Source organism: Odontesthes bonariensis, chromosome 23 (assembly GCF_027942865.1).
Source record: "Odontesthes bonariensis isolate fOdoBon6 chromosome 23, fOdoBon6.hap1, whole genome shotgun sequence".
Lineage (NCBI taxonomy): Eukaryota > Metazoa > Chordata > Actinopteri > Atheriniformes > Atherinopsidae > Odontesthes > Odontesthes bonariensis.
The window spans coordinates 15,306,020-15,520,416 of NC_134528.1; the positions used below are offsets into that span (position 1 = coordinate 15,306,020).

The following is a 214,397-nucleotide window of genomic DNA, read 5'->3' on the forward strand; positions in this document are numbered from 1 at the left end:
AAATCACACTTGGCTTCATATTTTATTTCAATTCTCAGTTACTCTTTCTTTTTTTTCTTTTTTTTGAGCTTGTTATTCTAATTTGATCGGCCACAAACTTATTGTTTTGTTCTTCAGTGAGAAATATTTGTGACCGCGTCAGATGTGGTCACTGTGAATGCATGGTCAACCTAAAGAAACCCCCATTTTACGAGTGCAAGTGCAGAACTCCATACATAGGCCCGGACTGCAAAACATGTGAGTGGGCAAAATGACATGCAATGCGCTTTTTTCCCCTGTTTTTTTTTTTTCTTTCTTTCTTTCTTTTTACAGATGTCTTGATCAGAATAGTTCAGATTTTACTAACCCAGATCTTAACGGAAAGGGGCAACAGTCACATCCTAATACTGATGAAGAGTTTCTCTTGTTTACATCAGTGCCAGCATCTGCATGTGAACCCAACCCCTGCCAGAATGGAGCTTCTTGCATTAAAGGAAAACGCCGTATTCGCTGTGCCTGTCCCGATGGATATGCTGGGAAGTTCTGTGAAACTGGTAAGAAAAGACAGCAAACACATGGTTGCAGGTTGTCAGTTCTGAAGCTCAAGCTGTGTTACAGTTGCTCACAAAATTATGAAAAGGATCTCAAGAAAGTTAAAAATCATTCTAACTTAAAAAAAAAAGTATAGATAATGTTATAACCATATTACATATTATTATTATCATTAATGATTTAGTTTATAATAGATACATTTCACCAATATTTCAGGACTTTTATAGCTTGTGTGGCCCCTGGGGTGTTCACGGCCATAGTTCAGAAAGGCTAATCAATTTCTTTATGCTCAGTAAACAGAGGAAGGCTGTAGAAGCTTGCTAAGCAATTCAAGCCAATTTTTTCTTTCAGTGTGTAATGTAGTTAAGTAACAGTAGCTTATAGAGACATGGTCAAGTAGAAGTGTGGAAGAGAGTGTTTTCCAAGAGAACTGTTTATAGTACTGCTAGATGTGCTCATAAAAACCACCTTTTCACAGCAGTAGACGTGTCAGTAGAAATAAGGAGACTCTAAGGTTGTAGTTTACAGTTCTATCTAATTATTTGTGCAGCCACTCTTTTGTCAGAGTAAGCAGTAAGCAAGATGTTTGTAATCTTGCTTAAACGTTAAAAAAATGAATCATGCTTTTCGAAAATTAGGTCATTTACTCTATGTTATTTACAGAAATAAAAAATTGAGGTGCAGAAATATTGCACGCCACTATGAAACTGTATTAAAAAATTATATTCCAGAATTGCAGTTTCATATTAGGTTATGGAAACAGCAGATAATGATCTATTCAGATGGGAGCCCAAAGACCTAGTTGTCCTCAGGCGTCCATGTTTTCTGTAAAGCTCGATAAGTTTTAATGTAATTACAAGTAAAATGTGTGAGGTAACAAAGCCTCTTTTAAATTCCTCTGACTGCATTTGTGCTTTTGGTGAGAAACACCAACTGTGGGTATTTATTCTGAGTATCTGAGCTAACTTTAATGTTTGATGACCTATTTTACCTTTGTCTTCTTGTGCAGCTCTGACTGATTGTTATGTGGATAATGGAATGACATACAGAGGTACAGTTAGTGTAACAGAACAGGGAGACGAGTGTCTGGATTGGCATTCTTATTTCATTGTACGTAATGGGGAGGATCGTTTCACAACATACTCAGACTTTCCTGGCCTGGAACGTAACAACCACTGCAGGTACATGACTGGTCAAATTGTGTTTTAGTTTTTCTACCTTATCCTTTTAATTTCTATGATTTTCAGATTCAACCTTCAAAAGACACAGAATTGAGATTAATCATAATTTCTGTATTTCATAAATTCTTCATGTCAAGAACCCAAATGGGGATGAGAAGCCCTGGTGCTTTATCAAAAAGCAAGGCAACCTGAAGTGGAACTTCTGCAAAATCAAGAAATGCTCTCAAGGTGATACCAAACAGGTTACACATAATTACACAGAAAATGCAGATTTTCACATTTTCATCATGTCCCACAGCTGCAACTCCACCAACCCCACCAGTTACACCGGTAACAGGTTCTTCCCAGTTTTCCCAGTGCAGAAAATCTCAGCCGTCTCGCACCAGCAGGATTTTTGGAGGCACCAAGTCTTCCCCAGGTGCGCACCCCTGGCAAGCATCTGTGCAGGCCAGACCCAAGCGTTCATCCTTTGGGTTTCAACACATCTGCGGCGGGATCCTGCTCAATTCCTGCTGGGTCCTCACAGCAGCTCACTGCATGTAGGTTTTTTTTGTTGCATATCCATTTCCAGTTCATTCTTCCTCTTTTTTTCTCCTATAACCTTTTCTTCTCTTTTCAGTGAACGTACTAATGAATTCCAGGTGGTGTTAGGTGGAGTAAATATAGATAAACGGGAAGACGTTGACCAGACCATCCCAGTAATAGAAACGATCGTTCATGAGAACTACAGGGAGACTCCTTCAGCGCTTTACAACGACATTGGTTTGCCACAATTTTCAAACACAGAGTTTTGTTTTTAAATTCTGACCACTAATGAGAATATGAATAACACAGGTGCGCATTTAGTGCACCATACAGAACATGCAATGAACAGCATTTGATGCAGTTAATCTACTTTCATCTCTAAGTAGTTTTTTTTAACACACACATTCACAGACCTTTAACTTGCAGAATATGACAAATAATAGTGATTTTAATTCTTACTGTCTGTTTGCGCTAATTTATTTTCGTAGCTTTGCTTAAACTCAAAGTTACGGACAGTCCCCACTGTGCTAAGGAAACTCGCTTTGTGAAGTCGCCGTGTCTCCCAGAACAGGCCTTCCCCGCTGGAAAGGAGTGTGTGATCTCCGGATGGGGAGCTACTGAAACCCGTAATACTCTATTTTATCAGAAGACCAGTGATGTCCACGCTATATAAACAAACTATTTTAATGAAGAACTTTCTATCTCTTGAGAAAAAAACCTTAAAAGTTGCAATAATGTCACGATTTATTTGTCTCAAACCAGTTTGAATACAAAATAATTCTCTCTTGAATTTTCTTTGCCCTCCATCTTTCAGAGCGTTACAGCAGCCAGCTCTTGAATGCTCGTGTTTTCCTGATCTCTCAAGAGCGATGCCAAACTCCTCAAGTCTATGGAAATTTGGTGGACAACAGCATGCTATGTGCAGGGACCCTGCAGGGCGGCATTGACTCCTGCCAGATGTGTAACTCTTACATGTAGAATCTCCACGTAAAAAGGCTGCCCTTGATGTAAAGCTACAGTTTGCACTAGAGAGACTGGAAGGTGACCCAGACGCAAAAAAAATATGTGTTGCTGATCCATGCATTTGTTGCCATCGGTCCTGTGACACAAATTAGTGTCTCTCCGCAGAAAATATTTTTGCCTTAACTTGGTCTTTCCTGACACTGCAGGGTGATTCAGGCGGTCCACATGTGTGTGAGCAGAATGGCACACACTCCATCACCGGGGTGGTGAGCTGGGGCGTCGGCTGTGGTCAGAAGAACAAGCCTGGTGTCTACACCAACGTCCACACATTCCTCAACTGGATCAAAAGCAAGATGAACTAAACATTATATTTGTGTTTTTAAAACTTCTCCTTATTTTGGGAGGAAAAAATAAACTTTGTTTGCTTTAAAAAAAAGAAACTTTATTCAATCAGCAATAAAACCAAGCATTTACTCCCAGCACAGCTTTGAGTTAAAAGGGGCACCATCACAAACTCACACAGCTGAACCTGCCAGACAAAAGTAGAACACACGTAATTTCGGCAGGTCTGTTCTTCTTTGTAACTGAGCCTTGCTCAAAGTGCACTACATTATCAGACCTGGATTTCGTCGCCACATCTAGGTTGTGCAAAGTTCACTTGCAGGATGTGCTATTTACCAAAGATAAAACCATGTCAAAAATCCTCTGTACTTTACACTGCTGGCCACTCCCTGTTCCTGCTATCTATTACTTAGACACACTCTGAGTACAAAATTCAGACTTTAATTTCTGCACTGCTTTCAGATCAATTTTTATCCTGTAACAACTTTACTTTGGTTTCAGTAACCTCAAATGTTTTTGCTTGAATCATTTAACACTATCAGAGCTTTTCAAATACACCTATCATTTTCCTGTGTTTGGCACATACCTTGACAATCCTTTTAACAAACATGACAAGTCCTGCTCTGGTTCAACATGCTTTATCCCTCTTATTGTGGAACTTACAGCAGCTCGGTTAACTACAGAGTCACAATAGTCATTTCAATAACTTAGTAAAATAAAACACACTTTCTTAAAGTGGCATCTTTGACTCTCTCTAAAGACTATCACTTATATAAAAAAGAAATCCTCTCCGCTCTACGGTTTTTCTATCGCATCATTTTTACCAGAAACTGTCGTCTTCACTGTGTTCTGGAGAGCACCTCTTGAGGAGGATGAGGTGGAGCTGGACTTCTTCTCCATGGATCTGAATGAAGTTGTGGTGGTAGAAGATTTTTTCTGGACAGTCTGGATAGTCTTCTTCCTCTTGACATGAAGGACCTCCATTGCGTCCATGTTGACGCCTTGTTGAATCTCCTCGCTGGTCTCCACCTGCTCTGAAGTTTGTTGCTGCTGCTGCTGCTGCTGCTCCTCCATCTGCTGCTGGTGGTGCAGCTGAAAGATGCAGACAGGAAGGATGCTAAAACCATCAAAATAATCTGATTCACCTTGTGCTAAAATCAATCTTTTAAGCCCACTCACCATCATCATGTGCTGATAGTTTGCAATTGCCTCGTCAGTAGTAACTCCCTCAGCTAGCCCCAGCTCTGCAGCCCGGCGGGCAAGCTCAGCCTTGTGGGAGCCAGGAGGGGTCCAGCCCACTCCTCTGGTCCAGTTCAGGTCTGACTTGTAGTTTACCTGCAATAAAGCAATACAACAATTGAGCCTTTCCTTTTTACATATGCACCACATTCCATTAATCTGATTGCAACTGATTGTGTCAGATTCATTTCAAATTGTGATGGTAGCATTGCTAGGTTAGATATAGTATCATATCAGGCACCTCAGAGTCGGTTATTTTTTTATTTTTTATTTTTTTAATGAATTTTTCAAGAAACCCTCTTTCATCAGCATTCTGACATTGCACTGTGACTTACATCACTCTGCAGCTTGTAAGCCTGCTTGGCGTGCTTGACATTGAGCTGCTCGGGATCGCAGGTGTAGTCGTGGAGTTTGTGTCGGTAGCTGAGGTCACTAGCCTGAGCCTGACTCTTTTTGGCCTGCAGGAATTCAGGCTGGTTTGCATGGATTTTGTAGTGACCCCGGTCCTCTTTGGACTGACGTGTGTACTCCAGGTTGCTCTGGAGTTTACTTGCTGCCAGAGAGTGCACCATCTTAGGGTCGTCCTCCACGCAGCGCAGCCCCACCTGCTGACCCTTTTCCTTCAGATGGGATTCCTTGTAACGGAACTGTTGGAAGGAGAGGACAGTATTTCCATCTTAATTGAGGCTTTTGTGACAGTAGATTATAATCTTGCACTGCTACAACAGAATCCTCTGCCTTTAGACTGATATAATACTTTGTGCTACATGCAAAGTACAATAACAAAACTGGAATTCAAAAGGCTAAGAGTGACTTTTTTTTATAGATTGAAAATGTAGAAGGACATGTTACTTCAAGATTGAGAGGCTCAACTTTTTTTTTTCTTTTTCACCACATTATGAGACACTTAGAGGAACTCACATCACTGGCGATATCTCTGGAGGCCTTGGCAGTTTGGAAGGGAATAGCATCCAGTCTCAGGTCATAGCCCAACGTCTTCACCTGCTCCCCAGTCGCCTTGTAAGCTTTCTACATGAAAAAAAAATGGTGAAGACCCAGATCTTACCATGAGGATTTCAAATGATTTCATGTGCACATAGTTTTTGTCATATAAAGAATAGGAATATGTGCCTTACATCACTAATCTGCTGGGCATTGATCCTGGCTCTGATAAAATCTGGATCGTCTGAGTGTAAGGTGTATTTATGCATGTCGTCATTCTTTCCGGATTTGTACAGCCTCTGAAGTGGACCATATAAAGACATACACAGCATCAGTATCGGTATTTTTGCAACAGAAGTGCCTTAAAGGGGATTTTGTCTTAAGCATATTTATTTCTTCATCCGACCTCACTGCATTGTTGATAGCTGTTCTTAGCGTGGATGATATCAGGCGAGTCAGCCACTGAGGTAAACTTGAGTCTGTCCGGCAGCTGACGATACTTTTTCTGCAGGAAGCAACATCACAAACATTTGAACACAGATGACTGAGATTTGAATTAACATAAAAACAAATATATAAAGTGAAATTCAAAGACAAACAACATTAAACAGTGATGCGCAATTGCCAGGAACTTTGAAAAGTAGTCAAAGTTTCAGCAAGTCCGAAATGTTGGACAGTTATTCAAGGCACCCACGAGAAGTAATTTCTGCTGAAGGCAATCATACGTTTTCCACACAATATTACATTCATTTGTAATTGTGTTCAATAAATTAATTTTAAAGAGGATGTTGGAATAGTTAACCGTCTCAGTAGGGTAGAACTTTTTAATTTCACTGTATATAATTAGATAACTTGATTGTGTTCAACTGAAAACTGAGACTCAATGGATATCTTATGAAGTGATTCAAGTATTCATGGGTATCAATTTAATCTGACAATGTTTAGACGTTTATATAATGTCAAAGTGTCCCTTAACAGTAACTGAACAGCTTTTTTGTGATATAAATGTGTTTTAGCCTTCTGTTCATAGTTTTTTTTTTTTTTACAAATACCATTTTCCACATATACTCACATCACTTATTAGTTCTCCAGCCCTTTTTGCATATTCCAGTTGTGGTGCCCCCACTCCATCCCAGGCCACTCCTTTCATAAAATTGAGGTCTGACTTGTAGAGTTTCTTTACATAAGACAATAGAATGTATTAGACAGGTTGTATTATCCTGATAATGTCTTTATTCACCCTTCTTTATCAGCCTCTCACCTCACTCTGCAGGTTGTAAGCCTTCTTGGCCCACTTAACCGTCATGTCATCAGGGAGCACTGTGTACTCATGCAGTTTCTTCCTGTAGTCCTGATCGCTGGCCAGGGCCTGGGCATTCTTGGCAGCCACCAAATGGATCATGTCTGGGGTGAGGTGGTACTGTCCGCTGATTGACAGTGCATCCTTTCGGTACTCCTGGTCGCTGGCCAGCCGGCCAGCCTGCAAGCAGTGCAGGAAATACGGGTCGTCTGTGATGCTTTTAACCCCAATGCGCTTTCCCTTGTCCAGCAGGTGGTTGTGTTTATACTGGTACTGTAAAGAAATGTGATTAGGTTAGTTCAGTGTAAAGTTTTATCCATACTGAGTCATGCAATATTTTATGAGATCCTTCGATTCATAATTTTATGTGACCTTACATCACTGGCGATGCCTGTGGAGCTCTTGGCAGCCTGGAAGGGGATGTCCTGCATGGTGAGCTTGTAGCCCTGAGCCCTCAGAGTGTGCCAGGACTCCCTGTACTTTATCTGCAGCAGAGTAAAGAACATAAACCTTAAAACAGCAAACACAAAATAAGACAAAGACTTTTTTTTCCTCACAGATTATTATATTAGTAGATCATACTGTGCACAGCTCACAGATGCAAACAGTACCTCACTGAAGTTGGCTGCATTGATCTTTGCTTGTGTAATCTCTGGTCTCTCAGATGTTATAGTGTAGCTGTGTTGGTCATTCACTCCTTTCTCTTTATACAAACGCTGTAAGAGAGTAATATGATGCATTTTATTATCTTGTTCAAATGTCGTCTGTTGTAGTTATCGTATTTGCTAACTAATGTGGAGATCAGTCAAAATATGGAGGAATCTTAGAAGAACACAACTCAAACAAAATACTCATTGTCTCACTTCATTTGTGATCTGTCCGCTGAGTTTAGCATGGAGGATGTCTGGAGAATCAGCAACAGAGGTGTGCTTGAAACTGTACGGCTGCTGGCGATACTTTTTCTGTGGCGGGGGGGAAAGACAGGTTTTTTTTTGGTTAAGACTTCTAAGTAAGTTCAAAAAATTATTTTATATTTTCCATTCAAAGTTGAAAGAAACCACAATGAAAATCAACACACAAGATTCAGCAGAGAATTGACACGTCTCATGTGCAGATTTCATTTAGGGCTGTTGTGATGTCAGATTTATTGTTATATGATTATTGTTGCCAAAAGCATTCATTAAAACAATATAATTACAATAAGATTAGAAAACTATAACAATAACAAAATCACCTTTAGTTTTTTAGTTTTTTTGGTCCCTTTTGGTGATTGAATTGCAGTCAAAGTAGGAGCAAGTGTAAAAGCAAACACTTCCATTTACACAAGTGTGTAATCAACACAAAATAAATATTTTGTTACTATTGTTAATACGTTACTGGTATATCGCAACATCCTTAGTTTGTGTATGCGGCGTTGTATGACATGGGAATAATTCTAAAAAAAAACAAAACAAGATGTCTCACATCACTGATGAGGTCTGTAGCCCTCTTAGAACCTTCAATCTGCAGAGCTCCAGTGGCAATCCAGGCTGCACCACGCAGGTAATTTAGGTCAGAACGATACACTTTCTGTAGAGAGAACCAAAGAAAAGAACATTTACCTTGAAAAAATACCTGGAGCAGCCTTGCTGTGAAACATTTCCTAAATAAAATTCTGTGGATGGTTCATTAAATTGCTATAAAATGTTCAAATTGTATGTTTTTGTTTGTCTATTTTGGGCTATTATAGAAGATTTTCTAAATGCAGGGGGGCTAGGAAAGCTCATTTATGTTTATGAGACACATGGTCATAACTAGCTATTGCATTGGTATGATACGAAGCTACCACGAACGTTTCTACCTTAAATGGTTCAGGTCCTACTTAGAAGGCCGGAGTTATTTTGTTACAATTGGCAGCTATGAATCTGAGCGAGTGGCCATGACTTGTGGAGTCCCCCAGGGGTCAATTCTTGGATCTCTTCTGTTTAACTTGTATATGCTCCCTTTGGGTCAGATATTGCAGAACTTTAACATCAATTATCACAGTTATGCAGACGATACACAACTTTATGTGTCTCTGTCACCGGACGACTGCAGCCCAGCAGACGTACTGTGTCAGTGTCTGGAGGAAGTAAACACCTGGATGAGAGAGACTTTTCTACAATTAAATGAAGAGAAAACTGAGATCATTCTGTTTGGGAGCAAAGAGAAGAGGGTCAGCGTTGGTAAATATCTTGAGACTCGGGACCTTACAATCACTGACCAAGTACGTAACCTCGGAGTGTTGATAGACTCAGATCTGACTTTCAGCAGCCACATCAAAGCTGTCACCAAGTCAGCTTTTTACCATCTCAGAAACATCAACAGAATTAAAGGTTTCCTCTCCCAAAAAGACCAGGAGAAACTCATCCATGCAACGCTCTTTTAACTGGACTACCCAAAAATAGCATTAAACATCTGCAGCTCACCCAGAACGCTGCTGTTAGAGTTTTAACCCGGACTAAGAGATCTGAACACATCACACCAGTTTTAAAATCTTTACACTGGCTTCCAGTCAGTCACAGAATATATTTTAAAAGCCTGCTGATGGTTTACAAATCCCAGAAAGGTTTAGGCCCAAAATACATCTGTGATATGTTCAGAGAATATAAACCCAGCAGAGCTCTTAGATCCAAGGACTCAGGTCAGCTGGTCCAGTCCAGAGTCCAGACTAAACATGGAGAAGCAGCATTTAGCTGTTACGCTGCAAACAAGTGGAACAAACTGCCAGTGGAGATTAAACTTTCACCAAATGTAGACATTTTTAAATCCAGGTTAAAAACATTTCTTTTCTCATGTGTCTATGCATGAAATCTGCACGATATCTTTAAACTTAACTAGACTGTTGCTTGTTTTTAAATTCATTTAAATGACTTTATTTGTTTCTCTTTATATTTTTTTATGTATTTTAATGCTTCTTCCACTCCCTGCTGCAATGCTTTTATTTTATGTAAAGCACTTTGAATTGTTTGTACATGAAATGTGCTATAGAAATAAATTTGATTTGATTTGATACTGATTTTTTTTATAAAACAACAAAGAAGAGTTGTTAAATAGATAAATTAAAAAATGCTACCTGCAGCAGTGTTCAGTTCCTCTTACCTCGCTCTGCAGAGCATACGCCTTTTTGGCAGCCTGCACCTTCATGTCATCAGGCAGTGAGGTGTAGTGATGTAGAGAGAGCCTGTAGTCCTGATCACTGGCCAGCAACTGGGCCTTCTTAGCATGAGCAACCTCAATCATGTCCATGGAGAGGTGGAACTTGGAGAACTGCTTCGTAGAGTCTTGTTTATACTTAATCTAAATGGAGCACAGAATTCAGTATAGTATTTTGCAAGTATGTTGATGCTTTTCTGAGTTAAACTACAGCGGAGAAGCACTCACATCGCTCTGTAGCTTGCTGGCGTGGACCGAATGAGCCATGCTCAAGTCATCCTGCAGTCCTTTCAGTCCAATCATCTTACCTTTAGTCCTCTCAAATTCCCCTCTATACTTTTGCTGAAATGACACAACAGTGACAGAAAGGATGTCAGGGTATTAAACTGTCTATTTACCACTGAACAAGACTGGCAGGCTGCTGTTACCACAATTATTAATAGAGAGCCCCACAACAACCTGCTCTCTCATTTGGTAGTGCACATTTTCAGTGACTTCACAGCCTCCTATTAAAATTTGTCGAATGCTGATTCTTATTATTGAAGAAATGACAAAAATGCAAAGAAATATTTTCCATAGTATTTTTTTCTCAGTGAGGACAGTAAAGGGTCAATTAATTTATTTTTGTTACCAAATCATCAGAAATTTCCGCCAAAAAATGGCCAAGTCACATGTCTGAACGGACTCACATCGCTGAGGATCTCCGCAGATGATTTGGCAGACTGGAAAGGAATGGCATCCAGACGCAGCTTGTAACCCCCGTCACGTATCTTAGTCCAAGATTCCTTGTAACGACTCTAAAGGTACACAAGTTAGCAAAGAAAACCACACACAGAGTCAGTTGACTGGATAGACTGACCGGCTGTTGGATGGATCTGAGTTTGACAAAAACAGTGCTTCACCTCACTGATGTTCATAGCGTTGATCTTGGCCTGCACCAACTCAGGCAGCTCTCCACTGAGTGTGTACTTGTGCTTCATGTTTTCTCCCTTCTCCCTGTACAACCTCTGCAAAACAGAATGTAGCTTACTTCCTTACTGACCATCCACTTGAAACCTGATCACATTAAGCCACCATTTCTCAGTCTGCACAACTGGTGTATTTATAAGAGGAATCACTTCTGCAATAGAAAATTCTATCAAAAACTGAAAATCGCAGATATCTTTTAACATCTTGTGAAAAACAGAATTTCCATGCTAATTTGCAGTTATAACACAATCAAAAGTAAACTTTCGTATATCAGATCAACAGATTTTTTTTGGTTATGTAATGTCACAACGACAGCTGAGCGTACATCAACAGCCAGTTTGTTGCTGAGTTTGGCCTGCGTCATCTCTGGAGTGTCTTCAACACTGGTAAACTTCAGCGCGCGCGCTCCCTGGCGGTACTTTTTCTGAAAAAATAAAAATGCCAAATTGATTGCATTAGAATGACTAGCAGTGAGGCCGTGAAACAGATGGTGCACGTTTATTTTGGGTACAATAGAGGGCACTGCAGTATCAAAAACATGAGTGAGAAAAAAAGAAAAGAAAGCTAAGGGAACACATACACACGCACACACACACTGTCGCTGATATTGAAACATGTACATAAATAGAGAAAAAGTCGGCTCATCGGGAACTCTGGGTTCTGTTCTATTTGCGTTCACTCTGTCATTCATGGTCTAATATTGGTAACCCTGACAGGAATGACCCTGTAAATAAGTGGCTGCCTTGTGATGGGGTTATGAATAGAGTGTGGTACCTTTAGTCTGCACTATGGACATGTCTCAATGTACCATTTGTTGGTTTTAACATCAATATATATTTCGAAAAGGGCAGCCCATTTTACAGAATACACACATATATATCTCTATGTATAGATACATAGAGATATATATGTATATACAATACAGCCGTTGTTGTTTAAATGCAGCAGTAGGTTAGGAATGTTATGTCTTGCTACGGTAGTTATCTGTTATGTCAAAGACAGCATCATTAAGGTTCATAGATAAATAAGATAACTTGAGATTCACAAAATGTTCAACCCTGAGAAGCTTTTAGTAAACTAGATTTGAAGTTTATGGGAAGGCAGTTTATCTTAATGTAAAAAGTAAATGGGTAAGCTTTTTCATTTGACTGAATAAAGAGAAATGGACAAAGTTAGGGTTCAGTATGTACCAAGGTTCAGTTGCAGTACACAACCCAGTAACCCAGCATGTAACCTAGTGTGTAGTGAGTGAAAATAAGCTGTGGCTCTTTAAATACCTTCTGACCTTGACCATAAACCTGTATGCCTGTGAGTTACATGTCACACAATCATGCATATCACTTTCACATGGCCTCTTCACTGATATAGTTCTCATAGATATTAATAGCAATTAAGAGTGTTTTTTCAACTACTGCATGATAGTCGGCTTAAATATCATTGACCCCCATCTTGATAAAGGAAATATTAATGTAAGGCAATGACTGTTACTGTTACTGTAGGTTAGTTAAAATAAAAACTTTTTAGATTTAGGGAATTTCATTCAAGATAATTACAGCTCTACATTCTGGGTCAAATGATTGGACATTACCTCGCTGACCAGCTCTCCAGCTTTCTTTGCCTGCTGAACATCCAGAGATTTTGAGGCCTCCCACCCGACACCCTTCATCCAGTTCAGGTCTGACCTGTATTGTCTCTACATACGGAGGCACACAGACATTACAGTTTTAAATTCTTTGATCCTGAGGCTAATGAATCATCTTTTATTGATTAATTTAATAATTATTCAGGAGCGTCTAAAAAATTAGACATACATCGCTCTGTAGGTCATACGCCTTCTTAGCCCAGGCTACATTCATGTCAGTTGGCAGAGTGGTGTACTCATGGAGGAAAGTCCTGTAGTTGGTCTCGGTGGCCAAGTCTTGAGCCTTCTTGGCGTGGCTGATGTTCAGCATGTCCAGAGAAACTCTTGGGATGAGATTCATTTGAGTCAGAAAATGAGGAGTTTTGTTCCATAAGATTTAAATCCAGTTATTTTGGTCCTACGCTGAATGAGTACTCGTTGGTAATTGGGGTAATTCCCACATAAAACAAAAGAAGAGATTTCAGCACTTTATCTTGCTTTGGACAGTCTCAGGGTGATGACCTAAGTGGTTGCCCTCCTCAGATAGGGACTCTATATTTAAGCCTGTACTCCTGTGACCTTGGAAAATGAGATGTTCATTAAAATCGGCTTATTTTTAAATTACTGCTGGCATGAAGGTTAAGAAGGTAATTTGCCACAGCTCTGTGCTGAAGAATGTGCTCACGGTGTGAACGCAATCTAACGACTAAATCAACAAACTTTCAGTCAGTATTTGCCCCTTAAATACATAGTGGATATTGAATTTAAACGCTTTGCCTCGAATTGAGTTTTTTACGTCACTACCACTCACATCCCTTCCTTCTGAGGTAAACATCTGCACTCGTTTCAAAGACACTTTAGAAACAGCCAGTCAGGGCTAAATGATCGAATTGCTAATCAGCTAAATGAATCTATGTCATCCGTAACCAATAAATCAAGAAAGACTAGGACATTTGTAAAATGAATGAAACCCTGAGGATTCATTTGCCAAATCTGCTACAATTTAGAATATAAGTCTGAAGAAGCAAGATTTTTAAAAAAGGTCACATCAAGGTTGAGAGTCTCACCTGAATTTGGTCTTATTGTCCTCATATTTCTTTTTGTAGTATCGGTCACTCTGAAGTTTGGTGGCCAGAGCAGAGTGAGCCATCTGAGAGTCGTCACTGACCGACTTAATACCAATCGTTTTGCCTTTGCTTTTCTCATACTTCTCCTTGTATTTGACCTGATAGATAACATTAGATCAACATAATGTCAGAAATGTGATCCTTCCTCGGGAGTCCCCCAAACTGCGAATATAATCTAAAGCTTTTTTTTCTTCGCAAAAATCTATAGAGCCATCTAATACAGAAAATTTTAACTCACATCACTGGCCAAGTCTCTCTTAGCTTTCGCTGTGAGTATCGACAGAGAGTCCAAATGAAGCTCAAAGCCTTTTTCCCTCTGCTTCTCCCAGAGGCTCTTGTACACTTTCTGTAAAAAACAAACAAACAAAAAACATCACATCCACCTGACAATCATACTAACAGAAAGGAATAGTGGAAGAAGTCTCTTTTATTAGAGAAAACAAATTCTACAACAATTTCAACGTGTTATTTATCTCCCTGTTAACTATTAAAACAAGCTGTAAACATCGTATAAGGAGAAAAAATGTGGAACTAGGCAATTATGGTTTTTAATGATCTTAAGCTTACCAGTTCCTTAAAACTTGAATAATCAGAAGCATCCTCCATTCAAATAGAGTTAATTAGCATCTTTAGTTACCAACAAAAAAGGTTGTAATTATTAAAAAGGATCATCCTTGAATGTCAGAGAATGATGTCTCAAATTGGTTTTATTGTCCTATGGCTTGTTAATTATGTGATTTTTGAGGTTATTTTCCCAACATGTAAATAATATATGACTGAAAATAGCCTTTACCTGTATATTGTCTTCACATGCAAGGCAAAGTAACCACGGCGGACTCTCTGTCTCAAACACAGCAAGGGTCTTAACCTCTCAGTACATCTCACTGATTTTCAGTCCTAATCCAATTTTCCTGATTATGAATTGATATAATAAATCCTTAAACAACTGACTTTTATTTTGTGCTGAATTGGGACACCAAGTTACATAAGTTGAAATACTGACATGGTTTATTCTACTTCATCTTTCTGAAAACATGTTGAAGCATCACTCTGGTCGCTTATTCGGATCTGTATGAAACGTCTCACTGTGTAAGAACAAAAAAGTGGAAAACCCCTCCTTAGCACAGATCATGAATTGGTGACCATGCACAATTATTGAGACGTGATTCAAGACCGCTGTGTAACATCCCCTCTTCTTTTAACAACAGACTATTAATGCCTGGGAACAGAGGAGACCAGTTGCTGTACCTTTGGGAGAGGAGGAATGCTGCCCCATTCTTGAATAATATAAGATTCCAGCTGTTAAACATAACTGGGTCTTCTTTGTCATATTTTGCACTTCATGATGGGCCAAATGTTTTTAAAGTTTGGACTGCAGGCAGGCCCCACCAGCACAAAGTCTCTTCTACTTCAAAGCCATGCTTTTGTGATAAATGCAGTGTACAGTTTAGCATTGTCTTGCTTAGGCTTTTATGAAAAAAAAAAAAGAAGTAATCTGGATGGAAGCATACATTTCTTTAAAACCTGTATATACCTTTCACCATTGACGGTGTTTTTCCAGTTGTAAGTTTCATAGACACTAATTCTCCCCATACCCCACCCAGTTTTTCATTTACTTTTCAGACACTCTGTCTCTCTTTCTCTTTCTGATCTTTTGAGCCAATCATGTTGCGAAACTGTTGCCAATTAACCTAATTATGATGCAACATGAACCTCCAGTTGTTTTAGTCTTATTACCGCTTACTTTTCCAGCCATTTTTTGCCCCCGTCCCAATTTTTTACATCAAATTCAAGATTAGCTAATATTTCTTATGACAAAGCAAAATATCTCATTTTCAACATTTGATACATTTTCAATGTTTTATTATGATCAAACGTAGGTTTATTTGCAAATCACTTCATTCGGTTTTCATTTACATTTTACACAATATCGAAATGTTTTGGGAATTGGGGCTGTAATCATTCCAGACAAGTGTGAGCTGAAAAATGTGATTCATAAAACTTACCCCGCTGAGCAGGTCAGCATTTGCTTTTGCTTGTCTGAAAAGGGGCTCATCCTTTGTCATTGTATACTGGTGTATTATCTGCTCTGTGTTTGCTTTGTATGCCAACTGGAAAATCAGAGAGAATTATGTTGTGAGACTGACACCATGTGATAAAACATACATTATTACAGCTTTAGGGACGAGATCTTACATCGCTCTGCAGCTCTTGGCTTTTCTTGGCATGTTTGATGGAGAGATCGTCTGCCACGTGAGTGAACTTCATTCTATCTGCCTTCTGGCGGTATTTAGTCTGAGAAAATGAATGCACAGTGCATGAACAATGTTGCCTAAAACAGCATGAGAATCAGTAACAACATAAAATATGAGCTAATTTTTGGACTTACATCACTGAGCAGATCTCCAGCTTTCTTGGCCTGAGCAATATTGAGGCATCCATCAGTCTCCCAGCCCACCCCCTTCATCCAGATCAGGTCTGAACGATACTGATTCTGTGGGGTAGAGGGAAAAAATCTCAACACCCTTGAAGCAGGCCATTCTTTGCTTTTTTTTTTTCATTGATCTTCTACTAGATACACTGATGTTGCCCCGAAGATAACTCCCTCACCTCACTCTGCAGGGCATAAGCCTTTTTGGCCTGCTGGACCTTAATATCATCTGGCATGACGGTGTACTCGTGGAGCTTTGTGCGATATTCCAGGTCACTGGCAAGAGCTTGAGCCTTCTTGGCGTGACTCAGGTTGATCATGTCCAGTGGAAGGCTGTACTGGGCCTGACTCTCCTTGGAGCCCTTCTTGTACTCAATCTGAAGCAATAACAATAATAGGATTAATTCTGTGTGTACACTGTAGGCATGTTAAGAATATGTTTGAATATGCTGTATTTATGTATAATAAATGCATGTGTAAAAACATACATTCTGAAAAAAACAACAGTTATTTCTGCTTACGTCACTGTTCATCTTGGCCACTTGAAGAGAGTGAAGGGTCTTGGAGTCGCTCATGTTGACCCCCACCGCCTTCTCCTTGTTTTTCATGTACAACTCCTTGTATTTAATCTGAAACACATGCCCATCTAATTTAATTTGCACGCTATAGCATCTGATTAAAGCCACTTGCATGTCAGCTTCGTCTAATTTTGTTGAAGTGGGTAAGAGTGTGTGTTTACTTACATCACTGGCGAGGTCTCGCGACGCTTTGGCAGCTCTCACGCTCAGGTCGTCTACACCGATATCACAAGCTTTAGACTTGGTCTTCTCCCACTCCTCCTTATATTTAATCTGGAGTGACAACAATGGGTTATGTCAATGATAACTTGACAAATAAAAAGGGATGACTACCTTGCATTCACCTGTGCATGCATAAGTGAGAAAAGTGTCTCCGTGTTAACTTACATCACTACACAAAGCAGCATTGGCTTTAGCGTTTTGGATTTGGGGCAGATCCTGGGATAGAGTGTACTGGTGCTTCGTCTTTTCATAGCCTGCTTTATAGTTTAACTGAGGGACACACGGATCATGTGTTCACACAACACGACAGTGAACTCATTCAAGAGTGCAATTTGTAGACAAAAACTCACAATCAAATAAATAGAAGTGCTCATAATCAGTCCTCAGATGTGCTCTGTGTTAATATTTACTTACTTTACTGACAAGCTGAGCATTTTTCTTGGCTAAAACGATCTCAGGGGTGTCAGTCACCGACTTGTACTTGACTTGGTCAATATGTTGCCTGTAGTTCTTCTGCAGCCATAAAGAATACATTTTGAACAAACACAGCGATACATCTGACAAATTACAGGATTTCCCTATTTGATCAAATGTTTTATATCTAATCTCGTTTTTTTTCACTTGCATGTAGGGCACACAGGTATTGACCTTATTATAACTCTGAGCTTGAAATAATTTGGGACTTACATCTTTTAGTGGGTCCAGCTTCCTTTGGCTTTGGTATCCAGGGGTGAGAGTGGCTGGATAGTTGTAATCCCCCTGCTCCTGTTCACAGCCTTGTTTATAAGAAATCTGAAGCAAACAGTGCAAAAATTTGTTTTTGCAAAAACATTTTCAAAAAGTTAATTGGTGGATGATATAAATATTTAATTTACAATCTTATGGGGTTTTTGCCTGATTAAGAAGAATAGCTATTTAAAAAGCAAAATGTCAGCATAGCCATTAATAATGAAACCAAATCCAAGTAGAGCAGATGTAGTAAAAATAAGTCCACTAAAAATGAGACTCACATCACTTGCCAGCTTCCTCGCTTTCATGGCATGCATGGTCCTCTTATCAATTCCTGAGTCTTCATAGTGTTTCAAATCGCTGGTGTATTTCTCTCTGTATTTGTTCTGTAAAACACAACATAAGTCTGAATAACTCCAAAGTAACCACAATTCTTTGAAACCACAGCCTTTAAGAACACAGCAGAAGTGCAAAGGTTAAGTCGTCCATTCTGCATTTCTGTGTGTGTTTATGGTACGTGTCAGGAGACTTACATCACTGGTGAACTTGGCAATCTTGGCAGCATTTTGAAATTGTGGCGTCTCACAGAAGTTGATGCTGTGTCCTTTGGTGTTCTCCAAGTCTTTCCTATACTCCACCTACAAAAGTAAAGCAGCAAAGATGCAACATTTTTCATTTATCTCTTTTTTTTTTTTTTAAATCAGAGCTCATCTTTTGAGGAACCAAGGTGCCAATCATTCTTTAATGATGCATGCTAAATATACAGAAATAAGCCCTCTGCTTATTAGTCACCATCACTGATACCCCATCATAACTCAACAGTCACAGAGGGACAACTGTAATCTTAAATATGCTCCGGTGAGCTTAACAAAGATGCCGTGACATCATTAAACGTGTCAGTTCCGTTACTGACAAGAATACTATGTTATGTTATACTATGTACTACGTTGTTAGAACACTACACATGAAACATTTCCTTTATACAAGAAACAATTCTCAAATCAAAGTTTTAAATGATTTCAACCCAATGGCTTTGCCTGTTTTTTTAGTGGAAGGTGTGATTCAGAATAGTTGCTCATAGTTGACATTTCTTTTGTGAAATTCCCAAGGCTGAGAATAGATGGTCGTGAGTGGGGCTCTGCTCCTGTGTGAGGTACAGTGTCATAAGTTTGACGTGATGTCTCATGGCCTTGGATGTAAACTGCAACTTCACCACACAGGCATGTCAAGGATGCTGGAAATGCAGGTTGGGTGGCCTCATGTTTGCTGAAAACTGACACAGTGCACACCCAGTATTTCCAGCTCTTAAACACACGTGCACATATATATATATATATATATATACACACATACAAACACTGACCACCATACATTTATCAGTAAAACAGACTTTTTTTGCTACACTGACATATTCTACCTGAATATCTATTTAATCCCAACCATGTCGAAGTTCTCTTACTTGAGTGTGTTATTGTATGCCTCACCTCACTGACAAGCTTGTTGATTTTTTTGGCATTCCTCAATGACAGGTTGTCTTCTGAAGTTAGACTATGGAAGTGGGATGTGCCCTTCATCTTTTTTAAGTCCTTCCTGTACTTGAGCTGCAAAAGAATGACAGATGACAGATGTATGTTGTGTTAGCATAGGATCAGGAGATTAGAGACACCCGCAGTGTAATTCAGTCAGGGTGGACAGTTTGGAGAGTTATGACAAAGAAAGGTCCCCTCACTTCTGTCCCTCATCTATTCTGCTCAGTAATGACAAGGCCAGGTAATGGATGAGGCTGTGGTTCTTGCACACAGTACTCTGCAATGTTTTGATAACATTTAAAAGAGCTCACATGGCGCCACAACTCACACAGACTCCCTTTCTTAACAACTCTAAATGCAAAAGTTCAAGTGAACATTCACACTTCAACACAAAAGAAGTATTTACATGCAAGACTCAAGCTGCTGCTGCTGCAGGCTGTTCAAAGATATTTTCAACTTTTACAAGTGACTATAGATGCTCATTATGGACATTTATGTCATATTTAGGTTCATACTCACATCACTAGCATAATCCTGAGCCTTCTTTGCCAGATGATAACCAGGAGTGATCATGGCGGGGAAACTTCCTTTACCTTTTTGATGCTGATTTTCTTCAGTATAGGCAATCTGCAAATATATTTCTTGATTGAGCTCAGTTGTAATTCACAACATGTTAAATGTATGAAATAGAAGGTGTTTTCTAAGTGTTTTGGGTGTAGAAATTATTGTTCATGATCAAGAAGCATGAAAAACAAATATGGCCAACAAAAACCTTTAGATTAATTTTCATACCTGACTGTAATTCTCTGCATTTTCTTTGGCGTGAACCATCTCAGCAGATGCTGCCTCAGAGCTGGCTTTACCCCTCATCTCCTGCTCATAGGACTGACGATACTTAACCTGGGTCAACATGGCATGATCAACTGGGAATCAGCAATCAGTATGTGGAATGCAAACAATAAGTGTGCATTTTTGTTGTGTTACGTACAGCACTAGCCTGTTCAGTGGCCTTCTTTGAAACCTTGTATCCTGGGGTGATATGTGCTGGGAAGCTACCTTTCCCCTTCTGCTGCTCGTATTCTTCTGTGTAGGCATACTGGAAATAAATAAATAAATAAATGAATAAATCTTAACTGAAGAGGACAAAGTTATTCAAAGTGATTGAGAGAGCCTTTATCAAATGCTTACATCACTAACAAGTTGTCCTTGCTTTTTGGCTAGAAGCACCTCTGGTGGATCAACAAATGTTGTGTATTTTGAAACTCTTTCTTCGTGACCTTTTTTATATTCCAGCTGATGAGAAAGGAAACAATTAGCTTTCTTTAGCATCGTGGATTGGTGATACAGTTTCATTATCTATCCAATGATGTGGATTTAAAAAAATTGAAAACTGGCTATCTCGTCTTAGAAAATAAATATCTGCTTACATTACTGGCCAAAGTATTGGCGTTCTTAGCACTTTGGTAACCTGGTGTGATCATTGCTGGGAAGCTTCCTTTTCCTTTTGACTCTTCATATTCCTCTCTGTGTTTCACCTGCAACGGAGCACACAATCAGTCAGGAGATGTGATATTTAAGCTATTTACAAAGATATGATAGCACAACAATGAAACCTCTTCCTAGGGGAAAAAAAACTGTACTCACATCACTCATGGTCTTCTGTGACTGAGACATTGTCACAATCTCATGGTTGGTCACCATCCCTGAATACCAGCTCTGCTGCTGTGACAACTCTGTCTGAGACTGAAAGGCCTGCTCAAAATATGGGAGACAAACCTGATCAGTTCCAGCCATTCCCGAGACAAGTAATTCCATACCTTGGAACACCTTTACAGATTTTTTTTAATGAGGCAGCCATCAAACCCTGGCTGCAACAAGTTTAGTCTACTTTAAGGGAAATGCAAATAAATCTGTGCTCATTCATGGCAAACCTTTTTTTTTCATATATTCTTTGATATATAAACTTTGCTTTGTTTACATTTTTTACCAAACTGAATAATGCATAAATCACTGCTTCATTCTGCCAAACAAAGTTATGTCCTCCTGCGCAGGTGTAAGTTGTTTGCAGTTGGTTGCCTTTTTTTGCAATGGGATCAAATGTTAAACATAACTGTGCAGAAGTCTTGAGCCATCCATCATTTGTTTATATTTTGATTAAAAGAATATATGAATTTCTTGAAATATTTTGAAATGGTTTTGAGCAACAGTACTGCCCAGATGTTGGGCAGTAAATATAGAAATATAGAAACAGCAAAGCACCATCTGTCCCCGCTGGCTCCTCATGATGGTTTGGGGTATAGAAACCCTAGAGAATATCTAAGAGCACCTAAAAGGCCCAATTTGCTCTGGTTAAGTGAGCTCATTGGTGTGCAAGACAGCTGCTAATCTTTTGTTTGAGGTGTACCTCTTTGGTGTCTCTGCAATCAATATGCAAATGTCTTTCACGGTAAGGTTGTTGAGAAAAATCTGAATTACAAATGAGGCATGTCAGTCAGCTCAGGGGCAGAGTCTTCCATGGGATAGAATAACTTATTTCAATGCAGACATACAGCTTTATTCAGATTTACAGACCTGTTACAAGTACAGAACCTAAGAACCCTAAGAAAACCTTATTGTTAGACCTGGAATATCTAAACCTAATTTTAGGAACAGCCACAACAAAAAAAAGAAAAAAGAAAAGTATAAAAAATCCAATGACTTCTCATTTAGTTTTTTTAACCAAAGAATCTATCAAAGGATCAAATTTTTAGTTGGAACTCCCTTTAATTGGGTGTAATGGCCAGTCGCTCTCCCTGGAGCTCACCTGGCTGGTCATCTGACTGGCTAGGCGAGCCTTCTCCAGCTCCATGGATCTCATGTCACAGTGGAAGGTGGACATAAAGCGTTCGCCATCTTCACGATACTTCAGCTACAAGTGCACATCGACAACAAGCATTAAGCCAAAGCCAGCACACATCTGCACATGCACACAGTAGACACGTGTTTACAGCATTCATTTTAGTTGATGGATGTTTTTTATATGAAAAAAACTGCTAGCCCTGACTGTTATTGATGATCATTGATGATGTTCACTGAAATTATTTAAACTTTTCAGTGGCACTACATTATTAGAGAACCTGAACTCACATATGATGAAAAGGTAATATCAGTGTGCTGTTATTAATAACTGACATGTTCCAATCAAGATGAAACAAGACCTGCCAAGACAGATCCAGAATGGAACTGGGCTATTATTTGCTAATCATCCTTCAGCCTAAATATGTCCAAAACTAATATTGGAACTGCTGAGAATTAGCTCTGACTTCTCTGGAGCTGACTATGACAGGGCATAGTATGACAATAATTATTTCAAAACTCATGGTTAACTTAATAAGCTCCAAGCTAAATTTGTTCAAAAACCTAGCTTGAAGTATGTCAAGATATCAAGATAACAAGAAACTAAATACATTTTCTGTTTTCAGACATCTTCGGGGGTCACTAAACATTAACTGAACTCAGCTCTGAGTAATGTGTATATATACCAACAGTCCCATACCTCCCTTGTGGCTTATAGCAGCAGCTAATGAGCTTGCTATACTGCTAATATAAGCATAGGAGCATTGCATGGACTTGTAGACATAGACAGACTCAAACAGACAGAAACAGGTGGCATGGCAGAGGATATGAAAGGATGTGAGGGTGTTTTTCCTGAAGCACAATTTTAGCTCCCTGAAGTATAAAGTGGGCAAAGCAGAGGGGGGTAGTCTGTCTCGCCTCTGTCAGAGAAACAGAAATAACCTGGGCCACATAATTCATTCCACACCACTGCCGTCACCTTTATTGCGTCCTCTCAGAAAGAGGGATTCAGATTTTTTTTTATCTTACAGTCATGCATACATATGTTTGGGGTCAGTTCTCGAATTTTCTAACTGTATGTTTCCATGTCAATGGTGCTGTGAATAAATAAGGTCACCAATTATTAAGTGGGAGAAATGTCCAATAACATTTTGGATATCTGAAACTGTGTGTGTCTATGTAAAAAAATACCATGGTGGAAAAAGTTGAATGATATAGGCCAACCTTTAAATAACATTTCAATATTAAGCATGTAAATGATGCAGTGGCTACTTTAAAAAGGTTTTGTCATAAATCAGTCACGACAAACCATGATAAATATTTCACACGAGGCATAGACAGTGGCTTATGTCAACCTGTCAACAATACATCCTGAGTCAGAGCCAGAGTATTTTGCATGTGCATTGCTACCGTGGTTTTACAAATGATGTGATCTTACCTCACTGCTGGCCTTGCTTTGCTTCTTTGCATTGATGTTGATGGGGGTCTCGTAAACACTTGTGAATGTGTTGTTTCTTGGATTGTGCCTACAAAAGATGAGATGAGAAAAATGGTCACGAGCAACTTTAAGTGGGTGGAAAAGCACTGGCATAACCCATGGCAATAAACCAGTTTCCTGCAAAGACAAGTCAAAATTTCTGCTCTAAAAATGGTCTGTGAATAGATGATTCAATTTTCACACCTATTGTCGATATCTTGATCAATTTTAGGGATTTTACAAAAGCCCAAAAAGGGATATAGAGCACTTACACGGAGCAGTACGGCCTCTTCTTGTGGCTGACAAAGTTATTAGCAGTGAGGACCATCTTGCAGACATCACAGTGAAAACATGCTTTGTGCCAGTTCTGATAAAAAAAAAACACAAATCACATTACTTTAATGTTCCAGTTCTGTGGAAACATGACTTCAGTTTAGATTATGAAATGAAAGAATGAAGTGTTATAGCTTTGAACAGATCTTTTCTGATGCATTTTACTAATAAGACAGCACAGCCCAGAATAACAACAGCGATCACAGCACGGTTTGTTCTCAAATACAGATTTCCTTCTATACCCATACAGTTCTATATCTAATCTTTTCCCTGTAACGTGTTATCTTCAAAAATGGTCTATCATTCCAGCAACGAGTGAGATTTACACAGATGTTGTTTTACTGCAGTAGTTCAGATGTTTAGCAAACAGAAAATGTCATGTCAATGATACAACATTTAGAAAGGAAATCATAGCTATATATTAAACAGATGATCAACGTTAACTGGTACATGCCACTTTCCAGAACATTCACCTGTTCAAACACTGAGCAAACTTAAATGTTGCCAAACATACAGAATTATTCAAAGTGTTTTATACTTTTTATTTGATATATATAAAGCCAATAGTTACAAATTCTCACAATACCTATTAATTCCCTCCAAAAATTCAACTCTGACAATACGTCATGGTAGAAGTTGATTTGGAATGTAAAAATGTTGTGCCAAAATTGCCATTACCTGGTCAATGCAGTTGATCTTCTCTGCTGGGTAGACCACAAACCCACACCTCGCACAGGACTGCATGATGAATTTGTATCCTTCTCTCACTCTCTCAGAAAAAAAAAGAAAAAGCTTCAGAAAAATAGTGAACTAACAAAAACAGTTAGTTAAAAGTAGGGTTCGAGTCAGGCTGGCAGACGGGCAGCGGTGTAGCTCAGGAACAGAAAGTGACTCCCTGACAGTTGGATTAGTGCGTCTCTCGTTGTGGTAAACTTAGCTCTGAAACCGTGGACCACTGAGACCGTCTCTTACTTGACACCATGTCCCATGATGGATCAGCCCCTTTCTATGTTCCATGCAGCAGGACTGGCTGAGTCCAGCTGTCCATCTGTGGAGACAGAGACACAGAGTTCACATGTCACTGCATATGTGTAATGAGCTCGAGTTGGACAGCTTGTTCAACTTTGGGCATCCTGCCATGACATAAAAGCTTAATTCACTGAGTAATGGTTTTACTTAGTCTTTTACTTAGCTTCATCATCCAATTACATTTAAGGACACAAAGAACTCATTTTTAGCCGAGGAGATATATACAACAAGTAAAAATGACAACAAAGTAAACCAAATGTAAACATACGGCCCACAAAAAATAGGTATAAATGCATAATAAAGATAAAGCCCAAAGCCTTATCAAATCACAAATGTTTAGTTCAGGATCAGTCATTACAGTTTTCACTGATAGAGAGGTTAATGTGCAGCTGATATAATTAGTCTTTTTTAAAGTTTAGAGACAATACTTAAGGTTTTTTTTTACTTTTGCAGTGTGATAAAAGGAACTCACCTTGACTTTCTGGGAAACTAATTTATTTTCTGTCGATGATTATGGTAAATAAACTGTTCACAGACAGTGAACTTTTCCTGAGCCAGTGCAGTTATTTCTGTTTTTTTTAAATAATGTTTTAAGGCAGTACAAGTAAAACAACATTTCTTATTATCAACATCTGTTATATGGTCTAACCTATGTTTTTGTTTCAGATTTTTTAAAAAAAACAAAAAAACAAAACTCACAAACATGGCAATGGGAATGGGACTGTAATGGGGAAAAATGATTTCTTTCTAACTGCATGATTAACGTTGTTAACTGAAAGCAAGTGGTGTGAGGCATGATGTCTCATGTGTCTTCACTCAAGCATGCAGTCTTATAACAGCCTTGTATATGTAAATATTAGCTTCATTCTATACCATTTATTATAGCTCACTGGATTAGAGTGATTTCAAGTGGTCCTTTTTTATGTTTTTTTTTTTTTAAATGAAAATAATCTTTATTTCAGACACAATAGCATTTCACAAAGTGTAGTAACATCAACAGAAATACTGGATAAAAGTATATTAGATTAAAAACTCTTAGTTGATAATAAGGTGGTAATACAAAAGAAAAGGGGAAAAGGGGGACATTATGAAGTTCGGAGGAAAACAACACAAAACATTCATGCAAGTTTAAACAACAGGTTAAAACCAAAAGACTAAGTCATCCATCAACAATAAAGTTGACAGTGTAGCAGAAATCCACTGTCCTCACTTCCTCAGTGCATGGCATATGACACAAGCATTGGCCCTGAAACAAAAAACTGAGAGAATGGAATAACTAAAGGGTAATGAAACAGATTGATTAATTTATTGACAAATGAATTAACAAATACATTCATTAATGCATACATTTATACTCAGATACCCATTTTAAAACAAAAAAAGTTCAGATCTATGTCAACATGAACTCTTTAAGATTTGACAGCCGCCTAAATTTGGCCATGAAACCTAAATGACTTCCAAAAAATTAATGAATAGAAATGTGAAAGTCTCATAAATCTACAATCAATGTTATCAATCTCACTTTAATTCGTTTACTGGCAGAAGCATAAACGAATCGGGATAGTTTAGAGCGAGGTACCTAAAACTCTCTGCGCATGTGTCAAATACTGAAACCCTGTAAGGTTTTAATGTTCCCGGTATACTCAGTCTATGCTATTTATATATCATATCTGTCAGGCCCGCTGTCACGCCGGGTAGTGACGTAGTTACGCACCACAGAGACGTAAGCTCAAAGTAGTTTCATTTTCTCAAGTTTTAAGGAGCAGAAAGTAGCCGAAACTTTGGAGAGGAAGGGTCAACTTTTACAACACAGTCAACTTTTGTGCAACAGATACTCCTACATAGCACATTAGAGGAATTACTGAGTGTAAGTTAATGACAAAGTATTTCTATCTTTCTGTCCATCACAAACGGTTTTAATTTTTAGCTGACAAGTGTTTGCTATGTGGTAGCTTTATCACACCGCTGAGTGATCAAAACTGAAAATGCGCCTTTCAATTAACACCTAATGTTGATAGATATGTGATGAGTGACCGTTTTTAAACCTTTTGACCAGTGTTGCTGTTCGTAGTGAAAGACAGAAAACGAAACAAACTTGCTGCAGTGAAGCTGACGTTGACATGACTCTAATGTATGGCTGTACGTGATGTAGAGCAATCATTAAGGGTTCAATGAGTGTCGTGTTAACTGCAGATGGCTGGAGAATCTGCTGATCCCGCTGGACTTGGAGGTGAAGTTGAGGAAGGAGACGAAACAGACGCCAGACCCGACCGCGGAGGAAGATTTCTTCTGTTTGGGCGGTAACTTCCTTTTCTGTTTAGCCAACAGCCAGTGAAACAAATTCCAAAGCTATTCCTGTGGTGATACACCTCTTCCACATAATTAAGACACACGTCCTAAAACACAATTCAAGAAATGTATGGACTCCCTATCATGGAAAAGATCACAACTGTTCCCAAACTTGTATAACTTGAAAAGATAAAGTATATTCCCGTGATCTGACATAGTGACATTCATAGGCGTCGATTACGGGGGACGGTGGGGACATGTCCCCCCCACTATTTATGATTTGAATTTTGTCCCCACGACTTTTAAAAAAGTGCTCTGATGCGACCGACTGTGAGCCACTGTAGAAACATGACATTGTAAAATGACAGCGGAGTCGGTGCATTCCAATAACGTCACACCAGAGGTCCGTTTCACGAAGCAGGTTTAGTGAAAACTCTTGAGTTGATTAACCCTGAAATGAGAGAAACTTTTACTCAATAAACCTTGAGTTTCTCTCTGTCTCCGCCCTCTTTCAGCCATTTGATTTCCTCATTCATTCAGTCAGCAGAGCGAGTTCTTCTACTTCAAGAAGTCCATTAGGCACAGCAGGAGGCGACTGTTTCCACAAACATGTCCTTTTGACAACGATCCCGTGGATGAAGGTGCAGCATTATTGCGCAGAGAATTAAATATTCCTCAGGAGATGGTTATCAGACCGCGCATAGATTTTTGCATTTCCAGACAATTATCTTTTTGAGCGGCACCATCGGAATTTTGTTGGGACAAAAGAAAAAAAAAGACATAAAATGCAAATAAATATTTGTATGAATAGGCTTAAAAAAAATTATATAGGCCTATTATATTTTATAAAGACACTCGTGTCTTGGGGGTGGACTCCCTCAGCCACTGGCCTTCCGTTAGAGGTGGTGGTGCTGGGCACCACCCGTTTTACGGGCATCTGCCTTCTTTCTGTTGGCTCAGTAGAAGTCTGTGTTAGTGTAAATAGGCTTAATTATTTAACAGAACATGATATAGATGAGAAGACATAGTTTATGTGTGTGAAAACAGCATTATGTTGGGAATAAAATAACTGCACAGTCAAATAGCCACTTAATATTTAAATATAGCACATTGAGTTGCCTGTAGTATGAAATGCGCTATATAAATAGATGCCTTGCCTTGCATTGCCTATTTACTTTACAGTGTAAAACATGATCAGAATGAGGTACCTCCATGCCGAGGTCTCACCTGTTTGAACAATGTTTTTATATTTCATCTTAAGCTGCTGCCATCTGCGCTTCTCCCCTGCGGGATTGCACCTAAATGAAATAAATGAATGGGCTACCATTCAAGCAGTTTCCCTGTAATATTATTGTGATTGCAAAGGACTACATTTAAAATGACACTTTTACTGCTGCAGCGGTGTTGCACTTATTTCTAAAAACGTATTGAAACTCGCCTTATGAGCGCATTAAGATTTCCAATTCGAGGTTGGTGAAAAACGTAGCCCCTCCTCTTCCCCGTTGCCATGGTGACTCGTCGAATCGGGGCTCCATTGATGCTGGCTTTTTAAAGTTGTGGCGCACACGCTAAACTCAAGGTCCTACTCAGAGTTGATTAAACTCACTCAAATCAGCGTTTCTGGAACCGAAAACTCAGAATTTTCTATCTCAGAGTAGATCAACTCAGAGTTCAGGAACAGACTCAGAGTTTGTTGAACCTGCTTTGTGAAACGGACCCCGGGTAAACCGCTTTCCCGGCGAAACTCATTTAGAGCTACTTCTACACAAACAAAAATGCAGTGTTTCTTCGCAACTTTGCTGGTGGTTCTTCCAAGGATAACTTTAGAGGATATACACAAGAATTTTTTTCCAAAATACCACCCCCCCACTGTCAGAGATCTGTAATGTGACATATATGTCACATTGGGAGTTAAGAACCTGGATAATTTCTCCATCAAGGAAAATTATGGGGGACGTAAGGATGTGTGACACCGGCTTATCTGCAGATATTCACATCTTCATTGTAAACAAATTAATAACATAGCTAATTTCACTGGTCGGACTGTTCAGCTCTGTTTCAGACTGATACCTCCGGTTCAGGCTGCTCCTCATCCTCAACACGTCTCTTTTTCAATCGCGGAAAATATTTTTTAATACTCATCTGGATTGAAGCAGCAAACATTCAGTGTAAGAGTTTAAAAAAACCTACTTTATTTGATTCACAGCTGCTAGTGTTTAGACCTCGACAACCCAACTACATTTTTTTTTTTTACGGCAAACTTGCAACTAGTTAACTTTATAACGAAGGCGTAATCGCTTGCTATGGGTCGGGTCGGGACGGGACGGGACAACATTGTATTCAAAATATAAAATATTTTTATTGGACTTTTTAATGTGTGATTTTATAAAGGTGCACGTGATACCAACCTTTCCTGAATTCTTTCGGTTGAGCTAATCTACGCGACGCTGAGACTAGCAAGCTTCCACGCTTCCAGGGAAGCACGGAGGGGAGGGGCTGTGTGTGTGAGTAGGCTATGCGAGAGAGACGCGAGGGACAGAGAGACGGAGGGAGAGCAGGGAAAGGAAATGCAGCTTAACGAATACGAGTATTTTTTAAATAGCGTTAAAAAAAATAATAATAACGAAACGCAAAATGTGGCGGCCGGTGTTTAATCTGTGGCGAACCGCCACGAATTAGTCTATGTGTGGGAAACACTGCACCACAGTCCAGGCTGAGGAAGGGGTACAAGTTCTTTGTGGAGTATATACACAGTTATCAAGGTAAATTGTCTAACGTTTTATTTTTATCAGTAGGCTACTCAATAGCCTTCCACATTCATGTTTTGTAATGATAAGCAAACCATATACGATCCATAGAAATCATCTGAAATATTGTCTGTGTGTGAAATGTGTGTTAAATATTTGTCATGTGTAGACTATAATATTATGAATATAATTTGCCATGGTGGCTATGAAGTCTCCGCGTGCAGCGTTAGCATTTTAGTATTAGGTTAGCCAAGGAAACGTTAAGCTAGTTATTTGCTTGTTTTTTTTTAGCAACTCCTGAAAATAACATTCTGTATATGCTCAGTGTCAAATGTAGTTGATGGAAAGGTGGTAGTGAGAGGCTCGATGAGGAGGAATGAGGAGCCCCACAGACTACAGGTTTCTGCTTAGTTATAGGGCCCGTTGGCCGAAGTCTGTGTTTGTTTTGATAGTCGGTCCGGACTAACAACTGCAGTTGCAGTTGCACTTTTCCCCTTTTTCTGTTGTTCAGATCATTTTCACCGTTCTTTCTTACAAACAGTAGAGTAGCGTAATTAATTAACAGTAATTAATTCATGAATAAATACATCATTTCGAATCATATCATAATGATATGGAAACATGAAATTAAAGGATATATTTTATAAACTCTGTATGCGTTCATCAAAAAAAGGGCCGCTTATTAAACATGACGCTGGAATAGATCTAGAATGCGTTACTTTTTAATGTGCTGGATGGTGGGTGGTCCGTGGGGGGCATAGAATGCATTACGTTTTTTGTCCCCACCACTTCTAAAACCAAACTGACGCCCTTGGTGACATTATGTTTTGGACAACCTGATTAGAATAATGGACCAAGGAGCATGAAAATAATTCTGGGACAGGGATCAGCCCTCAAGTGGTTGTTTGGAATTAGACTGATGGGTATGTGAATTAGAATTGTATTACACAGTAAAGGCCCTTTAGAAGTGCCCCATGTCTTTGCTTGTTATGTAAAAGTATAAATCTTCATCACAGACTGAGACGAGGGCTTGCTTGTTCCAGTCTCACTCACAAGGTGGCGCTCTGAACCTTTCTAATAGAGATTTTATTATCTGTTTCTCAAGTGGACAAAGTCAACCAAAGGAAAATCCCCAAGTCCTCTCTCTGTCATTTAAAACTTGACCCCAGTGTGTCACGATTCACACTGATGAATTTTATTTTTAAAATCTCAGATTTCAGATTTTAAACAAATGTGGAATGCCAAAGACAAAACATGGCGTATCAGAAAAGGATTGCGTATTGAATGCTAAAACAGTGAGAACAGTGATTTCTTCTTCTGTCGATGTTGATGGCTTTTGATTAAATCTACCTGTAAAGCACGATAGACGTAATTTATGTTGAATTATTAATCATTTGTCATGTGAAGTGAGTTGGCCTAAAGATGATAAATGACAATCTTCTGGAAAACTATCACACCCCGCAACCTAAACAGAAATTTTCCCTGCTGATGTGGTTGAACCGATGTTATAACATGATTAGTTGTGTACACGGAGTGTGGATACAAATTCCGTGTCTTCCGCTCAACTAAAAAGATCCAACGCGCTTATCTCTGCATCTGTTCTGACCGGATGTGCTGACTTATAACTGCTTTGACTTGTCTTTCAAAATATCGGTCACATATACAGTATGTGTGTATAGGTGGATTCTTTGCCTGTCAGCAGCAGAGCATCTTGTTGCCCTGCCTGACCTCAGCAGGCAGTGAGGCACGGGGCCGTGTGTGAATAGGCCTTTAGAAAGCACTGGTGTGGTGGAGAGGCTGCTGACTCAGGGAGCTCACATTGCGCTGCCCCTGTCCTCAGCAGCCGCTGGACCAGTCAGGTCTCCATCCAGAACAGAGAGCATGTCGGCATCCTAGCACACACCTGAAAATTAAGCTACTGGGTCTGGAGAATCTTACACATTTTTTCTTGTGGGGGAAAAAAGAAAAAGACAAAACCAAGGCATTTCAGATGCAGAGTGGCGTCGCGCTTCATGACCAACCCAGGTAAGACTCAACAGTCTCCTCTTCCTCCTGCTGCCCAACCCACAGTAAAACAGGGCTTCAGCTCTTTGCCCACCTACATGCAGTTGTTTGGTGTCGTATGTTGGCATACTTTGGAGATGGGAGGGGGGCTTCAAATGTTCTGGACCACATGTTAAATAGAGTATGGCTGGACTACCTGTCCTAGAGTGTTGCTGTGCGTTGCTGTGTATTGTTCCAGTACCTGAGTAACCTGATGACTAGGCTCTTCTGGAACAAGCTGGGATTTTTTCAGCCTCCAATGGGCCACTATTGGCCTAGCGATCGGGACGAATCTTTTAAAGAATGGAAATATGACAGGTCTGTGGGAACTGCCTCGAGTGGAAGATTTTCTCTCGTTCATTCATCTGGTTCCAATTTTTTGATACCCGCGCCAAAGAAAAATGTTCTAGTTTCTTTTTTTTTCCTTTTTTTCAACCCGACTGTGGATCACTGCAATCAAATTTGGCTGTGACATTAATGCCTTATTTGAATATGTATGTTTGCTTTGCTGTCTGTGTAAGTGGTTCAGGTTGTTTTGAGTTTCATGTGTGCTACATGTGTTAGAGGCCTTTGCATTTAATTGAGAAAAACGTTCCACGCGAGAAATGTAAAATGAGTCAGGGATATTTTTTAGACAACTCTCCACTTGCAAGATGCTGTGTTATATGGTAAGAGTCGACTTTGTGGGAGTTTTGTCTGAGTTTGTAGGCCTAATTTGAAATGGGTATTTATTTGATCATTTATTTATTTTACCATGCCATCAAAGAGGTCCAGACTGGCAAATTTAGTATAGTACAGTAAAGTGGTTACTGTCCCTTTATGTTCTTTTTTTTTTGTTTGTTTCTGGCCCCGTCAGTAAGAAGAATAAGGATGGCCAGACGCGGGAGCAGGACCACTCTTCTGAAAGCCATTACAGAATTGTTTCACCAACATTCCAGTATAAGATGAGCCACCAACGAGTGGGGAAGTGCATCATCATCAACAACAAAAACTTTGATGAAAACACAGGTACAGCGAACATGTTTCACGTGGCGTTTTTCACAGCTACTGGATCTTGAGAGTTTTACACGCTTCTTTTTTTTTCGATTTTGACTTTGCTCTGTGTTATCGCACAAGGACCGTGTATTCTAAGTATACTGTTTCGACAGGGATGAATGTACGAAATGGCACAGACCGCGATGCAGGCGAGCTGTTCAAATGCTTCAAGAGCCTGGGCTTTGATGTTTTCATCTACAACGATCAGACGTGTGAGAAGATGGAGCGTCTTCTCAAAGAGGGTGAGTAGTGCCGTACTCTGTTATTTCATGTCAGTGACGTAGAGACACTCTCACACTTCTTTCGTAATAGATGAGGTATTTACTCAATTGGAGTTTTGTAGCTCCTTAACCTACTTTAGCATTTAAGACCTTGACGGTATTTTTGAATTTTAACAAATGGACACTGGGAATTTAGCTGTTAAAAAACTTAACTGAATATAATGAAAGACAATTAGAGAATTTATATTTATTTTGTTGAATAGAATAGCCAGTTTATACACTGCATCAAATTTATTGCCTATGTGTTCAACACTATCAACTGAAAGCACATCTAGAACATATACAGCCAAATAAACATGTCCTGATTTGTGAGGCTATTGCTCAACAGATATGTATATTCTGACATTATGGCTCTCGAATAAATGTGTTCTGTGGACGCAATGTGTTTGTTTGGTTCAAATCTGTGCATTACGATATGATTTGAAGTAAGATTGTGGCATAACTTCTGGCCATTTTTTTTGCCGCAGCATAGCGACAGTACTTTGAGCATTGTCTTTGTATGATTGCTTGAAAGTAATGTCAGGAATCAGATTTACCTCTGTAGTTCAAATGTATTATATTCTGGTATCCATACAGCTCTTCCAAAGTCACCACCATGCACACACTGCCATGTTTTTGTTTTTCTCAAACCACAAAGTCAAACAGCAGATGGCGCTTGTGTAAAAGTATTCACTTAGTTTCTGATCAGATTACACGAAGTCAGACACAAGCCAAACTGACCTGAATTACAGTCGTAAAAGAAACTTGAGTTCTGGTTAAGCGTTCTAACTTTTCTGCCAAGCGAACGGTCTAGATCTTAACTGCCGTAAAGTATTGGTTCACTCAAGTTGAATAAATGGGCGAAACGGTTCTGTGGTCATCAGCGCTGTCGCCTCCCGCCGTCCAAAAGCGTGCGTGGTGATGTTAAGAGGTGATTCTAAATTGGCTGCAGGTGTGAGTTTGAGCTTGCATGCTTGTTTGTCTTTGTGTTGGCCTTGTAAAATAGTTTTATAGATAAACAAAGCTAGATGAGCTATCCCGCAGCATTAAGTTGGTGAGAGGACTCATTCCCTTAGAAAGTTTTGTGGAGCGGCCTGAGATGATCTAATAGTTCAGTGTTTGTTTGTGCATATGGGACAGCCTCGGAGGAGGACCATAGTGACAGCTCGTGTTTCGCCTGTATCCTGCTAAGCCACGGTGAGGAGGGCATGATCTACGGCACTGACGGAGCCATGCCCATCAAAACTATGACCTCGCTGTTCAGGGGGGACATGTGCAAAAGCTTAGTGGGGAAGCCGAAACTCTTCTTCATCCAGGTAAAGTCTCAGAACACTTTCCTATTTGAATAAATGTGTTCAAAATCAGTTGGTGTTACAGTTTTTGATCCTGCGCAGACTTTTTGCCACTCTTGACCCTAACGGTTAAGTGAGGGGTTTAGTGATAAAGAGTTTTTACTGAAACAGGTGTTGTGTTTGATAAAACAGCTAATAATAAGATTGTGCTCATTTCATCTTTTAAAAACAGGAAATGTTGTATTTGCTTCACAAGGTCTTTGCCAACTAAACTACTCAGGACCAATTAGGTGTAATTTCATTTACTTCACCAGGCCTGTCGGGGTTCTGAATTTGATGATGGTATACAGACAGATTCGGGGCCACCAAACGATACCTTGGAGACAGATGCTAATCCGAGACACAAGATCCCCGTAGAGGCAGATTTCCTCTTTGCATATTCCACTGTGCCAGGTAAATTGTATTTTATTTGCAAATAAATGAGATCTTGAAGTTAAAGTTTTCCATGTGTCTTTAACTTTGCGGTACAGGTATACTAACTAGTCACGGTGGTTTTCTAGGATATTACTCTTGGAGGAACCCTGGGCGTGGCTCCTGGTTTGTCCAGGCGCTCTGCAATGTCCTCAACGAGTTCGGCAAGCAGCTGGAGATAATGCAGATCCTGACACGGGTCAACTACATGGTGGCCACATGCTTTGAGTCCTGGTCTGAAGACCCACGCTTCAGTGAGAAGAAGCAGATCCCCTGTGTGGTCTCTATGCTGACAAAAGAACTGTATTTCAACTGACCGCCCACCTTTACTATATGACGAAAAATTTATTTTTGACTGACCAGACTGACTCGACTGACTAAGCGTCGGACCAAGCATTCAGGGATGATTCAGGCCCGGCAGGACCCTGCACGTTCGGAGCACAGATGACATTTTGCATGTGAAGTTGGGCCTGAAAACGAGCACTCTGTGATAGCAAAAACATACCGTGACACTCCGCGTTCATGTGTTGATGGTAAAACCTCTTCTTCAGGTTCCTTCTCTTCCTGATCTGATCTGATCTTTGTCGACAGGCGTTGTGAAATATACATGTTGTTCTGCCAACCCATGAAATTCGCTGCCAGTTTTTGTGGGTTTGGGGAATCATATCTGAATATGTATCTCTCCATTTTCCAGCATTTTCAAAATTTGGTGTAGACTTTGCCCGGTGGACTTGGTATAGATTAAATAAGAAAAAAAGAAAGAAAGGACAAAAGCTAACAATAGCAGTCATAATATGGAATTGGCTTGTCAGCAGATTAAAGAAAATAATTACATTTGCTACTCTTGGGCACTCAGTCATACTTGGCATTAATATGCAGCCTGTGCTATCCATCACAAGTGGACCGCTCAAAGTACCTCACAGCGCTCACACCTTCTAATAGAAAACGTCTCAGTATGCGTCCTCAGTGAGGCTCTGTATCCCATTAAACGCCTCTATCGTACCTTACAGAGCCAGCTGTGGACAACAAACGGGAGGTTTACTCTGCAAAATGGACATTTGCATTCAGTGGCAATTCAACAATATTTGAAAAGATTAAGATCTGTTTCAGATCTGCCTGGGCTACACTATATATAATAATATTTTAACCGGACGGTTATGTCATGTCATGTGGGATGTGAAAAGTGCAAAGTACCTCAAATAATAGATTTGTAACGTTGAAAAGTTACATTTCAAACAAAAGAAACGGATATTAGGACCAAAAACATGCTGATCTAATCTGTCAGCATTTAGGGTAAGAAAAGAGAGGAAGCCAGAATTTAGGCACTGTGCTCACAGCTATTAGGTTCTCTTTTGCAGTAGAAATGTTCACAAACAGGTTTAATGGTTATCTTTAGATGTAAATTTTGGCACCTGACAGACAAAAACAAAAGAAGGTCTCAAACCTTGACGATTCTTTCTCTACAAACAGAATCTGTCCGATGAGTGCATCGTACTCTCTGTTGCACAGCAGAAAATAATGGGAAACCTGGCAAGAGCGACAATTTTATCCCAAGCATTTCGAAACGTATATTGTAATTTCAGTTCCTCGATTGTTTTCCCAAGCTGAATCAAAGCAAAAGGTCAGTTATGATCTGACACAATGTGCAGTGAATGGTTAAATGGAGGGATTAATCATCTGGAAAATGGAGCCGATCATTTTTAAATATGTCTGTTTTTTACGATTTCAGCTGTCCGTTGTCAAAAAAAGAGAGAGAGAAAGAGAAAGGAAAAAAAGACAACACTCCGACGAGAAAATAGTTCAGCACTATGCCAAAGGCTCAGTGTCTCAGCCTTCCTAGCCAGTTAAAGTGGGTGGCAGCATCATGGCATCCTCAGGATCTTTAATGTCCCATCAAGTGGGTAAATGTCATGTTAAATAATTTCATATACGTAGTGGCTGGGAAGGTGTGATCTTTTGCTGTGTAGTGATGTGTAGTTCTTTGAGACTTTGGGTCAAGCGCATAGCAAAGATCATTTGCAGTTTTTGCTGGGATTCTCAGCATGATGTTGAAGTCTTCACTTGCATGTTCACACCTAAAGAAGTGAACTTCATGTAATTGCACATGGTCAAAATTGTGCACTTTTTTATTAACCAGGGTCCAACAAATCAGTTGAATGAATTCCCTTTGTTTTCTTTTTCTTTTCTTTTTTATCCGTGAGGCATCCTTCTTTAATAGCATTGCTGAATGGTCACAAAAACCAGACACACTACTTAAAAATGTCTAAAACTGTCTGAAAAACTTGGGGAATATCATAGTGTAAAGCTGAACTGGGGCCCAAAGCACAAATGCAGCATCATTTCACTGTATATTACTGTTGTACATCGTCTTCACATATACTACACTGTAGCTAACAGGTGGCAAGTACATTTATTGCTATTTTTATTTTAAAACTGAATTTTTGTTTTAAAATTATCTTTAAAAAAAACCAACAAATCACTAAAAAGAGCTATTTCTTTCTTTAGGCACTTAGTGCACTTTGGCACATTTTAAACTCAAAATTGCATCATTTTATGAATTGATTACTATGATTGAGTTGTATAATACAATCTTAAGATTGATTATTATTTTTTTTTAAAGATATATACCCAAATTGCCCTTTGCTGAATGTTATCGTTTGCTGATTGTTTCTGCAGATAAACTGTGTCATATTGTCCCGAAGTCTGTAAATCACAGAGGCAGCTATTACAGGCAGTGACAAGTCTGATCTTACACAATCCACATATATGCAACATGCACTCTCACTGTTCCTGCGATGTTTTTTTCATTATCCACTTGACTGCATGTGTCAGTTCCTCTTAGGGAGGGGGGGTATCAATAATATCTAATTTATTATTTAGCTTTCCTCTTTTCATGCTTTGTATCTTTTACCAGCCATTTTTCTTTTCTTTTTGATAACATTTACGGTACTCGATAGGTGCCAGGTGTGCGATCAGTACTGGCATTCCCAGTTCTTGTCACATTGCAGCCACAACTATTGGATTATTTCGACATGTGGATCTCTGATCAATGATGTGGTGCCCGACCTGAAAGGAATTTTTGCTCCACTTGTTTTGGAATGGATAAAATCTCTTTTAAGGGTAAAACTTTAATGCTTTCTGGTGTTAAATGCTGTTGTCCTCAGGAATATATTTGAAAAGACTTTGAAAAATGAATTCATTTATAGAAATTATAATCTGGCCCAATTTTTAATTTGGGGCAAGGGTTAGTTGGGGAATGCTCATGTAAACAGTTTCTTGTATTAAACCTTAAGAAGTTACCATGTCGCGAAGTGTGCGTTGTTTTTCTTGAACATGCGAAAATTCTGAAGACAAAAAAAACTCAACATTCCCACAAGTTAAACTCAATTTTCTGTCAGGAATTAAAAGACCACACTTAATGGGCTCGCTTGAGTATATTTAGATTTTTTTCTTCTGGTTTAGCAATCCTATGATAAAGTGTAAAATTACAATTAATTCATCTCGTGAACAAATTTCCCAAGTGTTCCCTCATTAGAACATCGCAGAACATACATTTTCAGTAGAAACAGCATCGAAAACAAAATCAATCGTCTTAATTTATTATTTATTTTATTTGTCTTCTAATAAAGTATTATTTTTTTTATATATATTATGTGTTATACAACTTTTTGTGTAACTGCAAAGTCTGCATTAAAGGGAGTTGATTACTCTCTAATGTGTTATTAATGAGTTGTACTCTGGGAAATACCTAACTTCTGAGCGACACAAAAGATCTCGTCTGTAATGCAGGCTTTTCCTTCTTTATTTTAATGACATCACCATGAAACACATTTGCATTGTTCCTTCCAAGCGGCTTCTTTGGCACACCTCATAAAGAAAGAGGCTGCGGCTGCTTTGCACCGTAGCATTTTGGACGAATCAGCTTCTCAACAGAGGGCTCTTAAAGATACAGGAGCCCAGCGGAGCATTCCAGAGAGAAGGTGAAAAGAGGGGCCTCAGCAAAGTACTTCATAAGAAAAATCCTTTTTAACAATAAAAACACATGGTCTGTTGACCCCCCACTGCCCACCTCCCCTCTAGATAAAACCCTTTACTACACAAAGACTGGATGCAGCGTGAGTGTATCTCCTCTCAAGACACATGAATAATTCTGTTTTTTTAAATACTGATTAAAGTAAAGATAAAGCCACTTTAGTATAGAGACTGAAGGTTTAACCTCTCAAACTGTTTTATTTCACATTTTAACTTCTTCAGAGGTGTTTTTTTTAGTAGACAGTGATGATTCTGTTAAATCTTCCCAGACATTCTTCTCCTTGTTTTAGTTTTTTTTTTTTCAAAAGACATCTTAAATCTGAAACAGCTGAATGACGGATTTTAAGATAATTTTACTTTGTCATTCCAACATTAAATGTACAATTCTTTATCTGAATATTCAGTTTTATTCATCGATATCTTGTAAAAAAAAAAAAAACAACAGTAATAAATTGCATTGATTTGTTAGATTTAAAGGAAAGCCTCACTGACTGCAAATAAACCACATGATCTGTAGATCTAAAATAGAGGTGCTGTAAAAATTCCTTTAAGCAAATTTAGACCAGCCTGACACGCAAAGTGGCCAGAGCTCAGACCGTGTCACAAGTTAAGAATGTTGGATCTGGCAGCTGATGCGCATGCCCCCCAGCACAACACATTCCTGACCACCTCTCTTTCGTGCTCCGCCTCACAGGACAGGAGGGGATCGCTTGGCATCGCAAATTTTAAGAGACTTCCAGTTTGTGCCTTCATTGTCGTGACCAGGACATAATGCCTGATGTAGGATGTCAGTGAAGGTCCCAGCACTAAAGCAATGGAGGGGCGTCATGGTATCAGCCCCTAGAAAGCACACCAGAGCCCCAGGAAAGCTGCATAAAACCCCAATTCGAGTGAACTGTCTTCCTGCCAGCAGAGGCAGCTCATGCTTAACACCACCATTCCACGCAGTGTAGTCTCCATTAAAGTATTCCACACACCAAGACTCTTTGCCCCGGCCCAGCCAGCAGTCCTCCTCTCGGCCCTTGCGTAGGATGCTTGGGTAGGTGAGCCCCAGCTCCCAGTAGGTCTTTCCACTCACGTCCACCTCCCAGTAGTGGCGGCCATCGCTGAACCCCCTCTCGCTGATCACATTTAAGGTGTTGTCAAAGCGGGAGGGAGTTTCTGGGACATCCTGCCAGGTTTCTGTGTATGTGACTGAGTCCCCCTCAGGAGAGATGATCAGCTTGGGGTGTGCAGTGTCAGCATCAAGAACAACTTCTGAAGCATCTGTGGAAAAAGAAACCAATCTTAGTTGAGATAATCTGTTATGCCTAACCCCCTTGCCCCCCCCTTCCCCCTGTCCATGAGTTTACAACCGTGACAAAAGCTTTTCTCTCTGTCCTGAGCTCATTCACAGAATCTACCTGTCTTTCTGGGTGAACTCACAGCTCTGAAACAGCTTCTTGGTGACAGGGACCTGCGATCTGATGAACAGCAGCAGATTGATGGTAAGACTCAGCAGCTGGTCATTCTTGAAATCATCCGTCTGAATCAGGTCAGGGTCAGTCAGTTTAAGTGTCTCAGAGATCCTGTTTTAGACAGAGAATCAGTTTAGTTACTCTGAGTAATGAAACAAAATTAGATTTTTAAGATTGTGGTTCAAGTGTGATAAGAAAGTTTTGTCATAAGAATGTGAACTGGGAGCTTGTATCAGGAATGTGGATTGTGTCACTGGAAAAAAAAAATTCTTCTGAGAAACAAGGAAGTGTTTTGTTTTTTGGTATGTTTGGTAGCCACTTATTCACTAGTCATATCTAATCTCACACGAGTATCATTTACCTCACACAAAATACATTTTGTAGCAAGCTGATATTTCAGGAATCATACCTTTTGTCTCGTTCTGCATTCTGTTGAAAAAAAAAAACATATTTAATGTTTAGAAATTTTCATAGCACAGGTAGAATTAAAATTCAAAGAATAAACTTTTGCGTTTACCTGAGTGTCACTTCCATTTGTTTTCACCTCAGTGCTGATGTTGGCCAGTTCCTGGTCCAGTTCCTGAGTGAGGTGATAGCAGTCCTCTATCTTGTCCTCCACCAGCTTCTCTGTGGCTTCATGCTCTGTGTCCAGCTGGGTCAGTGTGATCCGGAGGTCCTCGTCCAGCACCCGCTTCATGTCTTCATACTTCTTTTTGATCCTCTCCTTCACCGCGTCTGTCTTTTTCTAAAAGGGCCATGAGAGGTCAGAATGTGAGTTGTAACATTTGGACAGATTGATAGTTGGGGAATGGAGCAATGAACAATTAAGCACTAGGCTCTTGATTCTTTTGCAAGATTGCCAGGCACTAAGGTCAATAGAACTTTTGCCATGATAAATTACTCAAAAACAGGATAATGACAACATTTCTATTTCAGAAAAAAAAACAATAGTAAATAATAGCACCTGAGAAGCTAAGATGTGCCTTGAACATGGAGATTAATAGCATTGCACATTTGTTTGTCTGCTGCAAGACCAAGCAGTTCATTAACTGACTGTTTAATCTCAAGCACAGCGAGAATCAGACAGGTCCTGAAGCAACAAGATATATCTGTGGAGCAGCACACAGAATGCAATAAACAAGCTTTTTTCATATGCTTTCTTGATCAAAGTGCACAGAAAATGGCAAGCTTGTATGATTACACAGGCAAAGAAAACAAAGTCAGAGATACAAAAAGAGTGCTTTCAGAATTCATAACTTATTTAACCTTCAAGGGAATGCGCCACAGCAGAACAATGACACATGCTCCACTTAAATCATAAGAAAAACAAAATGAGCAGCTGCAGAGTAAAAGAAAGGACTATATATGATCTTACAGAGGCATGCTGCTCAGGTCCGGTTCTGTGATTTTAAGAGAAGGACCATGGACCTTGGTTTTGTTTCAGATCACAATGTTCACAGATAGTGAAACTAATGGAACAGTAAAGACTGGTCTTGCATACTAAATAATATCACTCTTTCTATGCATTAAATCAAACTTGACAAACTTAAATTTTGCACCATGTGCTCCCACTCACTGAGAAGTCTTCAGACAAACAGCCACAGAGATGTCAGCAAGCAATTTGTATTGTTGCTATGACTAAGCAGTGTACTGGACTTACTGTTAACTCCACCTGCTTGGCAGCCAGTTTCTTCATCCTGTAGGCGATGGCATCTCTTTGTCTCAGCAGATTCTGCTGACATTTTAGCAGCATTTCCTTTTAAACACACACGAGACAAAACATGAAGAAAATCAAAATAAAGAGGTCAAGGCATGCAGGGAAACTGAGAGGGATTAGTGATCACTGTCTGTGAAGTCTCTTGTTTAAGAGTTACAAGAGTGGAAGTGCTTACGCCTTTTGTGGCCTTTCCACCAACCTGACTATTCATTATCCGTACAGAAGGGCAGATTAGACTCCACTCACAAGTGACAGCGTAACCAGAAGGGCTTTTATAGGCGTGCCACTGAGGTGAAGGCTTTTGTTGTAAGGGTCGGTGGGTGGGTGGGGTGGGGGCAGGGTGAATGTCTGCCACCCAATGTCCTGGAGCTCCTGCCACCGTGTGCCTTGGTTTATTGAGAAGAGACCATGAATCTAAACTTTGAAGACAAGAAGCAGGAAGCAAGATTCAGAATTGACAAGGACAAATAGACGGGCAAACTGTCAAACTTGCAGAAAAAATTATTCCATGTCCTACTAAACTTGAAGCTCATAAGAGGTCTATTAATACCAAACTGACTATGACCTCAATGTATTAGTGTGTTTGTGTGCGAGATTGTGACCTACATGCACGAGTGAAGGAGTGTTTGAAGTTTTTGAGACACGGATGGTGCTCTGTGGGTCACGGACAATCCAAACAATAGTTTTTATAAATATATCAAGTGCACATGTGAGTATCCTCACCCTGAGAGACATAAATCAGTCCTGCTGATGCCTTTTTAAAAATATTTGCCACGACACACACCGTTTTACGTATGCAACTGGCCCATGCACGAGCAGAGAGACATCAAATGGACAAAAAGCAGCTGACTCCCTTAATGACGTCAAGTTTTAGTCTAACGTCACGGCACATAAACAGAATACTCTTTAAATCTGCCAGTTCAGAGTCCCACTGACCCATCTCCTACTCCTTCTGGCATATTGCATATTTGTATTCAGAGGGCACAGAACCAGTGGAATAGCCCAGCAGGGTCCCATGACTCCATCTGGCTGTAATTACACTAACAGTCCATTTAGTGAGATAATTTATTAACCAGGGGAGGCCAAAACAGCCGATGTGGAGAAAGCTACATTTCCTACAGTCTGCATCTACAGCTTCACAAGGATTCATTGCATTCGGTTTTTAACGCAACCACTAATACAGTTTGTTCTTTCACAGGTTCACCGTCAAATCTAATGTGATCTCAAATTTAAAATACGAGTGAATGCATTTGACCGACTGACAATAAGCTGTTCTTTACTTAATTAGAAGCTTCGAATGATAATCTGTACACTGCAGTTGTCACAGTTATTGTGTGCTCTCCTTTTAATCACACATATTCTGTAATTTGTTCCAACATCGAACCTGCTGTAGGACACCCATGTGTTTCTGGATTACTCTGAACACAGTGTTGATGTGATTTTTGTTGTTTTTGTGCTCCAACTTTTTTAAATAAAGAGAAATAATGGTGCATTGTCATACTTCTACCATAGTTAGACCATGGGAATCTTTTTTTTTTGTTCAAATTTGGCATTTCAGCAGACCATGCAGGTGATGAAAATGTCTGGGGAAAAAAGGTATTTTTCCAGGGGAAACATGGCCCTTAATTTACCCTTAAAGGCCTTGTAAAGTTTTCCAAAATAACAGGTTGGCCTTACTGTAGGCCTGAAGAAAGAAACCAGAAACACCAGTTTTATGATCTTGTCACTGTTTGTCAGATAAAAGAGAACATCCCACTTCCTTGTGCAGTCACTCCTCAGGCAGAGGGAGCGATGTGAGCAGAATCTCTGAACAGGAGCTGTGCAGGTAAGAATGTTATGCTGTTTCACACATGTGATCTTTCTTCAGTGTTTTATATCTGTGATGTGAGACAGAATTGGAAGCAACTCCACCAGCAAATAAGTACTGACTTGTATTTTAATGCAGTTTTGAGATGGAACCTACTTTTTACTTGTTTATCAATGCATTAATACCCCATGTACTTAGACTGATGTAATTTGACTAATAACATGTATGAGCAGTGTCTGTCTGTCCAAATTCAGGAAAATTTTGTTATGAATCAACACCTGCTCTTCAGTGGGGCTTTTTTTTGTGAGCTCTTCTGTGAGTTTTGTTATCACATGTGGATATTTTTAGCCTGCATGCCTATTTTTAGCCCGTGCATTGCCTTGTTTAACAGGGGACTATTTTCATGCTGTTTAAGTGTAGGACAGTGACGGATTACTATATTGTTTTTGTTCAGGTGTGGTGTCACAATGAATAAGAACCAGAGGAGCTCAGGTATTGTATGGCATCTGGAAATCTTGTTTATGGTACTTTCTGTGCTGTTGTTGGTATTTACACGTGCAATGGCACTTTTTCTAACATTGTGTCATTGAATATGCTTTAACAGCAAGACACAAAGATTGCTCTGACAAAAAGAAAAAAAAACTGGAATGTCTAAACCCACTATTTTGTGGTGTGGTATTTTAATCAGTCAGCTCATTGTTCTAATTTGTAACGTAAAGTTAATTTTTTAAAACAAAGTAAGTTAAGTAACTTATTCTCAGTACGCGTACACCTTCATTCTGATTTCCTATGCTGAGGTTTTGCTCATTTTTCAAAGTGGTGAAATCAGGAAACAAATGCTTTGTAAAAAAAATGAACAATCTCAAGGTGAATGGTCACTGAACAATAGGCTCTTCTTTTGTCCTGGAGGAGCTGCCGTGTTCTACAAGCCAGCCTCAGTTGCGACAGAAATCAGATCTGGATATTTGTTTAAGTCTCCTCCCCAAAAGCGGCTGAAGACAGAGGTAACAGGTTTGCTGTGGATGCAATTTATTGCAGCTCTTTGCCGTGTCTGTATATTTTTTATTACTGGCTGCTACTTATTTCATCATGTGTCTTCTGCAGAAATCGTGGAAGAGACGTTATTTTGTCCTCTTCAAAATCAGTGAGCATGAATACCAGTTCAAGTACTTCAAGAGTCCAGAGCATATGGACCATCCACTTGGAGGCATAGACATGTCACAGTATGTCCTTACATAGCACATGGAAAGAAAAATAACTGCAATATTGATATTTTGTTCTTTCTTGTACTTTCCAAACATCTTTTTGGAAGACTGTGTATGCATTTATTTTTTTTGCTCTTCAACTCTTTAATTATTTTCTTTTTTCACAAAATACGTTAGTTAACTGTCTTTTTTGTTCTTGCATTAGAATATCTCTGTTGTACGGGAACCCTCAACATCACAACAAGTGGGGATGGGTCCAGAAGAGCTTCAGATGCCCCCCAACCTGTGTACTCTACATGAGGGCTGCGGAACGGGACTATTTCCTTGTCGGGGATACCAGGTCAGCCAAATTCCACAGATGACCTATAGCTCAGATCCTTTTAAGATAAAAACACAGGAATATCTTTTTTTTTTTTTTTTATATTCCTCAAAGGAGCCTTGATAGTTGTGCCTAATGAGTTATTGCTGTTGAGTTTGTGGGCACACAGCAACCCCACAATTTAAATCAAAGCTCTTTATCAATCCTCTGAAATTGTATTTTTAAAGTGCATTTTTCAAAACAAATCTAAACCACTTTCCGTTTTGCTGTAACAACATTTAATCAGACTAAGTTGTGCATGAGCACAGCCATTTTCAACCATGTTTAAGCACAGATTGGTTTGTAGTTTGTTAGTTCTGTGCTATTACAATGACCTTAACTTGAAAGTCGGTGATGGTGCAACCAAGATTCAAGCCACTGCTGGGGGGAGCAGTCTTCCTCTCAAGGCCTTCCCTGACACTTTCACAGCACCTCATAAAACACTTCCCCCCCGTCCCTTTTGCCATATACTATTTTGGGAGTTTGAACAATCATAAAGAAATTATGGTGCTGCTTTCCCCTTTAGTTACAGTCTATCATCTGATAATGGCTTTGCTCGGACTAAATTGTGGCTGAATGTTACTAATTTCACTCTATATTTGATTTTGGTATTGGATTTTGAATTAAATGTAGAAGGTATAATTTGTGGAGACTAAAAATGACCCTTTTAAGTGCCTTTTCTTTTAGTGCGGACGTGGACGCCTGGTTCTCTGACCTGTTTGTCGCCCTGAAAAGCCGACCATATAAATTTCTCAATTCAGAGGTACACCAAGATAAATATATATGTATATATGTTTATATATGTATATCCTTTTTTTTCAAATGATATGATGATTATATGATTTTTTTGTATCACTAATGACATTTATTTGACTATCCTGCTCTTGAAGGAAATGGCCAATGAACAGAAAATTGAGGTAAATATGTGAAGCTTTTTCCATGTTTCTTATCAATTAACCAAAAACTATATTCAAGTACTCGTTTGATATTTTGGAAAACGTTTCTTTAGAAAATAAATACTACTTTTGTACTACAATTAGTATGCAGATGGGCCCGCCTTGCTTCCAATGCTGCATACAATACTGGAAACAGCTAGTCCGACTAACAAAATGCAGCTACCACCAACTATATAACTTATGTATATATAGTTATGTATATATATATATAAAACACAAATCTTTTTTCAATCTTAAATGTAAAAAGTTTACAAAAGTTTAGTCCATTATTATTTAATCTTGGTTAAGTGGATCCGCAAGACACCTATCGACACAGCTGCGAGGTAATGCTCCTGGCTGTAAATCAGCAATTTGTTAACTTATCTTTGAACAGACATGTAAGCTGCTTTCACCTGTTTCCAGTCATTGTGCTGGTAGAAAGCTTTGCTCTTCTTTTAATGACTCAGAAATCCAGGAACTGTGGCTTACTGCAGTTCCTGCTCATTCTCATGGCACTTGAGGCCCAAGTCAGAATTCCCCTCAGTGTCCCTGGCAGATTAAACAACAAGATTAAACAAGAAGAAGTTTTGTCAATGATTCATCACAGGATCTGATTTTTGAAAATAGACCTCTCTTCCTCTTTTATCAGGTTATATCAAACCCCTTTCTGCAGAAAAAGAATTGTACCATTGAGTTTGAAAAGGTTGGTTGACAGTATTCCTGCTAAAGCGCTGCTTAAAATCGGCTGCTTTGGGGATAAATGCATGCATTCTATAGGCCTAATTTACACTCATTCATCAGGGTTTCATAAATCATGCCATTCATGCGGGTGAATCATTTGCTCTTAAACTGGGTCCCTTTCTATGTACTTGAAACTACAGATGGGCCACAAATTTAGGGAAAACCAATGTTGTCTTAATAAGGGGCTTGGCCACCACATGCTGCAAGAACAGCTCCAGTGTGCCTTGGCATTGATTCATTGATTGACAAAACACACATCAGTACAAAATCTCCTTCTGGTGTTCAATTGGGTGAGCTGGGGACTTCAAAGGGCAGAGCATATGTGCATTCAACATTGATTCATATAAATTTCATACTCATAAACCTTTTTCATTATCCTGGAAGAGTTCAGGATAGAAGTGTTTCATCATCAATCAGAACTGCTTTTTAATGATTTACAGGAAAAGTTGCCTGTAAAGTATGACGCCGACCAAAACCATGCCAGCGGGGAAAAATGTCTTTTGTCACCTGTGAGTGTCTCATTTTGTTCTCATCTTCTAAAGTTATATACAGTGTTTTAAGAGCTTCCCATGTCAGGGATTTTAAGATTTAAGATTAAGTTTAAGATGAACTCTTTTTAAACATCAATTCAGATTAATGTGTGACAGTTTTGCTCTTCAGAGGAAATGTTCCTAATAACAGTAAAATACATATGCATGTTTTACATATTTTTACAAAATTTATTATTATTATCATTATTATGTGTTTGTGTGTGTTTCAGCCTGATTCCAAAATAAGGTCTATGTCTGCTCCATCCTCTAACTCTGTGGATGTCAACGCTGAGAAAACAAAGGTGCAACATCCCGGCTGCTATTTGTAAGCAACGCTAACTTTGCTAATTGAGAATCTTTTTTACAGTATGTTGTACTCTTTTCTGATTGGCTGGCAGGATGAACAATGTTCCAGAAGACGTGCATCTGAGCCTGTGGAGGAAATCTACGTCAATCCCAAAAATGACTTGGGGCCAAAAGTAGGTTATTTACTCAATTATCCATCCTCTAACTCTGTGGATGTCAACACTGAGAAAACAAAGGTGCAACATCCCGGCTGCTATTTGTAAGCAACGCTAACTTTGCTAATTGAGAATCTTTTTTACAGTATGTTGTACTCTTTTCTGATTGGCTGGCAGGATGAACAATGTTCCAGAAGACGTGCATCTGAGCCTGTGGAGGAAATCTACATCTATCCCAGAAATTACTTGGGGCCAAAAGTAGGTTATTTACCTGAACAATTATTAATTTGTTTCCCAGCCACATTTTTAGGTCAATCGTCATCACTTGTTTTCTTTATAAAATACCAGAAATCAGATATTATTGTCTAAGCTTTATATTTACTGTATCATATATGATAAAGATAAAGCACCGAATACTATTTCTAAATTTGGAGTTATATTAATTTCTTGGAATTTTTGCCTTTTTTTCTTCAAATGGAATGAAACAGAAAGTGGACAACGGTGCAGCACGTGTCAGCAGCGCTGAGTTAATGTGAGTGTTGCTTCATTTCCAGACAAGAATGGCAATATTGTAAACTTGGGCGTTAAATCATGTGACATTTATAGTCTGTCGGTAAATTCTCTCTCTTCCAGATATGAAACAATGACGGACGTTAAAATTTATGATCAAGAAGCCCAGGCAGTGTAAGTTTGAATTTACTTTTGAGTAACAGATGCCTGGGAAATCATCTTATTTTCCGATGATCCTAATAACAAGGAAGTGGCCATTGTTGATAATTTGCTGTTGATAATTTGCTGTTGATAATTTGCTGTTGATAATCAAAGCGTTTAATTGTGCCCAATTCTTCTAGTGAACCTTCTGGTGAAGTTGCAGATTTGAACTCGAGCACCCTGATGAGGTCTGTCACTCAGGCCTATGACAACATGAAAATACAGATGCCTACATGTGCAGAAGTGACAGCCACTGAAGACAGGTGCATCTAGGATTAATAACAACCTTTTCTTCTTTTCAGGGTCTATTTTTGACATTTAACGTGTTTTTGGTGTCAGTGCCCAATGCTCATTGTGTGACTCTTTGTAAAATGTTTTGTCAGTGCCCTAGATACTGAAGCACTGCAGCTCAGTGATCAGGGGTAACTCTGGCCACTTTAGCTCTAATACCTAGATTGACACAAGTGCTTATTTTCACAGTTGAAAACCAGTCAAGAATCTGAGAAAGGCATCACCTCAAAATTTGTTTAGCAACTTATATGCTACCACTTAATTTCTAGAAAGAGGTTATACCAGCGCACTTTACATGACACTGATAATCTTTACTGATTTTCTCACAGTTTGCCCATTACATGTTGTGTTCCATGCTTTTGATAAATGCCTTGTGTAAGGTTAGTCTCTCAGATCAGGTGCAACTGATTCACATCTTCAACTTGTTTGTCGTGTTTATCGCTGGTTTTTACAGTGGCTTGCTCATATGCTTTGATGCTAATCGGTCATGTGATCGACTGTATGTTTTCCCTATCACCGTTCAAAGTAGTGTGTAAAGAACATGCCCGCAAAAAGGATCCTGTTGCTGCATGTATTTTATTCAACTACCAGTCACCTCCATGACAGTGTATGCAGATTGCGGTTTAAATAATCTCAAGGCTTTAGCCTTGGCTCGTGGTACATTACGGCCTTTTTGAGGTTTCTTACTTATGTTTCAACACTAGCGAATGTTAGCTAAATGTAACTGTGACATGTATTAAGATCTTACTTTATCATCTTGTGTTTTATTTCTTGGTTTACAGAGAAGACAAACGTCAGTCTTCAGATTTCAGCAGCAGTTCCAGTGGCACCATTTCTCCTGTAGAGATGCTGGATAGACAAGTGCCCCCACTGGAAAAGCGAGGCTCCACTGAGAGGTGACATTCACCAAAAATCTTCTGAATCCAGCATCAAAAACAACTATCACTTGGGAAGCTTCTTTGAATTTGAAAGAAACTATTTGGTTGAGCCAGAAACTGGGACATTTGGAGGGGAATTTGAATTAAATTAGCTGAAGCAGAAGGTCAGAGTGAGACACGAGTATCCTCATTCAGCATTTGCACTGCCGGTAAATAGCTCAAGGAGAGAAGTGAAACCCCTGATGTGTCACCTTCTATGCTTTTATCGGTAAATAAAAGAAGCCCCACGCACTTTAGGAATTCTCATAGAACATAAAAAACAAAACACATCACTTAGGCTACGACATTACCAGGAAGGAATGCCGGGGCACACTGACATGTTGCTAGACTGGTTTGGGTGGTTTCTGGGGTTTTTTGCACGCTAACACCGATACAATTACAACTGATTAAAAATAGACAGAACTCCAATATCAGACCCTAAGAACTCAGGCATCTTCAATATCAAACTTTAAATGAAAAAAAAATGAAGAAGTCCTTATCTGAACATACACACGTGCCACAATTATGGTTGATGGAGACAGTAATACGCACACTTTTCAATTCTTTTTTACCCATTAAGCACATACTGAGAGGAGAGACGCCTTACTCTAAATTGATTTTGACTGACCAATCATTCAAACTGTTTTTATGACAGCAACCATATATTTCCATTTCAATTTCTCGGGGATATTTTAGGAAGCTTCTTGAATTCTGTCTGTACTACACAAGTAAAAAAGTCCAAATATACCCGTAAACCTAGTGAAGTGCACTGAAACGGAGAGGTCAGGATTTAGTTGTTCCCTTCTTGAATTTAAAAATGCACATGACTCCACTGAATAAAGCTTTCTTTTATTTTCCTTTCAAGCATCGACCGCTTCACCCTACTAGAGAGAGATATTGAGGTAAAGCCGGCAGATTTGAAAAAACACCTCACCCTTACAGAAGTGGATGGAAAACCAAGGTATGTTTATAAAAAAGAAAATAGAAAAGAAAAGGTCAGTCACTGAAAAGTCTCCTGCGTTGCATTGCTTTGATTTAGGTACCTGAAGAGGCTTATCGAAAGGGAAATCTGGGGACAAATGCATTCAAAATGTTACTGCATCCATTATTATTCATGAGGACATGAAACCCATATATGTGTTTGCCACATTCACTCAGTTCAGGTTTGCTCTGAGCCAATAAATCAAGGATTCCCATTATTTAAAAACACAGTTCATATGAGGCACAGCTGGCCATGATGCTGAATGTCCTTACTTGTTCTTTTTGCAGCAGAGGAAATTCCTGTTACTCTATCAGGCTTAATGCTGTGGTGGTGTCCATTCGGATGTTTTGTTTGGGAGCGTACGTGTTCATGCTGGGATCAGTAACTGCCCCATGCGGGATTTAGTTTATTTACACAAATCCCCCACATTTCTCTCCCTTTTCTATTTCATAAAAAGAATCTTGTAACATAGTATGAAAAGAAATTAGGCTGCTGAGACCTATTATTGCCTTGGTAGAGGTTTTCTGGCTGTATTGGGTATACAGTATTCAACTAGATATTAACTCAATAATAATATTAAATTCAACATTAACTGTGACTTTCTGAGGCAGCAGTGTAGGTAACAAAGAAAACAATTTTTTATTAATCAAGCCGCTTTTGAATATTTCAATTTCACATCATACTTATGCGCTTCTGTTAGTGTCAATGGAGCGAAATGTTCATGTTTTTTTTCCAACTAATCTTGTCAGAGTCAAAAGCAGTGTAACTTGTTCTGTCTTGAGGACTGATAAAAATGTTCAGCTTCATCGTTAATGAGAGCCACGTCCCAAGTCCTGCAACATGTGACGAGTTGCCTGACACCCTTTGTAGACATTAATCCTTACTCGAGCGGTAAAAAAGTCTGAGGTAGCATTTATAGATAAAGTACAAAAAGATTCAAGCGGCATGTGCAGTAGATCTAAAGCGTGTGTCTTCAAATCAGCATGTGAGTTTGTGCATGTGTGTGACAGTGTTACTGGGTGGACGGGGCAGCCACAGACAGTGTGCCTGTTTCACAAAGGAGACCAAATCCTGGCAATAAACGACTTGCACACCAGCAACATAGATGAGTTCAACATGTACATCAGCAAGTCCCTCAAGACTGAGGTACAGTCATTACTTACAGACACAAACACGTTATCAGAATTTGTGATGTAGGAAGGTCTTTGTGTGCATCCGTGCGGCCCATCTGAAATTCTAACCTATTTACAGGTGAAACTGACCATCCTGCGTCTACCTGGACGCCAGCACCTTCATTTGCCAAACTGCCCCTGCACCGGCTGAGACATTTACTTCCCCCAAGTATCTGTACGTGTTTCCACAACTCTGCGTTGAGGTCTGTACCTTTTACTGGCCACGTTAGAAGGCCGACAGTATCTTCCCAGGAATATAGCTCCTTTTTTGTTGATTTGTCTCACTTCCAGTTTACCTGCCTTAAAAAATTTGAAAATGAAGGTAAAAGCTTACAATGACTGAAGTCATACATGATATGTAAATAGATCAATTGTGTGTTATATGCCACTTGCTTGGTGTGTGATTCAGAGTGTGTTCATCGTATTGTGGTAACTGTAGATAAGATGCTTACTTTATAGATTTGCCTTTAAATGTCTCATGACATCAGCCCCTGGTCTTGAGACAAATGTGTAAGATATTAACATAACATAGCATTACGTAGCATTATGTATGCCATGCTGATAAAAAATGATGTAAACATTCAGATGCTTGCTATATTTAACCAAATGTCTTCAGCATCTTTATATTGAAGGTGTTTGTACATAAACCTTTTGACACTTAAAGTGCACACAAAGTTCAGCAGAGCCTGGAATATCCCTAAAGAAAAGTCCCAACGATATCTGGTGGCTGAGGACATGACCTGGATTGTCTCTTGCTGGTAAAGCTTTAATTAGATTTCCTTGTGAATGCTAACCAGCAATCAGTTTGAATATAGCAGGAAACAAAACTGTGGATCGAAAATGTGGTTCTAGGCAGAGCCCTGTTGCATGACGCACACATGGTGATTCATTTTTATTCCGGAAAGTCTCACCAAACCTGTTTGTCAGCATTTGCTTACATGAAGGGTTGGCAGAGATTTTCAACTTGAACTTTTTTTTAATTTTCCTCTGAAACACCTTGCAAATAAGTGGAAAACACAGACCTCTGGGAGAGTTGAAATGCAGACAAAATGGTGATGTGCCTTAGGCTGTTTTTCACCTGTTTCTAGTTCATTTGGAACAGCGAGGATGACTCAGACAGTCAGACACTTTGCAGAAGGTGCACGTCCAATATAATGTGGGAGTGTCCGTTGTGTAATATTTTTTTCAATCTTTTTTCCATTGCATGAAAATGATCAGGTCCACTCCCAGACAAAGGCAACATAGAGCAGATACAATCTACAAAGCATTCTTTCATTTGTATTGTCATAAACTAGCTGTATTTAAAATGGTAAATGAGCAAGGGTATAAACAAAATTGCCAATGTCAATGGAGGGCAGAAAACTTAACTGTTAACATCGTCAACATTGTCTGGCATTGTCAATACCTGCAGGGGATCTTTGATCCTGATTTTGTGTGAGCTTTTCCAAAGTTATAGTTTCAAGTTTTATTGGACTTATTGAAAGAGAAATGAGTCCTGACAAAGAATTTATTTTTGACGATAACTAAACTGTGATGCTGAAGATGTGCTGTATTACATGTGCTATGTCATTAATGACTGCATCTTTTGCAAAGGAAGTAGCAAATCTAGGTTGTTTTGGGACACTGAATCTGTTTTTTGTGTATATAATGATTCTGAATAAATCTGACAACTCATGACAATTTGTCTTTTTTTTTTTTCTTTCTAAAAGCCAAATTGATTCATATCATATACAGGTGGCAAGCAGTCATCAGCACGCTCAACAGGCTGGGCACTTAGATGGAGATGGGCTTCCAGTTCTTTTTCATTTTAGCACCCTTTCAGTCCAATTTCATTTTTGAAAGGCTTCAAACAGATCACTTATTTCTTAGGGTAGACAACATTACTACTAATGGCTTACTGTGCACAATAAGCCATGAAGGTGACAGAGTACTTAATAGGTTAGTCATGGAGTCATCAAGCTTTAGTGTTCCTACAGTAAACATCCCAGATTGCCCCGAGAGCAATTTTGTGGGGACATTTAATGTGAAAAATCTAAGTGTGAGATTGTGTAAGTCATTGACTGCACATGTAATAAATGGAAAGTATCTGCAGCCCAAAAGTTTTCCCCAATATGAAGAATCTAGATCCTAGCGCATTTCTCCTCACTGAGACTGAACGAACACCTAGTGTGAAAAGATTTGTTTGTTTGAGCCGAGAAGAGATCGAGCCGGGGCTGAAAAATCCTCATCCACAGGGAGAGAGTGAGAGGGCCAAATCTGCACTATACGTCTGCTGTTTCAGAGATAAACCCCTGATGGCACACTTCAAAGCAAGTTTCACCTTTTCAAAGCCACTGCATAGCAGTAGAATTCCTCCTCAAGGCTCCGTGTACCTCGACGTGCTGCATTTAAATTGAGAAGATGTCATTTGATGTATGGTGGCAGCAAATATTCACATACAACCTTTAAAATCAGCAATAGTGCCAAAGAAGCAATAAAACAATCAAAAACTATGCATCTACGACATGGATATGTGGGTGCTGCAAGAAAACAGGAGGAATCAAACAACGTAGAAGACTTAAGAATGTTTAAAACGTTTATTTTTTTTCCCGCATTAAACTTTTGATTAAATAAAAATACAAACAACATTTAAAAGAAGGATTGCACAGTTTAAGAGCAGCTTTTGCAATATATTGAAATAAGAAGTGATAAAAGTGGAGGTGGGATCGTCCGCAGCACATCCACTCAGTTGAGTTCCAACAGACTGGACGACTCAGATTTAACCGGAACATGTTTGTGCAAACAGCTCCCAATTGAGGCTGCTCTGCATTAAAAATGGACAAACTCAACTGTTCTAAAAGCAAATACTTGACCATTTTTATACATCATTAATACACTATGATCTAAACATTTGCTCGAGGCTGAAATTACATCAATAAGATGAGTTGAGTTGGAAGATATTGTTGCAATGGCCCTTAAAGCGCTGTGACTTCATTGGCTCTGCCATCAGGACCCCACAAGCTGTAGAAGAGCTCTTCAGGCTAGCTGCACACAAGTTACAGCTTAGCTCGAGCTTCCATGAGCCACTCACTGAAACACTTCTCCATGGCCTTCCTGCTCGCCCAACTGCCAACGTTGACTGTTGGGATGATCTTGAGGGGTCTTAGCCACTGAACAAATCGCTTCAATTCCAGAAAGCTGCTGTGTTCACTGTATGGTATTCCTAGCACAGAAACAGAAAGGAAGACATTGCATTTTAGTCTTTTTGGCACCTTAACCCATTTCCAATCTTAATTTCTCCATAAGAAAAAAAATAAAATAAAAAATATTTATATATATATATATATATATAAATAAGAGAGTATACTGAGGCATTTGGTTTGATGCGATAGCTTGACAGATGTTTAGTTAGGAATTTCCTGAGTAAGCAGGTCAGCAAGGTAAAGTCTTGCATCAGGGACCACGTGCTCAAGGCCAATTTTAGATTGAGACAATGTAAAGACTTATGTCGGTTTTAAATAAAAAACAAAAAGACAGATTGGAACTGCAGCAGAAAGCTGCCGCCACTTGTTTGTCGACATTTTACCCCCCACCAAGTTGATGAGAGCTCTGCCTTTTAACAGGTGTGGCTGAAACTAAGCCCACTCAAGTCTACCGCCAGTTCTCCCACATGCAGGGAACTATATCACTGGCAGTAGTAGCATATGGCAGAGGAGCCAGGGGGAGGCAGGAGACACAAGGCAGAGGGAGCGAGAGCGAATCAACCTCTGCCTGAGTGACACGCAAACTGGTGAGGAGGAAGTAATTACTGTATATGCTAGTGTGCACTGCAAAAGCCTCCAGCTGGTGGTTGTAGGTTACAGCCAGATGGCTGATGTGGTTAATGAATCTATTTGGTACATGAAACACAGGACTAGAAAAAAAAAAAAAAAAAAGAAAAAAAGTGGCTAAATCTGCAATTGAAAATCTAGTCATGGTCCATGTCGGCTCTGGGGTTTCATGCGAGACTACCGTGGAATTGTGCTGTAAATGGATGACAGAATGTAATGATACAAAACCTGCCATCTTGATTATGGATTCCATCCTCACCAACAGGAAGCAACCTGAAACCGAGCCATGATCGAGTCTAATGCCTCCATCTCCTCTCTTTGCCGAAAGAGGGAGCTGTAGATTTAATCCAACAAAGTGTGCAGTAGTCTCATTTTTGGTGAGAAAAATTCTGCTGCTCTTACAGGTCTTAGCAGTTTGAGACAAAATGACAAGATCATTCACTTATATGTGGTTCTCTGTGTAGTTACTATAAGACAGATCCGATACTTTTTACCTTGCAGAAGGCCTCCAAATACTGTTAACGCTCTTGTTTAAGGTACAATTCTATTTCCTTTTGTCTCAGAACTCAGAATTCCTTCTACCTACCATAGATGGAGATATTGCCACTGATCTCAGGCTGAATGTCTTCTATTGATTCCACCTGCTGGCTGAAGGTCCAGCCTGTGGGCTTGAAGGCCACCAGCTGATCATACTGTCTTGAAAAGCGTGCCAGGTGATCCTGCAGCTTCTGCAAAAAAGACGGAGTAACAAAGGAAATGGCAACTTTGTAAAGGATTTCGCCCTGGAGACGCACTTCCTGAAAGTTTCCAAACTTGTAAACATGCAAATTAAACCAGGTTTAATAAGTATTGTGGTGGGCATCATTTTTGTACAACAGTAACTCTTTCACAGAAGCAGGATACATCCCAGTCTCAGTCTTTCTGTGCCGAGTCATGTGTGACCATCTGTGGTAATGCAGATAGTAAATTTAAATACCTCGGTTCTTTTACAAACACTTTGTGGGGTTTTTTCCTGCTCTTCTTCATGGGGAAACTCCCCTTAAACTACAAAAGGCTGATCAGAAATAAATATTAGAAGTATATCTAAAAAAAATTTTTTTATAAAAACACAACACTGCACTCACTTTGAAGGAGAGATGCATCATGGGCAGCACATGAACCTGAGCTGCCATCCAGTCTGTGGTTATTCGCTCTTGGACTTGTTTGGACTCCAGGCAGCACATGGTATTGTATTTGTCTCTGGAGAGGCACACTTTAGATCCCAAGGTCTCTGCTAGGGCTGCAAATAAAGCAGAACATTGGCTGTGTAAGTAGGTGAATTACAGAGAAAAGTGCATTTTACACTGCACTAACTTCACTGGAAGACAATGTACAAGTTCTAAAGCTGCAGAATGAGGCAAAATAAAAGCTTTAACTTAACGTATCGCATCATTCTCCCCCACCCTGTGAAGTGTGCGCACTCAAAGTGTACAAAATGTACAGTCAACTAAATAAAAAGCTGTTTTTACTTCATTCAGAGCTTGCTAAAGCAGCAGTGATTTTAAAAATGAATGCTGCTCCATTTTTGCCGATACGACATTGTTTTTCCAAGTGCTTCTCTATACTCAAGTGCAACAAACCATTTGTTCACGTGCGTCAGCCGAGGACAGGCTGCCTCCACGTGAGGACAACATCTACCGACCGAGTAGCTCTTTACTCAAAAAACAGACAAGCCCACAATTTCTCTGCTCCACTGTCAATAAAAAGATGAAATACCAGACGACCTTTTCAAGCGAGGAAGGTCATATAAGGCTATAGAAAAACCACTCATTTTCCCTTTAGCTTTAGAAATGATCTTATTTTCCACCCGGTAGTTTGAGTTGATGGTAAAGCAGTGAAAAACAGTGTACAAATTATCTGACCGATTTTGAATTGGATTTTTGAGCGGTCTTTTGCTTGACATTTAAAATCCAGGTTTTGTTAACCAAGACTCCCAATATCAACTACCACATTAAATATCAGCAAATATATTTGTGTATGCCCTCCAAACACATACCCAAAAAGACCTTTTCTTTCCCCACAGAGTAAGATCCGCACACCACAAGAGTACGTGGGTTAAGTGTGACCAACTCAAAGGCTGTGCTGGCTGCAAAGTTGATGGCCTCTTGCTGCCTGGGAAAGGTATATTCAGGGCTGCAGTAGCTACAGAGACAAGAGGTTCCGTTTATTTAGACGGCAAGATTGGTTGTGACATGTTTACTGACAACAGCTCGACAATGATAGAAATAAGGCACTAACGTGGTGTCTAAGTAGAGTGTCTGCACCCTGCAGCCGAGTAGTTCGGGATAGGTTTCCATTGAGGGATCAGCTCTGAAGTCTCCAGTGTGGAGGACTATCTGTCCGTCGGGCAGGAGAAACAGCAGCATGGCGGCTCCTGGACAGCTGAGGACAGACGTGGAGAGGAGGTGAGGATGGAGAGAGCAGAGGGAAAAGCTACCACTGAACATCATCACTACTCATCAAGGGTCTTAATCAAATACATGTTCAGTGCTTTTAAAAAAAAAAAAAAAAAGTGAGAATACTGCTTGCATCCAAGTTATTCACCAGCCTGCGGTCATGACGAAAAATAAGTTTCAAATGCAGTATTCTTAAAATACTGTATATCCATTCCTATTGACTACAAGGCTGTTTCACTATTATATCTTTTTTCAAAGGGTCATTGTTTTAATCACATATGCGTCCTCTTCAACGATCAACCATCAAACCGCTGATTCTGATCAACAGGACATAAATCAGTTCCAGCTCTCTCATAGTGAAGTGCTCACACCCCACAGACTGTACTAAGTAGCTCATCCCTCCTGATGTCATGGGTGACTCACTGGTTGGCGTCCAGAAGGATGACCCTGACTCCGTCCACAGTGACCTCAGCGTTCATGGGGAGGACATGGACATGCTGCTCTGCCACCCTCAGTTTGCTCTTCACCAGGTTTGCTGTGATCTGAAGAAGCAGCCAATCAAGCCAGGACGAAAATAGATAAATAAATAGAGAATAATCAACTATACATACATCACAAGAAAAATAAAACATGTACAATACCTGAGGCTACTGTGAACAAGTTTGATCTATATCGGTTCTTTCAACCTCAAATGAAGACCAAATTAAATTGGTCTTCTAATGTGGCTGCTAACCTCGCCTCATTCAATTTACAGCCACATTCACACCTTCAGCGGTAAAAAACCTTGCACAGAAGATAAATAAAAGACCAACGGACACCTTTTCTGCACACCACGCATTATTCTGTACAACTGCAAAATGTTCAAATTTTAATTAACCAAATCATTTTCATAGCAGCCGTAAATTGGTATTCATTGCTGGTAAATGAAAGCCAATTTCCCATTACTCTGAGCCAACGCAGTGCCGTGAGATAACAAAAGGATCAGGTATGAATTTGAAGAGAGCAGTCAGGAGGCTTTAATGTATGCAAACAATCAGACTTTTTAAAATGTGGACTTTTTTTCCTTCTTTGACAAGCCTTTGGCAGGAAACTATATTTCTTGGTTTTTCGCTGCAGACACACATGCTGATTTCTGTCTCCCTGTAGAAACAATGAGCTGGGAAGCTTGTGAGGAATACAGCTTCAGCAGTGGACTCAAACACTTGTTTGTGTGAAATCCATTATTCATAACGGGTTGTCTTCAGATAGCGGTCGAAGATGCCACAGTCCTGTGCAGGTAAATTCATTAAATACACAATAATTGTACAGTGACCAAAGTCTTACTTCCTATAAATACATTAGCGTAACTACATCACTCACCGATGTGCCAATCAAAACAGGTACAGTATAGGTATGGCCACACAATAAAATACATGTCATCAAACTGAATAATAGTAGGAGTTAAGTAGTTCATATTGGCCAAGGCTCGACTTACTCGGTTACAGTAAATTGGAACGGTGGCGCGCTTGGTCAACCCTCCATAATGGTCTGAGTGGAAATGTGTTAGGAAGTAGGCGGTGATGCCCTCTATCTCTCCGTACCGGAAGGCGTCTACAACAAACTTTGTTCCTGAAAGTTTTACAAAAATCTTAAATTACAAAATGCAGAGAGATTAACCATCACCCTCATATAGACACATATGATAAACAGTCACTCACTGACCTGGAATCTTCTTATAAAATGGACAACGAGGCAACGCTACTTCTCCATCAGCGTTGCCTCTGTTCCACCTTCTTCTCCACCCTCTGGTCCCACCTCGTCCTCCTTCTCCCCGCCCGCCCGCAGAACTCCAGTCATTGACAGTTTCTGTGGCCTGTGACATATCCGCGGCTGCGCCAGCCTTAGTTTTCCTCGGCCTGTCTCTCCTCTGTCCCGTCTGTACGGAGTTCTCACCGGCTGTTGGAATCGAGGTGTCAAGGTCAGCCAGTCTTTTTTCAGCTTCCTTCTCCTTGAGCGGTTTGAGGCCAAAAAACACCCCTATGTCCGTCTGCTTCAAACCAGAGGCCGCACCTGCCTTGTTGGGGCCTTTCTGAAGTGGCATGTTTTGAGAGGAGTTTTGTGATGACCCTGACCCTCCACACTGACCCTCTGAGCGAAGAAGATTTTCTCTCAGGCGCTCTAAAACAACACTCTGCGGTGACTCAATGCTTGTCTTGCCAATTCCACTTGCAGATAGACGAGTTTCTTTTCCACCGGAAGAATCGGCTCTGTTTTCATCAACTGTGGAGGCTGTCACTTCATTAGTGGGTGCTAATGAGGAAACTGAACACAGCTGAGTGCTTGAGGAGGCAAGATTTTTTTCTGGCACATTACTGACGTCCAAATTATTGTCTATGAATTCAGAGAGAAGCTCGTCTTCACTTGAAAAGCTGTCACCAAACAGTATCACTGAGTCCTCCATCTCCTTTTCAGATGCATCATTATCAAAAAGAGCTTTTCTACACTCATTACTGGCTTCACCATCTGCAGGAAGCTCAGATAGAGGAGAGTAGGATATTTCTTCATCGTTTTCAGGGGAAGGGTCATCTTTACGTAAATCTTCACAAGCTTGACTTTCACTAGATTCTTTTACAGGAGAGGGTAAACGCTCTGTTTTACTCTCTTGGGAAGAAACGACTGACTTTTGACGTTTAGTAGACAACAACCAGCCTTTCCTTTTCTTAAAATCCTCTGGTCCAGGGGAACGCAGCAACAGAAGGCCATTGGTAGGTTTTGACCGAGGTGTTCCAGGTTGATTATTGTGAGGAGAGAGGCTGTGAGTGGATGAGGCTGAAAGACTGTGGGCACTATCCTGCGAAGTCTCTAAAACACAGCCGTCCGCCTCATTTTTCATCAGTCCTGGGAGACAACCGAGGCTGGGTTCCCTGCTGGTCTCAGCCTGCTGGGACAGACTGAAGATGGCCGTGTTGCTGTTTGCTCGATTTTGGGCGAGAAGCGTGTGGTTGAACTTCTTATAATGGTTTGGAATAGTGGAGGAGCACTGAAGACCATCTGGACATTCTGCATGGACAGAAATTTTGATGAAAATCTATGTTATACAAAAAAATGTTATACATTTCCCTTGTGAAAAATATTGAAAAGCAGAACATCTTTACATTTCAACTTTTAAAATTTGATCTAAATATCAAATAATATGAAAATCATTGCATTCATTCCATGAATAATTTACTGAGCCTCAGCATTTTTGGAAGTCGGCTTGTATCACAAGTACCAACTGTATAAAAAGCAGCATGTAAGCTCATTATCTGACTTGTTGCTTAAATATAGACAATGAAAGTGCTTAGAAAAGCAAAACATTTACAATATATCACATCAGCGAGTCTGTTGCTGAGGATAATTACAACCAGGGAGTAAAGAATCCCTGAATTGTGCGACTTTCTTAAGTTGTAAGACTACACTGATCCTTGTTTTCGTAAGAAGGAGGGTCAACATCTTATCCCATATGTCATAAAAAACATGGATCTATTATAATACATCCATCCATGATAAAAAACAGTATAATGAGAGATGCTAACAAGCTGCTTTATGGAAAACGTCATCAAGATGTCTCAGACTCTGATGTATTGATAGTTCTTTTTAAACTATGTCAAACAAATCCTCCACTTGAATAACAGTAAAATACTTAATTGTTGGTATTCATTTCCTGCATAAAAGTACTATACCTCAGCAAAGAAACTGAGAAAGAAAGAGAATGTGTGGAGGAGGGTGTTTATCTGAAACTGGAATAATTGGTGTGTTATATATTCCGTATCACTTGTAAGAGATAGCTTTAATGGATGTCTGTACCTTTGCATTTGTCGCTGGGGGTGTCCAGGCATTCAGCAACGTGCCATCTTTGGGACTGTACAACCAAGATAAAGAATGGCATCTGGCAGATGGGACAATACTCTTCGGATGTTGATCCCTGAGCTGCATTGCTGTTACTTTCTATTGTTTCTTCGGGAGAAGATGGCTTTGAAGGTAATTCATGAGCATCTAAGCAGCAATTTTGGTCAACATAAGCATCAGTGGCTGTGGCACCATCTCCACTTTCTGCTGATTTGGTTTTTGCACTCTTCTCGTGTGACTTGAGAGAAGTTTCTTTCTTGGAGGTTTTCCTGGTCGTGCATCTTCTTTTAATGACAGGCGACGATTCGGTTCTCTTCCTTTTCTTCTCAAGAGGTTTATATTCCCAAATATCATTTTCTGAGTCGTCCTTTTGTGACATTTGGAGCAGCAGAAAAGGCAACGTGTCAAACGTCACCTAAAACAAGTTATTACACAAGAACTGATGTTTGGTAACATTCCGCGGTTAAGATAATTGCACTGTATAACAGTGCAACTACTTATAGATTGCTCAATATCCAGTGTGAACGTATCATTAAAAAAATAGTTCCTTCAATTTGATAGTTACGATATGATTTTTCTTTTACACATACCGTTTGGTCCTCGGCATGCTGTAAGGAAAGTGTTAGCAACACAGTAACACTTACCGCCACAGCACCGATGAATCTAGTAAAGCCAGTTACATAAAAACAAGTCGCACTTTCCACACATTCAGTAAGCTCGAACTGAGTAATATTTTTGTTTTTAATACCACAAGATTTATAAAGAATTTATGTAACTTAAGTTAACGAATATTTTTGAGAAAACCTCCAGAGAAATATTATTTTTTCAGCTCTGTATTAAAATCAGTGCTACGAATCTGCGTTGATCGTTTACTCCACTCTGCTGTGATTGGCTGTTTCCATAAGTGGCTTTGATTGGTTGTTTTGCTGTCAGGCAACTGATGATGCTCTGGTAGTCGGAAGCAGTAGTTGTAGTCTCAACCATGGCGTCCCAGTGTAGCCTCTCCAAACTATTTCCTATCCAGAGTCAGCTCGATTGCGCCCTAGAAGACGCTTCGACACAACAAGAAAAAGAGGATCTTGTCTATCAGTATTTGAAAAAAATAGACGACGGAGAGGACCTGAAGATTCCCGATTTTCACACAGGTGAGACCATGTTTACACTTGTAGCTTCCTTAGCACATCAGATCTCTCCATAACAGTTTGATTGGAGTTTGCTAATCCTGTATGTAGTTACAGTACTCAACATGTCCACACAGTATACGAATTAAGCAAACAGATACTTTTCCTGTCTTGGCGTTTAAATACAGTTTTAAACTGAACTAACGATTTTTGTCATGTGTTTCTCACTGTAGCCAGCAGTACAGCACCTCCCATTCAGTTGAGATTAGCAGCTATTCAGACTTAGCTATGACCACATTAGGGGCACTTGCGTTTTAACTGTTTGAAGCCATTGTTTGAACTCTCACTCTTGTATGTTTTGGGTGTGCACTGTGGGTGTTTAACCTTTCATTGAATGTAATGACCCAGTGGGAGCCCATTTGCTCCCTCACTACCAACCAGCACAAATATGAGAATCTAAAGTTAACAAAACAAAAGGAGTCGAGTTTGCTCACAAGGGGGGGTGTCATGCTTACAAGATAACAGTTGTGAGCTTTCTGTAGTATGGGTTAGGGTTAACCCTAACATGAAAATAAATACCTTGCTCAGATCTTTTATAGCTGCTACAGTGTAACAAACCACATTATGATTGAGAACACAGTTCTAGTTCTAGTTCTTTTGGGGCAAGCTCTGAAAATAGATCTTCTGAGTGATTTAGTCTGTGGGCAGTATCTCGTTGCACCAGTAGATGGTGATCGTCAGTGGAGCATTACACATCAAAATAGGTGGGAGTTGTTGCAGACCTATACAGTGCATGTCCACCTATCTTTCATGCATTTTTAAAATCCTGTACGTTACACTTGTTTGCACTATTGGTTTTTACAGCAGGCGTGACTTGACAGCACAACGGTGTCACTCAACCTTTGTTACAACAAGGGTACAAAGTTGAAATAAGGTCACCATAAAACCCTTGACGAAACGCATAACATTTTTGCTCATTTTATCTAATGATTCTAATGACTAAGGAAGAACCGTTGAGTTTTATATAAAAGGCTAAACGTTGGACCTTTAGCTCTTTGTCTTTCGCCCAATGAAATCAGGGTGTGTCCGATTGGTTGCAAATTCACTCTGCTATACCATAACTACTACTACTATACCTCTATATATTTGAATTTTATAGAAGTAAGACAACTTTACAGGAAAACCCTGGAAAGAACTGAAAATTATCTGGAACAATAGGCTTGACAAACTGTGTGCAAGTGTACTGGGGATATTCTTTGCCATTTTAAAGGCAAATAGATGATATTTCAAGTATGGATTGGGTTTAGGGTTTGAGACTTGAGTAACATACACCACTGTATTTCAATAAATCACTCAAGTCAGACTGAGTTGCAGAAATGAGGTCTTGCATCTCTCTTAACTGGCCTGACATTTAGCCAATCAGTATAAAGGTGTTTAGTCGATATACAAAGAGAATCTCATCAGTTTTTAGTCGATTAACCCAAAGGATATTTAAAGACATTGCTTTGTAGGCTTAAATAAGTTGGCTAACACATTTTCATTTGACCTGCATAGGGTGCTGTTGCAAAGATTTTTGCCAAAAGATAAACTGCTTGGTCAAGCAAGTAAACCAAACTTTATGTGATGAGAGTGCTGTGTCATAATCATTCTTAATGTGCTGGATTTTGTGTTGTGCTGATGTAAAATATGTGTGACATTTCTTATCAGATCCAGTTGTGAAAACCGTATAATTTTAGATCTACTAAGATGTATTTATGGTTATTCATAGAACACTTGAACTGGAAAAACCTCAGTCAGTGATTTGATCGATTGGACACTCTAAAATTTTCTCCATATGCCATGAATGCTGTATCCAATGAACTTGTTGTGCATCTTACCACAATTTTTTTGTGTAGGTTCTCAGTTATTCAGGCCATTTTAATCCTAAATGCTAAAATTGAAGGCAGCTGTTCAGTTACGGAACTGAAAAAGCCTTTTGGAGGACAAATAAAACGCTGAAAACGTTGACTAATCTTACATTTAAAGAATGATTGCATCATTGCCCTTTCTGATATGCTCCAGGTTTAGACTGGCTGAACACGGAAGGGCCTCTGTCGTTAAACAAGGAGCTGGCTGGTAAAGTGGTGCTGCTGGACTTCTTTACGTACTGCTGCATCAACTGCTTGCACATCCTGCCTGACCTGCACCAGTTAGAGGAGAGACACTCCGTTGAAGGTTTGTGGCTGTGACATCAAAATGAAAAGAACAAAAAAACAATGTGCTGTTCCATTCCCTAATACTTTCACTTCACAGCAGTGGAGCACTCGTCAACCAGCCCTCCCATTCACACTGAATATATACATTTCTGAAAACTGGGGACAAATGCAAAGGCACTTTAGGTTTGAGGGAACATTTCTTAAACCAGAGGAAAACGAGCTTTATTTTAGAGTGCTTTCAGTTATAGATTATTATGCACACTTCTCAAGCTGGAGCAATATTTGTGCGCTCTGTGTCGTTCTTAGAATTCTTCCGACAGTGCACAAAGCGATTGAGATTTTTGTTTTTGTTTTCCCCATTTTATATTACATTTTGGTCATGTGTGCGATTCTCATTGATTGGAGAAATTCACCTGATCTTTTCATGAGATTTGTTGTCAGTTAGGAAAAAAATATTGAATGGCACTTTTCCTTTTTTTTATCTAAGGTACAACAGGATTCACATCTCATAGTAAAACACGGATTCAGGTTCACTGTGGCCTGTGTGTGTTAAACATATTAGTGACTGCCCAGTGTGTACTGTATGTTGCACCAAGGTCGCAGGTTGCTATGGGAACATTTATGGGTGAATGATTAAATAAAGTGCTTAAAGTAGATTTGAAAAAAAAATACTAAATTGCACAAGTCCCAATGAAATGGAATTCATCTTCGACTTAATTCACATCCCAGCTTGCTAGCATTCCTTTCAGTCCGTCTCATTGGAAGCAGCAGTCTGGCACAGATCAGTTGCTGCTGTGTTGTGTCATGCTGTGTCAGGGAACACATGTAAGTTCACTTGGGAAGGGAAATGGTTGTACTACCTTCTGCTTCTTTTCCAACAGCAGGAAGGCCCTTATCTCAGCTGTTAAGAGACAGAAACTAAAAATACTTCCAAGCTGCCGTGTCAGTAGCTGCAGCGCTCGTGACTTTAAGCTGCTAGTATTGTACTTCTAGTACATCTAAAGCGTAATCTCTTGCATCCGGTCAATCCCTCATACATAATGTCTGTAGGTGTATAAAAGTCTTCAAAAGCATTTGATTCACTGTTGCCGTCACTTCTTTTTAGCTACCACAATGCTCGGTTGGTTAGCCATCACCAGTTTATTTGTATGGATCTGAAGGTCCAATTAGTTCTTTCATTCTCCACCCCTTTTGGAGGCTTTCAGACCAGCCTGGACTAGGTCACAGCTCAAAGCAGAGTAGCTTCAGGTCTCAATGCACTGCCCTAAATTTGATAGTAAAGGTTTCTCTAAAGATATTAAAGACTGTTAAATATTCCTGTAGTCTAAGATATTTTTCTCCAAGCCCATCATTTGCAATAACATTATTTTTTTATGCACTTTTGGCTCTTTTCTGAGGTTCAACCTGATGTAAAATTAATACATGAACCCTGATTCATTCATCAATTCATCCATGTAATCATCCCTATGATTGTTTTTGCTTTTCTCGGTCTTATTATTATTTTTGATAATCGAAAGGAGCATTATTGTTATTAACTAAGTGGTAGGATAGACAAAATGTGCTACCAGTATCACTAAACTCCTATACCTCATTTGTAGAATATAATGATAATTATAAAAGATCAAAATTAAGCCAACAGGGACATTTTTGTGTATTTGATCATTTTTGCATGTTAATTAAGCTTAATTTGAGTGTATGCTGTGTGGAATAGTCTTGTTTTTTATTTGCTGAATGCAACAGAGAGCTCTTTTAAAAGGCATCTGACTGCAGGAAGCTGTGCATCTTCGAGTCGGGAGCCTGGCAGCACACACACACACACACACTCACTCACTATCATGCTCGCCTTATCTTTGGCACTGCTATGGGTACATTGTGTTTGCTGCTCTGGTCAGTGAGGTGTGGGAGCCACCCTGCCCATTCACTCCCACAGTCCGTCCCCCCCTACCCACCCATCGTCACTACAATCTGTTGCTGGTAATACATTACTTGGCAGAGGCTGAGAGTGATGAAATCCACAGTGTGGAGTTCAAGTGAGTGTTTTTTTCCTTCTGTTGAGAAAATTACAATTTAGGTCTTTGGGGACCAGTTTTTTGTTTTTTTTCTGGATCTCAAAAACTAAAAATGTAATTCTGCATTTTGCTTCACCATCTGAAACGAAATGCAAATCAGATAAATGTGTATTTTCACATTGACTCACAGACTCTCGCCCAAAACAGTTGCACAGTTCGACCACCTCTAGCTTTGATTGCGGCATTATGTCATTGAGCTCATGCAGAATCACAGTATTTGTTTTCATCCTGGAATATGCCTCTGCCAAAAGAAAAAAAAAAAATCCACACACGGAAGAACCCGGTCAGTCAGTATATTCAGGAAGTCTGCTGACCGGATTTTTCGGGCATGTAACGTTGCTGTACCTCCACATGACCAGTTGAAGCAACCCTAGATAATATTTCTGGCCCAGAGGGCTTGTATGGTAGGCACCAGTCATGATTGGTGCAGCATTTCATCCACTGCTCTGATACACCCATCACTCAGTCCTTTTATTTTTTTCAAAATTAGCTTCACTGGTTAAGTATTTCTCTTAAGGCGACACTGTCATGGTGGGGTGGATGGAGGACACGGATGCGGACTTTCAAAAAAATAACGGTTGATTTATTAACAAAAAACAAAGTAACAACAGAAAGCGCGGCTGAGCCGGAGAAAAACGTAGCTATAAAGAACAAACAAAAATACTTGACATGGCAAGGAATAAATAAATACTTAGCTTGGTAATATCGACGTGGAACATGGATAACAAGAATCTTGGCATAGATGGCAAACAACATACAACAAAGATCCGGCAAACTAAGAGGGGAGGCTGGAAACTAAATAGGGAGTGAGAGTGATTGGAGAGTGAGTGCAGCTGAGGGAAAAAACACAGGTGAAGTGAGTGAACTAATAAACTGAGTGCAGGGAAACTAAGACATGACTAAACTAAACATGGACTGAACACAAAAACATAACCTAAAACATGAAACTAAAAATGAGAGTCCCTGGGCGTGACAGACACAGCTGTTCAATCCCGGTCCCATGACGTCTCTGTGAACTGCGTGCGTGGAAACGCTGTTTCTTTCACTGAAATCTGACGTTGACTTTCTTTGATGGCTCTCAACAATTCTTACAGGTTTCGATCATGTGTTGGGCGGTTCTCAGCTCAATCTGAAACGGATTATTTTCTGCAGCAATTTTCCAGTGGGGTCCTCTTATTGATTTGCTAAGTAAATCTAGGTGGTGACCTTTATTGTTCAGGCAGCATATATAAAGACATTTTTTTATCAAGAAATATGCACTTGCATGTACAGTTACATAGAACCGAAATGGTGCTTAGAAATGTTTGCATTTTATGGCGTTGATCATATCCCACTTGGCAACCTCTCCATCTGTGATTGTGCTTGATTCCGTGCGAATAAAGTATTGTCAGATTGAAGCTTTGACATTTCTTCTGACCCAGGCTGGCTCTGTTTGTGCACAGTATTGTCACATTTTTTAATCGAGGAAAACACGAGTACAAAAGTGACTGCGTTGCAATACGGAGTCCCACAATGACTGCGAAAACAGGAAGGAAACCTGTCGAGGTATCTGCTCTGTAAGGTTGTTTTTTTTATTTTGGAGAGAATTTTCGTGATCCCAAAAAGATTTGCTTGAAACAGCATCACAAACTCATCTACTCCATTGTTGAGGGCAGTTCAGTAGCATAATACTTGAGCATCTATTGGCCTCGTTAAAAGTCACAAATTGTAACCAAATGCCCTCATCGTCCGTAGGATGAGCCTGGAGTTGATGACAACTGGAAAATGGCTGAGATTTATAGGAACCTCATTTAGATCTACAGAATGTTATGCTTGAGGGTCATGTTTCCATCCCTTTAAATAGTCCTCCTTGTTATATGTTTGTGTGAGACATTTGTACCTATGGGATCTTGGTGTTGACCAGGCTTATGCAACGTGTGGACATGCTGATTTAAAGAAAATAATTCACAGAGATGCAGTTGAGATAACTGCTGTAGCAGGACATGAGTCCTAGATATTTATGTATAAGATGATGTTCTGAGGCAGAACACCGTTTCTGGTTGGAGTTGGGGCTCAGGTGTGTACTGATTTTAGAGTTGGAATAAACTGGTCATGGTTAAGGGTAGGGATGAGGTTTGGGTTGGATATATTTGTACAAGCTCGAGTGTGTGTTTGAACTTTTTGTTTGTTTGCAGTTTTGTTTTTCGAACACTCCTCTTCCAGACCACTTACTGTTATATTTGGGTGTAATTTTCTCTCAATCTGTTTGATCTCTCTCGCAGATGGATTGGTTATTGTTGGTGTGCACTCTGCCAAATTCCCCAATGAAAAAGTAAGTGTTTTCATTGTTTGTTTATGTTTGTGTTGGCTGGTCTGACAGAGTTTTCTTTCCTCTGCTTCGTTAGAACTTAGTTAAAACTGTAGTGTATTAAAGATACGTTGTTCTCCAAGAGCTGAAGAGATGTGTGATGGAACACCTTAATGCCAAGAGTGAAAGCAGATTTTCTGAGCTATCATATCAAGATTTATTTATTCTTTTAAGTGTTTAACCCATTAACGCTACTTAAGAATAATTATTGAAAGTATAATAAGTATTGCCTGAAAACAGCCTCCTTAAACTTTGGGGTTTTAGGGGAAAAAAAGAGAATAATTACATGCTCTAAGCGTTTACTGAAACCCTCTTCTTCTCTGTATTTTCACATGAATAGAAACGTGAAGATTAAACTCAATTGAGCGCTGAAGCCCCTATAATTTTATTGCAAAATGTTCACTTTGTCCTCTTGTTCGTCAGCCTTTCAAAAAGAATTTGGTCCATCATGGGGCCACACTGACACAAACCATCATGCACACTCCCACTCACTGTAGGGTTAATTTAGAATCACTAATTAACGTAATGCGCAGGTTTTTGGATGGTGGGAAGAAGCCAGTGTACCTGGAGAGAACCCACGCATACACGGGGGGGGTCCGCACAGACTGTGAGACCACTGTGCAGCCCTTTCCACAATTCAGAATTACTGAATTATTGAATGTTTTCAGGGGATTTTGAAATATTTGAGCAGTGAAAAGCATCAACAACAGCTTGCAGCTAAGCCTCATGATTCCATCCGAATGCAGAAAACCTCATAACTTCACCCCGTCTCCACCTTTAATAGAGCTGAGCCTCGGCAGCGACAGTGATGTCTCACTTCTTCAAATTCAAACAGTGTTCAGTTATTTGAACAACGCAGGATTTTTTTTCAAAGTTCCTGAAGAACAAAGCTTTTGCATCCAGCATTGAACGTTCTCACATCGCATTTGGCTTTAAAGGGAAAAGTACAACAGTCAAAATCAAAAATAGGAATTATTTTATTCAATGTTATTCTTTTAAATTTTTGTGTATAGTAGTGTTTGTGTATTGGCACATTTTTTAATGTTCAAGTTCAGAATCCTCTTGTTCTTTATAGAATGATAATAGAATAATAATGATGAGTGGTTATTGCTTCGTGTAGTAGTTTTCATGTCTACAAACGTTGTTTGTACCAGCGCTATGTGTGATCTCTGCATCTTTTCTCATTGGTTTTCATTTGTCCATAAACGTCCGAAGGTCCTGGACAACATCTGCAGCGCTGTGCTCCGCTACGACATCTGCCACCCTGTGGTAAATGACAGCGAGGCACGTCTCTGGCATGAACTGGAGGTCTCCTGCTGGCCCACCCTGGTCCTACTAGGACCGCGTGGCAATTTGCTCTTCTCCTTAGTCGGTGAAGGCCACTGTGACAGGCTGAATCTGTTCACTGACAGCACCCTTCGTTATTATGGGGAGCAGGGCCTGCTGAACGTTCACTCTGTTGAGATCAAACTGTACAAAGACTCCTTGCCACCCAGCATCCTTTCCTTCCCTGGAAAAGTGGCTATCGACAACCTCCACCAAAGGCTGGCCATAGCAGACACGGGACATCACAGAATTCTGGTGGCGTCTTCTGCTGGACACCTGCTACATGTCGTAGGAGGTAAGACTGGCTTGTATATGTTGTAGTGAATAAGCTATGAATGAGAATTAGGTGTTGTTCTTATTTAATGTTTTACGTAGGAAATGGAAGTAGATTCAGTACACATTTGCGACATTTAGGCAATCATTACATTTTGACATCCTGCTCATGCTTCAGTGACCCTCAGCGGAGCCACATGGCTGTCTGTGTTGGCCCCAGATCAACAGAGAGGTTGGCAACACCAGGGACCAGTTCATGCTGGTAACTGGCACTGACCTATGTGTGGACAAATAAGGAGAAGAAATGAAAGGATTGGCTTTATGTTTGTGCTGATGATCTCATCCTTTATGCACACATTCATCAGAAATCAAAGGCTAAACTCTTTTAATTTGTCTCGTTTCAGTTGTCATTAAAATATGGAAAACATCACTCTGCCTTGGTAACATTAGTGTCAAAAATCGAACTAAGTCCTAGATATCTGAATAGGACAAGTCGAATGTTGAGCAGATGTCCCTCCAGAGCTCTACTTTATCAGTGAGAACAGAGGGGATATATTCAAAATGGAGCCAGAGATGAAAAAGCGATATTACTCTCCGTATAGATGAAAAATCTGAGCTTTAAATGAAGTATTGCAGAACACCCTGACATATCCTTTCTGTCACAGGACCTGAAAGTGGCAAACAAGATGGCGACTTGTCCGAAGCTTCCTTCAACTCGCCACAGGGCGTTGCCATCAAAGGGGACACTGTATATGTTGCCGATACGGAAAACCACCTGATTAGGAAGGTAGAGCTGACCTGTCTCTTTAGCACACGGCAGTTTTTGCTGATGTCTGCGTGTACCACTGTGTCGGACTGTGTTTGTGTTTGTGTGTGTTAGATCGACCTGCTGGAGGGTAGAGTCAGCACTCTAGCTGGAGTAGGTGGTCAAGGCACAGACAAAGAGGGTGGGGCCATGGGACCTCAGCAGCCAATCAGCTCTCCCTGGGATGTGACGCTTGGCACTGCCGGTGAGTTTTGTGGTGATGTGATGGCTCGATCTCATAATTTATTGTTTTTCCTCTCTGTGCCCGGCCAGATTGCCTTCTGTTCTGCTTTTAGTATTCACTCTGCATCCTGCCGTACCATTAATAATTCTCAAGTCTGTCCGATTGCTCATATTGGTCTGGACTTTACCGGGCTTTATTATTCTGCAGGTCAGATTTCATGCAGATTTTTTTAGGGATTTATGGTTTGCCTGTTAAATGGCTTGAGGAAAGGGGTGTCTCTCTTTGTGTTACTGTGAAACCAATCATCAGAAATTCTCATCATCTGTGGATTGGCCCTCTGTTTGGAGGTCAGAGACGAGTGGAGGATTATACCACTCTTTCTAGCTCTTTTTGCTTTTTATATTCAAACATTTGTGGCGCTTTTCTCGCTAAGGGTTTAATGTGATGTACAAACGTTTCTATGGTGAGGTCACCCGAAAATGTGCGGCATTATTCCCATTTCTAAACAATATTGCATCTCCCTCTCCCTTGCTGTGACATCCAGCTTTTTACTCTGACAAAAAAAGAAGAAGAAGAGAAAAAACTACAAACAAAGAAACAGTTCAGGGACAATGTAGATGAGGCGAGACTGAGTTGGTTTGGGCATTTGTGGAGAAAATGCTGGATATACTGTAAGAGGGATTGTGTAAATGGAGCTGCCAGGTAACAGGATGAGAGGACAGCCAGATAAATAATTCATTGCTGTTGTATCAGGCTGGTGGTTGTCATGACAGAAAAGGATGCGGATGGGGACAGACAATCTGCTGTGCCCTTACCTGGTGACTTTTAAAACTGTTTAATTCTGTGACGTCTTACTGGACAATGATAATATCTATGCAATAACTCATATTTCCCTAATCTCAGAAACCATTAAAACCGAATGAAAGATATTCTCTATCGGACGTAACAGTCTTCATAGAAAATCTGTGTACACGGTTAGCAGTTCAATATTTTCCGTATATGGATGTTTTTCAGTACAATTAGCAGCATCATGCTGTAATTCAGAATATTTCTGATGATATTTCAGTTTTTTGCTGAGATAGTTGCTCTTTTTGGGTAAATTGGCTTAACTCTTCTTTGACATCTATTCAATTTACTCAGTCTTCTGCCAGTTTCATGTATCTGACCAGTAGCACAGTCTTGGATTGAAAAACCTGATTGGCACACAGTTTACTTAGTTTCATCCTGTTTCATTTCCCTTCCATAGAAGCTCTTCAACTACATCAACCTACCTGGTGGATTGTCTTTCAAAGTATCCCGGCACAACACTTACATTTGATACTTTCTTGACGTAACATATATACATTTACGTTCTACACACAACATTTGTAGCTTCTGAGCCTCAAACCATTCACCTCCTTCTTGTTAAATTGAAGTCCCTGATCTTTTACAATAGGTTTGCATTAGCAATATTCCTGATTGTTTCATAATTTCAAAGGGATTCTCAGAGGTTGATTGAAACTGAAAAGGCTAATTAAGTTGGAAAAAAAACAACTTTTAAATCTAATTCCCGGTGGATACAACATCAGCTTAGATATTTGCTAATTCTTCATCATTCATTATAGTTCAGTTGAATCAAGTTAAATGAAACTCAATAGTAACTTGAACCTTTTCAAGTCCTAGATAAAACTAAGTAAATGTATCCAAACAAATTAAGATCTAAGATCTCAACTTCAAGTTGAAGCTCAACGTCCCTTCATGCCTGGCTTTTATTACTTTTCCATGGGTATTCCCAGTTTCTTAGTCATTAAGCTGGTGTATAAACAGAAAGTGTTTTTAACTTGGTTTTTAATAAGAATAACTTAACATTTTCATATTTAAGATACCATATTAGCAGATCCCTCGAACACAGTTGCAGTTGATGATCGTCCATGAATGCTGAATCATTATATATTCAGTAGTGATTATGATTTGGTCATTAATGAATTTTAGGTTGAATTTATACAAATGCTTATTCGTATTTTTATATTCTTTAGTTTAAAAAATACACCACAAGTCCACCACAAAATGTAATTCTTGGCAATTAACTCAATAGAGCTGCTTAATTATGGCACCGTAAAACCCAGTAAATGGAGCTGAAAAAACAAAAGTGCTTGTGGATTCTGAGTCTCCTTTTACAATAAGTCACAGCTGTAGGTGCCTCCGAAAGTCCGGGAAGTTGTTAAATTGTACTTTGGAGCAAAAAGTTGTTGTACCCGTCAACAGTCGGTTTACATTTTTGAGACATAACGTTTGAAATATTGATCTCACTGACGTAAATTGAAAGAAATAATAACATTTAAGGAGCTTGGCAGTCTTGTGTATAGCGGGGACCTGTTTGGGGTCTATCCCGCCACTCACTCCACGTTAGCTGGGACAGGCTCGAACTCCCTGTGACTCTGAACAGGATAAAGCAGGTAAGTAGATGGATGGATAGCATTACAGGTATCAGTCTGGGTCACATTTTTGGCTCAGGTTGATTAATGGCACAACCTGCTGTTGTGACTCACTATGAGTACATCCTCTCACTCTTTGTAATTTCATGACGGTGTGGAGTAATTGTTCATTTGACAAATCAAGAGCATCCTACAATTTATTTTTTTTTAACCATAAAGTGCTACACAGGGATTTATACTGTGAGTCCACCAGATGTGATCAAGAAGTGCGGATTTCTGCTCGACATTAAAACACAACAGAGATACTATGCGTCTGTAAGGGTTGTGTATCCATCAAGATGACAGTGTCGTCTCTGCTGAGGTGGCGGATGACCTTTCACAGACAGGATGTTGTCATTTTTAACAGATTTTTGACACTTGGCCTTCACAATCCCAGGCTCTGAAAATGTTCCATCTTTGCTCAAAGTTAACTTCCCCAACACAACTGAAAAACACTTTTGCCTTCCGAGCAAACGTTAGCATAGTTTTTGAATGATATTGAGGCTGACTGGTAGAAGGCTAGAAGCAGTTCCTGGTTCCAAATTTATAGTTTGTTTTCTTGCTTCACTTGCATGCGTAGGTGGTGTTGAGGACAACGTGCTGTGGATAGCGATGGCAGGGACTCACCAGATCTGGGCTTTGTTCCTAATGGATGGAAAACTGCCCAAAGGAAGGTGAGAGACTTGCACATAACCACGGGGCAACTTGGCAACAGCAACCTTAAAAAGACACAAATAAGTTTGTTTCTAAGGATAGAAGATAACGATCGTGTCTTTTTTTTAGATATGTGTGGACGGCGTTATCCCAGGAAATCAAGTGAAACAAACAAGTGATAAATGTGTCGTAATTAATTAACCACAAATTAGCATTTCCAACAGAGACTATTTCCATCACAAGAGGTGAAAGGTAAAATGGCAAAAATGTCATCATATTGTAATTATTTTCTGTTACAACTTAAAAAGTGAGTCCAAGGCAGGGACGTGCGTGCGATGGGCTGGCAGTGGCAGTGAAGAGAACCGAAACAACGCCTACCCTCACAAGGCAGGCTTTGCACAGCCTTCCGGGTTGGCTTTAGCCCCAGAGGAGCCCTGGAACTGCTTGTATGTGGCGGACAGCGAGAGTAGCACCATCCGCACGCTGGCACTGAGGGATGGAGCTGTCAAGCTGCTGGTTGGAGGAGAAAGGGACCCAATGGTGGGTGCACAACAGATGATGGATGGTTAAGTAAATGATGGAAGAAGTTTTTTGTTTTTTTTCTCTACCATTTGTCTTTTTCTGTAGTCTGCCTGATAACTTTCAAAAGTAGTTACATTTAAAACAAATCAGCCAAAGAGCAAAAGCACCGTCAGAACTCCAAGTTGCTGTGAATTTTAACTCTTTAAGTGACCCATTGTGGTGCCTCTGTAAAAGGAGAACATCTGAAAAAAAAAAAGTAAAGAAATCCACCTTCTGATGGAGGCTGTGACAGACAAATGCCCTTGTTGTCTACTCAACAAGGATTTTATGTTCCACACCTTGTCCTGCCACCATACATCAACAGAAAACGCAGACTGTAAAAACAGCACATTAATCTCCCAACAGCAGAAAACCCGTTTTAAGGAACAATGTTGTACAGATCTTTGGCTCTTAGGCAGTCACAAGGGTTCAGGGCTGTTTTCCATTGATAGAAAGTATTGATTAAAAACAGAAAAAGCCACAAATAAACACAGCCTTTCTTGTTCGCTGTTGAAGAAACGCCTGAAAACAAAATTTTTGGTTGTACTTTTCTCATCCGTCTCCGCAGTGTATATATTTTTTTCTATGTCTTGATGTATTTCTGGAAAGTATCGAGAGCTCTGGAAGGTTCTCACCCATGAGAATGGAGAGTAATTAAGTGGAGAGTCATCTACAGTTTATTCTTTTAATGTGACAAAAGCCAGCAAAATCCATTTAGATACACCATGGTGTGCAGCTGCTTAGTGAGTTTTAAGCTTTTAAACTGAGACACTGGAACATTGAATTTTAAGTGGGATTAAAGATGTTATCACATAAATGCAAATCTGAGAATCACATCTCTTGTCTGCAACCCTATTTTCTTTATTATTGTATCTATCTAACTAGCACATACTAGCACATGTATCTATTACTTATTTTTCCCCCAGTTCCTTGAATATGTTTGTCACTGAGTAAATCTTAATTAAGTCATCTTATTTCTGTTTCTGTAATCTCTAACCATCTATACTTGAGAGCCTCTGTATTCGTGGTTTTGAAATACTTGAAAATAGCCTTAAACTTGATTATTTGAAAAAAGCCCTTAGGCTACATCTGTTGAGTAGTAGGCTAGCTCTCTACGTTGTGCAACATGGAGGGAGATTCACATATTTAAAGGAAAAGTTCGAATTTTTTTCAAATTATACTGGCTCTCTTTTACCGAGAGCAGCACTCAGCGTTTAAGTCTCATATCTGAAATTATGATAAGCGGCTGGTTAGCTTAGCTGAAATAAAATAGAAATTGGGACATGGCTAGCCTGTTTCTCTCTAAATGTCATCAATGCTGATTGTCAGTATGACAAGTTTTAATGATTTAATGTTTTCTATAAAGTAATAAACTGTAAATTCGTTGGTACATAGATTTTGTAAGCTAACACAGCTATGCTAAGCTAAGGTAGGAAGCTACGAAGACGTGACAGTTGTATTCTCATCATTTAACCTGTAACAAAAAAGTCAGTATGCCCATCTGTTTAACTATCAAACTGTTGCTTTAACCTGATGTGTTTTAGTGAATAATTTTGTGTTAAAACCTGCATTTAAAATTACAGATTTCTTTCCAAATGAGACGCAACACGGAAATATTGCTTTGAAATAGAGATTGAGTGGCAAAGCACTTCAGAAATCCAACAGAACCTCAATCAGGGAAAATCACACCTCCAGCTTTGACTGTCTGGTTCTAACGGCTGCCACAGGCTCGGGTGCCTGAAGAATCGAGAAGATCAGAGCGAAAATTATTCTTTGTTCCCACAAAGCTTTGATGGAGTATTTCCAGTATTTCCTCAGCTTTTGTAAAATTTCCAAAGCGGAGAGACTTCACATATCTGTGACGCGATGTATTGCACTCCTGCAGTGAAGGTGAACATCGAAGCACGTGTAAACTAACCGCCTTTTGGAACTGATTCAGCACGAGATTTATTGCACAGACTGTAGTTGTTTACACTCTGCAGCTGTGGAAACATTAATGAGCCATCAAGAATCATAAAACATGAAGAGATTGTTATCTGAGCTGAGTGATGATGAATCAAAAGCTATTTATTTAAATTTGTCACAATCTCTGACATGCTGGTTTTTGATTAGCTGCAATGATTTATCTTTCATTTTTTAATTTCAAGGATTTTCATTATGATTGTTTATACGGTTGAAAAATTCTTTGATTCTTTTTCATTTCACTCTGAAGCCATTTCAAATTTGGATTAAGGCAGTTCACATTTTCACGTCTGATGTTTTGTTCTTTGAGCCTGGGATGAGCTGAGGCACAGAGGTCACAAGTTGCTGTTTTTGGCATTTGTATCCTCTTTTGATCTCATGTGAATGTTTTCTGTTTTGCGGGCCAGAATCTTTTTGCTTTTGGGGATGTCGATGGGAAAGGGGTGGATGCCAAACTGCAGCATCCTCTCGGGGTTGCCTGGGCTCCCGAACAAAGCCTTCTTTATGTAGCCGACTCCTACAACCACAAGGTAACCGATGCATGTCACAAGGTTGCACCTCAGAGATGTATTATGCTCACAATTAACAGTTCTGTCATCATTTTAAGATTTAAGTGATTACTTGAAGAGTAGTTAAATGTCTTTTTCTTTCTTTTTTTTTAATACTAGACAGGGAACATGAATTGACTTTTTTTTCCCCCGCATTGTGATCAGGTCAAGGTAGTGGATCCAAAGACAAAGCAGTGTACCACATTAGCAGGAACTGGGCAGGCTGGAAATTCTTTAGGCCCAGAATTGAACAAATCCTGCTTCAATGAACCTGGAGGAATCTGTGTCGGTGATGGCGGGAAGCTTCTTTACGTGGCCGATACCAACAACCACCAAGTCAGAGTGCTGGACCTGGCCTCCAAGACTGTCTCACTGGTCAGTCCTCTATGTCTTTGTGTGATTGGAAAAAAAGTGTACTTTCAACCTTGAGAAAGTACTTAACATTTTGCCCATTTGTCTGTAATTAATTTTTCCCATAAAAGCATTTGTGCTTGATGAGTTTGGACGGAAGGTGAAACAGAAAGGGCATTATGAATGTGTGCAGCGTTCTCATTGCTCCTCTTTAAATCAGATATCCAAATCTCTCTCCTAACCAGTTCCCCATCTCCACTGAGTGCACAGACTCGGCACCATCCAAGCCTTCGAGTACTACCAAAGTCCCCACGCTGCCTAAATCGGCTGCCAGGAAAGAAATGCCTCCGGTGGCTGTGTTTTCTGGCCAGACGGTCATCATGTCACTCACAGTATCACTTCCAGAAGGAGCCAAACTCACTGAAGAGGCTCCCAGCTGCTGGGCACTCTCAGCTGAGGGTGAGACAACGTTTAGTCACTATTACAAGTGTCTTGCATTTAAATGTTTTATTCGCATTAATATTAAAGTACACTGTGACTTGTTAGTAGACCTGTCCAGTTCTCTGTTGTCACCCAGCATTGTATGATGTTCAAAGCCAAGATGCCGTTGTCCATCCTACTATTGCTCGATAATATAGGTCGCTGAAAGCTACCGGCTTCGTGACTCGGTTGAACACCGACACCAGCTCATTTTGAAGACAGAACCCTACTATTAGAGCCAGGAGAGGATTATTTAGCAAGACACTTTTACTGACGTTGTGTCAGATTTAGAATTTTCTCTTAAGTTAAAGACTCCTTTCTAATTAGGCATGTTATATATTTTTTTTGTCTTGCTCAATAGGAAAGTTCTGGCTAGATTTTAGTGGGATTTTTGTCAATTACAGGTACTCAAAAAATAAGTGAAAACACACCTTTTATATATATTTTTCGATTATTTGGTAACTTAAAAAAAAAGCTGTTGGAAGAAATTCAAGAGAAAACATGTATCCAGAGAAGACACTGCAAGTTTATCTTCTCAAACTTTATTGAATTGAACTTTGCCATCTTGATTAACCCAAACCTGGACAGACTTTTGTGTGTAGTAAAGTTACCTGACCTGACATTTATGCTACAAAGTTTGTTGAAAGAGAAAAGTCAGACTGGAATTTACACTGGGGAGAAGAAAAAAAAATCACTTTTTCTCTTTTAATACTATGTAGGGATTTAGCTCACGCCAGGCTTGCAATAATTGAATCATATTCGACTATTGTTTTTCTGAAGTCCAAAAGTAAAAGAAAAGATCTTCAAATACATAAAGATATTTTTGCCTATCGGGGCAACTCGAGGCAGAGTTAAAAACCTAAACCCCGTTGTGGAGCCTCTGCAGCTCTCCTACTGGCCTTTATTTTGGTCCGTTATCTATGATTCTGATAAAAAGCATTTGCACTGAATGATGCTTAACCTCCATGTTGATTTCACTGTGTAACAAGTAGATCCTCACTCTGCCAACCCACACCTGGGATTTAAAGCGGAAGGATGGAGGAACACTTCAATTACTGAAGGGCTCTTAAACCATCAGCGAGGTTGTGCATGACTTGGGCAATTTAATGGATGAATCCGAAGACCTCAGTATTGTTCAAATTGTAATCTACCATAGTCCGACCCTGGAATCAAGTGTGAGGTGATTGTTCGATACCATGTGAGTGGCGGTTGATGGTTAGTTCATTAGGTTTTGAACGAAAGTGTTTCCATCTTTCTGAGTGATCCAGCACGCAGTCAGCCGTATCAGCCGGCTATTTTTAGAACATTTTGATAAGGCGACATGCCTTGGTTCACATAATTAGCTACCACGCTATGTTATGTGATCCTCCACCATCCCATTATGCCCAGTCTAGACTTAAGCTGATCAGATCAGCACAGAGGCAGGAATTTTAATGGATCAAGTTAGAATGTGCAAGCCAGATCTAAATAGTTTTTTAGTGCCTTTTTAGAAATGGCTTCCATGGGACTTCATGTTAGGCATCAGCTTCATTAATCACCACTAGCATGGATTTTGTCATCTCTCTGGCATAATATTTTCTCACAGTATTAAATCCAGACTTCTCTTTCATGACTTTCATTCACTGTCCGTGGTCAGTGTCTCTTAAGATGGGAATTTGCTCTTGAATGTACCAGCCTTGCTTTAGAAAATGTCCTCGCCAGTATTTCATCAGATTTAGAAAGGTTATGTGAATTTGGGCTGATGTTTGGCTCAGGCTTGAGTCAACAGCCCGCGCAGGTCACACTCAACAATAAATCTAGATGCCAGGCAGTGATTCTCATACAAACACTGATCTTTCAGAGCTTGGACAAACTGAGTCTGATATAGGTTCAAACTATGGATTGATCTTGTTTATCACCATGGTGGCAGTGTACCTCTGGGGATTCAGTCAGTTTGGCTCACCCAATCTCCTGAAATAGCTTTAGCAACAGTTGGATATAAACCGTGATGTTTTGTATTGGCATGCACGGTCCCAGATTCCGATGACTGTGATGATTGCCTGACTCTTCATCAAGCTTCAACAGCAGCTTGACCCGTGTGGGTTTGAGCGAGATGTTTCAACAACTGTTGTGTGGATTACAGCAATGCTTATCTACCCTCTGGATGGATTGTAACAATTTCTGTGATCACATATGAGCCTCTTCCAGCAACATCATTGGATCCATATTTGACTACTCCAGTACTTTAGTTTATGACCAAATAATTGCAAAAATATGGTCAAACAAATTCACTGACATATTTGCTGGTTTAAACACAAATTATTTCAGAACATTGTATTTCTACCAAAAGTTGTTTTATTGTAAGTTCTCAACTGGAGAAGTTTCTTGGTGATATATTTCATTGAAATTGAGTTCAATTTTGAGCTATTCGGCTATCGCCTAGACTCTTATTTAAGCGAGATTTCACTGCAGGATTCTTAGTATTACTTTAACATTTTTATGAGCCATGTTGTATTCTGTATTTTCTGTTTTATAGGTAACGAGTGGCTGCTGGACAACCAGGTGATCACTGGCAACATTGTAGATCTGTCGCAGCCCCTCCGCATCTCAGCCAAACTTCCAACCGTCATAAAGGAGTCAAACAGCAATCCCAGCCTCACTTTGGGTGTATGGGTGTACTACTGTATGGAGACGGGTAATGCCTGTATGATGAAAGCAGCCTCATTTACCCAGCCTCTTCAAATAAACGCCGGTCTTGGAGAGGAAGAGATCACTGTTGCGATGGCCCACGCCTTCTAAAACCGGCCACGCGTCGCAGTTAAGGTCTTCGTTGAGTCATCAGTGTAACTCCAAGCCGTGTTCCGTCTTTGTTCACAGCTCTAACAGGAGAGTGGAAATCTGAGATTCCGACAGAGTTTTTAAACTGAAACACACCTGGCTCAGTAAAGGCAACACCCTAATATTATTGCTTTTTATAGTTATAGATTTTGAACTAACTATAAGGGACCGTCCACAACAATAACATAGAAGTGCTTTGTAGATGAAGAAGTTCCTTGAAAACTAAGGAACACCACCAGACTGAATTAAGGCCGACGGTAAAAGACAATCTGTGGATTTAATGGGAAATGTAAGCAATTCTGATGATTTATCCGGCTGGTGGTGGTCATACATTTTCTGTCATAGAGTTATGTAGTCTAAAATATAAAGTATTGAAAACAAAGTAAAACTAAAAGCCCATATATTTTTAAGTAATAGGGGCCTGTGAATTTGAAAGAGCAGATGATTTACATTTAAATGTTTCGAACAGAGTACTTTTCCAGAACTCCCCAGAAGTTATTACCGAGCGGTTTCCAAAGCGATTTCTCATGTAAATGATTATGAGCTGAGATATGATTCAGGCATACCTTTGGCTCTGAAAGTATTGCCTTTGAATGTTAATATTGAGTTATCAGGTCATTTTAAAGGGAATATTAGGATAGGAAGCCAAAATCTCCATCCTATCATTTAATCTGAGAGCAGTGAAAGAGGTATTAAGTGGAAAAGGACAGATCTCATCAGAGGTTCATGAGACATTATCTATGCAGACACACATTTTTATCAACCTTATTATGTTAAAGTATGACATCATAGTATTATTTATTTGTGCTTTTTTATTTTTCAAATATTCAATATTAGGATCATATATGTGTGTGTGACTATATATGGCGTGGATTTAGCTGGTATGATGCCTTCAGGTGCATGCTAATCAATCTTATATGCAGTATGTAGAAGATCTGTCTTCATTATCTGTCTGCGCCATTTGAGGCTGAGCAGTTTACTCCCAGCTCAAGGCTTCACCCTGTGTCTCCACTCTGTGTGTGTCTGATGATACTTTAGATTACGATTATTCACGACACACGGAGCCCTTTTTGATGCAGACCATAAATATAGCTGTTATCTAAGTAATGAATAAAGTGCCTGTTTTCGATAAAGGAAGCAGCCACTTGTGAACTGATGACACCGACAGACTGCTGCTGCCTGCTCCGCACACTGTGGGATATTATATTAAGCAAACAGTCTCATTAAAAGCTCACTATCAAGCATCTGCTCCTGAAAGGCAACATGATAGGAGAGAGAAGCTCTAATAATGATCTGCTGTACCACGTTGTGGGTTTTGTTATGTCACATGAGATGATAATGTGGAAGCTTTTATTGTCATTTTACCATATTGCTTTTCAAAGTTATGAGTTGCTGTCTGAAACGGCCCTGAGAGTGTTTTGATTATCATTGCTGTCATCATGTCTCATAACATAATTTTGCTTGTCAGACTGTTTTTATTTAGTTTGGACCGCTCGGCCCAAGTGCCTTGGAAAAAGGGGTGTGGCCGTATGGATGGTGTGAACCGATGACACTTTAACTGTATCCGAAGCAATAACAATATTATTCTGTAATGGGAGAAATGTTTCTTTCCCTCAAGTTATTTATCTGAAATGAACCACAGATGTTTAGCCAGTGTATTTTCTCAGCTCTGTTCTTCCTCTGGCATTTCCTAATGAACTGTAATGAGCTTGAGTGGCTGCTGGTGGGCTTTACGTTCCAGATACTGTTTTCCAACTCTTAACCTGATTTCTTCTCGGAGGTTTTAAATGCCTTTGGTTTGTCTTCATCGGGGACCTTGCTAAAACATTGGCTTCTCAGTGCATTAGAGCAAGAGAAAAAAAAACAACTAATAAAACATATCTATCCAGCCTGGTTTGTTTCTGATTGTTATACTTCAGAGATCTAAAAAGTCTCCTATTTTCAAATGTTCAGCCTGTGAGGTTTTTCAGTTTAACTTCAGTCGATACATTAATAAATTGAAAGACTGCAGCTCTGCTATATGAAATAGGTTTTATGCATTTTGTTACGTTTTCGAGTCATTTCAAAATGTTGTCGACATAAGTATTCAGACACTTTGTCTTGAGGCTCACAACTGTTTCTGTCAGTGATCCTTGCAATACTTTTGCCACTTGGCTCAAGTCCAGCTGTGTCTAACGGGACAGAAGTAAGGAGGCACACATCTGTCTGTATAAGGCGTCTCATTAATTATGTCCATGTATATCACAGGGAAACCCAAGTCATGAGGTTGAGGGAATTGTCAGTAGATCTATGAGGCAGACTTGAGTCAAGGCACAAATCAGGACGAGAATAGTCGCTGCAGCATTGAAAGCATCCAACAGCACAGCAGCCTCCTTCATTCTCAAGTTAAAGAATTTGGAACTACAAATCCTGTATGTTAGTGCGGGTTTTTACTTTGAAAATTCTCCAGAACGACTCTGTTGGTAACAAATGGTGACTGCAGGTAGGTCAGTCCAATGCACGTGCCTTTGTCATGTGTGGAAAATGTGGATTTGCACTTGTCTTGTTGAAAAACGCAGGGACATTCTTCGAAAAAATGTCCGTCTTGAAGGCAGCACACGTTGCCCTTAAATCTCAATGAACTTATCTTCATTAATGCTGCTGTCACTGAAGTGGAAGTGAGCTTTGCCATCACAGAACCTGGCATTTAGACACATTTGCTGATAAAAGTATGAATGGTTCCTTATAATCTTTGGTCTGGAACACTGAGCATCCATTTCTTACAAAAATAAATATATTAATTAAATACTGTTATATTGGTCTGACCCCATACACGTTTCATCTGTCACAGAAGCCCCCAAGCTGGGAGAATTCAGTGACACCTCTGGAACAGGTTAACACAAGGCTTCCTTTTTGCATAGCTAAGTTTTAAGTGGTATTTGTACTGTGATAAAGGTTTCCCAAAGCCTTTGCCCTTATGCGGCGACATTTTGTGACAAAGTTATGGTCCTCTTCCTATATTTGCTTCTCCAAGACTCTTCTTTCACGGTTTGACTTCATTCCTTCTCCTAAATTGCCCATCACAGCTTTTTCAGAAATTGAATGGAATGGATTTATATTAACAGGTAGAATAAATTCAATAAGAAAACACCAAATATGTTGGTGCATTAGCATTATCCATGACATCCCAATTTTTTTTGATTTGGGGTTGTACAATCTTGTCTAAACTGGTGAGGAAGGAAAACTATATGAGTAAATCATTTCAGGTGAGTCTGGACTGTAATAAATACAACTTAATGAACTGAAACCCGTCAGAGATTTGCCGCAATGCTAGTTTATGTATGAACTGACCCCAGGTGACAGGCTTCATTTTTCCAACAGTCATTAAGTACCTTTAATTTGTCTCATTCCTTTCATAAGAAGCAGCCGATTGGCCTCATTTTTGTCAATCAATGCAATGTTTCAGCAAGTAGTAACAGAATAAGTTGGCGCACATGGGAAGAAGATGGTTGAAAAGAAGGCTGTTTTTTTAAAAAGAATTAAAGAGTGAAGATTGTATGAAATGTACAGAAACGTGAAGCTGTTCAGTTCACCACTCAACCTGATGCTAATTTACCACCAGCTAATTTGTTGTTTGTCCATTATTTTGGTCCATGATGTAATGGGTCAACTGGGACAAGTCTGATACTAACAAATTGAAAGGGGGCATATAAAGGGGGGAAAAAAACTCCTTTTTTATCAAGAAGAAACCTCTGGCAGAGCCAGACTCAGGAAGGACGGCCGTCTGCCTTGCCCAGCTGGGGGTTGAGAGGACAGGAAAGAGGGGACAACAAACGCCCTGACACCAGGCCAGGGATACCTGCTGAGAAAGAGAAACACAAGTTAATGACAACAGTAATGTCATATGTACATATGTGTTTGATCAGTCGCATTATAGACACACACACTGAGGCAGCCAGTCTTGGATAGATTGCCAGAAATATGAAATATTCCGAACTTGTGTATGTTTTTCTTTATAGGAGAGTCATCTATTTCAGATATTTTGGAAGTCAGTTACATCTCTGACACAGAGTAAGACAGACCTTCGATATCTGATGTCTACACAGATCAGGGTCTACCTGCTCTAAAGTTTTTAATCTTTACCACCTACATTTGATCCTCTGATTGTAATAGAATTAATTTGACAGTGTAACAATATGGCAGTGTATCTGTTTCTTCAGTCATAAAAATTACAACAATTCATGTATTCATACAAACTGAAAATTAGCCAAAAGTTTGTGGTTTGATTCTCCGGCTTCCCCGAGCCACATGTCAAAGTGTCCTTGGGCAAGATACAGAAGCCATGTTGCCTCTGATGCATTAATTGGGGTGAGTGAATGTGTATGATTGTAAAAAAAAAAAAAAAAAGTTTGTTCCCTGTAAGGCTGTACAAACTTAGTACTGCTTTGGGAATATGCCTCTTTGTGTAAAAGCTATTTGTGTTGTCAACAAAACTGGAAAAGCGCTTCTGGATACTAATGCAGTCCATTTACAAATGAACAAACGTTTGCCAGATCATGTTTCCCAAAAAAAGCCAACAATTCCTGTTTACTTTCTTTTTCAGGTGCATCCCATAACTGCAACATGATTATCCATTTCCAACCAAGAAAATTACTACAGAACATAACTTGTGTGAAACTCCTCATTAAGCTGATAGAGTCCACTGTATGAGGCCAGAGTTGTGGTGGTTGATAAAGTTCTGAACATTTCCTATCGTGAAATAATTAACCCATCTTTGAAAATGTTTAACATTTACAATGGAAGGATAAATGTGGAAACATCATAGTTACTTAACAATCGCAAATGAAAATCAAGCAACGCTGTCTCCTTCCTTTTGTGCCCTCTGTCTCCTCATCTGCTTCCCTCACAGAATTTGACAGCATCATTAACACCTGTGGGATTCCAGCTGCTGTCATCTCAGCCAGAGGCCACTCACTCACTCACACACACACACACACACACACTCACACGCACACGCACATGCACAGACACAGTCCCAATTAACTTGAAACCTCATAGAGCCCTATACCCAGATTTTGAAATGGATAAGTTTAAAGTAAACAATTATCTCGAGTAAGCCATGAGGAATTTGAATTTGATTGATCAGATAAGAGCTCATACGAGCACACAGCTCCTTTCAGCAGCACAAAACCAGCTTTTAAATGCTTTCTCAAGGGCTTAAACCTTGTGCCTCTTGTGACACGCATATGATCCGTGAAGATGACACTGCTTAAGTTTTACCAAAGTATTTGCTTATGAAAAAGTGACATTGGCAAGATGTTTGGTGCCAATTAATGATTGCAAACATTAAGCTGGAGGAGGACATCTCACAAAGAAATGTATTCTCTATTTGTTGTTGTGGTTTTGTGGGCTCCATTAAGATCATATCACCACGGAGGGAAAAAAAGATCAATTCTGCCTTGTGTAACAGTGCATGAGGCATACTAACTGTTTGTTGTTTTGAACAACGGAGCTGCTGAAAATTGTGTTTCAGTTTATCTACTCAGCCGGTACGTAGAACTCAGTCTAAAAACAGGACTGCATCACTTCAGATGACAAGCTGTGACCTTTGACTCTCTGCCCATGTTCACATGAGGTCAGCTAAACATGCTCTACTTCTCTCTGCCCCAGCAGCATGCAAAACTTGCATGATGTGTGGGATGTAGCTGCTGTTCAGTGGTCAAGTACCCTTTTGTTGAAAGTGGGCGAGCTTTATTTAAACAACCTGAAGTGTCAGTCATACCAAATACCTATTAAAACTCTTTGAGTGTCACTCTCCTCACTCTTACTTCTTCTGTTCATGCCGATAGCTTTTTCTATACTCTGTATGTTCTAAAAAGGCAAAGTATCTGCTGTAAAATTGTGTCCTTTTCATGCTTGATGATTCAATCGCACACTTCTTTACCAAAAAGAATATTTCCTATTAAAACACTGACAGAAACAAAGCAGCAGATGTATGCAGGAGCTGCCGTCTGGATATCCTCTTAAGGCAGAAACCCCCCAAAATCCATACTCAATGAGACCGCCAAGAATCGCATTTTGGACAGCCCAGATGTGAATGCCACCGAGCTTCACAGTTTTAGAAGTTGACCAGCTGTTCTGTTTGTTGTAAATCCTCCAGCGTGAATTCTGACAGCAGGCCTCGACCAGGGGAAAATGGCTGACAAGTCTTACAGACTGTGGGAAATATGTGAGGAAAGCATGAGGGAAGTTCAAATAATATTTCTCATGAATATTATCACACTCCACAGAAGTGATGAAGGACAATTTATTCTGGAATTTTAAAGAGAAGAAGGAACTTTTCAGCTTTGTATAAGGTGGTGTACAATGAAAACATTCTACCCTGAAGTGCCAGTATTACGCTAATCCTCAGCAAAATCAACTGTACTGTATTGTGGGGGTCTATTAAAGTACACTTACATCCTTTAACTTTCACATACCACATTATTTTTCTCATAATGTATAGTTCTGTGGCACCTCTTATCCCCCTCTGAGTAAAACTCTCTGTTTTAGTTTCTGTATCTTCAAGGTCCCCTTCCTTAAAGACCCAGTCTGCTCTGATTGGTTAAAAATAGCAATGTCACATTGAGGCTTAGTCTTTAAAGGTGTGCCAAACAACAAACTAGGCAGGCACTATGTAAATGTTAAATTGTAATGTTGTGAAATTGAGGAAGAAAAGCCTGGATTGCCAACAAGGCCTTTCACACAGGTCTTGATCCTTCTGTGGAAGAGAATAACTCTTTGATTTGTTTGGACATTTAACACTTACCAGCCCAGTCTGTGAGGAAAATGTGGTATAGATGCTAGAAATTGTGAGTTGTCATGATGTTTGGATTTGTTATGCTCTTGGTTTTCCTAAAGTTTACCTTGTCTTGTTTGTTTTTGTTTGTTTAATCTGCTTTTGTTTCCTGTATTCTTGCTTCATTCCCTCAGTCTATTCTCTACTTTGCTTCAGTTAGTCTTGTTTTCTGCTCTCTCCTCTCATCTGGATTCAATTAGCTAATTACAATACCTTTGTTGTGTTACTTATCCCTCAGTATATATAGTCTCAAATTTAATTTGATGTCCGTTGTCAGATCCTCCTCTTTGTTCTATTCTGTACTCACTGCATGTCAAGTTTTGCCACGCTCTGGACTGATGCTCTGTGGATTCAACCCTGCCTCTACTTTGCCTTTAGTCTTATTTAACAGAGTTCATCACTTTATCTTACCCATCTAATCTCAGGAGCTTGCGCCCATTTTTTGGTGCTCTCCATTACTGAAACACACAACATTGTGACAATGGTAAAGTATTACATTGCTGTTGTTATCTAGAAGGCAGAGTCCATGCAATTTGATGCAAACCCATAAAAAAATGTATTTATTGGTATTTAAGCCTAAATAAGTGTTTTTTGTCCCTAGTTCTAAAGACGTATTTTGTCATTTTATCTATCCTCCTATTTTCTATACAAATTCAATTCAGGGTCGCGAGGGGGATGAAGCCGCAGCAGCCATTGGGCAAGAGGCAGGGTACACTCTAACAACCCATGACGGTGAAGCTGAAAAGCAAAAATCCTTGGAGAACATTTTGTTGGATGTAACTCTACCTTGGTTCACTTGCGTGACAGTCCACAGAGTGACACCACCTGTAAGCAAATTTGAATATGTTATAGATATGAAATAAAACATGTTTTACAGTTTCAGGTCATGCAAAACATAAGCATACAACACATCAGTATGTATTGTTTTTGGAGCCTTGAAAATTGCAATATTTACAGTTTTTGAGCTTGCATGACAGTCTCACACCATTTAAAAAGTAGACCTATAACAATTTGTATCAAAAGGGGGAGACACGAAAACATAAACTTCTGATGTCCAGAAAGTGTAGAAATGTATTGACCCTTTATAGTGACATTTTACGCATTCTTGATCGATCACAGCTACCAGGATTATTTTGGGACACTTGGCAAATTGGTAAATTTCAAGATCGAAAGGACAAAATATAAAAAAAAATCCTGAGTCAGTGTAAGGTCAGTTGAAAGGAATTGTTTGGACAAACATATATTGACTAATGGAAACTTGGTTGCCTTGCTATATTCTGGGTTTTGAGGGATGCTATCAATAAGCTACCAGTCTTTTTTAAAGTCTGTTTTTAAAGTATTTTTTTGAAAATGAAAAAATACTTCACCCACAAATTCTTGATATGAATGTAGGTCCCCCTTCAGAAGAAAAAAGCTTGATGAAAAGTAATTATTTCAACTTCTATGGCATAAAACATCCTGCTGTCCATGAGACGATGTTGACGCCGCTTTATTCTGTTGTGTGAGGTTGGGTTACTGCCTCGGCCAAGAGCAGACATGTTAATCCTCAAATGAGGAAGAAAAAAAAAGGTGCAGAGTTATCCATCTTACTTCTGCCAGAAAGCCTTCATTATTTACTGATTATCAAGATGTCTGTTCCATTGAGTGTCTTTCCTTTCAGATACAGACCCAGAAAAACTCTCGGAGAAGTAAAAGGAATGTGTAAGCATATGATTTGGAGTTGTTAGGAAACACTGTGAAAATAAAGATGTATTTAAATTGTGTTGTTCCCTGTAAAAACATCAAATTAATGCTTTCTTTGGCATTTTTTCAATTACTGAGGAATACAGTTCTGCTTTTCGGCAAGGTTTGCTTTGCCAGGCTCCTTGTTTCTGTGTAAGCACAGGACACCTGTCCATCCGCCAGCTCACACACGATGCTGCTCGTCCTCAGTGAACTGCTTTGCTCACTTTGTTGATATGGGGGTGTTTGGTGACTTGCAACTGAATCTTTGCATTGATGCATGTAATGAACAGTCTGGTTTTGAGGCAAATCCTGCTTAATAGCTTTAAATGTCTTTGGTTGGGCCAAATCTCACGCCCATGGAATGTATTCTTAAAGATAAAAATATGAATTGGACAAGTGGAATAACAAGTCTTGTTTGTGATGGCAAGTGATGAAAAACAGGGAAATGCCTGTGGTTCATAATGTCTTGGACTTCCATATTTGGCGCGTCGTGTACCCACACCAGGGATTTTTGAGAGAAAAGTTTGAGGAAGAATACTTTAATATGACGGCAGAGGGGCTTGGCAAAACTGACCTGTCTTGTAAAAGTGCTATTTATGCGCATTGATGTACCCAAGTCATAAAATATAAGACTCGAAGTAACATTTTTTGAGAGTTCGGTACCGTGTACTTCCTCAGCTTCACTGCTGGGACTGTTGTTCCGCTGGGCCGCCTGATTGGTAGTGAGGAGCGGTGATGTCACCAACTGCTTTGCTGTCCCGGCCGGTGCAGCATCAAGTGCAAGACTAGAGAGGAGCTCCAGATGGATTTGACGCGCGATGGGATCAGAGCTGTAGCTAGTGCGACAGACGGGAAAGGCTACTTTGCTCTGCCTGGATGAACTCGACCTGGTCCCACAAACAGCGCAGTAGCCCGTTATGGGGGACGGTGGCGCGTCCTCGCCCGTGAACCTTCACAATGGCACAGAGAGCGAGGCGTCTGACGCACCGGGTTCCGCTCAAGCTGCGTCGGAGCATTGGATGGCGGGGCTGAGCCTGGTGATGGCTTTGATCGTCCTGTGTATTGTGTTCGGGAATATCCTGGTCATCGTTGCCATTGCCAGGACGCAGAGGCTGCAGACGCTCACAAATGTGTTCATCGTGTCACTGGCGAGCGCGGACCTCATCATGGGGCTGCTGGTGGTGCCATTTGGCGCCGCTCTCGAGGTGAGCGGCTCGTGGCTGTATGGCTCCTTTTTCTGTGAGTTCTGGATCTCTGTGGATGTTCTCTGCGTCACCGCCAGCATAGAGACCTTGTGCGTTATCGCCATAGACAGGTACGTGGCCATCACCTCACCTTTCCGCTACCAAAGCCTGTTGACCAAAGCTCGGGCCAAAGCGATGGTGTGCGTGGTCTGGGCCATCTCCGCGCTGGTCTCCTTCCTCCCCATCCTGATGCACTGGTCCCGAGACAGTGAGGACACTGCTTGCTATGAGGACCCTGCGTGTTGCGACTTTGTCACCAACAGGGCATATGCCATCTCCTCATCCATCATCTCTTTCTACATTCCTCTCCTGGTCATGATTTTTGTTTACGCGCGCGTGTACAGAGAGGCGAAAAAGCAGCTGAGGAAGATTGACAAGTGCGAGGGCAGGTTTCACAACACCTTAACCGGACTCACGTCCAAGTGCAAGAAGAGACCGTCGAAGATCCTTGCGCTCAGGGAGCAGAAGGCGCTCAAAACTCTCGGCATCATCATGGGGACGTTCACACTGTGCTGGCTGCCGTTCTTCATAGTCAACATCGTGCGAGTGTTTAGCGCAGAGGTGGTGGACAATGACCTCTTCGTGTTCCTGAACTGGCTGGGCTACGTGAACTCGGCTTTTAACCCTGTCATTTATTGCCGGAGCCCGGACTTCAGGAAGGCTTTCAAGAGGCTGCTGTGCTGCCCGAGGCAGGCCGACCGCAGGCTGCACATCAGCTCCTGCGACCTGTCCAGATGCTCCGGCGGGTTCGTGTCCGCTCTGGAGCCCGGGACGCTGGAGATGTGGTCTGACTGCGCGGGCATGGACAACAGCGACAGCAGCCTGGTGGGGACCAGAAAGCTGTCTCACTCTGAATCACAGCTGTGAAGGAAAAACTCAAATATAGTTGAGACAGTTTGAGGCAAAAACGGGCAACTTGATCATCTCTTTGGGAAAGGTATGCGCAAGGGTCACACCGTTTAGTCTAAGCGGGTCTATTTTTACATCTACTTCTGGCCAGTTGAAAGCCATAATCACAATTTGCCAAATTTTGATCAACCCTACATTTTGCAGGATGTAAAACGCCGGCGATCAAACGTGATATTTGCACTTTGCCATTATCAAACAGTGGGTGCGCTTTAGTCAAAGGAGCGCGCGTCCTCTCAAGTTAAATATTTCTAACATAGGCTATTTTTTTTCTAAATTAGTTGTGTAAGCAGAATAACATATTGCTGAGGGGTCACATTTTATCCATAAGAAGACCGCTCAGGCACACTGTCGCATGATTGTAGTCCAAAAGCGTTGGAGAAGAGCAAAGCATTTGTCGGAGTGACTGTTTTGTCGTCATGTATAGCTCACAATGTGTTTTACCTCACAGCCATCGGCAAGTGCAATTTGTACGACAGGTACTTGTTTATATTAAACGTGATGTAAATTAACGTGTATTTATTCCGCGCTGTCTTTTACAAGTGAATGGCGGACGGATGCCCATTGTACATATTGTGGTGTTTAATATTGAAGAGAGGGACCCGAGCCTCTCCATCTGTCTCTGGCTTCTCATGCTGTTGTGAGTTGGTGCTTTGACGTCTGTGAAAATAAAAGGAAGTTTTATTGTTAAGAACTGTTCGAGCTTCATTTCCTGTGAATGCCATAGAAACACCAAGTTTGAAATGCTTATTTTCTTATTACACATCCTTGGCCCACTTCATTCTGAAAAATAAAAAACAAACTTTTCTTAAAGCAGCAAGTCACCTAGATATGAGCCAGGATCAGTGAATTGCCGGTCTGTTAAATGCCTCTCTGCGGGCTGGGGCTGCTGAGAGCAGCTGGAATCTGATTTACCTCTGTGAAGAGATAAGCCACAAAAATCGGATTTTTAAACTGTGGATTTAAAGCTTACACAATTTGGGGTATGTACCTTGGAAGGATTTTTAGTGTTCAACCTGTTCCATTCTCAACTCTAAACTGTTGATGCACAGTAGGTTCATCAGCATTTTAAAGCTCAGCGCGCAGGCATTTCTTTATCTTCTTCACAGCACACATTTGGACTTATTGGAGTGTGAAATGGCGGCTCTGTTCTTGTGCACAAAATCATGGAATTGAGCCATGATTTATCTTATTATTTACTCTGTCACCCGAATTTGTTTTTCCTGATGTTGCTTGTTGATGTAGCCTCTGTTTAGTTTTTTTTTTTCTATTTGTGGGGGGAGGGATCCCATAATCTTAATAATGAGTAGTTTGAACTCAAAAGGATGTCATTTTCAGCCTCTGCACATTTGGTGACCAAAGTGGGAAAGGAAACATGCCTCCAGATTTTCCTTGTTGCTTTGCTTTTAACGAGAAACGATTCTCAACAGTTATGATCACCTTTTGGAGGAAACAAATTAGTTGAAAATGCATAAGATTCATGGTCTTGTGTGTTAGTTGTTTGTGTGTGTGTGTGTTTGTGTGTGTGTGTGTGTGTGTGTGTGTGTGTGTATGTGTCAACAAAATAACAATTCTAGGTTCACTGCAGTTATTGTTGAATGCCATACAGTAAGAGGTAGAAGTCTAGGATGAAAAATCTTGCTCAAGCTGTAGACTATAGGAAATCTGATTTCCAAGTTTTCAGCATTGAATGCAGCAGTGAATTCCAAACACAAGCCTGAATAACCCTGGTATAGGCTACTTGTTGCATTATCAGGATTATGTGTTTTAGACAGGAAAGCTATGACAGAGCAACCAAAGCCAATGTATTCGCAAACTTAACATCAGTTGTAGAATTACCTGAAGTCCCATAGCCAGCTGAATCAGCTAAATGTAGTCACACTCAGCAACATTGGACTAAAAACATGGCTGCTTTGTTCCTACAACTGTTGCCAGATTTGTTTGTACCACCTATATATAGACTGTATGTGGCAATCAAGATTTTAGCTACTTAGTTCAGTTTCACAACACAGACATAAACCTGGGTATGAATGTTAAGGGGTTGCTCATGCTATCTGGATCAGATTGTTTCTTCTGGTGTGCCCGATTTGGGATTTTGGAGCAAAACCAGTTTGTATACAGGTGTTGCCTGGTTGATATTTCCTTGTCGTGTAAACATACGTTAAGTTTTATTGAAGCATTTATTGTGTTGGGATTTAATGTGTCCTCAAATGTAAACATGATCTATCTTAAGTCTGCATTTAATCTCCCATCTGGTGTCAGCCCTAATGCTTTTAAACCCTCACCTCCCTGTAATCTTCTGAAACAAGTTAAATGTCTCTTGAGTATGCTGTTTTTCTGGCTGCAGTTCCCTGGAGTCTTACTCTGAAAGCCTAAAGAAAATGTTTTAGGAAACATCACGGCAGCTGGTGTTATGGAGTGGCTCTTACAGGAGAGATTTGCAGTTCCCTCTGAGGAATATTAATTAGCCCTTAAGCTGGGCGTCTTTAAAATGTATTAGCGTGACGTGTTGTGCTAATGATGCCGTACATTTAAATCAGACCCGAAAAGCTGAATGAAAGTGAGCTCAGCTGTTTTGGCTAATGAACATTTATTTGAATATATGATTGGATGACCTAATCAGTGTGAATGAAACCCAGCTTTTTGGAAAAATAACAACATCAGTGCAGCCAGAATCATCAATGTCCTCCTGGCAAAGATCTGCTCTATTACTGAGCATTGTTTGTTTGGCAGGAGGTTAGCATTTGGGTAGAACAGCAGTGGGCTCACAGATGGAGAAGCTAATCAGTGGTTTTAAGAATAATTGTTTAAAATTGCATGTGTATCAGTAGACATTTCGGCTGCTCCAAAGCAAAGTAGATAGATTGATATCAAAATGACCTCTGCGTGTGTTAATGGCTGCTGATGTTTTGATGTTGAGTATGCACCCGCCAGCCATTTTATCAGGTACAGCTTGTATTGTAAGTACAAGTTCTTTCCCACTCACTACATCCAAACTCTGCTGTTGGATTGAATTGTGGTGACTGTGGGCACCCTAAGATCAAGTCCTCTTAAAAAAAAACAGTCTGAGGCAGTATGAGTTTAGTATCATCAACCAATAACCGGCAGAAAGTTGCCATTAGAGGGTGCTTACATGTTGGCTTTAAATGGATGGGCATGCTCAGTAACAATAGCAGGCTGTTGCATTTAAATAATGCTTGATCATCAGAGGCGTGCCAAAAAAAAAAAATCTCCTACACTATTACACCAGAAGCAGCCTGAATTGTTGATAAAAGGCAGAAGTGATCATGTTTTCATGCTGTTTATGCCAAATTCTCTGCTCCCGTCTGCACGAAGAAATCTAGACTTAAGAGATGAGGTTAAGTTTTTCCAATTCTTCTTGGTCCATGTGCTATTCCTGGTGGTTTTCTTTTTTTTTCTTTCTATTATTGAAAGTTGGTTAACTACGTGGTTCTGTGTAAAAAGTTTCTGTAAACCAAAGTCTGGCACTAAATAGCCATGCTATGTTCAAAAGTAAATCACCGTTATTTCTCACTCTAATGCTTGGTTTAAATTTAAGCAGATTTCCTCCATCAGTTTCTGCCAGCTGATTGTTTCATTGCTTTAATAAGCAACTGAACAGGTTTAACTAATAAAGTAGCCGATGAGCTTTTAGTTTATGTCTAGAATCACATTTTGATTGGCTTACCCATGTGTTACTGCTAATGAGTCACAAAACTACATTCCTAAATGTTATTATATTTCTAGGAAACACCATTCTTAATAAGATATATCTCTTATTTGTCCAGAAAATATGTGCCAATAGCCAAGTGACTGTTTGTCATATATAACCAAAATCAACCAATGCAGTAAGTCAGCACGGATTTAAATAGGAACTTCTGTCTGTGAGCCACTGAAACCAGAAAAGACTTCAGGACGTCACTGCTTACAGCTATTTTCAAAGCTTTCTGACAGAGCCAGAGTCCAGTCTTTATGCTAAGCTTATTCACCATACAGAAATGGTGATATTCCTGTAACATTTTACAAAAATTATGAACAATTAATTCAGTTGTATTGCACTGGACTGCTCCTTTCTCATTTGAGCAATATGGGAAAACAAGGTGCGACTTAGGCCAAATTCCAACTCCTCCCCTACTCCTCTATTTTTCATTCAAGCAAGAAGTCACTCCTATTCTTATAGGGACTGAGGAGTCTTGGCCATGTCTATCCTACCTGCCCCAACATCTCTGTTGAAGAACCAAAACTCTTTGATCCACAAATAACAAACGCCACCGAACGGAACTGGGATTTCGCCTAAATATGCGGTCAATCACCCTCTAAATTGACCATATTATGACAATACACCCATAAAATGATCACCAGACTGGAGTTTAGCACCACTTCTTAAATCATAGCATTCAATCTGCACTGAAAATTGAGGGGAGTGTCTTGTGCTCTTTCAGATCCTCTCCAGCAACAGGTGCGCTGCTTCATCCAATCATTACATGGGCTCTGCCTCCTCTCGACCAGATCATGCTTATTGTTGCTGCCAACCGCCTCCTACTGCCGCCATCTGTGCTTGATTGAAGACCAACAAAATCATCATAATCATGGCAGAGAATTAAAAACATTCCAAGGCTTGTGTGTGACTGCCGCTGGGATACTAATGCAAACACACATTTACTCAATAAGCTTTTAAAGGGAACAAGCGTCTATATCAATTTAAAAGGAAAATTATTTTAAAGTACAACGAATGTAATGCAAGATGTTTTGCATTTTTTATTTGCTTCCAGGGGAATTGTTGGAGGGGAGAGTGTTACAATCTTTAAAAAAACAAAACAGGAACCTCTGAAAGAAAGAAATGTCAGCACCTGGCGATGATTACTGCTGATCGCTCATCATTACAACCTTATCAGACCCCAACAGAGATGTTATATTTGTGCTATGAGAGCATTAAGGGGTCCATTTTGCACAACATTTGAATGAACAACAATGATTGAATGTAATGGAACCACATTTTTTCACGTCCTATTTAGCTCAAAAATCAAAACAATTAATTAGTTTAGCTTTATTAGATATGTAGTTAGTTGTAAATGTTATTCATGAATGAACCATATGGCGAAATGACAAGCATGACCACATGGAAGCTCTATAGGTGGCACATGTCTCTCCGATGCACAACATTGATAAATCTCAACTTCTGCGGGATGATCAGCTCAAATTCCCCCGTCACCTTTCCACTCAAACTCATACTGAGTGCAGTGCCAAAACCAGGTGCTGCACTTCATGTGTCCATCTGTTTGGATTCCCATGTGAACTTGGCGCTCTTTGGTCTCCATCTGCTTTGCTTTTGGCTTTCTCCGGTTATTGCAGCTCACATAAAGGCTGGGTTAATATGGCCGGTCGTGTACAGCGATTGGGTTACATAATGTCATCTGAATGACTTGCCAGCGTCAAAGCTAGCAATTGAACATATTACATTCATAACCATACAACTATTTTTAAGGGACATTTTCAACAGGGGTATCAAATATGACAGAAGTGCAGATTTATTTCCCATCAAGAAAAAAAATATAAAGGTACAATAAAGAAACAAATCCCAGATCAGATTAAAAAGTTTGTCAGAAAAACAGCTTTTAGATCTGAGAATGGTTTACTGATATTTTGGTGGGAGTTTGCCTATTGAAGGTAAGCGTCATGAACTGCATGTAAATACAGTATTGATGAGGAGCGCATCTGTCAGGTGCAACTGGATTTGCGGTGTTCTTTCTCTTATTTATCTTCTCCTCAGCTTCTCCAAAAGAAAAACTTTTGCCACCGCTTGTGCTTATTGATTTACACATTGTGGCTCCTACACCGACTTCCTCTCCGAGGTGATCATTGAGGTGCCAGCCTTGTGAGCCTTGACCTTTTACTATCCTGCTGTTGAATTCAAATAAGCCGATGAGTCAGTATCTGATGGTCCAAGTACGGTCCCTTTTGATGCCTTGATATTTAGTGCACAGGGCAAATAGTGTGCGCAATAACACAATTGTCATTAAAGGAATATACGCTCAATTTGATTTAAAGGCACAGCTCTCAGCTGAGTGCCTCAGGGTTTTCTGCAAGACTCCATCCTCTGCTTACTATTTCTGAGCTCAAGAGCTTGTTTTTCTTTGCCACTCTTTCCACCACTATAATTATTTTGCCACCTGTGATCTTTTCGAAAGCCTCAAAATCAGCTTTGGCTGGATGGACATGATCTTCGACAGTAACATCATGGTTTAAGAGATGAACTTATACACACACTGAGTGACTTTACAGAGTGCTAAAAGAGAGTCTAAAAGAGGGAAGAGAAACTGAAAGCTGAGTTTCTTTCTTCGCCTCACTTTAAATGCCACAGTTTTGCATCAATGAAACAGAGAGGCGGCGCAACAGCGGTGGAAAACAAATATCTGATCCGAGTCCTTCTGAATGATTTTCATAACTGGACATCATGGAGTAGGAAGGACAGGTTTCCCTCTGGACTGCACACAATATTGACATAAATAGACCACTAACCGCCTTCAATACAGACAAAGGATTTGGGAGTTGTTTTTGGAGGATCTCTCCTGTATAAAACTTTAATCAACAATCATATCAGGCTCAAATAATTCATTCCTTCATTCCTGCTTTATCCTGTGCTCGCTGTCAGTAGGCGAAAGGATGTGGGAGTTCTGGACAGAACAGCAGTCCATCAAAGGGCCAACATATAGAGAAAGAAGACAAACAGATTTTAATCGTGGTTCATAAAAAGTAAGTGTGACCACAAAGTGACAATACAGTCATCCTGGCTAACTTACCACGTTGAACCATTGTGGAATCTCCTGATAAAAATGAATGATATAACATCAGTAAAAAAATCAATTATATCAATTAGCCAATTAAACTGAGGGTCACGAAAGGATAAATGGAAAAACATGAATATATAATTCAATTATTTGCCTGAGATTTTAGGTGGAAACTCAAATAACTTGTTTACAAATGCATTGGAATGTGACAGTTTCTGGTGTTATCCCCGTTTAATATCTTCATTTGTCTCATAACTACAGCTAAACATTAAATACAAATACAAAGTTAAAGACCAGAAAATTTGCACTCCAAGGCAATACTTGAGAAAATTCGTTCAGTTACCTTCCATTACTTCAAACCAGTAAAAACAAACTCCAGCTCGTTTAAAAGTCTCCATCACACACAAAGGTTTAAACACCACCTTTCTTGCTGACTCTTTACTGTCAGCACTGACTCAAGGTTTTAACTTGTCAGTCTCCGGCATGACAAACACAGGAGACAACATCCAGACACACACTGCAAGCATGCGATGTAGCTCTGGTCTAAACATGCCTGGGTCTTGTCTTTTGAATCCATCCAGTCCAGTTGATGAGTCTGCCTGATGCCAAAAGTTTAAACACGAGTTTCAGTCAGCCAAAACCTGCCACTCTGCACCTCTTTATCAATTACAAATCTGAATGAACAAGACACAAAAAAATTGAAGGTCAGTAATGTGCCACTGCTCTGTTGGATTAAATTAATTGTCTCAATTTCCGTCTGAAGAGGCAGAACAGAGAGTGGCATACAATCAAAGCATTACCGACAGGATCCACGAATGAGATGGCAGATTTTTCTAATGGGACAGACCAGATGGTTCCATGAATACTCCCAATTAAAAGAACCTATTATTGTGCACAGTGTTACACAACACTTATGTCAAAAGGCAGTTAGCGGAATTGAATAACAGTCATTATGAGGTCCCATTCATATTCAGGTGTTTTTTGTTTTAATTCTAATGCTGCAGCTTTATGTGTGCCTGTGTTTAAGGTGGACAATAGTAAACTAAACAGAAGACAGGGACAGGATATGAATGTTATCTCTGTACTTCAAGAGCCACTATCATGGGAGCCGCTTTGGCTAAAGGACATGGCCAATGCTTGATGAATTCAAGGGTGGTCATCTAAACCGATAGCAGCTATCTCTGGGCTAAAAATAGCCTGTAAGCAACCAATACTCTGAATTGGATATTTGAACCTGCTGCTCTGTCTGCAGAGAAAATGGCAACTTTCACCGAGACGTGACGAGAATCTGTATGGAAACAAATGTCTTATTCTCCTGTTGCATTGTGTATCATTTTGATGAGAGTTGTTATGCGTTTGTGTGTGGGCGCTTTTCAATGTCTGCACAGATTCATACGTGGGGTAATATAAAAAAAAAAAGCAAATGCATGATTTCAAATTTTGATGTGAGCACACTGGCAGGGTGACTAAGTGTATTGTTTAGCTAAACAGCTTTCAGAAATGGGATTTTGATGCAAAACAACAGATATGGTGACCCTCTCAGCTTTGGCGCACCACAGTTATGATAAGCTCGCTTCTTCAAACTCTATTTTTCGAAAGGTTTTACATTTTCAGACTTTTGTTTTCAGCTGTAGCCAAAGCCGACTCGAGCTGCATCGCTGTGTCAGTCCGGAGCCACAAAAACATATTAGACTGATAAATGAAAGCGACTGCATACCGCTGGAACTCGCCCTGCACATAACAAGATCTGCTGTTTTAGCGTTTATATTGAATGAAAAAGGTAGCGATATATTGATGTTTCAGACATCTGATGTTTCAGACATCTTGGAAACTAATTTTCACAGGTTTCTATTTTAAATTAGGCTATGAAAACAGTAAGAGGGCGTTTTCGCATTCATCTTTTCAAAAAGGAAAGTTTCGCAACAGCTCACACAACAATGCTGATTTCACTTGTAAAATGATGAAGTGGCTGTGAGGTAAAGTTCACCCCTGAGTTGCCTAGACTTAGGTCCCCTGCTTTAAATTATCCTCATGGCTGCTTGGGTTGATTGACAGTGGCAGTCATATGCATGACCTCCAGCGCCGCTGACGCTGCTGTTTTTTAAGCTGCATCCACGGAAGTCACAGGGTGAGAGGTCATCTCTCTGAAGATATGCTTTATTACCAGAGTTAGACTTAATATTTCTGAAGCAAAACATAAAGCAGAAAAAATGAGTCAACTCTATCCTAAGAGAAAAAAAAACAACACACACACACAAAGGAAGACAGAATCAAGATGAAGTTAAGACTCATCTCCTTTAATTACCTGGAAACACCATATGTACAAACATCGTCCAGAATCAGTTGCTTTTTTTCCTTTTTTCTTAGAAAAAAAAAAAAAAGATCTCATAACTTTACAGAATGACATATCTACAAATGCATATTGTAATCACAGTTTGGATATTTCAGGAAACAGAGCAAAGGGAACCACTGCGCGGCTGAAACAACGACAGACGTCTCAGCTCATTTTTAACAGACTCTCTCTCGTACATACCGAACACCAGTTCTTCATATTCCTAGTGACACGTGAGGTTCGATTTATTCAGCCACGCGACGCTGCAGCACGGCCTCACTTCAAGGCTGAGAAAATGCGGAAAATCTCGGATCAGCAAGCGCTCAGTCCGACTCGTGCAACACACTGTGGACCAAATCTGAAGAAGTGCATTAGCATGCCTCAGAGAATTAGTCGGACTTTATTAGAATATCCCATGCCGGTCTATTGCATAGGCTACAGTTTAGCTCTGCACCAGAAACAAACTGCAAGACAATAAAAACAAACATCTATTCAGCAGCAAGCACCTTATTTTCATGTAAATTTGTATTAGAAATAATGGACCCACTTTACAGAACAAGTTAAATCTAATGCCAAAATGTATGTTTCTTTTTTTTCCCCAGAAGTTTACGAGGCTGCTTAAATTCGGCATGATGGAGAACCAAGATGCGTTCTCTGGGTTTGCTGCCTGTAGGTTTACGTATTGATCCAACGTTGTAAAGAAGTCAGTTCAGTTGTTATAAAAGTAGAGTTACATCAAATGTTTGAGCAGTCACTGCAGCAATAGAGAGGCTTTAAGGTCTCGGTGACCTCAATAGTAGAGCCTTTTATCTTTATTCACGTCGTGGTCCATTTCAGTGCAGCCCCGGGGTGAATGGCAAGGGGGCTGGCCTGTAAACGTTCAGACACTGTAAAAGCCCGTTTTCTGATGGAGGGTAAAATAGAGATAGAGGGTTAGCTTCTGCAATCAGATCAAAAGAAAGAAAAGGAAACTTTGGTCTTGTGAAGCCAAGTTGCTCCCCCTCACAAACAATCCTGCAGTGCTCGGCTGCGTGTCTGCTCGCACGGCAGAATAATTCTCTGCAGTTAGACAGAAGCATGCAATATATCGCTGAGAGGTACTGAGCTGCAGGTGGTGCGCGTGGAAATGAAAATGACTTTTCGGCAAGTGAAAGCATGCGCACAGGGTGTAAACACAAAAGCTCGAGAGGTCAAAAAGGCACACATGCAGCCATGCTCATGAACAATTTCAAATATCCAAACACCAGCACAGTTGCATGTTGCTCAGACACAAGCATAAAAAACAGAGTTTTGGCACACATTCAAACACTCGGGAAAAAATAAAAACAAGAACATCTGGAACAGCATTGCACTTTGTCCCTGGATATTTTTCTGTGTCTTTCCTGAGCTACAGCTACAAATTTTCTCCCTTTGATTCTTCTACACTTGATTTCGCTCAATTGGACTCGGTAACGCTACAAATAAATCAGAATAAAGGAGTGTACAACAATGCTCCGACACTCTCGTCTCCTCCCGCCGGCAATTATATCATGCACATGGTGCAAAGGGCTTCCACACTGTAAGCATCTCTGTGTCTGCAGTTTGAAACGAGGGTTGCTTTTAATGCCACAAACATTTAAGGAGCCGTCAAAAGGAGAGATCCTTATTAAGTGCCCACATATTCAACCAAGCCTCATTTCAGAGAGGAAAAGACTAAAATCTGTGGAGGTGTTCATTATTTTTAAACAAAGTTCAAAGAAAGAAAAAAAAAAAAAGAAAGAAAGCTTGCTTATATGTTAAATACATCATCATAAAAAATAAATCTAATCAAATATACTAAAATTGAAAAAAAACAAAAAAAAAAAACATGTATATCAAACTTAAAAAGAAAAAAATATATTACATTCAGTTTGGCCAAACTAAAGACCAACTCTACATGTCAACCTTCATGATTTTAGCATTAGTTATCATAAATTGATTCAAACTTAACGTAGCTCGAGAGCAGGATGGCATTTTGCTGTTAGCTGCTGGGAACTTTACAAAGATGCGGACTGAATTCGAGCACCTGTGTCCCACAGACGGGTGGGGTCAGCTGATGAGAGGCACCTTGCCTCATCAGCTCGGTTGTAAGTGCTGTGCAGAGCAAAAACTAAATAAATTAAAAAAAAAAAAAAAAAAAAAAACAAACACAAAAGTGACGCACATAAGGTCCCATCAAGCCCGGGCAGGTCCGTTTGTCACGGTTGCTTCAAACATGGAGTCGTGTGCAGTTCAGCTGAACGAGCAGTCCTTCACAAATACATTTGGCCTACGGGCAGATGGACTTCAAGGGACGAGTAGAGAGAGTATGCTGGCCATGATTATTCCAGGTAACTTACTGTTTTGTTTTTTTTTTAAATTGACTTATTTTTCTATAGGATGATTTCACTGGCAGATCAAAAAGTGGATATCTTTCCAACTATTTTTAAGGTACAATGATGGCATCCAAAGTCAGTATTTCACAAGTTCAGGTTTGAAGAAGTTGACCCAGAAGAGTCATCTTGGCAATGGGTGACAAACATGAGCCAAACAAACATTTGCTGTGTCAGAAGCAAAAAAAGGAGGCGATACAATGTGGCTGGAATAGTGACGGTTCAAGTAAGCTTCCTCCAAAAGGTCAAAAGGATTGAGAGGTCTCCCGTCCCACTGGCACTTAGAAACACAGCATTTGTTCCTTCATAATACGTCAAAAAAAAAAAGGGAGGCTTTGAGATTCCTCAAGTATTGTTTTGGTCCTTCGCCTCCCCTTTTGTGTGATGTGGTCATGTCACTTCCTCCTGACGTCCTCGGGATCCCTCTGCTGCTTTATAAGCTTTTCAATCTCAGCCCCCAGCGTCTGCAGATTCTCCTGAGAAATGAGGTAGAGGCAAAATGCATCATTCAAAAGTAAATCATACAAAAAACAATATAAAGATTCTGTTGCACAGGGCTTTGTATCCTTCCTACTGCGGAAACCACATGCCGAAAAACAATTGTGCATGTGAAAAACCATCGTCATCGACTTGAAAATGGAAAAGGCTCCATCAACCATCACAATAAACACGAAGCATTGATTTGGCTTTGTGTCATTGTCATTTTATTGTGCTCCTGAGAGCGTTTGATATTACTTTCAGCTTTGTGCCAATCATTCGTCATTCACTGAAAATCTCCAGGAAATACACCAGCACGTCATAATAACTTAGTAGTCTTACTCAGGCTCGTATTTAAGGAGTCTTGAATTTGGACAGAGTGCGTTTGACACAATAGGAAGCTGATTGGCAGCAAAGAAAAATGAATATACTTATCAAAGTAGATAAAGTGGAAACAGAGCGAAAAGACAAACTCAAAATCAAAGAAGCTGCAACAACAAAGGAAAACAGGAGGCTGACAGTGATTCTTCCTTTTGAAGAGGACTCAAAGTCTGGTTCTTTAGGGATTAAAGAGGAAATACTATGAGTATTGAGGAATACTATGCCCTCCACTATATTGCAATGCAAAGTGGGAATCTACTGGATTGAGAAGAAGGTACATTTATTTGCCCTTGGGTTGGACAAAACGTTTCTTTAATAAATTGCTACAATGATAATGTCACCGTTATCACTGGCTCCAAGGTGGAGCATCGACACAGCAAATTAATTATCCACTCACTCGAGCCTTAACAAGCACACACTTACAGCAAATTAGGAGGCCTTGGAGGAAACCGCTGACATTATCAATATCAGCAATGAATTCCAAACAGTTTTTCTGCATTGTCAGCAGAGTGCCCCGAAGGGGGTGACACCTGCTGGGGCAGAACATACCTTCAAAGTGATGTTCTTCAGCAGCGTGTCCTCCAACACGGCCTGCAGCTTCCTGTTAATCTCCAGCGACAAGTCCAGGGTCAGCCCGCTGTCCGCCGGGTGGGAGGTGTAAAGCGAGGCCATGATGCCCCCCCGTCGGCTGAGGTGGGCCTTGTTAATGTCCGACGCCTCTGTTGAGAGGGCCCCTGACTCCTCTCTAAGCACATAGCTCTGGATAATTCTGTGGGGGGACAGGAGGAGGTGAGTCTAACCGTGTGCTTCAAAAGAAGAGGAAACGAGTCGAGTTCCAGGCGTCAGCTGGAGACTGTTGAGCAGAGAAAATTGAGAAAGCAAGATTTCATAGTCAGAGAGCACAGAGAGACATAAACCATCTCCAGCAGCAAAAATGAAGCAGATGTAGAAGGAATAGCAATTCCAGTGGGATGGCTTATTGAACTGGTGCACGCAGGACACATTCAGGCATAGTTAGAAAAATGATTAATGCGCCAGATGGACGAGGAAAAGGTAATGAAAATGGTGGAATTAGAATGACGTTCTGGGGTTCAATCAATCAGCTGCGTGTCTCTGTTTGCAGGAGAACGTGAGAGAAATCTTTACAATACATTTTCATCTCTGTAAAATTATAAGTGTGGCGGTTAAGTCTTGTTTGTGTCAGAAAGGAAGAAAGATTTCATTAACCTAACAGCTCTACATTTCCTGTTGTTCAGATTTCCCAGTGCAGTCCAGAGAACACTGACAAGTGTTTCTATTTAGAGGAAACCAGATCCAGAGAGAGTGCTGCCACTGTGATTCATGGTCATTACTGCCTCCTACATATGTCTTTTTTCATATGCTATTGCAAGAAAAAGAACTAAAGAAGCTGGTAAAGGAAATTAGAGACGGTTAAAAAAAAAAAAAGTGTGTAAATCTCATTCATCATTTCTTCTTTGTGCATGTCTAATGATCTGAGAGAGAAGACACTTGAGCTTGGCCTCAGTCATGAAAGATTAAAGTAACACGCACTGTTGAGGGTTATAACTGCCTTAACATTTGCAACCACATTCTTTTATTTTACAAAGGCACCGAAAAGGTGTGTGTACAGGTGAAGAGGGCCATATACAGCCCTGAAGAAAAGGTCAAAATCTTCTTGTTCTTAAAATGGGCCAGAAATCAATATTTCATATGTGCTCTCTGCCCAGCCAGACACCTAAAGCTCTGACATTAAACATTAAAAAATTTCAGCCTCCTACAGGCATCGCTTCAATTTAAATTCAGCTTGGGTTTTAGTGGGATATTTCAGAAGTGGGCAACTACAGGATGAGCCGACTGTAAACGAGACTCAGTAAGAAATTGCACTCCTCTACAGACACAGCACCCTCCAGAAATATCAATACGCCTGAAGATTTATAAGCTTGTATCAGTTTTATGAGCTAGTGGTAGTATTGGTGTCAAAGGTATGCTTAATCACCAACTTAAAACACAAAAGTTTGATGTTACAGACCACATATCTGTGATTCTTCATAACAGCTAAAGGTTTTTATCAACTATAATGGTTCCAAATCAAGAAAGCGTTTTAACGGCTTTAAAAGGTATCAGGGTTAACGCACTAGCAGTCCAGCTCTGCAAAAGCTTTTTTCAAGACTATTAGAAATCAGACTTCCAAACAGTCTTTCAAAGAATCACCTCTCCACAAGCAGAGTGCCCCTCCACAGAGAGGAAGCTTGTTTGTGTGACTATCCTGTGTGACAGCCTCCTAACTGTTCCTCAACTGACAGCTCCACCTAATGACACATGTCCAGAGACAGGTGAGGAGTGTCTGCACTGACTGTTCAGAGATGGCTCGAGGCGGCAGCCATGAATTGCAAAGTTCCTAAGACAAACAACTGTCATACCCTCGAAACCTGAAGAATAAACAAAAATGGGCCAATGAACCAAACCAAGAACTTTGCTTTGGTCTGCCATGTTCATTTTTTATTTAACTTCAGACAGATGAAAGCATGACTTGGTGCTTAAGTCCCATCATGTAACACGGGGAGGTTAAGTCATGGCTTGGGGATGCAGAACCTCGCTATACCTAAGAAAATCATTCTGCTGGGTCCCAACTTTTTGAGTCAGTGAGCCCAAGCACACATCTGGACATGTAGAAGAAATCGAAGGCTGGTGTCCCATCAGTCATGTCATGGCCATCTCAGTCACACTATCTCAACCCCACAGAAGTTGTTTGGGATAAGTTTGACCGAAGGGCCTATAAATGGACAGTTACTTTGTAAATGTCTACAAACTGCATGGGGACAGACTGCTGCAAGCAAACTCCCAGCCTGGATAGTGAGAGTTTGGAGAGCTTTGATCAAAGCCAGATATTGAGGAATGACAGTTCTAATGTCTGTAACATTTGACTTTATGGTAACTTGTTTCCTTCCAAAGTCTTGGAACATTACCTGACAGCACTGTAAAGACTGCAAATAAACTGTATTTAATCCAAAGCAGGTGCTGTAGCAGTCCGACTCAGGATGAGCATTCTCAGGAACACAACAGGAGTGTAGACTCTTTGGAGGTGAATTACTGAAAAGCTCCAACTAACACAGACAAATACTAAAACTGCAGCTAGTAGTACGACTGCTGGTATCGCAGCCACAACTACTTCAAATAAAAAACACGAATAAACGGAAAATAAATGGTCTATTTACTTAATCCCTGAGGTTATCCCCCAGGGTTGAAAACAGGCAATGACATTTTTAGTCTATATACAATGCCATAACTACATTACAAAGATAAAACAGCTGAACTGTGTTGCACATGTCACTCAGCATGCAGGAGCTTAAAACTGCCACTGATTAGGTCGCTCCAATAAAAAGGGGGTTCAATTTCATCATGCATTTTAAGCATATAAAGTGGCAGTAAGTACTGGCTCTTGCATGCACGTGCAGTCTGTGCGGGGAAAAATACATCCATCTTGATTATACAATGATTAACATATTCTGTTTCTAGGTGTTTTAAAAGCAACGCAGAAATCAGCCTAACATCTAACACAATACAAACCTAAATGCTGCAGTGTGTGCATTATAAACTACATTTTTTTTTTTAAAAAGAAGCAAATAACTACAGTGCAAAAAAAATGTGTTTACTGCAAAGAAGCTGCCACCATAAATTGTCCTCACAAACACACACAGCTGGGCTACCACATAAAATCAAACTTACCTCTGACTAGGCTTTCGAGGGTCCATATTTGGACCCCACTTCCATCACGACAGTGTTTAGTGAAAACAAAAAAAAGTGACAGAAATTAAAGATGTGGCTACACGATGTGCTGAATGGCATGCAGAGGCTCGCAGGGGAAGAGATGTGAGCAGCAGGTTGGAAACAAGCAAGACAGCGACGCGTCTTATTCAAATGTGACTGATGCATGCCTTTTTTTTCCCTGGACAAGGACAGCAAGACAAGCGTTCACATAGCGCCAGTGGACAGAGAGAGACAAGGTACGGCGAGATAAAGATATTCCTGTGACCTGTAACATCTTCATTTATCATATTTCAAATGTAATCCAAACTACGCTGACTAAAACCACACATTTAAAAGGCAATTATAAATGGAATTTTGAAGGCTAAACGTATTTGTGTTGCAATCAGTATATTTTTGATAACTGTGAGGAGATCTAAGTAAACCTTAATAAACATGCCCCACGACCCATTTAGAAAAGATCAGAGGCCTGTATTACAAAGCAGCTTCAGTATATCCAGGGTGTCTTCAGCTGATCTGGCTTAACTAACAATGGAGATCTCGCTAAGAGGGACCACGATGCTGTTCATCAACTTCGTAAGTCGACCCAGGTTTTTCGACTTGGGATATGTGCATATCTATGTGAAACAGGTGGTATTGGCATCAGTTGACCAAAACCAATCTATAATGCTGTCCGACTGAAAAGCAACACGGCTGCAGCAGCCAAAACAGAAGAGAAAACAGAGAAAAAATGGAGGAAAAGATAAAAAAGCGATTCAAAAATCCTGCTTGGTAGTGCAGGCCCCAGGTGACCTGGCTCTCATGTTGACAACAGAAAAAAACGTCAACAAAAGCCAAGCCTGACTGGCAGAGGGATAAGAATCCCACCCTTGAAGTGATCCACTGCAGTACATCTAAAACACATTCAGCAAGTGTGGATCCACAACAAATTAGTTACTATAGATTACAAATTCAAGACCGCAAAGAGCGCTCCCATGTGGGCATCTAAACCTAAAACACCTACGGCTTTGTTCTTATCTAGTCATGTTAATTATAGCCACATGAACAATTTAGAGCACTCAGATTTCTTTATCATGATTAGAATTCATCAGGATGGAAGAATAAACATAATTGCCCGTGAAGGATGATGTGGCTTTTACCGCAGGTTTAAGATCATTTCTTCTACATCCCATGTATGTCATTTACTAAATGAGCTAAAACATACTGCTAGTTACACATTACAGCAGACGATTTATCTTCGACATGAACATGCTATCTGCAGTACATGCTGAAAACTTGCAAGATGACTGAGCAAGCATCTAAGAAGAATAAAGAATAAATAAATAAAAATCAATGGAAATGGAAAGACACAGAACACTGCTCTGATACAACAGAGTGGCGTGGGTGAGGAAATATAAATCAAAAATGAGTCTGCTGACTTCCTTCCAAAACCTGCCCCTATAACACCCAATAAGCCTGCTTCCACAACTCCGATCCTTTATTCATCACCTGCTTCAGGCTTACAGCTGGTTCATCAATGTTCACCAGGCTGTCCTGAGGGGGATAGGGACAGAGAGGCAAAAAGGACAAATTCACATCCAGACTCTGGGTAGCGCAACACCCCCGGGCTTAGTTGAAGAGCTAAATTTAGCGCCGCAACCGTGGGATCCGTCCTCAATTTTAACTGTTAAATGTAGGTTGAGGCTAATAGATTCAACTGTAAAGCTGGGTGAGAAATTTGAAAAAGAAAGGAAGAGATGATCAAAAACGAAAGGAAGGATTGCTCATCGTAATATAAACTGGAAATGAAAATAAAGTTTGCTGGGATCTTTGCGGATCAACAACATTTCCCTCATTTTTCTGTGAAAGAAACCATTCAATGCCTTAAGCTCCTTCGGGCCATTGAGGTTATATCACGGTCAACAATTCTGAGACCCAAAACATACGTGACTCACATATAAAGCATAGGATCGAGATAGGCAGAATGTCCTTTACACTGTGTCATTTTTTTGAAGGTCACTGCCAGAATCACAGCCCCCAATTACCTAAACCATAAACAACTCTGAATGAACTTTGTCACGAGTCAGAGGAGTGGTATTTGCATGAATGAGAATGGGAAGATGAGCAGAAGAGACACTGAAGGATGCAGGGGGTTATAAAATGTGTGTGTAAGCATATACTGCCCACCGAGGCCAGCTGAGGCACTGCTTCGCCAAAGCCTGAGGTACGCTGTGCACACAATGTTTTGTTCAAATGTGGAGAAGATTTGTGAGGGACAAAGATACGATACTAAGATGTGATCAAATCAGCAGTCATATTGGTCAGTGTTGGTTCAGTATGACCGCAACACCAATCGGCAAGAGATAGGTTTACATATTGAAGCAAAAATATGTGTTTCAGAGTCCCCGCAGTTAAAACTATATCATTAAAACACAACTGTAACAAAAAAATAAACTGCTGTTGGGCATTTGCTCTGGCAACCATTTATCTGTTTTTAAGTATTCTTTGATTGTGTTACTGTGCATTCATTACATTATTATTCATTCGTAGGATTCCCTCCATCTCTGCTCCATTTAAATGGAACCGTGCCACTCACTTTGTCTTTTTGCGGATCTCTTCCACCAGTTGCTTGATATGATCCTCCATGAACTCGATTTTTTCCTGCTTCCGTGCCAGGGCCTTTTGCAAACGGACAATACGCTCCACAAGCACAGCCTTGTCCACCTCCGGGAAGCTGTCCACAACCACCACCGAAGGACCCGACTGGCTCTCTGGTGACTCTTCAACACCACTGCTCCCACCATGACGTGCATTCAAGGAGCCTGAGGAGTGCCGGGAACAAAGACAGATTAGCTTACCGCTGTGGCTTTGGTTATGTAACAACTTTCTGTCTTTCTACTGCTTTCAAGAAGCAAGGCACACCTCTTCCACAATTTCTTATGGGGGGGGGGGGGGGGGAGAGACAATTTCAGAAAATCTCTACCTTAATATCGTGAAATTAATTTTGAAAAATCGTGTCCTAGTGTTCTTACCGTAAGTGTTTAATACTAACCAAATCTCAAAGCAGTACCTGAAGAACTGGAGCGACTGCCCATACTGCCGACATCCCGGTCACACCCTCCATTCTCAACGTGCTCCAGCTTCTTACGGGCTGTTGAGAAACATAAAGGAAATGATATATTATATGTCTGCAGCTGCTTTCAAACATGCATTGTAGCTATGAAATTCTCCAGGCATGTTCTGAAGGGGGCTGCATGGAAGACAGCAATTATCCCAACCTTTTCTCCTGACTTTTTGGAGAGATTACCTGGCCAGCGACCTCGTAAGAAGCCTGGAATATCAGCATGTGCAACCCCAATACAACAGCAAATAATCCTGAGCTTTTATGGCAAGCGAGTGTGTGTGCTGATAAGAGTTACCGTTTCATAGCCTTTTCTGCTGACCTTTACGTCGCCTTCCACTAATTCATTTTATGGATATATCCACATGTGGCTTTGAAAGCGGCACAAAAACAGTAAACAGGAACACTCAGAGTAGTTTTTTTTTTTTTATCATGTCCTGCATCCTAACACACTCTACCCTGACAGCAATTGTGGAAGAAAGTCTGGATCAAATGCTCCACACATGCTTTAAAAGTTCTATGGTGTGACTGTGTGGATAGAGCTTCTATTGTATAATACAGCTACAGTTTGGAAAGTGTCAGTACTACTACTATTGTATGCTAAAAAAAAAAAAAAATTAATGCGACTCGACCAAGAACGTCAGGAAGCAAGAGTTGGAGAGAATAACGCCAGTATCCAACCTTACCTTGTATGAGTTGTTTTGTGAGGTCCTTAATATTGGCCGCTTGTTTCCTTTTCTGAGTCACCAGCTCATCCCTCAGCTCCTCCACTCTGGTTTTTAGTTGGGCCACCTCCGTCTGCAGTGCACCCCGCTCCTCCTGCAGACCCTGCACCTCCTGCTGCCTCAGCACCTCTTCCCGTTTCAGCTGCCGTGACTGCAGGATTAGAGAGGAGAGGAGTCCAGAAAAAGCCATCATTTACAGAGTTGAAAAAATGTTGTGGCAATGCCTGCTTGTTCCTGAATGTTTAGCAGACAACTCTCCTTTGGTAAACTGTGTTAAAGGCCATTACGCGTAATTGGTTTCACTCAGTCGAGACCACACTGTCTCTCACTGTGCACTCAGAGTAACCCCACCTTGTCATCAAGTAGTCTGCTGGTCTCCTCCAGCTTTGCTTGGAGCTCTGTGAAGTTGCTGGTGAGCTGATCCAACTGAGACTGTAGTGCGTTGCTCTCTGACTGTAGCTGGGCGTTCTTGCTGCTCAGCTTCTCGGTGAAGCCCAGTAACTCAGCTTCGCGCTCCCTGCTGCCCTGAACGTCCCGCTGCAGGTCAGCCATCTGACTGGTCAGGCCATCCACTTCCTCATGGAGAGACGTGATCTCTTGTTTGTCACTACATACAGGAAAGGGCATGTATCATATTCTGATTAAAAAAAACAACAAACTTGCTAGAAACCAGGTAATTAAATGCATTATTTATTCATATGAGCATGGATATATGGATCTCTACAGGGGAAACACACAAGAACAGTGCGGTTCTAATCATTAATTAACCATTCAACCATCTAATGTGTGCCGTTATGCATCAGGACAACAGTTACGATCTTCCCTGACTGGTAGTGTTTTTATTTTTCTTGACAACAACTTGACATGATCATAAAACCATCCGGCTGCTAAACACAACAGCCAGAAAAAAGAAAGCATGTTTTGTAATAATTATCATGGGATGACATCGACCACTTGTGGCAAACAAATGGAGGAAAAAAAAAAAAAAAAAAAGCTTCTAAAATAGTTTGAAAATGAGAAGTCTCTCTCTACCACGAACTCTGCCTCACTCCATTATGCCATCTTAACATAACCAGCAGAGGCACACACATACTCTGAGAGACCAGAGTCCTTTCCTGCCCTGTGTGCTATATATATATATGCCCTGACCTATCTTTGAATGATCTGACAGAAGAAGAAAAAGAAAAATGAACAAGAGCTACTTTACCACCTGCACAGTTCTATGACAACCAGTCATGTCAGAATGTTAAAGACAAGGACCCCCAGATAAGAACTCAAAAGGGATGGTGAATTAGCACATAATGCCTGGTTAGATATGACACATTGTACCGGTAATTTGTCAAAACATAAATACTTCCAAATGTCAACAAATTTCCATGGAATGATATCTCTTACAACAGGAATCATTACCATCACTCTAGCACTTAACTGCAGTGACAGTCCTGGAAAAGGATAAAAACCATGACAGTCCCACATTGAAAACTTCAATTACCTGATTAAATGCCCTGTTTCGTTCACTTAAAATGACAACACTAAAATGTCTATTTTGACCATTCATAATGTATTGTGTCCTTAGCTTAATAATATATATTACCCAGCAAATTTGTTGTTTTTAGTCATGTCCGTCAGATTCTGGACACGCAGTACTATCCCATTGTTGTTGTTGGTATTGATTCAACTTCTCAGTATTTGCTATTGTGCACCGTGTCCATGCTTCAGCTTTTACATGAAGTACTGTTCCCTTACAATCAATGAGAGTGTGTGTGTGTGTGTGTGTGTGTGTGTGTGTGTGTGTTCGTACCGTTGGTGCTGCTCCTGAAGTGCAGTGACCTCTTCCAGCTTCTCTCTCTGTCGGCCAATCTCAGCTTTCTGCCGGTTTATGATCTCCCTGTATTTGGTCAGCTCGTCCTCCCATCGCGGACGCTCATCCTCCAAACACTTTAACTAAGCAACGAGAAACCATTGTTAACCGGAAAGACCAGCTCTGCTGATGTCAAGTGCACAGATGTGCAAACATTAATCCGCATGACAAACCTTGGTGCGAAGAGTATCAAGCTCATCCATGCCTTCTTTGTAACTCTTCTTCAGGTCCTCCAGCTCTTTGGCCTTCACTCGGTGCACCTGCAAAATGCATCAAGTGACACTTGAGATATGTATACGCTTTGAATCTACTTGCTTTGAATCTACTCATGAACTGTGAAAAAAAGTTTTCTATATGTAGTTTTAGAAATCAAGTCCAATCCGATTCCCACTCTAAAGGAATGTTTTTTTTTTGTTTGTTTGTTTTTTAAAGTTGCATAATTCGACAAAAGAAGAAGTGCTGCATTCAATACATTCCCCTGCTTATGCATTCATTAAGAATGCGAGCCCGATGATGTTTTTATAATGTTTTGTCTCTACTTTTTTTAAACAAAACCATTACTGGTGTTACCGCTAGTCAACTTTTCCAAGAAGCCATTAGTACCCTCTGGTATCCAAGACGACGTCGCATTAATGGAGATGCTGCTAAACTCTGTTTCCTCCATTCATCCCATTGAATCCAATCTAAATGTAATCATCCCAACAGTAATGGAAACTGTTTTGTTTGCATTATTCAGGAGTGAGTTGCATCAACACTTGAGCACAACACAGATGCTAGAATAAACATAGGACCGGACTGATTAATATATCAGCGAGGGAGTGAAACCTGCCAAAATCAAGAGTCGTGTGAAAACCTGATGTAAAGCCAGCATCCACACAATATCAGGCTGGCATATTGCTAAATATCCGAGCTGGTAAATTTTACTGGACAGAAAATGAAATCAACAGATGTAAAGTTGCTTGCACATATCTTTTCATTAACAAACTTATTAAATGAAATTATGACAAAAATCCAAAAACATTGCGATGAAACAAAACTTTTCAGCAAAATTAGATACGTCTAAATTTAAGATAATTTATTACACGAGGACATTTTAGGGAGTCGTAATCATCATGGATAAATCAACTTCTCTCCGGAATGAGAAATGGGTGATGTCATCTCGGTTGTTGTTGAAACGCGTCATATTGATTATTTCTAGGCCATTTATTTTTAAAGTCTGATTCTCGGCACAGAGAAAAACAGGCCATTGTGTTTGGACTGAGTCCATGTGTGTGCTTGCGTTCATGCGCATCTGCCTGCAGAGCTCAGGAGGGAGTGTAATGTTGATTCCAAGCTAAGGCAATCACGCCTCTCTGAGGAAAACAGCTAAAAAAAATATTCTTATATGAAGAGCTTTTATCAACACCACCAATGAAAGGCTGAATATTGGCCCAGTAGAATTTGTTATAAAACTTTGAATTAAGGACAAACTTGCATTCCTGTTTATTGCCTCTTCTGATAAGACTGTCATATACATAGAAAAATAAAGAAACCAAAGTAACATAAAAATATGTCTGCAGACATGTTACAGCAGCTACGCTGATGTGGTCCTTATCCAGACAATGTTACATCTTTATGTTATAAAACTTGACAGACAAACATAAAATAATACTAACATTTCCAAATGTTTTTTTAATTAAAAGGGAAAAACACAGTATCTTCTAGACACAATAACCGCCAAACTACAATTATTGAACAGAATAGTCCAACATGCCAGCTACTGATCAAAACAGCTCCATTACAGGAGACTGTAAAAACAGAAAATCTGTACGATTGACTTCAAGAAAGCCTACGATTCAGAGTCGCACACATGAATACTGGAATGCTTGGAACTCTACAACATCAACAGGACACAAAGAGCCTTCATCAAGAACTCAATGGGACTGTGGAAAACAAACCTGGAAGCCAATTCCAAGCCAAGTTTCCATCAAGTGCAGAATCGACCACTGAGACTCTCTGTCCTAACTGCTGCTCTTCAGAGGCCACAACCCTGTCAGACATATCATTACATAGAATTGATATCAGTTCTGAAGTGAAGCAATTATTAGCCACCTCCTCAACATGGATGATATCGAGCTGTATCCCAGGACTGAGTCATCAACTCACTGATCCACCTCACCAGCATACAAAGCAAGGACATTGAAATGTCATAGGGATGACATAAATGTGGTAGAATGATTTCAAAGAAGGCTAGCTGATCACAACTGAAGGGGATGAGCTATCAGAAGGCAACATAGCAGATGTTAAGGAGAGCTACAGATACCTTGGGGTTCCACAGGAAAATGGCAGGTCCTGAAGATTCAGCTGAGTGGGAAGAACAAAGCCCAAGCCATCAACATGTATGCTTTGCCAGTTATCAGATACCCAGCTGGGATTAGAACCTGGCCAAAGGAGGATATAAAAGCCAATAATATCAAGACAAGAAGGCTCCTTATCTTTAGTCCAGCACCCTGAGACTGTACACAAAGTGGAAGGAGAGAGGCTGGTGAGCCAGTGACCCTCAGAGCCATTAGGTCCAGGAACACATTAAAAAGTTGGCCCACAGTGATGAACTGATCAAAGACTGCCTCAGGTAGCTGAAACCAAGCAAGAGAGAGGAGGGGAAAAAAAGGAACCAACTGATGGATGAGCCACTGCACTGCATGTACTGCTGACAGCCTTCAGAAGTGGCTGGTGTTGAAAAGTCCTAATCGCAGGAGAAGGCCCGTCTGAAAGGCAAGGAGGCACTAATCATGGCAGCTCAAAGGCTCTGAGTATAGGAGCAATACAGGTCGGGGTCTACCACATCAGACAGGACTCCAGGTGCAGGTAGGTACAGCATACAGGGAACACCATAACCATGTTGAGGTAAAAGTGACACAACTGGACGTAGTGGTGGTTGAGAAACTACAGAAGAAGGAAGAGGTGAAAGATGTAGCAGTCCACAGTGACCACAAAATAAAGAAGGAAGACACAAAGTGCAAAAAATACAAAGTTGAAAAGATGTGGGAAGTGAAGACAACAGTGGTGCCAGTGGTCAGGGACATGACCTCCAAAACGGGAGAGTGGCTCAAACAAGTCCGAGGAACATCAGAGATCTCTTTCCAAAAAAGCTAAGATACTGTGTACAACCCTCAAGTTACTAGGCCTAATATCTTTTTAAATGACCAAGAACAGCATTCATTTTTTTAGAAGTCTAAAGCTGCAGAGGTGGCAACTTCTGTGACTGATGGTGTTATTTATCTATTTTTCTGCCTACAATATAATAACATTCAGTTACAGCAATTAAAGCATAAAAACTGCATGAGAGCTCTTTCTCACAGCGGGCCTCGTACATGAATTTTATCCTTTACCTTTCCTGCCTCACAGTACCTGCATGCTTTTTTGATGTTGAAACATTACAGGTCAAATTAAGGTTGTAACTCTGTGCTTTTAACACCGTGGTAAATACGCAGCTAATGAGTTTGACTTTGGAGGGAAATGACGGAGATTGGAGTTGACGGGTTTGGGTTTGTGAGAAAGTGTTTCTATGTGAAGACGATGGGTGTCACCTCTAACTGGTCTGTTTGTTCCTGCTTGTGTTTCTCCAGCTCTCCTTTGGTCTCTTTCAGTTTAGCATCCAGCTCATTGGACCTGAGCTCCTCTGATTCCTAAAAAAAAAAAAAAAAAAAAAGAAAGAAGAGCAAAGGTTTCAGAAACACATCAATTAATGTGAAGGAGAGAATGCAGATTAAAACTTGGGGGGGGTTAACTGGCAATCACTGGGTTTTTATTTATGTGAGGTTCATCTAATTTTATTTAGATGTCATGCTGTGTTACACTGCAGAGCCGACACTGCTAATGACAGACTACAGTAACCTGAACTAATCTCTCTACAACAGTGACATTACTTAGGCAGCTCTTTACTCCCATCATAAGGTTCACATGAAAACTGCCACCCCTCTGAAGCTAAATCAGTCCCGTTTAGTGGTTCAGTTTTGTTCACTGAATAGCATCTTTTCCACATACAAACAGTGCAAACCAGTCTTTGTATCCCAGTTGAATATTGAATACAGTCCTTAAAGGATAAGACCGGTTTTTTGACATTGGGCCCTTGATTTCACATTATAACATGATGTTCTACTCACCCCTGCTTGTTGTTGGTCATTTGGAGCTGTTCCGAAGATATTCGCGAGGCGTCTGGCTGCTCTCTTGAGATATTCGGCCATGAAACGGTTTCCTATGGGCAAGTTTATACAGGCACAAACTATGCTGTTTATAATTCGCTTACTTAAAAAAATCCGGGTTACTAATTTTGAATTTTAGCCGAATGAATAAATAGGCAGCAGGTCTGTGGGCTGTCTGTGGTAGTAGCACGACGTCAGTAACACCCACTTTACGACAAAAATTCAAAATTACAGTAACCCGGATTTTTTTAAGTAAGCGACGCACCTCCACGTTATCAGTGCTAGTGTACAGTAATTAATAAATTATAAACAGCATAGTTTGTGCCTGTATAAACTTGCCCATAGGAAACCGTTTCATGGCCGAATATCTCAAGAGAGCAGCCAGACGCCTCTCGAATATCTTCGGAACAGCTCCAAATTACCAACAACAAGCAGGGGTGAGTAGAACATCATGTTATAATGTGAAATCAAGGGCCCAATGTCAAAAAAACGGTCTTATCCTTTAAAGATTTCGATAAGGATACACATTGCAAAAAAAACACGTAAATCCTTGTTGAGATCCACATATTTCAGAGAGATGCATTCAGACATATTTATCTGCCCGCATTTATGGTCAAGAGCAAACTTATACTTCCACCTGATATCACACACCTGATATGTTCGGATCATGTCCTGGCAATTCTTGCGAATCTGTTCAGTCTCCTCTTTGGCTTGAGCCAACTTGGACGTTGTATCCCTCAGTTTGTCTTTAGTTCCCTAAACACAAATACACATAAACATGCTTTTGTGGTTCTGACAGTCAAAGAAAGCGCGTTTGACTTCAAACGAATTCCAACGTAGAGCCGTAACAAGGTTTTTTTAAATTTTAAATTGAGTTTCTGTTTTCTAGCAGATGTCGGCATAAATGGTCAGGACGGTTTACACACGCACATCGCAACCACAAAGAGAAACATTCGCAAAAACATTAAACCTCTGTGGCCTTCAGCAACCACTCTGTGTTCGCTCCCCTCCCTCTTTGTTTGTGGCTGTGCATTTGCTTGGAGCCGGTTGAAAATGAAACCACTGTTTTGTAACAAATATTTTCAAAAATAGCTTGAATGATAATGAAGTCCTTGGAGGATCATTACTATACCATTCTCATCCCATTCAATTTAGGTCCCGAGTCATAAGTCACATTTCATCCAACATGAAATCATTCAGCGGGCAGAGGACATCATCTATGTGCCCGAAGACATGTTGGACAAACAGGCACGGTTTCTAGACAGAATGTTCTTATTTGTAGTAAATGTACACACTCTAAATTAAAGCTGCAACCACTTTCTGTGTTAGCCATGTGCTGTAATCATGTAAATTTAGTTTGAATGTGGATTCAGTTTGTCATTTGAATGTAAATTTGACTGCTGCATACCGAGATGACATCCATGTTTATAATAGCATCTACAGCTCAGAGGAGCAAGTCAAATATATCCCTCACTCTGATGATTATTTCAAAAGTAGATTACAAAAGCTGAGAAGAAAACATCTAAAAGACTGGAAACAGCACAATGGATAAAAGCAGCCCAGACAGTTAAGTTAATAACAATCAGGAGCTACAGGGCGAGCCACAACAACACTAATCGAGACACAGTGGGCGTCCTCAAAAATACCAGCACAGACAGTGCATTTCTTTTACAATGTAGCTCTGATAAACCATTGTGCCACAATACTTTGCATAGGCATTACGTAGGTATTGTCAGTGAAAATCTGAGTTTCTGTGATCGCTTGGATCGTGGGAAGGACATCACATAATGTGTCTCTGTGTGCAGATGTCTTGCAAAGGAGTCAAAAACAACACAGAAGTTTCTGAAAAAGAGCAAAAACTATGACCAGGCTGAGTATGTTGTCAGATTTACATCTAATAGAACATCTTTGAGATTTGGGATTTTTGGCCAAACCTGGCATTGTCCATCCATTGGATTGAGTATGCTACCTAACTAACAAACAAGTTTGGGCTTGTGTTTTTAATATCATAAATCTAAATTGGAATTTCGTAAGAATTGACAGTTAAGCTGTACTACACAAGGGTGTATGCCCTTCCTCTGAATACTTTAACTACAACAAAAAACTGTTAGTGGTTACATTACCTTATGGGCATCGGCTTCACTCTTTAGTTTGTTCTGGGCCCATTTGACCTTGATGAGATGAGAGTTGATCTCCTCCTTCAACTTTTCCACCTCTCGTGTCAACCTGCCAACCTCCCCTTCCTGTGAAAACCAGGGTGTAGCATACATGGAGTCCGAAAAATATCAAGGATTTGATCTGTGATCAAAAGGCTGAGCCAATAAACTTTAAAAAAAATAAATAAATAAAAAAAACACTCTGGTAACTTATGGCTGGTGCAAGACAAAAACAAGTTTAACAAGTATTAGCAAGATAAAATCTGTGTGCCTGAAAAAATGTTGATTATATCTATGAGAAACTCAAGTTTCACGGTAAAAAGAAACAAATGAGCTGGACATCTTTGTTAATTTCTTCATGTCTACGGACAAATTAACATTTCAGTGACTATTACATAAAGCACAGTGCAAAAGCCGATCAATGAAAAAGACAATGTTTATGTTTGTAAGATGTTGACTTTTGAAGTATTCACGCCCTGTGGACCTAAAGGTTGTATTTACCTTAGCATCATACAGCTGTTGCAGCCGTCCTTTCTCCTGAGCGAGCTGGTTTCCTCGGAGAGCCTGACGGTCCACTTCCTTGACCGCTTCCCTCAGCTTCCTCTCCAAACTCTCCTTATCCCGCCTCAGGTCGAGGGCCTCTTTCTCCCCGCGGACATATTTCATCACCATGGCCTCCTTCTCTTGACGCGCCTCATCGCACTTCTTGTTCACCTAGGAGGATTTTTTTTTTTTTTTTTTTTTTTTTCAATGTCGTGAGATAGGTTCATACTGATAGAGCTTTTCATTTTATCCATTCACATTCGGTAAAAAAAATAAAATAAAAAAAATAAAAAAAAATCTGCATTTTTATGGTTCTCAATTACCAGGACACTCATGTTTTACCATCAATTTTCACAACTTGTCCTTTCTGATGTCTGTTAAAAGCATCTGTGGTGTAATATGACACTTTGTCCTCTAACCAGCTCACGTCTGGCCCGGTGCCACCAGTTACATCGATGCAGTAATGCGATACACGATCGGAAGTCCGCAAACTGACCAGAGTCTTTATGTTGTTCTTGTGTCTGACTTCCTGTTGGGTTCATCTGTTCAGTGCAGCTTAATGTGGCTTCTGTCAAAAAACAGACTCACACCGGTGGTTTTGCTTTATTGTCTTCCCTCTAGTCTCGCACCTGTGCGATGAGATGATCACATGTAACCCAGTCTGGCAGTATGTGCAGCTAGTATTATTAGCTGTGCAACTAGACAACTGTATAAGTGTGTGTGCACTGGATAATGAAAGAAGTTATTTCATATCAAAATAAGGTCTAAAAAGACATAAATGATCAGTTATTTCATGCTTCAAGCTTCTATGAATAAACATGACAAAATGTTCAGGACCTCAGAGGCAGCCAACAGTTGATTAGGACTGAGTTACCATCTTAATACAAGTGAGGAGTGCTACAAGAAAAGGGCTTAAAAGGGACAGAGTATAAAATCTAACTCGCATTGTTCACTGAACGGTGAAATTAAAAACTGTGAACTGTGACAAAACTGTCAAGAGAAAAGTGCCTTACATGGTTTCAACCAGGTGTGCAAACTCAGGATGAAAAATGTGCCTTCCTGCACTATTCATTTAACAAGTGATTAAATCTGCAATAACAGGAGTTTGGTGTGTGGAGACCTTAAACATTCAGCTGCTACTTTTGTGGAAATATCCACAGATATAGGGACTGCAGCGTGTGGGAAAATCGTGACTGATTCAGCTTTAGTAATAACCTGAATGTGAAGATAAGATTTATCTATGCAAGGTGATGCGGGTTGTAAAAAAAATAAAAAATTAAAAAATAAAAACTCAGAACACATTGATCAACCAGAACATGAGAAATGACGATAAGATTAAGTGTTCTGTTTGGGAAAATTGGGTCCTAAGGCCAAGTAGATTCCCCCACATCAACAGAGCCCCAGCGCAGCAGCAGGCTACTCCAGCAGGACAATGTACCATACTGGAAAAACTGCTCGGGAGTGGTTCAAGCATTGTAACAAAAAGGCAAATTGGATGATCAGGTCTTCAAACACTTCAGATGAAAAAAAAAATCTGATAAAGAAATTGCATTTAGCGCTTGGAACAGGCCCGATCAAGGCCCCACCGTGTAACAGAAAGGACCCAAAATACCTGTGTCCAACATCTTTGTGCCAGACACCAAAAGACACCCTCAGAACTATTGTGTCCTGCCAGGTCAGAGCTGTTTTATTTTTGCTGAATGAAGATAGTGTGGCAGCTACACAGAAATTACTTTAACATCAAACAATCAAGTATTGTTGTATACAAAACTGAGCTTATCCACCCATACGGGAGTATAATTTCGAACATAGCTTTCTCTACTGATTGTAGCATTTTGTCCACAAGCTTACTTAAAGTTTTAAGTCGCTGAAAGCTGAAAGCTTACAAGACTAATTCCTTTTCAGAAACTCTTAAGTGTTGGCATGTAGACAAGGAATAATGAGAATCTGGCTGTAACATCAGAATGCACGTTGTTGGCTCCTGTCTTTACATGAGGATAGTGGTGGTACATATAAGAGGTGGTACTGCAATTCGCCGTTAAACACAAAGTAGAAAACGAAGTTTAGTTAATCTTTTTAGTTTGTGAGAGTGCTTCAGTTTTGCATCGTGTTTTCATTTAGATGATGTTTTTTTTATTTGAACAGTGCTTGACCCACGTACATGTAAAGTAGACCACAGGATAAAAGCACAGAGTGCCTGATTTGGTTTAAAATGTCCTCATTAGCTGTCTGGATTCGCTGCTTTTCATTTCTCTGTGGGATGTCTCGCTGGAAGCCTTTGAAATGGCTGTGTTATGACAACACATTGCGAGTTAAATCATTACAGCCGCAGCAGAATAAAGTGGTGCAAGACCAAACATGAAAAAAATAAGGGTCAGGCTCGGGCAAAGCTAAGTCGCATGACCAGTTATTGAGAGGTTTCGTGGTGTTTCTGTCACAGTCATACCTGTTCTATTCGGTAAGTCGTCTCCCTCTGCATCTGCTGCAGGGCAGCCTTAGCTGTCTGCTCCTGGTGGATTAGTTTATCCCGCGACTCTTTGAGTTCTTTCAGCAGCTCCTCCACCCTGCCCTCCAACTGCAACAACAGGGTGTATACAGGTTAAGCAACCTGTCAGGCAATATGTAAGACTGGGCCACACCTCAACTAACCTGCTATGCAAGATGACACCTAACAATAATCCTGGAGGTAAACTAAACTTAGAAAGCAGCAGAAGCTGATGTCAGCATGCTTAATTACTCAAAAAGAAATTCTTTTTTTATAAAATAAGTAATGTCTCTAGGAATATTAGCTTAAAACTATCAGATATAACAGGGGGGAGCTTCTATCTTCAAAATAATCTGATTATTTAATGATAAAATTATCCTTAGTCATTTAATCTGTCAAATTTATATGTCTATGATTTGGGAAAAAAATGGATCCAAGCATACATTGGGTGTTTGTTACATTAATCACACCTATACTCTTCTGTTTTCACAATGCTTAAACAAACTGTGCTGTCACATAAGCATAAAGCAATTGATTTAAGCATGGTACCAGCAATGCTAAACACAGCCCAGTGAATAGGGAAGCACTTCTTCTCGAGGGCTAGCTCGACACATCAAAGAGACATGACTGAAAATAAATAAATAAAAAAGATGCCTGCTGAATGCAAGTGATCAGGATTCAGTATTTCTTTTTTTTTTTTTTTCCCTCCCCTACGGGCTGCTTTGTTTGACGTCCTTAATCACCAGCAACACAGGGCGAGAGAGCAGATTTAATTGAATTGGACAGTCACTGTGACTGTTGCAGCTTAACAAGATTTGTCTTTTGGTTTGTCTCTTTAGTTGCGCAACACTAAGTGGAGGCTAAATCCTCCAATACCTGAATTACCTATACTGCTGGATGACTTTCTTTTTTCATCTAATAAAAGACTAAATCGATACCTAATCTGCAACTTATGTGGCATCTACACCTTAACGCCAGTCATAAAACAATTTCAAATACCACACGACTTAGTGATGATCAAGAGGAATGATAGAATAAGTAATCGGTGTTAGTACGAATTTGTATGGCTGTTGCAGAACAAAGCTATTACAACCCCCAACAATATACACAATTCTACAGGTGAAATGTCATTACATTACATTGAAGTCAATACCTGACACGCACAGGATGTCAAACAAAACACTGCAGTAGAATAATTCCTTGGCAATGAAACAGGAGATGGTAAACAGGCTTCCTTTGTTTTCAATGGATTTTAAAAATAGCTCGGGGAGACATGCGTGATAAAAATGACCTTTTTAATGGTAGCCAAGTGTTGCTTTTCCGTTTCTGCCCTCTTCTTCAGCTCTTCCCTCATGTTGTCCTTCTCTGAGCAGATACCCAGAATCAGCTCCTGGTGCCGCTTGTTCTCCTCAAGCAACCTATGCAAACAGATTGAACAAGCAACCACACGTTCACAGTTTAGGTCAAGCCCATACAAAGTACTGAGGGATTTAGACTATCGCTATTAAGACAGAGCTGGACAGAACAGTATGTGGATTATACTCAAGAAGTTTAATATTACTCCTGAAAATATTTGGAAGATTGAATTCATATTACCCCCGTGTCAGTTTACAAAGACACTTTTCATGCAAGGTGAAAGAAATACAAGGAATAACAGTTACCAGTCGGGTTAAACTCCCTATAAACTGACCCACTAAAGTGGGAGCAAAGTATTGTGCAAAAAGTTTAACATGAGAGCTGGCCTTGTACAGCAGGGACTAATATCAAAAGTCTATAGACCAGTGGAATGGCTGCAATTTTTATTTATTTATTTTTTTAAAGTAGTAATTTACCTCTGAATAGCTTTCTCCTGTTGTGCATAATTGTACTGCACACACTTCTCAAAGACCACCATGCACTCTTCCTGGTCTGCAGGGAGTCCATTGACAGGTGGGCTTCCTTTCCTCTGTCCTCCAATTTCACCTTCAGGCAGCTGACAAGCCAACAGCTCTGATTCTAGCTCATCCAGAAGTGACTCTTGCGACAGTGAGCGCTGGATCTCGGATATGAGCTTCCGGCTGCAGTCGGTGTCATAGGGGCTTGACGAGGAATGTGAGGGGACCAAGTTGTTGGTACTGGCTTGTGGGCTGGAAGCAGGCGAGGAGCTGACAGTGTCAGAGCTCGGGCTGGAGGGGCCATTAGAGATCCCAGAGGTTGTCGTAGAGTCAGAAAGTGAGGTTTTGGAAGTGCTTTGGACAGAGGAGGTTGATGGACTCTCAGCTAAGTCCCTATTGACCACAGGTGATGGCTCTGAGGAACAATTGGTAATCTGGAAGGATGGGTGCTCGTCGCTGTTTTGAGTAGCAGTATCAAAAGTTAATGAAGTTCCTTCAGAAACAGGAGATGAGCTTTCTACTACAGTTTGTGGAATGACGGAGGTTTCCAAAACAGCAGCAGCTTCATTTAAAAGACTAGGTGAAGATCTCTCACTTCCAACTGAAACTGTACTGCCATCACACCTGGCATCAGCAGCCAGCTCTCTCCCATCCAGATCCTCCTGGCTACAGGTTTGTGCTTTCTCCTCTGTGTTTCTGCGCGTGTCCGTCTCAGCATCTGTTGTGGTCTTGATTAATTCACTGTCAAGCTGTAATTCATCTTTTACCTTGCTGCATGTTTCTACCTCATGCGTACTGTTGGGAGAAATTTGTTCCTCCTCTTCCACGTTAGACGTACTGTTATGAAGCTGATCCACTGAATCCGATCCCTCCGAAACTGAATTAACCTCTGATACCTCCATTATCTGTGGATCTGTAGAAGGACCAGACTGTTCTATGGTCCCTCGCTTGTTCAAATCTGGCACAGAAGAAACAGACGAGAGAGAAAAAGAGACTGAATGACAGCGGACTGATATACTGCTTGGTGATTTCATACATAGTGTTACTGAAGTTCTGCAAACAACCAATAAGTCCTGGAATCCACCTGTACAGCAGCTATGGGCTATTTGCATGTTATGCCTTCCTGGTCGAAAGGCACATCCTTATGGAGCCAGGAAAAAAAACCTCACAATAAGCATTGTATTTCCTCATGTTTATTAATCTATTATCAAAGAATGCCCAACAGGCATACGTAAGTACTTTGACACACACTGAGAGGTGTGTTTCTGTAAATGCCCGTGATGAGATTCGCTTGGAAAGTGTCTGACTCACAACTAAGACAGGTATTCATGATAACTAAGTAAGACTCCAGGTAACAATCTGCTGTCATACCATCCAGAACTCATTGTAACACCCATTTGAAAAGAACTGCCAAGTTTGTCAGTGTAAAGAGTCAAATAACACTATCACTCTCATCAATGTGTACTGTAAATATGAATCCCAAGGCCTTAAGTGTCTCCTTAGGGTCTGATACAATAGAGTATAGATAAGGTGGTCAAGATCACAAAATCAATCACAATTAACAGTCATAGCTACTAATAACTGTAGTGAATGTAGTTTAGGTTGTGATTTTAGATTAGTTGTGTTAGTTATCACCTTTGACTACCTCTTTATTTAAAAAATGTTCACACTGATGCTGTGTTTAGCATGGTCAATGAATTAAAGTGCAACTGGGTGGAAGACAGACATAAAGGTATAAAGACATAAAGCTATCACTGACATGTGGCAGACAGAGCTGTGAGTGTTGTAAATGTGACATTTCTTTTAAACCTCCATCCAGCGTTTTTTTTCATTCAGATGGAAGGAAACAAGTCTAACAAATAATACAAAGTGACTCTCGAAACAACTGCAATCAAGAAATTACATAATAACTGTGAAGACCTTAATACACACGGCCAGAAAAAGAAATACAACCTGGATGGATGAGCTTGACATTGCTTCAGAGATGTAGAACTGTATCTTAATATAAACAGTGAATTTTACAGATAATGTAAATAGTTTCAGTCTGATAAACAACAAGGTCTATGCTAAAATCATGGAACATGTTAATGATTAAGGATCCCTATCTCAGTCTGAAACATTCAGTGTTGGCTTGAATCTCTTTAATCCAACACTGGTCTGAAAAGGCCTTTGTCAGCATTTCAATGTGTCATTATTTACGGGAGTTGAGAGTGGCTGGAGGCCATTCAATCTTTAATACAACTCTGTACTGTAGGATACTGTCTTAAAAGAAAAAAGCTGATCCCCTTTGATATACCATGTTTTCTTATTCAAAACACCCTCAAGAACATTAGGCCCACCTCTCCTTGCACCGACCATTATGCTCAATCATTATGCTCAACATTTTTAAATCGTACTTTAAAACCTAAACTTACTGAGCTCACAATGAGCTTATTGTTATTGTATAAAATAGAAACATTAAACAGAGTTTGGCTTCTTACGGTTAAACAAGCTTTAACGCAGAAGTCAAATAATGAAGATGCTGTTCTGACAGGTGTCATGCCATAACACTAGGGCTAACATAATAAATTTAGCCAGCACAGTTTATGCATGAATGTAGAGCACAGTGAATCGGGCTGGTGACTGCAAGCAGCAGGCATATAAACCGTTTACACACGTTCGTGTTTTATTTGCAGTTAGATTAATCTAACGTTAGCACTACCTTTAATATCTTTAGCTCGCTAGCTGTTTAGTTAGCTAGGACACTACATAAGGTCAGCGATGGGAAAACAGAAAACCAAGCCTAAAAACACAACAGAAGACAAAGATAAAACGCAGTAAAATAGCAATGGATGATGTAAACTAATTCTGTGCTTGACTGCTTGATAACATACTGCAACGTTATAGGGCCACTATCATATTTTAGCCAGCTAAGCTAACGTTGATAATAAAGGCGTTAGCTTGTACAACACAATCCGATCACACTTGAGCTAACGTTGCTAACACTAGCATCACACACAAATACCGAGTAAAACGTATTAAAGGTGTTTATATTTCTACCCACCAAATGCCGAAAACCCATGATGTATTTCCGTGAGGAGGCAGTAAGGGAATAAGAGTGAACTTGGAGCTCCCTGTTTAACCAGCTGATCACCAACAAGTCACTCTGATATGACACATCAACAAATATGGCCACTGCGGGAGAAACGATGGGCCGTCACAAACCAATGACAGCCCAGTGACAAATGACGGAGTTCTGACGTCAACACACGACAGGTACACCTGTAACCACCCTTTCTTTGACATAAAATTATGTTAACCGCGTTATATATTGCACATGGTTTGTACCAAACATATTCAATTTACCTAAAGCCAATAAAAAATATTAGTAAACTCAGTGTCTATGACATTTTCATATTTTGCATGTAAACAAATGGTTTGCGCACTGATAACTTAACTTATAGAATGCTGCATAAAACTACACACATATATACAGTATATATATATATATATATATATATATATATATGTATATTTGGCATGATGGCATTTGCGGGAGGAGCAAACCCAATTCATAGAGACCACAACCCCTTGACAGGTCTGATCTGTGCTTGAGGAGGACCTACTCAACACAATATCCGTACTGATCAAAGTATATTCTTTAATGAATAATAGTGACCATATAATTTATTTCAATAACTAGTTTCCATTCCTGAGGATGTGGCTAAACAGCCATTAAGGGCAACGCCCACTCCCTTCCCTCAGATCTACAGCTTGGCCCCAAACTTCAATTTTGCAGGGGAGGATTAAGAAGTATTGGTCACCAAGTATTGCAAAATGGAGCCAAGTGCCAGGGGGAAGGGTGCAATTGGAACTGAGCCTAAAAAGGCACGAGTGGCATTCAAAAAGGTGGGGGGCGGGCTTAAAGGGTTGCAACAAGCAGTTCCCTGCCATGTGTCTTTCCTGTAGATATTATAGAAAGCCTTTAATGTAAAACCAAACTCAAATATTTCTAACTTTGTCCATATGACTCACATAAATATCACAAAAAATATCTGTTTCATTAGCTTCTGACTGTGTGTTACATACTATAATCCATCAGCTGACATAAGCTTTACAGATTCTAAGGAGATAGTAAAACACTTCTTATTATAAATGGCTATCCAAGACTATGATATACTTTCTAGGAGTTTCCTTGTTAAACACCGAGGCCTTAAAGGGATGGTTCGGAGTAGATTCACCCTAGGGTCATTTGAACCGTGACATCCAGCCAAGTAGCCCACCCGAAGTTTTTCCGATCTTGGCCGAACATCAGCCGAGTTACCGAGTTATCCCGAATAGCTTAGTACAAGCGCTAACAGACCCTGGCAGTATCTCCAAAATTACCACACTAAAATCACATGCCATGACACCAAACTTCTACAGTAGTACAAATATGGTCTGTACTCACAAAACGATGCATTTGGAAGTTTGTACATAGTCCAGGAGTTTATTATTATCAACACAAGCCTAATAGCTTCTCTGCTGCTAAAGCTGCGTCGACATCACTTCCTTGATCTGGGAGATTCAATGTAAGATGAGGGTTGATCTACTACTGTAGACAACAAAGCAGGGCTGCTCAATTTCTCCATTGATAAAATAAATTCACAACTCTACAACATTAAAATTCATGTAGAATATAGCATATACTTTATTGTTTATAGGGTGAATCTACTCCGAACCATCCCTTTAAGCTATTTAAGTTGAATAAAAGGAAAACTAAATAAATCATGGGGTCAACATGCACTGTAGTATTAGAAGAGATAATAATTTGAATAGAAACATGAGCCCCAATAACACTATCAAATTACACAGTGTCCTTGCAGCTGCTATCAAGACTTTTCTTATCTCATCTCAATCAATGCGCTTATTTCAATCAATGCATTGCCTTTTTATGGATTTAACAAAGAAAAGAAAATAAACCATGAAATTCCTCACGCGAATATAAAGCATTTTTAGTAAAGGAAAGGATCGGACTTTGCTCATGCAACAGGTAGATGGGTGCTTTTTTTCATCCTGATCTGCTGTTGATGCTATTGCGCAGGTGCAACATTTTCTTCTCAACAACCAACACGTGCACCTAGGTACGATACTGACTGTGGCAATTTAAACTGAAACAAATACATATATAGTTGTTTCTTTGGTGTCGTGTTACATTTTTCAGTTTTTTTTTTGTAGAAGGTTTGCTTTAGGGGAGCTTTTGGATCGAGTTGGTAAGAGCTTTTGGCAGATATCGTCAGAAAGTGTAATGTTAGCCGTTTCACTGTCAATTAGCTAGCTAAGAATGTTAAGCGTTGGGTTTTTTTTTAGCGAAAAAGTGGCATACATTTGCTGTTCGTTTCGTGTGTTTGTCTAATTCTTAATCCGATGTGTAGCGACAGCTGGCGACATGAACCACGCATTTTTTCAAAATATGGCTCAACCCAACCGGCCCTTGAGGAAACCTTCTTCGGGCCCCTGGGCTCTCTCCTCCGCATTACACTCTCCAAGATACCCCACCATGCCCGGTGCCTCACTTGTGCGCCCCGAGTCAGGAGCCGTTGGAGACGGTTAGTCAGTCGGGCTTGATGGCGCTCAGTTTGTTTCTTTTGTCAGTTGTACACAGCGAAAATGAACCAAATCACAATTAATGCAAGAGTCTCCTAAATTTGATTTAATTATTGTTATTTTGCAGGTCCCACAAGTTCACCAGCCATCAGGGATACATCTGCAGTATGTCCCAAATTCTCTGATGTTGTCTTTATCAGTCTGTTGTATCAATTTGAATTGAGCTCTTATCTCAATACCTTTTTTTTTTTTTTTTTTTTTTTTTTTTTTTTTTATACCCTCCAGTTGTTAGGATTGGTTCCCCCAGCACTTACAGTATACTTTTGCAACTACTGTGGTCAGCAAGGTCAGTCTCAACATCAGATTAATTCAGTGATTACACTTGGCCCTGTAGTGGCAACAGATGTAAATAATCATTGCGTAATTTGTGGTTTGATTGTTAATATTTGGTGCATATGTACCTGAAGGTAAGTGGCTTTGGTGCTGTGCACTGCTGTTTTTGATATTAGAATAAAAAATTTAGGGACACTCAATCTACTCGTGTCATTTGACAGGGAATTTTCGATGCAAGCGCTGCAAGAAGATACCTTACTGTTCCGTGGCGTGTCAGACAGAAGACTGGAAGGCACACAGACATATGTGCAAGGCTTTTGAACCCGAACCTATAAAGTAAGTGCAGTCAGGCGTAAAGTGCCATTGACTGGGTAGGCATCAATTAGATGCCAGAGGACCAAATAGGTGGAGTTTGCACATAATTTAATGGCTTCACAGCTGCTGCATATGTCAGATATCTGAGATCCAGTGGCATTTACAGCCTCCTCGATCATATGAGTGATACAAACACAGCGCAGAGTAAAGTTATTGACTCCATTGATTATGTTTTAATTTCAGGTAGCACATTAACTAGCTGGTGCCCTCTGGCACATGTATCCTGTTAATGTTCATTAAGCAGTACTGTTTGATCACTTTAACAGGTCACGGTTGTTTTAAAGTACTCTTCCTTACATTGACAATAGCATTGCCTTCCATATACGGGATGAACTTCTTACTTCTTCATGCTGCATGTCATCCCTTCCAGCTGACTCATGCACCTGCAATGTGCAATGGAGCGGACACATTGTCATTTCTATCAGTAAGATGCACTGTCTGAGGAATAATGTGCATTATTTTGTTTCAATCTAAAGAGAGAACCCAATGGAAACCATAGGGCTACCTAAATCCAGCCTGGCAGAGATGAAGGTAAATTTATTTATGTTCCAATGTTGGTAAAAGTTTCAAGTTCTTCATTTTGGTGATTTGATCTCCAATTGTGTGAAAGATAAATTAGCTTTGTTTTGTTATTTCTTTTCATTGAAGCCCACTGATTCCTCTGACCCTCAGAGGGTCTACATGAAGGACTTGCATTTTACTAAAATCATCAATGGGACAGATGTCCAGGTATGCTCTACTGAGTTGTAAATATTAATGTAGTCTGTGGTATTAGCTGCCTAAGTGCAATATCTGTTTATTACGTGTGTTTTCAGGCATCAGTTGTAGAGTTCTACAGCCCTGGCAGGTTTTTCCTCCTTGTTCAAAGCCCTGAGCTGCTGGAAAATCTACAGGTCATCAGCACAGAGCTTCAGAAAACTTACAGCAGCTCCTCAGTGATCCCTTATGTACCTTGTGTTGGGGAAGTTTGTGCCATTCAGTTTTCTTTTGATATGGTGAGCAGAAACACTCTGTAGCAGTTAGAAGAGATGCATATTTTGGAATATAGACAGATTAAGTTTTTGGCTTGTTCTCCTCCGCCTTCTCTAATGTGTAGAACTGGTACCGAGGCCTTGTCCAGACTTTGACTGCTGACCAGAAGATGGCTAATGTCCTTTACATTGACTTTGGCAATGAAGAAAACGTACCAGTGGACAAGATCAGACCCTTGGCTGCTCAAATCCAGCCATTTTACCCATGTGTGAGTGCTTATTTGTATCAGTAGTTGTATTGTTTTTTTTTTTTTTTTAAATGTATCCCATGTTACAGTGATGGATGTCAGTGTTTTCTCACTAATGAATCATACACTCAACTGTTGGAGTCAGAACTTTCCATAAAACTGTTATCTGCTGTCAAAAAAAAATCCGCCTGTTTGTAGTGTCTAATAGACTGCACTGTGATGGCACATGTCATTATTGCTTGCAGGCAATGGAGTGCCAGATTGCTGGCGTGGCCCCAGTGTCTGGCAATTGGTCAGAGAAGTGCTGTATTGCAGTTAGACTGCTGCTGGCTGGCAAGACTTTGACTGTTAAGCTGGTGGAAACACAGGAGATTAGTCGTGTTCATGCTGTGGATATCCTGCTTTCAGCTGGTGGGTTACATGGAGCTGAAAAGGCTTAAATATTAGGATACATATACTGAGCATTTGAAAAAGTTAAACCCTTAAATGCAACTCTCTCCCTGTGTCTTTTAGGAAAGCACCTGAGCACATTCCTTCTTGAGGAAGGCTATGCACTGAAAGAAACGGTCAACGCAGCACCAACTGAACAAGATATATGTAAGCTCATTTAAAATGCCGATGAGCATCTGCAGTACGAGACCTTAAAATTCTTATCTAAGGGAACAGGTTATTGAAAAGAGACCTATACTTTAACTTAATGATATCATTGGCGCATATTTGAATTGTGTTTTTATGTTTGCTTTTTACTCACTCCAAAGACTGATAAAGTCTCACACCGAAGGAATATTTCAGTGCTCCGATATTGATAAGTCTTTAAACTGGGTTGATTTATTGAGCTTATAACCAATGTGATGAGTGTTCAGTGAGGGTTTCAATTTTTTTGACATGGTGAAGGCAGATAACAAACATGTCTTCATGGGCATGATGGCAAAATGCATATTGCTCATCAAGTTTTAAGAATATTTTCTTAAAGCGGCAGTAGGCAACTTTTTTTTAGTCATATTAGCTTGAACTGTCATGGGATTCTGGAAGTAGAATATTAAATAGGCTGTTTAGGAAAAATAACGAAATCTGTAGCTCCCTCTGAAGCCTGTAATCATGCTTACAAAAACCGAGCGCTCCCGGCTGTTTTTAACCAATCAAGTTAGGGTGGAGGAATCCTACCTGTCAATCACAGCTTGTGCACACGCTGCTGAGCGTGAGTCTGCCCCAGCTTGTGTGCGCTCACACTGGTGTGAACTCACGTGCACAACCTCGTCCACAGAGGGGGAGGGGTTTGGGGGGCGATTCGGAGCTTGTTAGAGGTTGGGGGAGGGACCTGAAAGTTGTGTCAGTTCGAATTTTCCGACTTTAGACTCGCAATTTTGAAAACTTGCCTACTGCAGCTTTAATGATTTTTCACAGACGAATCACCCAGGCACAATATGCATTTCACCATTTCGTTGCTCGTCTTTTAATTACAGACTTGGTGTACAAAGGCCTTGATACCACATTTAGTGTATTGTACTGAAGGCATTAACGAGAAGGATTGATTCCTCTCAGGTGCCATGCTGAACGCATCCTTGGAAAACTTCAGGTGTCTTTCTGATGGAAAAGATGACAATTCCTGGGCTCAACCACCGGAGCCACTTGAACAAGCAGTAGGTGACCAGTTATCCGTTTTGGTCACCCTCTTCCAGTCACCCAACAATCTTATTGTGCAGAAAGTGGAAAATGCTGGTGAGTATGACCATGGTAATGCAACCTAAATCTTTTGATCCCAAAGTGCATCTTTATTTCGCCTGAAATGTTGGTTTGTAGGAATCGTCCAGGATTTGCAGTTGAAGCTGAGAGAACACTGCTCCCAGGTTGCAGCCCCACAGAACTTCAGACCAGCTCCTGGCACAGTCTGTTGTGCTCAATTCTCAGGTACAACACCTCTGTGCACCCTGGTCTTCGATATTACCACATACTTCAGTGACAGTTCACCATTGTTTCTAACAAAGTGAACACATGACCCTGTTTGCCAAAGTTTCAGTTGAGCAAAAACGTACATTTTTCACAAGAACAGTTTATTTTATGGTTTGATTTCAAAATGCTCCAAGTCTAAAGGATTTTTCAAAGGACCAGTTCACAGATAGCCTCCTGAAAATACAACCCATCCGCTAGCTTTTTTTGTCATCTGAAAATGTTCCTCTACATATTACAGCAGAAATATCACTTTTCTGTCCTCTTTGTATTTCTTTCAGAGGACAAGCAGTGGTACAGGGCCAAAGTTCTTGCTTATTCATCAGAGGAACGCGTTTGTGTTGGTTACGTTGATTTTGGCAATTCTGAGGATGTGGATTTGCGCCATCTGCGACCTATCAGCGATTCTCTACTGGCCCCTCCCATGCAGGCTTTACCCTGTAGTCTAGCTGGTAGTGTATCAGATGAGAAAAATATCAAAATGCCTTTTATTTAGTGTAGAAGTTTCAATGATTCATTTATTTTGTTTCTCATTTTTTACCATATTGGTAGTGTAAATGAGTATTTTAGAAGAAATTCTACTCGTTTACCGTAATGGTTAATAGTCAGCAATAGAATTATAAACTGCAAAAAGTTTGTAATAGTGACCTATTTGAATTAAAAAAAAAAAAAAAAAAAAAGTAATATTGTAATATTATTATGTATATATAATGTAATATCCCCCCCCCCCTCATTCTTTGCCAAACAAATTGTCTCATGCATTAACATCTGTTTTTGTCAGGGGTGCAGCCTGTTGGGGAGAGCTGGTCGGAGGAGTGCCTTTTGGCCCTGCAGCGACGGGTGTCCAACAGAATACTGCGCATTGACATTCAGGGAGCACACAAGGGCAAGGCCTTGGTGACGATGATTGATGAGGCCAGTGATCCTCAGGCCAATATGGCTGAGCTGCTGATCTCTGCAGGTTATGCTGCACCCGGTCCTGTTACTGCCAGTGCTGGCCAGCAGGCCAATGAGACAACTGCAACTGCAGAACCACATGGTGGGTTTCGCACAATAAGACTAGGGCTGGGCAACGATTAAAATTTATTATCTAATTAATCACATGATTTCCCTGATTAATCACGATTAATCGCATTTGTATGCAAAATTAAATCAAAAGTAGTGTGTAGCCTTTAGCATTTAGTTTTATTTTAAATGTACTGCCATATGAATGAAAGTGCCATAACATTTGTTGTGCAAACACACTTTTAATATCAGCATTTTTATGTAGAATCCTCCCCCCACTGTCTGTTTCGTTGAATGGCTTGCTGGGATCAGTTGTGTGTTTGGTTCTGTCGACTCCGCCGTGTAACAAATTTACCCTCCATGGTCCGAGTTCGTTCAGTGATGTAAAGTATTGTGCAAAATTCTTGAGCAACCCCTAATTTCTTTATGTTACCATAAATACTAGAAAGGGGTGTAGTGATTCATTGAAACATTTGCAAAAGGTAAATAGAAATGTAGCATTAAAGCCAAAACAGTTTTTTTACAGGTTAAACAAGTCAATATTTGGCATGATCGACACAATTCTCTTTAAAAAGACTTCTTTAAATGTATTTAATTGGTTTTCAGGAATAGTTCTTCAGGCTTCTTGAAGGACATTCAAAGCTCTTCTTTATATGTCGGCTGCCTTTTTGTTCTGTTCTCTGTCAAGATGATCCCACACTGCCTTAACAATGTTGAAAAAACTTGATTATTGAGTTTACAGTCTGATCATGATAATAATAACTGTATGACTCTTTGTGATTGTTCCATGTTAAAATGTGCCCCTTAGTGTCCCCTCCCGTGTGTGAACCTCTGGTCTGGTCCAGCACTGAGCTCCCCCATACTGGCCAGACAGTGGCGCTACTCGCCAGTGTCGTGGAGAGTCCTGGAAAGTTTCACTGCTGTATCAACAATCCTAAAGGTATTTCTTCTTCAGCCTAGACTGACACTATTTATTGGGGGCCTAGCAGCGAAGCTGCAAAGGCACCCATTGTGTTAGTAGCTTTTCCTATTATTATTATTATTATTATTATTGATCCGTATCCGCTGCAATTGAAGTCTATGGCAGCCCTATGAACGCTATGGTAAAAAGTTGTGAAATTTGGCACACGTATTCAGCACAGTGCCAAAGACAACCCCAAGAATTTTCATGCCCCAAGAGTGTACTCACTAGCGCAACCAACACATCAAAGTTCAAAGTGCATCCAAATGCATAACTTTAGACTCCGTGGTCCAAATTTCACAAATGAGGCATCATTTGAATCCTTAGATCAAGACGAGTCCAACGCACGTCATTTTCCATCTAATTAGATTTTCTGCCATTTTGAATTTTATCAAAAACCTTCAAAAAGCATTTCAGGTCACACAGATTGTCTGAGTTCCACGAGACTTGGCACATAGAATCTTCAGACCAAGCCACACAAAAGTTATCATGTGGAATTTTTAATTACCCTTCTACGGTGGCCGACACGTGCAAACGCCGAAACAAATCCAACAATAAAATGCTGCAAGAGAAAAATGCGGCAATAACAAAAATGACCGGAGCACACGCGCTGCAAACCCCAAAACACATGCAAGAGAGAAACGCTGCAAACTTCAAAACACATGAAAGAGAAAAACGCTGCAAACCCCAAAACACATGCAAGAGAGAAACGCTGCAAACTTCAAAACACATGCAAGAGAGAAACGCTGCAAACTTCAAAACACATGCAAGAGAAAAACGCGCTGCAAACTTCAAAACACAACGGAAGTTCGCCAGGCCACTAGGGGTCTCGACCTGTGGGATAGGGGATCGACTATGGGAGATCTACCATATTAATGAAAGAGAAGAAAGTCAAAAGGTAGTTGTCATTTATGTCTTTTTTAAACACTTTGCCGTAATCTTTTACCTTATTATAGCGACATAACTCCGCTGCTCTTCTATAATAAAGTAAAAGATTACGGCCTAGTGTTTAAAAAAGACAAATGACAACATACCTTTTGACTTTCTTCTCTTTCATTAATATGGTAGATCTCCCATAGTCGATCCCCTATCCCACAGGTCGAGACCCCTAGTGGCCTGGCGAACTTCCGTTGTGTTTTGAAGTTTGCAGCATTTCTCTCTTGCATGTGTTTTGATGTTTGCAGCGTGGTTTTTTTTTTTCTTTCTTGCATGTGTTTTGAAGTTTGCATCGTTTCTCTCTTGCATGTGTTTTGGGGTTTGCAGCGCGTGTGCTCCGGTCGTTTTTGTGATTGCCGCATTTTTCTCTTGCAGCGTTTTACTGTTTGATTTGCTTCGCCGTTTGCAGCGCGTTTGCACGTGTCGGCCACCGTAACCTTCCGTTTGCCCACACCAGCCAATCAAACTCGGTGGCAACGCCACCAAACAGGAAGTAAGGCCATATCTCAGCAACCGTTTGATCTTTTAACGTCAAACTTCTAACGCAGACTTATGACCATATCTATGAGAGGCCCAAGAAGTTGGGTGACATTTAGCCTTTAGGGGGCGCTATATGTAGCAAAAATGCATATTTGCTCATATCTTTGGACCCGTTCCAAATTTGACAAATGAGGTACCAATGGAATCCCTGGATGCAGACGAGGTCATAGCAGTCAATGATGTAATTTGCGCCATGTTGGATTTTCCGCCATTTTGAATTTGATCAAAAACCTTCAAAAAGCATTTGAGGTCACGCAGATTGTCCGAGTTCCACAAGACTTGACACATAGAATCTTCAGACCAAGCTGCACAAAAGTTATCATGTGGATTTTTTTAGCAGCCAATCAAACACTGCGCCGACACGCAAACAGGACATTAGGCCTTATCTCTGCGATGCTTTGATGTATCAATGCCAAACTTGGTGCATGGCCTCATGACGCCTTCCTGAGCAGCCGTAGCCTTGCCTATTTTGCTATGCTGCTAGGTAGTGCTGGGCGGTATGACCAAAAATACATATCACGGTATTTTTTCACAGTACCACGGTTTCACGGTATATCACAGTATTTTTTTTATTTAATGCATAATTAGGTGTTCACAGCATTTTCTACAGATTGAGAACAGAATTACTGCAGTAGATTTAACTTAGGATGGTCTATTTTACCGTCATAGAATAACGCCCCACAAAATTATGCTGTTTACAAAGAAGTGCTACTCATGATTCTAATGAAGTGAGGAATCGGAATGCAAACACAATTGCAGTCAAAATACAGAACTTTTACTGTGCAAATTTCAAACATCTTTTATGAAAATCAATACAAAAAAGTAGTGCAACTTGCAATAATTATATTAGCAAACGCGTCTTGAAGTGACATTTGGCTCGACTTTTCTTTTGCTTTCCCCGTGTTACCTGCTGATGTGGCGGGTGCTGACCTTAACTTCATGCATTCTTGATATTCTAAATCTAAGACATGCTTACGGCTAAGGTGATGGAGCAAATTGCTCGTGTTGCCACCTCCAGCGACAACGGTAGCCCGACAACACTTGCATAAAATGGTTGTTTGGTTTGTCGGATTTTTTTTAAACCAAAAAACTTCCACACTACAGACACGGCTCCTATTTTTGGCACAAGTTCTTCTGTGTCAGCATGTTCTACTAGTTCTGTAGCTTCGATTTCGGAACTTTCCATGTCTATCCTATCCACCTTCACCTTTTGCGTAACGCAAGTGCTTATTACTAGCCTGATTAACATCGACTTCGAGATTCTGGTCTGACCAAGACGATAACGAATACGATTCGAAATGGCCTGGTCAACCCGCCTCCCTCGGGTTGCTACTGGTTGAGGCCAGAAAAGGCTTGCTTAAGCCAATCACACCACTCTTTCCTCTGACGTATGTACCAGCGGGGCTAACTGGTAGATTAAACTCTTACCAAAGCCAATAGGGAGCAAGGCGAAAACGTCCTTCCTGTCAAGAAATGATTCAAGGGCTGTTCTTTGCTCGATTTTTAACGAGAATCTCCCGTCGAACACTTTCATTACAGCATCTACAGCAGTGTCAAAAGCTTGACGCTGCTCCATGTTGATATTGAATGAAGCGCTTCCGTGTACAATCCATGGGTTGAGTCGCAGTTCAACCACGTCACTACCTTGAACACGCCTCTACCCTGGGCCGTTGGCGCTGCTCAAAGTTGATTGCTTCCCGACAAAGTGGGTGGAGCTTCCCCTGCCAGGGGGAACTCGAATCAACCTGAACAAGCAATTTGCCTGAGGTAGTGCAGCAGAGCCAAAGGTGTTGCGTCACTGCGAGGGCGGAGCCTGGGTAGCTTATTACCACCTCGCACCCATAGACAGTGTTAAGAAGCGCAACACTGAAAAGGGTCCCGTCTCAAACAATGTTGCGTGACGCAGTGTTCCCCCCCCGTTGTGAAATCAAATACACCGGTATGGCGGTATATTAAAAATTCATATCATAACGAAATTATAAACCGGTATTCGGTGTGAACCGGTATACCGCCCAGCACTACTGCTAGGCCCCCACATCGCTGCTTGCAGCTATATTTTCTTTTCTTTTTTTGCAGAAGGTGCCTGGATTTGTTTGAAGAAATCTGCAACATTAAAATCGAGCAGACACGTTACAGCTTATCAGTGATGCCCTGTATTCTTTACCATGTAAACGACTGGACAAGTGTTGGCTGAGGTTTTGCAAATGTGTTACTAATGTAGTACATTTTTCTTGAGTGTCGTGTATATGTTTCTTTTGCCAACTAAACAATTTATTTGTGCGTTTGTCAGACCATCAGAGGCTGATTGAGCTGGGAGCTCAGTTAAAGCAACACTGTGAGGGCAATGCCCCACCTTTCACGCCCAAAGAGGGAGAGCCTTGCTGTGCCATGTTTCCTGGTGAGGCCTGGGATGATAGATGCTGTTTGGACTGATCATTTTTTTTTTAAAAGTTACAATACTATAGTTGTAAATCTCATCTGTAAAGACATTTTAATGCCATTTAAGTGTTTAGATGTAGTGAGGGTATTTAGAATGATCTTATTTTGAGTTATTTGGCTTTCCATAATGTGCTGTTCTTCCCCCAGGAGATGGATTATGGTATCGGGTTATGGTAAATAAACTCTCTGGAGACGAGGCATTCGTGAACTTTGTGGACTGTGGTTACAGCATGACAGTGGAACAAAGACGGCTTCGGTCCATTACACCCAAACTCCTCACACTCCCTTTTCAGGCAGTGTGCTGCTGGCTTACAGGTAAATAACTGTTAGTTTAATTACCAAAAGACTGTCTTAAAGCTATCTTGATGAAATTGTTTGTTTGTATGCAGGTGTGGAGCCAATTGGCTCCGAGTGGAGCAGTGAAGCCCTGCTGTGGTTCCAGACTCTGGTGGACGGCGAGCAGCTGTCTGCTCGTGTACTTGCCGTCACTGATCAGGGCTACGGCGTGGATCTGGAGAGCAGAGGACAGAACGTGGCAGCTGCCCTCATTTCTGAGCACCTTGCCAAAGCTTTTACAAAAATCACTAAAGAGATGCATGCTAAAACGGACTCCGTAACCAAAAAAGAAGAGGGCTTGAAGGAAAATGAGCAAAGCCAATTGCATGTTCAAGCCCTTAATCAAACGGAAGCCAGTTCCAGAAAGACAACGAGTGAAGGGCAGACTGCAGTTCCCTCAGAGGGTCAGCTAGAATGTTGTGTCCATGAGTTGAAGCACTGTGATTGGTAATTATCTGAGCTTAGTTTTGAAATATTGTCATCCGTTTTCAGCTGCATCTTTCCCAGTGGATTGGAAAACAGTGGAGCTGCCGCTCAACAAGACCTTTCAGCCTCACGTTGCAGCTGTTGTTAGTCCTTCCCTCTTCTACTTACTTGGTCTTACTCAGGGTGAGAGCACCACTCACTGTCTTTTATCTAATCTAAAAACTATAGATTTGTATATATGTATAAAAGGCAAAGTTTCTGGAAGGATTTTTGTGTTTTCTTTTCTGTCTGAAGTGGACCAGCAGAAGCTGCAGGAGGTGATGGCAGAGCTTGCTGCCTACTGCAGCAAATATCAAGGGTCTTTATCTGCAGGTGGAAAGTGTAGACCTGCTCCTGGGGCTGCCTGCTGTGCTCAGTTTTCTGGTGAGGAAAACACTTATTTGTTGTTACATTATGAGCGACCAGGTTCAAAGATGAATCCTTTTTCCTCTATCACATGATCGAATCTACACAGCTACGCAGCCATTACACTCCACAACTTCTTGTAGCCACAGAGGAGCAATATAAACGGTAACGGTAAAGATTGACTTCAAAGCTACCCTAACAATGGCCAAATATTTGAAAAACAATTTGATATTATTTGAATCAGGATTTGTTTTCACATCACTTCAGTTTGAGTTTGATAAAGTCATCAGGGGAAAAACCTCAAAGCGCAGGTAGGGCCATTCCTGCTCTTTAGTTAATGATTACAGAGAAATGATGCTGTGGAGACGGCCTGGCCGAGCCTTCGCTCATCTAGTCCACTGAGACACTCGCACCCACACAGTCTGTCGGTATACATCTTTCCCTCATACTCCCATCCAGTTTTAAATTTGCTCTCTGTGTGTCTCTCGAGACCCCCCCCCCCCCCCACAGCCATTGACACTGCAGACCTAAGCTGGTAATTCCATGTGTGGAGAGATAATTACACAGTGTGTGTGCGTGTGTAGGAGCTTCTTTAAACACAGTATACAAGTAGGAGACTATGGTCTGGCATACATTCCGCTGCCAGTTAACAACAGGGTCTGTTTTAATGGAGATTGCTGGATGTTGCAGCAGCTGCTGTAAAATCTTAATCTTTATTTCTCTAGGGCTCATTTTTGTTTGCAGGTCATTCATATTTTTGGCTTTGAAAACATTTCCACTAGTACTGCGTCAAACTGTTTTTTTTTATTTTGCAGTGTTTTGGTTTAGCTTACACAGCCTTTTATGAACAGAAATGGGGGGGGGGGAAAATGTGCTTGAGAGAGTCAAATTAGCACTGCAGTTGACCTTTAGTTCTGTTTACTTAATTTCTTTTTCAGCGGATAATAACTGGTACCGTGCAGTGGTCCTGGAAGTTGGTGAGAATGAGATGAGTGTAATCTATGCAGACTATGGCAACGGTGAGAAGGTACCATTCGCCCGAATCTTGCCCATCCCCACACACCTGCTGCAGTTTCCTTTTCTGATCACTCGCTGCACCCTCACCAGTAAGGCAATAGTTCTGTGGAATATTTCAAACCTCACCCCAAATGTTTAGATTCTTTGGGCTCTAGCATAGCATTTCACTCTGTAAGTCCATCTAATTTCCTGTGTTAATAGGTAATGAGCACTTCCCTGCAGAATGGCCAGAGGAGGTGCAGCGGATGTTTCAGACGGAGCTGGTGAATGGGGTCCTTGCCACCGTTCAGTCCTTTGATGGCTCTGCTAATGTGCTCTCCCTCGCGCTGCCCAGTGAGAGGGGCGGGAAGCACCTCAGTGCCATGATCCTAGACATATGTCATACCCACACACAGTGCCAACCCTGCCCAGAGACCACCCAGAGGAGAGACGGACCTGGCAGCAACACATCCATGAGCACTACCACTGAACCTGAGCTCTCCAAGCCCAAGTCACTACCTGAATCCCAAAGTGAATTGGAAAATGAGGCTAGGACGGTTACTAGCACAGGACCAACCAGAACCACAGAACCAGCAGCCCTCAGCTTTCAGCAGAAGGAATATATTTTGGCAGCAACAGCCAATGGTTGGTCAAGTTAGAAATTCTGTGTCGGTATGGGGTTAATTAGGTCATTTTTATGAAGTCTTTTTGATTAATAACTAAAGCACAATTGGGAAGCAACAACCCAGTAGTTAGTGATGTTTTTATAGTAAGCATCTTATCACTTTTCAAAGTCACTAAAACTAAGGGTGGCATGTCTTACTGATGAGCAGGGGGAGGCTCTCCTGATCCCACACGGAGCTTTAATCAGAGGTTTGTTTTGTTTTTCAGAAGATCCAGTGAAGAAGATTATTGACCAAATGGAGCCCCCTTGCCAAAAAAATTCAATTGATAGTGGTACGTATGCCTTGAAAAGACACCCTGAGCGACCTCTGCCTGAACATGCTCTTCAGGTTTTGATGTACATGGATTAGTGGTTTGATGTTCATTGAGCTCTCCTTTTGTATGCAGATCCTCAGACCTCTGGCTGCTGCTGTCTGAGCCTTATGAAAAAGGTCAGAGCTGCCTTTTGAACTACTGAAATGAATGCTTTTAATTATAGTGTTTTTAGTCTGTAGAAATGTGTTATGTAATACAAATTAAATCTTTCTTGTGATTTAAATTTTTTTTTTTTCTTCTGACAATTGAAAATGATTATCTTTGTTTGATCTGCTTGCCGTTGACAGATGGACACTATGGAAAAAATGAATCGGCTGCAACTTGCTATCCTCGAGCAGTTGAGTGGAGTAAAAAAAGAGGCCTGAACATACCGTACACAACTTCATTTCTCACCTTAATAGTTTTGGGGTTTTTTCCAGTTTCCTTTCTAATTTATCTTTCATGGCTTTTATGTTTTTAACCTGTGGTTACATTCCAGTTTGTTATACATTTTAATGTTTCTGGTTGCACCTGACAGGTTTCCTGTAAAAGCCACAGCAGCAAAGGCATGTTCAGTCTCGGTTGTTAAAAAAGTCTCCTGCAAGTGTGTGTGTGGTGGCACAAGCTGAGAGTCCATCTGTTCCTTTGTTCACTCTTCATCACCTGCTCAGGTGGGATGCCCTGCCTGATTGATTTATGTTTGACATCTGTTTGAGTTTTACATTAAAGTTCGATATGAAGTTGATGGCGTTTTATTTTTGTTTAGTCTACTCTTTAGTTTCTCCACAGCAGTGTAAAACACTTTTACATTCAACTTTAGTGGTGTGGATTCATTTCTCGAAAAGACCGTGTGGGTATCGCTCCATAGCTGCTCGTACGGGATAGGAGGACAAATTAAAGCCCGTCACGCAGGTACATCAGAGGTGGGTATTAGGAGTGGGTGGGGTCGCTGCTCCTTCTGTTAGAAGCAAAGAGCCTCGTTAGATCGGAGCAGTGCGGAAACAAAGTGCCGTGGAGGGACACAGAGAGGACTACTTTGCGGGAAAACAGCCCCAGAAAACAAGAAGGAACCTTGTACGGTAAGGATGCGTTTTTACCCGTCAAAAAGGCAATTTTTGGGAGTGCGTTTGATTTGATCACCAGGTGGTCGCGGATCGACCGCTGCCGAAGGAAATGTCATTGGATGCACAAAGCGATCATTTTCATCAACCTGATCCAGAAAACACCGAAACGATTAAGAAAAAAAAACTTAAACATTTGAAATACGTAGCTGCAATTAAAAGAAGAAACGTTTTTTTTTGTTTGTTTTTTTTTATCTTAATACAAGAGGCATGAAGTCGATACTGAAATACAATTTGGGATTCATATAAACGAGTAAAATCTGGAAAAAAAAAAAAGGCGGCATAATCAGACATTGAGAATATCACATTTCTAAATTCTTCTGTTGTACTTTAAGGTGACGAACTACAACTTGTTAAGAAACTCTGGTCAACTGCGGTTATTGTTGCAGGTCAGGGTCGCAACCCCATCCCACATTTGCCTTGACCCCTGACACGTGACCAGATGTTGACGGACCCTCTAACTAGATGAGCTCGGTGGTAAATTGACATCAAAGAAGTCACTGGAGTCAAAAGTGGACCAGTACGCGCTGCCCACGTTTGACTTTTGACCGTTTTTTACTTGAAGAATGCGTTTTCAAAAGCATCACGGGTGGAAGATGCAAATCTAAAATCCTCTGTAGCCTATTGATAACTGACTCAATGTTTGGGGAGAAAATGTGAATCATGGCTTTATCTAATGTGCAGATTGGTTTTAAAGATTTTATTAAAAATTGCAGTTGACCTGTAGCCTACCTTTACCTTACCATAATACATTTGCAACAGTGTCCGCATACATGTCAACCAGATTTCCCTTTTTCAGGAGAATCACTGACTTTTGTCTTCTGTCTGCACGTCCACATCATAGACCAAAGTTCTAACATTCTCATTTGTGACACTGGTTTTAAATCGGTGATGAGCCAGCACTTAGAATGAATGAATACAGTTTTACTACTGTACATGAGAATCTTTTTAAAAAAAAAAATTATTTGGGGAAAGTTGGCGGAATTTTATGTTTTTAGGCTTCGGTTATCCTCCTTTTGTGTTATTTCCAGCTTGCTCTTGTAACGCATTTCAATGCTAAAGAGCACACTGAAGTTTCCACATTTGTCTGTTAGTTTTAAAAGCAGTTCAGATGAGTTGCCTTGAAATATTTTAAACTGTTAAGATGTAAAACGTACAGGTTAGCAGTTCTCTTGATTTTCCTTTCTAATTATACTGTAGTGTACATGGTGGAGGCACTTTCCAACCTAAAAGCGAATGAAAAACAAAGGCACATAGATATGAGCCTTGCTGTCTTTCTTTCATTTTTTCTTTTTTTCACAGTGGTAGGTAGATCTGTGGATATAGTTTTTTTTTTTTTTTTTTTTTTCTTCTAAATTCAGTTCATATCTTGTGAGCTCATTGGCCTCCCTGTGTTAGTCACAGCCTGATGTGCAGGTTTGTTCATTACAGACAGAGTAGGGAAACAGAGTGATGGAGGGTGGAGAGATCCGCAGGAATGCCTGTGAAGAGGCAGCCAATTTCTAAGACAGGTGTGTGCACTACATGTGTGTGTATTTTAAATGTTTGCATGCTTGGCTGCTTCCTATTGGGAGCGTGCATGCCCGAAGCTATACCCCTGTGACTAATGAAATCTCTTTGTCGGGGAGACGTAGCAGCGACTGCACAAAAAGAGCATCGGTGGCTTACGATGATGCTTATCGGCACGGGTCCTCTCAGCCAGCCACCGTCATGTCAGCTCTGCAGACCCCTATTGCAGCCACACAGACTCTTAAAGCGAGCCTCCATCCTGCACACAATTCTATCTCTGTCTCAGAAATGCACACCGCTTTACATATGCAGAAGGTCTCTGGCGCTTTTGCCTACCTCAGTGCACACAGTTGAGCGACAGGCAGGATATTATAGCCAAGCTTATCGGCGGCCAGAGCTAATCAGACCTTATCTGGTGCCCCTCAACATTTTATGTGTAGGCAACAATGACCACACAGAAAACAGAGCTGACATATCATGGGTGGGATTGGATGGAATGGTTATGGGGTCAGATTAAATACTCAGATGACATTAGGTCAGTCTGCAATCAAATACAATTCAACATACAAATATTGCATTATATATATATGTATCATTACATGTGACTCTTGTTTTAAAAACACACTCATTCACCCGTATTCATGTATATGATAAGGATGTAATATTGAATGGAATCTCATACACCAAAACCATTTTTTAAGCCTTTAAAATAGATCAAGCTGACTTGGTTTCTTCAGCCCATATCGATGTAATCTAAATATTAAGGATTCGAAGTTTAACAGAGGTGGGACTTATTACGGGACTTTTGGGTTGCATTTGAAAAAAGAGCTGCAGTAATTCACTTGTGTACCGTAGAAGAATTCCAGTAGACTTTTGCATCTTCCTCAAATCGTCCATGGCTTGTAATCTCTTGCTCAGTGGGCGTAAATTACATTTCTGGGAAGATGTAAGCAAAGCTGAAATATTTGCCTTTGCAAATAACATGTCACCTCAGTGGTAAACCTGGAAAACCATCTGATCATACTTTAGATCATAAAGTGCATACATAGCTGAGGCTAGACTCAACAAACATAATCCTGTTTTGTTTGTTTTTTTTTTGTTTAAAAAAAAAAAAAAAATCCTCACCACACACTTCATCAGACTCCGTGTACTTCTTGCTTTAAGAGCTTCAATTTAGAGCTTATCGTTATCTTCTTGACCCAGACAAAACACTTAAGCCAGTGAAGTGTTGTATGCAACACCTTTGACTGGTGAGTTATGTTTGGCAACATATTTGTGGGCCGAGCTGATGTGAGTTCCTTGTACTATGCCATCTTGCAGATACTGATTGTGCACCTGTCTATAACGTGTGTAGCGCTCACACTAACATATTCCTCCCTTACATTTTGAATGACACCAATTGCCAAATTCTTCTGAATTCAGATAAACATAGACAGTAGCACATATAGCTGAAGGTGTTGATTTATTGAAAACCGATAGAATGCAGACAAAGTATTTCGCCTTGGAAGCTATCTCTCATCATGTTTCCTCTTTTTTTTCAGCTCTGTTTGAAAGACCAAGACTGTGCTTAGCTGTAAGATGCACTCAGAGTCAGGTTACTACTTCACCATCTGATTTGCCTCATTAGGAAAAAAAAAAACGTAAGCTCCTCTTATCTGTCCTCTGTCCTTTGGCAGCCACTCTTTGAATAATTTCCTGAGTCGTGAACCACCTTTCAACATGAACATGAATTCCTTCAGAATGTTGTTTTATTTTTTCTGACTTTTCTGTATATTTTCTATGAGCAGAAATGAATTCATTAAAAAACCATTGAGAGAACCATCTTTAAACTCAAGGGGACAGGTGCGAAATCACTGCCTCGCACAGTCCACTGCCTCACATATTTCTTTCAAGGCTGCCTTCTTTCTCACCTCTGAGCATTTTTGGTCCTTTCTTTTGGATTCTAGCTAAGCATGTGCATTTGTTTATCATTCCAGGTGACCCAACATGCACCCTGATATCTGTCTCACCTTCCTTTTAACTCTGCTGCTCCTTCAAGGTCAGTTGATTGATTTTTATTACTGTTTTGCTTTCTGTGTCTGTCTGGTATTCCAAGCCTTGAGCGGAAGAGTAGTTTAAAGTACTGTTTTAGGAATGTAATTCATCTATAACCCCATTTAAAAAAAACAAAAAAAAAACTAAATCTTTTTAAATATGAACAGAACTCTCCTACACAGGAGTCAGTGTGTTTTGTTCCATCGCTCAGTAGAGTTCTAACTTGCATTTGTGAGACAGTGATGTACAGAAGTGTCCATACAGTGATTCCCACTACAGACTCGCCTCATTTTTGCTGAGGTGCTGCTTGAAGATCGGGACCGTTCAGCCGCTTTCCTGCCTTCTCTTTATTGTACAGAGATTTTTCAGGATCCTCTGTAATGTTACAGTGTACTGTACAATTTAAATTGAACACTGAGAAACATAATTCTGAAGTAGTTACAACTTTAACCCTGATATACTTTCAAAGAGATGAACTCCTCCAGATGTTCACCTGTAAAAGACACTTACTGTAATTCTGTTTCTAAGCCCTTCCAAACCAATTTATTTGCGAGGAGATGGGTTCTTTTTCTTCTTTTTTTTTTTTTTTTGATTAGCTCAGGAGTCTTTTGTGGCCTCTGTTCTAACTTTTTTGAAAAACCTCTCCAGCATATTCAACACTAATCTTATTGTTTCTAAATAATTCATTTTGATTTGTTCTTTAACTTATGATAAAAACACTTCTAATATCCGATATTTGTCTACAAAATTGGGCCGTGTGCCAGATTTAGGGTTTAAAGATTGAGATGAATGTTACTGTTTATATAAGGGTGAGTATAGATAAACTTGTGCCTAAGAATAAATTCAAATGTCCTCACAAATACAGCGTTGAACATTTCCATTATGTTGGCATTTGCATGCTCATGCCTAGTGTTGTAATTCTCTGATGCTCCTCTGAACAGCTTAAAATTCTTCAGAGGATTTATTTTGTTTTGGTCCTTAAAACTGTTTTCACTTGTGAGGAATTCCTATCATCTTCTTCCCAAAGTTATTTCTTTCCTCCCGAGCTTAAAATCCTGCTCGTTTCCAGGCAAGGTAGATTTAGCCTCTCTTTTATAGCTCATTCGCAGTTGTTCTCTCAGACCTGCGAGTATTGGTATTTGCCTGGGGGAAGAGGAGGGTGTGGTGGTGCAGTTCTAATCTTTGAGTTGTTTTCAAAAATGACAGCTTTAGCATCGTGTCAAGTATTTATTACGGACCACTTTAAGACTTTGAACTTGACCAAACCAGACTATTTCCCCTTGTCAGGAGGCCCAGCTCTCTGGTCCTGTGCTGACAACATAGATAACATGTTGCAGTGGTAAATATCCTTGCAATTCAGTCCGTCAATTCAAACTTTCTGTAGTTTTCAATTGTTGATATGAGGGGAGAACTACTTGCAGCACATCTCCCAGACTGTGGTGGGATAAATGCCAAATAGAAATCACTCCCACAGCACAGGGATTTATACTCATTATGCTACTCCTGATTTCCCTGCTGAGATTATTTTCACGGACATTAAAGATACACTGTCATTTCTCTGGAGGCACTAAGGCCTGACAGATAGACTTTTTGATCAGAGCACTGGGGCCCATCTGACTAGGAAAAGGCTGCCTGCCAAGGCCCCTAAACTTTCACTGTCAAGAGGACTTAATGGCTGGAATGATGTTGGAATCAGGGACAGATGAAAGGGTCAGCACTTTAAAGAGGTCAGGCCAAAGGCCTCTTGTTTGCAGGTGGGGATTTTCTTTGATGATTAGTTTTCTGTCTCATTATCTCTGAAATGATGACTGAATACTTTTTGGAAAGACTAGAATGTCACTGGCAGCTGAAGGAAGTCAGTCTGTGAGATAGTGAGACAATTTCAGCTTTACTCTAATGTTTACAGTCTCGTAGAGTTTGGTGATGCTTTTCTTTATGTTTTATCACCGTCACTGAAACAGCTGTTCTTAAAAGATATTCAGTGCCTGTAATGTAAAGCAAAATGCACAGTAGCAGTGTGTTGCGTCGCCATCATTTTGTCTCCAGCGGAGGCAATAAAAACATTCACTAATAAAAACATTCCCAAGCAGTTTAGTGGGGATCTTTTGGGGATCTATCTGAGGCCATATACTGTTCTATGGTCAGATGAATTGAAATTCCTATTTGGAAATCATGGACATGACACCTTCCAGACTAAGAAGGAGATGGACCATCTGACTTGCATAAGTCTGCATCTCTTATGGTATGGGGGTGTGTTAGTGCCTATGGAAATGTAAACTTGCAACCATCAATGCTTTACAGGTTTTACAGCAACATATCCTGCCATTCAGATTATTTCTTTTTCAGGGAAGGCCAAGGCAGTGGTAAAGCACATACTCTATTACAACAACATGGCTTCATAGTAAAATAGTCAGAGTGCTGGGACGGCCTGTCTGCAGACTTTTGACCAACTTGAAGCATTTGGTGCATTGTGAAATTTAAAATTGACAAAGAACACCCTGGACCGTTGAGAAGCTAGAATCCGATCAGACAAAAGCGGAACAACAATCTTCTCCCAGAGGTCCAACAACTGTCCTCTGTTGTTAAAAGACGAGGGGATGCTACACATTGGTAAACATGGCCCTGTCCCAACTTTTGTGAGACACGTTGATGCCATCCTATTCAAAACGAGTTAATATTTTTCATGAAATGGTCAAATTTTTATTATTATGCTATTGTTTTAGCACAAGATGGGTCATAAATACTCTTAATTATTTCTAGATTAATGGATCATCCAATAGAAGTGGTTGTCCTGACAGGTTTGCCTGCGCCATATTTTTTGTCCTCAACACCCTCTACATAACTCCAGTGATGGATAAATGAGCAGGAAAGAAAGAAAAAGTTAGTATAAGCACTAAATTATCTCAGGAAAACTTAAGGCACAAAAACACAAGGTACTTTTTCCCCATTGAGCTTTTGTACATCTAACCTTTCTGAATTTTTTACATTTTCTCACCTATTTTAGCTAAGAAGCAGGCACTAAATCAAGAAAAAGGTCGCAGCCTGAAGCACTACAGCGATTAGTGTGGAAATGCACATATGTAAAATCACCCATGTACTCTTGTTCTGTGCTGGACAAATACCTCTGTGATCTGGGGTTGCCAGGGGCAACATGGCATGTTCACAGTAAATCACATGTCGCTCCCTCCTCTCCGAGCTGTACATACGCCTGAATAGATGAGTGTCCTTTCAGTGAATGAAGCCAAAGAATGGTTGTTTTCACTTGTCCCCTCACATTAGCTTTGAATACTCAGTTAGGCATTGTAAAAGGGGTCAATTGGGAGTTTGATTTGGCTTTCAGGAAAGCATCTCATTTATTGTTCGACTTTGCTTTTATGAAAGAGCTAATGATGCGTACAGTTAACACGAAGAAGCAGTGGTTAACAGGTCAGTGTATGTGTTTCTACGTTGACCTTTTTCAGTCCAGGAGCACTTTTTATCCAACTGTCGAAACGTACTGTAAAACGCATGTAATTTCAAAGCGCAGACATTTGTGCCCATCAGAAAACAGTGAGGCAACTATCCCTGCAACCCCTCGGGGTACAGACAGTTAAACTTGTTTTTCTTTCTCTATCTAAACAAGAAAGTTGCAAAAGCAAATTATTATTTTTTTGGTTATATTTTCATCAATTTAGCAGTTAGTCACTTTTCACATGTCGAAAGAGTTTAATTCTGATAAAACGGGTTGCTGTGTGTAAACACACAACTCACCGGATCCTTTCTAAACACACATTTTTCATCTTGAATCAGAATGATCTCAGTCTGATTAGAGAAATATTAATCTCTGTAAACATAGCTTGTATTGAGGTTTGTTGGGTTTGGTCATGGATGCCTGAAGTGTACGTGTAAATGTCATTAGTAGGTGCTGAACTGCACATGCAAGTATGACATTTGGCTGATCTTCATGTCCCTTGTCCCTACCAGTTCAGCAGGGTACGTCTGTGCAGGAGATCCAAACCAGCCATGAGAACATCGTAAAGATCAACTCAGCAGCGGAAAGTGAGTATCTTCCTAATCCCGTCATTAAAGAAATTATTATACAAAGCAAAAGAGTAAAATACCAAGTACTAAAGCAAATAAACTGTGACATTATAAGTTGAGGTAGTTGACACATCAGGCTGTAAAACCTATAACTTGACAGCTGTACACTGTAAATCATGCAGTAAAGCTTGAATTTTTATTGTAAAGCACTAATAAAAGACGAGGGTGAGAGACGAGGGTGGGTGGTCTTCTCATTCTGATGTCCGTATCACAGAGCACAGCGTGCAGACATGACTAAGTCTGAATGACAGACACACTTCCCCTAATAGTGCGTTTCATAATTAGCTGCGCTCTCAAACATAGCAGCAGCACAACTGATTGTTTATTCCTGCAACGAGTACAAACATGTTTGAGAGAGAGTTTTTTTTTTTTGTGGTAGTTTATTGTTTTGCAGTCCTGAGGGAAAGGAAATTGAGCAGTGGCATGCAAAGCTGTTTTTGTCTTTTTGTGAAAAGGTGACATTTTCAATCCATTTAAACATGTAACTGAGTTTATCTATACATCCAATGTGTTTAGCATTTCCTTTTGTGTGTGTTTCCTCTGGAAGTGATGCAGTGCTCAGCAGTCATGGATATCCTATTTCTAATGGATGGCTCATACAGCATCGGGAAGGGTAGCTTTGAAAGGTCCAAGCACTATGCAATCAAGCTGTGTCAAGCCCTAGACATTGGACAAGACAAGGTTTGTTTTCTGTCACTTCAGTCGCCCCCTCCCTCTTCATATTGCATCGATTGCCATTCTTGTAATTATGGCTTTGTGCAGGTGCGAGTCGGTTTGATTCAGCTTGGCTCCACACCTCGGCTGGAGTTTTCCATGGACTCATACTCCACCAAACAGGAGCTGAAGAAGCACATGAAGAAGATTTCTTACAGGTCTGTGTCTCCCTTCGCACCACTCTCACCTAAGTAATGTTTTGGGTTAGAAAAGAGACGTTCATTGCTTGGGGGAAAAATACCAAAAAAACAATTGGATCAAATTATTGGATACATTTCCCGAACATTTTGTTTACCAGGTAAAATAATGAAAGGGTGTCCTTGGCTGTGTTTTAGGTAGGCAGTACAATTTCAAAGTAATGTTCCATTAACACAATGATCCAAGGTAGATGTGACAAAGACCTTGATTCATTAGACCACGAATTCTCTCTTCTTGGTTCGTCATCTAGTTTTGACATTCATCTGCCCATTGCCCACTAAAAGACCCTTTTAGTGCCAGACAGAGGGAATCATGGGCAGTCTGACCAGCATGTGGCTTTGCAGCCTCATAGACAGCATACATACACATATACATTAGTGTATAAGTGAGGACATTGTCATGAATGCAAAAAATGTGTTTTTGTTCCACTTTTTGTGTCTCTTTTTTTAATCAAAATAAAAGTTCTCAAAGAATTATTTGTGGTCATACAAAAACTCATGGTCATGCAGTTCAGAAATGTTTTCCAGGAGTAAAGAAAATCAAACAACAAAAGAAATATGAGAGAACTGGCTTAATGACAGACTTTTCTTTTCATTTAATCTCTTTTGGTATGTTTGGATCGTGTCTCCATATTCTGTTTATTCCTGTAGCTTTGGTTAACACTTAAGCTCACAAGAAAACCCACTTATATTCCCACATCAGGAGGATAAGTAATACAAAATGAGCCCTGGATAGAAAAAACAAATTAATTTCAGATTAGAGATGAACCACATGCTTTCAGAAGGTTGTGGATGAGTGTATAAACTGAGGGAGAAGAAGATCATTTGACCAAATGCCTGTGCACGTGGGTGGTTCTCAGTATGGTAATAACTATGATAAGACAAATTGAATTCTGGGTGTGGCTGCCCACATTTGAAATATATCACTAGTTGTGCAAATCAAATTAGTTTAGAGATAGTGTAGGTGTTTTTGTGTATATATATATATATATATATATATATATATTTAAATAAATCTTTATTGAAATCCTTTTAATTTACAAGTTCAGTTCCAAAAAAGTTGTAATGTCCATCCATCCATCCATTTTCTATACCCGCTGAATCCGTCGGTCAGGTCGCGGGGGGGCTGGAGCCTATCCCAGCGGTCGTCGGGTGAGAGGCGGGATACACCCTGGACAGGCCAAGTTGTAATGTGTTACATCTAAGTAAAAACGGGCTGCACGGTGGCGTGGTGGTTAGCACCGTCACCTCACAGCCAGTGGGTTCCAGGTTCAACTTTCAGCTGGGGCCTTTCTGTGTGGAGTTTGCATGTTCTCCCCGTGTATGCGTGGGTTCTTTCCGGGTACTCCGGCTTCCTCCCACTGTCCAAAAACATGCATGTTAGGTTAATTGGTGTCTCTAAAATTGTCCTTAGGAGTGTGTGTGGTTGTTTGTCTCGTTTGTCTCTGTGTGGCCCTGTGATGGACTGGCGGCCTGTCCAGGGTGTACCCTGCCTCTCGCCCGATGACCGCTGGGATAAATAAAAACAGCCTAAATAAAAACAGAAAGCATTGATTTGCATTTCCATTCGTCTGAACACAGAACATTTTTCCACTTTATGAGCTTTGGCCCTGAAAAGATTGTAGCATCTCTGGATCATATTCACATATGGCTTCTTCTTGATTTCTTGAAGTGTTCCTAAGCCCGTGACATAATCATGTCTGTTTTTAATGCAATGCAGCCTGAGGGCCCAAAAATCATGGACATTTATCATTGACTTTTAGACATGTTTCCCACAAACATATGTGAACAGATTATCAGAATCTTTTGATGATAATAAGTACTGTAGGTGATGGAATATTCAAAGTGTTTTTAGCAAACTTCTCCCAATCTTTAAATCTGAGACACTTTTCTTCTCTAAGGTGCTCTTTTTATGTCACCCAGCTTACTCAACTGTTGCCAAGTAACCAAATTAGTTGCAGCATATTTCTCCAGCTGTTTCCTTTTAGTACCACTAACTTTTCCAGCTGTTCCTATATTATATGTTGACATGTATCAGTTGAAGGAAGCTAAGATGGTTAAATCATGCCTGTGGGCCTCACAACTTTTCTCAACATCATCTTGTAGCAGACATTGCATTGTCTTTACTGGAGAAAAAATATGGACAATCTGGGAAACATGATAGGATGACAGGCTGTCATCTTTTTTTAAATGGATTTTCTACCCTGGTGTATTGTAACCAAGCAAACATGTGTTTTAAAGTCTAAGAAGTGATAGAGGAATCTGGCTGTACACTGGAAAAAATGCCCCTCCAAAAATAAGTAAGAAAAACAACAAATACAAGACGTTTTTGCTTGAAATAAGCAAAACAATCTGCCAATGGAACTAGTGAAAATCGGCTTGTCAAGATTTCTTGAAATAAGATGTGATATTTAGGACTTTTAAGATAAAGGTGATCTTGAAATTAGCTTAAAAACCTCTTCAAATGTAAAAAAAAGCTTGTTTCATATGATATGTGACTCAAAACAATTTGTTTTCAAGACTTTTTCATTTAACAAGACATTCAAGATGTATTGTCTTCAAACAAGTCCCTATATCTTGCTGAAATAGTGCTTGTTAGACAGTTGTGTCTTATATTAAGTGTAATGAGATAATTTGTCTAGAAATGAGACAAATATACTTGTAAGACTTTGAATTTTTTTCCAGTGTAGTTAAAGTTAAGTTTGCTTTGGCAGAAATATGCAAGAGGTTATTCTCTCTTCTTACTTCTTTTGTACAGTACATCATCTATAATTGCTCTGTTTTATTATTGCACTAGCAGTAACAAGAAAAATCCCTCTCCAAACTCTCAGGGGAGGCGGCACACAGACAGGGTTGGCTTTGAAATACATCCTGAGGAAGGGTTTTCCAGGTGGCCGTAACTCCTCCAGTGTCCCCCAAATCGTCATTCTCCTGTCGGATGGGAGATCTCAGGGCAACGTGGTCCAGGCAGCTGCACGGCTAAAAGAGATGGGCGTGGTCTTGTTTGCTATTGGCCTACGCTACCCCAAGTATGGTTGTTGATTGGAAAATGATCATTGACAGTGATGAAACATTAAAATGCTTCTGATTCTTTGCAAAGCAGTCCCCAAGAAGTTTGTCTTTATCTTCTTTACAGGTGGGAAGAGCTGCACGCTCTTGCCAGTGAGCCAGTGGAGAGTCATGTTTTCTTTGCTGAGCATTTCTATGATGCTGTTAATGGCGTGTACACCACACTGAGCACTTTCTCTGTCTGCAATGCTACACCTGCAGGTTGGAGCTTTCACCCAAGGGAGTTATGACCGCTATCTATGCTAATTATTCTAACAAAGACCTGAGAATCTTAAGTAATTGTCCCTTCTCTTTCCAACACCAATCACACCAACCATCATGCCTTGTTCTGTCCTCCAGGCTGTCAGGTGGAGTCATTCCCCTGTGAGAGGAAGACACTGGAGACAGTGAAGGAGCTACAGGGGAATTTCATGTGCTGGAAAGGCTCCAAGGGGTATTCCCCGTACACCTCTCTCTGCCCCTTCTACAGGTATATGCACACGAAAGTATGGAGACAAATACTTCTTTCTGTCACACATATTTATAAAACTGAGTACAATTTTGATTACTTCTGGTGAGTTGACTGGGGCAGCATGCATTCTCTTTTTAGAGAGTTTATTGTCATTATTGACTCTGCTTATGATGAAATTCTTCAGGCAGTCAACTCGACATTGACATTAGAAAATATAGATAGATAAATGTAAGTTAGAACACAGTGGAAAAAAGTACAGAGAAATGTAAAAAAAAAAAAAAAAAGATAGGGAGGTTGGCAGAGACAGTTGATATTACACTTGGGAGTTTGTATACTTTGGTTTTCAAGTGAAGTATTAGAGTTTAAAGTGCTTATGGCTGTAGGAGAAAAACTGTAGTAGTGTGCAGGACAATGTGTGTTGCTCTGCAAAGTTACCGGGATCTCACCAATGGTGTTCTGTCTAGTTTTGGTAGCAATTTGTTTTGGTTTGAGGTAAATAAAGCTAAGGTTAGAGAACCACCAGTTAACATATAAAAAAACAAAAAACAGCTTCAATACAACTTAATTGGACAAATGGAGTAAGATGGAAAAGAGAGACGGAATATACCTGAGGAAGACAATTTAAGGATCGCCAACATGCGTTTCTTATAATAATAATAAAAAACAAGTGCATTTTAATGGCGTGTTTTGTTTTTTTTTTCTCCTCATAGGTACGACAAGGTCTACAAGAGACACCCGACAGTCTGCCATAGGACTATCTGTCCAGGTAATCTTATCTTCCTTTGATTCCTGCAACCATTTATGCTCCTACATGGTATTCATCAACACACTTGCTGCCATTTTGTCTCCTCCTCATCGTCATCAGATCCATGTGACTCTCAGCCCTGTATGAACGGTGGGACCTGTGTGTCAGAAGGTCCAGAGGGCTACCACTGTGTGTGTCCCCCTGGATATGGAGGAGACCCACACTGTGGTCAGTACACTCACTAGCTTTATCTTAAGGTGATGTCTAATCAGGCACTGTAGAGAAGAAATAAACTGAACCCTACTTCCCTCCTCAGCCCCTGCATTATCACTGGACTGCTCCATTGACTTGCTCTTCCTGCTCGAGGGCTCTGCCACACTCACTTTAGAAGGCTTCCTCCGCCTCAGATCCTTCTTAAAACGCTTCCTGCAGACTGTGATTGGTTCTGACAGCCCCAGCAAAGTTGGCCTGGCTGTGTTTGGTGGAGAAACGAGAGTAGAGGTCCAGGTTGGGAAGTTCAAAGGGAACCTGAGGGGTCTTCTTAAGGCGGTGGACGCACTTCAACCCCTTGGTGGCCAGACACTGACTGGGCAGGCACTCCGCTACGTTACCCGTAACGGCTTTGTGAGCGAGCCGGTCTATGCCGACATCTCAGATGACCTTCCCCGCGTGGTAGTGCTGCTCACTGCCACTCCTGCTGCTGATGATGTGGTTGAGGCCTCTAAATATGCACGAGATAGAGAGATCTTCCTGATAGGGGTGGGACCAGATGGCTTAAAGGGAGAGCTGAATAATATCACAGGAAATCCCCAGAGGACTCTCACCTACACATCACCCGATAGGCTCACAGGGAAGATACCAGAGCTCAAGGCCAAGATCTGCAGCGTAGATACACAAGGTACGAAATGCCCAACAGAAGACTTCATCTAATGTCATTAGTGTTCATCAGAATGCAACTATTTACCTCTGAGGTGACACATACTTATTGAAGTTCCTACTTTGCAAAACATTTGCAAGATTAAAACTTGTTTCTAACCCTGCTGAAACAAGTCTTCTTACTTGTGGTAGAATGCTGGTGCATTGCTGCATATCTCGGTACATTGGTGCCCTCTTTAGGTCAAAGGTAACCGTGAACAGGAATGTACCAAGCATGAGTTTCTGTTGGGATGACAAACACAACCCAAAGAAGATTCAAAGTTATGTTTGTGTATGAATCAAACAGTTTATCAATATACAGTATAATCTTCCTAGATTGTACAGTATATGTTCCCTGTGTGTAAATGACTACAATAGACTCTATAATAGTGCTTAAAACTTTGTGAAAAAAGATTTCTGCCCGAATATAATCTTAAACCATATCTGATTTTCATACAAATATTAAAGAGGACTCAAAAATGTCACACTATTTATTTGGAAGAATGATCGTATAAAAGCAAAAATATTTGAATTTTACAGATTAGCCTTGAATTTGAAGGTGACCTAAGGTGACCAATAGAATGTCTAATAGAGTGACTTGTACAAAGTTACTTTTTAGAGTTTTCTAAACCTTTAGATTTCCAAAAGAAATAATGCATTTTTAAGCTGTTGAAATACAACTTCTGAATGATCTTTTGTATGTCGAACTACTCTATAAAAAAATTTATTTCTTGTTTTCTAGGTTGTCTGGGTCAAGCAGTAGACTTAGTGTTTGCCCTGGATGCCTCAGCTGGTGTTGGCCGCGAGAACTTTGGTACCCTGCAGGACTTTGTGCGCAGCCTCAGCGTCCAGTTCGACATCAACCGCGATGTGGCTCAAGTAGCTCTCGTGGCCTACAGCCGGAGAGCAACCACTGTCTTCGGCCTGGATGTCTATGACTCTGGCTCTGCCATCCTCAAGGCTGTAGGTGAAGCAAGCTACAAGGGCGGAGAGGCGTCAACAGGTGCAGCTTTACTCCACATCCACTCTAATGTCCTGACAGTGACAAACGGTGCACGACCAGGAGTCAACAAGGCTGTGGTGGTGCTGACGGACGGGTCAGGAGGGGACGATGCAGTCGTACCGGCTCAAAAGATAAGAGAGAACGGCGTTTCAGTTTTTGTGATTGGTATTGGAGATGTGCAGAGAGAGAAGCTGATGCAGATTGCAGGCTCAGAGGAGCACCTGATCTCAGTGCCATCTTACGAGGATCTCAAGTACTTTGAGGATGTACTGGTTCAGATGCTGTGTTCAGGTAAAACGAAACAGTTTAGGAAAGTTTGATGTCTCCTTTTCTTTGAATAAAAGTAAGGGGACGTTAAGAAAATTGTGATTTCATCTCTTCTTTCATTTTTCCGTTACTAAATAGAAAACAGATGAATAGTTGCGAAGAAACACAAATACAATGCTTGTGTGCTTTGCCTGCATGTAATTAGCTGTTTTGTGTTCATTTTCTCTCTGTCAGAGGTGAAGAAACCTGTAAATCTTTGTAAGCCCAACCCATGTATGCATGATGGGATCTGCATCCTGTCTGGAGGGAGCTTCCGGTGTCAGTGTCAAGGCTATGAAGGACCACACTGTGAAAAAAGTAAATTAAATGACCCAAATCTCCTTGCTTTATTTTCTGTTAGTAATGTTGAATTCAGTATGTTTCTCATTTGTTTAAAACTGTTTTAAAGCTTATCTCGTTTACTCTGGTCACATCTTGACAAATCCTGATGGAACGTGATCCTGCCTGCAAAAACCTGCACTCCTCTATTGCCATATATAGATTTAAAAAAAATAGTATTTAACCTCTAGCAATGTGATCAACCTTGTCAGTCTGTTACTTTGTTGGAGTCATTCTTAAAGGATCCTATAAATGAAAATATAGAGAAATAAAATATGTACAACAGTGGCTACAGTCGCTGGCTTAAAAAAAAAACAGCAACAGCTGTATTTCTTTGACAACTCGTGACTTGTTTTGTGGTTTGCCTGCAGGAAGCAGTAAATCTTCATCCAGAGGTGATCGCCCGAGACCTGCTGGTCTGAGGAAGAAGAGCAGACAGAGGAAGAGCCACCAGGAGCTTCTGCATCACTACAAACTACACCGTCGGAGGCACGCTGCCTGATCTACAGCACACGCATAAACAAATCGCATGAACAAATCATACGAACACTTCAGAACCAAGGGTTATTGCAGGTACACAGGGGAACCTGGTGCTTTATGCTCTTTTTTTCAGTATTTTATGCATTCAGTATCAACAATTGTCTCTACCGTACTGTCTCTACTGCTGTGCATATTCATGTTTGTTTTTTTGTTCTTTCTGAATGCCTCTTCATAGCTGTTCTTGGGTGTGAGGTTTAATATTATGTCAGTGTCATGATTTTTTAAATTGCTCTTAATGTATAATCACCACAACTTTGTTCTCATGCCAAAAGCAACATGAGTTTTTTTTTTTTCTTTCTCATATTTGAATCTTATAGCTCAACTTAGCAAAGCTAATTTTGTGCCAGCCTTACACTTACAAGTACAGACTAATACTATTTTATACAAGCAATGCAAACTTATGTTTGGACAAAGTTAGTAAGTAAGAATGATTCACCTTGTATGACAGCTGAAAAGCTTTTTAAATGAGTTATTTAATCTAATGTCCAAAGGGAAATTCCAACATTAAACCTTCGTCATACTTGTTTATTTTAATCAGTGAGAGTCGACTTCATTTGCTCTGTAAATGTTTGCTTCTGCACCTTTTCTGCGTCCTTTCTGTTAGTTTTCCACAAACAATTTGGAAAGTGTAGCAGCAAAAACAAAAAGCGACATTTTCATAAACCGTTTTCAAGCCTGTTTTTTTTTTTTGGTCAGTACATTTTTATTTGAATAAAAAGTGCATTTTTAGCTAGCAATACAAGCCGAAAGGCTGAATAATGGTGTAGATATATTTACATCTTGGCTACCAGCATACATGAACCAAGCTACAATCTGAAGTGTACAGGATGAACAATTTATTAGAGGGGATTGTTTCTGTCTCAGAATTCAGTGGTTTCAAATGTTTGGTTGTTTGCAATGTCGAAACATCACATTTGTGTGCGGTTACACAAACCAAAATGCTACTACCTTCCTTTGCAAATGGAGAAAAACAATTCAAACAGTCACTGTATTTTATTGAATATCCAGTGATATTCAAAGACAGCTCTTTCCTCTGTCTGATTGGCTCTTCATAGTCTTGGCAAGAAGTTGATGTGGATGAAGGATCCATGGAGGAATAAACTGTTTGCCATGGATGCTGTAGAAGATTGACCAATAAAAGCTTATGGGTTTTGGGGGGTTTCCTTCTAGGTGGTGGATTTTTTCTCCCATTCCTTTAAATACAACAAGAGACAGACACTGTAACCCACAATAATGTGACATTTTAAGATGAGCCTCAATCTATTTTTACAGATGATGTTTCCAGTTTGTATTAAATGTAGTCTCACCTTGGCTTTCTGCAAGACCTTGCCTTTCGTGGCCATCATGGAAGCGGGTCTGTTTTTCAGAGCAGAGGCAGAGTTGACTGGTGAAGCTGAGTCTGCACTGTTGTTGTTGTTGGAGGGTTGGCAAGACGATGCTGAAGATGGTGGTGATAATGATGATTGGGGGTTGGGCAAGTTTGCCGTTTTAGACTATGGAGAAATAAAAATGGTTAAAGATGGTCCTTTTTTCAAAGAGAATCTCTGTCACACACACGCAGGATATTAAGCAAACTGATGGGCTCTGAAGTTTTATACATCTAGAGAAGCGGAACTAGAAAACCAACCGTGGCTGTGTCCTGGAGGCTGCTGTCCAATGTGGTTCCCAGTGTGAAAGGTCCTGACTCCACTTTCCTCAGACTTTCTTTCACTTCTACCAGTCGAAGTTCCACCTCGACCCTGCGGCGCTCTGCCTCTCGACACGCCTCCTCCTTTTGCTTCAGACGGGTCTCTGATGAGGCTTGCTGCTTGGGATCTAAAGGATAACAGGTTTATGACAGGACAGTCACGTTTATCAGAGTAAAAGCTGACAGCAGTTATGTGCAGCAGCGAGGACAAGCAGACGTACCTTGGCAGGCGCTGAGCTCCTCTTTGGTCTCCCTCCTTTCTTTCTTTAGTTTTGCCAGACTGCTCCTCACCTCCTCCCTCTCTTTCTCCAGACGATCTCGCTCGTCTATGTAGCGGCGCAAGTCTGCCTCTGTGCGGTTCTTGCCAAGTTTCACTTCAACAGAACCGGGACACCCTGGTAATGGGGTGTTAATAGTTTAGGTTGATCCATATGCACAGAAAAAAACAAAAAAAAGAAAACATATACATATACATATACATATACATATACATAATGGACATTCCTCTGAAGCTGCGAGACAAAAAAAAGATTCATTTTTAAAAGCAGTGTCTTTAGCTGTAAAGGATGCAGCTTTTCACTAGAGGGAGCCACGGTTGTAAGAATACATTCCAGGACACTAAAGCTGGTGTTTCTGATTATGGAAATATCATTAAAGAATTTGGCGATGATGATTATAAAACACGACCTGCTTTCAAAATTCACACAAGCACAGCTACATTTTCTCTATTGATACAATATCCAGCAAATTCATCCTCCCTGTTAGTACTGACCTATGGTATGTGCCTTTGGCCGTGCGGGTTGCGGGCTGTGAGGGAGTGAGGTGGTAGCAGCAGTCTGAGCTACCTGGCCCTTTTGGATCTGTGTCCCAGAGGAGTTGAAGGCTTGTGGGATCCCAAGGCTGGTCTTCTTAGGCGTCTCCTGGCTTTGGGATGAGGTCTTGACAGGTTGAGTTTGCGGCTGTGGTGGAGTGGGAGTCAGGGGTCTTTGTTGTTCTGATTTGCTGGTGCCAGAAGGCGAACTAAGACCATTTAATACAGGTGTTGACTCTGGCTCAGTACAGCTGGTTGAAATGACCTGTAATTGAAACATTTTGTTCAGAAAAGTTGTGGTTAGGAGCTTGGTTACAAATTGAGTTTAATCATACAGAGACGTGTAAAAGTTCAGGGGAAAACCTTTGCTGCTGTGGATGGTTGCATGCATGAACGACTTTTCTTTTTTTTTTAAATCTGGAGTGCAAGTACTTTTTGGAAAAAAAAAGGACAACTGTTGCACCTTGTAAATGTTCTTCTGGCAAATAAAACTCTTTCAGTTTTTGTTTGGGGGACTTTTTGGCTGTTTTTAGATCTATCCACAGATTCATTGTTTTTTGTACAGCCTAGCCACTTTTCACCTGCAGATTCTTTACAGAAGGTGTTATGTTCCCTCTAGCAATTGACTTCCTGTGCCACAGGCTACAACACAAGCCCAAAGCATTATCAATCCACCCCTATGTTTAACAGATGGAAAGGTGAATAAATTCTTTTTTTTTTTTTTTTTTTTTTTTAATTCTGCACTTTATTTCTCTAAATATACTTTTGCTCAGTGCTGACAAAACCTAATTTTCAAACTTCTGATGGTGAATTTTGTGGTGAGTACGCAGTGAAGCTTTCTCCTGTTGTTCCCTGAGCTTTTGATGTGCCTCTGTAGTAACCCTACTGGCAGTTTTGTCTGAAAGGTTTCTTGTTTTAATTGCCATCACTTAGTTGCATTAGGAGGTGAGGAAAGACCGATCTCCTGTTTGCCATGGATGCTGTAGAAGAAACGTTAAAAAACACAGTCACTCCAATTTTATTAGGAGCTTCTTCGAGTAGCCCGTGACTACTGAATGTTAGGGCAACGTTTAAGGCTTGGTGCATGGTTTCAACTTATGTGTATGCAGACACAGTCCTTTGCATGCTATCTTTTGGATCAGCTGCACTGAAGCTTCCTGTGCATGGATATGTAATCAGTCTACAGTACATTGTAGAAGTATGAAAAATAGGTTTATGCCTGCCAAGTCTTTCCTCAAAACAAGCATCAATGTAGTTATTATTCCCCTCATCTTTCTTGTCTGGTATGGTGTTTTTCTGAATGGAAATCGATCCAGGGGCATGTGTAGTTTGCACGGTCTGCAGTGCTACAAATATTTGAGCTGGGCACAACCGACTGCAAAGGAGCCTGGTGGCGCCTTGTGGACTGCTGGGGATGAATAAATATACATTATACAGACCTTCTGGCAGAGGAAACCATGTATTCCCTTTAAATACTTAACAGTACTTTAATGTAGAGATGCACAGATACATTGGCCTATATGTCGACCCATACTCAGCTTGTTGACTGCAATCAGCCTATTGGCAAACAGCATGTCACCAACTGATGGTTGACAATTTATCTGGTGTGTCCTAGTTGTGTTGCACCAAAGCACCAAAATGTTATTGAGTTGGATGTTGGTTTACAGGCTCAAAAGTCTTGTTGTTTTGTTACACAAATAATCTTTTCACATGAAAGGTTATAATAAAGGGTTTTTAACACATTTGTGTAAAATAAGTTGATCTCATTCAAAGACAATGTGATGAAGGGCTGAAATACTTCCCAAGTGCTCAGTTGTAACGCATCATACATTGTTTCCCTGACAGTAAACGGAAAATGAATGAAAATAACAATCAGTATTGACAACTGGTCTTCAGCCAAATTACTATTTTTCACGTCACTATTTGCTTGGACTTTACAATTGGTGCATATTTACTTAACTCTTTCGGTGCCATTGACGTCTATAGACGTCAATTTAAAAAAAAACGTTGACTGCCAAAGACGTCTATAGACGTCAATTGCGTTTTTTAACGGAGCGGGCTGGGGGACAATCTAGCGGAGTTCGTCACTAAATCTTAGGCTTGTAAACACTAAACAGAGAATATACTGGCAAAATTACCCGCAAGGTGGCAGCAGTGCCACTTTGCACAAAAAAAAAAAAGCTTGTTTTCTCAATTTTTTGGTCAAAAACAGCTGTTTTTGGTGAAACCAACCTATGTTCTACTGTCTATTACTAAAGGACTGAAAATGGTAGAAACAAACTTTTTTTCCTGATGAAAGAAGAGAGTCTACTCTTTCTTTTGGTAATTTCGGTGTGTACATAGTCATAAGACACACTTTTCTGCGGGTCTTGGAAAATCAGTCAAAATACTGTAAAACACTTGGCAGTATGGGTCTCTCTGCACTGAAAATGGCTGGCAGCCAATGAGTTAAAAGGCTTTGAAATTTGCATTCCAGTGAAGACTGTAAACAAGCCTTTGCTCCATATATCAAGAGATGGATGAAAGCTCGAATTGAAACACAAATAATCCACTAGTCTTGCTTAAAGTATTCATTTATATGCCTCTTGGTGAACAGTTTATCTTCTTCTCATCAGAGGTGTACAAAGCTTTTGTAGATTTGTTTTGAACACCAAATATGTCAAAACAGCAAATCATCAGCAATACGTTGTAAATACAGAACATATAGTATGATCAATTCTTATAACTTACCTCTTTTATTTGGGAGGAAGAGTCCCTCTGGTCCTCTACCGGGACTGGCGACTGCCTCGAAGAGTCTTTGGCAGGGGAGGTTTTATTTCCACAGGATGTATGAAGGAAGGAGCGCACGGGGACGAGGTCCAGGTAAATTCTATTGTCGGTATCCTGTTTTGTATCAATAGGGTAGTTAGCATCTTGTGAGCATGTTTGATTGTGTTCCAGGAGATTGTTGTCCTCACACTGTGGCAGGCTGTTTTCATCAGCATCCTGTGTGACACGGGGGGCAGGATGTTAGGGATGGAAAGCAGCCAAGTGAAGTGAGTCCATGTGAAAATGAAACTGAAAACAGCAAAACAATAGGGCAGGGATTCTCAGGTTTTACACTTACCTCGGGATCAGCTATAGATGCCACGTCATCATACAGCTCCTCCGAGTTTTGAGGAATGGACGGTGGGGTGTCTATATAAGTGTTTGGCTCTGAATACCTCCGCTGCATCAAGCTAAAGAGACACAAACGGAGACATCTCACCTTGTTCTAGCAGACAGCACAACATCCCTTTGACTTATTATATATACTTACTGTAAGACTTGACTTACTATAAGGAAGTCTTTGCAGCATTGACGATGCTGGAGATCCTCTCAGCATTGACGTAGTCGTACGTCAGCTCCTCTGGGTCAGTTTTTGTCCCCATCTGTGACAGCAAGAGGCCGAGCCAGTGACCCATATCTGCTGATGTCTTTGCCTGGGAGGGGACGGGAGAAGAAAACAAAGACCTTGCATTCAGTACAAAACAAGCACTTGCAACATCATGGGTTTAAACCCTCTTGGTTTTATGTTGAATGCCACCCAGTTAATTAAATTATTGCTACAGCATTGTTTGCTTCGTTAAACACTTTAACACAAGAACTGTTTATTTTCAAGTTAGCTGTGACATTATATTAGAAGAGGCTTATTAGCAATGAATTAGCAAATTAGCAGTAAGATACATTTAAAGCATTTTTTTTTTTCAATAAGTGACCTGGTAGCATGCTTAGAGCCTTTTATTACTCTGAGAGTTTCAAAGAGCTCAGTTAGAACAACTGTATAAAAATGTTCCCAGCATATGATACAGGTGTGATTGACACAGATTGCACTGTAAAACATTTCTGTGGACCAATTTTCCAAAAAAAAAGAATGAACCCTCAAGACTAAACATTAAATTCCACTGCCTATGACCAAATATGCGCCGCAGCTGGGCGGTACTGAAGGACTAATAAAATAGGGTGTAGCATTAGTCCACAAAATCCCAGTGCATCCCCACCCTTCATACACACAAGCAGCCAGACCACCCTTGTGTGCATACATATATTACAGTGACTGGGTCTGATGTCAGCAGAAAGTGAGTTTTAAAGGAGGACATGTTAGTGTTAGGGATTTCAATCAGTAGACATTTTAGACTTCTGCTTATTTCTCGGAATTCCAAAATACACAGTGAGGCTGAAGTAAGCTCTCATCTGAGGCACGCATGCACCGTAGACAGGAAACGTGCTGCATGCACACCAGATATCAACTCTATCTATTTCCAATAGACTTTGGTTAAGCAACACACGCAGTTTGTAATATATTAATATTCCCCGCATAACTGACTGAAACCACCTCCGCTGTAGTCAGAGTCAAAGTAAAGTTTCACTGCCTGTCAAAGAGTGTCAGACCACAGTATCTCAAGCATTTACTTATAGTCCTAACTTCAAAAAGTGCAGAAACTACACAATGTGTGCACCTCTAGGGTTGCCAGCTGTGTGCCATCCATGTCGATCCTGAAGGAGTAGAGGTGCTCTGGGCTGGGGTCAGGCAAAACGCTGCAGCCCTCCAGGGTCACAGCTGGCTGGCTCACTTTGTTCTTTCCCTTGTCTTGGTAAAACCACAGCTTTCCATTCTTAATAAGACACCAGCAGGTCCGCCACTGACTGTTCACCAGCACATTGAGGTAGCCTGAGGGAAGATGGAAGAGTCAACGTAATCATAAGGCACCTGTTTCTCTTCCTTGTAACTATTATTGTATGTGTATGATAAGGGCGTATGAGAAGGCAAATGGATTATTTATGTCTTAGCAATTGTCAAGACTGCTTCCCAGCTAACAAATTTTGGTTCCCAGAACCAAAACATATAAGTTTTGTATTTATGTCAGAAAAGCTGCACTGGTGACCTATAACAAACATAATGAGTAAGATTTTCCCACAACCAAAAAAAACAATTCAAGGAACTGACATTTGTCAGCTGAGGAGACCAATTATCTTTTTGCTAAAATGTGATGGTGGAATCTGTAGCTTTAGTATGTTTTATGGACACTGAAGGTTCTGTGATATAATCTGTGAAAGGGAGTATGTGACCAGATGGGAGTAAGAATGAACTGCTTAAATAAACGACAAGCTAAACAATTTATTCTCCTGGTAGTAGAAAGCCAATTAATGCATTATGGGTATCAAAAGAAATAACTATCATTCACTGCAATGTTAAAGGTGTTTCTTAAGTTGTATTCCAGAGTTTAGTGTAATCGTGACTACACTTTGTAACCAGTTGCTAAATTTAGGGAAAAAAATAATAATTAAATAATTAGGATGCATATATTTAATGTCAACTTTATATAGACCTTACCTGCCAGTAAAAATATCATCTAGCAAACAACACAAAAAGGAACGACATCTGACCAGAGAATGACATGTACAGTGAAGTGGATTTTCTGTTTACCTGAGGTGTCAACAGATTTTTCTTGGCTCTCCAGTGATGAGATTTTTTTCTTGCCAATGTTCATCAGGTTGCTGAACATCAAACCTGCACCGTATTTTTTCTTCACTGTGGGCAAAAAGACAACAAATTTGGTTACTTAACAGCATTTCTAATTAACAGCACCAACTACTAAAATGAAAATAAACTAGCTGAGATAAAGACTGTTTGGGATTATGTTTGAGTAATGACATCTGTCCAACATGTGTCTCGTGTGTTCAGATGAAGTGACTGAGTGTCCTCCTTTTTTTTATTATCAAAGTTTAATTAGCCGACTCACATCAAGCAACCGAGTGTTGTAGAATTCTACATATTTGGAGGAAATACTACATAGATATTGTCACTGGATCCGAGCCCACTCTATCCTGTGGCTATTTACTTGGCGTTTTTAGTAACTTAATTTCAAATCTAAATCTGCATGATATGTAATTCATCACACTTGTTCACATTTATAACAAACAGACTTTCATGAAAATTGGTTAGGAATTAAGCAAATGACTGTTTATTTTGGAAACCAGAGACAATGTGGGTATGTACATCAGAGAAGAATTGCAGTGCGAGCATGAGTCTTATCTGAGCATCTCACATCGGCCAGTGACTCACATCAGCTCGTGACAGAAACTACAACATTAAAATTTCCTGAGGTCACTCACCATCTTTGTTTTCTGATGTTTCAGCATGGCTGTCTGTGCTGCTGCCGCTCTCTGAAGCCACCGAGTACCTCTCGCTCATCTCTCCCTGTGTGTTTTAAGATCTACATTTTAGTCATTTTCAAAGACATATTATTCAGAAATCATTAAAATTCTGCTACACAGTGTGTGATTTTTTTTTTAAAAAAAAGAAAGAAGGAAAAAGGCTCAAACAAGTGTACCTTAGTGCAAATAAGCCTTGGGGAGTCAGACACAGAATGTTGAGGGTCACAGTTTTCAGCTGGTTTGGGACTGATCTCTTGAATAACCTGATGTGTATAAAAAGATGCACATCATTTGTAAGTTTTCTAAGAAAATCATCATAGAAATATCAGGAAAACACTTTGACAACTCTAAATTTGTCACCTTCAGCCACTGCTCAGTCTGTTCTTTGCTCTGAAGGCCCAGCACGATGGCTTCCCCTCCGACTGGGATGATCTTCAGCTTGTGCTCTTTTCTCTTTAACTGCTTCTCTTTGTAAACCACACTGCAGCCCAGTAGACTCACATCCAGCAAAGGTGTCTGCTCCTTGGAGCTCTTATAGCACTGAGAGAGGCAGAGAACAAAAGCAGGAACCTAAGCAGGTTAACATGCTGTGCAACACGCTCTGACAGCTTGTTTGTGGTAGTGTGATGTATCTTTCAGGTAAATTATTAATGACATAACAAGTAAAGCTAATTCTAGCCAAACAGTCGTTGCTAATGTGTGTAAATATTTATTTCAAGGCACATGCAATTCTGTCATTAGCGCCCTTTGCAGTCATACTACACGTGACATTTTCAAGAAGAGCGAATAAGCCAATTCTTATTTCACAACTGTTAATAGCTGGTTCATTAGACATACTCACTTGTTCCACATGTGCCTTTCAACAGTGTATTTAGGGTGTTTTTTTTCAATATTGGAAAAACTGATACAAAATTTGCACACCCCTATAAATTATAATCAGGGCCCTCCCTAAATGTTTACATGGATCACTTCTCAAACCAGTAAGCCCAGTAAAGTTAATATTATTAGTCTCGGTTTCATACTTTTTAAGTTAGAGAAGTCCAAATAAACACCTTTTCTGAAACATTAAATAAGCAAAGATGGCCAAGGGTTATTCAAAAGTATTAAAAGAAAAATGGAAATATTCCCATATTAATACTAATTCCACTCTCATTAAGATTTAGAACTGGGAAAATGGCGAGTCAAACAGGTATACCCCAAAAGCAAAGAATGGTTTAAAGAGTCAAGGCAAATCAAAATTCTGTGCTCATAAATATTCGACACAAAACCTCACTGGGTCTTTAATTTCATCTCAGTCATTTACCCACCAGCAGGCGATGGTCTTTGATCACACAGAGCTGTTTGGCCCACTGGCCGAGCCACTTCTTCCTCCACAGGAAGGCGCAGATGTGAGCGTCCTTCATCAGCTCAATAGACGCCTCTGCTGATGGCCACTGGTGCTGAGCAGATGGTGACTTCTCCCTGGTCACTTCTTCTTCATCATAGGACTCATATGAACTGCTAACAGCCTCTCCGTCATCTAAGAGACACAAAGAAGAGGCAACAATTACAACATTGCAGGAGTTACTACACAAGGGATGCAAAATGATATGGGGTGAAAAGCAAAGATTCAAAAGGGCTGATTCTGTTGGATGAGTTTGAAGGAGTTAATGAGGATCATGTCTCATTTCTTGCCCATCTTGAATGGCGAAGATTTACTCACTCAAACCGGTGAGCACATCTTAAATATTGATGAATGGTGGCCAGGAAAGGGATGGAGAGTTAGGATGAAAGAAAAAATGATCAGTTCAGAAAACTGATTAATGATGGTTGTTCTGACTGGAAGTTGATCCTTTACATGCCAGACTCTGGTCATGCTGGTTTCCCCATGCAACCTTTTAATTAGATCTCAAACAATTAAAGACATGCCACACAGAGACACACAAGTCCTTGCTACCCCTGGTGATAACAGCATAGATCACACTGTCAGAGCTGTGCACTCGTATCCAGGGCCCTGAGAGGAGGCCAGAACACTCCAGATCTACACGGCATCAAAGAAAACAGTCAGAAGAGGAAGAAAAACAAAACCCAAGCAGCAAAATTGAAAAGTAGATTTTCCAAAGGCGAACGGAGAAAAAAAAAAAAACCTTCACGAAAAACATTCTCAGGCACTTTCGCCAAATTTCATTTGAGAAAATCTATGTCCTCTGACCAAAATGCCTGGCCTTTAGCCTATTCAACATATTATTCAACGTATGAACATTTATAGATGTATCCCTCTATTAACACACATTAAACAATTTACTAATACTTCCAAGTATTCTGTATTGCTCATTTCAGATGAAGGCGTGTGTGACTAATAAAATGCAACAATGGACCAGGCAGAATGCATTAATCTTGCAGGTGTAGGACAGTGAAAACTGAATTGGAAAACATAGCTGGTATGTTTGCAGTAGACTTATATAGTCTGTGTATAGTTTTCAAATATTTTTAAGCTTTCTGCATTGTGTTATGTCTCAGAATTATCTTGAAACTGAATCCCTTAATTCTTCCTTCGTAACATAAACACAAAACACAATACAGTGACAAAGCAAAAACCTTTTTGTTGATGCTGGGTTAGGCAGTACATTTTGGTGTCATTGGACACAACAGTTTTAGTCTATTATAAATCAGCTGCCTCTTGGTTTTGTTTTCAGGCTCTAAAACATATCCCTATGAGAGGCTGTGGCCTATCACAGGTCATATGATGAGGCAGTATGAGGAGCAATAAAGTCCAGACGAGGAGCAGAATGTGTTGGACAAACGGGTTAAACTGAGGCTTTCACTCAGGAGAGTAGGGTTTGAGTACTTTTGAGTCCCTTTGCTATGACAACTGAGTTTTGGTATCTTTTACTTTTCATGGCTGACATTGCATTCTGAATACACTGCATGGATAGGGAAATGTACCCAATTCACACATTTACAAATAATTTTTTTTCTTCCACGAACAGCCTCAGTCAAACATAAAGAACTGGTCTTCGTAGGAAGATTATTCAAAACTACTGCAGCAGGTGTTCTTTGAAGAAGCATTGCAGCAAATATAGTTGGTAGTTTTGGCTCTGACGACTCAGTAAAAATATTCCAAGATGTATAATTTAGAGTGTACTGCTGATAGAAATACAACACAGTGTATTTGTGAAAACATTTGTTTTCATTAGTGAAGAAATGAGTGAAAATAAGACTTGTTGTAATTCTGTTACCTTTAAGCAAGCCATTTATGTTTACAGACAGTGCTGATCCTCTTTCCCACACCCTCTGTCATGTTGCACCTCAATGGACAAACCAGTTTATTTTCTTTGTTTGCTTTAAAACATTTTTTGAGACCACCATAGTTTTACGCTCGGATAAGAAGATTGAGGGTTGGGTGGTGGTGGGGATTTCAATTTGTTGCATTCTACGCCTTTGCCATTAGACGTAACCAAATACAACACAGTGGACCTTTACATCAAACAGTTCTTCCACTTGAAAACTTTTAACCAGGACTCTTACCGTTAACAGTTTCCTCGTAGGGCTGAGCCTCCTCATAGTAACTCTCTGAAGTGTCTATACAGGCAGGAGCTGGAACTGCAGGTAAAGGGAACGGCTCCCGACTCACCACGCCCTGAAAGTTGAAGAGACAATGTTTCTATTAATCTAATTTAGTCCCAAAAAAAAACGTCTGTCACAACAACAAGTATGGTGACTGGATGCCCTGAACAGAAAATGTCCACGTGAACAACAGCAACACAATCATGCACATGCACACACACGTTATTAACACCTTGTTCCTGCAGACTGAACATGTGCTTGATTTTGCTTTCACTTCAGGAGTAATTAGGGAATTCCTCATGTAACCCATCCTTGTCTGACCCACTGCACTAGAGAAAAACATGTCAGCCTTCGGGGAAGAATATACATATGTGCATGGAAAGAGGAGAGGGGGGCATGAATTCATATGTATGTGTGTTTTTGTGTGTGGTGTGTGTGGGCCCATTGGACTTTCCTGAAATCAATCAACAGTCTGGTTTAATTTCTGTCTCTCTTGTCATCCCCTGTGTGGTAAAGACTGTCGGTCTGCCCTGTAGCTAGTCCTCAACCAAAGACAGTAAATTAGCTTCCTGGTGCAAAATACATTTTGGAGACATCTGTCGTCGCAGGAATTTCTTTCATTTTGCGCTTTATAAGGGTAACTACCTTTGAATCTTAATGTCTTTATCTGAACACACATTTTGAACAACAAACTTTTATGTTTAATTTCAATTACAATTGACAATTGTTAAAATTCTGGTCAAGTTAGTTTATATAAGTATGAGAGAAAAAAAAGAAGATATAAACAGTATAACCTGAAGAAAACATTATAAAAAGTACACAAGTTCACAACTTTAGCCACTCGATCAGTTAAGTTATTACATGAAATAGCTAAGGAAAGATGATAATCACATGGGAAGCAATGATGAACACCAACAATGGGAAAGTAGGTCTTAAAAAATAAACATGTTTTTAGTTGTGATTTTGTCATGGTCTGAGTTTTTGTTTGGCTATGTTTTTGGTTTCTTAGTTATTTTCCAAAATGTGTATTTTGTTGTATTTACTTCCTGTGTCACACTTGGTTTCCTTCACTGATTGTCTCACCTGCTGTTCACTTGTAATTTTCTCCCTCACCAAATTAACCGCTGGATCTTAGTTGTTCTCTGTCATGTTGTTCATGTTACTTCCGCTCATGTTGCCTGAATTATTTCCTGTGTTCAGGAAAACATCAGCTGAAAAATATTTGGAAAGATGAGGTGTAGAAGAGAGAGTTGTGGAAAATAAAATCTTGTAGAATAGATTGGAGTGTTGTTTTTGTAGCTTTGTAACAAAAGCCAATGAGTATACACAGAGCTTTGGCAGGTAACACAGAAGTGCTCGCTCGGTAGATAACGTGGACAGAAACTCATAGCCAACAGATTAACATCTCTGAAGAAGAGATGCTCCTTCTCAGTGATGTTCAGGATTACATCATCTGTAATCCCTCCTCCTTCACTGTTACCGTCAGTCTCTGTCTGCACGTATAGTTTGTTGTTCCTGCTGCCATATCAGTGAAAAAAACACTATTGCCTTCCTCCTGCATCTTCATCAGCGCTCTGAGTTAGTCCATATTATCTGCCAGTGATGTCACACTTCCCATGATAATCAGCTGAGGAAACAGTTTCTTCCTCCTGTTTTTTTCCGTGTTGTTCTTTCTCTGCATCGTGGACATCTCCTCTTCAACTATTCTGGAATTGGGCTCTTATCTAAGGCATTACTTGGGCTTTGGAACGCTGAATCAGCTGCTCTCAGATGCAAAACAACTTTCCCGTTGCCATGATGATGCATCATAACAAATGAAAAAAAGAGTGCCAGAGTTACCAGCAGAAATCAGTCCAGCAGCCCGGCATCCAAACCAGCACAAAAATGATTTTTATAAAAGAAATCTGTGTTTTCGTTTGAAAAAAACAAAAAGTTCAGGAAAAAAATCTCAAGAAGGTGTAAAGAAAGAGTCAACATGTCCATTGCTAACGCAGCAGGCTGCCACTCGAGCGGCACCATTGTAACAACACAGTAACATCTATGTGAATGCAAGGTTTTCCCAGCAGGGCTTTGCATTGTATCAACCTGTTTGTGGTTGCAATGTTGTGGCTGACAGGTGTATTTTCATATTTACAAGTACCATTAAGAAGGCTGGCTGCAGCATTTTGAAGCAACTGCTGCTGTGTTTGTAGCAACTTGGTCATTACAACATGCAATGAATGGCAGCAATCCAGTCTGAGCGTATCAAGAGCATGAGTGGCCTTCTCAAGGCCATTAAATGAAAGGTCTGACCTCTGCTACAAATCAAAGTAAAAAATGCTTTTTTTTATCACAGATTTAACAAGCAAATCCACAGAAAAAGAAGAATTAAGAATAATACCCCGGGGTTTAAAGTTTTATTTGCAACAGGGTGTCCCAAGATATGATACAACATTACTGGGAAGAGCTGCCTGACATCGAGAGGTATTAATTATCTGATATATCTTTATTTAAGGTTAAGACAATTTTAGTGAAATTAAACTATTTCTCATCAAGTTGATAGAATTAACAGTGTGAGGTTTGAGCAGTAAGTACATCTGGGTATTATCAGCACAAAAGGGAAAGACAATATTATGTCTTCTGGATATCAACCCAACAGGAAGAAAATACAGTCTGTTCTTGTCTTATGTAATGCACAAAATCCTTCTACACAAGCAGTACAGATACAGTATGTATACTGGACAATAATTTGACTTTTGTATATGTCACATGAGATAACAGAAGTAAACATTTCAGCTATGAGAAGAGATATGAAATGGGGACAGCCTTTGTCCAGTTGAGCTTCTTTTAGGGTGTCATACATTGACATTACTGGTCATTACTATTAGTGAGCATTCTGGAGAAATTCTGGAGAAATCTCGGGTGAGTGAAGTAATCAAGTTTAGCATTTATTAGAAAAATGCAGTCATAGTTTATCTGCAGCCAAATACAAGATGATTCATGTCTTTAAGGCTACAACAACAACCTGTCATCTCTCCGGTAAGCGGTTGTGTAAAGGTTCCTTTGGAATTACTTCATCATTTCATCAGGCCTCTAAAGCTTACTTTTGGACTCTCTTGGATACTCTATGTAACCCAAGTTGGGATTTTGTTAATCTGAACACAATCTTTATCTCTTCAACCTGTCACCACAAGTTTCAAGCTATCTGGTATCTACAATAGCAAGAAGAGAATAAGAGATATGCAAGTACGGTCTTGGTGCCTTCAAAACATAAAATGAGATAACTGCTCAAAACATGCAGAAGCTTTCTATCTATTTTTACCTAAACCATGACACTCAGTGATGGACGATGAAGATAGAATTCCACAGAGGGAGGATGCGTCTGAGGCCATGAGTAGAAATCAAAGAAATCAGTCTTGTATAGCTAATGCGCATTTCAGATATTCTGTTTATGTATGTAGAGAAAAGGAAAGCCTTAAAACAAAACTCCTTTTTTGAGATTAGAGCAATTCATAGAGCCCTGAAGTGAACTACTACATTAAGAGCTGAAAAGGTTATTTCTTAACTACTTTCCTCCCTCATTGACCTGAACACATTCCTGAATTCTTTCATTTACACTTGATTTCCTGTAAATTTCACATTATCTGCAAGATCACAGATATGTGGAATATTGCCCTTTAGCAGAGTAGCGGAATTTACTAGGCAAACAGCAAATGTATCTCATTAGATCTGAGATTAACTTGATGGTTAAAAGTTGTTCCCCTCAGCATAGCAAAGCTTACCACTATAACATAAAGTTTCATTAAATTTTATCTTTAGCTATGTTTAAAAGTAATAAACTGTGTCTGGTGTTAGATCTTCAGGCAACATGGTACAGATTAAGAGCAGATTTGCTGGTTCAGCAAAAATTCACAGACCAGCAAAAATGGAAAACAAGTCATGCTTGGCTTTTTCGTATACAAATCACAAAAACATTATATCTGATGTGTGCTGTTCGAGACAGTCCCTGTTATTCACAGTAAACAGGCAAGTCCCTGATTGTGAGCTTTTCCCACCCTATCATGTTTGCAATCTAACACATTTCCAGTAATGCAAAGCAGATGCTGTAAGCTGTCATAATGACTGGCGTCATGTCGCGGTCTGCACACAGTTACAGTGACGAAGACTTGTTTGTGTGATTAGCCTGCATGCCAGATCATGTAGGAAAGACTCCACAAAATCATGTGTGGCACAGAAATGCTATTGCCTCGCTTTAAGGAAGGCAACATTGGTTTTATATTACTGGGTTGTTTGATTTTTCAGACTGCAAACATCAGCAAATTCAGCTGTCAGAATGAATATGAGTTAAGGTTTTCTCGCTTCAAAACGCTGCAGCGTTAATGTAGAAAAAAAAAAAGTAAACTCAGAAGCTTTGCAGACTGATTAAGTGATCAGTTTTGGTCTTTATTAATAAGAGAAGACTGCTTTGACACAGTTCACCAATAAGACTAATACTTGAAAAGTTCTGCTTCAGTGAACTAGCCACATTAGGTCTTTGTTAATGATAAAATGAGAAACCTACTCTTAGAGTATATTAAGGCAGTTTTAAAAGTGAGGCAGTGTGAGACATTATCGATTGTGATTCATCTGAAACATGATTGTCACGCGCACACTCACAGTTGTGCGGATCACGTTAGATGGAGAATTTCGTAAAAAAGAAAGTACACCCTCTTTTAGTACTAAGGTGAACATATGAGGACATAATGTTTTGTTTTAATTTATATTTTTTGGTCTTTATTATATATAGGACAGTGAAGAGAGACAGGAAGCAAGGGGCAGAGAGGGGGAAATAACACGCAGCAAAGTGTGGGATTCAAACCGGGGCCAGCTGCACGATGACTATAGCCTCTGTACACGGGGCGTCTGCTGTACCCACTACGCCACAGACTGCCCCATGAGGACATAATGTTAATCATCTGATAATTACCAGTGGATCCCATGACTCAATAACTTGTAGAAACACCTTCAGCAGCAATAACTTGAAGTGGTCATATTCTGTATGGTGTTATCAGTCTCTCATGTCGTTGTGAGGAGCAATGTTGGTCCACTCTTCATCACAACATTGTTTTAGTTCATTTAGATTAGTGGGCAATGGTTTATGTCCAGCTCTCTTCTCTACTTACGCTCTTAATTCATATGGACACAGTAAGGAAATTCTTACATTTTTCACACGCTACCTCTATATTTTGGCTTTCTATGTTAAATAAAGGATGGCACAGTGTGATATGTAAAACCTATTCAGAACTGAGAGAATTGCTTTTCACATGACCGTGCCCTAACCTTGAAACTAAATGCTACTTAATTAACCCAAACCTTGTTTGTGCCATTAAATGTAATGATATAAATAATGGGGACATCTCTTTTGTTCCCATACAGACACATCCACTCAATGCTATTGGAAAACAGATTAAACACACACAAAATTCTCCTGAGAGAAAAGGCTGAGACATCTGTTATTAATTAAAAGAAAAAGTCAGGCATTCCAGAGGAGCAGGAGCAGCAACCCCCCTGGCCGCCCACCCACTCTTATCTCTCTTTTTTTTCTTTTACTCTTTCCATTTAACTCATCTTCATATATAACTAAATCTCCTTGCTGTGTGGGCTCAAGCTTAAGAGGAGTATAGTATATAAAAAGAGGACATGTCAGGAATGTGCATTTTTTGCCCCAAGAAGACTTTGCAGTCCCTCCAACTGTTTTTTAAGACACTTTAGCTCCTTCCTTTCACTTCTCGCATACACACATACATCCTCACCACAGAAACACTGACTAGATGGAATGGACTGAAGAGCATAAATAACAAAGAGAGAAGAGGGGGTGGTCGGTGAGGAATATGGGTGTGGTGGAGGGGCTTTGAGGCGAGAGTGGGAAAAAGAGCCCAAAAACGAACATTCAGAGGAACATGGAAAATCCCTAGTTCCCATGCCAAGAATCTGCAGCAGCAAAACACACACACACACACACACACACACACACATGCACACATGCACACACACTGTAGAAAGCCTGCAGGGCGCTCAGAGCAAAGGAGAAGGTAGTGATAAAAATTATCAGTGCAGCTCAGCTTTGGAAAGCAAGACTCAGGAGAAATTTTGCCCTTTTTCTGTTGCTTACAAAGTTACTTCTTACAAAGTAGTATGAGTGAAAACAGAAATGAGGCAGTACAGGTCAGCTGTACCACAGGAGACAGAAAGAGAAACTCACATGACACAGACAGTGCACATACTCATATTTATCTCCCATTATTTTGTTTTCCTGGGAACAGTTTGACCTCCTCTAAACCCTTTATATTTTTCATTCCAGGTTTTCCTTGAATTGGAAGGAATAAACTTTTACAAGTAACCAACTAACAATAAACTATAAGTAAAGAAAGTCCACACTTGTGAAATTTAACAAGCACCTTAACACAAGCTGGAAACAGATGCATAATCATGAATAATTCAGCATAAATGCCTGCTAGCCAATAATATTGCGGTTATGATAATGACCAGTTGCTGTTAGCCACAAAACCGCTTAGAGTGCATGTCAACAGTTTTCTTTTTCCTGCCTGACGCTTGCGAGCAGCACAGCTGCTATCTATAGTCCGACTCTATTTTCAGACCATGCAGACAGGACGCAATGGAACTCACACAGACCTTTATTCACCATGTCGTCTTAGGGAAGAAAATGGCTAATCTACACTCAGGTCACACACCAAATCATATCTTGGGAGCCTTACTTGGGAAGAATATAGGTGCTGGTTGGAGAGATAATGGAAGTGCCTGAAGGCCTGGGAGACAGCCAGGATATTCGTGGTGAGAATGCAACCCTCAGTGTGGGCTCGGTGAGAGTGAGGGTGGAAGGGAGCTGGTTCACATTGGAACGGGATTTTCTTATAGGATACAGTGACTATTTCCGGGCTCTCTTTCATTCTGGGATGAAAGAGAGCCAGCAGGATGAGCTCTACCTGAAGGGCGGAGTGCACGCAAGGGGTTTCCTAATTGCCCTCGCTGTCTGCAGGGGAGAGAGTCCCACCATCAGTGACCCGGACGAGCTTGTAGAAGCTGTAGAGTGTGCAGCTTTTCTGCAGGTTGCATATTTGGCCCAGCATCTTTGTGATATTATAGACTCGGATAACTGCCTCCTGCTTTATCATGCAGCTGCCATCTTTGGTGTACAAAGACTGTTTCACAGTGCTGCTCTATTTCTGTGTGATGCCTTTGATGACCTCAAAGAAGCAGCAGAAAGCACAATCCCTGAAGAGCTGCTGCAATATTCTCAAAAATTGTCTCCTGCTACTTATATTGCAATAGGTACCCATTCTCCTTCAATGGAGCTGCTGCATGACTCATTTAGGGTTGTTTGCTTCCTTGATGAAAAAGAGGGAGAGTGGAAACATCTGACAAACCTCCCAACACTTTGTAGCACCTCCATGGCTGGTGTGGCAGTGCTTGACAATCAATTGTACATTGTAGGGGGAGTTTATGGTTACGGTAAGGACACAGTGGACCGTAGCTTCTGCTACAACCCCGAGTCAGGGATTTGGACCACCCTTCCAGGTCCCCAGCAACCGAGATATGATTTCACTCTGCTTGGGCATGATGGAAAGCTCTATGCCATTGGCGGAGAAGTCCAAAAAAGAACAATTTCCACTGCAGAGAAGTATGACATTGCAAAGGGAGAGTGGACATTTATGCAACACGCACCAAGACCCGTGGCATCTGCAGCGTGTGCCATTGCACGTCGGCGAATGTTTGTTTGCTTCTGGAAACCGCCCGACACTACAGATATCTACGAGTACATACCACTGAAAGATGAGTGGAAGCTCATCACCACGATGATAAGACCTCAAAGCTATGGCCACTGTATGGCAGCCCACAGGGATAATTTGTATGTGATGCGCAATGGGCCGGGCGATGACTTCCTGCGCTGCCTCATGGATCGCTATAACATCACAACAGGCCAGTGGACGGCCATGCTCGGTCATTACATCAACAGCAAGGGAGCATTGTTCACCGCAATGATAAGGGGGGACTCTGCCTTCACAGTAAAACACATGTTAACTCTTGAATACACCATCACTGCAAATGGATGGAAGCCCCGCAGGCAGATGAAAGGCTTTCCAAAGAGTGGCTCATTGTGGACATGTTTACTCAGGCTCCCCAAGACTGGACCGGTTACACCACAACTGCATGTGGAAGAGAGGGAAGAAGAAATGTCTTTGCCAGGCACATCTGAGGGAGTCGTGGATGTTGTACAGCACTTGTGAAATTAGTGCAAGAGTAAAAAACTAATTATCTAAATACAAATAAGAGCAACTTGAAAGAACACTCTTCGTTGCAATGCATTCACTTTCACATGCCTCAATCTTTGCACACACACTTAGACGTGTTCTGACAGTAAGCATTTGTTCTGATTAGAAACAGCTGCTACTGTAGTTTATACTATGGGAGGCTGCTGTGCATGTGTGTCTATGAGTGGAAACGTCAAAGGCATTGATGGGACACTCTAACCTCTCATTCTCTGCCTTTTTCCTGAAGTCACACTGGGTCAATTCAGGATCCAGCAGTCTGCCTCTCAATATGAAACACACCACAGCTGAAGCCTGATTTAAGCCTGGTTTATAGTCGGTAACGCAAGACGCAACGCAAGCCCTTGCGCGGTTGCAAGCCCCCCCTTGCGTGCTTGCGTGTGTCACCTCAATTTTCTAAACTTCACGCAAGACGCAAGCGCAAGCCACTGGCTGTGGTCGAAACCGCCTACTACTTGATCGATCTGACAGTATGCAGAGCGTTTACACACAGTGCACTTCACTCCTGCCCGAGCCGAAATCAGCCGGCCTGAAAAGCTGATTTCCCTTAAGCTATAGGCTAAACTCTGTAAATATATAACTTTAGCAACATTTTAAACATTTTCAGGCGAGAAAGTAGTCGTTTAGACCCCCAAGGTGTTGAAAATCTGACAAAATACCGGCTATTTACAAGAAGAAGAAGAAGAAGCATGAATCCAGTTGAAGACAGACTTGCTGAAGAGGTCCTGGCGGTGAATTTCCTTTCATCGTAGTAGGCTTGTCATTGAAAAAACCCGCTACTCCACCTACTGTCCTGGCGGTGAATCGCCACGCAGCACACGCAACCGCCGACAAAGCAAAATGAAGTATAAACGTCTCGAGCCATTAACATACGCGCAAGACGCAAGCGCAAGGGCAGTTAAAAGAAGTATAACTCAGCCTTCACTCACACACACCTGAGCAACCGCTACTTCAGTGGCCCAAAAGTAGTTTAATTCTTGTTTGTGTGGGAGTAGACATTTCACGTATGGCCTCAGGCGTGTGAATCTCAGGGTTGTGGGAAATGTCTTTAGTTCTCGTTGACATAGACTGCACCACTTTTAGTTTAATAAAAAGCAAATGTGATTCTATTTCTGTATGTGTACTTTATTTAAATACAAACAGAGCTTAGTGATGGTAATGTTTACATGATACCATTAGACAAAATTATAGTCAGTTACATTTAAGCTGGATTTTGTTGACCATTTTGCACACAGTCGGACATAATCCACTGATCCTTCCTATTGACTTTATTGAATTAAGCTGTCCAACTGAGGTCAGTTATGCTATTAATGTTCACGCTGAAGTGGCACAGGCTCAGACAGCTGTGTGTGTCTGTGTGTGTGTCTGTGTGTGTGTGTGTGTGTGCGTGCGTGCGTTAAGACAGACAATTTCTCATGTTAAGCCACTCTGATGGAAAGGAGCCGATAACAACTTACTGTTCTGGGAGGTGGCAGGTCAGGAAGGCTCTTCTGTGGCACGGGAACATATTTGGCTGCTTTTCCATTGACCAGAGCATCTGTTCGGTCTTCTACATCAAATAAGCATAGAATGGGAGGTTAATGCAGAAGATAATCTTTTCATCTTGTTCTTACACTGATTTTTACAATTACAGGTAAAAAAAAATTTAAAATCAAATGACTAGTACAACGTGTCTAGATATTGTCTGGCTTTATCAAGTACTATCTCCAGATGTCCATCTGGTCTCCAACAAAGTAGTGCTTCCTGGTATCCCTGTGAGCACAAAGTCTTCTTTGTTAAATCACAGATACCACATAATCCAAATCATGTAAAAGCATTTTGTATGATAGCAGTGACCACATAATACAAAACAAACATGACCACAGTACTCATTCAAGAAAATTGTGAAGGACTTTGCACACAAATTTAAAGAGTTATGGCTTTTGGTGGACTTCACAATGGCCAGTATTTATTCAGTTTCCCTCAACAGATGTCAGCTGTTGGGCTAATCCTACTGATTGCGGTTTCGTGTTGAATGGCAGTCACCTCCTTTTTAACCTCCTTTATCTGCGTGCTGCTTTTTTCAAAATATCTTTGATACATTAAAGAAAAAAGAATCTTAAAATTTTAATTTCAATTTTAGTTTAACACTTTTTCGACTGAAAAGTTAGGCTTTTCAAATTGCCTTCTGACACTTTTTTTTTAGGGGCAAAGTTACATCCAAGGCTGTTGGGTGTCCAAAATGATGACAGTGATGGACTGCTTTGTAAAAAATGAACGTAACCTGGTTTAAGGTCACAGTTGCTATATTTACATGTTCTTCAACACAGCTTGGCTTGATGTTAATGTTGTAAATTAGAATCCCATTCAAAGCTAAATATACTATAGAGGAGGTTATCTTAACGGGCAAAGCTACCTCGTGATTGACAAACTGCTGTGCAATATATGTGCATACAATCCATGGCTTCTCAGAGCCACAATCTTGGTTGTGACTTCCATAAATCAAGATACTGACAGTTTGAATGGCAAACTTGAGCCCCTCAAGATCCCAGTTTACAAACCAATGAGTAAAATCATGGTTGCTACATGTATCTTCTCAGCATAAATGCCTCACATGATAGTGGGTGCAGCCGGATCCTTCTGCAATGCTGATAGATCTGCCTGTGTGACAGTAGCACATGAAAAAAGTTGGTCCCAGGCTGTCAGGCTTGTGACCACCATAAAAGGTTGTTCAGGGAAATAACAATTTGCTGTTTGGCCAAAATGAAATTGCAACCTCTTTTTTTCTGTCTGGCTTTTGTCTACTCATGTAGGAAACTCATATTGGCTTTAAAGGTGCAGCGTTATGCTATTCACTGGTCCCCCTGTAAGTCTTTCTGTTGACTGCAGCTAAATATTTAGGATGCAAATATGAAGGTGGTATCAGTTTTCTTATCAAAGTCTCATCAATAAAATGAAATACAACATAAAAGAATAAACACTCTCTTCTGTTCTGCGGTGAAAATGTCAAATCAAAACTGGTTAACCACATTGTGAGTTGATGAATATACTTCTACTGTGAACTACTTTGTCTAAACTTTCACCAACTCTTGATTTCACTTGTATATCAGTATGTGGGTTAAAGTAGAGAAACAAGATTCAAGCTTTGACCCAGTCATCATAGGGATAGGGAACAAACTGAACTGCAGTGAAAACAATCCGTCAGCATTCTTACACATGACATTGAGCATGCAATAGGACTGAGATAATCATTGCTAAGAGATCTGTCTGTTTTTGTGAATGATTTATTGAGAAACCTCACTGTTCTCACACCTTAACTTTCCATCGGTCTCTGCAAAAAAATAAAACAAACAAACTTGTGGCTTTGCTAGCATCACAGCTGAAAATATGTGTTAAGTCTGTCGCTCTCTCAAACCACATTCTTTATCACCCTCCAAACAAAATAAGTCAGTCTCAGATGGTGAGCAGCTTCGGAGAAACAGACAGGAAATGGTGGGAGGGAAGAGGGGGCTGAGTGGGCGTCTTGCTTGCAGCAGCAGCTTATCTTTTCTGCTATTCATTTGAATCTAAATTGACCTTGAGATGGGATAAAATGACAAGTATGCCCTATTCAGTCCGCTCGTACAAACACAAAATACGACATTTCATAACAGATATTCTTTACAAAAACAGAGTACAAAGCAGTCCCACTGTATCTGAAATGGTGAGATTACATTTATGATAGCAGAGTGAATGTAGTAGTGTAGATATCTGGATGGAACTAATGATAACATAATGACTGCTGAACTGAACATGTAGATACAGATGTGCAGAACTAGTTTATTTGCTCAGAATTGTGTTGACTGTTGAGGAGATATAGCCCAATCATAAACTAAACTTAATAACAGACATTAAACACTGAATGAACTGATGGTCTTCAACAATACCCAGAGTCTAGAGCCATGGGAGCTACTCTGTAAGTCAGGATAGGTGTAGTGTGACCTAAATGCTCCAATAAAATTAGTCACAGACTCTTAAGCTATGTGAGATCACTCACCACTCACTACACAGTGGACTACATAGTGAGATAGCCAGCTTGTTGTGTTGCCCAACGTATGTCCAAGTATTACATAATGCACAGTGAAAAGTAGTACAAAATCAATGGTAACTAACCCAGCAATATAGACCATCATGCATTGAGATGAATGGAAAATTAGAGCAGCTCCTAAACCTGTCATCCAAATGTAAGGAATTTTGTTAATATTTTGAGGATATTTTAATGTTTTTTAAAACTAGTTTCTTACATCATAGAAGAATGAAGTATCTTTATAAAATAAAAGATTTATCATTTTGATAAATACATGTGTTTTCACATGAAAATAATGTGTAAAAAGTCTAAATGATTAATGTGATTATCATAAAACAAAGGCTCAAGATGTTGATTTTTATCAAATGCTTTAGGGAAAAAAGTTGAAATACCAAATGTTAAAAAAAGCACCCGGTATTTTAAATTGTGCAACAGGAGTCGTACCATTCACACCACCAAAAATATGGCTCAAAAACAATCTTTTATAATTGACGAGTCCCCTATATATATTTTTCATCATACAACTCCATAAGTAGTAAGTTGGGATTTGACTAATGGCAATTAATTAAACTAAATGTAGAACACTTATAATTCGCACACTTATTAAAAAAAAAAAAGGAAAAACAAGTTACAGATGGCAATGTGACAGGAAAAATCAAGGGAAAGTTCATTTCCAGAAAAAGAATGTCTGCACAGATCATGCAGGACATTTAAGTCTGGATCAAACTGGTGGACCGACTATTGAACACTGCAATAGAACTATGTCTTTAGCCTGGGGAAAATGTGGCACTGTACTATGCCACAAGCCATCATTGATAATACAAAGAATGTAATCATCTTGTTATACCATCACTATATGCCTAAGTGTATTTCCAGGAGAAATTTTCTAACAAAATATCACATTTCAAATAGAAATCTTTTAAAACTCACACCTTTGTCATCTTTGCCCTTTCCAGTAACGACGACTTTATTCATGTAGATATACTCCTCATCACCACCTATGTGAGAAAATGCAGAAAGTGGTTAACAGCTTACGGTGGTAAAACTCAGCTCAGACCATGGAACTTCCCATAATGACAACCATACAACGTTGTTGATCCAAAGAAACAATTCTAACACCACTCAAGAGAATGTGAAATAAATGTAAACATGCATCTTCGGTAGAACGACATCAGCATCTCTAAATAACCTGCTTCAGTCAGCAAACGAATACTGTACTACTAGTTATTGTAAAGAGCAGAGAGATGATCTGTTTTGTGGGATTCATATTAGCTTGAATCTAACTCAGTATATGTGATCAGTTACTGCTCCAAAGACTCAGTAAGATTTCTGGTTTAACATTTTAAGACCCACATCCATGTAAACACGAGTGTTGGGCTGTTTTCTTACGTCCCCGATCCTTGTATTTCATGTCAAAAAGTTCTCGACTGTAGATAAACTTAATGTCCAGACTAAAAAAAAAAAACTAAAATATTGCCACACTTTATAAAATATTTTCAAATCGTTTTAAACCCCGGATTTATTTGGAAATTTTAAAGAAATAAAATCAGATTTTACAAATGAGAAGTTTGTCATTCTTTTATTACATGTTTTGATCTAATTTAATCACAGCAACACATTCCATAAAATTCACTGAATTGATTCCACAACAAATTTGGTTTACTGCTCAATAACAATCCCATATAGCATATCAAAAGTCTTTTGAAAGTAAAGATTCCCCACCATGCCAACGACTGTGTCAGGATATAAGTACAAAATGTAAGAGTAATGTTTCTGAAACTTAAAAAAGATTCCCCCAAAATGTTGGTGCACACAAGACAAGGCTGAGGACCAATTTTGAATGGTGGTGATCCTTGGGCTTTCGGGGGGGGGGCGAAATGATAATGTAGTGGGAAACACTTTATGTGCTAAGGAACACTTCTAAAAAGATAAAAAAAAGACCTAAAAATTCTGCTTGCTTCTCCAGACAAGAGCGCATTGAAGATGTAAGGAGGCAAGGTGGAAAACTGTCCACTTACTGTGATTACTGGGCTGAAAAATCTAAATCTTTTCATTGTCCATGCTGTGCTAAAAAGCCCCTCTCTGTCTTTCTGTCTGAGTTTGTGTGTGTTGTGAGCATAGTACTTCCCCCATCCTCCTGCCTGCTTATCCATCAGTCTGTCTGCACACCTGGTTCCCTTCATCCTCTGCTCTACTTCATCTCTGTCCTCTCATCCACCCACAGTCAGATCATTGCGAAAGCCAGTGTGGTAACACGTCCTTTAGCCTCCCAGAGATTCCGACTTTGTTCCTTGTGGTTTATGAATTTTTTGGACTTAGCTATGTTTCCTTGTGCTATAATATCCACACTGAAAGCTTTCCTCTCTGCATGTGTCCAGCCTGCAACTCCACCACTGCTGCCACCTCTAATCTGCCTTGCCTCGTCACCCATCAGCTCCCTAAAATTTTTGCAAAACTTCATCCTATATGGTCCTCATTCGGGTCTCGGTGATTATGCCAAATTTTGAATTCTTTCTGTATATCTTGGATGCTGCAATCTCCAGGATAAGGGGGGGAGGGGACCATCTGGCTTGCTACCTGAGCAAAGTTAAAAAACAAGCATTTAATGATGTAGTGGTACGTTAATGCACATAGCTAAAATAATAACATAAATAATTGTGCTATAGTTGTGCTATAGATTATGTATTTTTCAGAGAAGGTCTTATTCATTTCAGCAAGAATATGCCAAACCACATCTATCACAACAACATGACTCTGTAAGTTAAAGTCCAGTGACAAAGAAGCCAAATTCAGTATAGTTTTGATCATCTAGAAAAGGGATATATTGCAACTTTATGAAATAAACATTTTTTCACTTTGCTTTGGTATTAACGTGGTGGAGTATCCACACAATGGGATTATTGTGCTTTCTTTGTTCCTGTGAATTCCCGTGTAGTACAAGATGAGAACGTCTGATGCCACCATAGTGCCAAACAAACTTTCAGGATGTTTGTCAAAAGTCCAGGATTAAAGGAGAACTTCATCGAAACAAGCAGCCTATTGTGCCGACAGATGGTATCAGCACTGACACCCACTCTTACCGTGGCAAGCATTCATCAAACATTAGTCAGAGCCCTCCTTCCCTGCATAGATAGAGCTCTGTGCCACTTTTATCTTTTGAAGTTTTGAGGATTATGAAACTAAAGATGGAATGCAGATCCTGATGTTGGTCCATCTCAGAATAACAGAATTCAAAGCCAGCGATTACAATACAACCAAAAATTACACTTAAACTCAATATCTACAATGAATTAAGTCAACAAGAATTGGAACTGCCAAACTGCCAAATGCATAAACATAAACATAAACATACAACTCACCAATAAACAAAAAATAAATGAATGAATAAAAAATTGCTTACATGTCTGAAAAGTATTTAAAGAAAAAAAAAAATCTGGTATTTTCAAACATGAGACCTACTTCCCCATCTTTTAGGGTTTTAGTTAGTCCAATATCTGTCCAACACTGACCACGACAGCTATGAAACGGCAGCAAAAGGGTTTGTTTCAGCCACTAACAGGCTCGGCTTTCTATTTGACCAAAGATTTAAAAAGAAGCATATCTCAATCATCTCAGTCCAGAACAACTTTCTGGTTGACCAAATCACTGGCATAATCTCCATGCCGTAGTCATCAGTGCACAGCGGTTTGTGTACAAACTGAGGCGGACTTTCTCGAAACTCAGCAGTTACACAAGAGTGCAAGAGTGGGTTACCCAGTGAAACACTACGATTCTATTCTAGTGTGGAAGTTGTCCATATTGATTCAAAACAGAGTCCAAAGCCTTTGGGCTAAATGAAACATAAGATGACACCTGGAGGATGGAAGCAGCTTAGATAGAGGACATAGGACTGTCCTGAAATACTATGAACTTCAGGAGTCTTTTTGGCGACTGTGGAGGAAAACTTTTGCTGCAAACTGCGGCTGATGAAAGACCTGGACAATCTCTATGTGTTCATAGACATTGACGTTTTGAAGTTGATGTTTCACCTCCCCCAAATCTGCCGGAGGAAAAGAACGGCTTAGCTCTTCATGCAAAAAGTAAAAGTAAAAGCTGCTAGTTAAAGTGTCGTTGCTCAATATTAGAGAGACTTCAAAGATGTACGTCCCTGAGATGGGAAAATTGGGCCCCGGTTTGAAATGGCAGAATTTTCTAATAATTTAAGTGAAATTAGACTGCGATTATATTAGTATTGTATTAGTTTAGTATTAGTATTAGTTGATTTAGTTTTAAGCAAACATTGCTGGATAAATGACTGCAGCTGTGGTAAGAGACTAAACTTGACGTATTACTGCACAAAATGATTTGCTGATCTGTATGAATAATGGAATCATTTTAGCAGGGTTTGGAGATGATGAAACCTCATAACATCCTAACAAATACTTAGTGAGAAAAAAAGAACTGTGTCGCTCTGAACATGGTGGAATAATTACAAGCCGGATTTAGCTTTGCCACAAAAACAGTCTCGATGGATGTCTTTTCTCAAACCATAAACCCTGAAGTTGCAGCAAAGCAGTCTCCAGCTGGTTACTGTAACCTGTTGTGGGAATTTGTTCTGGAGCAGTTTTGAAGAAGCCTGTTTCATTGAATTAAGTATTTCAGCTGACTAAGATTATACCCTGAGAGGAAACCAAACAAAACCCTGACCTTGTGTGATCCTAAGGAGAGGGTTTCTCCTTTGAAATAGATATCTAGAGGTGAAACCAAACAGCAGCGGAATAAAATGATGTTTTGCCTGTACAGTGAAAACAGATTTTCAGGGAACGGAGTTGAAAGGCTATTTATAAACTGCTGCGCAAAGGAAGTAAGCATCCCCAGAGGATAAATGCAGCTTCGGAAAAATGATACAGCTTGGAGCCAGAAGAGGAAGTATGGAGAGACGAGTCCAAGACCTGAACATGGAAAACCATGACTGCTTGGGTGTGTTAGTGGACGGTTGTGTGCGAGAGCACTATGAGAAAGACAGAGAGGAAGTAGAACTGACTTTTTCATTCCCAAACACACTGAAACTGTTATAGAGTTGTCTCATTAAAACAAAACAAACAAAAAAAAGGGGTTTACTGTTGCTTATTCAAATGAAACAAAAATTTGAGGTTTCTTCAGTGACATTCAGTGTCCCCAACCTATCATTCACCTGGGGGCTGAGGCATGAGATTAGTTCATACAGTAATTAACTGGACTTCCGGGCAACATGAATCACATCAGCTCACCAGCAGTTGAACCATCTTCATGTTGAGCGTCTGAAGCAGTAAGAAAAATAAATCTGTCTTTCACAGCTTGACAGGATACTTTCACAGGCCATACATCAACTTACAAAGAGTTGAGGAATACTTGCCTGTTTATAAGTGTAAATAGTGACAAAATTAGAAAAGAAAAGTAATGTCAGTCTCGTAATTTGGTAGAGAAACAGATATGCAAGCAAATAATTCACATTCTGCCACCACAATGTGTGTTAGCCACAAAAAAAGAGGGAAAAAAAGTACCCTAAATTGTAATGGCAGCTAAAAGATTGCATGGCTATAATTACTACATGGTGGTTACTGAGAGTTTAAAGTAGCAAAATTAAACCAGAATAACTTCCTTTATGCCTAACTGCCAACAATGTTAGCTCAGTGAATGAGTGTGAAACACATAGCGTGATCACATGTTACATGAGATCCTCTACATGAAGACAGACTGACTGGCAGCTGGTCTAAACAGCATTTTGAATTAATCTAAACATTTTCAATTAACCTTCAACCAGTCTGACAGTCCTGTAATCACAACAGTCACAGCCATAAGAATGGTGGAGGAAAAAGAGCTTCTGTTTGTACCTCTAACATGGCACCAATGTTTAGAATGTGAATGCTCAGATCATCTATTTACCTTTCTAATTGCGTTGACTGATAATAAGTGCTGTTATATCATTGAATAGAAAGATGTAGCCATGTTTCTAAGAGGGAAATCTATAGTTACCTTCGTGGAAGGCAAGTTTAATTTAACTTAACACTGAAATTCACAATTGCATCCCTATGAGGAATGAGAGATTAGTAGCACACCTCGTCTTTCACTGCAGCTCTGTTGAAACTTAAGGACTTTTTTCCGTTTACTTGTACTTCCAAATGTTAGGGTATTTGCAACAGTCTATTATCATTACAACTATTGAACCATATTTGCTGATTTACATCAGTACAGTCTACAACATCTTGCGATAAACGTGACCACTCAATTCACAACCAGACAGAAATACTTTCTCTTCCTTAAATGTAATTTCAGCTCCTATGCTGAGGTATTTTAACATGTAGGACTAGTTTCCAACTTTTCACTTCTTCCTTTTCTTTGTTTTTGAAATGGAAAAAATATATGCTGAAATATTCATCAAAATCGGTTCCTGAATGAATTTGAAATCCCTTTTTAAAATCACAATTATTGTGACACTTTTAAAAGACACACCTGTGTGTTTTACTCCTAACATCCAGTATTCTGTTCTGAAACTTTCTTTTTACCATTTGAGGCTCTATAGGACTGGAGGAGATCCGCCAGCAAGCCCTTCTGGATGGTGGCATTCCCACTCAGAGTCTCCTTGTCCAGGATGTGCAAGAGGCGGTGGAGCTCCATCAGGAGCTGGTCCAGCACTGAAAGTGCAAAACAGAGAAGAGGGAATCAGATTTATGGAAAATAAAATCTTGCTTTTAATTTTATTGCACATTCCTTGGCATGGAAATAACTAAGATTTAAGACCAAGACTGTTACAGTTCCCATCATCAAGAAGAGGAAGAGCCATGACCAAACAAAAGAAAAGCTCTTTGAGGTTTCCAAACAGACATTTTGAGAATTTTCTACTTTAATTAATAACAGAGAACTTGCTCAAGCAAATACATTTTCTTTTAAAACCAATTTAATGACTGAGTTTCTGAGCCTCTCTGGTCACTCTTTCACCTTTGTTCCTTTAGCAGTATGCTGTAACATACGGTGGAAGAAATTCTGAGCTAGTAACAGCCGAAAACTTTCAAATTTCTTTAAACCAGTTGTTATTGACAGTTGCAAGTATGTTTGGGGTTGTTTTTGGGAGTTTAGTAAAAGGTCAAGTTCAGAGGAAGGAGGAGCCTTGGCCAGAGTTGGAGGGGGGCAATGTGTCTGGAGGCAGCCCACACACATCCTTAAGGGGTCAGCGCTGAGCTCACTGCTCTCTCTGCTGTGTGGAGAGCTCTTTGTGTTTCCCTTCACTGTTTCTTGGCCTCATGAATAGGCCCCTTGCTACAGTGGGCCTCACGTGTGAGAGCACTTCTTCAGCAAGAGAAGAGACAGACGGGGGGTAAAAAGAAAGACTTTATTAAATGAAAAGGTGGGGCAGGTATTGGTTGGGGGGAGGGGGGGGGGGGGGGGGGGGGGGGGGGTGGTGTACTGATATACTTATATGTAGACTCAAAAAAAGAAGAACAGTGACCACATACTGAATACACGGTCACTTTTTTGTTCTTTTTAGACCAAAATACTCACAATTTATGTTTGACATTTCAGTTGGCATTAATTCTTACAGTCCACAGGTACACATCACTCTGTAAGGTAGATTCACTGGTTTTATATTTACATATATTCACAAATTAATCAGAAATTGGTCATGATAGAACCTTGTCACTCATAGCAGCTAAACCTCTGCAACTAAAACCGAAATCAAGTTTTAACAGAAAAAAAAAATCTTTTAGACAAGCTGAAACAAAAACTACCACTTTTAAATGAAACTAATCAGAGCGGAACTCTGCTCCACATAAAATAAAACTCACAAACTCCTATAAGAATAGTGAAGTGTTCCTGGCTGTTTGAAATCTATTAAAAATGTCAGCTATCTTGTTTTAGTGGCTCTTTCCGGCTCTAACCATCACTAACTGCGCCTTGAGGGGGGTGGGAGAATGTCCGTGCTCTCTTCCCTCCTTCCCACACTCCCACACATCAAAGTAAAAGGTAGAATTTTTTTGCAGCATAAGGCGTCAGACCTCGGTAAGCTTTGCCTCTCGGAGATGACGAGAGGCTTTCCCAAAGCTGCAGCAAGCTGGGTTGACTTTAATGAGTCTTGCTCAAGCTGAGTCAACCTCTGCTGAGAGGCACCATGGAAAACATCACTGCTCTTACACACATTCACACACTGTGGATGAAAAGTCATTAACAATAGCTTAAACCGATATTGCCTCTTTGTGTTAAAATGTTGGTTCAATCATCAAAAACACAATCACTGTATTCTTAAGTGTTGTTCTGCCGCTCATGTTTGGCCACTCGACATGAATCTAAACATTTTTCCATCGTCTTCTTCTTGTGTATTTGCAGAGATTGACTCAGATGGCCTTTTGGATTTGAGGACCCTGGGAAACGGAGTCAGCTGACAGGACAGGGAGGTCTGTAGCAGACCATTTCTGTGGGCTTTGGGTTGGCCAGACGCCCACTGCACATCCAGCGAGTGACCGCAGCCTCCACAGAATAAACAGTTCACTTCTGTAGATTGGCCAAAAGGAACTTGAGAGACTATCACAGGCAAGATGACGACAGGAATTTTCAACTGTTGCAGTTAGAACAGTAAAAACAAGGAGAGAATAAAATTCTGACTACACTTGACACACTTAGTGTACAGTTTGTTTGATCAATAAAGTAAATGAAAGGTTTCCAAACACCTACAGTACACTATGTTCAAGCAGAATTTCTCTTCCTCATTCACGACGTTGGACTTCCTGATTTCCTTTATCAACAAATAGAAATTACCACATATTTGTTAACTTATTCCTTACACTACACATGTCCACAATAGATAAGATAAGGGGCTCTGATTAATTGGAAGACTAATAAAGTGTATGTATAGTGGCTTTGTCTCTTAAACTGATGATCAATTCTAAAGTTGTCTGACTCTGGCTTCAGTTTCAGGTCTCTTTAGTGTCAACTTAGAAACAAGACCCAGGAAGAAGCCCAGTTGCCCTTTTTCAAGTTCTTGGAATCTTTTTTTTTTATTAATTCCTGCAGGAGAATTATATGTAGGAAAAAACATCCCACCCCAGATTATACAAATGAAATGTTTCCTCTAATTAGCTGAAGGCTAACATTGTGTGGCGCTGACTGTTTTCATTAAAGCAGGGCTCATTCTTTTAGTTAGTTTTAGTTAGGATGAAACTGAACAAGAGCTTCCACTTCAATAGCCATCCAATAATAATCAGTATAACATATGATTGTTTTTGCATTCATCAGCGTATCTGACCTATGCATGACTATTTCTTTTGGATCTTTAGCAGCCGCTAACCTCGTGTCGTTCGTGTGAGGAGAAGAGTGTTTATAAAGCTTTTGTTTTAAAAACAGGTTTTAAACATGATCTCTATTGAGATGGGGAAAATCCTCATTCAGATTCACAAGGCAATCTGATGGTTAATCTCATTTAATGTTAGTTCGGAAACTGAAAATGGTTCCGAATGGAAGTTTTCATAAGCTCATCATGGACCTGAATGTCATGGATAAATATTGGTTTTTCAGTGATCTCTTTAATTCTGGAGCAGAATGATTGGACACTGATTGGACATTGATTTTCCCCATGCCAATTAAGCTTTTCCTTGCATACAATGTCTTTCAAAAATATCAATTTGCGGGTCCTTTAAAGTCTTTTAAAATGCCTCTTAACCTCCTGTTAGTGATGATGATTTCTTATATCTGGTAGCTTCTCTGTGATACTTGCTGGCACTCACACAACAAAGTCCAAGAGCAGATCTCAGAAAGAGGATCACAGATTTACTCAGGTGTCTTGCAGCCGTATTCCAACTGCAACTGCAGATTAGGCCCATCATTTTAAACTTTTGTAAGAAAAAGCATATGTTTTTGGGAGGTGTAGTCACTATGCTCAAGTCTGGAAGAAGACTCAACCAGCTGGAGTATCAGTGTCATCACTAAGGTCATCATAATGGATTGAGTGGCCATCATCAAAATAGACACATTCAGTCCCAGCTAAAGTTGTAGACTGCACAAAGTGCATGGAGTAATGCATAATTCCTCAGAATAACCCTGAAACTATCCACTATAGATCGTTGGTATTTTGACTAGTTTGAGTTACCCCAAGTACTAAACAAAACTGGTCAGGACTGTGCTCGGGCACCAACAAATCTAAATTAATTTTGCAAGGTAAAGGGATCAAACAATAAACCAAAATTTTTCCGGACTCTTGTCGACAGCTGCCGAAAGTGTCTGAAGATGCATTGTGCCAATGAACATTCAAATGTGTAATTTGATCATTTTCATCCTATAATTAAAACTTAATTTGGGATAAAAACATATATTTTTAATTTATTCTGCCCTTGTAAACTGTTTTTAAAAAATCATTTTCCTATGAAATTCATGGTCATAATAAGTGTATGTAAATAACAACTGTAGACAAAAATAGACATTCGTTTGAAAAACGTACTTACTGAAAGGGACTTTTTGTTCTGTCCAGCAAAGGAACTGAACTTGCCTTTGCCCCACCATTCCTTATTTAATTTGAACATCAGCTAAACAAGGGTGTCTTGTCAGTCGTTTGGCGGCATTTCCTGTTCTAAGAGGCTTGAGGTCCTGCATCAAGACTGACAGACCACACTTGCTTTTCTGAAATTAACAAAGCAGACATGGCCTCTCATTTCAGATAGACCACTTCCAGGCTAAATGGGACTGTTGACATAAATCTCACACACTGAAATATATACTGGTGGGTTCAAGCACGAGAGTATGTAGAGAAAATATAATGTGAATAGAATCGGATTAACTGTCCTTTTCACGCTCCTTACTCCCACTCAAAACAGTATGAGGCACCTCTACAAAACAGTAATGTCTGGTTGAAAGAAAACTTAAGCCCAGTGAAGACCTTCTTCATGTAACCCCTCAAGTAATCACCAAAGTCCTCTAAATAGCAGAAAATATATAGAATCTTTCTTTTTTTTAACCATCTTTTCTTTTTTTGTGTTTTTGGCCGTGCTTCTCTTTTTCTCCAATCCGAACTTAAACTGGCCCTATTTTAAAGTTTCATCTCATCTGCACATCATCTCCTTCCAACGGTCTTATTTTAAAAAAAATAACAAAGCCTGAAGTCCCAGCATATCACTTTAAGCTCGAGGAGGTGTTCGTTGTGTTGCTGATGCAATGTTTCTACATGTTTACATTCACTTTGATGAGCGGTGGGGCAAAAAAAAAAATCAGATGAGTGGAGAGCAAAAGAAAACAGAAAAACAAGTTGAAATATGAAATTACACAGTAATACTGCTTTAATCAGTGATGCAATAAAAGCAGCTGCAATGTAAGATGGGTTTCCTGCTTGGAGCTGCTGGTTAAGGTCTGTTTGGGACACTTCCTTCACTCTGAATCACAGTCATATTTTGGGATGTGGTGCAGATGTTGAAAACAGTTACAGATGTGCTCGCATTGCTCTCTTCACTTTTAACCAAAAAACTAAATGCTGCAATTACTGAACTTTAACACCACATGATCTGTCTGTCTGCCTATATTTCCGTGTCTTTTTCCCCCGTGTGGCCACCTAACGCCGTCTATCCACCAGACAGAGTCACCAAACAGTTGACTAATCTAATAACTCAATACAAGCAGTTTACAAATGACATGCTGAGCAGCACAATGTGCTCCAAACCAGCTCTATACACATACCTACAAAAGTCAATTCAATTTCAGTATATCAGTAAGTAGGGACATTACATATTCTCCTTTAGTTAATTGGTATGGAACCCGAACCCATGAGTCAGTTGTTTTAAGCAACATCGATTGTTATCTATGTACTAAATCTGTTAATCTCTTTCATTTTAGTTAACTTAGTTGGCTACATGTGCAGCGTAAACATAGTAACATAATCATATCAAAATGAAATCCAGATCAACATATACACAAGATACTCTTTAGTCGAAATGGTAAAAGGAAGTGACATTATTGCATATTAAAAGGGAATTTGGTGAACTAAAGTTGTATCAAATGACATGAAGCACTGAGACTGTATGTTTTATCTTTCCTGCCACTGGCAGAGGTGCAACTTTATCTAAAAGGGAAGTGGTGGCAAGAAGGAGAATTGGAACCAATGACAAAACATCACAGTAAAATGACTGGATGTACTTTTTTTTCATTGTAACAGACTGACAATGCTTTTGCTTCAACAGACATGAGAGAAAGGCCAGAAGCAGACTTGAGTTTTACAACACGTACACACTATATCTAAGCGACAGTCCTGGCTACGGGTGACTCTCAAAAGTCAACAACAGATCTCTCATCTCAGATATTGGGTTCATGTCTTGTTAGACAAGTTTCAACTTTGGTTTTACTTTCTTTGCATTTTCAGTCACTGTTTTCAGTCACTGTATAACAACCCTGTCACTTTTTCTAGGGTGACAGGGTCTCAGACAAAGTCTGAAAATATCTCCGTCTTTTAGCTGTTCAGATTTGCAGCGTCCTGTGACGTCAAAGAACCAGCTAACCCTGGGATAACCCAGCCTTCTCATCTTTATCTCAGTCCACAGGTTAAGATCATTCTGCATTTGCAGGAGAGGCGAAAGTCTTTGCTTTTTTGCAGTGCTATTAATGGCAAATTCTCATCGGCAGTGATATAGTTCAGTTCTTTAAATGGTTCTTCTGGTAAGGAAATCTGAGTTTAGTATCATTCCCAGTCAAAAGTTGGAAAGTTTAACTTCCCACTTAATATAAAAAGCATTGTCAGAAGCTCAATAGCGGAACATGTCATCACAAAAACAAACTCGTAAACATTAGTGAAACATTATCCATGTGAGTGACAGTTATTAATGCGAGCTTCAATTGACTGGCTTAAAATGGACTTGTTCGGATGTGTGCAGTGGAGATCTTACATGCACTTATTAACATACCCATAAGGACACCTACGTGGTCTGGATAACTCAGTGTTCACCAGTGATCAGAATCTGAAATATAACTTGTAGGAGGTGAAGTTCAGCCAAAAAACCTAACTATTGGAGTGTGAACAACACAATTATTGCAGTGATAAAAATCAAAGTCTGTATCTAAACTTCTTAAAGAAAGAATTACAACTGAGGTCAGGCAAAACATGAAAATGGCGCTGAAGGAGCCACGTATGATTGCTTTGTTCCAGCCTGCTTTTGTTCATGTGTCAGTAGCAGAAAATGAACTTATGGCAGGACCTGAATAAAAGATCAAACAGCGGTTTGATTGGCATTGATTGTTATTGGCAGACAATGTTTTTTCTCCTTGGAGTGAGCTGGGTTCAGCTGTGGGGAAGGGACTTAGCTGACATGGCTGGATTAATTCAAGCTGTGTTTTGATGTAATTGCCATAGAAACCAAAGTATAACAAATCTGGTGTTAAGTTGATGACAGAAAACTCGTTGTGTGCCTGATGTCAGCACTACAGAAACTAGAAAGAAATGGACAAAATGACAAAAGAAGTGAAGTGAAATAACATGTATACAGAAATATATACATAGATGGTGGGTTTGCTTTTTAATATCACAGATAAATGTACCATTGCCTTCTTAACATTCCACCAACTTTCCCCATAGCTCCAACATAAATGTAAGGGATATTGGTTTTAATATATTTGTAAGTCCAAAGACAGAAAAAAGAGGTAGCTAATACCTTTATTGCTGGTGAATAAGTAATAAAGAGCAAATACACAGAAACTAAATGTCACAGTAAAATGATGCTCTTGCAGTCTTCGTTTTTTTTCCAGTTTTGTCACAAATTGTAGCATTAACGTGACTGCCAGTTGGGTTTTTCGATAATCAGTGTAAATGTATAAAACTGCTCAATGTGTGTCTAATTGTGCTGCTGTTTTTTAACAAACTACTGAAATGTGGTTTTAGAATTAGCCTCCAGAGTCTCTCGCCAGCAGCAGTATTCAGCATTTCAACAGATTCCAGACTAAGACTGTCTTAAGGACTTAAAAGCCTTGAAGAATTCAGTTCTATTTAATCAAAAGCTCCTGCTCAAAAGGTCAACAAAAACAACAATCTCGAGTCCAAACTAGGTCTGTATCGATATCTGAGTTTCACAATTAGTGTGGCCTAAAGCATTCACAATAACGATACTATCGCAATATCAACTGAAAACTTCCCTTAGAAAAAATAGGTAAGGAACCTTAAGTATTGAACAAAAAATAATCTCTATTCAACAGTGCAGATTTTATCAGCTGAGATCAAATCACAATGTATTACATGTATATTTAATTAGTTTAATCTCACAGTTATCATTAACACTGGTATATTGTGACACCCCTAGACCAAACTCATTGGTCCAGACAATTAAGAACCAAAACAAACCTCAAAGTTGCTCACTTCTAGTCAGTCTTGTACTAGAAGATAACATGTATTTACTGCAAAGAGATGTAGTTTTCTACAGTTTGTATTTTTCACAGTGACCACTTAACTGAATCAGCATATTTGGAGCGTTCCAAATATTTTCATAAAAACACCTCCCTGCTCCATTCATTGGAAATGTTGCCAATCATATTTCCTTTTAACATAATTTGTTGCAAACTATTTGTGTAGAAATTTATTTTTTGGAGACAGGGTTAAATTCTTGTTAGGAGGGTGTACTGAGTGTACTGAGACATGGCTAGATAAAGTGGTTCACAGATAAAACAATTGACAGTTTCCTGGCTATTTTAAAGTTTTAACAGTTGCTGGATGAGATCCTGTAGTGTTTTAATGCACAGGAAGTGTAGAAGATTGATTTTACGCTTCGTGTGGAGCTTGAAGTTGTCAGGTGTTTTGGTCGAAAGGCCTGCAGATTCCACTGCTCCTAACACTGCAGCCTCTCGTTGAACCACATAACACTGACCCTGAAAGAAGGGTGATTAGTTAGTGGAAAAAGCTGCTGAGATGAAAGCAAGCATAAAGACAGAAATTTTCTTTCTAAAAAATAAATTAAGCTGATTTATTTTTTTGGCCCAGTCTTTAGACAAGCAATCTCCTTTCAAATATGCTTGAGGCATGCAGCTATGGCAAATTAATTGTCAACCAATAAACAATGTGAAAGGAAATGCAGACACAATCTGACAACTGTTTCATCTCAAAACAAAGGTAGTAAATCCCAACATACTGAGCCACATTTAGGTCTTAACTTTTATAAAGGTACAAACACTAAAGATGTTGCCTGTACAGAGGAAGCCACTTGACAAGTGTAGTTCCGCTTTCTTTTTCAAGTGTCTCCTCTTTCATCCTCCCTCATTTCCTACCATTGAATCTCATCTTTATTCGTCTCACTCTTAAACTTTCCTGACACTCCTGGTTTTGCAATCTTCTGAATCTGTGCTGTCTCAGTTTCATTGAGGCTTACAGCTGGCCCTCGGAGAAATGAGAGTTTTTCACAGTTCAAACTCACTAATGGCCTCTAAAAGTCCTAGTAAATCTTAGTTGTTTACAGGAAGAGGCCCTTTGCCTGGTTTAGGATGCAGTGCAGGTTTCACCAACCCGTTTTCATTCACATCTCGTTCCATATGGATGCTTACTAAGGAGCCCATGGCATCATTGTTGCAGAAAGGACCTGTCTTCCTTTTGAAACATGTTTGATGAAGTCAAAAGCCGTATTTGAGGTCAAATCATGATGTTTTCTGAAACTAAAACTAAAGTGCGGCAGTAACAATCTCCCATAGATTAAAAAAATTCATCCGTCTATATTGTCACATAATGACACTAACTTGTTGAAGTAGACAAGTAGGTCCACAGCAAGCAGCTGTGTAACTCTCCCTCCCACTGACTTCTCTCACAAACACACACAAAGATGAAAAATCTGCCAGCCCTAGGGCATGAGGCAGAGGAGGCTCAAAGTGGTTCCACCTCCTCTTCTTAATCCACCACCCTGCATGAACCGCACCATCAAACTCCCTCATCACTTTCCAACAGTCACGTTACAGTCAAGATGTCCACTTCTACTTGTGTTGTGGGAGGCGTGTGTATCACTCTGGGTGGGCATTAGCCATCAGTCATTTTTCAATAAAGAGTCACTGCTTAGTGACAAACAAATACATGTTTAAGAAAAAGGAGGCATTACAAGCCTCTGCAGTCTTGGCTTGATGAGAAACAAAGTGACAGACAAGAAGCAGCTGTTGACAAAAAGTAACTAGCAATGCTGCCTCCGAGAAAACCACATGAAAGCCTTTCTGCTCATTTATTATACCACTGAAAAGTGGCCAAGAGGCCTGCAGGCAGAGTACAGGCTAGTGAGTGTGCATGTGTGAGTGATTATAAGGGTTTAAGTTCCTTCACTAAGTAGTATTTCCATCAAACGTGTACCTGGTGAGAAATAAAAGACAATATAAGTCTAATCTACAGCTCCTGTATCCATTAATCAAAGACACGTTTGATGTGTTGAAAATGAGCGAGAGTGAGACCTGGAGGGCAAAAAAGGGCCAAACTCACACAGAGCACCCCACTGCCACAGAGCAGGAAGACCGTCTTTCTTTTCATCATTTTTATAGCCCAGTTCAGCTTCCTGTATTACCGACACTCCACTCACTCCCCGTTGACAAGTTCATACAAGTGAACCTGAGGACCCTATCGCAAGCCCTGATGGCCTACATTTAAGCCCGCTTCCGCTAAGCTGAAAGAGGTCAAAGGCCCCGAACCGTATGACTGTTACATTGTCATGCTGTTCTCAATTGCATATTTTCTGACTAAATTAGCTGTTGCTCTTGGACTACTTTAGCTCAGGATTACTGGAACATCGATGCTATCGGTAAATTAGCTCAGTGTGCTACACACAATCGATGTCATTATTGTACGTATGAATGCATACATTTTTATTTTTCTTCTCCCTTGTTGCCGCTGCTAAAGTTTTGTAGAGCCCTTTGATGTACATGTCAATCTGAAATGTGCTATTTAAACACATGAAAATTAAGATTAATCCCACCACGAGGTGAGTGAAAGTAAACAATGAGTAAACGTGAGGCGTAAGAGAGAATTAGAAAAGCTTTTAAAAAGTAGTGCAGGATGGGAGACTTTCGTCATCCTTATGCATATTTTTCACCTTTGAAGACTAGAAAATCCTAAAGAACATGGAGCCGGTGTGTCGAACATGCTTTAACCTGGAAATAATAATGGGGGAAGCAAAACAAGTAAAGACATAAGATGAAAGGCATTCATAGATGAGGAAAAAAAAGATGATAAAGAGAGAGTCCATTCTCATTCTGGGAAATTTCCAGGAAAGGAATTTTATAATCATTTTCATACATTGTACATGATTTGAATGTTGTTTCTTTAATAAGGCCTTTTTTGGGGAGAAATCTATCATATATGATGATTTCATTCATTTATCTGCCGATGAAGGCAGTTAAGAAGTCAGATGGTGTAAACAAGTCCTGTAAAAGAGGTTATACAAATATTTCTGATCATCTAGCTGGGACGTTAGCATGTGAGCTGTAAGTAGGCCTGGTAAAGTTATTAGTGGGTACACACTCGCTTGTAAAAACAGTTTTCAAACAAGTTCCAACCCAAAGATCAGTCAGATCTTGTGTCACTGACACAAGGTGTGTGAATCAGTGATATGAGCTGCTGCGCTTTTCTTTGAGATGCATGAATCAGGTTTCAGCAACACACATCATCCAGAACACTAAATAATGCCTTTACTTGCCACTGGCCTCCCTGACCTTTCCCAGCTTTCCCTTTACTGTACCCCACCACTGGCTGCCTGTGGCTGTTAGTATCTAATTCAATGTCCCGGTGCTGTTGCACACAGCTGCCAAAAGCGTACACACCAGCCCTTATGTCAACCTGAACACACCGGCTCTTTCTCTAAAATCTGGGACCGCCAGGTGCAGGTTTCTCTCCCTGCATCACTCTACCTGCTGATCAATTACTCTCCAATTGCTAATCTGTTGCTCCAACCAGTTCTTTATTACCAGCCTCAGACTCAAGCTCCAATCTTAAAGAAATTACTTGCCTGATCACTTGATCATCAACAAATGAACTTTAACCACTTTAACCTTCAGCTTTTAAATGATGATAAAGATTGTGAAGGTAGTCATTCCCAGCTGTCACTGCCCTTTCGGACAATCAGTACAATCTCATTAATGTTCACACGTGACCATAAGCTGTTTCACTTGCACACATTTTGACGTACAGTCAGATAAAACATGTTATTTTAGGGCTGATACAATATATTTCAGCGCATTTTATTTGTTAAACCATGAAAGAACACCTCCATTAAAGATGATGAATTAAAAAAAATATAGATATACATATTTGTTTAAAAAAAACTGTTGAGCTGTTCAGTTCATGGATGATCTACACAGGGCCTTCACAGCTAATTAAATCTCCTCACAGCAAACATTATACATGGAACACCTCTGCACTGGCTTCATGCAACATAGACTATTTACTCTGAGAGAGAGTGGGAGTAAACAGACTTGGCTGTCTAGTCAGCTGGTGAACAGGAATGTGGCAGCAAGACTGCTTTCTTTCAAATTGTGCTGATTCCATTCTAGGTTGACTGGTCACCATTGTTTCCAGTCCAGAAAGTTGCTTCTGTGGTCCATCCAGACCAGTAAAGGCAGAGGGGGGTCCATAGAGACCACTGTGAAGCTTCTTCCATTAAGCCTAGAAAATAAACAGGCACCTACCTAACTGTGAAAAATGCTTCCTCTGCTTGGACAAAAAAAAAAAAAAAAGAGTAAATCATTCTACTGCTGTTTCAACATATTGGCTCAAACTCTTTGTTTATGTCAATCGGGCAGCATTAAAATGGCCTTGCTCATCCCTCATGAACAAATAACCACAGGAATTTGAGGAATGCCATGAGAATAATAATGCAGCTACTGGAATTTATCAGTGGCCACAGTGTAAGCAATTTCACAGAGCCGCACTTCGACTGATATCCTGCATTTTTAGGTGAAACTGTTGGCTATAGTATCAATCTGAGGCTCTAATGAAGCCTATACTTTTCTCCTTTCATACTCCAGCTTGTTGGCAGGTGATGAAAGACTTGCACAAATGGGAGAACAGTCCTCTCAAGACTACTTTCAGTTCACCTGAAAGTGCTTTTAGATGCTCTTGTTCCTAAATAGGAAAACAACAGCCAACCGGCTCATTGACTTTCAACTCATATGCACCCGAAATCAGCAAATGTCATGGGGTGGTTCCTTTGGAACGGACTTTTGCAGATCGTTCACCACCAAATTGCAGCGCAGTGTCCCTGGAGAAGTCATCTTCAGCGAGCACACAGGGAAACAATATCTCAGGACAAGTCAGCAACCTTGTTATCATGTTATCGTCACAAAAAAAAAAAAAAAAAACCTTCACCTACCTTTGTGCTTCTCCATTCCCTTTAACGGACTCTCGCTCCCTCAGCCGCGTTACTCCGCTCATACAGTGAAACAATCCCACAAAGTTTCAGGAGGGATGGGGACTGAAGCGGAATGCGAGCCGAACCTCCGGCTCTCAACAACACACTGACTTGAGCTACACACACAGTGTTGTTGAGACGGAACAACAGCGCTCTCCACTTCTTCCTAATGTTTTTTTTTTTTTTTTTTTTTTGCGGCACCTCCTCCTCTCTAGTCACCAGCAGCATCAGAAAGAAGCTCCTTAGCCAAGTGTCACTCAACAGATTCCCGGGGGTCCCAACAGCGCTGTCGAACTATTTTTATGCGCTCAACAGTGTTTAACCACAAAACTGAAGGAAACCCTGCTGTGCACCTATCATAACCTCACTAGACTTTGATTTGTTTCTCTACCAGAGAATTGTGCAAATCCTGACATATGGTAGGAAAAAAGCCACTAGAAGAATTTGGGGATTCCTTGCTCTCCCAATTAGACGGGAAGCGAGTCACTGGTGCATGTGGAGGAAACTCTTGGCACGGTAATAAAAGCAGTTATCTTGTAGCTGGGCTTCAGTTATATTTCTTTCTCAGCAGTAAATTGAAGTTCCTCGCCATAACAATCGAGCACCCCCGTGGGAGAACCGTGACCGGGTGGAGGTATGAGAGGAATGTCAAGCGGAGTAACACAACGCACCGAGGAAAGATGATTAAAAAGCATGACAGCGATCCCAGTGTTTTGTGCATGGCTTAATATGTAGCCTATACTTAAGTAGGACGTTAGGCACGTGCAGACAGCACGGATGACTGTTCTTTTAAGGCAACCCAGACAACAAGGATGATGATGTGGCTGAAAAAGCCACACACCGCAAGAACTATAGGCAGTGATGTGATGTAATCTGATGCTGTTTTTTCTATTCTTTCCAAATGCAACAAACAGGGGGGAAAAAGTGGGGGCAGATGTGTTTCTGGAAAGAAAGCTTTACTGAGGAGCAGACCCCACCATTCCTCAAATCACATCTTTTTATCTTAAAAACCTGCTGTGTGCGTGATGTTTGCACAACGATATGTTACATGAACTCAATATTCCTGCAACTGTCATCCAGCTGCAAGTCAGACTGAATCAATGATGGTAAAAATGCAGGCTGGGGATGTTAATCTTTATTAAACAAAACAACCAGTTAGGATGCATAGATATGGTGCTTAACAATATCAACCGATGACAGTGGCCAATATTTATCAGTTGTGTCTTCACTGTGTTGCACTGACTTTGGTCCGAAAGTGACATGATTTCTTTTTGTTTGTTTTTGGCCAAAACAAAACAACACAAATCAAATAACAAAATTGTTGTTAGGCACTGAAAAGTGATCATTTCCACATACATTATGAGCATTAGTAAACATTTTATATGTAAAAGAGATAATCTACATGTGCAAAGAATATCAGAAATGTATTTTCCACTGTGGCTTCCGTCCATCAGATTCATCTCTGGAAAGTGGTCTTTCCTGTTGTTCACCTGTCTCATCATTTGTCAAGGTTTTGTGTAGTGGACCGAAGTTCAGGACCCAGTTGCACCTGACAGAAGGGCGGCAAAATTTCATTCCTCACTGAAATCCAAAAGATGCTGCAGAGGCAAGCGGTCCGTAAAACAGGAAACCCCAAATACTCAGCTGAACAGGGTAAGAGCAAAACAGTGATGATGACAAATACAATAACAAACTGGTGGAGATCAAAGGGATCATAAACATAAACATGAAAGGAGCACCCAAACTGGAACCAAAACCCCTGTGTATCCATCATATTTTACATAAAGCACACAAATAATCACATGTGTAAGCACCCCCATATTACAACAATCTTTCATCAGACATCAGGGAGAGACGCGGGGTACACCAGGCAAAAATCTCTGAGTTTTGTAATATTCTAAGTGATAGACTGTAAAATCCCAGATGAGATTATAAAAAAACAATAACCAGCAGCCAAACAGTCAGTTACTGCAGTTCAGAATTAGGGACCTAAAATACTGAGCTTTGAGGTGCTGCTGACAAGATTCATTTGAGTTTTAAATTTCTCACTCTTATGCAATTCCTAACTCCTGGAGGAACGACTGCAAACATTTGGTTAATTTCAAGGTAAACTTTGTTACACTTAAGGAGCAATGTGTTGCTCACACAGCAGCTAGTGCAATAATCTGTAGTAACCAGTAAATCCAAAAACAATTTTTAGATGTTATGACAACCACATTATGGTGGCCATCAATGGCCAATAGTGGCGAGGTCTTGAATCTACTACTGTTGCATTTTGGCAGATTATGATAGAAGCAGCCTGAACTCACTGAACCCAGGGGGAGTGGGGTCAGCAAGGACTGACCAGGTCATCAGAAACTTTTTCTAGGGTTGCTTTAACAGGATAACAAGCTCTGACATCTTTAGCTGTACAACAATTTACCGAGGTATTGAATGCTTTACATTACTTGTTTACTGGTTACATTTACTTGTTAATCCTTTAATGTCTTGCTGTACCATTTGGTAGAGCACATTTTTAAGCGTCTCTATTGTATCTCGTTAAAAATTGGTAGGAGTAGACCTGTATTAGCCATCCTTACCACTCACGTCCGTTCAGTAATGCTAAAGGTTACTTACTTTTCAAATAACTTTTTTTTCAAATTTCGACAGTTAAATTGAAGAGATATCTCAGCCATTTGTTATAAAAATTTCATCTTATTTTTGGTAAATGATCAAATGCTTGGAAACATTTTCCTATTGCTTTTATTCTCAGTAATGACAGTGAAGGGGTTCAAAATTATTAGGGCTGGGTATCGCTGCCAATTTCCTGTATCGATTAAATTCCAATGGAGAACATTGCGATTTCCTAATTTTATTCAATTTTGACTGAAATAATTCAGTTTCAGTATAAATTTGGCTTGTCTATGAAAGGGGCTTTCACAAAAGTAATTGCAAAAAAAGAGAATTGAAAAGAAAAACAAATAAAATGCTCATTTTGGCAGGCACATTGTTAAAATTTCACTTTGCTTTTGTCAAGCTTCTCTCGGTTGGCGTACTTTCTTCATCCAAAATGCTCCCACACATCTGACTTGTTACTTCTATCATGTTTTCCATCTCCCAGTAGACAATACAAGTTCTTCCCAAATGTGTGCACAAATCTCTTTGCTCAATGTCACAAACCAGTCATCTGAAACTAGTCTCCCAGGGTTGTATCATGAGATTCCAAGCGCAGATGATGCCAAAATGCCATAAGTTGGAAACCTTTTTCTTTCTATATTCAAAACCTATATTTATACAAACATTTTCTGTTTATTTTAATATCATAACATACCTCACTAAAAAGTGCTCAGTTTTAATGCCAGTACTTTTCATTTAGAATCTGTCTCTTTGACTTGTGAAGGTTCAATATATAAAAATTGATTCAGAGTTTTAGCTTCAAAGGTACGCCATACAATGTTTTTTCGGTTCTCGGCAGGCCAGCTGTCACAAGTATCTTGGAAAACTTGCCACAGTTCCCTCGTGGGATCTATCTCAGTTGTTTTCGCCTCTTTGTGTTAATTCATGTTGGGGACAGTACCATCTGACGTGGGATGCCTTGTTTTCCTTGTCGCTAAAGATATTTCTTTGTGAATCTGGCTGTATGTCAGGGTCATGTTGAGTGAATTTGCTGTGAACACATCAGATACCTCCCTGTTGATAGTCCCGTGATAGATAAATCTGAACATGTGTTTTACCGCAAGGGAAAGTGTTGTTGCACCAGGGATGGAAAAAATGAGTGTAAATAACAAGACTTTTTTTTTCCAATTACTTTTCATTGGGAATTGACATAAATATTGGCAAGATTTCATCTTAAGGACTCACAATTTGTATTGTGCAGTAAACAAACTAGTGTTCTTAGGACAAAGTATTCCCTCAGTATTAAAAAAACAAATTGCCTCTTTTAGACATACTTGTACCACATTTATTCAGAACAGCCTTGAATCTCAGGCTAGCAGATTTCACCTCCATTCAGACAAGCAAGCAGATGATGTCAGTGTCTTTCTACACCTGATCGCAAAGCGTTTAGCCAATGGTGAAAGTGTAAATGTGAGTCAGGCATGATGGCTCAGCATGAACTGGAAACAAGGGTGGTCTGGCCTTTCTTGCCTCCACTGTTTCTTTGTCTGTGTGCCCACAGCTCGCTGTCTTAGTAATCCAGCAGGGGGAATTCCTATTGTGCAGCAGACCTTTGGAGCCCCTCTGGCTGTACGGGAGGTTTAAAGCCTTCAACACTCAGATTTGGATAATTTAGGATCATCAAGCTTTTAAAATGGGTCACACGTACAATTAAGGTTTACAGATGGCCTTTCTTTGTCAAAGGTGAGACTGTGGACTTGGCTGTGCTCTTAAGTTGTGCTGCTTATTGAAATACAAAGAGCATTCCTCAGCTGTGAATCAGAGGACAAAGGTCACTGACTGAACTCTAAATTAACACTGAAACCTCTTTGATTGAGGGGTCTCTCCCATGTTTGCACACATTTGTAGAGACACATAATGTAACCCCTCAATCTCCTGAAAAGAGACCTCCCATCTACGTTGGTATTTTCATCCAATCTAGTCCGAACCATGTGCTTTCTCATACTGTTACGTCTGGGAATTTCCAAAGAAAGCCGAACCCTCTGACTCTGCAGCACCTCCCTGTTTTCCTAATAACATTTGAACCAAGAATGCAGATGGTGCTGGTTTCAGACAAACTACAACTTGCGAAGATGGTGCCTCTTTCCCCACACTACAGAGATGTGTGCACCTGACCAAACGCTAGCAGGCTCTCCAGTGGCTTAAGTGGAGGAGTTTTAAGTCACAGCAAAATAATATTGTTTTTAGTTCATGTGTGATCAGGTTAACCGCAGCCTCTGTGGAAAATAAATGGCGGTTCTTTAGAATTCAAAGTGTTTGCGACTGACACATGGGAAGGCTGTGAAAAGGTTGAGGTAATAATTAAGTGACACCTTAAACACTACCTATGATTTTAATAGCCTAGCAGAAGAAAGCTCATTAAATAACCCGCATAATACACTACGATGTGAAAACATATTCTAAATAAAATACATAACACATTTACAACGGTACCATGCCCAAAATACACATGTTAATTTTAGTTTTCACGAATACAACCTACATTTAATCTGCTTTGTCGAGTCTACATCAAACACAATTTATGCTGCACAGTTTCAATGACTTGAGTGAGAATAATGTTATTACAGTAAAAAAAAGCAGTCTTTTTAGTCGTGTAAAGGGGGAATGAAAGTGTGAACCTATATAAATACATTTATTTGATCTGTTACCCTAACCCTAACCCAGCTTCTCAAGAGACTCCCCTGTAGAAGTTATAATGAGATCAAATGTTGTAAAAGAAAAGTCTGTTTTATTGCTGATATTGAACGTGTTCCTGTATTTAAAGAATTTATGTGTAACTGGAATACTTAGAAAGCTCACCTTTTTCCTGTATGCTGCATAGCCTAAAAGCAACACTGACATCTGGCGGTGCAGCTGTAGAAGTGCAGGCAGCTCCCAATACACGGATCAGTTGAATTTGCGGCAGAATGATAAAGATGAATTCTAACAAAGATTAAAGTTGAACATTATTTTTTGTTACACCAGTATCTTAAGAATAAATCCTTTCTCTAATTTCTGTTGTTGTGGAACCGTCAGCTCTGTCAGCTTGACAGTGCAAAAAGATAAAAAATTAAATTAAATAACCAATTCATTCTAACTGCATTCTGAAAAAATCCTCCTGCTCTTAGTCAACTAGTACAAGGTGCTGTTACTCATTGGTGGGTGGAGGTGGCCGGGGTTAAGGGGGTGGGGGTTTAAAAGACTCTCTGTCTTCGGATATCTGCTCAAGTGACGCATAAAAGAAACACATTGTAGATCATATCTATTTTCCTTTCTGCATCACACAGCTGCACACTCCACTAGACTCCAGCTTGGCGGCTGATACCACCCTGATGAGTCTCATCTCAGAATCTCAAACAAAGATAAGTGCTCAGTCAAAGAGAAATTTATTTTAGACCAAACTTACAATCGAATCCTGTCAAGAGTAAAAGCTAAGGCTTTATCAAGACATGGCTTTTCACTCATTTATGTCTCCAACCTGTGAAGTCAGACACAGAAATGTTCTGGCTGTGACTACCCTAGCAGTAGATGTACTTCAAATGCAGATGGAGAAGTAAGTCCACCTTGTACAGTATAAGCTCAACAGCAAGCGAGGGGTAACTGAGAGCGATCTATTCAGTTTATGAAAGCTTTATTGAATTATTTATGTCTTCATTCCATCCCCGGGTTTCAATAATCAGTTATGTGCTAGTAGAGGTAAAGAGACAGAAAACTAACACATCCAATCAATGTATTTCAGAAAACATGATCGTCTATGTTCAACTTCTTAAATATAGCATCTAACTGCATTAAACACCTGCGCGCTGGCTAATAACTCCATAAAGTGAGAGAGAGAGGCTACAGAATGAGGCTGAAAAGGGAAAAAACTTGGAGAAGTCTTAACAACTGGAAAAGTATGGAAGTTTTTCTGTGCCATCAGAGTTTGCATATGAATTTCTAATATTGAATTTTTACAGCATCAAAATCAGACTTTGAATTTGAAAAAGCAAGTTTTAAAAAAACAAAAATTCTAAAAACAAACATCAGTATAAAAGAATTCAACATATAAAAAAAAATTCAGTGGAAAAAAATTCAACATATAAAAATTCAGTGAAAAAAAAGAACCAGACAACATCCGGGTAAACAGGGAGAAGCAATCGATCCCTGTCTCAATTCATCCAACGGCAGCCAATCAAGTTACGCTCCATTGGACAGATCAGCTCAATATATATAAACTTATATATAAACTTTATTACAGGCTCTAGGCCCAATAGGAGGACATACAACATATACATAAAAAATAAGCAGTAAAAGAAGAGAGAAGAGGGGAAAAAAAGACAAGCAATGATGTATGTACAAACATACTATCAGTCATGACAGTCTTAAAAGGCAGCCAATGCTTCCACATATAGGATTGATATCTGACAGAGCTGCATCTGGGGCTTGTGACAATCCTTATTATACAGTTTTGAGACTTATCCAGACGACACATGAACTTAAACATTAGGTTCCTTAAGAGAGCCTGTAAAGTACTTAGTCCTGAGTCACAAAATAGTTTACTAGCACTGCAACTCCTAGGCTTTTTCAGCAATATCCTCAGGCAGTCATTATATGCTACTTGGAGTTTACGCAGGGTCTCTTTTTTGTAGCAGACCCATAATGGGGCTCCATACATAGGAGTACAGTAGGCATGAAACAAGCTTACTTTCACATCATCAGAACAGAAATTCAATTTTCTTACTAACATGTTTGCTTGGGCATACAGCATTTGTCTCTGCCTAAACATGTCAGCATCATCTTCCAACTTGTCAGTGATAATGTGCCCAAGATATTTTGTACTGCTTGATACACATAGTGATTGCCCTGACAGGTAAAACGTTGGGAAGAGCACTTTATGATCCTCCTTGGCTCTACATATCAACACAACACTCTTTTTTTGCATTGTACTGTACATCAAACTCAACCCCATACTCAGAGCACACATTCAGGAGCTGCTGAAACCCAACAGTGCTGGGGGACATAATAGCCAGGTCGTCTGCATACATCAAATGGTTTAAAACAGTGTTCCCTATCAGACATCCATCCTAAGGCTCTAGCATGGTTGCCGCGTCTGCTCGCGCGAGCGGTGTTGATGACGTCACGAGTTCGTGCCCGCCATAGGACCCTATATAGTGGCGCAAGTCGTTGCGCGCCAGTAGTTGCAATTTTCTCCGTCACAGAGGTGTCGCTGCTACGTGAAGGTTACCTCTACTCTACAACCACGAAAGTGGAGAAGAAAACAATGCCGCTGTCAAGAGCAGGAATACTGTAATTAATGATACTGCTGCAGTTTTCGGATCATTTTAATTTTTTAATTCAGTTAAAAGAGGTGAAGGTTTGAAGCCCCCGGCATCAACAGAGTCTCTGCCCTCTTCTTTGCCTTCACGTATCTGTCCCGTAGCTTCTTCCACACATTCTTACAGAACTCTCCCTCTTTCCCCAAAGTTCTGCCCATCTCTGTGCACCAGTTTGGGGAGTTTACGTGCTCCCTGTGCTGTTTCACTGCAGTTTCGTACAGCTGCCTGTACAAACGCACCTCCTCACTGAGCCTGGTCTCACATCGGTCCATCCGGTTCGTTGTGCTCGGCGCCGCCAAGTTACAAAAATCGACTGGTGCACGACAACGCGCTGCGCCGTCTTTTCAAGGGAAGCGCCAGGCCTGAAACGTCATTTTGACGTCACGGTCCACCACCGCCGTGACAGACGCGGCAACCATGCTACCGCCTTTACACCTCCCCAATTGTTTGGAGAGGTTGTCCATGTATAGGTTGGAGAGGGCTGGAGATAGAAGTCCCCCTTGTCTAACTCCATTGCC

At 40.1% G+C, this 214,397-nt stretch overlaps 13 protein-coding genes across 22 annotated transcripts; 8 read left to right on the forward strand and 5 right to left on the reverse strand.

Moving 5' to 3' along the window:
- The first annotated feature begins 452 nt into the window (after window positions 1-452).
- LOC142374518 (factor VII-activating protease-like) lies at window positions 453-3,233 on the forward strand. Its single transcript, XM_075458239.1, has 6 exons — window positions 453-533; window positions 1,850-1,940; window positions 2,011-2,251; window positions 2,332-2,474; window positions 2,726-2,863; window positions 3,052-3,233. The coding sequence occupies exons 1-6, from the start codon at window positions 453-455 to the stop codon at window positions 3,213-3,215; spliced, it is 858 nt and encodes a 285-aa protein (XP_075314354.1). The 3' UTR covers window positions 3,216-3,233.
- A 390-nt stretch (window positions 3,234-3,623) lies between these two features.
- On the reverse strand, window positions 3,624-25,000 carry nrap (nebulin-related anchoring protein). Of its 2 annotated transcripts, XM_075456710.1 has the most exons (43): window positions 24,727-25,000; window positions 23,988-24,082; window positions 23,677-23,764; window positions 22,207-22,311; window positions 21,048-21,155; window positions 20,831-20,938; window positions 20,592-20,696; window positions 20,392-20,499; window positions 20,196-20,303; window positions 19,923-20,030; window positions 19,359-19,475; window positions 18,408-18,512; window positions 18,156-18,260; window positions 17,833-17,937; window positions 17,560-17,658; window positions 17,311-17,415; window positions 17,089-17,196; window positions 16,867-16,974; window positions 16,525-16,722; window positions 16,304-16,408; window positions 16,111-16,209; window positions 15,921-16,025; window positions 14,153-14,260; window positions 13,855-14,012; window positions 12,978-13,131; window positions 12,755-12,859; window positions 11,492-11,590; window positions 11,100-11,204; window positions 10,887-10,994; window positions 10,426-10,539; window positions 10,144-10,341; window positions 8,488-8,592; window positions 7,887-7,985; window positions 7,635-7,739; window positions 7,401-7,508; window positions 6,985-7,296; window positions 6,796-6,900; window positions 6,130-6,228; window positions 5,918-6,022; window positions 5,703-5,810; window positions 5,117-5,428; window positions 4,722-4,877; window positions 3,624-4,634 (listed from the first exon to the last, which is right to left on the reverse strand). In XM_075456710.1, exons 1-43 carry the CDS (start codon window positions 24,790-24,792, stop codon window positions 4,338-4,340), a joined length of 5,418 nt encoding a protein of 1,805 aa, XP_075312825.1. In that variant the 5' UTR covers window positions 24,793-25,000; the 3' UTR covers window positions 3,624-4,337. The 2 variants fall into 2 exon arrangements, with proteins under 2 accessions (XP_075312825.1, XP_075312826.1); XM_075456711.1 differs by lacking the exon at window positions 22,207-22,311.
- A 1,785-nt stretch (window positions 25,001-26,785) lies between these two features.
- On the forward strand, window positions 26,786-38,520 carry casp7 (caspase 7, apoptosis-related cysteine peptidase). Its single transcript, XM_075458407.1, has 7 exons — window positions 26,786-26,944; window positions 27,271-27,377; window positions 33,013-33,164; window positions 33,305-33,433; window positions 34,592-34,767; window positions 35,058-35,196; window positions 35,304-38,520. Exons 2-7 carry the CDS (start codon window positions 27,271-27,273, stop codon window positions 35,528-35,530), a joined length of 930 nt encoding a protein of 309 aa, XP_075314522.1. The 5' UTR covers window positions 26,786-26,944; the 3' UTR covers window positions 35,531-38,520.
- A 238-nt stretch (window positions 38,521-38,758) lies between these two features.
- LOC142374633 (zinc-binding protein A33) lies at window positions 38,759-42,671 on the reverse strand. 2 transcript variants are annotated; one of them, XM_075458406.1, is made up of 6 exons: window positions 42,620-42,671; window positions 42,364-42,459; window positions 41,221-41,448; window positions 41,113-41,132; window positions 40,672-40,814; window positions 38,759-40,512 (listed from the first exon to the last, which is right to left on the reverse strand). In XM_075458406.1, exons 1-6 carry the CDS (start codon window positions 42,629-42,631, stop codon window positions 39,935-39,937), a joined length of 1,077 nt encoding a protein of 358 aa, XP_075314521.1. In that variant the 5' UTR covers window positions 42,632-42,671; the 3' UTR covers window positions 38,759-39,934. The 2 variants fall into 2 exon arrangements, with proteins under 2 accessions (XP_075314521.1, XP_075314520.1); XM_075458405.1 differs by having other exon boundaries at window positions 38,760-40,512; window positions 42,596-42,669.
- Window positions 42,672-44,158: 1,487 nt separating this feature from the next.
- Window positions 44,159-54,210, forward strand: LOC142374632 (pleckstrin homology domain-containing family S member 1-like). Of its 4 annotated transcripts, none has more exons than XM_075458401.1 (19): window positions 44,159-44,245; window positions 44,682-44,719; window positions 45,137-45,231; window positions 45,332-45,450; window positions 45,638-45,772; window positions 46,478-46,553; window positions 46,681-46,707; window positions 47,375-47,428; window positions 47,907-47,975; window positions 48,227-48,298; window positions 48,395-48,475; window positions 48,635-48,715; window positions 48,946-48,989; window positions 49,064-49,141; window positions 49,309-49,431; window positions 50,242-50,355; window positions 51,242-51,337; window positions 52,369-52,504; window positions 52,610-54,210. In XM_075458401.1, the coding sequence occupies exons 2-19, from the start codon at window positions 44,695-44,697 to the stop codon at window positions 52,679-52,681; spliced, it is 1,497 nt and encodes a 498-aa protein (XP_075314516.1). In that variant the 5' UTR covers window positions 44,159-44,245; window positions 44,682-44,694; the 3' UTR covers window positions 52,682-54,210. The 4 variants fall into 4 exon arrangements, with proteins under 4 accessions (XP_075314516.1, XP_075314518.1, XP_075314517.1 ...); XM_075458402.1 differs by having other exon boundaries at window positions 44,160-44,245; window positions 49,091-49,141; XM_075458403.1 differs by lacking the exon at window positions 47,375-47,428.
- Window positions 54,211-55,092: 882 nt separating this feature from the next.
- On the reverse strand, window positions 55,093-63,294 carry dclre1a (DNA cross-link repair 1A (PSO2 homolog, S. cerevisiae)). Its single transcript, XM_075457895.1, has 9 exons — window positions 62,600-63,294; window positions 60,476-61,813; window positions 60,249-60,382; window positions 59,198-59,316; window positions 58,617-58,760; window positions 58,375-58,520; window positions 57,464-57,618; window positions 56,926-57,067; window positions 55,093-55,732 (listed from the first exon to the last, which is right to left on the reverse strand). The coding sequence occupies exons 1-9, from the start codon at window positions 63,018-63,020 to the stop codon at window positions 55,566-55,568; spliced, it is 2,766 nt and encodes a 921-aa protein (XP_075314010.1). The 5' UTR covers window positions 63,021-63,294; the 3' UTR covers window positions 55,093-55,565.
- A 292-nt stretch (window positions 63,295-63,586) lies between these two features.
- On the forward strand, window positions 63,587-84,676 carry nhlrc2 (NHL repeat containing 2). The gene is made up of 12 exons (XM_075457415.1): window positions 63,587-63,786; window positions 65,824-65,976; window positions 70,288-70,337; window positions 71,589-71,994; window positions 72,638-72,759; window positions 72,853-72,982; window positions 75,995-76,088; window positions 76,377-76,608; window positions 78,999-79,121; window positions 79,305-79,514; window positions 79,736-79,949; window positions 82,486-84,676. Exons 1-12 carry the CDS (start codon window positions 63,624-63,626, stop codon window positions 82,746-82,748), a joined length of 2,160 nt encoding a protein of 719 aa, XP_075313530.1. The 5' UTR covers window positions 63,587-63,623; the 3' UTR covers window positions 82,749-84,676.
- A 7,433-nt stretch (window positions 84,677-92,109) lies between these two features.
- adrb1 (adrenoceptor beta 1) lies at window positions 92,110-94,176 on the forward strand. Its single transcript, XM_075457119.1, has one exon. It carries the CDS (start codon window positions 92,247-92,249, stop codon window positions 93,438-93,440), a length of 1,194 nt encoding a protein of 397 aa, XP_075313234.1. The 5' UTR covers window positions 92,110-92,246; the 3' UTR covers window positions 93,441-94,176.
- Window positions 94,177-102,530: 8,354 nt separating this feature from the next.
- On the reverse strand, window positions 102,531-129,704 carry ccdc186 (coiled-coil domain-containing protein 186). 3 transcript variants are annotated; one of them, XM_075458399.1, is made up of 16 exons: window positions 129,584-129,704; window positions 126,499-127,498; window positions 125,958-126,084; window positions 124,628-124,756; window positions 122,140-122,352; window positions 121,606-121,725; window positions 120,134-120,238; window positions 118,868-118,966; window positions 115,472-115,558; window positions 115,239-115,381; window positions 113,789-114,044; window positions 113,399-113,588; window positions 112,662-112,742; window positions 112,188-112,413; window positions 106,397-106,616; window positions 102,531-105,465 (listed from the first exon to the last, which is right to left on the reverse strand). In XM_075458399.1, the coding sequence occupies exons 2-16, from the start codon at window positions 127,440-127,442 to the stop codon at window positions 105,385-105,387; spliced, it is 3,021 nt and encodes a 1,006-aa protein (XP_075314514.1). In that variant the 5' UTR covers window positions 127,443-127,498; window positions 129,584-129,704; the 3' UTR covers window positions 102,531-105,384. The 3 variants fall into 3 exon arrangements, with proteins under 3 accessions (XP_075314514.1, XP_075314513.1, XP_075314515.1); XM_075458398.1 differs by having other exon boundaries at window positions 112,644-112,742; XM_075458400.1 differs by lacking the exon at window positions 102,531-105,465 and having other exon boundaries at window positions 106,524-106,700; window positions 112,644-112,742.
- A 2,243-nt stretch (window positions 129,705-131,947) lies between these two features.
- On the forward strand, window positions 131,948-145,741 carry tdrd1 (tudor domain containing 1). Its single transcript, XM_075458240.1, has 25 exons — window positions 131,948-132,107; window positions 132,233-132,270; window positions 132,391-132,451; window positions 132,660-132,774; window positions 133,290-133,344; window positions 133,462-133,542; window positions 133,629-133,808; window positions 133,910-134,053; window positions 134,278-134,443; window positions 134,546-134,629; window positions 135,575-135,751; window positions 135,833-135,940; window positions 136,261-136,431; window positions 136,761-137,018; window positions 137,793-137,924; window positions 141,712-141,819; window positions 142,008-142,175; window positions 142,250-142,600; window positions 142,689-142,805; window positions 142,917-143,045; window positions 143,966-144,133; window positions 144,246-144,668; window positions 144,915-144,980; window positions 145,095-145,138; window positions 145,310-145,741. The coding sequence occupies exons 1-25, from the start codon at window positions 131,948-131,950 to the stop codon at window positions 145,385-145,387; spliced, it is 3,582 nt and encodes a 1,193-aa protein (XP_075314355.1). The 3' UTR covers window positions 145,388-145,741.
- Window positions 145,742-149,614: 3,873 nt separating this feature from the next.
- vwa2 (von Willebrand factor A domain containing 2) lies at window positions 149,615-165,101 on the forward strand. The gene is made up of 13 exons (XM_075456965.1): window positions 149,615-149,669; window positions 153,629-153,703; window positions 154,293-154,426; window positions 154,508-154,617; window positions 157,488-157,685; window positions 157,793-157,926; window positions 158,065-158,194; window positions 158,887-158,942; window positions 159,042-159,149; window positions 159,238-159,819; window positions 160,579-161,130; window positions 161,341-161,463; window positions 161,856-165,101. Exons 1-13 carry the CDS (start codon window positions 149,618-149,620, stop codon window positions 161,984-161,986), a joined length of 2,385 nt encoding a protein of 794 aa, XP_075313080.1. The 5' UTR covers window positions 149,615-149,617; the 3' UTR covers window positions 161,987-165,101.
- On the reverse strand, window positions 161,626-206,090 carry afap1l2 (actin filament associated protein 1-like 2). Of its 3 annotated transcripts, none has more exons than XM_075456963.1 (20): window positions 205,892-206,090; window positions 193,121-193,249; window positions 187,529-187,594; window positions 184,009-184,097; window positions 174,207-174,318; window positions 172,636-172,719; window positions 172,007-172,218; window positions 171,060-171,239; window positions 170,876-170,962; window positions 170,658-170,742; window positions 169,969-170,073; window positions 169,001-169,212; window positions 167,838-167,983; window positions 167,629-167,740; window positions 167,253-167,507; window positions 164,484-164,787; window positions 163,933-164,106; window positions 163,652-163,839; window positions 163,332-163,517; window positions 161,626-163,217 (listed from the first exon to the last, which is right to left on the reverse strand). In XM_075456963.1, the coding sequence occupies exons 1-20, from the start codon at window positions 205,905-205,907 to the stop codon at window positions 163,191-163,193; spliced, it is 2,769 nt and encodes a 922-aa protein (XP_075313078.1). In that variant the 5' UTR covers window positions 205,908-206,090; the 3' UTR covers window positions 161,626-163,190. The 3 variants fall into 3 exon arrangements, with proteins under 3 accessions (XP_075313078.1, XP_075313077.1, XP_075313079.1); XM_075456962.1 differs by having other exon boundaries at window positions 184,009-184,100; XM_075456964.1 differs by lacking the exon at window positions 172,636-172,719 and having other exon boundaries at window positions 162,448-163,217; window positions 184,009-184,100.
- Window positions 180,877-183,620, forward strand: LOC142374021 (kelch repeat and BTB domain-containing protein 13). Its single transcript, XM_075457516.1, has one exon. The coding sequence runs from the start codon at window positions 181,013-181,015 to the stop codon at window positions 182,507-182,509; it is 1,497 nt and encodes a 498-aa protein (XP_075313631.1). The 5' UTR covers window positions 180,877-181,012; the 3' UTR covers window positions 182,510-183,620.
- Window positions 206,091-214,397: the final 8,307 nt, after the last annotated feature.

Bases quoted from the DNA above. Each gene is read 5' to 3' on its own strand.
- afap1l2 (XM_075456962.1), bottom strand. The intron at 170,963-171,059 runs GTGACAAATTTA...TATACACATCAG, and splicing joins AGACTGAGCAGTGGCTGAAG to GTTATTCAAGAGATCAGTCC. The intron at 167,984-169,000 runs GTGCACACATTG...GTCCCCTCCCAG, and splicing joins CACAGCTGGCAACCCTAGAG to GCAAAGACATCAGCAGATAT.
- vwa2 (XM_075456965.1), top strand. From the start codon at position 149,618: ATGCACCCTGATATCTGTCTCACCTTCCTTTTAACTCTGCTGCTCCTT. The intron at 158,195-158,886 runs GTATATGCACAC...TTCTCCTCATAG, and splicing joins TCTCTCTGCCCCTTCTACAG to GTACGACAAGGTCTACAAGA. The intron at 159,820-160,578 runs GTACGAAATGCC...CTTGTTTTCTAG, and splicing joins CTGCAGCGTAGATACACAAG to GTTGTCTGGGTCAAGCAGTA.
- LOC142374518 (XM_075458239.1), top strand. From the start codon at position 453: ATGGAGCTTCTTGCATTAAAGGAAAACGCCGTATTCGCTGTGCCTGTC. The intron at 534-1,849 runs GTAAGAAAAGAC...CTTCATGTCAAG, and splicing joins TGGGAAGTTCTGTGAAACTG to AACCCAAATGGGGATGAGAA. The intron at 1,941-2,010 runs GTGATACCAAAC...CATGTCCCACAG, and splicing joins AATCAAGAAATGCTCTCAAG to CTGCAACTCCACCAACCCCA.
- LOC142374632 (XM_075458401.1), top strand. From the start codon at position 44,695: ATGAATAAGAACCAGAGGAGCTCAG. The intron at 45,773-46,477 runs GTCAGCCAAATT...CTTTTCTTTTAG, and splicing joins TTCCTTGTCGGGGATACCAG to TGCGGACGTGGACGCCTGGT. The intron at 49,142-49,308 runs GTAAGTTTGAAT...CAATTCTTCTAG, and splicing joins GATCAAGAAGCCCAGGCAGT to TGAACCTTCTGGTGAAGTTG.
- adrb1 (XM_075457119.1), top strand. From the start codon at position 92,247: ATGGGGGACGGTGGCGCGTCCTCGCCCGTGAACCTTCACAATGGCACA.
- nhlrc2 (XM_075457415.1), top strand. From the start codon at position 63,624: ATGGCGTCCCAGTGTAGCCTCTCCAAACTATTTCCTATCCAGAGTCAG. The intron at 65,977-70,287 runs GTTTGTGGCTGT...TCTCTCTCGCAG, and splicing joins GGAGAGACACTCCGTTGAAG to ATGGATTGGTTATTGTTGGT. The intron at 79,122-79,304 runs GTAACCGATGCA...CATTGTGATCAG, and splicing joins CCGACTCCTACAACCACAAG to GTCAAGGTAGTGGATCCAAA.
- ccdc186 (XM_075458398.1), bottom strand. From the start codon at position 127,442: ATGGAGGTATCAGAGGTTAATTCAGTTTCGGAGGGATCGGATTCAGTG. The intron at 124,757-125,957 runs GTCATTTTTATC...CTGTTGTTGCAG, and splicing joins ACTTGGCTACCATTAAAAAG to TTGGAGGGCAGGGTGGAGGA. The intron at 121,726-122,139 runs GTAAATACAACC...TGGTTTTCACAG, and splicing joins AACAGCTGTATGATGCTAAG to GAAGGGGAGGTTGGCAGGTT.
- tdrd1 (XM_075458240.1), top strand. From the start codon at position 131,948: ATGAACCACGCATTTTTTCAAAATATGGCTCAACCCAACCGGCCCTTG. The intron at 132,108-132,232 runs GTTAGTCAGTCG...GTTATTTTGCAG, and splicing joins GTCAGGAGCCGTTGGAGACG to GTCCCACAAGTTCACCAGCC. The intron at 143,046-143,965 runs GTGAGGAAAACA...TTTCTTTTTCAG, and splicing joins CTGCTGTGCTCAGTTTTCTG to CGGATAATAACTGGTACCGT.
- LOC142374633 (XM_075458405.1), bottom strand. From the start codon at position 42,631: ATGAATAGTCAGGTTGGTGGAAAGGCCACAAAAGGC. The intron at 41,133-41,220 runs GTAAACGCAAAA...TTTTTTCAACAG, and splicing joins CAAATGGAAGTGACACTCAG to AATGCAGAACGAGACAAAAG. The intron at 40,513-40,671 runs GTGAGTTCACCC...CTTTTTCCACAG, and splicing joins CAAGAAGCTGTTTCAGAGCT to ATGCTTCAGAAGTTGTTCTT.
- nrap (XM_075456710.1), bottom strand. From the start codon at position 24,792: ATGCAGTCCTGTGCGAGGTGTGGGTTTGTGGTCTACCCAGCAGAGAAG. The intron at 24,083-24,726 runs GTAATGGCAATT...TTTTTTTATCAG, and splicing joins AGATCAACTGCATTGACCAG to AACTGGCACAAAGCATGTTT. The intron at 6,229-6,795 runs GTGAGTATATGT...TGCTTCCTGCAG, and splicing joins CTGGAGAACTAATAAGTGAT to AAAAAGTATCGTCAGCTGCC.
- casp7 (XM_075458407.1), top strand. From the start codon at position 27,271: ATGGCTGGAGAATCTGCTGATCCCGCTGGACTTGGAGGTGAAGTTGAG. The intron at 34,768-35,057 runs GTAAAGTCTCAG...TTACTTCACCAG, and splicing joins CGAAACTCTTCTTCATCCAG to GCCTGTCGGGGTTCTGAATT. The intron at 35,197-35,303 runs GTAAATTGTATT...GTGGTTTTCTAG, and splicing joins TGCATATTCCACTGTGCCAG to GATATTACTCTTGGAGGAAC.
- LOC142374021 (XM_075457516.1), top strand. From the start codon at position 181,013: ATGGAAGTGCCTGAAGGCCTGGGAGACAGCCAGGATATTCGTGGTGAG.
- dclre1a (XM_075457895.1), bottom strand. From the start codon at position 63,020: ATGTCACAAAAGGACGACTCAGAAAATGATATTTGGGAATATAAACCT. The intron at 57,619-58,374 runs GTATGTGTTTGG...CTTTATTTGCAG, and splicing joins GAAAGAAAAGGTCTTTTTGG to CCCTAGCAGAGACCTTGGGA. The intron at 57,068-57,463 runs GTGAGTGCAGTG...TCTTTTTTGCAG, and splicing joins TGATGCATCTCTCCTTCAAA to AAGCTGCAGGATCACCTGGC.